General features: G+C 40.1%; 6 protein-coding genes and 12 non-coding genes across 29 annotated transcripts; 12 read left to right on the top strand and 6 right to left on the bottom strand.

Annotated features, from left to right (window-relative positions):
- The first annotated feature begins 29,460 nt into the window (after nucleotides 1-29,460).
- Nucleotides 29,461-31,345, top strand: CRH (corticotropin releasing hormone). The gene is made up of 2 exons (XM_058830832.1): nucleotides 29,461-29,768; nucleotides 30,298-31,345. The coding sequence occupies exon 2, from the start codon at nucleotides 30,313-30,315 to the stop codon at nucleotides 30,859-30,861; it is 549 nt and encodes a 182-aa protein (XP_058686815.1). The 5' UTR covers nucleotides 29,461-29,768; nucleotides 30,298-30,312; the 3' UTR covers nucleotides 30,862-31,345.
- A 1,135-nt stretch (nucleotides 31,346-32,480) lies between these two features.
- Nucleotides 32,481-68,142, bottom strand: TRIM55 (tripartite motif containing 55). 2 transcript variants are annotated; one of them, XM_058830831.1, is made up of 11 exons: nucleotides 67,823-68,142; nucleotides 67,247-67,419; nucleotides 58,811-58,976; nucleotides 57,029-57,124; nucleotides 52,965-53,198; nucleotides 51,878-51,900; nucleotides 51,656-51,780; nucleotides 50,635-50,846; nucleotides 48,498-48,785; nucleotides 46,194-46,284; nucleotides 32,481-33,566 (listed from the first exon to the last, which is right to left on the bottom strand). In XM_058830831.1, the coding sequence occupies exons 1-11, from the start codon at nucleotides 68,009-68,011 to the stop codon at nucleotides 33,556-33,558; spliced, it is 1,608 nt and encodes a 535-aa protein (XP_058686814.1). In that variant the 5' UTR covers nucleotides 68,012-68,142; the 3' UTR covers nucleotides 32,481-33,555. The 2 variants fall into 2 exon arrangements, with proteins under 2 accessions (XP_058686814.1, XP_058686813.1); XM_058830830.1 differs by lacking the exon at nucleotides 46,194-46,284 and having other exon boundaries at nucleotides 67,823-68,141.
- A 13,634-nt stretch (nucleotides 68,143-81,776) lies between these two features.
- On the top strand, nucleotides 81,777-81,849 carry TRNAR-ACG (transfer RNA arginine (anticodon ACG)). The gene has a single exon. It is a non-coding gene; the product is annotated as a tRNA-Arg (tRNA).
- Nucleotides 81,850-85,389: 3,540 nt separating this feature from the next.
- TRNAY-GUA (transfer RNA tyrosine (anticodon GUA)) lies at nucleotides 85,390-85,480 on the bottom strand. Its single transcript is given in 2 exon segments — nucleotides 85,390-85,425; nucleotides 85,444-85,480. It is a non-coding gene; the product is annotated as a tRNA-Tyr (tRNA).
- Nucleotides 85,481-87,319: 1,839 nt separating this feature from the next.
- TRNAR-ACG (transfer RNA arginine (anticodon ACG)) lies at nucleotides 87,320-87,392 on the bottom strand. The gene has a single exon. It is a non-coding gene; the product is annotated as a tRNA-Arg (tRNA).
- Nucleotides 87,393-87,626: 234 nt separating this feature from the next.
- Nucleotides 87,627-87,718, top strand: TRNAY-GUA (transfer RNA tyrosine (anticodon GUA)). Its single transcript is given in 2 exon segments — nucleotides 87,627-87,663; nucleotides 87,683-87,718. It is a non-coding gene; the product is annotated as a tRNA-Tyr (tRNA).
- A 4,845-nt stretch (nucleotides 87,719-92,563) lies between these two features.
- On the bottom strand, nucleotides 92,564-129,129 carry DNAJC5B (DnaJ heat shock protein family (Hsp40) member C5 beta). The gene is made up of 5 exons (XM_058832793.1): nucleotides 129,054-129,129; nucleotides 125,825-125,955; nucleotides 102,553-102,766; nucleotides 98,186-98,360; nucleotides 92,564-92,658 (listed from the first exon to the last, which is right to left on the bottom strand). The coding sequence occupies exons 2-5, from the start codon at nucleotides 125,929-125,931 to the stop codon at nucleotides 92,564-92,566; spliced, it is 591 nt and encodes a 196-aa protein (XP_058688776.1). The 5' UTR covers nucleotides 125,932-125,955; nucleotides 129,054-129,129.
- Nucleotides 106,024-106,112, top strand: TRNAY-GUA (transfer RNA tyrosine (anticodon GUA)). Its single transcript is given in 2 exon segments — nucleotides 106,024-106,060; nucleotides 106,077-106,112. It is a non-coding gene; the product is annotated as a tRNA-Tyr (tRNA).
- Nucleotides 107,496-107,584, top strand: TRNAY-GUA (transfer RNA tyrosine (anticodon GUA)). Its single transcript is given in 2 exon segments — nucleotides 107,496-107,532; nucleotides 107,549-107,584. It is a non-coding gene; the product is annotated as a tRNA-Tyr (tRNA).
- TRNAY-GUA (transfer RNA tyrosine (anticodon GUA)) lies at nucleotides 110,600-110,688 on the top strand. Its single transcript is given in 2 exon segments — nucleotides 110,600-110,636; nucleotides 110,653-110,688. It is a non-coding gene; the product is annotated as a tRNA-Tyr (tRNA).
- TRNAY-GUA (transfer RNA tyrosine (anticodon GUA)) lies at nucleotides 112,436-112,524 on the top strand. Its single transcript is given in 2 exon segments — nucleotides 112,436-112,472; nucleotides 112,489-112,524. It is a non-coding gene; the product is annotated as a tRNA-Tyr (tRNA).
- Nucleotides 113,608-113,696, top strand: TRNAY-GUA (transfer RNA tyrosine (anticodon GUA)). The gene is given in 2 exon segments: nucleotides 113,608-113,644; nucleotides 113,661-113,696. It is a non-coding gene; the product is annotated as a tRNA-Tyr (tRNA).
- Nucleotides 120,456-120,544, top strand: TRNAY-GUA (transfer RNA tyrosine (anticodon GUA)). The gene is given in 2 exon segments: nucleotides 120,456-120,492; nucleotides 120,509-120,544. It is a non-coding gene; the product is annotated as a tRNA-Tyr (tRNA).
- Nucleotides 122,577-122,665, top strand: TRNAY-GUA (transfer RNA tyrosine (anticodon GUA)). Its single transcript is given in 2 exon segments — nucleotides 122,577-122,613; nucleotides 122,630-122,665. It is a non-coding gene; the product is annotated as a tRNA-Tyr (tRNA).
- An 18,645-nt stretch (nucleotides 129,130-147,774) lies between the features above and the next one.
- PDE7A (phosphodiesterase 7A) lies at nucleotides 147,775-225,705 on the top strand. 6 transcript variants are annotated; one of them, XM_058831011.1, is made up of 12 exons: nucleotides 147,780-148,049; nucleotides 188,546-188,606; nucleotides 195,784-195,867; nucleotides 208,238-208,389; nucleotides 210,029-210,092; nucleotides 213,541-213,636; nucleotides 216,646-216,746; nucleotides 218,961-219,092; nucleotides 219,411-219,502; nucleotides 220,114-220,258; nucleotides 221,091-222,219; nucleotides 223,573-225,705. In XM_058831011.1, the coding sequence occupies exons 1-11, from the start codon at nucleotides 147,912-147,914 to the stop codon at nucleotides 221,193-221,195; spliced, it is 1,170 nt and encodes a 389-aa protein (XP_058686994.1). In that variant the 5' UTR covers nucleotides 147,780-147,911; the 3' UTR covers nucleotides 221,196-222,219; nucleotides 223,573-225,705. The 6 variants fall into 6 exon arrangements, with proteins under 6 accessions (XP_058686997.1, XP_058686994.1, XP_058686996.1 ...); XM_058831016.1 differs by lacking the exon at nucleotides 147,780-148,049 and adding an exon at nucleotides 177,946-178,022; XM_058831012.1 differs by lacking the exon at nucleotides 147,780-148,049 and adding an exon at nucleotides 181,649-181,773.
- A 1,561-nt stretch (nucleotides 225,706-227,266) lies between these two features.
- MTFR1 (mitochondrial fission regulator 1) lies at nucleotides 227,267-251,384 on the bottom strand. Of its 5 annotated transcripts, none has more exons than XM_058831022.1 (8): nucleotides 251,254-251,384; nucleotides 244,869-245,011; nucleotides 241,493-241,591; nucleotides 236,202-236,320; nucleotides 232,782-233,023; nucleotides 230,768-231,026; nucleotides 230,504-230,666; nucleotides 227,267-228,898 (listed from the first exon to the last, which is right to left on the bottom strand). In XM_058831022.1, exons 2-8 carry the CDS (start codon nucleotides 244,932-244,934, stop codon nucleotides 228,839-228,841), a joined length of 1,008 nt encoding a protein of 335 aa, XP_058687005.1. In that variant the 5' UTR covers nucleotides 244,935-245,011; nucleotides 251,254-251,384; the 3' UTR covers nucleotides 227,267-228,838. The 5 variants fall into 5 exon arrangements, with proteins under 5 accessions (XP_058687005.1, XP_058687004.1, XP_058687003.1 ...); XM_058831021.1 differs by having other exon boundaries at nucleotides 251,225-251,288; XM_058831020.1 differs by lacking the exon at nucleotides 251,254-251,384 and adding an exon at nucleotides 250,775-251,218.
- TRNAV-AAC (transfer RNA valine (anticodon AAC)) lies at nucleotides 238,951-239,023 on the bottom strand. Its single transcript has one exon. It is a non-coding gene; the product is annotated as a tRNA-Val (tRNA).
- A 1,215-nt stretch (nucleotides 251,385-252,599) lies between the features above and the next one.
- Nucleotides 252,600-287,233, top strand: ARMC1 (armadillo repeat containing 1). Of its 2 annotated transcripts, none has more exons than XM_058832623.1 (7): nucleotides 252,600-252,790; nucleotides 255,258-255,458; nucleotides 259,590-259,681; nucleotides 280,653-280,842; nucleotides 284,145-284,261; nucleotides 284,345-284,419; nucleotides 284,977-287,233. In XM_058832623.1, exons 2-7 carry the CDS (start codon nucleotides 255,267-255,269, stop codon nucleotides 285,166-285,168), a joined length of 858 nt encoding a protein of 285 aa, XP_058688606.1. In that variant the 5' UTR covers nucleotides 252,600-252,790; nucleotides 255,258-255,266; the 3' UTR covers nucleotides 285,169-287,233. The 2 variants fall into 2 exon arrangements, with proteins under 2 accessions (XP_058688606.1, XP_058688607.1); XM_058832624.1 differs by having other exon boundaries at nucleotides 255,255-255,458.
- The last annotated feature ends 1,125 nt before the right edge of the window (nucleotides 287,234-288,358 follow it).

Below are 288,358 nucleotides of genomic sequence, written 5' to 3'. Positions count from 1 at the left end.
TCAGTGGGCACAGGTTCTGAAGTAGCTTTGAGATACCCAGATCCTACGGAATTTCTTTGGAGGTTGGGCGTCTGCCTCCCACAGGCTCTTTTGAATATCACTTCCATAACTTCTCAGTCAGATATAAGGGTGGAGGGAGAGGAGCCCAGAATTGGCTAAGAATTGTGGTAATAACTTAAGTAATTTCAAGTGAGGTAAATACTAAATATAAATTTCCAGTTTGACACAGAATCCACTGACAGCACCATAATCTCAGATCCTTCCATCATGCATGATTATAAGCACTCATTGGCATGAGGCACCTATCTGTCACATTTATAGTTAGAAGCAGTGGAGGCAGCTGACATCTGACAGGGATGAGGCAGACCTGACAGGCACCCCCATCTTGGCTTACTGCTCCTCTCTCTTTCATTCCTGTCTTTCAGGCATCTCCTCCCCATGGCACAGGCTCTGCTTGCCCAGGTCTCACTGCCACTGGAGGGAATTGTGCCTTTATGGGGTTATTTCACAATCTTGCTGCTATTCTCATGGCAGCCATCAGGGCATGGGTCTTTGAAATGGGCAAGTTCTGCCCACATTCTGTTTACTCGTGGTCAGGGACTTCTCTGTTTTCCCTTTAAGAACTCAGCAATAGGGGACTTTTTTCAGAGCACAGGCTTGGGAATGGAGATTGCTTCAGCCTTGTGTATTTACCAGCTCAAGAATGCCATAATCCTTCCAGACCAAGCTTGGTGCTAGATCTCTGCTATGAGGAACATGCAATCTCTGAGCTGGTTAGCACTAAAAAAATCAGTCCTACACTATCATAGAAGAGTAGCTGAATAGTGACTAAAGAAGTGTTTTAGACTCTGTTTCTTGTTTCCTTCCTTGAAGAGGGTAATATCTGCCTGCCCTTTTCCTGGCAAAGCCCACCTCTTTCCTCACACTTGTTTACTGTTTGAAGTATCACCTTGGTGGAGGTCATTGTCCATCCACACCCACTCTCATGATTCACACAACTCTCATCAGCAAACCGAGAAAAGAATCAGTCCAGAAGCTGCTGGTATCCTGTTCCCTGAACACAATTAATAATATTATAAGAGTTTCTAACGTTGCTCAACATCCGTATAAAATTGTCTATAAAATAACTTCAACAAACCAACGGAGCACGGTGAATACAGTCAGTGGTGGGTGGATGAATGAATGTTCAGATCAACATTCATCTTATTTCTAGGATGTCCTCTAATTTTTTGCTAAAATTTGCTGTGAAAATGACTAGGAATTTCTAAGAGTTGATCTCACTCTATTAGACTGATGTCTAAAGCTGAGAAATGTCAATAAATTTTGTCTTTGATACCTAACAGGCAACTGTCTTATTTATTCTCTGAGCTATGCCATAACCATGACACTTTTATGGTCTTTCCATTGCTGAAACAAGGAAACAGATTCCTCTTATTTTCTTACACCAGGATAAATCTAAAATTACACTGCTGTTGAAACCAGTGGCAGAATTTGGCCTGTCAACATTTTATGAGTTTTAAAAACAGCAAGGAATAGAAAAGAAGTCTGTTGCCTCCAACTTTAGTAGAGGAACTTTATCTATCAGGCAGCTTCTGTAGTCTACCTGCAGTTGATTGATGTTAGCTTAATAATGATGATCGATTAGATCATCAGTGTCATCCTTAGAAAGAATGTACTTTAGCTAATGACATCAGTTGACTAATAGATTCCTGTTTAAATGTCAAGGGGCCAAAGAAAGACACTCTGCTAAGTACTTACATTACACCCATTGAAAAAAATCGCATCGAGTCTACCTAACAAAGGACTTTTGTGCCATAGTTATAAGCCTTGTATTTTCTCTACTACCCACAAGCAAGTGCTGCTCTAAGTTACAACAGTGTAAAGCTGAGGGTTACTCCATTTGTCCTCAAGGTTTGGATCAGTCTTTCTAGACACCACGAGGTATAAATCACTAAGCTGTCGCCTGAATGTTTCTCTCCCTGCTGTCATTACAGAGGGCACATATCCAGCCCTGAAAGCAGAGGTGTGGAAGCTGGCTCCTTTGCCCACTGTTGCCTCAGGGAAAAAAAAAAAAAAAAAAAATTCCCTTAAGTTTTTCTTTTCCAGTCTGCTTGCTTTTGGATAAATTCAAATTCCCTTCTTCAAGTTATATACACCTCCTGTGAGCATTTAGAGACTATCTTCCATCACTGTTGCTGTAAACAAACTGCTTTTCCTCTTTGCCTCAAGCAGAAGAGTCCAGATGGATTTTACATTAATCTTATGTACAAGTTAATGACTCCAGTCAGATATATTATGCAATGAAATTTCCAAACATAACATTCAATTGATTTTAAAATTAGCATTCAAGGAAATACTTGCTTAATGCGGATTTAGAATAGGTAAATATGAGCAGGAATGCCATTCAATTACTACATAATTTGTGGATTCCTTATGGAGAGGTACAATTTATGACAAGATACAACTAACCTTCAGTTAATACCAGGAGGTGGCTAAATGAAGAGCACACTATTCTACATGCAGATGTGTAATTGCACAGTAGAAGAAAAATCTGTCATTTGAACATAAAACCTACAGAACTACTTTATTTTGATGGTAAACCTAAAAGCTTTCTTATGCTGAAATTTAATTAGCAGACAAATTTATTTCTTTTCAGAAAATCACTGTTACTGTAAAAATGAGGTGCAAAGCTGATAGAGGCAGCATTACAGATACATATGTAGATTTCATTGTTCCCAAACAAGTATGCATTAAATTTAGTTGCCCACCCGGCAACTGTTGTATTTTTATAACTGGAATTTGAATGTGCTTCAGAGAATGTATTATTTTCACAGCTCTGGCTCACTTGAGTCAAAAAACTTCATCAGAAGTTAACTACAGATGCTTCCTGAGAAAAACAAACAAACCAAAATTACTGAGCAGAGATATTTGCTTAGAGATCATCACAAATTTAATTGCTGCTGACATTCAGTTTGCTTGACCATGTTCCTTCTGGAGCAGGCTGATCTGAGAGGAATGTTGCAGGCAGTGGCAAGGAAAAGGTGAATTAGCAGTGATGATTCCCCAGGGAATCAGAGGAGATTCTCTACCCGAAGCATAATCTTTGACTGCCACTGAGCTCTCAAGGAGGTGGAGCAGGGTGAGAGCTTTGTGGACAAGAGAGAGATACTCTTCCTTGTTTATCACTGACCAGGGCAGGAGAGGAAGGAATCCAGGGAAATAAATATGCAGGACAATATTCCATCGTGCCAGCAAAAATCAGGAGGATGAAACACAGAGGATGGTGTGAGTATTCATAGAATTTAATTTTACTTAAATAACTTCTTAATAACTTAACCTGATAAGATTATTCAGTCTTACCCCAAAAGACTTCTATTGGACTGGACCCTGACCAGCAATGCACCATCTGCTACCTCCTGAATTCACCCCAAAGTTTTTAAACTGGCATCTTTGGCCCTCACTCATCTTCCATCACAATGTATGAGCATTACAAATTGGTGCTAACTTTTCTTTTCTTGCATCAAACTATCTTGCACTGCTGACAAGGCAAAGACAAAGGCAATCTAGGGCCTAATGCAGCCATGACCTTCCTGGATGCTGAGGATTTTATTTCATTTTTGTGGAGGTGCTCTTCACAGTGCTTTGTAACCTGGAGAGACCTGAGAAAGTTTTGAATGAGCTGGAAAAGCTCATTTCCACTCCCAGAAAACCTTAGGTACAGCAGTATGACACCCAGCAAAAAAGGCTGTGGGAAATTTGTCCTGGATGTGACTCTGCCAGTACAAGATGTACTGCCCCAGGTTTCCAGTGCTACCCACTCTTGGGGACTACGGCTCTGATCTGCTTACCCAGCTACCTGTGGAAGTGCCCCCACCTCACTGAAAATGAGCAAAATAAATCCAAATCTGATGTTTGAATTTGTTTTTTTAATTGACTTGGGTAACACAAGCAGCTCTGTGGGCAGCAGTAGAGCAGCCATCTCTGTGACCTCCCAGTCTCTGTAAGCTGGGCAGTCATGGAAAATGGTGAGCTGTACCCACAGTAACTGGCTGCAAGGAGCTTTGTGTCTCTGGCTTCAGCATCCCCACATACACAAACATGCTGTGCTTTCTGTTAGAGAAGGGCTGCAGCTCTCTGATGATACTTCATGTCAGGCTGGAAGAGTTCAGAGTCTTTTTTGTAAGAGAATGACCCATGGTTCATATGAGTCTGAGCTCAGCGGACATTGAGCTGAACCAAAACCCAGCTAGTTTTGCTTCAAAGATGCTGAGATCCTCTACAACACCAAACTACTAGAAAAAAGAGCCATGTACTTGATGCTGCTCAGGCTCTGCTGTGACCCAGTTGAGTTCAGAGAGGAGATAAAATACTGCTATGAAGGTAACAACTCAATAAGTGACGTGAGGTTGAAATTCAACCAACTATCATTATGAAAGTGATTACAATATGGCTTAAAAGACCTGGCAAAGAGCTTCTCTCTTTGCAATTTCAGGGTAAGGAGATGCATTCATTGACTCACTGCATGTTTAAAAGTTTCCTGAATTTCACCCTTATCTTGCCCAGGAAATAAAAACATACTGAGAATGTCTTTTTGCATGAAGAAAAACAACCTGAAAAGATCATTTCTATAGCTTTGTATCTAACTATCTGTTAATTTAAGTCTTTAAAAGAAAATCATACATTGCAACCACCAATCTAAAGCTATATAACATATGAAGAAGAATTTGGCATTTTTTGAAGTTTTATTATTATTATTATTATTATTATTATTATTATTATTATTATTATTATTATTATTATTTAGCATTTTATTTCCCAAGATGAAAAATTAACTCTTAATAGTGGATTTTGCAGAAGCATTATGTTCAGATTTCCTCCTCAATGCCTCATGCTGTGACTCACAGTGTGCAGTCGTATAGGTCACATCAGACTCCTGTCTTTAAGGAAAACATGATGTCACATGTGTGGCCCAGTGGGATGTGTCAGAGCACATGAGGGGTTGTGCCTGAAATGTGACAGAAATAGTTCTCAAATTCACTTAAAATCTAGGGACAAACAGCAAAGTGCTAGACAAAGCTGTCACATGATGTTAATAGTACTAATTCTTATGCTTTTCTATAGAACATTTAATCCTGAAGTGGGACCAACTCTGAACAAAGTAATAATTTTCTGTTTTAGCCTTGGTATAACAGGAATTTTTTTCCCTGAAGAAATATTGAGTGAAATTGAATCTCTGTTTAGTGACCTATGTAGATTTAGTCTAAAACATAAAAACTTACTAGCTTATGAGACTCTTACGTTTATGGTTTTCATTTCACTTGATTCGGTACTGCCGTGCCATGTTTTGCTTCAGTAATAACACAAAAAGGAAGGTGCCACCTACAAATCTCTCTCCTTGAAGATGTTCAAAATATTCAAAATATTGCCTGGACACATTACTGGGCTACTGACTCTAAGTGGCCCTCCTGAGCAGGGGATTTGGACCAAATGCCCTCCAGAGGTCCCTTCCAGCCTCGACCATTCTCTGCTTCTGCAAAATCAGCAGCAGTACATTGATCCACAGCTACAAACATACCCTGAATCTACAGCTAAAGGCACTTTGAAATTTTTTTTACGTTTAGACTGTCTTTGATGACCACCAGCCCTGTGCAATTCTTGGGTCAGATATTAAATACCTATTACTGTGGCTTTCTAAGCACTTTGAGCAATGTGTCTGTCTGCTTGCATGTTGATTTTCTACAGAGTAACACCACTGACAAGAAAAATATTTGGGTTAAAATAACTGGCAATAACCATATTTAAATTATTCTCCCTCTGAAACTATGAGCACATGTATATACACGCATTTCATGAATTAATAAAAAATTTACTTTTATTTTCCTAAGCATAAACACATAGCTCTCCATAATATGCCTTATGCAAGTGGTTGCTGTCATCATCTCATTGAGAGCTTATGGTTAATATTTAATCCCAAAGTTTCTTACAAAAGAAAGGAATCCATTTTACAATATTGCATTCTGATAAATCTTTGACCAGTTCTGCTCAAAACTCTGGACAACATTTGTCTTTGCTTCAGTCCAGGCCTGCCCTATTGCATGCATGCTATAGATTAGTTTCTGCATGTGGTAATTAACTATTTCTAATTACTCTTCTAGATAAACCATTGCAGCTCTTTTTACTCTCAGTTGTGTTGCAAAATTTTTTTCCTCTTTACTTGAACTGTGACAACAAAATTATGTACTGTGCTTATGTCGTGAGTCTATCCAACAATACAACATTATTGTCTTTATATTTAAAAATTTCACTCAGGATTTCTAAATATTCCTTAACACAGCAACTCTTAATGGGAACGGTTGTCAGATGAAAATTATTATCTCTAAGTTCTGTGCTTATTAGCATTTAGCGGCCTCTTTGGATTAATTAATTGTCCTTTCCTATTGAAAATCTCCATTGTTTGGTCAAACTGCCAGGTTTTTTGAAGTGTGGGACCAAAAAATCTTTAATTTCCTGACTCTTCTGTGAGAACAAGTGTGGTTAAAAAGGGCTGATTGCTCTTTTCTAGTACTGCCATTGGAGCTATGTTCAGGGAGATGCAACTCATCATTTCTTCTTCTCCTAAGCTCTTCTAAAATGTCACTCTTGACATGTACTGTATACACACTGCAAAGTGTGCCCAGATCCCAGATCCAGGCTTTTATCCAAACCTCTGGTCTGGCCAAGTTTTTGGGGTTTATTGCACACAATCCACGCACGTTCTTTGCTTCTATTCTGGTGCATTAGTTCAGAGAGTTTGGTGCAAAGGAGTTATAGAAACATATCCCAGAGTCCTTAATACCCATTCAGTGGAGCCACTTGGAGGAGTAGCTCATGGGAGAACCTGTCTGCCTGTCAGCCACCTCAGCATGAGCCTGCCTCTGGTGTGTCCCAGGCTGAACTCGGGCAGGCACGTGTTTCCCATGGGAGGCGACTGCCTTTACTGGGCTCCCAGCCTGCTTGCTGAGACGAGGAGATGGTGTTCTCATTCTGTTTCACTCTTATGACATCCAGGTTTGCTGAAGCTCAATCAGAAAAGGTGCAAAATGGGAAAGCCAGGCTCTGCAGGGGCACAGGGGCCAGCAGGCTGTGGCACAGCTAGTGGCAAAGCTGAGAAGGAGAGCAGGACTGGTCTCCTCTGCTTGCTGGGCAGTGCACAGCAAGCATTGCGTGCTGCATTAAAATTATTTATGTGCTAGCAAATAGATGTGTTCATGCAGCACAGGCTCAGTGGGAAACCACCTGGGCCCATGCCCAAGGAGCAGCAGCCAGAGCTGCACCCCAGTTTATAGGTGAGGAAGGACCAGTGCAGGCACATCTGGCCAGGAGGCAGGGAGTTCTTGGGCTACAGACTGAGTCACCAACAGGTTCATGTCTGACCAGTCTGGCTACCACGGGCTTCGTAGTTTTATAAAGCCAGGTTACAGAGTCAAGAAAGGTTAAATCCCAAGCAGAATACATTCACTCCTTTTCAGAAGCACATCAGGCTTTGTGAATAACACTCCATCCCAAACCCTCATTTCTGTTTGTTCCTTACTCCTGTCTATATTCAGAAGAAAGGGGAAGCTAGCTCCTTAAAATATTTATAAAGCATTTTGTGCAACTAGTCTAAGTTCTAAATTTAACTTTCCCCCTAAAGCCACAAGACACTTTTGGTAATAAATTCACTCTTTTTTTCCTATTTGGGAAGGAAAAAAATTGTTTATTTTTAACAATTCAGTTTAGAGGAAAAATTATAGCATGGTGAATAGCAAGTAAATTAGCAATTATCTCTATTATCCAAACCAGCAGGTCTTCTATTAACAGGGGCAATTTGTGGCCCCTGGATTATAAAATCAATCAGGCAGTTAATTTTTCTTTAATTTCAGGGAATTAAGTAATTATAAATGAGTTAAAGCTGCATGTAGGACTTGTATTTACCTGTGCTGCCCTGATTTATCTGATTTAATACCACTTTCTTACTCTTTATGATTTATATTTTGAAGATGGGGTTGCTGATTTTGTTTAATTTACCCCAGATTAAGGACATTTATTAAATATTCTCTTCAGCAAATCTGGTGCAGACAACACCTTCATTCTTGCTTTAAGAAATGTGCTTCGACAGCCTGACACTCAGCCAAATTGGGAACACAGGCTGGGAACTACTGCATCTATTCTGTTTTGTCTGCAAATGTAATGGAAGACTTCAGGTTTTTTAACCAGGCGTGTATGTTGGCATATGGAAGAGCTGGTGGCTCAGCTGGACAAGGCAGCTCAAATGAAACCTAAATACAGGAGTTAACATCTCCTCTTTCTGAGTCTGGATTTTATTCAATTGTAGTAGAAAGGCTTCAGTAGTACACAGCAGAGGCTACCATTGTGCACCATGTGGGACCGAAGAGAAAACATCCATCTCCATATTTTGCCTTTCTAAAAAAAGAGACTTAATTGAATTTTTCTTTACCAGTAGGTTTTAACTATCTGATGGCCATACACAGGAAGCAGAAAACCTTGCATTTGATTTCTTCTAGGTCTCTTGACTGTCCATAAATATTTGCTGCATGTCAGCCTCCAACTTTGTGATGCCAAGACCAGAGTACATGCACCTCGAGCTCTTGTTCTGAGAGAATGCTATTAAATAGAATCAGATTCAAACCAGTCAATGTCTTCCCAGTCTTGTCTGGGAAGACAAGAGTCTGAGCCAGGGAAAAGAGGAGTGTGAAGAAACAGTACTACAGCCATTGGCTTTACCAGCTCCTGCAGCCCTAGAGGCATATGGAGCCCTGCAGAATTCAAAATTGGCTTGAATTGCACCCTGGCCTAAACCAGTTTCTTGGAGACAGAGTAAAACTGATTTAAGTGTGAAGGCATGTTGGTATCCTCTAGGGTAATTGAAGGCCCATTTTATGACATAGGTGCAGGACTAGAACTCTTCTTCATAAATTCAAACATCTTCAAAGTTGTTCTTCCTTTGAAGATTAAAATAATTGGGGGGGCTGAGATTAAAGTATACTTTTACTGTGTGAAGGCATACAATCCACCTACTCAAAGAATTAGATGAGTCATTCAAAAATTCAGTGCATCCATACATTACTTTTTAAACACAAACAAATTCTGAATTAACCATGGCAGTGAGTTCAGAAAGACTCTAAGTAGGCACACACTTATGAGCATTTGGTTGAAAACATTTGTGCTGGAGCTGACTTGGTACCATCAAGGGCAAAAAAATTATGAAGATGGGTGTGAAAATGGAGAATGAAGATGGGTTAATGAAGATGATAGGAAAATAGGTTTGAAGATTTAAAGCCAGAAAACATCTTTATATCATCTAGCCTGAAACCCTTTGTCATCACATGCAGGTGCAGGACATGCAGATCATCATCACCTCTAAGTTGAATTCAGCAGCATGTTTAATGAAAGACCTCCCAGAAATACACAGAGTCCTGTTTTTAAAGCACTTGAGAATTGGAGAGCCTTGATCTTGACTAGTCAGTCTTGGACAATGCATGCCTGTTTTCATGATACAAAGAGTGTGTATCTGCTCTGACTGGGAGGTGTGTGGCTCATGTTTCCTCCAGTACCAGCTCTCAGCAAGGTGAGCAGCTGTGGGTATGGTTTGTGCAGTGCTGCTGGTTCCCAAACGTGCTCACTAAACACCATCCCAGGGGCTACATACCTCAACAGAGCGTCTAAATCAGTATGTTCAAAACCCTGTCAAGCTTTTGGTCTTGTAAATGTCAGCAGTCTTGTCTCTGTGATGAGATACAGATGTGTTGATGTGGAGACTTTTACTACCCTGTTCTCTTAAAGACATTGCATACATGGACTGTACTGCCTGGGCCCCATCTGGAAAAGAAGAAATTCAGTTGCACACATTCCAGCTCTCCTTCAACTCTGCTGCCTCATCCTCAGGATGACACACAATGCAGGTGATATAATGTTTTCTTCCAAACCTCAGGAGCAGACTTGTTAGTCACTGGAGAACTCAGCACAACTCAATTAAATTTCTTCCACTACTTAATTGACATTTAGTCAGCTGGGAAGCAAACAACACCAACAGAAAACAGTCCTTCCCTTCAGTTAAGATCTTGTGAAACTTCATAACATTCCAACTGGCCAAATGTGAGGAAGAAATGAGGAAAATCTAATTAGACATTGCATGGCCTCTCCTTCAAGATTAAATGTAATGAATTTGTGGTTACAGCTTCCCTTGAGGATCCTCCTACTCCTGTCAGGCACGCAGAAGTGTTAAAACATCTGTGACAGAATGGTGCATAACATAATATGTAATCTGTGTCACAAGACTGGGGTTAACTCTTCCAGCCAAAGAAGGCGATGTTGAAGGCTTGGGGCTCTGATAATCTGTGATAACCTTAATCTCTGAAAGTGAGATGGGCATGGACAGCCACTGCCACAGTAGAGTGAGGCATGCCTCAGCTTTGGGTGTCATAGGAGATTGGTCTTGAGACCACTGCAGGACAGTGTGCCTGTCTTTGGGAACACCACTTTCTTACAGTTTCCAGCACTTAGCAAATAACACCATTCTTTGAGACATTGTGGTTTATTTCCTAACAATCCCTGAAATCATGCAATTAAAAAAAGCGTATAGTTGTCAGGATCCTACTGCCTCAGCCAAAGTACTGTGATGTTGGGACACAAAATGTATGAAATCTACCTTTTGTCCAGAGCACAGAGAGGGAGTTAATCAAGAAACAATAGATTAAACTTGAGTCCAACAGACTTTTAATACTCTCTCAGGGCTGTTTGTCTTAAACATTGTAGAGGAACATGGTCTAGTACAAGTTCCTTTCTGGTAGCCTGTGGACTGACCTCTAGCCTTTTGTAACCTGCTAGAGGTGAGCTGGAAAGTGGATGCTAACAACAGTTAAAGAGAAACTGTGTACACTCCTTGTTTGTTGGGAATGCAACATGAGGAAGGAGGACAAAAAAGCTTTCACCTAGTTTTCACCACACCTAAATCTCGTGTGGTATCATTGCACAAGATGGTCCATGGATTTTTATTTTTCAGAAGGGCTGACTGGTTCTTGTTAAATAAGTTTGAAGAAGATTGCTCTAAATGAAGATGCAACACAGACAGTGCAAATTTGGTTTTGAAAATCTTGTTCAGAGAGATGTTATGATTACCTTTCCAAATGAGGAGATGCATTCAAGGACTTATAACTTGGGCTTGATATTAAGCATTTCATTAGTGGTTTGGATGATGGAATAGAGAATATACCTGTTAAACCTGCATATGACTCTTATCTGGGAGGGGCAGCATGAACGACAGAGGATTGAAGTGTTCTTAACAAAATTTTAACTAAAGTCCCACACTGGGCTAAAAAGCTACAGCACAATAAGCAAAATTTTATTTTTAGGAAGAAAAAGACACAAACCTAAAATGAGAGTCTTTAGTAGATATATATCTACCAAAAGAAGCCTAGGAATTGCAACAGATCTGTATGGAACTTGTGTGACATTTTTTTGGACACAAAAATCAGATAATGGGATGTGTGACAGTGTGTTTTACTCACTCATGGTAAGGTGTCACTTTTGTGTCCAGTCTTGTGTCCAGTCTCGTGTCCACCATCCTGCGAGAGAGATGTAGAGTCTAGAGGAGAACGGTATGGGGGATGCAGTCCTAGGAAACAAAGTGTCTTGGGTAGATGAAAGCAGCCTAAAGGGGTTAATACAAAGAAGACTGAAGGAAACACAGTCACAGTCTGCAGGTAATGTTTTGATAGGATGAAAACTCATGGGCTGTGTTGATGTTGTGGTTAGGTCTTAGGAAACCTTGGTGATGGTAGGGAAAGATTAATGTGAGGGACTCTGATCCTTCCTTGAGGCAAGACAATGGTGTGGTGTTTCTCAGCCAGGACCATGAGACAGGTGAGGCTGTGTGGATGCACAGCTGCCAGCAGCATAGGTGTCCTACCCACCTTCTGCTCCATCACAGTCCACAAGGAATAATTTGTGGTGTATTTCATATATTCTACCTTCCATTTTCACTTGAGCTTCCAATATCCAAGGTACTGAGCTTTCCATCTCACACTTCCAGTGCTTGTCTCTATTTTAACTGTTAATAATCTGCTTGAGAACACTTTTCTGTAAAAGTTCTTTACTGTTTCATACCAAATAGGAGTTTTAAACTTTCTGAGGCTGAATTAGCAGCAGCAGCAGTCCCTTGAGATAAGTACATTTATGGTGGTATAAGCCAGGTCTGGCTGAGGGGAAAAACAGGCTCAAAGAAACTTGACTCGCATTATCACAACTTCAGCTTCAGCTCCAGTGGTCTTCAGCTTCTCACTCTGGTATTGATTAAACTCTTGCCACACAAAATATTGATTTCAACTGAATTATTTTTGCTCAGACAATACGAAGGAGGCGATCTGTCCCTGTGAGTGCAGAAGGTCTGCGTGTCCTTTGGAAAATATATAGAAGTAGCCTGCCCTTCCAGCATTGATTATTGTTTCAAAACATGCAGGAACAGGAAAGCATTATGCATGTGCATTTCCCAATGGCTAGTTTCAGCACTAAAGGGAGAAGTAACATTTGCATTCCTTAAAGAACTGATTGAGATTCTAAAAACAGATTGGAAACTTAATGGTAAGAAAGGCACAGCTTGAAAGTCTTTACTTTTTGGCATGAAAGTGTGGACCAGATTGACACAATCTGTGACGTAGTTTCTAATGAAGCATTTGTAATGAGACATTTAAAGCAACTCAAGAGGCCTCTCTATCCTGTTAGGGAAAGAACACAAGGAGCACATATTTGAAATTCATTCAGCAGTGAATACATAAGCTGATCTTGACATGAATTTAGAGTAGGATTCAATTGTAGATAGGTGCTTGGGGAAGAAGTTGCTTGTAGGAAAAAAAAAAGAGAAGAAAAGAGAGAGAGAGAGATAAATTAAGAGCTAAAACAGTTGGAGGAAACTCTTGGGAAAATTACCAAGAAGAGAGAGAGAGGGGTTTCTGCTCATTGAACTGTTGAATCATGGAACTGACTTCAGTTGGAAAACTTTGTGCTGAAATTTCATGCAGAGACAAATTTGGTTTTCTTAGTAGGTAGGTGGGAAGGGTGAGACCTTCTGATTTCTGTTTCTCATTCACATCTTGTTTACCCCAGGCAGGAAAGTGTCTTTCATGCTCACTAACACACTGTAACAAGCCCTTTTTAAACTTCTTGATGTAGCTGGGGTGAGTATGATCTACAGATTCTTTTCCTTGGTGTTTAAATGTTTATTAATTAGGCAACTCAAAACATCTCCCTAGGTCTGACCTTGACCCACTAACATCTGTTAAAATCGTAGCTTACCTTATTTCCCTGCTGAAAAACACCTGTTTCCCTACAGAGCACCAAAACAAATGAATGGCTGTGCTCTAGTGATCTGACCTTGATTCTGTAGCTCTGTTTTCTGATCCTAAAATATTGTTATTCCTTGCTTCCTTTGCTAATTAGTTAGGGATTAATTTTCCACCTAATCTGCTTCTGTAGCTTTTTGAATATAAAGTGTTTATAAGTGCCAAATATTGCTGTTACTGCTGATTAGGTTATTAGGTAATAATCAGTAGCTGAAATAGGACTTCCCAGAATGAAAAGCAACATGGCACTCTTCCATCTTCTTTCCCATCTGTGGAACGGCTGACGCGCTCTGAAGCACCCACACAACACTCCTGTGAACACCTTGCTGAGGTGTCTATGGCTAAGTGACACAGATTAATTCACAGATGCATTTTAATGCCCCATCACAAAATTAACTTTTGGATGCGGAAGCAGCTATGGCTTTCAGTGACATGACTTGCATGTGCCACACCACAGCTGTCCTTTAGGACCATAATCCAGACATGTGAGAACCTGAAAAGACTAATGCTTTGGTTCACATGGCCTGACTTTTGACCCAGATTCTGTGCCTAATATTTCCTCTTGGCTGGCTGCAGGCCTTCAGAGGTGCTAATTGAAAACACCAGGCAGGAGGAATTAGATGGAAGCTGGACTGAGTGAACCTGGTCATGGGCTGTCTCCTGCAGCATGTGAACGTCAGAGAAATGTCTAATTACAAAAGCTGTCATCTTCCTTAGTGGTGATGGGCTGACAACTAGCATGGGCACGAGGGAAATTCTTGTTCTGGATACACTTTTGGACTGATTTTGCTGTCAGGATCTGAGTCAGGAAGGCATTCCCCACTGTACCCATCAAGACTGGGTCTGCAGCCTCTTTTATGCCTGGACTGATGTTACTCTGCTGAGCTGTGTGAGAGAAGGAGCTGGCTTTATGTTGTCAAGTGTAATAAACCCAAATGTTAGTATGAATTTGCTAACAAATGAAGGTAATTGGGCTCTTTAGGAGGGAATGAGATGACAGCTTTTACTGTACTTCAAATATCAGTCCCAATTACTGTAAATACGATCATGATGCAAAACATTAATTAGGAAAATCTGAACTGTTTGAAAATTAGAGTCCCATATGAATGATTAACTACATGCAAAATATTGTGCCTGATTAGAGGCATTCTACTGAGACATCCATCTGTGAGCTCAGAAAAACCTGTTAGAAGGTGAGGAGAGATCACAGCACTGTTGGACTGGCATGGCTGAGATGACCTAGGAAGGGACAGTGACACATATATCTCACATAGGGCCATAGAGTTTCTGGGACAGGAACGTTGGTTTACCCTCTATTCTTCACTGTAAACATCTTCAGAAAGAATATTTCAGGTTTAAATAAGTCAGGCACTGAAACAGTACATGGCTTGCTCACAGTCACTGAGGACAACAGGACATGAGAGGAAATGAGTCCAGAGAGGAATGGGTCATCTAAGTCTTAGCCTTAATCTAGTTCTTCTTCCTTACACAAGAGTGGAAGTGGCTGTCCACAAAAAGGTGGGAAATAAAACTTCTCAAAAAACATGACAGTGAGCAGAAAGCCCAGGAACTACAAAATTTTCCCTAGATCACCCCAAGTGCTATTTTTGGAGCTGGTGATTCTTGTGATCCTGCATTAGCAAGCATGCATCAATTGCTAGTTAAGAACTCACCTGAAAATGCTAGCTCAGGTATTTCTGGTAGAATAAACACATCCACCAGTTCCCTCCACTCAGTAATGGGCAAACCCTAAATGGTGAAGGACATTGTACTGTAATAATACCTATTTTATATATATAAATATATATATATGGCCTTTTGGACATAGCTCAGTAACAGAATTAATTTAGGGGGAAAAAGGAAAGAAACAATCTCCTAATCTTGTGACTTAGTTTTATTCATGTATTCTTTGGCAGAGGGAGGGACCATGAGGGCTCAAAACACTTTATCTGTTGTTTTGTGTCTTATTTGAAATGCATTGGTCTTCTAAGTTAATTAAAAATACTAAATAACTATGCTATTGCTGTTTTATTATGAAACTTGGGTATATGTAGCCAAATGGGCTATTTTAAGCACAATATTCTGTTGTAGTCTAAATGTACTATTGTTCCCCATTTGGACAAGTGTCCATAGCAAATGAGAGATAAAAGCTGACAAAATGGTGTTTCTTTGTCAAAACCTTGGTGAAAGAATAAAGTGACAAAGGATAATTGTTCGTACTTTGGACTCCTTTTTCAGGCAGTTCTCAGTCTGAAAGCCCCCTCTCTTTTTTTGGTGGTGATGCCACATTCATTGCTGGTAGAACTGCTCACCACCAGATCACCCACTGATCCAGCTGGAGCATGAATATACGCTCCCATTTCTGTCAAATTACTCACATCACGTGCCTTGGTATTTATACTGCCTCCATCTTCTGTGCCAGCTTTTGGGGGAACAGATGATACCCAGAGCAGCACAAACCCCGCTGGTACAAAATTAACTTGCTTTTGAAGAATTTTGATCCAGAAGCACTTTGCACCAGGTGGCTGCAGCACTTTTGATCCAATACTGGCAGGCGCCAGGTCAGATTGGCAGTACTTGGAGCTGTGTACCCAGAACTTGCTCTGATCATGGCATGAGCTTTTCTGCTTTTCTTTCTGATGAGCTTTAGTCTTCTCAGCCTCTTTCAGAAGAGTAGCCTTCCAAAACCAATGTCCAATAAATTTCCCCTGCTTGTTCTACTTGCATATGGCATTATTGGTGAACATTTTGGGGACAGAAAATAGTATTTCTTATTGTCTGATTCCCTAAAGTACTAAAATTGATGCCTACATTTGTCCCAAAATGGAAGGTGGCCATTTGTCCCAAAGAAAATGGGTCTAGTGCATAACAATGCAATATTGTACAAATGATGTAGGACTATAACAATGACAAACTATGTAATGTCCTAGCACTCAAATTTTTTATCTCAGTATGCTCTTTTTATGACAAAATTAAGCCAGGTTTATTCATGAGCAGCTTATGAAAATTTCACTTCAAGTGTTCAGCTAATTGTTTAGGAGATCTTAAAGAAATTCTCTAACCATTGACAGTGATACTACATTTTATTAGCTACCTCTTGTTGATTCAGAATTAACAGTCTTTTGTGGTCTATTTTCATAGATTAAAACTGATTAAGGAGGCACAATTGCCCAGATTTTAACGGAGTTTAATACAGAAAACACACTGCAAGCTGCAAGAGGAGGGTCCTTTTGGAGGCCTTTTAAAATCAATTGCTAAAGGGTGGTACAGGTAACAAGTTATAAGCACTGTTAGTTGATCATGAAAATGGTTATTCATTGCTTTTGTGGTCTCTTCGTTTGATTTGGAGAGGTCTGTGCTGTTAACCTGCCACTGAAACCTCATTCTCGGTTTCTCTCAGCCAAGAGGTACCTGCTCTTCTTATCATTGTTCAAATTTCCAATGCAGCAAGGAAGTTTCCCTTTGAGGATGGTGCATAGAGGGAACAATTCCAAGAGGATTGATTTCTCAGTTCAGCCATTCGCCAGCAGGTCAAGAAAAGCCTCAGCTATGGCAGACGCTCATGTCAGTGATGCTGTAACTCACCCAGGCATTGTTCTTGCTGTCTTACTCAAGGTCCTTAATCTGAAATACAGTGCAATTCACTGTCACTGAAAGAGCTTCTGGTACCTCATCCCTGGAGTAGGACATTGTCACTGATGAAAGGCCTGGTGTTAGTTTTAAACATTATTTGACACATGTATATTTGGTAGTGTGTGGCTCTAGTGCTCAGCTTAGGGACCATGAGATGAGACTAACTCATGAATATTTGCATTTGAGGTAGCTCTTCTCATTATATTAATAATGAGTACTTCTGGATGTACAGTTTCAAGAACTTTAAGAAATTAGAAAGAAGAATTGAGGGTGATTGCTTTGCAGAATAGCTAGCCCCTAAAACTACAAAACAGGTTATAGTCTTCCTAAATGAACAGAGAGCTGTGAGAGAGTAAAGCACAAGGAGTCCAGCCATCTTTTACATGAAAACCAGATGGAATAGATATTTGCTGGGTACAAGACAGCTGAGTTCTAGCACCACCTCTTGGCTCCCACCTGTAGGTATGGGAAGATTCCAGCCAAATAAATGAATAATGGCGAATCACAAAGCCTAGCCTTTTTTTTTGTTTTGTTTTGTTTTGTTTTGTTTTGTTTTGTTTTTGATAAAAATAATTTCATTCTTCTCTTTTTGGAGAGATTTTAGTTCCTTAGCTAGAGGCACAAAGCAAGTAACCTACCAGCCTTACAAAGCATTGTTGAAATTTCTGGTATTTCCATTGGAAATCTGAGCTGTGGATGATTGTCTTTATTGTTTATGTTGTGGAAGAAGCAGGGCTTCTACAGTCAATTATAAAATCAATTCCTTCCTTTTTCAGTGTAAGGGTAGCAATGTCAGATGCAAAGATATCTTTCCTAGGAGAAACGGGATCTTGCCAGTTTTACAGATGGGTTGTATAGCTGCAGTTCTCTTTTTCCTATCACAGTCACGTACGTGTTAGGATCTGTTATGGGGCTTGTTTATTTTTAATGCAGATGTCATTTACAGACAGAGCACTTCTCAATCAATCTTTGTTCAGACAGGTTCACAAAATAAAATTCTATACTATCCTATTAGAATTCTATTGTATTAAACACAAAACTTCTCTCTGGATTGCCAAGTCCCTAAGCCACAGACTGCTCGCCATCAGAGCCCCTGAGCACAGAGCTGCATGATCAGGCCCTAGGACATGGATTGGGAGGTAGAGAGAGATGTCTGATGGAAGGCTCTGACAGACCTGTGCTGTGTTTTTGAGATATGGTAAGCACTGCAATAGCTGTTACTTCTTCAGCATTCAGAAGCATGGTACAATTGAAGACACTTCTAGTTTATGGCTAGTAGGTGAAGCATCTATTAGTTGCTGAGGGAAAATCCTTTTGGGAGATACAGTCTGAGATTGATCTCCTCAGTAGTGAGTGGCATGATACTGATGCTGTGCTTGGCAAATTGGAGAAGGCCAAGTTATTTAGAGTGTAAAATATGTATGTGCCCCATCTGAAACTGTGCTATCAAATTATTTCTTTATTTCTCCAAAACCACTGGGAGTTATACATGTCATGATAGCACAGCATTTACTGTCAGAAGGGAGAAGTCACTGGAAGATTTACTTCAGTTTAGATTCTTGAAAACATCTTAGTCTGTCTCAAGCTACACCCATACCTGGAGGCTGAGGGGTAGGTAGACAATTTGTTTTTGTTATTGAACAGAGAGAGGTTATCAGCAGGTGTCAATGGGCATGAAGAGATTCACCAGACTATTGTCTGCAACTCCTCTGCAGTTGGCATCATTGATTCCAAATCTTGGAGGACTGAAATCAAACTGGATAGGACCTCTAGGATGCTGTGGTGGTATATGCTGTATATGCAGATGGGAAACTTATTTCTTGTGGCTCCAGTCATAATGACAGGTAGTGTGTAAAGATATTTAAGCTATGGCATTTGTTCTTTGGAGCATGAGGCAGCTCTGCCTCAAGCTCCATGTGTTATCTCAAGCAGAGTCATGCAGAGAGACAAGGTTGCACTTCAGGATGGTGTTCAAGATTTAAAATCTGGCCTTGATCCCAAACTGGGACTCCATTTTCATTCTCTGCAAAAGAAGAGTCAGATAATGCCTTGTTTTCCATCAGTAGATTTGACTCAGCTTGGTGCTGACTTCAATGGATTTATTAAGGGATTATCATGTAGCTCATTTTTTTGAAATGAAGACCCGTTATGAAAACTGGGATACCTACCCCTTAGCTAGGTATGTAGGACATGTTTTTTATTAGAAGTTTGTCCTCATATGTCACTAAACAGCTGAAGGAGGGAGGATACGTGTCTGTAGCAAGAGACATAGTACCCAGTTACAGCACCAAAAAACCCCCATGTAGCACAATTCCTACTGTCTCAGAGTGGATAAATATCTTTTTTCCTTGCTCCCTGGAGGACCTCCTTGAGTTTTTCTTGGGTCTAAATAGAGCTCTTCTAGAAATGTTGGTTGTGAATCTCTCAATATTCTTCTTCTTCAATTCTTTATTTCAATAAATTTGAGATTTATTTGTTAATAGAAATAGCAAAAGGATCCAGAGAGAAATCCTGCTTTTTAGGCACAGTCACTGTAGGGGTGAAATTGGAGGGTATCTTGAGTCACAGATATGTGCCTACTGCATGTTCCTGCTGACATGATAAAGACATGATGATACAGTTCAATCACCTGTTGCCATTTAGAAGTCAGTTCATTTACTGATGCCCTTATTTTCCAGTTCACCGGTTTCTTCTTATTGGCATCTCCTTCCCATTGCTATTCTGCAACAGTCAGCCAGCCTCCATCACACAGCTCTGCCAAAAGCTCTGCCAAGACAAATAGGAGGAGAGCGTGTGCTTTTCACTTTGAAGCCAAAAAAAGTTTAATTACAGTCAGTGTCAAACCCCTAGATTTAAGGATGCAAAATTTCATCCCCTCTGAGTCAAAAGCAGTACCTTTTCCCATTCAGGATCATTAATACAGATAGGACAAACAAGGAACTGAGATGTACTCCCTTCACTCTACCCAGGGATCCTGTTCCTCCCCCTAGCAGCAGAGAGACCCTTCTCACTCTCAAGCCTAAGAGCATCCTGACTAAGCCCCAAGTGCTTTTGTGACAACACTTTTATTGGATGTGTTTCCAGGTGCCTCAGAATCCAAGTCTCATGGCAGAGACCTTGCTGAACCCTCGTCCTGGGGTGGCATCCCTTGGAGATTCAGATGAGCTGTCTGGTTGAGCCACAAATTTTTTAAATCTTCCTTGGGGACAAGATACTTGTAGAAAACTGGAGAGAGACAACCTTAAGGAGTTTATTATTATTATTCATGCTACTGTCTTACAGCAACACTCAAAGGTCAATGGCACTCACTGTTAACACCTTAAATGTGACTCCTCTAAAATTATTTTTCACACAGCTTTCACTGAAGGAACTGGAAAAGCCTTACAGGGACAATTCCCAACCTTTGTATGCCCATATATGTGGCTGACTCAAAAGATACACTATCAACTCAAGTATTGCCTAAAATTAGACTTTATTTATCAATTACACTTCTGATGTTATTTTTTAAGTTTAAAAAAAGATTTGGCTCCTCTGGTAGCACCTATCTTCTCCCATTTGAAAGCATCCTAGGAGGAGCTGTGGACTTGGGGGCAACTGTTGTAACGAGGCAACCGTGACTCTCCAGTAACTAACTCGAAGATTTCATCCTTTCTCTGTCCTTTACAATGAGCTAGGTTATGTCAGAGATGGGTGTTGAAGAGTTCTTGGCATTTACCCAGATTGTTCTAGCCAAGTTTCAGTTTTACTGGTGATCCCAGGGCATGTGCAGCAGCACACAGTGACAGAGTGCTGAGCCTCTGCTGCTCCAAACCCATGTACTTGCTCTTGCACAGAAATGTGAGGAGCCACCAGCCTTCAGCAAGACCCTTACATGAGATGTAACTGCATTGTCAGGGCAGTGTCAGAAACAAGCTTGGATAGTCCTAGCATCTCTGTGCCCATTACCTGGCTAGGCTTGCCTGTAACACCCTCATCCTGCAGCCTTGCTTGGATGCAGCATTTAAATGTGTCCTCATGCTAGTTTTAACCCAGTCTGTGGGCCTTGATTCTGGGTAGTGTTGGACTATTTCAGTACAGAAGGCAGTTCAGCACTAAACAAAATCAGTTGTATATGGCTATTCATTAACTTTAGTCATAGTGTTTGCAAAGCAGTTTGAGACCTGCTTCTTATCAAGTGGCCAGATATCAGGCCTGAGGTCAGGCTACTGGCACCACTGTGTTCTGGTGAAGAAGAAGTAAAAACCTTAGTGCTTAGGAATAGTAATCTATCTTAGTTGATTTTCATATCCATGAGGATAGAACAGAAATGTTCTTCAGGACATCCTCGGGACAAAGATGTACCTGCTTTTAGGCTTCTTGGAAAGTCCTAATTGTAAAGAGACAACTACAAGACCTCATTGCTACATGCCTTTGCTCTTCCAGTATCAGCAGTTAAGAATAAAGTCAGTATTTCCCTTCAGACTAAAATTTTCCTAAGATACTGACAAAATAATATATGGTGATGTGTGTGTGCTAGTGCCATCCATAGCCCCTGTCACAACACCTGTAATGATGAAAAAGCAGAAGAGAGGTGCAGGAAACTATCCAGTGAATAAATTCATTAAGTGCATGCTTTGCAATTACAGCAGCCCACGGTGATAGGGGAATGGCTGAGAAATATGGATATTTTGTCTGGTGGAGACTCATAATGTCTTCATTTATTGGCTGGCAAGATTCACATTCTGTACTTTGCTTCCTTCATCCAGTCTTTCATCTTGGCTGTATCAAAACCTACTCCAGACACTGCAGCCCTGAATTAGGAAGACCAGACAAAAAGTCCTGCCAAAATCCTACGAGTAAACTGTAGTTTTGTGTTAGCATTGTCCTCTCATAAAAAATGAAGTGTTTTCAAATAAAACACCATTGGCCTCTGGCTTAGAGAAATGTTTGTTGATCCTGTAAACCAGAGATGCTGATGAAAACCAACTTCATGTTCCCAGCTAATTTAATACTACGATTTACTATAATGTACTGCCTGAATTGCAGTAGCACTTAAGATTCCTAGTCACAGACTAGGCCACTGCTGTGCTAGACACCAGGCAGGCATGGTACAAAAAAGAAAGTCCCTTCCCTAAAGAATTTGCAGTCTCTGGCATGAGTATGGTCATTACAAAGACAGCAATCTTTTTTTCCAAGAAACGCCTCATCATGTTCATTATCCCTTGCAATTAGTCTCATGGGGCTCTGCTTCCAGCAACATGCACCTGTTAAGTGCAGCCTAGTTGGAGCTTTGATTCTTCTATTTTTTAATGAACAACAAATGGTGCATTAGAGATGTTTGCTACTTCAAATATTCAGACATCTGAATTTCTAATTGTTTAGTATTAGTCATAACTTAAGTAGGACAGAGCAGGTTCTATATATAGCTCATTTCCTAGCCATTCAAGATGGATAGTCTGTTTGTATTTCTTTCCATACTTCCTCACTTTAAAGGAGTGAGAAGGCAGTTGCAACATTTCAAGTACTCCAAATGGTTACCCCAGATATTGAGACTGTTTCCAAAATCATAAGATTTTTAAGGAAGATTAATTTTCAGTTCTTCTGGCTTATTTGGGGATTCTCAGCCCTGATGATATAGCTGGATGATGTCTTGAAAATTTTTTTTATTTTTTTTAGCAACTGTTGAAGTCATAACAAGATTCCAAGAGCAGGAGATGCCCTTGGTATTACAGAAGTCCTTTAATTTCACTGATCATTTTTCCCTTCTAGTCAGTTTTCATTTTTCAGTCTCATTCTTATGTTGTATATACTCTTACATGTGAATATATCATGTGTTTTACATTACTGCATCCAGCTCTGGGGTCCTCAGCACAGGAAAGACATGGACCTGTTGGAGTGAGTCCAGAGGAAGGTCATTAAGATGATCAAAGAGCTGGAGCACCCCTCCTATGAGGAGAGACTGAGAGAGTTGGGGCTGTTCAGCCTGGATAAGAGAAGTTTCTGGGGAAACCCTAAGGTTTCCCTACTTTCCAGTACCTAAAGGAGGCTGATGAGAAAGATGGGGAAAAACTTCTTAGCAGGGCAAGGGGTAATGGTTTTAAATTAACAAAGGGTTGATTTAATTTAGATACAAGGAAGAATTTTTTTACGAGGGTGGTAAAACTGGAACAGGTTGCCCTGAGAGGTGATAGATGCTCCCTCCCTGGAAACCTTCAAGACCAGTTTGGTTGGGGCTCTGATTGAGTGGAAGGTGTCCCTGCTTATTGCAAGGGGGTTGGAATAGTTGACCTTTAAAGGTCCCTTCCAACCCAAACTATTCTGTGATTCTATGATTATGAAGGAAATCCTGCCTCACAACAAGCACACATGGTGGATGTTTTGCAACTGAATGAGGGCTTCACTTCCTGAAAATTCAAACTCCAGCCTTTATTCCATTACCTTCTTCTCCAACAGGAGAACAATGGGTTGACCACTGAAAAGGATACAGTTCCAGAAGCTAACTCAAATCTCTTCTTCCTGGATGCTGGAAAATGCCACAACAGCTCAGTTGTGCTCAAATATTTCTCTTGAATTTTCTAGTAGTGCTCAGATCCGTTACCCTGGCTGCATGGTTCCCCCATGCTCATGACTTGGCTACAACATCACAGCAAAATACACTAAATCTTGCTGCTGACACTGATGGCTGATGACAGGTCTGGTGGTGCACATGAGAAGATCAAGGCAGGGTCCCTGGTGTCAGCGGTGTGTTTGAAGGCTGAAGCCATCGCTGGCCCAGTGGTTTTTCCCGTAGGAACATCCTAGCTGGGCAGATAGGCTCTCATCTGTTCCTGGCCTTTTCTGCACAGTTTTTCACTGACTTCCTGGAACAAGACTGCCAACAGCCATCCATAATATGGTTACAGCATTGTGGGCTCCCCTCTGTGCCCATCTCCCAGCCCCAGGTTAAGGGTCAGTTCTGGGCTCTAACCTCCCGGGACAGAGATGCCACTGGGAAGAGGCACTGTGGAATTCCCTCCCTGCCCTTCCCTGAAGGTCCACCCTGGTTTCTTCTACTTCCCCTTGGCCAGTGGCTGTGGCCAGTACCTGCCCTCTCCTGTTTCGCTCACTGCAGCCATACCCTGCTGTCCATATCCTCTGTGTGTCCATATCTCTGCCACTCTGAACTGAACCTGACAGTCTTGATGCCTTAAGTTTTAGCTTTCATATTTTTTCATATTCTGTGGTGCCTAGGTGTGTAGTTTTAAACTTCATATTAAGTGTTAGTGAGCTCTCTTCACAGAGTAGGTGGATAAAACAATTCCTTTTCTAGCTTGGTACCAAGGACAAGTGTTACAAGTTTCAGGCCCAAAAGCATAAACAACAGTGGACTGAAGAGAGAAAACGAGAAGGATGGGACTTCATAACCTGAAGCTGTGATTGGACAATTAACCCTGATGTGCAGATGGACCAAAACTTATAAAAATGTGAGATCTTGTGACCAGTCATCCATTTTGTGACCATTTTTAGGTTCATCTTGGGTGCAGCCCTGGCCAGGCTCTTGTACTGGCCAAGGTGGATACTTTAAGACCTTTCAATAAATACCTGCTTTATTCTTAACTCTGTCTAGCCTCTGTTCTAGGTCAGCCTTCTCAAGGCATCAGTTTTAGCAGCTTGTTCCAGATGCATGCGAGATGCAAACCCAAATCCGTGTCCTTGCCTCAGTCTGCACCAAGGACAGACAGACAAATTGGGTACCTGGCTACCCAGAAAAATTTATTTCAAATGTACCCAGACACCAAGACAACCAGGAATACCAGTTGCTCTGCACTCCTAGAACACGCCTGTTTGATGGATTTCCTTGTTGCTACCAATAACTGTGAGGTTAGTTCCTGCAGCGTTATCATTAGCAGCGTAGAGGGCTCACGCACGTGCCTGTGCAGCCTTCTCCGGCCCTTATTTGAGAGCAAGAATAGCAGCTGACAAGTCTTGTGAGGTAAATATAAAGGTCAGCTGTTGCCTCCCTGGATGAGGGCTGTCAGGAGGAGTGAGGCACAGCACTTTCCCGCCTGCATGCTTCTCACAGCTTCTACAAGTCCTTTCCTGTCTCAGAAGAAGAGAGCAGTGCTGTGAGGACTCCTGAAATGCTTTTTGGTGTTGTCCAAGAGGGTATGGGAGCAGCTCCTCCCCGTGCTACCCTCGCTGGTGAGAATATCCCCCTCAACAGGCAGGGCTTTGGGAAGGGAAGGCTCTGGCTGGGGCAGTAGGTCCATGCTTGGGATTCCTGAGCAACGCACACTGCCCCTGCTCGACTGGAGGCCAGGCCATCCCAGCAAATCCACACGTGTGTGAGCTGCTGGGAATGGCTGTGTTCCTCCCAGACATGCTGGAACCAAGAGGATATTCCTGAGGAATTTTTCCTTCTGCTGGGACCCACCAAACCCATAAAATAATATCTTGTGAGCAGACATCTAGGATCAAGAGTATGAATATGAAGTTGTGAATCAAAATGGTCCTCTGCTTGAGCTAATGAACTTGGTCTCAGATAATGCAAGATTCACTCCTGCTTCTTACACAACTCCTGGACAGACATCTGATACATTTCTTCACCTTCTAATGCTGTTTTCCCCACTGGAAAGTTTGGAAAATTAAGGTGCTTTCCACTCTCTCTCCCAGGACTGTAGGAAAATCTGGTACAAGTTATAGCTGGAGCTCTGCTATAAGACTGAGGTGCACCACAGAAAATCTCTGTGACAGGAGCATTTGACTTCCTTCCTGGAGCAAGGTGATTGAAAAATGAAAGAGAAATTAAAAGTGAAGGACAGAATTTTGAAGACTTCTTGGGTCAGAAGCAAGGGCAGATAGCTGAAATCCTTATCAGTTTCATTCTTCATCCTGATCTACAACATACGTTTTTGTATTTAATTGATTTATTTTGATTGATTTTTATAACTCATTTTAATTGAGGTTCTCTATCATTATTCTAGCAAATTCAGTCTGCTGAGGAGTAACAAATGTAGGCAAATGTATTTTGTTCTTGAAGTGACTTATCACCTTCAGGCATAGTAAGATACCCTGAATTTTTCTTTTCTTCTTCTTTTAGTTGTCCTAGAATCTATATTTATAACTATCAGATATAGATTTCTTTGTATCAAGACTACCAAAAGGTGAAATGGAAGTGTGATGTACACATGTGTCAGTGCATGATTGCTGGCATCTCAGAGTGGGTGAGATGAGCTGAGTTCACCTGAAATAGTCAGACAGAAAGATCGCATGTCTGATCACAGGGATCAAGAATGATCACACGAAGGGGTACTGTGAGATGTGGAAATGTTTGCTGAACTTAACAATGCAAAAAATCCTTACTGCCTTCTGACAAAGTGGTAATGAAATATTGCACTGTGGTAGAAAGCTGATCTACATCTAGTGTGTGTACTTCCATGTTTGTAGTTGGACTTCTTCAAAAATACCTGGGGTAAGAGCTGTACCCTCAGTTTAACATCATCCCCTCTGTATTACCTACCATATTTAGATCTGTGTGGTCTCTCTGCTATGGTCAGTCAGTGAGGAGGGGATTCTTCTTGCCTCACATTGCTGTCTAAGAGTTCAGTGGCCAGGCAAAGGTGGTTGTCTGCACTCCCTTTATAGACAAGGGAACAAGGTGAATGTCTCCAGAAACCTGAAGGTGCTCTGCTGCGGTGGGGTGCATCATGCTTTGGGCATGCTTTTGCTTTCCCTTAGCTACCTCAAAGTAGCTGTAATTGCTTTTCAGTAGGTGCCTGAGTTTGAGATCACCAAGGCTAAAGGGCAAGAGCACTCAAACCAAGTCAGAGGAGAGGAAATGGGCCTCAATAGTGCTTTTTATTTCTAGACAGTGTTATTTTGTGATTCACTAAAATTTCTGTTTGCTCCTGATGTTTGCAGAGTGAGTCAAATATGAACACTTACGAAGGGTATGCTAATCTCAAACTAAAACACTAAACAAAAATCTCTAATCCAGATGTACCTGGTATCGTCCTTGTCTTCCTTTTTCACCCCTCTGAGGAGAAGCCAAGATTTCTTCTGTTGCAATCTCCTTCAGGAGTGACAGCTGACATTTCACTCAGAAACTAGTGACTCTGGACAAAGGACTTTTATATTCCTAGGCAATCAGTTCTGCATTTGAAGTGCTGAGGGAAGTACTTTTTGGTTTATATATCTGTGATATTTTATATTCCTCATTATCAAGATATCCAACTGTCTCACAGTGTCCCCTGCATTGCTGCAAGCCCTCTCACACATCACTCAGGATCTATGAGGAAAGTGGGGTAATAAGACCATGTTAGCTCAGAAACAGGCTTTTGTGAGACACTGCAGACCATACTCAGGGACAGGGGAGAGGAAAAAATGGAGGAGAAGAAACTGGCAGGTTGTACAGCTCTTGTGGAAACCTGAGGACGCCAGGTTGCTTCTGTGTTGCATTTGCTATACCTGGATTTTTTCAAGGGACAAAACTGTCTGCCTAAAGAGACCTAAATAATATTGTATATTATTGAAAACATAATATAACCTGTGCCATTTCTCACTGGCATCAATCTTTTGGAAAAATGCAACTCTGTCTTACCCAGATCTCACCCATAACGCCAAAAAAGTATATTATTTGGATCAAAATTCTTCTTTCTTTACAATTATGGTCACATTACTTTAAGAGGTTTTTGTATTTTTAAAGAGTTTGTTAAACCTAAAAATGGAGACACTGTGATAAAACCCACCCCAGAGCACATCTGAAGGGTTTGAGTTTAATAAGTACCTCTTCCATTTTCCATCAATTGATTGAACTTAGCTCCTGTTTCTTTGAACCTCTTGTTCTCACTGAAAGCCATGCTGATGTGCTTTAAAAGCATACAAATAACTGCTACTGTGACTAGCTACACAATATATTCTGCTCTGTAATACACATTTCAGTTCATGAATGCCTGAGGAAAAAGTGGTAATGAAGAGCTAAATCTCTGGTACTACTACTTGTTTTTCCATTTGTTTCTTCATGATGCACAGATCTGATTCTTTGGCACTTCACCAAAAGCATCTGAGGCTGGAGTTAGGTATAACTAAAATTGAAGTTTAGAGCATCTCTAAGGAGATGCTCAGAATTGGGCTGTGGCCAGCCTCATACATTAAGTGGTTTTAACTTTGTTATTTTATTAAGGAAATGGAGTTCAGATTTATCACTTACTTCACATCAATAGCATGAGACCAGCTGCTCTGTCCCACTCCTCATTACAATGGGAGACACTCAAGTGTGTCACCGCAGGAGTTTATTGTCTAGGCAAGATAAAACCAGCAGGTTTTCTGAAAAGTTCTCCAGTTTAAAGGGAAGGTTATGATTGATGTTTTAACTGAGGCAGCAGAGAAGGAGGACTGAGAAGCACTGGCAAAGATGCTGGGATGCAAAAATGGAAGAACACACATTACACATGGAATGGATGTTGGGCAGAAGTTATTTCTATCGGCAGTACTTCCTCTTGAAGAGATCAGAGAGCAAGAAACCCAGGCGGAGGCATTGATGTAATATGGGCTGGAGCCTGAAGACATACTGGTCATGAAAGAACACTTCGTAAAAAACTCCACGCGGGATTAGGACAGGTTGGAGGGGAGGGCCTTAGCTGAGGAGGGCAAACAGGGAAAGCACATGGAAAGGCCATGGCGTTCAAGAGGTGGGGAAGATTAGCTAGTGGAGTCGAGAAGGGGAGAAAAGAGCAGTTGTTGCCTCCACGCAAACAGTGGGAAAGCAATGGGGAGGAGCACGGGCTGGAGCGCTGGAGCGGGTGCCGGCAGCGCGGAGCCGGGGCCGGGGCGAGCAGGTGGCGCTGCCGGCGGTGGCCGGGCAGAAGGAGCGGAGCGCCCCCCGGGCGACGATCTCTGCCTCGGCAGATTCTCCCAGGCGGCCCTGACGGCTGTCTCGGCCTTCCCCGCCACCTCCTCTCTTTCCGCCCCCTCTCCCGCCGGCGGGGTCTTGGACAGCTCCGGTGCCAGCGCTGCCGCGGGTCCCTCCCGGCACCGGCACCGGCACCTGCTCTGCCTCTTCCCCGCGGGCTCGGCTGAGCCCCTGCCCGCTTTGCAGGGCGGGCGCTGCCCCGGCCCGGGCAGACCCCGGGAGCGGAGCAAAGTCGGGACCCACGCGAAACACGCGCCCCGCGGAGCCTCCTGCGCCGACCCTCCACAGCCGCCCCGTGCGGCGGAGGAGGCCGGGGGGCCGGAAAACACCGGGGACGGAGAAGGAGATTGCCCGGGATAGCAGCCCCGGCCCCGCTCGGGTCGGATCCCTCCCCGCGGGCCGGCCCGTGAGTGGAAAGTTTCCCCGGAGTGACCTCTCATAGTACGCGCCCGCTAGGAAATCTCATTCAAGTATTTTTGTCAATGGGGTGGGGGGTGGGGGGGGGGGCATCCTGCTCCCCGGCCCCCAGCCCGGCTGACGTCACTGCAGAGGCGATAAATATCTGTTGATATAATTGGACGTGAGATTTGGGGTTGCGATAGCGAAACTCGGCCCATCGCCGCTCCGACGGGCCCCCATGATTTATTCAGCAGTAGATCGGGGCACGCAATCGGGCTGTCAGGAGAGCGTCAGCTTATTAGGCAAGTTCTGCGTGATTCCAGGAGAGGGTCTAAGCTATAAAAATCCCGCGCCCCGGCTCTGATTAGTACCAAATCTGATCCCAAGTTCGCCAGGAGCCGGCTCCGAGGGAGAGCGAGAGGAAGGGACTCCGGGCACCGCCAAGTCCCGCCGCCGCCCGCCCTGCCCTACCGCCGCCACTGCCACCCCAGGTAGGTGCGGGGCCGCGCCCGGGCGCGCAGCGGATGCGCTGCCCTGCCCTGAGCGGGGCTGAGCGCCGCGTCCCGCGGGATACGGGGAACTCTGCTGGCCGGGCAGGGAGCGGGGAGGTGGGGAACGGGCGCTCGAACCCCACAGCTCGTGGGGAGAGCCGCCCCTCCACAGGCACCCCACGTTCCCCTTCTCCCCGGGTGGGTGAAGAGGCGCGGGTCGCGAACACGCGTGGATTCTCCGCGGGGGCTCAGCCCAGCCTGGTCCTTGGGAGGCGCTGCCGGCGCAGTCCGGAGCCGCCCCGCGGGGTTGTTCCGCGGGGAGCGGCCGCCTCGACGGGGCGGCCGGGCCGGGCGAGTGCGGCCGGGGCCGGTGTGTGGGGCGCAGAGGGGCGCGGAGCAGCGCGGAGGGGCGAGTTTCAGCACCGGGACAGCGGCGGCGGAGTCGCCCCCTCCCCGGCCGCCCGCTGCCCTCCCCGCCGCCGCGGCTCGGCTTTCTAACCCAACCCCCGTCCCCCGTCTGCCCCCGCAGGTTTGGGCCCCGATCATGAAGATCCCGCTGCTGGTCTCCACGGGAATCCTGCTGGTCGCCCTCCTGCCCTGCCAGGAGTGCAGAGCTCTCAGCAAGAGCCCGGCACCCGCCCCCGGGGCTCTGCACCAGCCAGATTTCTTTCAGCAGCAGCAGCAACAGCAGCAGCAGCATCAGCAGCAGCAGCAGCAGCAAACTCTGCCCGTCCTGCTCCGCATGGGAGAAGAGTATTTCCTGCGCCTGGGCAACCTTCACAAGAGACCCGTCGGCTCTTTCTCCGCCTCCTCCAGCAGCACCAGCCACCTACAGCCCGAAGCCTCCGCCAGCAACTTTTTCCGAGCGGCGGTTCAACAGCTGCAGCAGCTGCCCGAGCGCTCGCCGGGGAACCGAGAGGACGGCGAAGCCGAGGGTGAGGCCGTGGAGAGGGAGAAGCGATCCGAGGAGCCCCCTATTTCTCTGGATCTGACTTTCCACCTCCTGCGAGAAGTCTTGGAGATGGCCCGAGCCGAGCAGTTAGCGCAGCAAGCTCACAGCAACAGGAAACTGATGGAGATAATCGGGAAGTGAAACGGCCCCTCCCCGCCTTGCCAAAGAGATTCCGCAGTTAGCACAAGAATAATTACACCGTCCGATGTACCATAGTGCTGCTCTGATGTCATCTCTTTATTTTTATATAGCTTTAAACCTAGAAGGGTGTACTCCGAACAGCCTCCGTCCCTTGACTAGCATGCACAACCGTGTACCAAGTGCAGAAACACGAGTGTCGTTCGTAACCTCCCCTACCTTTATTTATTTCTCCATTTCCCAGGTATTCTAGTGCCATCGCTACGTAGGGATGTGTGGGCATTGGAAGAAATGGTGCCAAGAAGACAGAAAACTTTTCTGCTGGGGGCAGGGAGGTGGGAGGGGGAATCTCTGTAAGCTACTTTCAATCCACTTTTTTTTTTCCTGTAAACATTTTCACAATAAAACATCTTTTCAGCGCTCGGTCGATTTGGTTGTGTAAGAGAATGTTTAATATTTATATTTTTAATAAAAGCTGCAAAGTAAAGATGACTTGATAGACTTTCTTGCCTAGAGGCCTGAGGGCTGCTCCACCTCCCTCAGCGCTTACCGGGGCGGGGGTGCACCCGCTGCCGTGGACACCCGGAGCCGGGTGGAGCCCTGCATCTCTCCCGGGGATGTTTCCCCCTCGCCCCGGGAGCCCCGTCTCCGCGGGCTCTCCCACAGGCGCGCCCCGACGCCTCCGGCCCCGGACGGGGGCTGCCCCGCCGCCGCCCTCGGAGCAGGCTGCTCTCGGGAACGGGGTGTCGAGGGCAAATCGGTGCCCCTCAGAGCTGCCGAATCCCGCCTCTGCAGCCCCCCGAGGGGGCTCCCTGGCTCCTGCCGCTGTGGCCGGGATCGGGCAGCCTCTTTCCGCCGGGGAGCAGAGAAGGGAAAGCGGTGAGGCGCTCCCGCATCTCTTTTGCTTTTTTGCATCCTCCCCGCACCCCAAAAGGGCAGGTTTTTCCCTGCTTCGGCTTTCCCCTCCCCGACGGCGGTGCCCAAGCGGGGTCCCTCCCAGTGGCTTCTAGGGAGGCGGCAGTGGGTGTGGAGAAACTTCCCACGAGGAGCTGGGGGAAATTTCCAGGACGACTAGGAGAAAATAGTAAATCCCTCACCCCGAACCAAATCCCAGGGAAAAGCTGCTCCAGCAGCCGGAGGCGATGCGGTGGCGGTGCTGGGCGGCGCTCGTTCTGGGCTGTGCGAGCTCCAAAGCTTTGCGCGGAGCTCGCCTGCGCAGCCCTCCAAAACTCGCAGGAGAGTTTTCCAGGGAACGTTCTCCACGGAAAACAGATACCAGCGAGGGTTGATGTCACTCGGGCCGGTAGCGACAGGTGTCCAGGACAGGGGCTCACCCCCCACAGCCTGCTAACCAGTCTGCACTGCCAGCTCACCAGTCCTGCTGGGGCACAGCGCAGCCTTATGGCCCCACAAGGCCCCTGCCAAAAGAGTGCACTGCGGGCCTGGCTCGGGGATTTGGGAAAGATCCACCCATAACCCTATTGCAGAGCTTGACACCTGGTCCCCTATGGCACCAAGTGCTCCCGGCAGCCTGACAATCTCTCAAACGCTACTGAGTGTTGACACCCTACTCCCAGTGACAAAAATCAGAGTGTTGCCTTCAGAACAACTTGTAGAGCCTCTTTTAAGACACAAATTTGATTTCATTTGGTGGCTCAACATCTGCAAGGCACACAGAACAGGACAGTCAGCATCTGCCTTTTCTACAGCACAGCACAGGGGCTTCAAATTAAACCTTGAGTGAGTACCTGTGACTACCTAATTTCACTCTGGTTTCGTGTAAGAACATGTCCCCTTTTGTACACACACCGATGGCTGAGAAGACACGGACACAGGTTATGGCTGGACAGACTGGGCAGCACTTCAGCAACTGCCCCACACACTCATAGCTGTGTGGGGGTCTTGGCCAGTGCTTTTGATATGTGCATCTTCTTCACTCCTGCCACTGGGAATCTTCCTCACAAATAATGTGTTTCTGTGAGCGTCATCTGTTGTGGTTTAGTAGGAAGAGCAAGTGCAAAGGAAGAAATGGCAGCTTCTTTCTTCCCTGCCGTGTTCAGCCTCCGCAGCCTGGGAGGCACCAGTACTGTTAGACACAACCCTGACTTGGGGCTGCCAAGGACATGATAGTGTCACTGAAGTCACCAGCACTGACAAGTGGGGACGCAGGAGGATACTGAGAAGAAACACTGTTTTGGCAAAGGATGCTACTAGAGAATATCATACCAGCATTTTAGCTAAGAACATTGGTGAAGTGTTTACACCTACATGGGGATGTGCCATCAAGTGAGTTACAAAATACTAGCAGTGCTCAGCCTAAAGCTGTAGTGATGCTTCTTCCCCCTTGGAAGCAAGAAATTACTGGAAAACACTCTGACTACAATACATATCGTAACCTGTCCCCATGCTCCCCTCCCTCTCAGGTCTGTCAATTCAAGGGTATGACGTGGAGGTCAGCTGAGTTTGTAGGAATGAATCCTGCTCAGATGTCCCTTCCCAGGCCAGTTTCTTTGCTGACTGCAGCCAGGCTGCCTGTGCTCATGGTCCTTCTGAGGAGAAGCACACCAGAAGCCAGCCAGAGTGAGTCATCATTCATTCAGTGAGTTCAACCAGGAGAAGGAGAAGACATGACGAGCCGGCTCGTCACCCCTCTCACTGCTCACGGGAGCTTCCTCCACTCGTCCTTGAGGGTATGGTTCAGAACCAGTCTGCAAAGGAAGGAAAGGTTGATAAATGGAAGAGGAAAACATGAATTGCATTAAAATCAGTAAGATTTCACAACATGCAGGGAAACAGAATGAAGTGGGAAAGAAGGGAAAAGGCAGGGAGCATGGAAACTTGGGAAGTTAAGACAAGACTTCTAACACCAAATAAGTCAGAGAGACTTTTGCCATGACCAGCGTCTGAGGAAGGATTATGCTGGGTGAGCGCGTCTCATCTGTTCTAAGGGCTTAGTCCTGATTTGGACCTCTGGAATATTATTGCACTGAAGGTGATAAATGCCTGTTCAGAAGTGATCCTGAGCCAGCTTGGCTTGTGTAGCTGGGCCTCCAGATTGATGTGAACCAGAGCCAAATGTTATTGCCAGTGCATTGCCACTCAAAATGATACTCGTTCTGCTGTTATGAAATCTGCTTTGGAAGTGTTTTATTTATTTATTTTTCTTCAAAGTCTTCTAATATTTATTTCACTTCAATTTAACTCAGATGAGGAACAGGAAAAAATAATACAGAAATATAAACTTCAGTTTATATCCCTCTTTTTTTTTGCAAAGGTATCCTACACTTTCAGTAGAAAAAGTAATATGGACATGTATACTGTAACTGCTAATAAAAGGAATTTCTAAAATTAGTTGAATATTTAACAGAGCAGTGTAATAGGCAGAAATATTTTACTAGTTCCAGATCTCTTTGGCAAAGAATGAAGACTACTTTGTGATAGAATCAGATATCCTAGTAAAGATAAAAGATATAAGAATGGGTGGTTTGCTAGCTAAGGAAAGCCTTGTGTCTTCACCATTAAAACCACAATTTAACTTGCAATATACAGGATTTTTTTGCCTTTTGTATTTCCAGATGCACAAATTTGTTATTGTACATTCCTCAAGTTAAACCAGTCATGCTGCCAGTCTTCTTTGTGCAGGGTTTTAGCTCACTTTGCAAACCTCAGCATGATCTCAGGTGAACTATTTGATGTCAACATACTACTCAATAGAGGGCAAATGACAAAGTAAAATCCTCTGAATTCCAACATCTTGATCATTTATAGAATTGTCCTAAAACAGAAAGCTACTAAAGCAGTGTTGCTAATAGACACATCCAGCAACAAACACTGAAGCGGATGCTTGTGAGGAGCTGAAGCATGGGATGGATGATTTTCCTGGGCATTTTTGTGTGTACTTACTGTTATAGTGTACCACAAGAATAAGTAAGAACTAGTGGTGTGTTAAGTATAAATTGGCTAATGGGCTTCATTCCAGTTACCAGCTATTTAAGTGTCACCAACAAACAAGACAGCATGAAGGTATGAGAAGAAATAGACCCGTGTTTCTTTATTTATATCTAATTAGAGTTCACAGTGACATTTTTATCAACAAGATCCTTGATTGCTTTAAATTGAATTTAAATGAAATTTAAATGAAACAGTCCTATTAATTTCAATTAAACATTATCTGAAAAACTGCTTTACTATTTGAAATGTGGACCAATCTTTGACTTAGATTTGTATTTTCAAAGCAAGGCACTCATTGCTACTTACTGCAAAACACAAACAGGGATCTTGCAGATGAAAATAGCTTTTGCTTGCTAACTTTATAATGTGTTTTATTGAGGCCATGAGCATGGTGAAAACATGAGAAAAACAGCTGCCTACTTGAATGGAAAAGCCCATTTCCAGCAATGCTGATGAGAAGGGCTGTCTCCCAGGCTCACAGAAAAATATGGTACAGAATTGGGCCCAGGGGCCAGATCTTCAGCTGTAAGGCAGATAGCTAATTGTGGCCTGATAATAGAAGATCTGCCTCTCAGCCCTGGAAAGTGCTGATTGCAAATCTTTCAACCTGATAACAGTAAATACACGGCTAGACTTTCTGAGTTATAAGGCATTTGGCGCTCTCTTGATCTTGGTAGATGCAGGAGCGTAGGTGGTTTATTAGTCTTTTGTGAAAATTTTTGCCTTTATTTTTGGAAGGGCAAGTCAGAGTGCCTGGACTAGCTAAGAGCAATTTTGAAACTGGTTGAACAATTTTGTGTGCCAAGCCCTCAGCAGTATGTGTAAGCAGACATGGGACAACCTTCCTCACTTCTTACTCTGTAAAGGAATGGGACTGGCAAATGGTTTAAAACACAATTCCTGCTTTTTTTTTTTTTCCCCACTTTAACCCACCATCCCAAAATTTACATTACATCAAGATTAACTTTGAAGCAAAGAACTATCTATAAGTTTAAAGTTACACTGAGTGTTTCATAGGATTTGGTCCTATTATAGAAGAAGAAAGAAAGCACAATCTAATCACTTAGACTGGCAAGGGTAACTGCATTACCCTGTTAACCACTGCTGCTGGTACTGCATTTCAAGCAAAACAACCTTTGTCTGCATCACTGCCAAAACTGTATTTCATAATGTGTTAACTCCTTCATATTTTGCTGTGATGACATCTTCCTGTGTCAGCAAAACAATGTTGGAACTCCAACACATTCCCACTGGGTTTGGCTGGATGAAGCATTTGCTCCCTGCACCTTGCCGGACTCAGCAGGCTGCTAGTCTGCAATACCTTGATGTGCCTTTCCAAGACCAATCATTTTCCATCACACCCAGCCAGGAGTGAAGCAAGCACAAAACTGACAGTAGGGCCATTACCTGGCTTTTAGGCTTGTGTTTTCACACCTGTGACACTTAAGTGTTTGTCTCTGAATCATACAGCGACTGAGGTATGCTCTCTTCGTGTAAGACAAGAAACCATCAAAAGGTGCCAGCAGCAACTTTGTCCATGTTACTAAGCCATTCTTCCCTTCCAACAGCAGCCCACACAACTCAGAGGTATACAGTGTGCTGAAATTGTCCAAGACAAGGATTTCAGCTGTAGATTTTACAGAAAAAGGCCTGTTTTGAACCAGGCTGTGATTGTGAAAGATGGAATGCAGAAGCAGGTCACTGAGATTAAGGCATTTGACCGCTCTGTAGGTCCTTGTAATCTCATGCTGGATTATTTTGCTCTCCCTGTTACTGCAACCCTACTCTGCTTGCAGAGGAAAGCTCAGTGCTGAGCATGGCACAGCCCTTGCCACATGTCTTTAAGACAGTCCAGATTCAACACTTCATTGTGTCTGTCCATTGCTACTAGATAACTTGTCAAGCTTCTACCTGAGATTTATCTTTGCCTTGGAGATCTCATGAGTATGACTTGTTTTTCACATTACCTAGAATAACAAGTCCCAACCCTTTGGGTCCCTAAAAGTAATAAGGAATAACTAAAGAGTTTACCTCAGATTACATTAATCACATTAGGGCAATGCTGAGAGAGTGCTGAATACTTACACTTTGATTTATGTTTTCCCCTGTGGTGTTGAGTGACATCAGATGGTGCTTTCAACAAGCACCAGGAATTTTCACCAGGCCAGCTCATGAAGTGGGGAGAGAACCACGCATGACTGATGGTTGGTTTTGTTTTTCCCATAAGCAAAGTCCAGGCTGGAGTTTACATGCCAATTCTATGGAGGTGCTGAGCAACCACAACTCCCACTGAGCAACCATTCAGCACTCCTCAGCATCTGGCACGCTAGAATTTGCATGAATAAACAGTATAAGGATCTCAGAGTTGAGCCTGATGAGTCGTTTCAAAGTTGCAAATATTCAGCATCTTTTACTATTTGCTTCCTTAAGCAAGGCTCTACTTAAATCTGGATAAGGTTCTTGTAAAAGGATGTGGAGAAGAGGAAAGATGTCAGTGGGATGGTTTGTCATAACATTTTCATCTATTAGGTCTAGCAGTTATCCTATTTATGCTGGGGAAAAAGATGTAGACTAGGCTTTTTAGACATTTAAAATACAAGGAAGTCTACACATTGTTTTCTGCTTTACCAGCACTACCTCTATAGCCTTTAGGTACAAAGGCTGGGATCTGTACTGACAAACTTTAGTCATCCAGAAACAAGGTAGCTACTCAAGCAAACTCTATTCATTCCCTCTAATAGGAGTGATTAGAGAAAGACACAACCAGAAGGTGATTTGTCCCATCCTCAAAGAAGTGGATTGCCCTTTGGAGGTACCTGTTCCTTTCAACTGACTCTACAGACACTCTGGGTGACTGGGTTAGACTAGATCTGGCTTTTAAGCAATTATACAAGCAAGATTCCAGCCAAGTATTTCAGGATATCAAAAAACTCCCTGATAGGAATTCAGAACTTTGACTGCAGTATTATTTTACAAGATCACATACTCTTAAATTAAGGAAGTGGGGAGGAAATGTGAAGGGCTGAATGGCTTCATAATCTACTTTAATGCAGAAGGATGAGGTGGTTGGCTACAACCTATATGAAGGTCTTCTGGAGCAACAATGCTAACCAAAGCAGGTTTTGTCCCTTGGGTTCCCATTCACCTCTTCCTGCTTTTTTTCCATGGTTCACTGCCCATTTGCATTGCTGCAGCTCTTTGAAGGGCTGTGCTAAGAATGGGAATGTCACTGGAACGACATCAATTTTTGGTTGGTTTTTTTGAGGTGAAGGAAGCTATTTTTAAACTGGATCATTTGAATGATTTGGTTTCAGCACAGCTCAACAAACAGCTGCCTCAGCACCCTGTAAGTGGTGGCATCTGGGCAGCAATAAGAGGCAGGGCCATTTGGCAAAAAAACTCCTGAATCACCTTTGCTGCCAGAGGAAAAAATGGATCCACACCCTTAGAGGCACATGAACTACCCAGTGCTTTTGCTGCCTACTCTTGATCCAGCAGGAGAGCAAGGGTGTGAATTTGTTAGAAAGTGTAGGTCTTGGAGAGAGAAACAGTGAAAATACAGGTTTCTTGCTTCCAGGGTTTCTGTAGCCTCAGAAAATGAGCTAGAAATTAAATTTAATTCCCATTTTTAGATGGCTTGTTTAGAAACAACCCCCAGTGTTGACAAGAACAGGCATGATTAAAAAATGCTAGCTGGTTGCAAAGCAATCACAGAATCTGTAGGCTATGTTTGTCTGCCTCAAATGTCAAGTGTTACACTTCTGGCACTCAACACTTCCAGGCAGCGGAAACAAAGGGAGTACAACAGGTTATTTTTAAATAGTTTAAACTTTAGTTCAAGCATTTTGTTTTCAGATTTTTATGCAGTCTAGCTCCTTCAGCAAAACACCTGGCAGCTGTCACAACAATATTGTTTCAAAGCTAAGGGGCTGCTTATTTTGCATGGATTTTTTTTTTTTTATCAGTGGGAATCAACAGAGCATTCTCCAAAATATTTGCTACAATTACCTGCCACAGAAATACATAAGGTAGCAGACAAAATTATAGGCACAGACAAGCTCCATCAGACACAGAATTAGACATATCACTCCTTAATTGTGGTCAGTAATGAATTTTAAAAGTCCATTGGGAGGAGATGCTTCAATAGATCATCACTGCATTACAATTAATATTATGTGGATAATGTCTAATGCAGATCCTCCTACATAATGATCTCAAAGTGATAAAATATATTTCAGAGGAAAACAGCACAACTGGCTTATTTTGGTATAGGTTCCACACATCTCCCATGGGACATGGAGGTCCACACACTTGAACCTGTGGTGGAAACTGCATTAAAGCATGGTGTGGGAGAGCAGCCTTTTTCTCAGCATTACTTGGGACAAATTAAATACAGTTACCTTATATAAGTCACCTATTTTTTTCATGACTCAAAGAAGAAAAGGCAGAAATAACATACTTGTGTAATGTTTGACCCATTGCAGCACCTCACTGATCCAACTTCTTATTGAGAGTAATCCACTACATATTTGCAGGAAACTTAGTCCTGCTACTGTCCAGGAAAATAAACCCAAGAAGAGAGTCTTAAAAATACGCAAATATTAAGGCTGCATGATCAGAACAGTCTGTCCTGCATTTATCCACATCATTCTTCGTTCCTCTTGGAGTGAAGGGTTTTTGGGACCTCCTGATCAATCAGCCTTTTACCATTTCTGCTCACTTCCAGCCCTGCTGGAGAGCTGTCTAGCAAAGGAAGGATCCTACTGAGAGGCTGCAGGAGTAAGTGCTGGTCACGTAGTACACACTGGTCACCAGTGCCAGGAAGCTACTCATGAATACCAGTTCTCCCCTCTTCCTCTTACTGTTGCTTTGTCACACAAATAGATATGATTTCAGATTAACAAGTTAAATGTGAAGTAAAGACCTTCTAAGAACTTCTCCACAGCAGTAATCAATCTAATCCATGTTGTAGAAACTTTGCTGTTAGCTTTCAGGGAGAAGTAGCAAAAATAGTAATGGTTTAATGTCTTGTCTGTTTCTGTCAGGCAGTCTTTGACTAATATGGACTTTTGTATATCAAAGCTTTTTCTTACTCTGTAAATGGTGCCTTTGCAAATCCAATGAGTGACACAGAGTGATAGTTCAGACTGTGATTCACCCTGGAGCTCCATTCATGGGATCAGATAACAGAGCCAGCATAGCTTTGAGGTGTGTAGACAGACACATCCCATGCTTGGAGGCTCATCCTGTGCTGCTCACGTTGTGAGTGACTGACTGACCTGGGCTCTGTAAGCATGCAGGCGGCGAGAGTGGCCTATGTGTGATGTGGACGCAGCTTCTCTGAGGGACAAAACCAGTGGAGGTGCAGGACAAAAAGCCAGATTGTCAGCTAAAGCAAACTGTTGTCATTCCACAAAGCCACCACATAACAGAAAAGAGTCTTGGCCACAGTTACCATATTTTTTCCCTCATCAGCTGTTGCTGCTACCACATTTTCTTTGTGTGCTCATTTTTCCATGTCTCCAGTTGCCTGAATCTGCTCCTTACTGCAACCACAGCAACTGAAGCTGTTATCCAAGCTATGACTCCGCTCCAAAACTCCAAAATTGCTCAGTGAGTAGCACTGTGATTGCCCAGATGGATGTCTGTCACGTCAAATCTCACATTGCAATCTCTGCTTGCCCGTTAGCAATGCTGGCCTGCTTGCACAGCACTCAGCCAAGTGATGAGCAAGATATTAAATCAAGCTTCTTTCTGTCTATCTCACACAGTCCCCAGGTGAAGTCCAAGGAAGCAGTGATAAATTCTGATCTTAGAGCTTTGGATTCAGTCACAATTATTGATCAGGTATTGATAGGGTATAGAGTACAGATTGCAGTCACTGTCACTAGAGGCAAGCTTGGAACTGACCTGCATGTTGGTCAGGCACAGACTCATTTTTTTTTAAAAAAATAAATTTATTTCTTTTATAAAATTAAATTTTGAAATTGTGAATAAATATCAAAATGAACGTATTTTAAAAACAAATCTTTTGCCAGATGTTGAAGAGGCTCATCAGCACTAATGGGGGAAATGACAGCTATATTTTCTCAGTAAGGCATTTTGTAATAGAATAAGTCATACAGCAAGTGTTTCATCATGAACAAAAACCACTTCTGTGTACAGAAGTGCTGAACCAGGAGTGCTCTGAGTGACTGATCTGTATTTCGATCACCACCTTCAGTGGCTGAAATAGACTCGGGCAGATTTTATAGGGTGCTCTCTAAATTGAAAAGAGCAATGAGAAATTCAGATCACTTATCCTCCGGGACCGTGAGATCCTCATTTTCTGCTCAGTCAAAGGCATGATGTCTGTGTTTGACATCTGTAGCATGGTTTGAACATCGTACCACCTCTTGGCTGACAGCAAGGGATAACAGGGTTTTTTAATTAGTCACTGGGCCCTTACTTAATGACCTGAAGATTATTGCAAAGATGCCAGGAATATATATCACCTGAAAAGAGATAAATCACCTGAAAAGAGATTCAAGGCTGAATCATCACTGTTTGATATGTCTGTCTCCCTATTTTCCATTTAATTTTGGCTGCACATGCAGCCCCCTGGTCTTTATCTCCATTTTAAATGCATGGTAGGTGGGCACTGCAGGGTGCTGCAGTCCAGCCCCTTGCCTGCTCACAAGCTTGGAAACCCTGCAAGTGGAGTGACCCCAACACTGGGGCTCAGGCCCAGTTAACTAATTACCACCACTGAGATTTTCAATCAAATAGGCTGGCATTTAAATATTGATCCATCTCCAGTGGGTACAGGACTACCAGTGCTGCTTTCCAGAGGTGAGTGAATGGCTGTACTGAAAGCCTGGGCTGTCCCAAGGCAGTAAGATAACTAACCAAATATTCCACAAGCAGATGGTTTGTGTGGTTGTGACATACAGCTACCATAATGTGATGTAAACCAGAAACAGTTCATCTGTGATTAAGAAATATTTTTGTTCACATTCTATTTTCCTTTCCAAACTCCTTAACAATGAATAGAACAAGTGGTGCTTGGAAGAGGAGGCTGAATGGAGGTAGAATTCAGTATTTAAATGAGCAAGTCACAGAAAGACAATGTCTAGGTGAGCCTGGCTTTGTATTAATTTCAACAGAAAAAATAATTTTGTCCAAACTCTCATTGTGGAGATCCTTTTCTTAGTAATAGACTGAGAAAAATGAAATATCCATAAATCAGATGGTATCTATGACTCACCAGTCAAACAGCAGTGCAGACTATTTGAAGGAAAACTTCAGATGAAGTATTTGCCACTCATATTAATTATGAGAAACTGTTGTCTGAAATCTGGCCTTAATGCATTGCCCTCACGACTCATCACTGCTGCCTCTGAATCACCCAGGTAATTCTCAAAATTAAAGGAGAGGGAGGTGTTAAAAGAGGAACAATCAACACTTTCCAGATTTCCTCTGCATGTATTGCCAAACTAAGGGGGAAAAAATTCACCTGAAGCACAAAGTCAAGATACAAAATGGAAATTTACAGGAAAAATTTGCCAGCAACTGAACATCAGTCAGAGTGACCACAGACATTGCTGCTATCACTGAGCCCCAACTCACTGAGTCAAACTACTGAGAAGCAAAGGCAGAATTTCTTGACTGCTAACTGAGTTTCTTGCATCTAGTGTTTGTCCTATAGTTCAGGTACAGGCTGAACACTTTCCCCCCACCCCCACCCCCTGCCCAGGATGAAATTTAAGAGATGTTTAGGAAGAAGATTGAAACAGAATTTGATTTGGGCTTCTATACCAGCTGATTCAAGGGTCTCCTACAAAAAGCTCAGCTTCATGGAGAGTAGATGACTCATTTTCATTCAGTCAAACCTTGCAGATTTTTTAATGGTACATGAATAAACTCATCAATTTTCTACCTAAGAAAAGGTAAAATACAGGTATATCAAGACCTAGATTGCAAATCTCAAGTTCATTTTTGCTGTCTGCATTCCTGGATCTTTCGTTAGCACTAAACACACTTGTTGCAGGGAGCAGAGAGCCTTTGGAGCAGCAGCTGGTGTCTTGGAAGAGAGCTACCTGGGCCATGCCTGCGGGTGTTCTGCTCTGGGGGAAAACTGTGGGAAGGCTGTGTTGGGCTGGCCAGAGGGAATGGAGACCCTTTCTTAGCACAACTTCTGCAAGATCCAGCCTTGCAAGGCTGCCTTCTCCTGAGCAAGAAATCCTGCTTGGAACAGCTGGATTAAAGTAGGTACCTGTCTTTACTTGAGCAGATTGGCAAGACTGAGTTTCCAGTTTGGTTAAGAGAACGTTTATTATTTGTGTGTTCTGCTGCCATGCTTGTGCAAACATTCCAGAGAAGCACTGTGCTAAAGTGTGGGACCATGCCTTTTATACCCTGATGGGAAAGTGAATGTATGTGGGAAAAGATCACAGTGTAATCTCTTAGCCTTATTTTGGTTTTCAATGATCTTATTTTGTCCATGTTGTCTGCATATTGACATGACAACCACTCAGCTAAAACTTAGCTAAATACTGACCTCTCTGATGTGATTTAAAGCTGTCTCATGGAAAAAAATTGAAGGATCACCAGCTGAAATTGAAATACTCAGCAGCAGGGCAAAGAGAACTACAGTACATGAATACAGAGAGGACTGTCCTTATGGTAATTCTGGCAGATGGCATAAGGTGGCAAGCAAGTAATAGAAAATTTTAAAACTAATGAAACAAGATTAGCATAGGCCATTCCATTAGTATTTCTCCTCCAAAACAGTTCAGTCCCAATTATATTTTATATCCTCATGGAATTAAAGCACTGTACTTGTTGGCTGCAAAGGGAAGTTAGATCAGGCCACTGTTTGTGGATGATTAACTTGCATTTCCTTTCAGGCTAAATGTATATGCTGGAATCCTTTGGAGCCACAGACAGACTCTTTTCTTATGGGAAATTTGAGCAACAGAATGCACAGTTCAGTACCTCATCTTAGGTGAAATAAACTGTAACCACAGACACAGACAAACCAAGACATTCATGAACACTCACAAATCTATATGGTTTCACTGCATGAGAGATGTTGCTGACAAAACATGATGAGGGAAAGTTGTGGGACTCTTGAGATCTGTTTCTCCCATGCACTGGAAAGGGTTGCTTGCTAATGTCTGTGTTACCAGCCACTAATACATCCCTCTCATGGTTGCAAGGCAGTTCATTAGGGCTATTCCTGCTCTCCATGTTGTAATCATTTGCTGCTGGTTGTCATCTCCAGAGGCTCAGATCCCCCCAGCTTTAATCACTGAACAAAGGCAGCTGGGTTGGGAGCAATGTCACCTCACACTCAGCAGGCAGGTGGAAGAGGTGCCAAGTGAGAAGCAGCAGCTGCTGCTGAACTCTCTCTTACAGGAGATGCCTCTCATTCTCTGTCAGAGGCAGAAACAGCCCATGGTGACCACACTGCTGACTTAGCCACTCCCTGAAGAAGGATGAAGCTGTCTAATGCAGAGTTATCTATTTTGTTCATGCTGAATAATCTTCTTTTGGCTCTTACACCAAGCAATCAGTACACCTGTGGGCTGCAGCTCCTGTTCCTTATCCCTGCTGCTACACCTTCCCACACTCTGGAGGAAATTTATAGATGCATCATTACAATTTTTTAGAGTGAAACGACCCTTAAATAAAGTAAATGTTGGGAATTTATAGCGGAACTGCTCTCTTTTTGCTGCTGAAATATGATGAAAACCCTATTGGTGCATTTTATTAAAAGAGCCTGAAGATAAATTATATGCTGCTCTAATGATGACAGTCATGCAGATTTATATTATTATTATAAATAATTATACAGTTATTCAAAGTAGTTTTGTTATTTGACTTTCAGGGGTTTATCACACAAAGGAACAAGGGCAGTGGCCTGATCTTTCATATGAAAGATAAAGACACTTAAACTATCTAACCAGCCACTTCACTATGCATGGAGAATAAAACCATTTTTATGCTAATAGAATCTGAGACCAAAATGTCTTTTTCCTTCACCTTCTTTCTATTTCATTATTAAATAAATCATAAAGATGTCACTGGAGACCACATAGAAAGAGGTCTCAAATGGTAGAAATAAGAGCTTTCTGCATTTGTCTATTTTTAATTTCAAAAGGCATTCTGAATTAAAAAAGAAGAGAGGGGAAAGAAAGCACAGTGCTCTTCACATGCCTGATTTCCCAGGAGTAAAAACAACCTCTGTGTCCTTTATTAATGATACAACAAATCTTCAAAAACAAACACAACTAAATGAAGATTAAATGATGACCCATGAACCTAATTGAGATTTGCATTGTCCAATGCTCTTCAAATTCAAATTACTACCAGACAGTGAATCCTTTTGGCTAATTTATGCAACTAAAGTCTTTTGAGTCAGAGGTTTTGGTCTTCAGTAAGTAACATTAAATATCCCTGTCATAATACAGAATTCTCTGTAGATCAGTCATATCACACTGAAAATCGAACACACATATATGTCTTGCCTAAGAGGGCCACGAATTTAGAGCTGGAAGAACTAAGTCATGGATATTGTCTACCAAAAAGGGGTTACTCCAGAAGAGATGTTACAGAATAGTTAAGGTGTAGATTACTGAGTTTGTGTTTGGGACAAGTTCACTTGGTAGTGAAGTTCTTAGTCCTTGATCCTGTGGATATTTCAGCTCTTAATGTGACTTAAGGAAAAAAAGCCTTTGTTTAAATTGTGTGGGATTCCTGCAAATGCCGCATTTCAGGGCCATGATTGGTACTCCATGTTCACTGGGAATGTGGGAGACGTAGCTCTGACCATCTGTGGTGGGACTTGAAGGGAATGTGGGGTGTGCTGTGTGAGCTGGGGTGTGAAGGGACCCTTTCCATGGGGACCTCTGAAGAGTAGGGCTTGAGCCATCCACCCAAGGGAGTACAGGTGATTTGCTTGCCATGCTAATCCTGGCAGCAGGATTACTCAGTGGATTTGTTTTCCTGACCTTAAACCCTCTGATGGCAATCATTACTCTCCAACTCTTCCTCCCCTACTAGTTGGACTGAACAAGCTTGGTGTTTTTTCACATCTGTCAACCAACAGGTTCTCCATGCTGCTGGTCATCTGAACAGCAACTGAAATACAAGCCCATATATCTGCAACAGTAAATATCTATTTTCATTTTGAACCAGGGAGATGCAATGTTTAACCATGCAGGAGTAAGCTGAAGAGTGGCACTTGTGAGAAGGAAGAAATTATTTAGGCAGCTTGTATTGTGAACTAGCATGATGTTTTTGGATAGGAAGAAAGGGAAAAGTCCTTTAAAGCTATGTAGGAACATCACCAGATGCACTATTTGAACTGTTAGTTAATGGTAAAATGAAATATTTCCTACCCATGAAAGTACAAATCATGTATTGAATCAGATTCCAAAGATGATGTAGTATGATAAGAAATGCCAAAAGTGTTGTGCAGAATGCTAACTCCTGTGAGAAAATAAGAAGAGTGCTTCACCAGTGTTGTCATCACATGAACTAGTAATTTTCACTATGTTCTGTGAAAAAGCTCTGTTTCCACAGCACTTTTCCATGATATACTTTAATTAGAGGAAGGGAGTAAATACAGTGGTGTGAAGAACATCAGCTGGGTTAAAAAAAATTAAAAAAATAAGGGAATATAGCATTTCAGAGTGGGTTGTGTAAAACCACATGCAGGAAAAATACAGAGCTGAAGTTCACATACTTGAAAATGATTACTGCCACATGACAGCAGTCATTTCCTTTGTCACATAGACAGAGCTCAGCTTAGATCCTTAAATTGACCACAGCATCATCTCACGGCATCACCTCACTTGGTCACTCTGCTTTTTCTATTCTTCTGCACTTTTCTGCTTCTTGTGCTTTCCTATCTTTTGCTCTGTCTCCAGCCCAATGGGAATCCCAGCTAATTGAATCCTCAGCTGTTTCCCCTGCTCCTTTCTCCCACATCACCAGAATCATAAGCTACTCTTCTCAACATCTTCCTCCTTCTTTCAAAATGCCAGTGTCACCTGTGACCTGGGAAAATATTGAGATGCAGCAAAACTCACCTGCCAACAGGAACTGATATCTTTCCTATGTGCCTGTTTTTGCTCCTGGTACTCAATGAAGAAAGCTGTTTTTCAGATAGCTGCCCACATCAATCAGGAAATTAACCTAGTACTGAATTTACCTACCTATGGTGAGCTACCTATGGTTAAGCTGCCTGGTCATCAGTGTAACTGATAAGAAGAAACAGCACCAATAAATTTCACTGTGAATTTATTTTTTGCCAGCTCATTTTGAATATACTTAAGAAGACAATGTCATAGTAGATTTGATAATTTTAAAGTACTTTTGTTTTTAATTCCACTCAAATATTCTCAAATCAAACCCTGACTTGAAAAATAGCCACTGAAATTTAGTGGCAAAATGTTGCTTTTGTTAAGAAAGTCAGTGAAGTCAGCCACCAAATTCAAGTGTCACAGACTGAAACCTCTAGCAGAAGATAAGTGCCCCTTTTATCATATCTCTGTGAACTCCTCCTAACTTTTTGCCTGGCACATGATTGCTTATCTATGGTCTTACAGTCTGTAATTGTTGAATATATAGCTGCTTATATATGCTATATAGTCATATCCAGACTTAAAGGAAACAGCACAAGATACTTAATATCCACTTTTGCTTTCTCTCTCTCTCACACACACATAATCTCCCCTCATTGCACACATACAGGTAATTGCTTTGTTAAAACATGCGGCTAGAACCTGTAAATTATGATGGTTTGATTTACAGAGTGCTGCTCATGGGCTGGTCAACAGACACCGGAGCTGTAGTGTGCAAATCCTTGCACAGCTCCCTCAGCTCTGTTCCTTGTATCTTTGGCCCATGTGGAGTTTATAAACATGTGCTGAAGGAGGATTGTTCAAATTCAGGTTATACCAACTCTAATATTGTCATTTTAAGGAAAACATCCTCTGTACTCAACACATCAGTATCTGTTATCCCATCATGCTGCTGAGTGTCTAACACTGAGCTGAAATGTATTATCTTCATGCTCTCTTTTAATCAAGTCTCAAGAATCCTTGGAACAATCCCTCTGCCACAGATCTGAACCCAGGAAATCAGACTCCTTACTGAGCAGCAGTCAGACGCACAAGAAGGCTCTGGGTGTTTGCATAGCTTCATGCTCACATGGGGAAGCACTCCAGGTGCAGCCATAGAGCTACAGAAGGCGAAGCCAAGCCATAACTGCTCAGCCAGTCATGGTAGGACAGCACATACACAGACTGTCAGCAGGTGATGAGAGTAATCTCACGCACAGGATTTCTCTGTCACTAACACATGCAAGAATCTGATGTGCAGAGACATCACCAGGCTCTCCAATAGCTCCTGTGCATGAGTAACTTGGATAACAGCTGGCACAAGCAAGGTGCACTGGCAGGTAAGCACAAGCAACCACCAGCATGCTGCTTTGAATCTACAGTCAGCCTGTCACATATTGAAACCATCTATAAATCCAGTGGATTTGCTGAAACAACAATTTGTGCTGTTTTCATATTTTTGAAATTGTTCTTATTCTTTAGCATGCAGAGGAAAATGAAGTCACATTTTCCTTAACAACTGCTGTTCCCGCCTTGCTGCACGTCACAGCCCTCTGGGGTGACTTCGGAAGCACTGACCTTGGACATCGCTGCAGTGGCATTACTTTCCTTACCACTCCCTGGTGCACTCTCCTCGATGGTTGCTGCTGTCGGGGCTTCTGCCTTCTTTGCACTTGTTTCCAGAGAAACAGGAGTCCCTACTTTCCCCAGCCCACTCACCGGGGTTGAGCTTGGACTGCTTGCTCGCCGTGATTGGGACTTATACCAGCTAGGGTAAAACAAGGGATCGATGGTTTCAGCTGTGGCCGGCACTTGAGTGTCAGACTCGGGAGTCTGTTGAGAACCACTTGGTGTCACAACAACATCCTTAATCAGGACAGATAAAGAGAAGAACAAGCAGAGTGCACCACGTTACCTTCCTGCTGTAGCCACATTGTTCTGCATGTTGTGTTTGTTAGATATAACTGCAAGGCATAGGTTTGTCCTACTAATAAGATCTGAAAGAATTGCAATCAAAATGCTAAGCAAAAGCAGCTATCATTTGAATAACACAAACAAGAGAAAGAAGATAAATGAGCCCAACAATAGAACAGGAGGGTAGAACTAGCTGGGAAGGGGGTGCTAACTGAGAAAGAAATGAGCAAGGGGTTCCTTAATTCAGATAAACCCTCAATTCAATTCTAAAATCTTAAGGAATTCTGCGTAAGAGCTTCATGAACCCATACCAGCCATGAATAAGAGGTGTAGGTACCTTCAAATGGCTTGTTGGGTTTTAGGTTAAGAGTAACACCTTTGCCAGTGAGTCTGTTGATACGAGCAGTCAGAATAAAGGGAATACTGGAGAGAAGCATTTGCCCACCGTGAGCCTTGCCATCAATGATGTAAGCCAAGCACTGTTGCTGTGCCAGGAAGAGGAGCAGCCAGATGAACTGCACCTCTCTACCTGCATCAAGCTCTTGGGGTTTTTGCACACAGTCTGCTATCACCACTGCATTTCTGCTTTGCCTTTTTACACCAGAAGGCAAAAACTCAAATACAGGTGTCCCCTACACCACAACACCCACACACCATGTCTGTCTTCATGCCTGACTATCTCCTAATGGCATTTTACAATTTCTAGAGCAGCATGCTGTACCTTTCTCAATTTAGCCTTAAGAAATTAGAGAATTCATGTTGGTGGGCAGAATTGCTTATGTCTAGTTCTTGTTTGAATAATACCTTGCATCAGTTAGGGAACACAAATTTAGTTAAGTCACTGCAAATCTTCAAATTTTGATTAAATCAGTAAAGCCTAATTTAAGAGCATCTTCACATGACTGGTGAAAACTCACAAATGTTTTTAGATCAAAAGAAAGAATGAATCTATAGTATTTATTTTCAATTGTTTTATGTGGGGAGCTTGCTACAATCAAAGATCCTTTGTGTGCTTTCTTGCTTTCACATAGGCCTCCTCAAATATATTCACAGCAGCCTTTACCCCCTCAGCAACTTCACTGAGTAAATTGCGTAAGAGGAGAATTTACTAAGTTAATGGTATACAAGGTAAACTAAAGTAGCACATGAAGTATATTTTTAAATGCACATCTTTTAGAATATGCAGTAATTATCTAGTCAAATTCCCTAAGAAAAGTGTTGGCCTAAAATATTCACACCCTGAACCTGTTTGCTGTTAGGTTGTAAGAAGCAGTTTCCTCTCCTGTTTGGTATGATATTCTTGCATCTACCTAGACATATCCCAAGGATGATCAGAGCAGAAGGCAGCAAGCACCATTCACAGAAAACAGATTAGAAGTATAATCTAAAAACTGGTGGTGGAAAGCTTCCTAAATCCAGAGCGAATGCCAAATTCTTAGTATAAATATTTTAAAAATAATCTGATTTATAACAGTCTGAGTTAAATCACAGCAAGCAGAACATTCGTTATAATGCACTTAACTCCCAAACTGAGTCTTTTTTACTTATAACTTATGTATCCCATATATTTATCTTAATTTATTTAGCAGCTAATTTTTTGCTTATCAAGTCATACATGCACAGGTTGAAGTAAAGTTTCATATATGGGTACAAGGGCAGTAAATAATTTTGCCCTCCAGTGAATTGACTCCCGTAGCCCTGCTCCTGACTTGGTGCCCATAGGGCACAGGGGAGCATTTTCTTGCTCTGCCAGGTGCACTCAGCATAGCTGGCAGGTCAGTGGGACAGCAGAGACATTTACCTGACCAGCTGGGGCAGCTGGAGTGGGCTCAGCCAGCGGCTCTCCCCCTGCACTCTGTGCTTCGGAGTCCTGCTGAGGTGGCTGTGGTGCTCTCTCCATGCCTTCCTCTTCCACCTCTTCCTCCTCTTCCTCCTCTCCTGATGACTCTGTGTGGACTTCACCCAGGCCTTCAACATCCTCTGTCTCCTCCTCTTCTTCTTCTCCCTCCTCCTCTGATAGGACGTGTAAAAGGACAGGTTGAGCACCATGTGGCTTCAGTCTTTAGGTAATTAAAAAGCCATTTGCAATTGCATGGCAAAGTCACTGACAATCTGCCTGGCAGAGAGGGTGCTGGAGAGGAGCCTGCTCCCACCAGCCTGGACTGGGCACTGCCCTGGAGCTGCCAGCAGGAGCTTTGGGGCTTGAACACACATGCTGGTTAAAATCTTAAGCTGGCCCTTTCCATGGGAAGGAGGACAGAAATTCCTGTCAATGCAGTTATCCTCATGAGGAATGTGCAGCACAGCCCTGCCTGTTTTGGGGACAGGCTACCTGGGATCTGGCACAATCTGTCATGAAAAACATCCTTCTTCCAATTCTAGGTATATGTTTAATGCCATTGAAGCTGTTCTCACAATTTTTTACCAGGTCAGTGGTTGGCAATTCATGACTGGAGGTTTGAGATACCAACATGCCTAAACCAGACGCTCAAACTGGATCAGACTGTTGCTTTTGTGCCATCTGACATATCCTGTGGTCTGCAGTTGTGGCTCAGCTTGTTTCCAGAGGAAGGTCTCTAGCAGTGGATTTTCTTTAGTATAATCACACTAGTTATCCTAAAAAATGTGCAGGGGCATCCTAGCACTTCAAAGAAATAAACCTAGATTTGATTATAATTGATACATAATGCTCTGGTTACATTTTGGCATAGAGAGAAATATCTGATTTGAGGCTTCCTACTCAGTATCATCATGTGAATTAAACACAGCTGCTATTTAAGAAAAAAAATTTGGTGAATAATAATAAATAATAAATTACATACCTCTGTCAAAATCAATTTCTCGTATTATTTTTTCTTCTCTACTGAGATTCACTGTGAATTGGTTCATATTTTCATACCCATCCTCTATTTTTTCCATTTGAAATCCTTTAGAAGCTTCAGTAATTCTAAAATTGAAATTGGTTATTTGGCATTGGATTCGAAGAGAAATTTATAAATTGTAAGTGATTATAAAAAACAAGAGTCTCAAGTTTAAATACTTACTTTTGTAGCAATGTTTTGGCATTCTGTGGAAACAAAAAAGAAATAACAGATTCTCAAATGATTCAATTTTTTCAGATATTTTATGCATTGAGAAATAGTTCTTACACTGGCAGCTTTTAAAAGCTAATAAGGATTTCATAACTGACAGCCATGACATCTAGGAATGAGATGGAATTTGGAAGGTAATTAGTATACAGTTCAGTAAACCTTTTAGTTCTTCAAAGGTATTTTAATTAAAATGTGAATATGATGGGAAATATGAAAGTTGGTTAAAAAAAAAAAAGAGAGAAATATTTTTCCTTTGTGGTTGTGTTTGTGGTGAAAAGAATTTGGTCTGTTACCATTACCCTCTTTAGTCACAGTAATTACATCTTTGATTATCCATGAGGGCATCCTTTTGGACACACAAAATTCTGTTTATTTGCCTCGGAATACTATTGTACTATTCAAAGGCAATTCTTTGATGAAAGTAAGTGTTGGTTGTTTTATTTTGGTTTTGTTTCATTTGGTAGAAAATGTTCTTCCAGCCTTTACTACAGAGGAATTGTAAACTTGCAAGACAGAAATTCTACACCAGTGAATTCATTGGACAGGCTGCTAATGATTTCCTACTCATCTTGCTTAAGTTTATAGTAAGAAAACAGAAGAAAAAAACCCAAAAAACTAAAGGCGTAAAAATGTAACTTAGCACATAGATTATTGAAAAGTTAATTTTGTCAATTTACAAGCAAAACCTATAATTCTCAGAAGTTCATATACACATAAGCATACTGTTCCCTGATGATATTGATGGGAAAATAAACATTAGCTGGAAAATGTTTCAATTCCTATTTCTTCTAAGGGGACCAGAAATTCATACACAGGATGGTATATTTTGGTGCAAATAGCAAATACTCATGTTCTTGATTTGGATACTGCCCAGAAGAAGAGTAGTTATTTGTCTGAGCTGATTCAGGTGTTTAAAAAATGAGTTTGTATAAATGTTCACTTGAAGATTAACAAACTCTGAATGGGCCTACAATTGAGAAATACTTATATATCAATAAACACATCATTATTTTTCTATCTCTATTTATAGACATTATACCTGCAAAAACACGGCCATTTCTGGTTCTTCCATGAACTGGATTCCCGATTCAACTAGTTTTGACACTGCTTCCAAGTGATCCGCATACTTCTTCATCAGGGAGCGGACATGTTCCAGTTTCTCCTCTTGGGTTCTAGTGATTATTTGTGTCATCTCATTTTTTCTTTCTTCCAGTACAGAATAGAGATAATCAAATTTTTCACACAACTGTTCTTTCTGTCGTCTGCAGCATTCCTGTGAATCATTTGGTTTATGTTAAACATGTTATGTTCTTAAAAGCGTTTCTATTTTTACAGTTACTTGGAAGCATTTTCATCAAAGAAATTCCTCTTTCTGAACAGTGCAAAGGATTCTGAATGACCCCAGAGACTTTTGTAATTTTCAAAGTCCAAGCTGTTGGAACAAAAGTTTAAAAACTCTTCTCAAACTCTGAGTTTCAAGCCACTGAAAGCCCCCAAACAGGTTATTGTATAACTTGTGAGTCTGCTAAAAAAAGCAAAAAGGTATTTATGATGTCTGTAGTGATACATCAAAGTCTGCAGAAAAAGTAAAAGCTCCCACCGTATTAGCAGCTGGGTCCATTTGCGTGAACAGAATGGTTTTAAAAAGAGTGAGCATCTCAAACAGCTCTGGAGAATTTTCTTTTTCCACCAGAGTACCTGGAACAATCCCGGCTCGATTTTCACATACGCCCTCTTAGACTCTATTTGGACAAGAGGTGTCCATTATATTTCATTTACTGTGCACTGAATGAGGTAGAGGTTCTGCAAAGAAAATGGTATGTGACAGAAGCACAAAGACAAGAAGGAGGAATCAGATTCCAACCGTATGTTCAGGCACTGATTTTCACATTGTTTCTTGAGACACTTCTATTGTCCCTCCAACCAGAGAACAGCATCTTTCACTGAGTTAGGAGGATGGGTTTGATGACTGCTGCATTGAGTGGCTCTCTAAAAAGAACAAACTGCACTTGTAAAGGAGAATTTATGGGGAGGAAATGAGGGACAGATTATATATAATGTCTGAGGTCTACCAAATGGAAGTACTTGAGTCACCTGTGTGCCCCAGGGCATGACCTTATTGTGGTTAGACCTGGTTGTGGATGGTGGTGATTGTTTAAATCTCTTCCCTAGGAACTGAGGTTGAATTGATTCCTCGTCTTCATCCCTTGAGGCATAATGCTGAGATTCTGGCAGCACAGGATTATTTACAGTCCCACAGAATTTTTGGTAGTGATAAGACTTATTATTCACAGCACTTGGCTAGAGAGAATCCCATTTTTTTCTTGACTTCCAGCCAGACCTCATTCCTATGAGTGGTGATAGTCTGCTCTGTATCATTCAAAGGAGAAAGCCTTTCAGAGATCTACATTTGGCTAAAAATCATTGTCTACATGAGGGTGGAGAGGGGATTGAAAGCACATCTTGATGCATCGACCCAAGTGTCCACTTCTGCTTCTCAGTGAGGAGGGCTATGCTAAACAAGCACTCCTTGCTGGGGGTGCAGGCTTGTCCTGCCTTTCTGGGAGTCCTTGTCACTTCCCAGAAATTCTTGATCAGTGCAATTACGAGATGGGGTTAAGGAAGTTTTCAAACCAAGTGAGTCCTGGTTTCTGTATGTCCTTCTACGTTCAGACCTCAAATAATCTTCTTCCACTCCTCTCCTAGCTTTTCCCCCTTGAAATGTCATTCAGATCACTTGTAAAACAACCTTAATTTCAAGACAGCTGTGTGCTATTTTTGTCATTTGACACAGGACAAGTATTAGGGGGGGAAGAACAAGCAAATGATAGCAGGGTGCCCTGAGAGACCCTTCCCTGTCTTTAAGCACTAATAGATAATATTTCCTGCCAGCAGATATTACAGAGTTGTGAATCTCAAGAGTGAGAGTGCAAAACTGCACTCTCACTTTCTAACTGCAAATGCTGAAATATTTCTGAAATATTCTCTTTCTGTATAAAAAGTTCCCATATGAAGTCTCTGCCTGATGGAATTACTCTAATCAGATTCTGTGTAATGAAAAAGGTTAACAAATACATGACTTGGCATTCTAAAAAGTTCTCAGCCTTTTTGTTTTTTAAATCACAGCTACATCAAAAAGAAAGGAGTCCTTGCTACTGAGCATGAATCCCACTGCTCATTCCAAAGGACCTGTATTGACCGGCCTGTGCTCTTAGCATTTGAAAAAACATTGTAATTTTTCCTTTGTTATTAGACTCCCATACAGAGCAAAACAGAACCTAATTATTGATTATAGTTTTCCAGGATTTAGCATTTTATATTCCTTTCTCAATTTTCAGTATAATATATGAATTAGGTCTACTTTTCAATAGTTAAAAGCTGTACAAGTATTTTTTTGCTTTTCTGGTTTTTAAGGTTGGATAGGTGCCGTGGCTAAATGTAGATCTGTAGGCTATTACTTACTCCAGCTAAAAGTAAAATGATCATGTATTTTCTACTAAAGCAGATATTTCTTATTCTCTGCAAAGTGCTAAGCAGAAAGAAGAGACAATCCTGGATTGTGTTATTTCCACGTGTAAACATTTCTGAGTTCCAGCTGTAGTTTTTCGTCTTCAAGGACAAACTGATGTCAATTCAAAGCTCCTGCATAGTAGGAAATGTGATTTGCTTGAAAAGTAACACAGAAGTGCCAAGGTAAACTCTGTTTTCTGCAATCTTTGACTTTAAAGGTGAAAAGCCTGATAAAATATCTGAAGGTAAAATGGCTGCATTTTCTTTGGGCTTTGACTTTAAAGGTTAGATTTTCAATTGAGTGGCTGACCCTGAGGAAGCTGGTTTCAGAAACTGTTGTATTTTTAAAATTATTTTTAGTACAGTGTTTTCTCCATACTTCAGACTAGGTGTTTGAAGATTTGCTTCTGGTTCAGTTAGTTCAACTTAAATGAGTGTAAGCTTCTGCTTTTGTATCATTCAAATTTCTGCACTTAACCTACTTGAAAGGCTTGTTTCTGTCTGCAATGTCCTGATAGCAGCCCATTTCATCCTTGCGGCATGGAAGCTTCCCAGCTACAAAGTCCTGACTGCCATTAATGTGCTCTCTCTTTTACTTGGGGCAGTGGTTTTGTGTTCTTTGAAGCAAACTCAGACATTTTCAGTTCCTTCTTGCCCAGAATTGCATACAAAGATTGTGTAATTGTTTTTTCTTACTAATTACAATCTGTACATCTTGGATTATCTTCTTTTTCCCTACCATTTCTCCTTTCTGCTCCAGCTCTGAAGGGTCAATATAATTCTAATTCGGCTGAGAAGGATGTGACTCCTTCACTAGGTGCTTCATCAAAGTCTGACCACAAAATCAATTCATATGAACTCCTTTCAGCCTATTGTTCTGTGATGCTCAGGCTGGTCAAAACTGATGTTTATATTTGCTTTGCTGATGTAAAGCTCTCAGAGGAGGTGAAAGCCACTTCTGCTATTGAATAACACAAAACTCATTTCAACTCTTCCAGCATAAGGCCTTCACCAGAAAGTCCAGTAAGAACTCAAATTCTAACCTCCCATGAGCAACAAAACAAGACTCCTTAAAGGACAACATATTAAAACACTACTTTTGTGCAGAAGGCAAAGCAACTAAATACAGAACATACACTGACATACCTGGGAACCATGCTGTGCCTACCCTGTGGCTGAGACTAAGGCTCTGTTCACCAGACCTGCCAGACTTCAGACTAACTGGTCTTTTACAGCTCTAGAACCTGATTTTAGATGTTAAATGGGTTGGGAATTGATGACATTTTGGCAGATCTGCTTTTAAATTCAGTGAGATCCTATTCCACTAAGAATATTGAGCAAGACTTGCTGATATGGATTATCCTTACTCTTTATCCTCCACCATATAGCAAATGTCAGAGGTGCTGAGCAGGATGTACCCTTTGATTTAGGCAGTACATCTTGATAATGTATAAAGCCATGAGGAATGGTTTAGTGAAACGATGTGGGAATGCATTTGGGTAAAGTGAGATCTGTTAAAGAATGACCATTACCAGAAGTTTAAAAGATGCAAGGTCACACTGAAATAACTTAATTTAAAGACGTGGTACCTACCTCAACTGTCTTGCAGGTCTCCTCCAGCTGTGTGATAATCCCTTGCATTCTGTCATTGCTCCCCACCAGGACTGCAATGCCATCACTCAGCTCAGACTAGGCAGTAAGGGGACAGCAAGCAGAAGAGTGTTAGGTGCTGTCACACTTCAGGGTGACACATCTAAGAGTGGGGAGCAGGGGAAAAATAAGCCATACCCAGGATATTACTTCATCTTTCCACCAGAACTGATAAAAATTGGAGCTTTATGTGCCCACAAGATACCTGTTTGTATTTTGACGTTTGTTTCCTCCTTCAACACACTATGAAGACATTTAGGAGTTTTTAATGGAGAAGAAACTGTGGTTTGGAAAGAGGAAAGCACTTTGTTCTAGAAAGTTCTTCTAGATGCTTTTGTCTGAAGTGTTATTTCAACAGGCCCCAAATATTTCCATTGGGTTTGTTGAGAGAAAAGACTCTTGAGGGGTTGTTTTTTCAGTGTCTAGCCACACCACTGTTATATTTCCTTGAGGACTATAGTTCTTGGTCTTGGAATAGAGAAGAGGTGGCCCATGGACCTGGAGGGACCAAGGTGTTACAGAGTCCCTGGCATGCAGGGAGTGGGGTTGGGGTTGTGGTGAGAGAGGGCAGGAGAAAAGGAAGAGAAGGTAGAGGCTGAGCCACTGGCATGAGGGAAATGAGTGGAAGAAGAAAATAACCTGAGTGGGGGGGTGGAGATGATTGTGAGATAACCCTAAGAGAGACAAAGAAGCCAGTCCTAGGGAACTTGGGAAGGGTGCTGGGGCTGCAAGGGGCCCTTGGCACACCCTTGTAGTAACAGAGACAACTGTGTTCATGGTCTCCACAGCTCTGAACAGGATCCTTTGAGGCCTTCACAGCTCTGTAAAGGCTCCTTTGAAGCATGCATCCTGCAGCTTCCAGGTTATGCCTCTCATCTTGGGCATGACAACCCCTTTCCATGGGCACTCTGGAAAGGAAGACACAGCTTGCAAATCTCCACAGAAAATGAGTGATGGGGGCATGGATTTAGTTCAATAAACTTCTCCTTCTTCTCCCACCTTTTCTGATTGAAAATGATGTTTTTAACTCCCTTCCTAAAGCAACTCCTCATTTGTAGTTTACACACACACGAGCATCTGTGTGACAAAGTTGGAGGCTAGGATTGAAAACTTGGCCTGTCTGATTGCTTGCCCCACTGGGGCCCTCCAGAAAAATGAGCTGTTTATCTCAGGAGGATAACCCAGTGAGTCAGGTTTTAAATTAACACTGTATTAAAAATAAACAAGTCTTTTACTGGTGACAGCAAGGGCAGAAGATGTTAGGTACATCCTGTGCTGCCAACTATTGAATATTTCTTCATTCACTTGCAGGAGGAGATTTTTCACTTAACTTTTCTTAAAAAATGGCATGCTTAAATGTAAAAGTGTCTGATAGATAACTACTTGATTTGAAATGCTCTGTTCTCTTTCCAGTTCTTAGTGTTGAAAATACCACTTGTTTGTCTGATCTAAAAGCACTGCAAAAAAGGGATTAGGAACTCAAAAGAGAGATACTCAGCTCCACATCAAAATTGGGACAAATTGTAATATCATTTTGTGTGATCATTTATAAATTTATTTTCCTGTGTTTCTAAACAGATTTGTAAGAGCCATTCACTCACACTCAATGGTGGCAAAGGCAACCCCAGACCCCTTTGGAAACTCACAGGAAGCTCATGGGAACACATTCCCATTGATGGTCCTGTCAGTTTCTTCAAGGACTTTGAGATACAGAAAGATATTTACCTTCTGTTGCTGGTAAACATTTGTGAGAGGAGCAACCTGACAGTCTTTGTGGGCACCAAAGATTTTGCACAAGGAGCAGGTGGGCATTTCACAGTTCAAACAATAAATATTAATTCTCTCATCTTCGTGCTCTTCACACATTGGCTGGTCACACTTCCTGTCAGGTCTGCGAAAGAAAACATTTATTTAAAACAAAGATGGTGCTCATGAGTTTCTTCTAACAACATTTAAGAGTGTTAGCATGAAATATGGTACATTTGTATAGCAGCATCCAAGGCTGACTGAATGCGCAGTGTAGACTTAAACCTGCCACATGGGATGACAAGAGACAATGGTAGAGCTTAATGTCCTGACACAATATGATGTGGTAACAAACCAGCAACATGACTTCATATGGGGATTTCCATATGAATGAGGAATGTGACTGGGAGTGTGACACAATGCTTGCTCATATTTGAAAATTTAAATAACCTCACTAAGCCTGGACTCAGACTACACATGTATTTTAATTAGCATGTTATCTGTCTGAAATATGAAACACGTAATTTCTTTCCGGTTCATCATGCAAATTGCTGTGCACTTGGCTTAATGCAGCAAAGCTGTTATGGGGGAGACTGATTTTAAGCAAGAGCTAGAGAAACTGATGAACCTTTTGGTTCTTAACTCTAAATCTCTACTGATGAGCTCTGTGAGGCCCTGGTCAGTCAATATCAAACAGCACTGGGTCCTTACAGTCTTTACATTAGGCTAGCAACCAAAACAAGGTGTCACACAAATTAATTTCAGCGGGGTGGCACATGTCTAACTTTACAGTGTCAAATGTTTTAGCAGTAGTTTATTCATCTGTACCCAGCAGAAAGGGCATGGGCTACACAAGTGTTCTTCTCTTGTGCTAAGCCAGGAACTGTTGCCACGTTATAGCTCAATCTGATCGTCTCTTCACCAAAATAATTTATCTTTATACACCCAAATTTGCACAACCTGCTGTCTTAGGATAATTTAGTTTTAGCTTCCTTCAAATGAGCCAATTAACCAACATTCCCAGTGCAAGTAACAGCTCCAGTCTGGTGTGTGTGGGCAGGGCGGCACTTTCCTGAACCCACACTTCAGGCTTAGCACCCTGAGCACATCTGCGGCATCACATGAGTGTGTAAGGATGTTGTACAAAAGATAAGGGCTAGTAGACTGATGGAAAGAGTGTGTCTAGGGTTCAAGCCTTCAAAAGCCACCACTGTTACTATGGCAATGTTAAATATTTTCAGCATAAACCATAATCCCCTTCTGCTACTGTTTGGAAAGGGAACTATGACTTACCTGTAGCAAGTGGAACAATGGCATAATATAAATATATTTTTCATCATTAGGAACTATGGAATTTAATGGAATTACATGGGAACATTTTTTAAAGCCCTTCTACAGATCTCTGTAGCAAGGAGGCAACCAGCCATTCTATTAAAATTTAAAATGTATGGAAAAAGAAAATCATTATTTTATATTACAGCAGAGTCTTTTCATACCATTTGGTAGAGTGGATACAGCATTTATTTTTTGATGACAAAGTATAAATTTTCTCTTCTGAGGGGAATGGAATATGATCAGTTAGACGCATTAAAAAAAAAATCTAGCAAGAAACAAAATGTCTCACACATGCGTGATTTTTTTTTTTTTTAATTCAAGAGTGTGCTGGGATTTAAAGGATTCATAAGGAAAATCTGTAATCAGCAATATAACATGATATACCAGAATAAAACAAGACAAACACTTCTGGAGAAAGCCTGAGTTATTTGGGCCAGATTTCCAGCATTCGTTAACATAAGGCACTTTGTCAAATACAGCATTGTTTCAATGCCAGTCAAAAAGAGATGTGTCTCCTCCATAAAAAATGCTTTACATTGTTTGCAGATTACCGCAAACAGCCCCTAATATATTCATGTCATAGTGCACCAGTGGGAGGGGCCATGTGTGAGTGCAATACAGTGAATTTCAAAGTGATTAATTAAGCCTGAGATAGCAGCTCTTCCTACAAATGTTTACAAGATCAGAGCCAGAAACTACTAGAATTTTATTGGACACTGGAACAGTGCCACGTGCATGAAAGACACATTGCATAGAGCAAAAAGGTGACGGAGTCAAGCAAGTTCAGCCAGAAGGAGCCAACCTTCAAAGGTGCCGCGAAGAGCTGGAAGCAACCTGGCAGAACTCCCTGAACTAGTGGGGCCCTGAAGACAGTGTCAGAAGACTAGAAATAAACAGATTTACAGTCTCCTCCCCAGGCAGTGCAAAAGGAGAAATTTTTAGCACACCACTCCCTGACTTCAGACGGGATCCTCTTAATCTATGTTGGGGTAGCAAAGGCCAAAACACAACCTCTAAATTTAAAATGGAGATTGCTTCTGAAACAGGAGATTAAAGAGTAGCTGATAGGAAAATGACTGCATGGCTTTAGTAACAGAAAAGATTCACCACAGCTGCGCTGGTGACCAGAGAAATGTCGGGTTGCTGAAATGTCCTGATAACTTAGTTGTCTCATTCTCTCTGAAATCCTAAGCCTGTGTTTGACTGCTAGAGGCTTACTCCTTCCCATTGAAATTGTGTTTGGACAACACCTGAAGAACTGACTGGGTCCTGTTCTGGACGGCCCAGTGCATGAAGACACTGACATACTGAAAGGAGTCCAGAAAAGGGCCCTGAAGATGATTCAGGGTCTACAGCAGCTCTCCTGTGAGGAAATGTTGAGAGAGCTGGAACTTTCAGCCTGGATCAAAGAAGGTTAAGGAGAATTTTAACAATGACCTTGACTTTATCAATACCTCTGATTATCTAAATACTTGAATGGAAGGTGTAATGTGGATGGAGTCAGGCACTTTTCAATGCCAGGACCAGAAGCAATGGGCACACACAGAAACACAGGAGGTATCCTCTGAAGATCAGGAAACACTTTTTTACTGTGAGTGACTAAGCACTGGCACAGGTTACCCAGGATGGTAGTGGAGTTTCCATCCTTGAAAATATTCATAAGTCATCTGGACATTGTCCTGGGCAACTGGCTCCAGGTCCTGCTTGAGCAGCTGGTAGTTGGACCAGATGATTTCCAGAGGTTCCTTCCAATCTCAACCATTCTGTGACTGATTTGGTGGGGCAGTGCAAAGTTGCTGGGCACATGAAGAAGCACACTTTAATAAAGAATATAGTAAGACCTTAGGAAAACTGCTGTTAGAAAGCATGTTTTCTGCAGGATTTTTTTCAAATCCAAAAAGGCTTCTACTGAAATCCTGAATCTAATTTTGATAGTGTTTTTACTGAGGATCCTAAGACAGCTGTAGCCCTTCCTGTGACATCACATCACCTGATGTCTGCATCTGGTCAGGGGATGGAGAGGATCTGCATGACTTTGTGAGGCACAGTCAGGTCATAGTGAAGCCATGAAACTGCATTTGCCACAGTATCAATCTTGAGCATGCAGTGCTAATGACTGCCCCCCACCTGACTTCATGCTGCTCACGACAACCCTTTGAGTCTGGTACTACAGCAAGATTTTGGTCCAGTTCACTTTCTGCTGTCCACTCTAAGCCTTATTTACAAAGGTTTTTTTTAATAAAGATGTCACAGGAGACAGTGTCTAAAGTCTAGATAAACAGTATTTATTGCTCTCCTCTCATGTCCTGAGTCAACTCACTATAAAAAGGCTATCAGAGTAGTCATGATGATTTCCTCTTCATAAATCCATGCTGACTATTTCTAATCACCTTCATGTTATTTATATATTTGGAAATGATTTCTAGGAGCATGAAATACTTTCTAGGGACCAGTGTGCATAACTAGCCTGTAGTTCCCTTGATTCTCCTGTTTGCATTCCTTGAAAATTGGAGGAACATTTGCTTTCTTCTAGTCCAGTCCACAGGAAACCATTCCAATTGCCTTTCAAAGATTATTGAGTGACCTTGCAATAATATAAGTCAGCTCCATCAGCACTTATATCTGCCTCCCACCAGGATGTCCATTTTTTTTTTTTTATTCTCTAACCTGATCCCCCTCCACCAAAGGTGAGTCTTCCTTGCTCTAGACTTTCCCACTGGTCTCAGTGGGATTCCATAAAACTCAACTTAATAGTAAAGTCTGAGGTGAAGGTGGCATTGAGTACATTGGCCTTTTCTATGTCCTGTGTTACCTGAGGCCCTTCTCTGTTTAGTAGAGAACTCACAGTTTCCCTAATCTTCCTGCTGATGAAACTGTAGAAGCTCTTATTAGCTTCCATGTCCCTCATCAAAATCAGTTCCAGGTGGACTTTGGCTTTTCTAACTTCACCAGCGTGTGCTTGGGGAGTGTCTCAAAATCTTGCTGAATCACCTGACCATCTTCTTTTTGCTTCTTTTCTAATGCTTTATTTTTATCAGGAACTCTCTATTAATCAACACAGGTATTTTGTCAATATTGCTTGAGTTCCTGTATATGGGGACAGACCATTTTTGACCTTGCAGGAAGGTGGTCCTTGAAAATCAGGCACAATGATGGACTCTCAAAAGCAATGAAAAGCCCACCAATATCCAGGGTAAAAACGGGGCTTGAAAAATGAGAAGGCTATAGAAGTTCATGTGTACATAAGGATTCCTGTAGCTCTGTTACACTAGTATCATGAATGCCCAGCCCAAGAAAACTATTGGTGCAGGTGAGCTTGGGGTTTTGTCTCATGGGGAGTTGGAGAAGATCCAGACTATCTCACTCCTCATCTCTTTCACTGCACAGCTTGTGGGGCTCCTCCTCCTTGGTGGCCTGTGGTCAGGGAACACATTTCCCTGGCCCAGCCTGTCTGAGCTCCTCAGATGCCCCTGCAGCCTGGCAAGAAGATATATCCTGCCTTGGGAATTTGGGCTAAGACCTCGGAGGTGTCAGGGACAGAGACTTCTGGCAGTGCTGGCTATGGGGCCCTGCAGGACATCAGCACCATCACAGAGCCCATGTAGGCTGCTCTCAGCACAGCTTGGTCCCTGCTGCACACTCTGCTCCATCTGTGCTTGGGGCTGCAGGGACAGCCTGTTCCTCAGGCTCTCTCTGGTAAGTGCAAGGCAGAAAGAGTGCTTGACCCTCCCTGATCGGGATTCAGCTGGTAACAAAGCCCAAAGCACTTTTTGATCTGGAATAGCCAGCTGAGATCATTAGAACCTGCCAGATTTCACAAAAAGTCACAGCCTCCCGTTGCTACCCTTTCCTGCTGACAGCAGGGGTCCTGATGTTCCTCAGGTAGTTTAGGTGATCAGTGGCCTACAGACTTTCAAAGACTGGTTTAATTTTTAGCCAACTCAATTTCCACTGTTTTCAGTCCTTTACTGTCTTTTAAAGCTTTTTACAAGCCACCTCCTGCTTGAAGAATTCTTCCCCTGTGTTGCTAACACATTCTAAATTGGGCAACAGGCTATGCTGCCATCAGCTGGAATTTGATGAGCAATGGGATAAAAGACCATATGATGTGATACTTAGTAATAGGAGGGGCTGCATATGAGGGCTCAGGTGGACTCTCCCAACCTCAGTGCAGCTCCTGCCCCAGTTTTTTTTAAAAAAACACCAATTCCTTACTTCAAATAGAAAATCCAATTACAAAAAAATAAAAAACAAGCAAAAAACCCAACCAAACAAAAACCAAACAAAAACCAAACAAACCTTTTGAAACAAGCTATTTTTTGCTAAGCAATAGTCAAAGTTTTCTCCCCTTACTCTCCCTTTAAGTTCATGTGGAACGCAGATGGGAGCTGGCCTCATTCTGGCACATGCAGTTATACTGAATTATACCCACAGGAGAACTCGATGGGAAGAGGCTCCTGTCTGGAAATCACACGTGCTGCTAGTTTGAATGGTTGTTTTGGGAGGAACAAGGGGACAAAGATCACATCTCACCCTTCCTCCTACATATCTCTGCCAGACCCCAGTTGCCAGGATGGAAGAGACTGGTACAAAAGGAAGAAGTGGGGAAGACTTGATTTCCCTTGACTTTTTGCTTTCAGTGGGACAGCACAGGGAAAAGCCATGAAAGATCTGCTCACACTCTCAGGGGAGCCCAAGGAATGTTAGGCAGAGGGAGATAAGCAGCTGAGGCCCACAAAGGACCAAATAGTTTAGATAGTGCTGCTATGTGCTGCTGCTACTATGTAACCCTGACAATAACTTTCATTCTAAGGACATACATGAAGGTTAAATAAGCACTTTAACAGATTAAATAAACAAATCTTTTGGACAAATATATAAGCAAATTATGTTCTTTCTTTATTATTTTCTTTTTTTCTTTTTTTTTTTTTTATTTTCCCATTTTATTCATCATTTTTTACTTTCATGGAATTTTTAAAAGATCTACTAACTCTACTAAACCTATTCTTATATTTCTCATTTCTACTTAATTGTATTTTGTACCAATTCCCCATGAACTACATAGGAAAGAGGACCAGCTTTTTTTTTTTTCTTTTTTTTTTCTTTTTTTTTTTTTTTTAGTTAAATACAACTCTGAGCTGAAAAAAAAAAAAAAAAACCAAGGAAGACATGAGGCCACACATGTCCAGCTTGTTTGGTCAAAAGCAAAGTCCACAATTGCAGCTTTGTTGATTCATTTCCTCTGAGATTTTCCTGACTAAAATAATATTTGAGTATCAGTGACACACAGAGGGGTAGCTGACCTTTACTTGGCATGGAGTGCAAAGGGCAGCAGAAAGGACAATTTTAAGCCAACTTCGTGCTCTCCAGGGCTTTGGAGCTCCAACCTATGCCCAGCTGCAACAGTCCTCAGAGAGATTCAAACAGCTAAGAATAGCCAAAGCTACGGCCAGGCTCCAAAGTGTTGCCTCTGCTGGTGACTGTCCTCCTCTGCTGGAGGAAGCATCCTCAGCCATCCCTGGGTTCTGTTGGTTGTGTCCATCTGCACCAGTGATGCCATTGTCTCTCTGTCCTGGGAAACCCAGCTCTTTGCTGTGGTGGGATCAAAAGATCCAGGGAGCATGGCCAAGATTACAACTTCAAGGTGAACAAAACACCTTGTCGTACAGAACCAACACTAAGTATCTATGCTGGTGACAAAAAACAGCTTCCCTGGGCAAGAGCTCCTTGCTTGGTGGCCTGGGGCCAGGTTAACTTCATCATAGGATCACAGACTTATAGAATGGTTTGGGTTGGAAAGAACCTGAGAGATCATGTTGTTTCAAAAGCCTCTACCTTGGGCAAAGACACGTTTCACTAGCCCAGGTTGTGTGAAGCCCCATCCCTCCTGGTCCTGAGCTGCTAGGGATGAAGCATCCACAACCTCTCTGGGCAACCTGTGCCAGTGCCTCACCACCCTCATAGTGAAGAATTTCTTTACATACCTAATGTAAACCTAATCTCTTTCAGTTTAAAGCCTTGTCCTACCACTCCATGCCCTTGTCAAAGTCCCTCTCCAGCTCTCTTTTAGCCCCCTTTAGGTACTGTAAGGTGCTATAAGGTCTCCCCAGGGCCTTCACTTCTCCAGGTTGAACAACTTCATCTCTTTCAGAGGAGAGATGCTCCAGCTCTCTGAGCATCTTTGTGCCCCTCCTCTGGATTCACTCCAGCAGGTCCATATCTTTCTTGTGCTAAGGACGCCAGAGCCGGATGCAGTACTCCAGGTGGGGTCTCATAAGAGCAAAGTAGAAGGAGAGGATTATCTCCTTCACCTTCCTCGCTGCTAAGTTCTCCACAGTGGCAGCATGAATCCAACCCAAGGAAATAAAGATGAAAAAACATTTTTCTATTTCTGGATTCATTACACATCAAATGCAAGAAATTACCATTCAGGAGTAATCTTACTTTTAAGAATTAACCCATTCCCCTGCCCTGAGGTCTTGATTCTTGTGCACAGCCACAGATACATATTGTTTACCACTCTTTTATGGATTCCTAAATAAGACTTAATTTCATAAGTTCACATCCCAAACTGACAGGAATGGAGATATTTTTAACAGAATTTTCATTTGGCATTTTCATTATAATGCAGGGTACCTTCTGTGTGAAATTCAGTTTTCTTCTTGTTTGCACTGTCTGTACCTCAGGATTTTCTAATAAGATTTGAAATCCTTTCCCTTCTTTAGCATGAGAATGTTCAGGTTAAGGAGAAAAGAAATATATGAACTGTTTTTGCAATAAATGATGTTAACCATGATACTTTTCCCTTAATCATGTGAGTAGCTGTGCTGACCTCAAAGGCGTTGCTTGCACAGGTAAGTGTTGCTCATGTGAATAAATATGGCCCAATCCTCTGCTGTAAGTGGAAACAGGGAAGCTCAGCATCTATTTGGATAGTTTTTTTGTCCTCAGTGACAGCTGACTTCATGGTGCAGCAGATAGTCAGGCATGGCAGCACAACCCCTTTCTGCTTTTCCAAGAGACAAAACAACAAAATCAACCTCACGTGTGTCCTCCGAAGGACATGCATTCCCTTGTTACCTTGTGGACTCCTGCTTGTAGATGTCGATGATGTTCTCCACCAGCAGGTTCCTCTGCAGCCCGTAGACACCGTGTCGGTCCAGGACCACCTCGTGCCTGCAGGAGGGACAGCGGAAGCGGCCTCCCGATGCCACAGTTGTACCTCCCCTGGTCGGCAGGTAGGGGTTGGAGGCCTGCTCTTGCCAAGCAGCACAAGGAGAGGGAGTTATGGCCATGCAAAACCATGAAAGCCTCTTCTAAAAGCACCAAATGTTAGGAAACCATTTGTCACTATGCCCAATGAGAGGGTAATTCCAACATGCCACCCTTGGGAAAACACCTGGTGGCTGCTGGGCAAGGGGCCAGTCCCTCAGCTCACGCTTGGCCATGTCACCACAGCCAACAGGTGTCACTTTCACCTGCTGCGAGCTCAGCCCTGGCCCCCGGATACATCAACTTTGGCCTTAAATCACTCCCCCCTACCTTGTCTCACCAACTGTTAAAATTGATCTACCAAAACATGTAAAAACTCTTCTTTCCCATTCATTCCAGCCAGTCCTGCTTGGGAAGCAGAGCTCTCTATGGGAAGAAACCTACCTGGAAGATGTCACTGGCGCACTTCCGACAGAGGTTGTGCTGGCAGGGCAGGATGACCACTGGCTTGGTGAACATCTCCAAACAGATGGGGCAGATCAGCTGTTTCTCCAGGTTATCCATAGTTTGCTGCTCTTTGGAGAACGACTTGTAGCTCAGGGAGGTGCTCATCCCTAGCTTTTCCTGGGGCATATGCTCAGGGCCACGGCCTTGTGGAGAGGTTTTGGGGTTAATTTCCCTTGAAATAAGTCCAAGGCTGTGCTGCGATCAGAGGCTCTCTGGGTTGCTCGGGCCAGAGGACATTGTTTGAACAAGGGGCCGAGCAGAGCTGGGGCTGTTTTTAGCAGCGCTGCGTCACGAGCTGCCGTCCTGCCGTGCCCATATATGCGTGTGAGAGCAGGACAGGCTGGGACAGGTGACGGCTGCCGGGGGAGGGGGGGAGGCTGGAGAGGCCCTGGCTCTCCTCACTCACACATGGCAGCCTTCACCCCTTGAGGAGTTGGGGGAGTGATAAGCAAAGGCCATCCGCTCCCTTTCCTTATCTTTGCAGGTCAATGGAGACTGAAGGGCTTGTCCCAGCCTGTGCAGCCACGTCCTGTAGCCTAATAGACATTCTGTTGTGAGCAAGCAGCTGCGGCCATGAGAGGCAGAATATAATTTTGGTCATGTGCTTTGGCAGGCTCCAGGATCCTACCTTCCCAAGGTGTGAAGTACATGTGGTTACTGGAGAAGACAATAGGAGTGATAGCTGCTCTGGAGCTTGAACACTTCAGGGTGTAAACATCTCACTGCCTTGAAATCCAGACAAATTAAATTGCCTGCTTATAACTGTGCTTAAGTTTGTTCTGGTAAAATTTTGGTCTTCGGAGCTGTAACATAAAAATCCAACATGACTATTTGTGCCACTAACTCCATGGTAAGGTTAAATATGCATGAAAAACATTATTTGGATTTCCTGATGAGAAAAAAACCAGAAGAAATACAATGTGAAAGGCTTTCATTTGTGCTGCTAGAGAATAGGTACTAATTGTATATGCTCTCTCTGCGATAGTTTAATTCAAATATATTTCAGTTTTGGGCACTGCTGTGTTTATATCTGTTTATTAGACACTGATATCCCTTTCAGCTTGGCACTTGTTCCAGAGTTATTTTTAAAATGACAATTTCCCAGATAATTTGTGACATGTGATGCCTGATCTTAAGGGAAAGCCATCTGTGCTTCTACTTGCCAATAATTTATCACACAACTGTACAAGCAATAAATATCTCATCCCCAAATTTAAGCCAAAGTCCCTGCATTACTGTATAATATCACTTTGCCACCATACTGTACATGTAATCAGAATATTTTCTTTTTCAGTCAATAACTACAATAGTTTCTCAGTGTCTTGTAGAAACCTTTAATGTTTATTCTGCTTTATGACTGTATAGTGCTTGCATCTGAAAAATGCAGTAGAGCAGCTGAGTGAATACCCTACACATCCAGATTCTAAAGCAGGGCCCTCAGTCTGCATGCAACACCGGTCTGGAAACTGTGCACTTCAGGAAAATATAAAAGTGAAGGTTTTAATGGATTTCTGCATGAAAATGAATACTATCCTCTGCATGCAATTGTAATAAATAACATTAAATGAAATGTATTATTGACTATTTTATTTTCAGCGCCTCACATGCTTCTTAAGTGTTTGAGTGAACTCCTGTACTCATTCACAACCCACTGAGCTGGAAATTCCCCTGTGTAAACTTACACACATTTGTCAGCAGTCCCATAGAAACTAATCGATTTTTCTAAGTCTTGCATTCATGGGAAATTAGTCATAGTTCAGTTAAACCCACTTGAAATCACACCTTTACTTCAACTGCCTGGTGTGGACTAGAGCCTGGAGTCCAGTGGGAGAAGCTGCTCTGGCAGCTGAGCTGCAGACAGCTGGGGCTTTTGGCAGGGCTGGCAGGGAGCCTTCCCTGGCTGCAGCAGCAAGAAGATATTTCTCTTCTTTCCCTCCCCTCCATAGCTGGGTCAGAGGTGACTTTTGCATCTGGAGGAATCTGAACCCCTCATTCTTGCCCTCCTAACTTTGAGTCAGCTGCCCCTTGCACAGCAGAACCTGCTTCAATAAGGGGCTCTGAATTAGATGAGGAAAGCCATCCTCATCTGGCAGGGCAGGAACTTCCACCTTACTGCACAGGCAGAAACAGGGAAATTCTGGAGGGAAAAGCTGAAGGCTAGAAATGTCAGCACACAACACATCTGCAAATGCTGATGTAGGGAAGGAGGTGTTCATGGCAGGCAAAAAAGGCCATGCTGGCCCTTTGGAGAATGAACTGAGGGATCTCTCATGGTGTAACATGCCTCTGGGATGAAATTCTGGTGAGTTTAGGTTTACTTACCCACAGTAACCCCCAGAAACCTTCTGTTAACTGGCTGAGTGGGACATCTGATGCATCTGCAGATGACATCTGGTAGTGAAAAGGTGAGGGACAGTGTGCTGGTGGTTTTCTCCTTTCTGTGTGCTGAAGCATGCTAACATGGACAGGTAACAAACAGTACAACCAAAAAGAGGAGTCAACAAAACAAAGATAAACCCATCTTTTGTAACCAGGCCTGAGCTGAAATATTTTTTCTGCAGACATGTGAAAAATTAGTACAGGTTTTTCTGACAGGGTATTATGAACCACAACAATAAATTATAGGTAAAGAAATGCAGAAGCTTAACCAAACTTGGAAAGGCAGGATGGGAAATTCCAGGAAGGCCACACATTGTATGACCAATTTGCAACAAGGAGGAAAAGAGCCAAATCCAAGTCACTGAGAAAAAACAGGAAGATCCTGCAGCTGGCCTTCAGCAGGGACTACTCAGTATAAGTCTCAAACAACTCGCACTGAGAAAGAGCCTGGCACCCTCCGATCTCTCCTGGCAGCCCTGTCCCCCTCCTCTTCCTCCCCTTCCACTCCTGCAGGGGAAGACCACCACCACACACAGCTGTCCACCTCTGAGGAGTCACCAAGTCAAGCCATCTCTCAAGGGATAAAGAAAGGGCAAGAGGATTTGCTTTAACATTCCTTCTGGACAGAAAATATGGATGACTTCCAGCCATCACCAAGAAGAAATTTTTTTTTTTCCAGTATTGCTTGTCTGGGAGTGTTACACAGCTTTGTTGACATAACCAGAACACTAATTCCTAAATATAGTTTTGCTTTTACAGACATTACTTCTAACTCCTCTATTTTGCAGCCGAGTTACAGCTTATGGCCTGTGCACTGATGGCCTGGAACCTGGAAAGCTGGCTGCAAAGCAGTGGGTTTAGGAGAGGGATTTGGAAAAGGAAGGAGAGGTTGAATGCTGTCAGGTTCAGGTTTCAATGCCATAATGGCATCTCTGGGTTTTGCATTCACAGAATTCCCCTCTGCAACCTCTTATCTTGTACCAGAGTTGTGAAGCTTTTGTGTGTCACTCAGAAAATCAGCCCTGTGGCTCTCTAGCATGACTGGAAAACAAAGAGAAAAATCATATTTTGGCCAGAGGATGCTGTCAAAAATAAGCTCCCACATGACTTGCTTCCCCAACGAGCCTGCAGAGACAAAGTGCATTCTGCAAGGAGCAGGCTCCTTGTCCAGGCATCCTGTCCTGGACATGGTGGGTGGTGAGAAGCATCCTGGTCCATGGGATGACAGTGCCTTGGCCTGCTGCCACCCCACCTTCTGTCTGTCCTGGGGGTGAGCAAGCGCCCCGCCACCCAGCCCAGGAGTGGGAAGACCTCTACAATGGCATCTGCCTAAAGCAGATGGGAGCTGCCCATCATTCCCTGGGAAGGGATCAACACCCACCCCCACCCCACTGCCTCCAGGAGCTCCCCACAATCCTGAAGTTGGTCAGACACACCTGCAGGCTTCCCACAGCAGCCCAGCTGCTGGAAGAGGACAGAGCTGGTGGGTGCTTGAGCAATACAACATCCTAACAAAAATGAGGTTGCCATTTCCAAAGCTGCTCACCCAAATGTGAGACTTAGGGCATAATGATAGTGCATTCTTCCCCTCTTCCCATACCGCTAACTCTGCTTGTTGTTTTGACTGAAAAGGTTTGTATTTTTAGCTAAGCATCCCTGGGGAGGCTAGGGGAGGTTCTCCATCAATCTCACCTTTTGTCTGTGCCCATTCACCGTGCTGTGAACAGTTCCTCAGAGGCAGGTGGCAAGCACTGGCATTCCCACCTACAAGCCAGCATGTTGGAGATTCAGATTTCACTTACATTGGCAACAACTTACTGAGCCGACAAGCCAGCTACAAGATGAAGCCCTCCTACCTATACAAGTGCAAACTACAAATTATATTTTGCATTTCATGATTTTATTGTGATCCATATACACTCCATGATAAATACTGAGACTACTCTTGTGTGTGATTCAATTTATGCAGCCAAAGAGAGCTTTTGCAACAGAGACAAGTGCTTTGAAAAACAGTTGCTTTTTGAGGCTGACTTTTTTTCACTCAACACACACACACACACACACACACACACATATATATATATATATATATATATATTTGTCTTTGTGTACCTCATATGTGATGACAGGCCATATGTGGTCAGTATTTGGAGACCTTCTAAAAACAGTCTGAGGGTTGGTTTCAGATCTCCAGGAAAACAAAGACCAGCACAGGAGATAATGACATCTTTAGAAAGTTTCTTTTGCACATGAAATCACAGCAGAAAAGGAAAGCTCAAAGCATTTCCAAGGGTGAGTCACTGGGAGCACATCAAATGTACAGGACATGAGATTTCAGGCACAAGCTGCAGAGACCACACAGAGGGAGGATGTCTGTCCTTTTCTTTTTAATAGAGGGTGGACACTGCCCTGAGCTGAACTGTGCTCAAAAGCAGCCTGCTTTGGGCTTATCCACACTCAAGGACCTGGTTTGCAGCAAAGCAGTGGAAACATGGGATAAAAGGGCATATGTATTAGATAATAACTTCTGTACCAAATTAATCAGTGGTACCAACATGAATTATAGCAGACAAACCTCAGAGATTTGGATTAAAAAACCCTGAAAACAGTCAGAGTCTGTGGACAAACTGCATCAAGGATTCATTCCTGCATGCTGTGGTTCTTCCATCATTGTGATACTAAAACATGAGGTCACTGCCCCATGTGTCTGCCTGGGAAAAAGAAGATCCTTTGGCTTCCTTCTGCCCTCCAGCAGTGCCAGCAAGCCAGCATGAACTTGTGACCCAGCTTTAGGGGACACAGGGAAACAAAGCCCTCCTGAAAGAAGGTCCTGGTTTCCTCAGAGTCCTCAAGATCAGGATGAGAATTGGTGGTCACGCCATACCTTTCAGGCAGGCAGGGTGACCCTGCAAGGTGATTAACATGACGTATTTATCATGTTCCTTGCAATTATCTGTATTGTCTAAAGTATCAAAATCAGTGAGCCTGAGAAGACCGGATGTAGGAAAACAAACATGAAATGAACAGTTCAGCATGTCCCCAAACCATATGCAACTTTACAAACCTGGAGATTTCCAAACCCTTATTCCCTCCACACATCACAGCTAGAAAGAGATCCATATTTCACAGCCAAGGCATAAAAGTATGTCCAAAGGACTGAAGGAAGTATTGAATGTGGGAAAGGAACAGTGCTGTACTACTGTCTACCTAAAAATAGGTCCTTTCCCAGGCTAGGGACAAGTTTCACAGATAACAGGAACAGGCTTGCTTTTCCACACCCCCAAACATAACCTGCAGTGAAAATAAGACATGAAGGAAGAAAGGATATAAGTAAAACAAAAGCAGTTAGAAAAAGGGGAGAGCACACCAGTTAGAAAAGTGGGAAAATCTCACTTCCTTTAAAAGAGCAAGCAACCAAGTACTTTACTATTTTAACACAGCCCTCTGCTTTTCAAATGCACCCCTGACCCTTTCCCCTCTACTTTGCTATTACAGCATCCCATGAGAGCCTGTTTGTAATTCACAGCTCCATGTCTCCCCTACTAGCAGAAAGGTAGGAATGGTGAATCCTCCTCAGGTACCTGCATTTTGTGGAATAACAGGGATGTTTGTTTCTGGAGTGCGGGAGTTGGTGCTGTGGCAGTGGGGAGGAACAGAGGTAGCATAGCACGGGCAGTGCTAGGGGGCCTCCTAAGCATACCAGAATTTAAGGAAAAGGGTTGCAGAGCTTTAGCAACATGATTCTTGACTGGGTGACAAATTTTTTTTTTGCTCTGGACTTAACAGCCCATAGCACTCCAAACCCCACTGCTGCAGCCCCAGCTCTGTCAGTAGGAAAGGAGAGTGATGTTCAGTAGGGAGGGACTTGTGTTTCACAGCACAGATCCAGCTCAGGCGTCCCAGCTGGCATCAGCTCATCACTTCACAGGGGTACAGCCCTGTCCCAGTGTCAGGTTTCTCCCTAGCCTTGGTCTGCTTGACATAAGCCACTCTTGATGCTATTTCAGAATGCTCTCCATTGCTCAGCTGGCAGAGCAGAGGACTGCAGATATTTTTTTTTTTTCCAGGACAATACTCAGGTCCATAGTTCAAAAGAGAGACTGATTTTAAGTTTGTACTCAGCACAAACTTTATACCAAACCAGAGATCTGCTGACACTCCATCCAGCTCCCCAGGATGGTCTAGGTAATGTTCTCATCCATCTTGAGGGTCATTCTCTCAGGACAGAATAGAGATTCAGTGCTTGAAGATAAAGGGTCAAATATTTCCATATTACAGCTAAAGAAAAATACTGTGTTTGGGAGCAGGAAGTATTTCACACAGTAAGTTGCTACCAGAACTGAAGTGTCTATTTATCAAGTGGCTGGTGGCAGAGGTAACAAATGTTCTTAGGGGTTGTTGTTTTTTTTTCCAGATTCCTCTGTTTTCCTTTTATTTCCTTTTGCTATATACCCATATGCCCTGTAAATGCTTTCAAGGCATATAGCAAAACCAGCATGACTCTTCATTCCTGAGTACCAATACCTTTTCTTTCCTTTTGAAAGTCAGATAAGAGAAAGTTTCCCTTTCGGCCATTTTCCAGTCAGGTTCTTTCACCCAGTCCTTCACATGAGACTTTTGTGAGCATAGGGGAGCATAGCACTTGAGAGAGAGATGCAGGCATATGCAAGGAAAACAAGGAAAAGCCTTCGAGCCAGGCACTTCTAGCTACAATCAGGAATGCCATCCACTGTGACATTGTGTTCATTGTACCAAGCAGCAGTTTATTGCATTAATGTCCTTTTGAATTATCACTTCAGGAAGCATCTCAAGCATGTCGGCCCATGTTCACACATGTGGTGTTGCATCACCCTCTCCCCACACCAGGCTGTTCCCTAGGAGTCAGACCTTCTGATTCTGGCAGAGTTTAGGGAATGCAAGGGAAGAAAGGGTGCACAGCAAGTCCTTTCACCATAGGATAATTCAGATTTTGTATGTCTCCTAAAAAGCCTTGACCTTGCCACAGAGGGGAGCGCTTTGCAGTAAGATCTGTGTTTTGCTTGTGCTGACTGAGGATGCACATCTCTCACTACACAGTTCTACCCTCTGCAGTCAGGATTGGGCAATATGAACCTATAGCTCATGGCAATAGACAGCATCATAACAGTCTAATACGATGATCTGGGTGTAAGACAAAGCGTTGGGGCTGGCTGTCTTCCCCTCCTTCCAAAATTCTCCCCCTGATGCAGCCTACAGAGATTGTCATCAGCCTGGAGGGTGACCCCCTGCGACCCCAGCCATCATCACTGAGGGAGGCTGCTCCAGCACTGGATGTAAGGGAAGATGTGTTGCTGTGAGCTGAATGTGCTCCTTTGTCCCCCCCACTGTGGTCAAGAAGCTGGGAAAATAGGGCACCACTGACTCCACATCTCCTGTCACTGCCACCCTTTGGATCAGGAGAAGACAAGTAGGGGAGAAAACAGGCATATGCAGGGCACAGGGAGGGCAAAGCAGAGCATAGGATCAGTGCCAGAGCTGCTGTGCATTTCCATTGTCACAGCATTTAGAGCTGCTCTGCTACTGAAGCCTGCAAACAAGGAGAGGTGGTGTAAAGACCGAGTCTCTGATGGATCTGCTTATTGCAAGTTTTGCTTCCTCATGTCACTAGTGTTGCTCTTTTTGTAATGCTGTGGGGTCAGCTTCCTTCATCTCTATTCTGCTGTAGGTGTGCAGACAATCTTACTTCAGATAATCCTTAGGTAAGAGGTGACAAGCTGGAGCAGTACACAGCCTTGTTCTGACGCTTCTGACAATTCCAAAGCCTGTAATGCAAACATGAGGCAGTGCTAATAGATTTATGTAACAGTAGGCTACAAATCACATCTCTTCCAGTTACCCACGTAGTATGGCCTTGGTGCTATTTCCATCCCTAATCATTGCTATGAAGCACTTCACAACAAGCTGACAGCTTTGCAGCACCATTGTTTTATGCAGAAATTTGTATTCAAGGCGCCTTTTAGGCCTTGGTTCCCCATATCCCACAGAGATGGATCTGCTACTTGCCATCATGCTGCTGGGGCTCCTGTGAGATCCTGCTGGGAGTTTCTCTCAGGACTGCATCTCTCATCTTTTGATAGCTCAGTTCCCAGGGCAGAGGGCCGCAGTGCTTTCAGAGTAATCCTTAGTCACTGGTTTTAATTACAGCTCAAAGGAGAGGGGATTTTGGTAGGGGGGGGGAGGTGGGGAGGTTTCTACTCATCAGTAAACTTCTTATTGTACCCCTGAGAGACACACTGAGGAATCTCAGGAGTCATGCCCAGAGCCTTTGTCCCATTCCACAGCTGTTTTTGCCAGCAGAGGATGCCTCTGCCATCCCTGACCTTCATTAGAGGTACTCATCAGGGACCTCACTCCTGCAGCCAAAATGGGGCAGACATGACAATCATAACCTTTAGCACTCCAGAGAACATGGCAAGGAGCCTGACATGAGCTAGATGGCCACAGGGTAACAGTTCACAGTCATCTTCAGCTAGCAATGTTAGCAGGCAATCAGTAACACTGAAATCCCACTTGATCCAGAAGAGATGAAGTAAGAATAGGAATAAAATAATTTATCCATGACAAACCCATTCATATCCATCCAAAATAGATTATATTTATGTAATACTTAAAAAAACAACTATACAGGCTCCTATTCTTGCTGATCCAAATTGGCAAGACCTCTCACCCATCATCAGGTATTCAGGTGATATTCCTGAGAAGGGGTGATGCTTCCTTAGAACCTCCTCTGCATGAAATGTTTCAGGTTGCATTCATTGATATGTCAGATCTCACAGCTAGTTCCTTGGGCTCCTGGAATGTGTCCAGACAGGATGTTCATTCCCAGAACTGAAGTCATCCATCATTCCCTTTCAGGGAAGTATGTCTCTTTAACAAGTCAGGTGTCATCCAGTCAGGCAGGAAGAAGGTGCCAACTCTCTCATTCTTTCTCTGGTGACTTGTTAACATATTCCCATGTTATTTGAAAAGTTCTTTACACCTGACCTCACAATGTACATGAAGATGGAAGCTGAAAAACAGAGCTTCTCAAGGAGTCAATGGGGAAAGCAGGAAGCTCCACCTTTCTACATCTTGGTGCTCTCATTTTCAGCCTTTCCTTCACAGATTTCTTGGAGAAGCACGTCCAGCATGTGGGAGGCAAGAGAGCCTCTTGTCTCTGACCCAAGCCTGGTGTTGTCCCCACTCCTCCCTCCACCCCAAATGCTGTAGGAGCCATGCAGGAGGGCAGAAAGGTGCTGAACCATTTCCTTCCAGTTTAGGGAGGAAACAATGCTGCCAGCTAGCTAATGAGTATCTCTGTGTGATCCCTGTGTGAGGCCACTTTATAAGACTGGCAGGAAAACATTTTCTGAGTGAAGTGGAAGATGCAAAGGGAAAAAGACACAAGAGGATAAGGAAGGAGACTGTATGTGCATGCACAGCAGTAAGCCCCAGAATGTTGTCTACATTGAACAAGTCCTTTAGAAGTGATTTCTCAAGCCCCATGCAATGCCTCCACCTCCTCTGCTACTTTGCAGCACCACAGCAACCTGCTTCTCATCCTTCCCACATTAACTTTCATCTCATTTATCCTCTTCCATGAAGGGGTGAACTGTCTGGGCCTCTCCCTGAAATGACAAGTCCCATCAACCAGGGAGCAGCCTCTGCTTGAGCAGGCAGGGACTGCTCCCCTCACTTCTATTCCCAGTACTAGCTTGAAGCAACACATCCCCTTCCAAACCAAGGCTGAATAGGTTCACACATTCTGTTGTGATGTGATGATGTTCTGGTGGGCTGTATGCCCACCAGAACAACAATAGCAGGCAGGTCAAAGAAGAGATATTTACATTATTACAGAAGAAAAAAAAAAAAAGAGAAAAAGAAAATCATGGCATTAAGACATCAAGCCAGTGCCTTTCCCATGACAGCACTCAGGTTTAGCACTGGAGCCAAGGTATTGTTACCTGGCCAGGTAATGCTAAAGGAATGAAATCATTCTTATTTTTGCCAAGAGGAAAGGCCATCCTGTCTCTTGAATAGGGAAGAAATAGGAAGAGCTCTATACCAAATTAGTGAAATTTGAAGGATTGGAAGAATTTGAGGTTTTAGCCAAAAATTTTTTAGAACATGAGAAGTGCTTTGTTCCCCCAGAACCAAGAAAAAGCTTCTTGGACAACACAGCCTGGGGCGTAAGGTGTGGAGGAAGGTAGGCTGTCTGCTCCTTACTATGTCAGGAGAGCCTGCAGCAAAATGCCTGGATATGAGGGAATAGCCACGTTGATTTAATCTTCAAAGCCAGTAACTGAAGCCTTGTTTTCTCTCATTTCCCCACCTACCTCTTTTATAAGTTTATCTGTCTTGGCAACAGTGACTATATGTTTTTATTTTCTTTTTGTCTTAACCTGTCTTGCATTAAGTATGATTTCAGTGTAATTGGATACTAATGACTTCTTCCTTGCCAAAGGATGTGGTAAAACCCCACGTAGAGCTCGAGGCACTTTACCAGCACTCTGGGTTGTCAGCTTGATCTCCATGAAATCCAGAGCATTGTGTGCAAATATCCAAAGCAATGTCCCTCCCTTTAGACGCAGCCCCCATGCTCTCCCCTGGATAACAGGCAAGGAGAAATGTCTTCTAGAGATGAATTACCCCTTCTCATTTCTAGTTCTTACATGTATTCACTCTCTTATTGGTCCACTAGCCTGAATTCCCAGCTCTGGCTCCAGCTTTCTCCAGACATTTGGATTGTTTGCTACTTCATCAAGGCTTTGTCTCAAACCATTAGTCTTGGCTGCAGCCTTTTCTATGGTCCAAGCAGGGCCCATCTCACTGGGTCCTGCTTTCTGAATTGCCAGACACCATAATACAGCTGTTTTGGAATGCAGTACATGCTGCATTAGGCAAAACGGAGCAGCCTTGTTTGCTCAGAGAAATTCTGTTGTTATTACACAGAAATCCGAGAGATTATCCTTCTCTAATATCACTCTTCATCCCATCACTGCAGGAGGGGTAGCATCCCTGGGATCTCTGAGCTCCTACGTGGAAGCCCTCTATCCTGGTGGCCTGGGCATGCAGTGGATCTTCTCTCTGGCTGCCAGCTGGAGGAATAGGTGCAAGTCCAAGATGTCCAAGTAGAAAAAGGCACCACCTCCACCCCTGCAAACTTTTGTTTTCAATTACATCCTTCCTGTTATTATACAACCACCACCCATTTGGACATGCTCAGCCCTTTTCATTCGCTTTGTGGTTTTTCTGGTTAATTCAGGGGAAAAAAACCCAACAAACAGTTGCAAGAGAGAAGTTATTTGCACATCCTTGCTTATAGATCTGCTCCTCCCAGTTTATCCCTCTGCACCAGCCTGAGGCAGGAATTTGGCCTCATCTTCACTACCCACCTTATTTGCACCTACACAAAGTAAATTGAGCAAGGACAAAAATGAAGAGAGATTGGAAATAACAGGTTTAAAGTGAGCTGTCTGTGGACACAGACAGCGGCTCTACCTCTCACCTATTGAACACATTCTCCACTTCTCACTCCTTGCTCCCACTCCATGCCTTCTTGTTCATTACCTCAGCACAACACTCCTCCTCCAGGCTGCAGTTTGGCAAGCACTTGCAAGAGCTGAGCTGCTCTGGCCAGCAGGAGAGGGCAGCCTGGGCCTCTCACCTACCTTGTGCTGGCCCTGACTGCAAGGTCTGGTCCCCTCATTAGCGCCATCTGAGATGATTCACTTCACTGACCATTGGAAAATTACTCACCCTGTTGGATTATCAAGCTGACTCAGGTGCCTTGAGTGCCCACACACAACTGTAGCTAGGACAAGGCAAGCTGTGTACTTGAGAGCAGTGGAGAAAAGGGGAGGGGAAGGGGGAATCTCTTTACTTTGGACTAAAGAGCTGCTTATCCTCCTTTCAAACTTCATTCTCAACTTCCTTATTATTATCCAGAACATAACACCTTCAGTACCCCACAAGATAGACCATGACTAGAAGGAGCACTCACAAGTAAGTCAAGCCAAAAGCCATCATTTATCATAGTAGTCAGGCAAAATCACTGCTGCTGGAAGGTACAGTAGCAATGCATGTTCAAATAGGGTTGTGTCAATAAATGTCTGATTCCAACAGCTCCCAGCATTTTCCATGGCAGCAGGTAGCATGAATCCCATCCTGCTTCTAAGAAATGGAGAAAAGTGCCATCCATGTTCTTTCCCAAGTTCCCTAATGTACAACACTGTTTTGATTTGGTTTTCATTGGCCTAAAGAAACTAGAGCTGAATATGTGGAGTTTTTTCCCAGTATCCTGTCTCTCTCTGGTACAGACCTGTTCATAAAAGCCTGAAAAAATTGTCAGGCCAGAACTCAAACATCAAACAAAGGCTACCATGGGAAAGAAGCTTGCAGCTCACTGACATCAAGTTATTTTCAGTGATGGATCAACACATTTGACTGCCACAAGGTAAGCAAAGGGCTCAGAAAAGCAGGCAGCAAGTGTCAGCAAGAAGTCCTGAAGCTGAATCTAAAATGTCATAAGTCCCCATCTCTTCTTGGAGAAGCAAAATCTATTTTGCATGTGATCAGTAAAAACTGGAAAACCAGTTCTGTGACCTCGTGGCCTTTGTGGAGTATATCAAGTGACCAAGACCACAGTCACTGAGACAATAGTCACCTTTGTTGAAGCACCAACATGATGCTCTGCATGAATTCAGAGGCAAAGCCTGTTTGGACAGTTCAAAGAGCATCATCTCTGGCAGCTGAGCTGCAGGAGAAAATTATGGGGTAGAGACCAAGAGTAATTCAGAGGTCGGGGCAGGAACCAACCTGCTGATGTGAGTCAGGCGTGTTGTAACGGGAGAGGTATTGATGTGACAGTGGCATGATGGCTGCCTGGAAGATGAGGTGCTGATGCTGTCTGACTGCCTTCAGAGATGCCCTTATCCCTCGGAGCAGATCAGCTCTCTGTTGGTCCCAGCCCTGCAGGCCCTGTCTGTCTGATCTGGGCTCCTTCCCAGAGGGAGGACCAGATGTGGAGTGAAGGCTACAAGGCTGGTCTGCTACAGAGCCATAGAAGCAGCAGATTCCACCTCCTTCTCCCACAAGCTGGGATTCCTCCTCCAGACACCAGGGGAGCAGAAAGGCTAACCTGGCACAAATGTCTGCTAGGGGCAGGGAGACGACAGGGTTTATGGATGAAGGGGCACTCTGACAGATGTGGACATGCCAGAATTAGTGAATTGGATGATATTATGAAGTTTTCCCTGTTTTCCTTTCAGCATAGATATTGCAGCAGGTGACACAATGGGGCTTATTTTCAGCTTACACTTGCAAAGATCTTCATCACAGTGAAGCAATATCAGATATGGAACTTGGACACAGATGTTGGGATTTCCACTGTCTAACTTCTGCATTTTGGTGATGCCAGGCATCAGAAAAGGCATCCCCTGAGTCCCTGTGGGGCAATACAGCACCACCCACACATAGAATGTTGAACAGCTGGGGGCCAGTGGCGCAATGGATAACGCGTCTGACTACGGATCAGAAGATTGTAGGTTCGACTCCTACCTGGCTCGATCTTTTCAATTTTATACTCCTTGCCTTCGTAGCTCTAGTCTTCCTCACGGTTCCCACCCATTCCTCTGTGCGTAGGTGGAGGGAAAACTGGGAAGCTTGGGTAATTAAAAAAAAACCAAACAAACAAAAACAACCAACAACCAAGCGGTTCAAAAGCCGGAGATGTGAATTTGTGTTCCTTTATGATACCCACACATCCTGCTCGGCATCCTTGGGAATTTTCAATTGGGTCAATTTCACCTCCAAACAAACTTATTTTTGAAAAGAATTTATTACATGGATCTTTCCCAACCCCACTGGGAACCTCCAATATTCAAATAGTTTCCCAGTATCTTCCAGATTTCCACTGTCACGCTCCAGCTTGGCTTACCATGCAGGATACTCATTTAGCAAACTTCTCCTGCTGAAACAGGGCAGGGGAATGTCCCAGGGAGATAAAAATCATGTCTTAAGTGCCCAGGATGTGAGCTGATAGAGCTGCTGATAGCTGAGAGATAGTTGGGTGACCCTGAAATCCCACTTAGGTCAGGCGAAGTACAAAAAGAAGCATGTGATTACAATATTCAAAATAGATACACTGACAAAGAATACCTCATTAAAGAAGTAAAAAAGATTGAGGTACTAAAAATATCAGGAAAGTGCTCTTTTGTTTCCAGTGGTTTCCCACCTTTGCAATCAGCAGAACATCTTGTCTATGCACATGCCACATATCTCAAACTGCATCCATCAGGAAGCACCTTGTTGTGCAGGAATATTTTCGCCATCTCTCCTTTGAAATCCTTCAGGCAGACTGAAACTTTCTACCCTCATACTCCCATGGGATTTATTCTGTTTTCCCTTTCTCCAGCAAAAGGGACAGCTTTTGTTTGAAATACAAACAAGCCTTTTCTTACAAGACAAGACCTGAAAATTTCCTTTCTGTTGCAGCAGGTGTCCCCCCTGTACCCATCAGGCTATTTAAAAACCCCTCATCCCTTTATTATCCCATGGAATGCTCTACTCTGGTAACCAACCAAGTGTATCAGAGCGAAATGTTGTATGATTGGGGTTTTTATAATCTGGCATCTTTCATTAAGTGATACAAATGATTTGACTGTACACACAGAGCTCGTTATTGGATTTCGCTGGAGACCAGATACAAAAATAATTATGCACTTGCAGATGACTGTCACTAATAACTTGCACCTAAATTAAGTATTTCACAAGTTACACTATCAAGCAACCACTGACTAGTTTGCTACTGTAGTGAAAAACAGTACCTTTAGATCCATGAGCATGTCCTACAAGAATGGGAAGCTGAGCCAAACAGTCACATTAATATCACAGGCTGTAGCTCAAGAGGCAGAATAGTTGCTTAGCATAAAGTAAGTTCTGAGACCAGGACATTTTGTGAGGGTTTTTGGTTTTGTTTTGTTTTAATTTTCCTGGCTTTCATTCTCCCTCAGGTGTATTACACTCTTACACAGAAATTCATGCATGTCAATTCCTTCTGAGTGAGTGGGAGAGAAAAAATGTCATAGAGATGATCTCATATCTCTCATAGAGAGGGAGAAAGGGAATGATCCCTTCTCTTGAAGAAGGTCTGTGTGTGCTTTTATTTTGTGAGCTATCCTTTAGAAGTGAAAAGAGTTGCCACTGAACCAGTGAAAAGGAACAAAGGAGTTTAGAGACGTTCATATAGGAAGGACTGAATCTTGGGAATAAAATAAATCTTTAGTCCTAGATAGAGTCTGTGCCCTGTCCCACACCAGGGAATGGCACAGGAATGTGCTTCTGGACTGTGGATTCAGTTTTGACTGCTAGTAAGTATTAAGTTGTGTGGATAACAGCTAAGGAAATGAATGTTTTCTTCAATTTATGCCCACTGAGATGCCTCAGTTCCCTAAAAGACAGGTTTTCATGCCTGGGTTATTCATGGGACAGCTCCTGAGAGGGATACACTGCACCATGACGGAAGAGAAGTGAGAAAAGGTTGTTGTTGGTGTCTGTGTCCATACACATGCACAAAAACATACTAATTAATAAAGAGGTATCTGGGGCCATGGGGATAACGCACAAAGAGAAGCAAAGTGTGCAGGTCTGACTCCTGCTGAACTTTATAAATCTATTTCCATGCTGATAATCTTACTTGTACTGTATTCCCACAGAGAGTGGTTCTTCCTTGCTCTCATATCTGAAGTCTGCCCCAGAGAAACACTCCCACACAAAGAGAAGACTCACTCGGGGTTCTGTTGAAGGAGAAAACTTCACTTCTATTCTCCCCCTGTTATGCAGACAGATTTGGACGCTTTCAGACACGTTTACTCTCTCCAAGCCAGGAGCTGTTGCCAAACATGTTTTTCTGCACCCCACGTAGCACCTGTAATGGAAAAGAAGACTTGAAGGAAAAAGGAAACAATAGAACACAGGAGAGAAAAAACAGAGTATGAGTCCTGGCTCTTTTATTAACTATGTCCTAAGGAAGTCCACATTTGTCTGCATTAAACCCCTTCTGTGTAAGGACCTCTATGACCCCTCTTCCTCTGCTCCACATTCTGCTAGAACGTCCCATGTCACCCTTTTTGGCACATCCAAAGGACCAAATATCACATCTGCCACCTTAAGTCAAGAGATGGTGGAGGACTTTTTTCCACTCCTGTCAGCCAGGGCGCTCACAGCCCTCATTTATAAGGATTATCTGGCATCACAGAAAGCCCAATTAATACAGATTATTTGGCATCACATAAAGCAACATGCAAAATGAGAAGAGACTGTCCAGAATGGAATACAAAAGATCATCATGGGAAAGAAGACCTAATAAAACTAGCTAAGACTGAACTAAAAATGCTTAATTACTTTTGGCTTCACATAGGAGAATGCCAAATATATATTATTAAATTGAGAAGGGATCTCATTAGGTCATATAAGTATCCATCTCAGAGACGGGTGCCACGAGGATGGTGCCAGACTCTTTTCAGCAGTGCCAAGGGACAGGAAAAGGAGCAACAGCCATCAACTAAAGCACCAGAAATTCCATCTCAACATGAGGAAGAACTTCCTTACATTGAGGATGGAAGAGCACTGGAACAGGATGCCCAGGGAGGCAATGGAATCTCCCTCTCTGGAGACAATCAAAACGCATCCGGATGCATTCCTGTGTAAACTGCTCTAGGTGACTCTACCTGAGCAGGGAGGTCTCCAGAGGTCCTGTCCAATCCTAACAATTCTGTGACTACAACAGTATATTATTTTTTAAATGTCATTAAAAAATAACTAATTATCGTTTTATTAAATATAATAATAACTAATATTATTACGGAAAACAACAAAGCACTTCCAAAAGCATTGCTGCTACTCGTATTGCAGTATTTTCTGCAGGGCTATCATCTCTTTGCGGTATTTTCTTATTTTTTTGTTTCCTCTCAGGAATAAAAAAAAGAAAAAAAGAAAAAAAAAAGTGAATCGCTTGTGTATCACACGTGTTTATAAACTGCTCTAGGAACGTCTTCTTGAGCGGGAACAAAGCCCCGCTCCGGTCCCAGAAAAAAATACTGAGCGTCTCCTTCGAGCCGGAATCGAACCAGCGACCTAAGGATTCCCGCGGGGCGCGGCCTCTACAGTCCTCCGCTCTACCAGCTGAGCTATCGAAGGGACACAGCCGCCGCCCCCCAGCGGCCGCAGAAGCCGCCGCCCCGCCCCGCCCCGCGCGCGGCTCTGCGCGTGCTCCTGGCGGCGCCGGCCCTCACGGGGCGCAGAGGCGGGAACGGGGTTCGGTCACTGCACAGCGTCCGGGGCTGTAGCTGGTTGAGAAGCTAATGGCGTAATGGCCAACCCCTCCAACTCTGAATTCGGGGATCAGAGGTTCGGTTTCTGCCTCTATACTGGGCTGTATACTTTTTAGCGCAGCCGTGCCTTTTAAAGGAAAAGCAGGGCCCTTCACAGCAACACGCACACGTCACTTCCAAGTATTAGCAGCACTTACGAGCTACCGCAGTTAGCAGGATTCATTCCGCTGTGAACCACTTCTTTTGGGAAGTCTGAGTGCACGCACTGCTGTGTCCCGCGGGTCTCAGCACAGGAAGGACATGGAGCTTACGGAGCAAGTCCAGAGGAGGGACACAAAAGTGATCAGAGGGTAGAAGCAACTCTCCTGTGAAGTCAGGCTGAGAGAATTTCGGTTGTTCAGCCTAGAGACAGCTCCCGGGAGACCTCAGAGCACTTTCCAGTACCTAAACGAGTTCCGAGGAGAGAGACTTTTTCCACGGGCATGTAATAACAGGACAAGGGGTAATGGCTTTGAACTGAAAAAGAGTGGGCTCAGACTGGATATAAGGAAGGGATTCTTTATAGTGAGGTTCATGAAGCAGTGGAAGAGATTGCCCAGACAGGTGGTGAATGCCCCCTCTCTGAGAACATGAACAAGGTCTGGGCCTCTGAGCAACCTGATTGAGTTGAAGATAGCCAGTGTCCCTGCTCATTGCAGGAAAGCTGGAAGTAGGCAACCTTTAAAGGTCCCTTTCAACCCAAACCGTTCTATGATTCCATAACTGGCTACTCTGAAGCTAAGGCATGCTCTTAAAACTTATCATTGGGAATGCCTTCCTCACTTCACCCGCTTGCAAACTCTTCTTTATACACTGCATAGCCTTTACATAAATGAAAAATGTTTGGGTTTTGTTGCAAAATCACACACCTTTCATGCAACTGCACAAGAATGTTCTTGCACTTCTGAAGACTAAGGGATAATTAGAATGTAAACAACATTCCTAATCACAGCAGCATTGCTTGCTGCCTTCAGAGATCTCCTGGTTGTTTTATTTGATGCCGTCTGTGCGAGTAACCAGAGTGTCAGGCCAATGTGGCGTACCCTGCTCCTCTCCCAGGGCCAGAAGGTTTCTCCCCTGTGTAATGTAATGGTGTGTTAATTGAGTTCATTTGGGGGGAAAAAAAAAAAATTAAGCCTACAGTAGTGTTTTGCTTTGGGAAACACAGCAGTACCAGCCAGACAAATGGATTAAATCGTAGAATCATAGAATTTTAAGGGGTTGGAAGGGACTTGACAGGTCATTTGGTCCTAACCCAGCTCTCAGGGACAGGTACCCCTCCCACTAGGCCATGCTTGCCTTTTTCAGGCTTTATCATGCCCTGCTCAAGGCCTAGTCCTGAACACTGCCACAGGTGGGAACCACACAACCTCCCTGGGAAACCTGTTGCAGTGTCTCACCAGCCTGACAGCAAAAAATTTCTTCCTAATCTCTAATCTAAATTTCCCCTCTCATTTTGTACCTGTTACTCCTTGTCCTGTCACTCCAGTTCCTGATGAAGTCAGGATGATGAGATCAGATGGGGAAAAAGAAGAGGAAGAAAGGAAGAAAAGAAGAGGAAGAAAGGAAGAAAAGAAGAGGAATGTAAGAAGCCAGGATGGTGAGATCAGCTGGAAAACCATGACCCCTTCAACACGCAACCAGGGCCGAGAACATAAAAAACATGCGAGCCAGGCAGGAGTCGAACCTACAATCTTCTGATCCGTAGTCAGACGCGTTATCCATTGCGCCACTGGCCCCGCACATTATGCGGAGTTACGGCTATCCTCTATAGCGAGAGCAAGGGCGCGGCGCAGCCCCGGCGCCCCTCACGGCCCGGGCCCCGTCCCGCCCTGCCTGCAGGGGGCGCTCCCGGCGTTCCCGTCCCACCCCGCGCCCGGCCGTTAGGCCCGCCCGAAAACAGCGCGTGCTGCGCATGCGCGAGGCGAGCCGGCGGCGGTCTTGGTGCGCGGCGGCGCCCTGAGTGGCAGGTCCCTTCGATAGCTCAGCTGGTAGAGCGGAGGACTGTAGCGGTTTGTACCCCACGGGAATCCTTAGGTCGCTGGTTCGATTCCGGCTCGAAGGAGACGCTAGTTTTTTGGTTTTTTTTTTTTCTTTTCTCTCTCCTACGCAAAGCTGTTTTCAACAGTTTCTCTTTAACCTTTTGCAGATATGGTTGCTTTGCTCAAAGAGTTCGCAAACCAAGCCTATGCGCTATGTCTCGCTCTCGGGAGCGGCTGTTCCTGCGGGAGCAGGAAATGCTGCACCTAATACAGGACTGCCAACACCTGAATTTCTAAAGGAAAACAAGACGTGTGTTCATATTTCATCGTGCCACAGAGCAAGTCAGTGCAGGAGGGTACCGGCTGAGATCCCTTTGTCTCATTGCATCTAATTAGGATGTTGAAATTCTGAGGGTCATTTTTCCAAGTCTCCTCTCTTCCAAATGTCTAGACACTGTTTTTACAGCATAAGGCTGTATCTGTACATACTGCCACAAAAGGAATACATCTAGCCAGCTGAAGTGTTCAAGTCCAGACTGGACAGGGCACATCCCTGCCCATGGCCGGGGATTGGAAATGAATTTTATTAAAGGTCCCTTCCTACCCAACTCATTCTAAGATTAGTCAACTCCCTTACTTGAAAATTGCATGTCTTTACCAGTGTCTATCTATTACAGGTGTCAGCTACCACACAGTTGTCCCATCTTACTGTTTCCCAACCCTGAGATGGATGAAACTGTCATGAAGGACTGAGTCCTCTTGTACAAAACTCTGTACCCATTCATGTCTCAAAGTGAAAGGAGAAGCCAGATGTGATGACTGAGGTGACTTCAGTTTGTGGAGGGAAGGAAGGTTATGGTCATCTGGTCATTTCTCTCTGGTTTGTAACAGCACACTCTTTTCTACAGGAAATGATAGCATAGAAAAATAAATCAATAATTTTAACTGTGCTCAGTTTAGCATGTTTCTTCACCTCTTTTTAATGATTTTATTCTACAAAGAGGCAGGGATGTAATACTTTTTGACTTAAATAATATTGGTATTCATTCTTATACAAGGTAGACAATCAAATTAAGTGACATACAGTTATGTTTGAAGTTTTTTGTATTAAGCATTGTGGCTTATCCCACAAACTTGTTGTGGGGAGTAAAAGTGCACAAACTACCTAAATAACTAGTTACATGGTGGTACACCTTAAATTGTCTATGCTGCCTCTTCTGTTTGGTGTTTTGAGTTAACCTGGATATGTGTTAATATCTAAGCATACAAAGGAACAGATCTTTGAGAATACATCTATCCAAAACAGTTGCCCCTTGTCCATTTTTCAAATGCTTGGGCTTTTGTGGTCACAGAGGCTGGATACCAGCCTAGTGAGAAATATTCCTATCTTGTAGCACACCTAGATTATCTGGCACTCTGCGCTGGCCCTTGAGCAGATGCAAAATGCCAGAGTGAGGTGCTGGATGTCTCAGGATGTCTGCTGTTGCCCTCAGCAGTGCCATGGTTCTATTCTCTGCACACACCTTTTGCAGGGGGAAATTGTTCCATGTAGGCACTGATTCCAGTGAAACTACTAGTGTTACATCACTTTGTCACACTCATGATTTTTTTTACTAGCATTCTGCATTAAGTGAAGGACTTACAATGTGTGGCCATAGCTCTGGCTGCTTTGCATGGGCAAGCACATCTGCTGCAATCCAAGAGCTAGTTCCTCTTTGGGGAAACCCTGAGTTGCCATTTGACACTTGCCAGGGTGCAAAGCCATAACTTTGGACAGCTGTCTCAACAGCTTCTCTAGCTGTTACCGGAATGAAATTGTTGATAGTGTGGCAAGGTAAAGGGAATGCTACAATTCATACGTACAACCTTTATTTAGTCACAGTGATTGACAGCCAAGGTAGATTTGAATAGAATACATGGAAGTTTACATATAAATAAATGTAGCAAAACAGAGAAAAAAACTGAGACTGTACATTTTGAGAAGATTTCTGGGTGTGCAACCGGACTGTACACAAAACCAGATAATGTTAGCATGTGTTCATGTTAGGAACTTTTCTGAAAAGCAAAAAAAGGAGTAAAATCACATTGAAGAGCTAAGTCCTGAAATCCTTTTTCATCCTTTCTCCACGTGTCCTCAGAATAGCTGATCTTCACACCAATAAGAGAGAAATGCCCTGATACTTTTAAAACTAAGTTTCCCATTTGAAATTAAACCATGAGTTTAGACACTTAGATCTTTAAGCTGCAATTCCTGGACAACCCCCTCAGAGGGTTGGTCACTGGTTTGTTCTGAGGTTTTTTTGCTGAGATAATGTGTTGTGGCTCTTCTGTACAGACACCTGTGTCTGTAAATGAGACTTGCAAACATGCAACAGCTTGTCCATCTTTGCTTCACACTGTGAGAACGAAAATTTTTCTTTTCCCAAGAATAAGCTCTCATTTAGAAAGTGTAAATAAGAGCCACATGACTTGCTGTACATCTCAAGCTGATAGACAAAATTTCCTTGATTATGGTGAACTTTGGCTCTGGCCCTCTAGACACATCAGAGGTATTGCATGTGAAAATATTCCCTAATTGCTTTTGCTATTATGGGATTTACTTCTTCCTCCCTGGCTTTAGGCCTGCTCTGTAGCTGTTGTCAAAATCAAGGGTGCAATTCCCAGTGACTTCCATGGGAAAAGGAGGATGGATTTCACATGGGAAAGGATTCCACATATAAAACGTAGCTTTACACCAGACTTTTCTCCCAGTGCCTCTTTCAGCTCTCTGCTGGAAGTAGTCACTAGGTAACATTTGGACATTTTCACACTAAATTTCTCTACTAGACAGTGAAATTTAGGAAATTACTTCACCTGCATATTTATTATGTACTATGCGCTCCTCGTACTCCTTCACTGGGGATAACATCCTGTGCCAGAACAAACACCCTGAAAAGGGGAATAATGAAGAAAGCCAAAGGAGGAGTGTGTGTGCTGGTGTCCACATTACATACCCAGTCTCTGGGCTCTGTCCATCTCTCAGCACCCCAGTGCTGTCTGATCCATCCCCCTGATGGGAAGATGTGCAGCACTCTGCTACCACTGGGGTCGTGTCTCCTCAGTGGCAGGATGGTGTCACCAGCTCCCCTCTCCTGGCACCACTGGGTTGGATGGGCACATCCCCAGTGGGCAGGTAGGATGGCGGTCTGGAGTTACATACATACAAGTGGTTCCCAAAATCATTGTAACTGAGGACAAAGGAGAGCCTGTGACTAGGAGGGAAGTGAGTGCCTGTGCACAACTCTGGTCATGCCAGGATCTTCCCTCTTTTCTGAAGCAGAAAACCAGGGCCATTTCTGAGGGCAAAGTGCATGTTGGCTGTCCCCAGTGCCTGCAGAGAACAGATATATAACCTGAACAGGAAGTAATGGTCTTGAAAATATTCTTGTGTAATGGGACTTTTAAAGAAACATTGAAAGTAATATGTCTTGACTTTGGAGTTACAGCTGGTTCTATAAAACACATTCTTTTTCCATGTATTTAGCTGAATGACATTTGACTTCAAAGGTGATAGAAGGATGATAATAATGTTTCACAACTGCGGGATCCAACTTTAAGCAAGGAAACAACACTTTTAGCTAGGTATATATTCACCAGTCTGTATAACTTACTGGAACACTGTGAGCCCCTTTAGACCACAGCATGCAAAAATAGCAAATACACAGAACTCACAATGATTGATGTAAAATGATCAATAAGGAGAAAATCAGCTGCCTCAGGCTTAAACTACTATGTCAAATCAGTGAGGTGCTAAGCTTAAGATCTTAGAGGTATTCCTTTAGCTCTTACAAATTAGTGGCCTAAGTTCTTCATGCTTCCTTTAGCCATACCCACATGTAGCTCCACTGATTTGTGCAGTGGTACACCTGAACATACACCTCATTCCTGCCTCTTTATTTAAAATCATGCCACGTGCTCTTAAGGGCCCTGTGCCTGGCACAGAAGGGAGGTTTCAGTCCTACCCCAATGAGCTGGTGAGGAGGACGGTCATTCTTTTGCTGCATGCTTTCCCTGCCAAGTCCTTGCTGCTCCCACAGCCCAAGTGCCTGTGCTGCTGTGATGGCACCCAGCCCACTGCCAGCAGGGCAGTACTGCCATACGCCGAGGGCATGGTGGAATAAACCAGCTGGCAGAAAGCTGTTGGCTGGGAACCAAAAGGAGGAGCTGTGGGAGGAGGAGAGAGGCTCTGGGACAGCCCAGGACCAGCCTTCCACTTCCCCTGCTCTTTGCCCACTGTCTCATGGGTTTGCAGATTTTTTTATGGATGAGGCTCCTGGATTTGGAGTGACCTGCAGTATAACAACCATCAGAAAAATCTCCTAGCACTTTGTCTTGGCTCAGGATTTATAATTTATAATTGCCTGAGCTGGGTCCCAGCAAGCCACTAGGTGCCCTCCAAAGAGCACTTCTTCTCTGGCTAGGACAGCCCCACCTGTCTTGCCACCAGCTTTCTCCCTGAGGCCTCCTAAAGAGCACTTCTGGGACTCCCTCACAGGAATGTTTCACATCCAGCAAAACTGCTGCTTGCAAGTTCCTGGAGCAGGGAGAGACAGCCAGTGTGCCCATAAAGGGACTCAGGACTGTGTCTGGGAGGTGAAACTACAGATGAGAGCAGGGAGGAGACCTGTTATACCAAAGGGAATATTATTGGAGAGAAAGATAATTTGAAGCTGTGAGAGACCAGCATGCTCTGTACAAGCCATATGTATCTCCATACACAGTGCAGGTATTGGAAGTAGCATAGAGGGAGATTCTGCCTTGGCAGGAAGTTGCTCTCAGATTACTCTTGATTAGCTTAAAGACGACTGTGAATACAGGCTGCAGAACTTATCACATGTTTTTCTCACTGTGAGACTCAGTGAGAAGCACCAACAGGTCGTTCGCCTGCTCTAGGACTCTGTGCGATAGCTCCGATGGCTGTCCCCAATCAGTTGTGTCTTCTCAGTTACATTAGTCGGCTGAAGTGTAATAGGAGTTTCTCCGTCTAAATTGGAGAGGACAACAAAGATTACTTTAAGAACCCTTCATTTGCTACCAAAGTCAGATTTCTTGTTAGCACCACGACATTTCATTCGCTGTTCTGGTTACAGCTCAATTTGGTTTCATAGACAGCTGTGTGAGTACTAGTAAGGTGGCACTGCCCACACCAAGCCTACAAATGCTCTTACTCCTACTTCTCATACAGTGGCAGATTTCTGGGTGTTGCTGCTGCTGCTGTTAGACTGGACATTTGCTGTGCCTTGTGCTTTGCAGAGCTTGCAGGCTAAAGGTTCCTGCCTGTTCTAATAGCAAGTGCCTGTTCCTACAAATGGCTGAATACAATCAGTGCTGTTCTGAGTCAGCAAGCACTAACCTTGACAGTGTTTGTGAGAATGGGACAGAAATGAGTCTTGAAGAAGGCAGAGTTAGCAGTAAAGAAAGAGGGGAGTTAAAAGGAAAAAATGCGTGAGCAGTAATAGTAATACACTTGAGAGGAGAGAAATCGTATATATCCTGAAAGCCAGCTAGTTAAATAAAAATGTTAAATTGAATTTGAAGTCTTATATAATGTATGTGCAATAGGGCTCTGGGATTACTATTTTAATGAATTTGGAACTACCAAAACTTTATATTGTCACTATATAAATCCTTACTGCTGTGTACATTTTCACTCTGTGCGATTTTATGTTTGCTTTTCCAATGTATCTATAAAAAATGCATTTGTTGTAGAGTGGGGGAAAGTAGAAGTAAGTCTTTACAGAGTTCCTTGATGGCTACTGTGTTCCATCTGATAAAAAACAAGGTTTGGTTGCCCTTCTCCTGGGCCTCTTTCCAACCCGCATGTTTTTTGGAGGGAGGGAAATACTCAAGTCTCATAGACTGAGTTTTACAAGTTCAGCCATCTTAGTGAAGTGTTTCATATGAAAAACTTTGGACTATCTATATCTTGATACTAACATAGCCTTCACAGTAATTGAATACAAATTATGACTTTTTCTGCCAAATGACCAAATGTTCAGGAAAAAAATCTCATCTGACATTTCCTTCTGTTTACATGACAGTTGATGGGATGAATCATGGGCAAAAGATGTAATGTACAGGAGTAACTTAACCCAGAGCAGGAATCTAATTGCGTGCCATACGGCTTCCACTCAGTGGGAGCAGAACAACTTTGACTCTGTCAAGGTGAAAGGCAAGAATGATTAAATGCCAAGCAGCTTCTCTGTATGGGCAATTCCATATTTAGACACAAGGTCAAAGACAGACATGTTTCATAACTTCTAAAAGTATGTGAGTAATTAATGCTTTGAGCTCAGCTCAGGCTCATATTAGTTTGGCAGTTCCGATCCATTTTTAAGTTGCTGTGTGTTTTCTAGATTTCTGAGCAGCATTCCTTCCCACCCACTTCTGCCTCCAAGTTGTTCATTTTCTGGAAGATTGTTGATGGAGGGCAGAGATTAGCAGTTCATTTTGCTGTGATACCCAGGTGTGCAACAGAACAGGACCCACTGCAAATCTGCCACGTTGCCTCCAGCTGATCTGCAGATGGCTCTTAGCTGACACCCTCACCAAGCATTTTGCTGCTTGCACCCTTCTCAGATTCATGATAGGGTTTTTTAGAAGAACAGGGACCCATGGCATAATAAACTGTACAAATATAGTCTGCTAATGGCAAGCTGCAGAATGGAGGTGAGGCAGAATTCACAGTTTAAACTGCTTTCTATAGATAGCTCCTGCTCACTGTTCGCCTACATTTGTATCATATGGAGTGTGGAGGAGACAATGAAGTGATAAAAACTTATTGCATCTGAGTTGGGAAAGTATTTTTCTACTCAGGTTCTTTTATTCTTTTTCTTTTTTTTTTCTCTCTCAGAATTCATTTTCTGTAAAATAAAAGTTGGTCTAGAAATGCCTTGCTTTGTTCTTACAATGATAACTGAACAGGAGAGAACAGACCTGCCAAACTGCTTTGAGTGCATCATTACAGCCTGAAGTACAAAGGCAATCCAAATTCCAATGCCACCTCCTCCAGGAACACAAAAGTTAACAAAAATTTTGCCCTCAACTTCAGTGAAGCAAAATCTGTCAACCTGCTCCATGTGTGTGGGAAAGTGATGAAGTGTTGCACGTGTCTGTGCTGCAGACAAGCGAGTGGTACTTTCCTCTGCCAGTGCATTTTGACAGGTTACCTGTAACATCATGGCATGATACCAAGATTACCTTATCTTGCATCTTTCTAATGTCATGTTTGATCTGAGACACTAAAAAATGTCATGTTTAAAATACAACCCAAATATAACATTTAATTTTTGGTCTTCTGCTCCATATTATGTCAGAGTATTCTGGTACAAATCAATAGTTGTGAGGAGAAATCCTTGTAAGCTAAGTGTGTGCCAGGGCTTGCAAACCCCTAATTTCCTTTAGTTCTGAAGGTCATGTTACCCCTGGAGGTACATGCTGTAAAACAAGGCTCTCAAGGAAGGCATTGAACTAGCTGAGCACTAGAGCTAGTCAAATTTATTTGACTAAAACCTTCTTCTAGAGGAATATAATTTCCCCTAGAAATTCTCTTTTTCTAGAGAAATAGCATTTCAACAGAATTTAAACCTTTGGCATGATTGTGTTGATTATAGAGGCAACTCACTTTTCTCTTACATTTTAGGAAATGGATCATTGAATCTTTGGCCTCAGCTCTTTCTTTTTCACTAATAATTATGTTTTATGTTACGTTAATTTGAGGAATGAAATAAACTGTGTAAAGCCTTAATTTTGTGACTAAGACATGTGAAGAACTGAAAAATTGTTACAGTTGTGTCAGTTTGATAGTTGAAGTCTAAAACTCAACTCTTGAGCAGTACAGACAGCACCAGGCAGCTCCCACTGAGCACAAATGCTAAGGGCTCAGTCTCAGAGGTTTTTAGCATCAGGAATTGTGATGCTTTATTGATGATGCATTCCTCAGAAAAGCAATGACTGATTGGCTTGAAAATCTACATTTTGACCTCAGCAAGAAGTTCTGGTTAGCAATACTGTAGATGCTGGAGACAGCAGGAAGCAAAGAAATTAATTGCTGGCTAGAATGCTCAGTCTGTGCTCAGAGGGTGTGCAAAGAACTTGGATCCTAATAGAATCTCCTCTTCCAAAATTAAATCTGTCGCACAAGTGATTACAGTTTGTTTCTGAATTACATACAGGAACATTTCTATTATTTACCTAAAGGAAGGCATGAGTATTAATTTATATGGCTCAACATTCAAAAATGAACAGTCTTTGCTATTCTAAAAGTCAGCTGTGTCTTTCTGGTCAGCATGCCTGAAGCTGGGGTGACAAGGAAAGAAGGAAGGGAGGAAGCACACTTTGGTCTGGTTGTAATTTATTTTTCTTTTTCTAAATGCATTGTGTGTTTTCCTTTCAACTGCAGAAAAGGTGCTAGTGTTAGCCTGTGTCATAAAGCTTTTATTTTTGTTCCTTATACATTGCTCTCTTTTAAAATAAAGAGAATTCTAGTTTACTGAGACTTGCTGGTTTTGACTAGGAGGAAACTGTAGCAAGACTGAAGAGGAGGGTAGGAAAAGTATAAAGATCTAGTTTTCTTCAGACCCTACCTATATGTTTAGTGTTGTCTTCCAAATACTTAAAACATGAAATTCCACATTGTGTTAATTTTTCAGACTGGTACTTTGCTAAACATTTAAAATTAATTTTTAAAATTGGTCTCAGTGGGACTTGGTGGGAGTAAAGGGATGTCAAGGGGACTAAAATTAAAGAATGCCAATATCTTCTGGTACCTGTGCCAGAAGGACGGAGCCATTATTTTTCTGCCACTGGGTAATTTTGTGCTGGATTTTGAGGGAGAATTAAAATTTTAAATGAAAGAAAAAAATAACAAAATGGGCAGAAATGAATCATGCTGATTCTTCAAAGTCCATCCTTCTACTTCAGACTTGGCTTTGGTATCATAGACTCATGAAGAGCAAGACCCATTTTAGATTTGCACTTTTCAGGTGCCTAGTGTCATAGAGTTTATTAGATTTGTCTCAAATAAGGTATTGTGGTTATAAAGTTTTTACTTTTAGTTTTTACTGACTTTGCAGAGACTGATCAAGTATGATCAGTTTTTAAGCTGACTGTGTTTACCTTGATATGCCTCTAGGCAAAATCAATTTAAAAGCACCACCACACGTTGGCGTAACAGTTATAAAAATAGCATTTGTTTCAACTACTACAAGTGTTTTGTTACATATTTATGGAAGGGTAAATTTGTGTGAAAAGCTGGGGGGGAAGAATTTCTTGCTGCTAAAGGAACATGACATTTGCAATCTGGCAGTGCTATTTTAAGCATAATAAACGTAAGAATATAACAGCATAAGATCTTCCATAACAATGGAAGGGAAAAAGAGTGAGCTGACTTTTTAGGTCCTTCCTCATAAAAAACCCATAACCTTAATCATAGTTAATATAGAAAGTATTTCTAGTTTATAGAAAAGCGTTCTCAGTCTTTCCCTGGTGCCTTGGGTTCTTATTGCTGGAGCAGGGCTCACTGTATCTCTCACCCTGTTCAGATCTATCCAGTTTGAGATGTTTCTACTTCCCCTGAATATGAAGGCAAAACTGCCCTTCTTTGGCACACTAGGACAGACCTCTTTGTTCAGAGCATGTATCCCATGCTAGTGCCAAATTAGGAAAGCACCTCCATCATCCCTTGGCACAGCCAAAACCTGAATGTACAGCTGGGGGAATCAGCAAAGCCAAAAAAGAGGTTGACCTGCTGCCACAGGCCCATGTTCCTGGCTCTTAAGTTCCCTGTTCCTCTTGCCCCTGAGTTAGCACTTGCCTACTCCACATGAAGCACATCAGAGAATTAAATGGGCCAGGAACTACACACATTTTTGAGAGGCTTAGTTTACACCTGGATTTTATCCAAGGCCTGGGTAAGGTACAATTGCTACTGCCAGTGCAGAAGAGAGTGAGCAGCTTGGGGCCTGGATGGCAGAGGGACAGGACCATGGTTACTCCCATGCAGACTCTCCTGGGTTACTGCACAACCTTACTGTTGGAAACCTTGCATCTTTTCTTGAAGCCTTCTCTTAAATAGGTACAATATCCACCACAAGCAGGGATAAATTTTGCAGAACTGAAGTCTGAATGACCATTTATTCAGGCCAATCAGATGTGACAGCACCAGTCCAGCAGAGTCTAATATATGAGTATAGGATCTAGGATAAGAAGCAACATGGGCATGGGGGCGGCATGGTGAACATTGTCTCTTAAAATAAGCTGTAAGATTTTTATTGTGTACATATCTCATAAGAGATACAGGAGATATTTAGTTTTAAGTCCTATAAGTTTCGTTTTGCATTAATACATAATTTGTGAAGTTTGCTGGGTTGTGGTCTTAGCTAGAGTGAATTGGCATGTCTCCACTGAAGTCTGGAAGCAGCCTCAGCATTGTGGAGAGCAGAACATCTGGTTCTGGCTTTAAAGATTGTTTTGAACAGCTTTGCCACATGGTAAGCTCCTACAATACACACCTCTTTCCATGTCGTTCTTAATTTGCTCTTCCAAATCTTCTGGAGACACACAAAACTCCTGCTGCTCCCCGTCAGGTGCCTTCGGTTTACACTTTCCACAGCAGCAGTTGAAGCAGCAGCAGAGGCAGCAGCAGAGGTAGCAGCCTGTCAGCAAACCACAGACTGCAAACAGGCCCTGGGTTAAACAGAGAGGGATGAAAATCCTGTCAGCAGTGACCTTCCTCAGACTTGTGTCTGTCTCTTACAGCTGAAGGCAGAATGTCAGAGGAACTCTGGTTCCTAAGTGCTTGGCACTCAGAGGAGTCTACCTGATTTCCCAGTGCCTGATCAAGGGCCAGATCTTCCAAAGCCCTTCTCACCCACAAGTTCCTACTTGTCACTAAGGACCACATCCACAAAGAAGACACCAACCAACAGGCCCCCACATACTCAACATTGCAAAGTCTGTTGTTCTGCTGATGGCCCTCAGAAAAATCCTCCAGGGAGTATGCAAAACCCCACCCACCTTAAAATGACTCATTTCCATCTTTAAAATGACTCATTTGCCCAAGATCATTTTTGAAAACACTTATTTACTGGCAAGCTCTTGTCAATAACAAAGCTGAGAGAAAAAGAAGCAAAGAGCCAGATTCATCCAGCATAATTTTGGGCACTGAACTAAGGCATCCAGTTTAGAACTGTAGCTGCTACGGATTCCCCACACAGTCAAAGAGAAATTAAAAGCCCTTCCAGGGGGAGATTCAGCCATAAGAGTATTTGAATTGCCCATTGTGAGTGTCTCTCTCTCTCTCTCTTCCCATTAGCCTGTGCAGGACCACACAGATGACATCTCCTTAATTATAGTCCTCAGACTATGGTTTCTTGATCTGGGCACTCAGGTAACAAGAAGTTCCCACCTTTGCTCACTCTTGTCCCCATGGCACAAAGCACAGAGGCTTCAGGAGAGACAACACAACTACCTGGGGCTAAGACCAGAGATAATAAGAGTCAAGAGCCAGAAAATTTAAATTTACAGAGCTTTCTTCCTTCACATGAAGCCAATGCCTGGGTTCACAGCACAGCTGTTGAACCCAGATGTTGAAGTGCATGCTGCATCACAGCAATGGGACCTGTAGGCTCAGGATGGCATTGCCACTCTGTGCTCCATGGGGACATGACAGCAGCCTGGCTCCTGACCCAAGGCAGATCCAGGACTACCTGGAGATGTTTGTGACACACAAGAAATCTCCATGGACATCTCTTCATGGACATAGTAGTATAAGAACAAAGAAAAACCAGTGACATTCCTGGAAAGCAAATCAAAGCTGATGTGTAGAAATAAATGAAAAGAGGGTAGATTTAGATTAGAAATTAGGAAGAAATTCCTCATTGTAAGGGTGATGAGGCACTGGAACAGGTTGTCCTGAGAAGTTATGAGTGCCCCATCCCTGGGGATGTTCAAGACCAGGATGAATTGATCTCTGAGCAATCTGGTCTAGTAGGATGTCTCTCTGCACATGGTAGGATGGTTTGAAGTGGATGATCTTTAAGGTCCCTTCCAAACCAAACCATTCTATGATTCTCTGAATATGTAGGTAAAAGCAGCACAGCTTTGTTGCCACCAGGTGTATATGGATTGGAGGTACAGCTAGGCTTTCACATTATAGTTATCCAGTCTGCCCTTTGCTAACTATTTGTTATGTTCCTAAGGCTACATACTGCTGAGGAAGAAAGTAAGCACAAATGTCAGGATATTGTCAAACTTTGACAGTGGAGCTATGCAAATAATATTACATATACATGTCTGAGCTAATGTTAGTGGGGGCTGACTGGATCATCTTTGAAGGTAATAAGACTATTTCTATGCCTATTATTAATGTAAGCATGTATCTAGAGTGAGCAAGGTGGTTTTAAATGAAAAGAAGGACTCTAATTTTTGTCTTAAAATGCTTTCCTTCTAATAGTCACCTGAAATGGTGCTATAATCCCTAAAATAAGTTATCTGTTTATCATTTATGCCGTTATGGAAAATATATCACCACAATGTATAGAATGAAAAAAAAAGACAGAATGAAAGTGTATAGAGGGGAAAACACATTGAGTTTATTCATGACACCTTTAATGTTTCAACATTTCTTGTACTTACATTATCATAATTGTTAAATCAAAATTCAGTTAATTGAAGTCATCAATAAACAGTCTTCATGGTAGAGGGTAAATTAGTTTTTGCTAAAACAGTTAAACAAACAACCCCTATACCTGCCAGTGGAAAAGCAATTTGAGTTCCCATTACCCATGTCTATATGTTCCCCGTTTAATATGCCTGCTAAAAACTCCAGCACTCTGAAAAAGAACAGTAATTTTCATTTTTCATTTCCCTTTTCATTTGAGTTTTCCCACTGCTAATGATAAAACTCCTCACAACTTGGATTTTCCTAGTATGGGTGTGCTGGGAAGAGGAATGTTTGCAGTCAATGAAGAAGGTAACAAGCCAAGGCTGTGGTCCCTACTGTCCTCCACCAGAATGGAGGAAATCAGGAGTTCAGAGGTCATCTGCAGATGATGCCAGAGACTCAAATAGTATTATGATGACCAATATAAAAATTTCTAATTGATCCATTTGTGCACAAGTTAAAAACAAATGAGAAATAGTGAGCTCATCTTGCAAAAATAAAATCACAAAATCACTTGGTGGTCTCTTTATACTTTGGGGATGGCAGGATTTTGGATTGGGGGAGACATAGAGAGACCACCTGTGATAATCTTCTACATACATATTTTGGATTTTTGTACAAAATTCTTGAAAACCAGGAAGCAGTGATTTCTTTGCTCTTCAGCATGTCTTGTCTCACCTCTGGGATACAGCTTGCTTGAAGCAATCCTCACATTTCTCCTTTAGTTGTTAGGGACTTATTAGCTTCTCTCCATACTCCCCACTGCTCTCTTTATGAGTCAAAGCCACAGTGGTTATTTCTGTACCTGATTTTATGACCCCAGGGGATTTTGTACTCCATAAAATCTCCATTAAAGATCACCAAATAAAAGAAAAATAGAAGCTAAAAAAAAAAAAAAGAAACAGTAAAGAAAACCTTTTTTGCCAAAAACTGTTAAAGGAGTCGACTCTGTTGCCCTCTCAGCTAAGGCCACCTAGCTGTGACAAAGAGGCAGAAGAAGGGGGAATGATCCATCAGGACATGACAGCAGCTATGGTGGGGTGTCCAGCCTGCAGCAGGAGACAGCTACAGCAGCTGCAAGCAGGCAGCCTCCAACCAGCCTCTGAGGGGCAGCACCTTTGCAAGTTTAATTTAAATCCCAGTACTTTACTCATTGGTTTCACTGTTCTGCATTTGAGCAACTTCTGCCTCATCCTGATTCAGAAGTCAGATTATGGCTTCTCAGACCCCCAAACTGCCCATATGACTTCCCAGTTTAAAAGGGAAATGTGGGGCAATGCAGCACTGGCCTGTTCCTTGCTGAACAGAGAAATCTGTGTTCCACAGTTCTCAGTTAAAAACTGTCATCGCATGCTTGCTTCAAACAGTACAGATCATCTTCCTATGTATTCCAGCACAGTCCAGCAGAGTGCTGTCCTGTGCTTCTGTGGCTGGAAACAGGTGGGGACTGCATGGATGTGGCACGTTTCCAACTCTCTTTGTTGCATATCTGTAACATTTCAGTATTTGGAGAAACACCTGAATTTGATATATACAAACATCAGAAGACAACAGTGTGGTAAGGGAAGAAATGAACCCAACTCCTTCATGACTGGAAAAGCCCATTACGTTTTTTTTCTTGAGCAATATGCAGGGTTTTGATGTATCATTCTCTTCCATTCTACTCTCTTCCTCCATTCCACTCTTCTAACCTTTTCTTTGAGTTCCTTTCTCTCACTCTGTCACTATGGCATGTGTATAATGCTGTAATCACAGTGTTATGTATTATTATTGCTTACTTATGTTGTATGCTATAAATAGCAAAAAAGACAGCTAAATTTGTACTGCAATAACTTATTAATTGGTTGTCACATAAATGGGGCTTCTTGTGTTTGAATAATGAGTCATTTTTATTTAGTCATTACAGAAAAGAAAGTCAAAATTAACCTGGAGCACTAGATTCAAATCTAATTAATGTCTGAAAGTGTTACAAAACATGTACTATAATTACATACCAGGTTAAAAAAAGAGAAAACTTTCTATATTAGTGCTATTCGGAGCCTTTGTTACATTCTGCCACTGTCGATTTTCCAGATAATATTGTTTTATTAAGTTTTTACTTTAGAGTACTATTTCTTAAGCCTATAGAGATCATGTTTTTAAGGGAGTTCCTTGTATACGTAATTTTCAGTGTGCATTGTAACATTTTATTTCCAAAAGAAAATAACAGCTTACCTTTGCCCACCAGCTCGAGAGCATGAAGTAGGTGTTAACATTTTCCTCACCAAACTGTTCCGCCACATAGAGCCCCAATGATCCATACTTGTCATATATGTTTCGCTTGGACAGATCAGTCAGGGTTGCATGAGCATTGTTGATCTCTTTAAATTTTTCTGCAGCCTCTGGATTGTCTGGATTTTTGTCAGGATGATATTTCAGAGCCAGTTTTCTTAAATGTGAGACACACAAAACCAAACAAAGAAACAAACAACAAAAAACAACAAAACAGAGGGAAAATAAGTCATCTGTATGTGTGCATGTATACAGACAAAAAACATTACAAAAAATATTTTCATCGAGCTATAATGATTCTGAACTGTGTTCAGCCTTCTTTTTTCCAGCTCTAATGTACTCAGTGGAAGAAAAGTGACACAAAGGTAACAAATATGAAAGTTTTGATGAAAGAGGTGTGCCTATTACACTGAGAATGAACTTTGTGTATTGACACCTAGTCAGCTACTGTGTTAAGCAGACAGTGATATATGATGAAAGCACAGATTGCAACATGATAATAAATCACAGGCATTTGTTGCATTATGATTGCCAACTCATTTGCATCATTTAGCAGGTTTTAGCAAAGATAAAGATTTTTTAAAGGTTGTTTAAAAACATGATGATCACACTGCTTATCCAGGCAACGTTATTTTCTTCATAGCAAAGGAAATTCTGTGTTCAATTGCCTATCAATAGTAGTTACATTAAAATGTTGTAAACAGTGTCTGTGTTTGCAGAAGCCCAGACAGTGATGATGGAGAACACAGTTAGGAGTTGCAATAGAAGAGAAGCATCTTTCTGAAGCACAAGGTGGGAAAGCATAATGAGTTAATCCCGGTTTCAAGTGCCTGTCTTTTGGCCTAATTCCCCACTGCTGCACTTCTGAGACAATATTAAAGCAGTTAAGGCGATTGTCATGGGATCATCATAGGAACCATCATAGAATAGTTATTTTCATAGGGTCATGGTGTGGTTAAGGTTGGAAGGAGCCTTAAAGATCATCTAGGTCTGGCCCCTCCACCATGGGGATGGACAACTTCCACTAGACCAGTTTGTTCAAAGCCCCATCCAGCTTGGCCTTAAAGACTTCTAGGGATGGGGCATCCACAATTCTCCTGAGCAAGCTGTTTCAGTGTCTCATGACCCTCACAGTAAAGAATTTCTTCCTAATATCTAATCTAAACGTACTCGTTTTTAGTTTAAAGCCATTGCCCTTGTCCTATCACTTCATGCCCTGGTAAAAAGTTCCTTTACAGCTCTCTTGCAGGACCACTTTAGGTACTGGAAGGTGCTCTAAGGTCTCCCTGGAGCCTTCTCTTGTCCAGGCCAAACAACACCACTCTCTCAGCCTGTCTCCATCTCTCTGATCATCCTTGTGTCTCTTCTCTGGACTAGCTCCAGCAGGGCCATGTCCTTCTTATTTTGGGCTGGCCAGAGCTAAATGCAGTAATCACTGTGTGGCATGAGAGTAGAGCAGTGTCAACTACTTTGGGCTGCTTCTGCCATTGGAAGCCTTTACTAGGGCAGGGTTTGACACTGCTTTTTCCCCCTGACTGTACTCAGCACTATGGCATTTGAGGACAGGTAGAGTTGAAAACTAGAGTGTGTGACTCTTGGCTCACAGCACAGGGGAAGCACAGCATCGAGAAGAAGGGGTTTGCTTCCAACCATCTTGAAGCACTGGTAGTGTGAGCTCACACACACTTGCAAAACAAGCATAGACAGAAGTATATCTTGTCAAAAATCACCACTCCCTCTAAAGAGCTGCAGGCTCGAGGACATTTATTTAATGACTAGTGCTGACCTCTAGTGGCATCAAAAGTGAATTAGTAGTGTTTTAAGCTGATTCAATCACAGCGAAGCTATGTTTCATTTTGTAAATACTGTCTCCAAATATTTCGAGAGCTAGCCATAATTGCTCTGACAAAAATTAGTATTTTTGGTGTGAAGGCAGTGTGCCTACACTTCCTCTAACAAATTTAACCTGAGAGTGGAGTCCTAATCGATTTCCTTCTGAAGTCCTAGTACAGGTTAGTCCTCCAGTAAAAAGTAACTGCTTTGTTCCTGATAATAGTTCCTGCCTGGAAGACATTCTGCTGATATCAAGACTGATATGAGCCTGGGAACAGCTTCCTGGGAACAATCTCGTCAATTCTGTTAAGTCACAAAATCATAGGTCATAAATAACTCTCTAAACATGTGTCTAATAGAATGAATAGGTTTGTGTTCAGTCATATTTAATATACTGTACATATTGCACCTTAAACACAAAGGTTTGGTCATGTTTAACATGTCTCCTAAACACAATAAAAAATTAAATATGAGAACTGAAAAAACAAGCTAAGTCTTGCATGACTAATGACATTATGTGTCATCCAAGTATTTAAGTAAATTGTGCAATCTATCCCTTTTCTTACCTGAAAACAAGCCCCAACAATTAGGGAAAAGAAAAAAAAAGAAAAAAAAGAAAGAAAAAAGAAAAAAAAAAGGAGAAGTATTACTTCTGAAAGCCCATGTATGTTTGCAGGCATGGGACAATGAATTTCCAGCCTTTCTTTATGTTCCCAAAGATCCAAAGACACCTTCTGTCTGACCTACATTCCAAAAAATCTTATAAAAAATAAGAATTTGAACAGAATGTAGTTTTAAAAATATGAAACACATTAGTTGCACTCTCACTTTTCCTAGTATTGTTTTAGACTGCTAACAGGATTACTTTCAGCAATTAACAAAATATAATCTATGTTCTTATTTTGATTTTGGGACAAATGTTCTCACTAAAAAGAGTACATTATCAAAACAACTCTGCACACTGAGATGACCTATACTAACTGGAGATAATTTAACAATGGGAGAAAGATCTAGATATTAGCAGTGCAATTCATATGAGTGTTAGCTATATGGTACTGTGGGTACCTGTGGGTCTCTGGAAAAGTGACATTCCCAGTTATATAATAAACAGGGTTCATTATGACAAAAAAAAAGACAAAAAAAAGTAGGGAGTGAAAATAAAAAAGTAGTTTGTAGGCTACTTCCTGTGATAAAACTACGAGTTTATATACATTCGTATTTTTTTCATGGTGAATGGCCTTCTCCTACACCACCTTAGGATCACTGCCCACTGCAGCCCTCCACAACAGCAAGCAAGTTTGAGAGAGAAAAGTGACAACAAACAGAGAAACAGCTATCCCACAAGATGGATAAATGTGCCTTGGATAAGGCATTATGGAAATGGAGTCAGTGAAATCAACTCAAGGTTCTCTCATTGGGAGGCTTAGACTGAAAAGTGAGATCAGGCACAGTGATAGGTCTGATGAGGGTGCTTTTGAACAAGGATAGCAATATTTTGAAGACAGGGAAGTATGTCCTATAGGGTCAAATATGAAAAGACTATGAAGTATCAGAGGATGTGAGCAATAAATCCCCATGCTTCCTTCGATAGCTCAGCTGGTAGAGCGGAGGACTGTAGGCTCCCTTGCACGGCCATCCTTAGGTCGCTGGTTCAACTCCGGCTCGAAGGAGTGATCTTTTGCCTCTGGCACACATCCTGCACTGGCACTGCTGCCTTTTTCTGGACCTGCCCAGGGGGATTCCTTTCAAAGGTCTGTCCAGCCATGAGCTCTTGCCTGAGGTTGGGAAGATGTCCAGACAAGGAATTTTTGGGTGAACCCTTGAGCAGGGGATGGTGGTTCTGGGCTCTGGAGTTGTCAGAGGTCACCTCCAACCGGACTGTGAGTGAGTGTCTGGAAGTGTGAGAGTGAAGATCATTACAGGGGGCTCAGGCTTTGGTTTTAGGGTATCCTGGGTGAGGGCTGGGTGCCTGGGAGGGGAGAGGACCTCAGTCAGAGGCTGCAGGGTGGGGAATTAGCTCAAATGGTAGAGCGCTCGCTTAGCATGTGAGAGGTAGCGGGATCGATGCCCGCATTCTCCAATGCTTTTCGTTCCTCTTGTGTGGACACAGGGTTGTTTGTCAGGGATCCATCTATTCTCTGGGGCCTGTGGGAACATATATGGTGTGTCCTGGATTTACAGAGGAGGATGACATTTAGGGTTGTGTCACCCTGAAAACTAAACCTTCTGATCTTGTTTTCACAGTTTTAGTTACTTTCCCAGGAAATTAACTATAAATAAAAGGTGTTTACACATTCCTTCTAAGAAACATCTTTTGATGGATGTTTCACATGACCAGTGTGATTGGGAAGGTGGTAACTTAATTATTCAATCCCTGGTCATTGTCAAGAACCTATAGATACTGGAGTCAGAAAATAAAGTTACTTCTTTTTCTGTCATACCACTGAGACGTGGTCGTGTGAATCATTCCATGTCTTTTAGCAACAGGGCTGTATTAAAACAACTATGGGCAGTTTGGCAGAAGAATTGATCTTCTCCCTCTTTGCTGGACAGTTCTCCAGTATCAAGCCCAGTACAGGAAAATGACATCTATGGTATAGAGCAAACTCTGGAGGACCACAAAGAATCTCACTGAATTCTCTTTAAAGACAGGCTGAGGAGAGTAGGTGTTTTCAGTTTGCAGAAAGAGATGTTCAGAGGACTTACACATGATGTTCCAACGCTGTTACAGAACAGAGAAATGGCTATCATTTTGTTTCTTCTTATGCTTGAGCAGAGAGCAAAAGACAGCACAGTGAAAGGGAATCAAGGAAAAATGCAGCGGTATAAAGGTAAGCTCTGTGTGGCTGTGAGGAAGTCCATCATAGAAACTAACATCCAAGGATCTTATGGAGCATAATGGAGCATTATGGAGCATGGTTTGCATGACTAATGGGTTCTGTGATGTCTCAGCTGAGGCTGTTTGAAGAAGGATGTGGTAATAGAGGCATGATGGTGCTCTCTGGCTTGGGAAAAGTGCTGGGTGAGGTCCGCCTGGGCATGTCCCCATGCTTCCTTCGATAGCTCAGCTGGTAGAGCGGAGGACTGTAGGCTCCCTTGCACGGCCATCCTTAGGTCGCTGGTTCAACTCCGGCTCGAAGGAGTGATCTTTTGCCTCTGGCACACATCCTGCACTGGCACTGCTGCCTTCTTCTGGTCCTGCCCAGGGGACTCCCCAGAAAGAGCTGCTCAGCCATGAGATCTTGCCTGAGGTGGGGAAGATAAATGGCCAAGGCATTTTTAGGCAAACTTTGGCCATGGGAAGTTGATTCTGACCACTGGGCCTGTCTGTAGTCACGTCCAACCGGACTGTGAGTGGGTGAGTTGGTGGTATGAGAGTGAGGTTATTGGGAAGCTCAGGTTTTGGTTTTAGGGTATCCTGGGTGAGGGCTGGGTGCCTGGGAGGGGAGAGGACCTCAGTCAGAGGCTGCAGGGTGGGGAATTAGCTCAAGTGGTAGAGCGCTCGCTTAGCATGTGAGAGGTAGCTGGATCGATGCCCGCATTCTCCAATGCTTTTCATTCCCTTGCCTGGACACAGGGTCCTTTGCCAGGGAGCCCTTGGCCAGCTGGTGTTAATAGGAGGTATTTGTAGCTGGCTGCACAGATAACTACAGGAACTGGAGCTGTACCAGGAATAGCAAGGGATTTAAACTGGGGTATCTGAGTCTTCCTATTTATTTGGGATAAGATCAATACCCTTGCCCACCTTTATGCCTCCTCAAGTGAAGTCCTCTGTTATTGAGAAAAGCAATACATCAAACTAATTTTTAAGTATGGTAAAAAGAATGACTCTAGGAAACACCAAGCAGTGAGAGTCACCCTGCTAAGATCACAGAACAGATCATCCTGTTAGATATGTCTGGACATGTGAAGACAGGGAGGTGTTTAGAGACAGCCAACATGGCTTCACCAAGCACAAATCATGACTGACTAATCTAGTGGCCTCCTGCGATAAACTGATTGCCTCAGTGGACAAGGAATGAGCTATGGACATCATCAACCTAGACTTTGCTGAAGCCTTAGACATCATCCCACACAACATCCTTGCCACTAAATTGGAGACACGGAGTTTTGATGGATGGACTGTTCAATGAATAAGGAATGGGTTGGATAGCCACATCCAAAGAACTGTAGTCAACAGCTAAATATCCAAGTGGAAACCAGTATCAAGTGGTGTCCCTCAAGGGTCTGTATTGGGATCTTCATCAGTCATGCCATTGTGAGTGGGATTGAGTGCACCCTCAGCAACTTCACAGATGATAAGGGGAGCTGTGTAGTTTATATGCTTAAGGGAAGATCTTCCATCCAGAGGGACCTCAAAAACCTCAAGGAGTGGGTCCATGTGAACTTCATTAGCTTAAACAAGACTGGTGCAAGGTCCTGCACCTGGATCAGGGCAATTACCAGCATCAGCACATTCTGAGGGAGGAATGGATTGAGAGCAACTGTGTGGAGAAGAACCTGTGGGTGCTGGTAGATGAAAAACTTGACATGAGCTGGCATTGTACCTTTGTAGTCCAGAAAATCAATCATATGCTGGGCTACATCAAAAGTAGCATGGCCAGCAGGTGGAGGGAGGTTATTCTGCCCCTCTATCACCTTCTTGTGAGACCACACCTGGAGGGCTCAGTCTGGCCACAGGTTCCCAGCATAAGAAAGACATGGTTAAAGCTGGTCCAGAATAAGGACACAGGACTGATCAGGGGGATGAAATACCTTTCCTGTTAAGACAGACTGAGAGAGTTGGGACTATTCATCCTGGAGAAGGCTCCAGGGAGACCTAATATCAACCTTCCAATTGATAAAGAAGGCTTATAAGAAAGACAATGACACTTTTTAGCGGACCTTATGGTGGGAGAACAAGTAGAAATGGTTTTAAACAAAACAGGGTAGATTTAGATTATGTAAAAAGAAATTATTTATTATGACAGTGGTGAGGCATTGGAAAAGGTTGCCCAGCGAACTTGAAAATACTCCATCCCTGCAAAAGTTCATGTCTGGTTGGATAGGCCTTTATCAGCTATCTCACCTAGTGGAAGAAGCTCTTGCCCACAGCAGGAAAGTTGGACAACATGACCTTTAAAGGTCCTTTTCAACCCAAAATATTCTATTATAATACATGAAAGACAGATGGTCACAAACTGCGCACTTTAGGTGAGCTAAGCAGAAGGTTTCAAATGCCTGTCAGGTTATTGATTCAACTGTTAGACCTTTTACTGTGGTGATGGGAAGAGGAATGAGAGAGTGGGTCACAACTGAGGCAGGATTCCATTTTTTCCCTCCTTGGGTCAGACAGGCAAGAAAAGAAGGGTGTCCTGGCTGTTCAGTCTCCATGCTTGGAGGTTGATGTAATATAAATGGCTGAACCCTTGAGTCAGCTGCAATGATCCTTGGCCTCAGGCTGCTGTTGGAGATTTGAAAAGAGTTGACCTGAGGCCTCATCCAAAGCTGATTGCTTCGGCTGCTCTGTCATAGAGGAAGAGCTTGTTTGTGTCCCTCCATAGCTCTGCTGGTGGAGTGAGGGCTGTAGGCTCTCTTCTGTGGATACACATCACATCTGGATGGATGCTGCCTGCCCTAATACATCTGAAAGGCTCTGAACTGACCTCATGTGGGACCTCCATCTCCACCCATGGGTCCAGGAGTTCTGTTTACATTCATTAGTCTTTCCATGCTACACCATGGGAGTCTTGGTCACTAGCTAAGTTTGAGACTTTGAACTTTGAACTTTGGATATGTCCAGCCACAAAGACGCTTGAAACATACACAGATGTGCAGATGGACGTTCTGGTTTGACCTCAACCCTCTCTTGTCAGTCGGGTCCTGCCTGGCACTCACTGGACATGATCATCATTCTGACCTCTGCACCAACTTCCCTGCTTGCAGTGCCTGATGGCGCCTTCTGCTCCGGCCTTTTATCTGGAATGAGCCACCATGGCAGGGTCTGCCCTGGTTTGGTGGTGTACACATGAGATTTTCTGGGTAATGTGGGTCTAAGGCAAGTGTTTCTTTTTTTCTCCTGGACAGTGTCATGCAGGTATATGTGAGGTGGTATGAAAGCCAAATGGTTTTCTGAGTGTGTCCTGGGCGAGGTCCACCTGGGCATGTCCCCATGCTTCTTTCGATAGCTCAGCTGGTAGAGCGGAGGACTGTAGGCTCCCTTGCATGGCCATCCTTAGGTCGCTGGTTCAACTCTGGCTCGAAGGAGTGATCTTTTGCCTCTGGCACACATCCTGCACTGGCACTGCTGCCTTTTTCTGGTCCTGCCCAGGGGGCTCCCCAGAATGAGCTGCTCAGCCATGAGCCATTGTCTGACTTTGGGAAGATGATGAGCCAAGAAGTTTTTATGTGAATGCTTGGTGACAGATGATGGTTCTGAGCCCTGGAGTTGTCTGCAGTCACCTCCAACAGGAAAATGAGTGGGTGGGTAGTTGTGTGAAAGTGAAGTTGATTAGGAAGGCTCAGGCTTTTGGGTGTCCTGAGTCAAGACTGGGTGGGTGCCTGGGAAGAGAGGGGACTTCCGTCAGAGGCTGCAGGTTGGGGAATTAGCTCAAATGGTAGAGCGCTCGCTTAGCATGTGAGAGGTAGCGGGATCGATGCCCGCATTCTCCAATGCTTTTCATTCCCTTGCCTGGACCTGTGCTGCAAAGAGGAGAACAGCATCTAGGACTATGTCCATGGCAACATGGGCTGTGAATTGAAGGAACGGATTCTCTTTGTTCTGATTATAATGGAAAGGATCTAGAATATTGTGCCCAGCCTTGGGTCTCCATGTATAGGACAGACATTGACCAAGTGCAAAGAACTCTAGTAAGGCCTCCAGGACACTTGGAAGCAGGTGCACTTGCCCTTTGAGGAGACACTATTGAATGTGGCCTTGTGCAGATCCTGAAGAAGAAAGGGCGGTGTGGGAAATAAGCAAGCACTTATCAAAATGGCTATCAGGAGGTTATTGATTCAACAGTTAGGCCTTTTACTGTGGTGATCAATGGAGGAAAGAAAAACAACAGGCCAGAGTTAAAGCAGCAGAGGTTCTATTTTTTTTCTCTTCTATGAGAGAGTGAAAACTTAAAAAGAGTTAATGTCTCAAATACTTGGTAGCAAAGGACTGTTTCCATGCCGACGAGATAAGGTGCAGTTAGAAAACAGCATCTTTCAATGTATGATAATGCTTTCCTTGGATCAGCTTTCTTGTCTTGTGTAACTATCTCCAAAACCAGGTATGAGGAGAAGGTAGACATAGAGATGCCCTGAGTACTCATTCAAACTGATTGCTTTGACAACACAATCACGGAGGCAGAGCAGAGAGAGGACCCTGATAGTCTATTGGTATCTGCTGGTATAATGGAAGGCTTCTGGTTCTCTCACATGGTGACCATTACATCTTACGTGGGCATTAAGTGCCTGAATAGGCCTGAATGGCCCTCATTGGCCTCATTCAGGGTTTCCACCTCTAAACATCAGCACAGGAGTTCTCTTTATGTTCATATCTGGGCCTTCACTTTCTTTCTGTGTTAAAAAGCAGGAGTCCTGGTCTCTAGCTCAGTAATGGCCATAGCCATAGCACTATCAAGGTACAGAGACCTTGGATCCAAACCTGATGTGCAGATGAATGTCCTGCATTGACCTAAACCTTGGCTTGTCAATGTATGAACCTGCCCATCAGTCATGGGACATGGTTGTCATTCTGACCTCTGCAGTGACTTCTTTGCTTGCAGTTGTCCCTGCCTTGTCATGGTGATAGTGGCTTCTGTTCTGGATGACTGATTTGAGTGAGCCACCATGGTTGTGTCTGTCCTGACCAGGGGCTGTAGGCTTGAGAAGCAATGTGAAATAAGCCAAGTCTTTCTTATTTCCTGCAGAGGAGAGTCATGTAAATACAAGGGAGTGGTGTGAGGCTTGAAGAATTGGATGAATGTGTGATGAATGTCTGAGGTGTCGAAATTGTATGCTTCCTTCGATAGCTCAGCTGGTAGAGCGGAGGACTGTAGGCTCCCTTGCACGGCCATCCTTAGGTCGCTGGTTCAACTCCGGCTCGAAGGAGTGATCTTTTGCCTCTGGCACACATCCTGCACTGGCACTGCTGCCTTCTTCTGGTCCTGCCCAGGGGACTCCCCAGAATGAGCTGCTCAGCCATGAGATCTTGCCTGAGGTGGGGAAGATAAATGGCCAAGGCATTTTTAGGCAAACTTTGGCCATGAGAAGTTGATTCTGACCACTGGGCCTGTCTGTAGTCATGTCCAACCAGACTGTGAGTGGGTGAGTTGGTGGTATGAGAGTGAGGCTATTGGGAAGCTCAGGTTTTGGTTTCAGGGCATCCTGGGTCACGACTGGGTGCCTGGGAAGGGAGAGGACCTCAGTCAGAGGCTGCAGGGTGGGGAATTAGCTCAAGTGGTAGAGAGCTTGCTTAGTATGTGAGAGGTAGTGGGATCGATGCCCGCATTCTCCAATGCTTTTCATTCCCCCTTTCTTGGACACAGGCCCCTTTGCCAGGGCCTTTAGGTGCTCCTAGTATGCCCAGAATGTGAAAAGTATGATAACATCCTGGTCTGCATTGGCAATTTAACTCCCTCCTTGCTTGATAAACATCAAATATCATCTAAAGTATTGTGTCCCGTTTTGAGATATTCAATGCAGAAAAACTGTCAAAGAGACCAAACTCTGGAGGGCCACCAAGAATCTCAAGGGAATGGGAAGGTTTCTCTGTGGGGATGGGTTGAGGAGATTAGATATGTTCAGCCTAGAGAAGATGTTCAGAGGGCTTACACATGACCTTTTGAGTTAGAGGAGGTTTCAGAGGAAAATGGCTATGTATGTGTCATCTGTTTGGGCAGAGGGCAACAGACGGCACAGTGAAAGGGAGGTAGGGAAGATGCAGCAGGACATGGGTGAGCCCTGTGTGAGCATGAGAAGAGTCCATCTTCTCATGAATAAAATAATGTCCAAGGAGCTTATGGAGCATTTCTGTTTGTGGTTTGCATGACTAATGGGCTTAAGGGTTGAGCAAGGAGCTGTGATGTCTCAGCTGAGGCTGTTTGAAGAAGGATGTGGCAATAGAGGCATGATGGTGCTCTCTGGCTTGGGAAAAGTGCTGGGTGAGGTCCGCCTGGGCATGTCCCCATGCTTCCTTCGATAGCTCAGCTGGTAGAGCGGAGGACTGTAGGCTCCCTTGCACGGCCATCCTTAGGTCGCTGGTTCAACTCCGGCTCGAAGGAGTGATCTTTTGCCTCTGGCACACATCCTGCACTGGCACTGCTGCCTTCTTCTGGTCCTGCCCAGGGGACTCCCCAGAATGAGCTGCTCAGCCATGAGCTCTTGCCTAAACTGTGGAAGACAACCAGCCAAGGCATTTTTGGTGAACCCTTGGGCAGAGGATGGTGATTCAGACCATGGGGATTGTCTGCAGTCACGTCCAGCAGGAATGTGAGTGGATGAGTTGGTGGTGTGAGAGTGATATGAATGAGAGGCCCAAGCTTTGGTTTTAGGGTATCCTGGGTCAGGGCTGGGTGCCTGGGAGGGGAGAGGACCCCAGTCAGAGGCTGCAGGGTGGGGAATTAGCTCAAATGGTAGAGCGCTCGCTTAGCATGTGAGAGGTAGCGGGATCGATGCCCGCATTCTCCAATGCTTTTCATTCCCCTTGCTTGGACACAGCACCCTTTGGTGAGGGTTCCCTTGTCCTCTGAAAGGTAAGTAAACCTGGGAAGCAAACCTGGGAAGCACAGTAGAGTACAGCATCCAGGACTTCTCCAAGAGTAGCAAGGCCTCTGGATTGAAGGAAGGTATTATCTGACTTCCCTCTTCAGTGGATAGATGCCATTTAGAATAGTGTACCTGTTATATATAGCTTTATTTAGGTTTTGGCTACAATAGATTGAATTTTATTTCTAATATCTGGTTTGGATTCAGAGTGAGAATAATGTTGGTTGCACACTGCTCTTGTAGTTCTTGGTAAGCAGAGTTTATGCAAAGCCAAGGACTTTTCAGCTTCTTGCACCATCCCAACACCAAGGAGACTTGGGGGCACAAGAAACTGGGAGGAGACGCATCTGGGACAGGTGACCCCAGCTGGCCAAAGGAATATTCCATACCACGTGACATCAAGCTCAGTATATACTAGGGAGAAAGATGGCTGGAGGCCACTGCGTATAAACTGGCTGTCTGGGCATTGTTCTGCAAGTGCTGAGTAATTGTGTTGTATGTCACTTATTTTGTATAATCTAATTCTGTCACAATTATTGATATTTCCCCCATCCTTTTGCACTTTCTTTTTCTCCATCCACAAATTTTTCTTTGTTCTCCCAATTCTCTCCAAAAACCCTTTTGAGGGTGGAGGGAGCAAGCAGCTGTTTTAGAGTTTTGCTGCCTACTGGGTGCCCAACATGGGGCTTGAAGTGTTGAGATAATGGCAAATCTGACTAGAGTATATTAAAACAAATTTCTTGTAACATTCATTTTAGTATTTAATAGTAGCTAATCCTAATGTTGATTTATTTACTCTCAGAATAGTTTTCTGTTCTCAGGGTTGTGTTTTATAATATCTTACTTGCTCTGTATGTTTCCTGTTGCGCTGTTTATCACCTCTGGGGGCTGGGCTAAGGTTATCATGTTGTCATACTTTGTAACATTGGCTTATGATATGATAAAACTAATGGTCACGAGACTAATCTATTTGAAATCAAGAATTGTTATCTTCTCCATACTTCTAGAGCCATCTATTGGAAACTATTCCTAATTGCATCCTTTATCTTTCCTCCTAGAGCAAATCTGTGGGGCATACACTTCCCATATCTTTCCCTTCTCCTCCAGGGTAATTTCAATAGCTCTTGAGAATTCTGAATATAGTCAGGATGGTCAAACCAGTATGTTCTTACTGCTATGTCTCCTGATTTATTTAGACTTAAACAACTCTTTAGGGATACCACCCAGACAACTGCCCTGAGCCTGAGCATATATAGTGGCAGGATGTGTGGGATAGTACAGGCAATGGGCATCTCAAATATTTTGGAATTTCACCCCTGAACAAGTTCAGAATCCTGAAAACCTAGTAAAATATTTGGAAGAAATATGCTGTCAACCTGGTAATTCCAGAGAGAAACAAATCACTTCAACATGATGGGGCCTGGACCATGCCTAGCAAGGCCTGTTCAACACTATTTAGTACCCTCAAGGGGACAAGAAGGTCTTTGGATCTGATGACAACATGTCAGGCACTTTGGCTACCCCAGTCCCAGTGACAGACACTGCATCTGAACCAAAGAACCCACCTGTACAAATATCATCTTCACAAGAAGAAATACTGGAAGTAGAAGTCAGCTGCTTTAGTAAGGGACGAAGGAGCATCTTCTAAGAGTCAGCAGCAGGAAGAAGTGGACAAGGCAGACTGCTCCAAAGCAGACCCTCTATGAGAACAAGAGGAGGAAGAGAGGCAGCTGCAGACTGAGGAGAAAGAAGGGGAAGAACTTGTAAATGAAGTGGAAACCACCTGATCCTATAATCCACCAATCAAGACCCCCTGGTTCCCATGCATAAGCTAATTTGTCAGCTGGAAAGCCCTAGGGGGATTAGCAGGACTCACTCACCCTGTAACAGTTTCATATGACCACTGAAAATCCAATCCAGAGTGGAGACCAACAGTAGATTATAGTGCCTTGAACAAAGCCATGCTGCTGCTAAGTGCTGCCATGCCAGACAGGCTAGAACTTCAATTTGGACTGGAGGCAGTTTGTATCAAAGGCAGCCAAGTGGCCTGCCACAATCAATATCACTATCAGGTTTTTCTCAATCCCTTTGGCAGCAGAGTGCAGGTCACAATTTGCTTTCACTTGGAGGGATGTCCAGTACACCTGCCCTAGAGGTGGAAATCCAGCCCTACCATTTTCCATGGGTTTAACCATACTGCACTACAATAGGAACACCTGCAATACATTGAGGACATCATCATATGGGGAAACACAGCAGCTGAAGTTTTTGAGAAGGGGAAGAAAATTGTCCAACTCTTCTGAAAGTCGGTTTTGCCCTAAATCAAAGTAAGGTCAAGTGATTTACACGGGAGATCCAGTTGCTAGGAATAAAGTGGCATGATGGATGCAATTGTATCCCAATGGATGTGATCAACAAAGTAACAGCTATATCTCCACCGATTAGCAAAAGGGAAACAAAAGCTTTATTAGACATTTGAGGTTTGGAGAATATTTATTCCAAATTATAGTCTGATACAAAGCCTATTCTATCAACTAACCTGGAAGAGGAATTATTTCATTTGGGCCCTGAATAATGACAAATCTTTGAACAAATTGAAAAGGAAATATTACATACAGCAGCCCTTGGGCTGCTCTGGGCAGGACAAGATACTGGAAAGGTGCTGCAGCTGGAGAGAATGGTCCTACTTGAAGCTATTGGCAAAAAGCATCCAGGGAGGGCTCAAAGTTGATTCTTAGGGTTTTGGCATCAGAGACACTGAAGATTCAAGGCTGGCTATACTCCAACTGAAAAAGAAATATTGGCATCATATGAAGGATTTTGAGCTGCTTCAGACATAGTATTGAAGCACAGCTCCTCTTGGTACCCTGACTGCCAGTGCTTGGCAGGATGTTCAAAGGGAGAGTCCATTCTATACATGATGCAACTGATGCTATGTGGAGTAAGTGGGGCGCACCTATTAAACAATGCGCTTGAATAGGAAACCCCAGTGGCCCAGGAATTTTGGAAGTGATCATTGACTGGCCAGAAGGCAAAGATTTTGGAATGTTGCCTAAAAATGTAGGTGATGTGGGCTGAAGAAGCCCCATTGTAAATGAAATAACAGAAAATGAAAACAATATGCCCTGATGAGTCCTGTCATATTTTGGGAAAATATCAAAGGTGGAAAGCTGCTGTGTGAAGTCCTGTACACATCACAGAAAATGCTGAATGAAAAGGTGAATCTAGTCATTTTTCAGAGGTGAAAACTGATTGTGAAAGCTATCCAGCTGACTTTAGACATTGCTGAAAGGGAAAATGGCCAGTACATTATCTCTACAGACTCATAGATGGTGGCAGATGCTTTGTTGCGAGGGGGAGCATTGAAATTGAAGTAGGTCAAGTGGCAGAGCAGACTTAAACCCATCTGGACTGCTGGATTAAGGCAGCATATTTCTGCTTGGGTAGAGGACTTTGTGGTAAAAGTGCATTATGTAGTCATGTACCCAAGACTCAGGCCACTGAGTAACATTGAGAATCCCAGCTGATGAGTCAGGATACAAAGACTGAAGTGGATTAGGTGGATCTGGACTGGTGTCCATAATGTAACATAAGTGTGAACTATTTATAACTTAATGGGTCCATGATATCTCAGGCCATAAAGGAAGAAATACAACGTATTCATCACCTCCTGACTGAGGGGTGGACTTAATAAAGGACACCATCCATGATTATCCATGAATGTGACACATGGCCTGAAATAAAGCAAGCCAGACAAGGTAAAAGCCTCTCTCTAATGGAGAACAGTGGCTGAAATACAAACATGGGGACGTGTGGCAGATTGATGATATCACATTCCCACAAATGTGCCAATGCAAACGTCAGGTGCTTACACTCACAGAACTGTAGAATTATTTAGGTTGAAAAAGACCTTGAAGATAATCAGATCCAAGCATTAACCTAGCACTGTCAAGTCCACCACCAAACTATGTCCCTAAATGCACATCTACACATTTTTTAAATACCTCCAGAGATGGTGACTCAACCACTTTCCCGAGAAGCTTGTTCCAGTGCTTGACTACTCTTTGCTTTAAGAAAGTTTTACTAATATCTGTGGTGGAACCTACAACCAGATGGCTGGAAACATATTCTGTGCCTCATGCCACTGGCTGGAATACTATCCTGTGCCTTGAGAAATGAGGTAAAAATTAATTCCAGAAAGAACTGAGTCAGACAATGGTACTTATTTCAGAAGCAGCCTCTTAGACATTTGGCTCAAACAGCATGGCATTGAATGGGTATATCACACCTCCTACCATGCACCAGCTTCCAGAAAATTGGACAAATGAACTGTTAAAGACTACACTGAGAGCAATGGGTGCTGAGACATTTTAACATTAGAATACACATTTAGCAAGTCACACGGTTAGCCAATACTAGAGGATCTTTTAATCAAACTGGCCCTGCCCAATTAAAACTTTGATTTACTTTTACAAAAGGGAGAAGTCCCTGTAATGCACATAGAAATTATGCTGTGAAAGACAGGCTGGGTTATTCCTACTTCAGGCAAAGGCAAACCCATCCATGATACTGCTTTTGATCAAGAGCCTGGGTGCACTTGGTGAGTAATGCAGAAGGATGGGGAAGTATAATGTGTACCTCAAGGGGATTTGATTCTGTGTGACAACTGGCAAATATTTGAATTGTATTATGCTAATTGCTATATAATAATGTATAACATCTTTGCTATGTTTGCTATATGCAATATCAAAATTATAAATATTTCGCTTTATTAATCTATGAAAAACGAATTTTGATTAGACCAGGCTAAGTGGAGCAATGATAAAACCAGAACTGTCTTCAGAATACTACAGTCCAACATTGCACATTATCTCTCCTGCCCCAAAAGACTTAGAGGAGTCCAAAGTCATGGGCTAAATAAACTCAATTGACATTTTAGAGAAATGGTCTAGAGAAATGGCTAAGGGAATGATATCTGCATATGTATATAAAAAGACCAGAAAAGATGCATTGGAATGCACACATTAGCATGACATAAATGACATTAGCATGACCTTAGCATGACATAAATGGTATAAAGTAAGGCATAAATATTGACCTGTTTTCAGATGGGATTGAGTTAATTTTCTTACTAGTAACTGGTATGGTGCTGTGTTTTAGATCAATGAGGAGAATAATATTGATAACACTCTGATGGTTTAGTTCTTGTTGAGCAGTGCTCATCATAAGTGAAGGACTTTTCAGCTTCTCACACAACCCCACCATCCTCCTTGATGGTGGGCAAAAGGAGCTGGGAGGAGAAAGCCATGACAGTTGACCCCAACTGGCTAAAGGAATATTCCACACTATATGGTGTCATGCTCAGTATATAAATTATGGGAAAAGACAATGGAGCTACTGCTTAGGAACTCACTGGGCATCATTCATTAAGTGTAAAGCAACTGTTGTGCATCACATGATTTGAATATTTTTGTTCTATTAATATTGGAATTATTATTATTATTGTTACTGTTATTGCTGTTGTTATTTCACTTTCCATTTCTTTTCTTCCCTATTAAACCATCGTTTTCTCACCCTGTGAATTTTATTCCTACTGTGGGGAAGGGCATGAGTGAACAGCTGTGTGATGTTTCACTGTCTGCAAAATAAAGCCATAACAGTGCCCAGCTTTGTGCCTCTGTGTAGAAGACACACGTGGACCATGTGCACTGACCTCAGACAAAGGCCATCAGGATGCTTGGGAAGAGGTGATCCCACACACAGGAAATGACATCAATGAAATGGAAGAATCTCAGTGGAGGGCCACCAAGAACCTCACGGAGTGGAGGGACTTCTCTACCAGGATGAGCAAGAGCAGTGAGAAAGTTCAGACTGCTGAAGGAGAGAATCAAAGGGGGTAGGCATGACCTTCACGCTTGTAGGAGATTACAGAGGAGAGAAAATGCTGTCCTTTATCTGATACTTGAGCAAAGTATCAGAAGGCCTGAAGACTGCAAAGTGAAAGGAAATCAAGGGAAAATGCAGCCGTATATAGGTAAGCTCTGTGTGGTCCTAAGGAAGATGACATGTGGCCATCTGCAGCAGATGACGTCCAAGGAGCCTATGGAGTATTTCTGTTTGTGGTTTGCATGACTGATGGGCTTAAGTGTTGAGCAAGGAGCTGTGATGTCTCAGCTGAGGCTGTTTGAAGAAGGATGTGGTAATAGAGGCATGATGGTGCTCTCTGGCTTGGGAAAAGTGCTGGGTGAGGTCCGCCTGGGCATGTCCCCATGCTTCCTTCGATAGCTCAGCTGGTAGAGCGGAGGACTGTAGGCTCCCTTGCACGGCCATCCTTAGGTCGCTGGTTCAACTCCGGCTCGAAGGAGTGATCTTTTGCCTCTGGCACACATCCTGCACTGGCACTGCTGCCTTCTTCTGGACCTGCCCAGGGGACTCCCCAGAATGAGCTGCTCAGCCATGAGCTCTTGCCTAAACTGTGGAAGACAACCAGCCAAGGCATTTTTTGATAAAACCCTTGGGCAGGGGATGGTGATTCTGACCATGGGGATTGTCTGGAGTCACATCCAGCAGGAATGTGAGTGGATGAGTTGGTGGTAGGAGAGTGAGGCCAGTGGGAGGCCCAAGCTTTGGTTTTAGGGCATCCTGGGTGAGGGCTGGGTGCCTGGGAGGGGAGAGGACCTCAGTCAAAGGCTACAGGGTGGGGAATTAGCTCAAATGGTAGAGCGCTCGCTTAGCATGTGAGAGGTAGCGGGATCGATGCCCGCATTCTCCAATGCTTTTCTTTCCCCTTGCTTGGACACAGGGTCCTTTGCCAGGGATCCATCTGATCTCTGGGGAGGCTGTGGGGAGATTTATGGTGTACCCTGGGTTAGCAGAGGAGGGATTAATTGATTTCCTTCTTCTTTGCTTATGTTCTGGGTAACCCAAAATGTTATCATATTTTATATCCATCTGTGCCCAGAATTGCTACTGTCTCTTGAAAACCTTGTGGTTGGAAATGGAACTGCAAGGCTGGGCCATTGCCAAGTCTTTTAAAAGCCAGGATCTCTCAGGCATAGACAGCTCTCTCTTACCTCTTGGCTTTTGTTCTTTCCATTTTGTTCTCACAGGGAGAGAGCCGAGGCAGCATGGGTGGAGACTGCCTTGGTTTTCTTTTGTTTTCTTTCCTGAGATGGTTGCTTCAGGTTTCCAAGGATTTTGTGGTTCTGGATTGCTTCAAAGCAGATTTCACCTGTCTACAGCCACATCACATCAAGAAAAGGGTAACAGCCCCACTATACGTGGTTGCCCCAACCTGCCAGCAGTGCTCAGTTGAAGTGGGAAGGCACAGAGTCCAAGTTGCTCCTGCTGCTGCCTGCTGTTTCTCCTCATGAAAAGGTGAAGTCCCTCTATGAGCTCCAGCTGGATCGAGTTCCAGCTGCTGGAGTACCTTTTTTGACAGAGCTGCTGCCACCAGAGAAATAGGAAGGGGATTTGTCTGGCTTTGGACTCAAGGATTTCTTTTTGTTTTGCTTGAATTCCCTGTTACTTGTTGTTTAGGGAGAGTTTTTGTAATCATGGAGGTTTGGATCTGTGTTGTTTCGGGGTTTTTTTTTCTCTCTTTTTCTTCTCTCTGTCCACATGCAGTCAAAAGAGGGGGAGGGCTGCCACCATCTTTGTCTCTCTACATGCAATCCTTCATGGAAGGCCCATCTTGGGCAGAGGGCTTTCTCTGCCACTTTTAATTTCTCCTTTTGCCCAGGGAGTCTGTGAGATTTAGAAACTTTGTAATAAGTGATTATTCTTATTTTTCTTGCCTGTTGCTATTTCACATTTTTAGTAAACTGCTACTTTTTATTGATATCTCCTCATGTTCATATCTATTTATTGGTGGAAGGGAATTGGCTAAAAATAAATGGGATGTAACTAATTTTAAAGTGTCTACCCCCTTAGCTTGACTTAAACCAAGACAGCTTGGCAGTTCTCAAATATCAAGCCCAGTATAGAAAAGGATGTCAAAGAAATGGAACAACCTCAGTGGTGGACCACCAAAATCTCACAGAATCACTGGATTTCTCTTTAAGGATGGGCTGAAGAGAGTGGGAATGTTCAGTTTACAGAGAGGTTCTGAGGACTTGTGGATGACCTTGAGGTACTTAAATGTAGGTTGCAGAACAGGGAAATAGCTATAATTTTGAAGCCCTAAGGAGAGTCCATCTGTAGAAGATGACATCCAAGGAGCTTATGGAGCATTTCTGTTTGTAATTTGCATGACTAATGGGCTTAAGGGTTGAGCAAGAAGCTGTGATGTCTCAGCTGAGGCTGTTTGAAGAAGGATGTGGTAATAGAGGCATGATGGTGCTCTCTGGCTTGGGAAAAGTGCTGGGTGAGGTCCGCCTGGGCATGTCCCCATGCTTCCTTCGATAGCTCAGCTGGTAGAGCGGAGGACTGTAGGCTCCCTTGCACGGCCATCCTTAGGTCGCTGGTTCAACTCCGGCTCGAAGGAGTGATCTTTTGCCTCTGGCACACATCCTGCACTGGCACTGCTGCCTTTTTCTGGACCTGCCCAGGGGGATTCCTTTCAAAGGTCTGTCCAGCCATGAGCTCTTGCCTGAGGTTGGGAAGATGTCCAGCCAAAGCATTTTTGGTGAATCCTTGAGCAGGGGATGGTGGTTCTGGGCTCTGGAGTTGTCAGAGGTCATCTCCAACTGGACTGTGAGTGAGTGTTTGGTAGTGTGAGAGTGAAGATCATTACAGGGGGCTCAGGCTTTCGTTTTAGGGTATCCTGGGTCAGGGCTGGGTGCCTGGGAGGGGAGAGGACCCCAGTCAGAGGCTGCAGGGTGGGGAATTAGCTCAAATGGTAGAGCGCTCGCTTAGCATGTGAGAGGTAGCGGGATCGATGCCCGCATTCTCCAATGCTTTTCATTCCCTTGCCTGGATGATAGGTGCTGTGTCCTCTCATGGCTGTGGGGAGCCTTGGGTGGACCCAGAGGCTGTATCAGAAGTAGAACAGGCCATTGGCATAACCATGAGTAAGCCATTGTCCCTCTTTGCTTGCTAGTAATTAAATGGCATTAAGAGCACTGTACACATTTTCTAATAAAATTCTTAATCACGAATGTACTGTCACAGAGGTGTTGACCTTTTGGAGCAAGTCCAGAGGAGGCACACCACAATGATTAGCAGTATGGAGCTCTTTCCTAGAAGGAAAGGCCAGAAGAATTTGGATTATTCAGATTGGAAAAGAGAAATCTTTAGTATTACATAATTGAAGCCTTACAGTACTTAGGGAGGTTCTACAATAAAGCTGGAGCAGGGCTTTTGACTTGGTCGTGTAGTGATAGGACAAGCAGCAATGGCTAGAAATTGAAAGAGGCAAAATTTAGATTAGATATTATAAAGAAGTTCTTCACTGTGGGGTTGGTGATGCACTGGAATTGGTTGCTCAGAGAAGCTGTGGGTGTTCCCTGGAAGTGTTCAAGGCCAGATTGGATGAGGCTTGAGCAACTTGGTCTAGTCTGAGCAATCCAGGGCAGAGGGTTGGAACTAGATGATCTTTAAGGTCCCTTCTAACACAAACCACTCTATGATTCTATGATTTTCTTGTAAGTAGTCTATCAAACAGGATCTTTTGAAACTTCTGAAGAAAAGAAATCCATTGTCTATGTCTCTGCTTATTACTTCATATATTCAGACAAGAAAGCATAAGTCAAAGTACCGTTTAATTTTTTATGCCAAAAAAAAGTTCTAAAATTATTTTTGTATTATATTGAAGATAAACAGATCTCCTTTGAAATTGTGCTGATTAAAAGCCCATTAGCTTTACTCCCTGATAAATTAGATTGTGCCAAACTCCAAATAAAATCACAGAGTCATGTCTGTCATGTTTATGAAAAAGCAAATTTTGCCCTGGGCTGTGGCAGTATAATTAACAGTGACTTAATTAATAATGGCAGGAAACTCAGAATCAGGTATGGCTGGTTTTATACCTTGTACTAAAGAATACCATTTCAGCAGCAGATTTTTGGATTAGCATGAATTAAATTATAATTAAAGCAAATCTATGAGACTGACTCATCATTTTGTCTTGCAAATATTTACAGCTACTCCATTAAAAGTGAATCCCTTTGACATTTCCACTTTAGTCAGAAGCAGCCTTTTTTTTTCCTTTAATTACTAATAAAGATGGAGGAAGCATCACTGTCAGTTTTGCCATAGATCACTGTGTAAATCATCCATATTCATGCTCAGCATGAAATAAAGTTAATTGCATTCTACATTCTTCCATGACAACTTTCTCCTTTGGGGATTTCCAGAAAATTAAATGTAAAAGCAACCGGAAAACATGAAGTTTGAAACAGAAGATGATTTCTATAGCCAGGCTGTACTACAGGAACACAGAAGGTGCAAGTCATAAGTGAATTTGATACCATAGTGTGCTTTTTTCCCAGTGGTATTATTACACAAGACAACAGAACCATGGGATGTCAACAGTTCTCCTTCCATTGTATGAAGAGTTTGGACATTTACTCCTTTTGCTTCCATTGAATATGTGCCTTTAGGAACAGAAAGCAGGAGAAATGCAATTTGTTCAAAAACATGGAGGACAGAGTCTTGCCAAAATTCAAGCTAAACAATGATGCAAGTAGATCTATTTAATAAACCTTTTTGAGATCATATATATTCTTACATTTGATAGGAAAAGCAAGCTGTGTTAAGTTTGCCTGGTAATATAGTGCAACCAGCAATACCCAGAATGATGCTGTAATAAGAGTTTTACAATATTTATTAAACCTACAAATATATTTATTTCAGTGTCAAGAACATCTGCTTCACACATGACATTGAAATTTCTTTCTCTTTTAACAGCAGCTGAGCAAATTTAAGGGCAAAATTACCCGTAAAATCTTCTGGTCTTACTTCTAGGTTTTGTTACATTTCAGCAATAAAATATTTGCCACCATTTTGATAACTTGTGTTTGACTCAAACTATTCTTAATGTCCTCTCTTCTTCTTCAATAGAGAAAGTACCATTCCTGCACCAGTATTTTTCAGTAGTTGGTTACACTCACAGTTAAAACCATGTACCTCTTTTTCAGCTCAAATAATTTTCAGATCCCGAGCACTGATTTAGGTTATGCCTGCCTTTATAAAGTGAACAACTATCTCACACCTAGCAATTTTCCCCGTCAAGGATATTCCACACTATAATCAAATAATCTATCTTTTCTTGTCTTCTAAATCTATCTTTTATTCTAAGTAATCTTCTTTTTCTTTTCTGACAAGATAAACTGATTGAACTCCTTATGTCTCTTACTCTAGTTCTCAAATTGTCATCACAGCACTTGTATTGGCTTTGCATTTCAAAGTACTTCAGGGAAGGTACTAACACAAGAGCTGGGTGCAGTATTCAAATACCCCAGGTTAGTTTATCCCAACAGTCTGACCTCTCATTCACTCAGATTAAAACATTTTAGGTAAATCACAGACTGCTTGTGGTAGATTCACATTGCATTATGATTACTTTCAGGCTCACAAATTTTAAAAAAAGAAACAATTGTGACAATGAATATCTAATGTACGTGTAACTCAAAAAGTTTTACCATCATAATCATACCAGACAAATAAGCATTTTTACATCTGTTGCAAAGCACATTTTACATACCTGTAGGACTTCTTAATCTCATCATGTGTTGCTCCCTTCTCTAGTGCCAGGATGTCATATAGCGCTTCACCTGATGTTGACAAAGCACGTTGCCTTTGTTCAGCCATGATAGCAGTGCATTACCAAAGCTGCTAATGTAGAACATAATTTAAAATACCAGGGACTACAAGTATATATAGATAGTATTTCTTACTGTTCATTTTAATAGATTTTTATCAGGCAGGAAAAGGTTAAAAATACATGAAAGTAAACCTAGAATAAAAACTCCTCTATATTATCCTCTGTCCTTTAATATATTTTGCAATTAGGAAAAAATTATAAAATGGAAAAGTAAAAATGAAAGAACAGAAGCTTTTGTGTTGTAGCATTGTTCATATTAATGACTTGATGTTGCTGTAACTGAAATGAATAGATGAATTTGCTAACATTAATACCCAAACATTATAGTTCCACCTAGTTTTATTTGTGTTTGTTTACATTTGTCTTTTCTAAGTTTTAGGAGAATTATTCTACTATTTGTTGAGGCTACTGATTTTTTTACAGCAGGGTAAGAGCTTTGTACCTCTGAGTATTAGCTAATATAACAAAGTGAAGAATTTTTGCTTTCTCAACACAAGGATTCAGGTTCAGCCTAACCAATTTTAGGTGCTTAAATTGTAATTAAATTTGATTCTGAATTAAACTAGATTCCTTATATTGTCAACAGACACAGATTCTGAGAACAACTGGCAAAACACTTTCTCCCTATTATCTCTACAGTGTGCTCAGGATGGCTCAAGTACTGTGTCCAGTTCCAGGCCCCTCAATTCAGGAAGAACATTGATGTGCTGAAGCAAATTCAGAAAAGAGCAATGGAGCTGGTGAAGGGTCTGGAGCACAAGCCTCATGAGGAGCAGCTGAGGAGCTGGGGGTGTTTAGCCTGGAGAAAAGGAGGCTCAACGGTGACCTTACCACTCCTTACAATTCCCTGAAAGGAGATTGTAGCCAGGTGGGGGTTGGTTTCTTCTCCCAGGTAACCAGTGACAGGACAAGAGGACACAATCTCTAAGGTGCACTAGGGGAGGTCTAAGTCAGACATAAGAATTTATTCACAGAAAGAGTGATTAGACATTGGAAGGGGCTGCCAGGGAGCAGGACTGGTGGAGTCACCATCCCTGGAGGTGTTTAAGGAAAGACTGGATGTGGCACTTTGTGCCATGGTTTAGTTGACATGGTGGTGTTCAGTCCTAGATTGGAATTGATGATCTCAGGGATCTTTTCTAACCTGATTGATTCCATGACTCCCAACCCATGACCCCGAGAACCAGTGGAGTGAATTCCATTCATTGAGTGGCTTGACTACCTCCTTACAGTGCACAGTTCATCCTTTTGGATTTGAAGAATGAAACATTTTTAAACCAGACCTAGCTAATGCTAGGCAATGACACAAAGCAACTCAGACAGCAGAAACTCCCTCTAGCAGCTTTCCAGTACTTAGAGAGGGCCTATAAGAGACCTGGAGAGGGACATTTTACAAGTACTTGTAGTAATAGGACAAGTGGGAATGGCTTTAAGCTGAAAGAGGCTGAATTTAGATTAGATATTAGGAAGAAATTCTTCTCTGTGATGGTGGTGAGGCACTAGAACAGGTTGCCCAGAGAAGCTGTGGCTGCCTCATCCCTGGAGGTTTTCAAGACCAGGCTGGATGAGGCTCAGAGTGGCCTGATCTAGTGGAAGGTGTGTGGAAGTGCCCAGGGTAAGGGGTTGGAATTAGACGACCTTTAAAGTCCCTTCCAACTCAAACCATTCTAGGATTCTACATAAACCATAATTTAAACCACAAGATATAGATATCTATGATTCATAAGCTCATTGGTGGCAGACTTGCCACAACAAAACGCTCACCACAACTTGCTTTCTTTGAATGTTGGATTCCCTTCCAAATGTCGAAAAGTGGTCACAGAAAAAGCCTGAAAGTGAGCTGTAACCCCAGTCATAAGAAAAACTTCTGTAAACCTGCTTTGTTAGGTAAGACTATCCTCTCTTTTATTACACCCTTCTCATTGCTGAGCTAGAAACACTATCATGACATTATTCATATATTATTTACTAAGACCCATTTTGTTCAGAAACAAGTGTGTAACACTTTTAAGTTCTTTGGTGTATTCAGTATGAAAAAGATCAAATACCATGTAAGTACACAGAGAAACATAATCCATGTAGTAATTTTGGCGCATAGTATTTACTTTGATGTTTTCTTTTTCTGATCAACCTTTGACCTGCTGAAAGAAAAAAAATACCTTTCTATTTTTAAATGTTGTAAACAATCCCTCAGTTAAATGTACTGAACTTTTGGGTTTAAGTTAACATTACAGAAAATGAAATTTCATGTGAGTATCTAAATACTACTTTACCACCTGCAGTAGCTACCATGCTTTTTGGTCATGGTGGCATACCTAGAGCATATTTAGCATAATCCTGGGATCTATCCTGGCACTGGAATCATCCAAGGCATAGGAAGCCTATTAAAGCACAAGACAGTGGTAGTAGCCATGTGAAGTCACAAATATACAGCATTAGTTAAAACATCTGTGATATAATGCTGGTCAGCTACATGGCAGCCCTGAAGCATAAACTAAAGTTAAAATGGATTTAATTTTGAAGAACTACCAAGTCACATAATTTGTGCTTTCTCATAAAATAATTTTAATAACCTAGTCAGCTATGGAAATTTAGACTCAATAGCCTATTCAGTCTTACTAGTGATCAATCAACTTGAAGCTTTAACTTTAGCTATTCAAAATTATTTCTTACTTATTTAAAGCAACCCTATAAAATACTAAAAATGCAATGAGACAATACTTTTCTAGAAAAAGTTAAACTCTCCCTATTAAGGAAGAGGTAACAGTCACAATTTTAGTACTAGATACAATCCTGATGGCTGAAATTACATTAGAATCCTAATTGTGAGCTGTGTATTTTTGTTCCAGTAGACCAAAGCCAAGATGTTGTTTTCTTCCTTGAAAGACAATAAAATTATTAAAACACAATCCAAATTCTGGTAACAATTCCACATCACCTAAGAAGATGGAGCCCCAGTTAACTTCAGCTCTTTCTGTACCAATTTTATATTACCCAGCATTAAGTATCTTATACAGAGGTTGCAATGATATGCCTTTTTTTCTTACAATACCCATAGTTCATTTGGATTAGTGCTGAAAAATAAGGCAAAGATATTTAAAGAACATACCTGCTTCAAAAAGTGATGGAACACAGTCTGGCATGTATAAACTCACAACATTATGAGTTCAATACCTTGATGTCTTTATGCCAATATCATCCCAAAGGAAAGACGCAAGTGCCACCAGAAGCCCTGTACCACAGAAAGCAGCTGCTGCTTTTCATCCTTCACAATCAGGGTTAAACAGGTCAGTGGAGTCTGATTACTTCTTTTGTTGTCCAGTATCCAATTGTTTATCTCTCAGGAAGATCTATGAAAGAGCAAATAAAATATTCATGAGTTTAAAAGCTGATATATCCAAGAGTTAATGACACCAAAAAATTTGGGACAACTGTGTATTTAGTTAGTTGTTTTTCTGTGCTTTATTCTTGATAGGGCACTAAGTTTGTCTTTTTTTTCCCCACGCAAATATATTAAATTATTTTAAATAGAAAACATCTCTTGCTCTAAGTTTCATTTCTTTAAGATCAGCCATAGCTTAGGTTTACTACATAATCTCTTCCAAACCAGGATTAAGTGAAGAAGTCCCTTTAGGACTTAGTCATGAATTCTTGTAAATTTTTATATCAAAACAGAAGATGTAGGATGTTGTCTTTTATTCTGGTAGAGTTTCTACTCTTACACTGTGAAAACCTGGACAGCCATTCCTTTACATTTGAAACAAAGACTATAAATGCTAGAGACTTAAAAACCCCTATTTTTCTTGGTATATCATCCTCAGAACCAAATAGTTCATCTTTAGTACTCAAAAATGTCCTAGATCACCCAATTCCAAACCATAGCCTTTGTCCTATGCTGACTTTGGCTGGCTGCCAGACCTCTACCCACCTCACACCATCCATCATCCCCCCTTCAACAGAATGGGAGGAGAGGATAAACTGAAAAGCTCATTGATCAAGATAATGATAGGGTGATCCCTTACCCATTACTGTCATGGGCAAAACAGATGTAACTTGGGGAAAATTAATTTAATTTATAACTAATTAAAAGAGATTTGGATGGTAAGAAACCAAGACAAAAAAAAACCACCTTTCCCTTGCCACCCTGTTTCCAGGTCAAATTTGCTCCTTCATTCACATTTATCCTCCACCATGCATGAGCAGAGCAAGGAAGATGGGAATTGTGAGTTGCATAATTATGATGATATATACATATTCATATGATATATCATATATTCATATATATGAATATATATATGAATATATATATTATATGTGATATATCATATTCATATGATGAAGTATATATCTATAAAGTATATTTATGATCATATATATATATTGTATTATGATCACATATATGATACAGTTATGTTCAAATACCTAATAAAATATGTTATGATCACATATATATAAAGTATATTTATGATTATATAATTATGACCTTCCAAAAACAAAACACCAACATGAAAGCTGATAAAAAAAAGTTAAGTGGGTGCTTTTTAATGTGAAGCATTTGACTTTAACATTTATTTTGTTATTAGGTATATTCTTAATTTCAGACATTCCCTCAAATTTCAGCTTTATATGGGGACAAGGCAAGGCATATTTCAATCTAAAATGTGAGCGTTTTCCATAGCTATGAGAAGTCAAAATAGCATAGTCAAAGTACCTTTCCCAGGACAATAAAAACAGAGTAGATATAGCTAATTCTATTACATTGCATGAACACAATAAACCATATTATTCAATCAGCATGCTTGATTTCTATCTTTGAAATTACTTTATCATTCTTGCAATACAAACCAAAACAAAATGTACTCTTTCTAATGGCAAGAAAAAATTTAGGGGAAAAAAAAAAGAAACAGGCAGAAAATAAAATCACTTTCAGGTAATACAAATCCCTTGTATTTTTTTTCATCCTATTACAAGAACAAGATCCCTGCTCTGCATTCCTGGCACACACCGGGACTTGCAGTTCTGTGTGGCTACAGCTCCCTCTGGTGCGCAGAGCTGGGACCGCTCTGCAACCTGCCTTGCTTTTCCTACAGCCACTCCCTATTTCTTTGGAGGAAACGAACACAATCCCAATAAATCTTGGCAGTTTTTTCCCTTTTGGGGTTCTGTATCCTTAACACATTCTAAAGAGTCTTTAAAAGACTCAAAATTTTCTGACTTGTCATAACTCTTTTGTCAGATCAGCTATGCAATTTAGAATAGCCAGATAATTTAATACCTGTTCACTCTAATAATAATACTACTACTAATACTACTAATACTACTAGTACTACCAATACTAATACTAATAATATTTTTGTATTGTAACACCTGATAGTGCACCACAAGACCACTGTGGCAGGCAATACAAAAGTAAAACACAGTTCTAGTCCCAAAGGCTTTTCTATCAAAAAGGTCTGGCTTATACTTTACATTCCACGTATACATTGCATGTATTTCAAAACAGGCAAATCAGAACATGCCTGGAAATTCAAAGTTGAATATCAGACATAAAAAATTTGAAACATGGCCCAGACAGAACAGGAGGTCTGGGGTTGCTTCAGAAGCCTCCAGTTACACATAACCAGCGCTAAGGACTGAAGAATTTTGAGTCACTCCAGTCCTTCCTCCTACCACTCCCTCCTTTTCCAGGCTCATAGCAAGTTCAAGAACTTAAAGCCTGGAGCTGAGACATATACATGCATAAATGTACTGGTGTCATTGCTTAACAGCACTGTGAATTTTAATTTCCAAGGCAAGGAAAGACAATTTTTAAAAGCGGAATTATGTTTTTAGTTTGTTGAATCTGGTAGGATTAATACTGACAACATCCAAGTATCTAGGGGATACAAGTGATCAGATAAAGAATTCTTGACCTCTATGGAGAACCTACAGCTTTTGACTCTCTTCCAGTTCTGTCAGGAAAAGAAAATCTCAGATTTTACTTTGGGGAACTTGGCAATTTAAATAAATTGCTGACATGCTTCTGTAAAGCCAGCAGGTTAAGGGAGTTAATCCTTACTGTCTACTCAGCACTGGTAAGGTCACATCTGGAGTGCTGGGTCCAGATAAGGGCCTCCAAGTACAAAAGAGACATGGACATACTGAAAAGAGTCCAAAAAAGGGCCCAGGGATGATGAAGAGACTGAAGCATCTGTCCTGTGAGAAAAGACTGACAGCTGGGACTGTCCAGAATGGAGAAGGTTCCATGGGGGGGAACTCATCAGTGTATACAAATGTCTGAAGGGAGAGTGTAATGGCGACAGATCCAGGCTCTTTTCAGTGGTGCCAGTGCCATGACCAGAGGCAATGGGCCCAGACTCCAAACTCCCAAACATCGGAGGTTCCCTCTGAACATCAGGACACACTTCCCCACTCTGAGGATGACCAAGCACTGCCACAACTTCCCCAAAGAGTTTTGGAGTCTCCATCCTTGGAGTTACTCAAAAGCCATCTGGACATGGTTCTGGGCAACTGTGTCTAAGTGTCCCTGATTGCTCTCCCTGAAACTTCCCTGCTATGAGAACTGTTGTTGCTAATTTCTGTGGCTTTTTCTACAAAAAGGTTGTCCACAAGGATGTTGGAATTTATATTGGTGACTATCAAGAGAAAGACATGTCAAGAGAAAGAAGGCAGGTGAGGATACTGGAATAAGAGCTCTTGGTAGCTGATGTCCTTTTACTGGCGTGTAAGTGGCAGTCTGGGAAAAGAAGACCCAACACAAGTAGAGCATGAGGACATAAGTGAAGTATGGTAGGCTGATGAGATAATATGTGAATTCAGAAAGGGTGCATACAGGGGTAGTGTGTTCTAGTTTTTCACTCTCTGGGCAGTTTTTCAGTCTCTGGATTTTTCTTTTGTTTTATATTTTAATAATATGCTGTGGTGATATCAATATTTGTAACATTGAGCTAAGCAGGACAGTCAAAGGGCAAAAGATTGAGACAGAGAAAAAAAAGAATGCTTCTGCCAAGATGTGCTGGGTCTCTGGCTAAGGCATGGGAATTTATTTTTGTTAAGAAGGAAGAGTACTTCTCAATTGCTATGTCCCCAAATGCTCTTCTTGTAATTTCTTTTTATCCAGTCCTGTTTCACACACTCCTGGACATCTAGTGCCCTGTCTGAACTTTACTGCATGCTGTTAGATATTCAAACAATCTCTCAAAGAAAAGAGCATTTGATTAAGGTCCCATTTTCTGAGACTTTTTAGATGTCAGTCAAGCCCAAAAATTCTACAGCAAGTTACATTCCTCTTGCCACTCTCTGTTACAGAATAGTTACTGTCATTGTGGCTTCAAAAGCAGTAACAGAATTGATTTAAATAATATGATTGCATTGCATCTGCTTTTAAATACATGGAACTATATTTGAAGGAAGGTATTCCATCTGGTAACCCATCTGCAACTCCATCTATACAAGAAGTAAGTATTCATAAGAGAACATTCATATATTTGAATTCTCTGAACATATTGTGACCTTCTGTTACTATTCACATAGAATATCTCAATTTAAATATATCTTGGGCTTTTAATATCTTTAACTGAAGTACTGAAAAAAATCAGCAAACTCAAGAAGCAGGAGCCTTAAATGAACAGTCAGTTACATATTTAAATTTCTCATGCCTTTACCTGGTCAGTTTGACACAAAGAAGCAATCCAGACCTGGAATTTACATTCCAGTAAGTTCAATTCAAAGCCTTGGCAGACTACTTAAGTGACATGATATAAACATTTTTTCCTGGCAATTTAAACTAGAGACCCCTAACATGATGTTTTAAGTAATAGTAATAGATTTAACTTTTTCAGCAAGCTACTCAGGAAATACCAGTAATTTTATTTTCATCTGTGGTTTATGAGGAAGTTCTGTCTATCCTCCCTAATTTAAAGTGGGTTATGGAGGCAGCCTTAACTAAGATGTAAATCACAATAATCTGTCTATTTTTAAATTAAATTACTTTTTAAAAAGCAAAAGCTAGTAAGTTTATTTAGCTTTGACAACTCAGAGATGAGTTTTCTAGGTCTTTGAGTAAAAGGAAATAAGAGAATTCCTTAATTATTTAGGCAGTGTCTTGGTAATTTACTGCAGCTGTAGTGATTTAAGGCAGTGTTCTTCTACTTCTTACAGTAAATTTACAAATCCACATTTCTGGTAGCAAGGTTATTCATTTTAGCCTGGCCTAATCATCTGCACCTAAGAATCAGGAAGATCAGCTTTAACAGTATAAATAAGTGCTTTGACCTATTTCTCAGGCTATTTTACCAGAAACAGATTAGGAAACAGCAGTACCACATCTTCTCAGTACCTGCTCTTTGGGAATCAAGACTCGTTTTTTGTCCTCCCCACTAAATACAGGATTTCTTCAGCACCAAACAGTTCTCTCCACTTGTTCCTCCTTCATGTAGTTTTCATAATTCACCCTCTGCCATCTCCTGCAGTCTTTGTCTATGCAAGCACTTTCTTGAAATCCCCACATAGTCCTCAGTTCTACCCTGCACCTACCACTCAACTATTCTCTCCAAAATTCCTGCAAGCTAGCTGCTTACCTACACAGTTCCCAGGAGGGAGGGGATACAGCAGGGGAGATAGCAGGCAGTAGCCATTTCTCTCTAAAGCTTCATTAATCCCCACATTGGATTTATTGCCCTGTCTTAGAAATGCTCGCTTAATTGATGGCTGAGGAAGGTAAATTCTTTCTGAAGTGCTGATGAGTAACTATCTTATCTAGAACCAGAAAGGAATGCCTGTTCAGTGGTTAAGTTACAAGTCAAAGAATTAAAGCAAAATGCAATCCCAGTAGAGGAAGAACAGGTTAATGGATGAAAAGACAGAAGTCTAAGATATTTTTCTTTCCTGAATGTTACTTACTGTCAGAAAATAAAAATTTAAAAAAACTTATTTCATTAGCATAAATATTTAACTAATAAAGTAAATAAGCAAAACCATAAGCATGAATGCTATTATGCACATAGCCACTGGAAATATTTTGCAATCATCAGAAGACTAACATTTCAGTAAATTAGTAGCTTTATTGTTAACCATTTATCACAGCTGTTCTTAAGGTTTTTTTCCTTACCTTGTTATGACAAGACCTTTCAGCTGGAAAGTAGTCAGAACTGAAACTTGAAGTCTGAACCCATGGGCTCACAGTTGGCTCAAGTTAATCTTAGGGCTGCCAGCAATGGAACAGTCCAAACTTTCACTGATTTTCTTTCATATTATTATTTTTGCCTTAGTTTTCAGCAAAATCAGCTTTCTAGTCTGACTCACTACACAACTGGCATCATTACTAGAGCTGATGCAACGGAAGTGGTGACATCACACCTTTTCAGCAGCAGTTAAAGCCTTACATTGTTTTCAGCTCACCACAGAACTGCACCTTAAGAAGGATGTAGGGGCCAGAACACCATACAAGCATGAAGCACAAGTAAGTTCTGTGGAAAATAGTATGAATAAGGAGAATTAAGACTCTTCTGGAGCAGTCTGTGACTAAAGGACAGGCCAATGTTTAACTATATATTAAACACATTGGGGGCCTCTGCTGCCAGCTTAACACTGCCATGGGTACGTGACACAAGGTGCTGTTCCAGTTGAAATCCTCTCTGCCAATTCAGTTTGTTCCAACAAAACTTTAGCAGGTTACCTTTGCCCCAGCAGGATTAGTGCTGCAGCAGGTATCGGTTGCCCACATGGCCCTACCCCTCTGTGGTTCCTGCACAGTACATTTCCTCTGCAACCAGGATAAAAGCAGACAGGCGGCAGAAAATCCTCACCAAGCGCTCTGCTAATTTGACAGAAATGTAATCATGTGCCCACACCTGATCCAGATCAAATTTGTACTGCTGGGTGATGTGGCATGGCCCAGAGCCAGCGGTAATGATTGTGGAACCACAGCACTCGGCGAAGGCTTCTTCTGCAGAAGAATTACCCGTCCAGGAGACTGCAAACACAGAGTGTGGCCCATTACTGTGGAAACAGCTTGTGCAGGCTCCCCTGAACATGCCCCGATCCGCACAAAAGAGACATAGTATAACCCCTTGCCAAACCACCTTTCTTTCTACCCTCAGAGGCAGGGTGTTGGGTTAGGTTCTGACTGAGAGCATTAAGCACAGGAGGGGAGAAAAAAAAAAGGAAATTACACGTCTGAGGTTTTTCTTTCAGGCAAGTCTCTCATAAAAATAAAGGAGTGTACAAATGCCTTTGTTTCCCTGCCAACTTTTATAAGAACTAATTAAAACCAAGAAGAGCTTCATTTTCCTGTTTATTTCATAGAGAGAACAGCTAATGAATTTAACCTATTGATGATTTTGCAGCTGCCTGCTTTAATTTGCTTATGATTGGGAAACAAAAAGTTAGTGTAACAGCAAAGAGCTGCCAAAGCCGCGGAGCGGTCACTGGTGTGTGACCAGTGATCCAGCTGTGTGATCAAATTTCAATTAGGCAGCTGTGACAACAGAGCACGGGCTGTCCTTCTGAGCAAGAAAACAGTATTAAAATTATGGCCACTGCTTAGTACTTGCTTATTTTCAAGGCGGCTGATTTGCCCATAATAAGGTCACTATAACCATAAAGGTACAGACTGCTGGCATTTATTCTCTGCTAAAGAACATCTTGAACTTTTCAACTTTATGATTTAGCTATTGATTGCAATAGAAAACTCAGGCCACAAAACACAGAAGTAATTGCTATCAATAGATGAGGAATTATGCTTTACCTGAAAACAATTTTCAGAGGGAAATATTCACAGGCCTTAATATAACTTGTATTTCTTAGTTCAGACAAGTGGATTAAAAGGCATTTATTATATCAGGGAGTCCTATGGACTTTATGGAAATTATCCAGAATTCAATAAAGATTTTTATGATTGCTATAAACTCTACAAAATAATTTTTAACGTCCTTTTGATTCTGAAGGAGATATCCCAACCCTCTATAAATCAGTGACAGAGCTCACAATTGAGATTGACAGAAAATGAGCACCCAATAATTTGCAACTCTAATTTATAAAATTTTCCATAAATTACTGTACATGACTGGGGAACCTTATGGGTTTTACTCACAATAAACTTTACAGTGTGTCGTTTTTATTTTTTTTTTCCAAAAGTGGTGGGGGAAGGATGATTCAATTCAGAGGAAGTGAGTTACTTAATTTTCTTGCTTTCCTTAAAATAACATCTCTTCAAACTTTCACATGTTATTTCAAAATATTATTTCAAAAGAATTTGCAAATATTAGCCAGGGATTCCCAAACTCGGGTATCCTAGCAGCAGACTACCTAAGCTACTTAAGAAGGCATGGGAACTACTGCTACCTTACTGCACCATCAGTCCCCAGCCAAGATAACCCTGCACCAGCTTCTGCATGAAGCTTTGTACAGTTCCAACAACTGGAAATAGACTATCAAATAATAGGTAACTCTCCAGATTTCCACTGTTAATTTTATTCCAAAATCACCAATCTGAAGATACAAAGTTTTTCCAGGGAAGCAGGGCAAAAGCCCTTCTTAGAGCAAGTAGAAATTGGCCACCAGAATCCTCTACTTGGAATATTAGCAATATTATAAAGACTTAGACTTACAGGGTGTGCATGGAGTTTGTGCCATAGAAAGGGGAAACTGGCTGCTGCAGAATGCATGTCAAATCTGAGCAGAACAGGATGCATATTATGCATTACTTGGTAACAGTCAGTATATGCTGCTACTGTTGGTTCACATCACGATCTCCTTTGCTGTGCCAGACAAAAGGAGATTTCACCGATTTTCCTTTTCCTATTTTATTTGAAAGTCACATGAGATTTAAATTAATGTATTGTTACAAATTGCATACAAAACAATGGGTTTTTCCTACATTTGATAAATGGCAATTATGAATAAATTTGCATGATGAACATTTGTTTAATTTTTTTCCAAGTAGTGTTTAGAAAGATCTGTTTCATCAACTGTTTCCACAAATGGACATTCATGCATACAGACACAATAAAGTGACAAGAAAACAAAAATATAACTGAAAATTGAATTAAAAAGAAATTTAAGCTTTGAATTTATTTGCTGTTTGGTACCATAGCTTCACATTGTACATTTTTTCTGCATCTTGCAATAAGCCAGGCACTTGTAATGCAAATGGTATTGACTTGCAGTGTATTAGTATTAATTCTGACTTCTAACAAATTAAATTCTCCCATTATCTGGGAATTTATTATTTTGGCCACAGATGCAATGACATGTCATTTTCCCACAGATCATCTATTTCAAGATCACAGCAAGATAAGCAACCTTTTGCCAAATTAAGCTTTTTGGGCCTGTTCTCAATTCTTTGTAGTCTGCAGAAACATCAGCATTTCTATTGGAGTTTTACACTCATTCTGTCTTTTCAGACAGGGCTTTCTACTTATTTTGTGCAGTCAGAAGTTGGGTGTGTAAGTAAAACCTCCTGCATAGAATTAAGCAGACGTCATGGTTTTTTTCCTGGTTTTAGGTATTCTATGAAACACACTGCCTTGCAGGTTTTGAACAATTTGCAGACTAGTACATTTGTTCAGTTTTTATACATTTTAGTACAAAATTTCTTACTAAAGAATTATACTAATAAACATTTTGAGTCCAAGATAAGATGAAACATTATAAAAGCTGCTTATTTTCTTAGGTCTATACTTGTATAAAAGTAGTCTACAAATTCCTAGTCATGTAATTTAATCTAGAAAACTGCTGACATGGTATTGATTTATGTAGATTTAACTGATGTTCTGACACGACTAGAGGGTGCTCTCCATAATCCCAGCTCAGCAAAGCATGTAAGAACACGCATAAAATTAAGCATGTGCTTTGTACCACTAACACTTTATGCCAATTAACCCATATTTTCACCACAATTTCTGCTATGTCTATCTTGTATCATAAATATATTACACAAATATTAGACATATGTAATATATTCCATCCATACGTGACATATTACTCTTATCTGTTATATATTTCAATATGTTACTCACACATTCCAATTAATATATTTCTGTGAAATTTTAAAATTAGATTTTCTAAAATGAACGACCTTTTGAATTATATAGTATCTGAATAATTCCTTACATAATGCTAATTTACACCATGTAGGTGAGTTTTTATGATACAGATGATGTGGTCTAATGTGGGTTGACTCCAAAGGGGCACTCCCACTGCTGCTTACATACCTGCACCTTGAACCAACCTGTGCTATTGGCTGGTCCCACGTTTTCTAGGGGGAGAGGGAGTGGGGTGGGGCTAAGAGAAATTTTTTGCCAGTTTAACTCTCTAAAACTCTCTTGGCCTACCCTAGAGGTGAACATCGGTAGTGGTAGGAGCAAACAGACGGGAGGAGTGAGATGGAGGGGCATGGCCTCTCTGCACAACAAGATCTAGTTTAGCACAACGTGTATTAGCAAAATGTGTATTTTAAAACCACATTTCCAGTGCACTCCACACCATTACGCAGCTCAGCCTCTGTGTTTTACTGCACTACCCCGCTTCCCCACTCCCTCCCCCATTCAGCTTTTAAAACACAAGACTTGTCTCTAATTAACTGCAAAGCTGCTTTTAAGAAATTGATCAAAAAATGTTCTCCTAATACTCAGACTGCCTTTTATCTGAACATAAAAGTTTATCAGAGCTAATCCTTTTAGTATGCCCTTGTTTTACAAGAACAATTTTCTTTCATTTGGTCAAGACAAAGGAGTTCAGGAATTCCTGTAAACTAACCCTCCCATCACTTTGTTGCATTTTTGTTGACATATTGGCAATATTCCTTCCAGTTTTAATTGCATTAAGTACATAGAAATTTAGTGAGTTGTAAATGTGACAGGATGCCAGCTACCTTTTCACAATTGTTAAAAACAAAAGGTTTAGCAAGAAATAAACCAGAAGAAAAGCAGAGCTAGTCTCTTGAAAGTAATGAAATATTGCTGCATTTGCTCAGGTAGTTAATGGGAAGACTGGCAGAATGACAGATGTTTTTCCAGACTTGCAGAAGTCATGCTAATGCTAACTCTGACACATTCTTTCCTTCAAAAAGAAATGTCAGGATGCTACATGGTGGAAAAACAACAGTAGCTTCAAATATTTAATCCTCACATTTCTATCCCTGAATGGGATTACCTTCTACTGCTGTAGGTTTTGATAGAAGTTCTACCACTGAGCTGAAAACGAACAAAAAGATGAAAATCCTGATTAATTTCTGAAGCAAGCTCAAATTTATTGGAGAAACTGAGGTAGTATGCTTAAGCATTTTTTGAAAAGGCAGAAAAATAACTGCTTGGAATATAATGAAGTAATTTTATTTGAATACTAATTAGTATGCAGTTTTACTAGTAATGTGATCCTCTGAATGAGATTGTTAATTCTAATAGTAGTTAATATTTATTTCAACTTAACTCTTTTGTGAGGAAATAATTGCACACAATAACCCTTCAATAAAAATAAAATTGAATAGCAAAAAAGCCAAAATGTAAGAGGAATGTAGGTATAAGAGAGACTGTAGGTTCTTGTATATAGTCATCCAAATTATCAGAAGTGCAAATGCTGCAAGTTACTCCAATTCCCATTTCTGATTTGCTTCATACACCAAAGGGAGACTGCTGCTAAAGTGTCCTTTTGTTGCTAGAAATTTTTCATTAGTTTTAGCATATATAAAAAAGCAACTAGTCTACATTGTCATACAAATAAGCTTCTGCAACAAAGGAGTGTGCTCATCTTTAATACAACCAGACATAAATAAAAACACTCTTCGTCTGAAGAACTTCTAGTGTTATTCCCAGAACTGGTTCTATAAAAACCAGGACTAGTTAAAGCTCATGCTCTATTTATTTATTTTTTAAACAGGAATTGCATTAGCTGCTTCTCCTATGGGCTCATTTCACTACAGAACCTTCTGCAAAATTAATTCAGTGGAAAACTCCTTCTGGCCTAGAAGAAGACAGGACCCCAGGAAAGGTCTAATTTTTGGCTATAAAGAAGCAAAGTGCTTTCCTGTGATTTTTAACAAAACAACACAATGAGATTAATAAAACACTGTTGCTTCAGCCTAGTTGGTAAGCAGCAACTTTAGCTCATTATTTCACTTTTGTCAGTATATGATAGTCTCAGTTTTAATATTACATGACATCTTTAGTATATATCAATAGGCCAGTAAAGGATCAGCTGTAACACTGGGAATCTTTTGAACTTAAACATGAGTTCCAAATCCAAACTTAAGTCTAATCCCTAATTATGGAGACATTTTTAAAAAATTAAAGTCAAAATTTCTTTACAAAATCCTTGCAAAGGCTGTGCTAAAAATTATACCTTCATGTAAAGAAATTTAGAAAGGATGTGCAATTTTGATGAGGTACTGGGGCAGCATATAAAACATTTAAAAAAAGCTACCAAACCAAATCAAAATAAATCACTAGATTTTCTGAAGATAGAATGGGAGATTGATGCTCTACAGTTTATCATGGAAGCTACCAGGTACTGTACACTGAGTGGTATGCTAAGAAATAATTCAGCTGGTAAATGTGCAATGAATTTGTTACATCTGTTCAGAGGGGTCCAAACCCACCTCCATTACCGACATAAAAGGCTGTGAATTTTCAGATTCTAATAACACCATTAAACTTGTAAGCTGCACCTCGGAAACTGCACCTGGGGTTCTCCTATCCTCCCACTCCGATATTAAAAATATTCTGCACATCAGCTGTTATTATTCATATAAAAATGACACAAAGAGAAGCTTTCTCCACAGGCTTATGCTGACACCAACGCCCTTAGTCATTTAAACTGTAGATTGAGGATTTTTGTCCAGGTAACTATAATCATTGAAAAACCAGAACTCTGGTGGCTGAGACCAGTTAAGCTGTGTGCACGCTAGCTAAAGCTTTTTAGAAGTGCATTTAGAAATAATTATTCCCAATAATATCTTCAATGGAGTTAGAGAAAGCTGGCTTTGAACCCATATTAAACTTGTGACAGTCTGTAGCTGCGTTTAGAACTGACTTTTGTTAGCCTGTTTCCACAGTCAGTCCTGTTCCTGGAGGCTATAACTTGTCAGTAAAGCTCCACTCTTAAATTAAGCATAGAGGATGATTCTTAGGGCTGAAAGCAAATCAAAACTTGAAATGCTCTGGGATCACTCTTCAACTTTCTGCTCCAGCTTGCTGGTTTTGGTGTAGTATTGGTATATATCTATTAGCCACTGTCAGTTTAGTGAAATTGAAGTTATTACAAATATTGAAAATATTCTGAACAGGTTTCTATATAATTTAAAACACCAGAAACTGAAGCAAAAGCAAATAAGCAGTCTGCCCAGACAAGTCAAACTGACTTTATCTGCCTCTCCAGCAGTGACAAAACCTGTAGCTAATGGGAACACAGCAAACGTGACTTAGCTTGTCTTCGCTGACACCGTCCATCTCCATGGCCCACCCTGACACCATCAGAAACCATCACATATGCCACTTCATCTGATTGACTTCACAGACACTAACTGAAGTACACTTAAATTAGGACAAAGGTTACACCATATTCCTTCCTTTCAGTGAAGAGAAAGGCAACTTCAAAGAACAACTTGAAGGACCTGCTGTCTTTCCCTTAATTATTGACTATGAAACTAGCCTTAGGCAAGTACTCTTCAGGTTAAGCCTCTAAAGTCAGGAATGATGAACCAGGGCCATAGAAAAGATAAAGCTATTTTGCTATTGTTGCTATTGCACATTTGCAATATGGGTGCAAAAAAATGACTGTAAAACATTCCCAGAGGAGTTAGCATGAGTTGACAGGATATACTAAATACCATTCTTCAGATCTCTTCCACCTCTTAGATTAACTCATTCATGTAATTTTTACTGCTGAGCTGTTTTGAGAGCATGCTTATTAAAATTGCAGATGACAGAAAGCCAGGAAAGTATATTGAAGGACAGGACTAGTATTCAATCTTGACCAACCAAAAAAAAATGGGTTGAAGAATTTACAATACACTCATGTGAAGGCAAGTGCAAGTTATCACACTCAGGAAGAATGAACACACTGAGGGGATGATGAAAAGTTCTGTGGAAAATATCCAGGGTGCAGGGGATGTCAAACCAAAGAGAAGACAAGAACATTGTACTGCCCAACAATTCAAAGAAGCTCAATGCAGACCCAGGGCAAGGCAGAGGGAAGGGACACACCAAATAGAGAGAGAAGTATATTTCAACTCAGCTGCCAGATGTCTGAAATTCCTATGGAAATATATAGTATTCACTCAGACAACAACTGTGTAGAAAAGAAAGGACTATGGTCATGTGCCAAAGAAATACCAAAAACAATGTCTAAAAATGCAGCTACTGGGGATGTAACAAACAAAGAGACTTGTCTACAGAATAACCCTGATTTTTAGACCACATAACTTCTTCAGGTAAGAAGAAAAGCTAAAGTGTCTTGTGCTTGTTTTGATCATGTACCTGTACAAATATATATTTCCTCTGTTCTCAGTATGTTTTCAAAGTACAAGCACATTATGCCTTTGAGGATCCTTATTTTCCATTTTGTAAAGACAACATTGGGAAAGCATCCTCTTCTGTTCAGACTGTTCAGTTCTGCTTGTGTTAGCTGGGTGTGCCCCAGAGAGCCACTCCGTGTCATGCAGTTAACCCTGCAGAATGTCTGGCTGGAGTACCTGTGTGATTTAATCTTCTTTTTACAGTAACCAGGAAACTAAACTAACTATGATTTTGTAATCTTCCATCTCTCCAGTTTCATAAGTGCTGTTCTTTGTGACAAATGCTTCTTCCTTGCTAGACAGCATCCTGAAAATAATAATGATGTGTAAAAGACATTAACTACAAATGTGAAAAGAAACACTGAAACATTATTAATGCTCTCTAAATTTGAATGTTCTAATTAATAGCTGTATCTGCCATGATAAAGAACTCACAAGACAAAGGGCTTACATGGCTGAACTATGGCACCTCATGATATCCTATGATGCATTTAAGACATGCACCACCATGGTACTCAAAGAACTCCATGGTTGAAATTTAATTCAAACAAAATGCTCTGAATAAAATCTTTGGTGTTCTTACATCTATATGAAAAAGAGGTATACCACATATATATCAATAAAACCCTCTTTCCTTTTCTACAAGCTCTTAGTGTGTGGCAAGTGAAGACAACAGAATTGGCAGGATGTAAGTCACAGAATATGCATTCTTCTTGCAACAAACATATTTAGGCTGAAAATATGTGACTTACTTTATAATTTTAAGGCTTTGTCATCCTGAGGTAAGATTTGGGGTTGGAACTAAATGATATTTAGGGTCCCTTCCAACCCAAACCATTCTATGATTCTCTGTGAGTCTTCATTGTAAATTCACTCAAGAAATCAACATCAGGCTAATATCAATAAAGTCTGTATTTATTAAAAAGTAGCAATATTTGTTCTGAGAACATCACACTTATGGAAACAGTCGCTGCCTGGAAAATCTATGCTTACTTCATAATAATGTATTTCAGTTTCCTTGAAAGTGTTTATGTAACATGAATTAAAGATCAAAGGTGATCCAAGGGACAACACTGGTTATTTAAGGCTATACTGTCTCAGACTGAAAATTAAAGTGTCCCTAAAGAATGAATTTCAAATAATCAGATAGAAAGTATGCAGAGCTGATAGGAACTATAAACCACACTATTAATAATCTTCACTTAAAGTTTGACTATATATGATTGAAATACACACTGCTTATATTGTGAAAGTAAGAATAAACGTTTTTGTCCCCTAAAAACATGACATATTTTTGATGAATTGAATTTCAGATTGACTAGAATAAAAATTCATCCTACTCAAATACAGAAAACAAATTCATTATTAGTAGAAAGGAACAAAAAGTAATTTTGAAAAATTACTGGGAGAGGGAAAACGTGACACCAGTGAAACTGGTGGAGTTCTATCAGTAACTCAAAAGCGCTGCTGATTTAATGTAAGCAGGCCAAATATGAATAAACTGTCAAAGAATGCAGAGCAAACCTGACATGTCTTAATTACTGGAGGAAAAAAAAGCTGAGTGTGTTATTTTACTTTGAACTACCATGTGCTTATTGTATCTTGAATTACTGCATGCATGCATTATAAAATCATACTGAGAATGCTTGTGAGATTCTTATCTTTAAAAAAAGGGGGAAAACAGCTGAAAAAAGCTCTTGAGAAACAGCAGTTGATCCAGGGTCCTCCTCATGTGTCCATATGTTCTTTTGGCTATCAATGAGACAAGGTGGGACTACAGTTCTGCAAAAGAAGGAGGTGCATTTGTTAACTTCACAGCTCAAGGTGAAATGGCCATCAGTCCACATCTATAAAACTACTTGCTTCTAGAACTAGTTCAAACAGATGAAAATCCTCCATACAAACCACCTATTTTTCCCAAATGGGTTCCTCCAAAGCTGTGTCACTGCCTATAAATAACCACTATCATGTGAAATCTAAACCTTTCTGCCAGTAAGCAAACACTGAGAAGAACAATGTATTATGCAAAATTAAATCATATGAATCATTTTGCAAAATCTGATTTTTAAGTGGGTACAGGCATTTCATATATTATTCAAAGAACAGAAACGTTCCCTTACCTATCATGCTATATTTAGGGTCTTTTTTTTATGATGGAGAAATAAAAGAGATGGAAGAATGAAAAAAAAAACCCAATAAACCCAACAGTTGCAGACAGACAAAGGGAGGCTTAGTCCTAAGGAAAACAAAACCCCAAAAAACAAAGTTTCTTTCTAACTGTCCCAGCTAATGTGATGTACATAGCTATTGACCAGTAGATCACGTCACAAATCATTCCTTTTCTCCCTTAAAGTGCAATTCCTGGAATTGTGTGGTTTGCAGGAACTTAATTTTTTTATGTTAACAAAAATTACATGGTTTTACCTCTTTGTCTTGCAAAAAATCCCACCTCTCCCCACTCTAGAAATGAACCACAAGGGTTCAAATGCAAATACAAACTCCCCAGAGTATTGCATTTGATGGATGATGCATTTTGGAACAAAACTATCTTTCCATATTTTATTTTAAGGAAGCTGCCCAGGTTAGGTGTTCAAGGCCAGGCTGTACTGACCGCCCAGCCTCCCGCAGGAGCAGCCAGAGAAACCAGATCTGGCCCTGGTGATACCACAGCCCCTTAGTGCTGCTCCCCCAGCGTCAGGGCACAGCCTGTGAGGACGGGGAACGAGGAACCGAGGGCAGATGGACACACAATATCCTGAGCTGGAAGCATCATAGTCCAACTCCTGTTCCTTCACAGCAGGACCATCCCCAAGAGTCACCACACGGCTGAGAGCATTGCCAAAACACTTCTTGAACTGTCAGGCTGCTGCTGTGATCACTTGCCTGGGAGCCTGTTCCAGTGCCCAAGAATTACTTGGGTCAAGAATCTTTTCCCAATATCTGACCTAAGCCTCTCCTGACACAACCTCATCCCTTAGAAATGACATGACACGGGGGTACTGAGTCAAACCTCCACTTACCACCTTTCTGGCCCAGGGATTCCAGGACCCCTTGGGTCTCACCCAAGCACTACCACATCTTGGATTCTGCATTCAGTTTTGGGCCCCTCAATTCAGGAAGGATAATGGGGTACTGGAGCAAGTCCAGAGAGGGGGAATAGAATGGCTGAAGAGTCTGGAGCAGAAATCTTAGAAGGAGCAGCTGACAGACCTGGGGATGTTTAGTCCCCTGGGAGAGAAGGAGGCTCAGGGGTGACATTATAGCTCTCAACAGCTCCCTCCAATGAAGTTGTAGCCGGGTGAGCGTCGGTCTCTCCTCCCAGACAACCAGCGACAGGATGAGAGGACATAGTGCTAAGCTGCATCATAGGTGGTTCAGGTTGGACATTAGGAACAAATTCTTCACAGAAAGGGCGACTCGATACTGGAATGGGCTGACCAGGGAAGCGGTGAAGTCACCGTCCTTGGAAGTGTTTAAGGAAAGACTGGACGTGGCACTTCGTGCCGTGGTCTAGCTGACATGGTGGTGTTCGCTCACAGGCTGGACTCGATGACCTGCCGGCTGAGGACTCGATGACCTCCCGGCCCTCTCTCAGCCCAGTCTGTTCCGTGATTCTGTGACTGAAAGCAGCGCAGGGAGAGAAGGAGGGCGGTGCCGCCCCCCGCCCCTGCGAAGGCGCGAGGGGGAGGGGGCAGGGCGCATGCGCGCGGCGCGCGGGGCCCGCCGAGCCGCCCCTGCCTGGTGCGCGCGGACGGGGCGAGTGTGGGCAGTGGTGACGTTATGACGCCGCTCTGCGCGTGTCGCCAGTCGCGCGACCCACGCACGGTCCGCCGGGCTCGTGCCTGCTCCTCCAGCCGGGCCGCCGCGCGCGGGCGGGGCGGAGGCGCCATCCCTCCTCCTCCTCCTTTTCTCCGTTCTCCTCCTCCTCCTCCTCCTCCCCCTCCTCCCCGGGTCCCCTCTCTGACGGCCCGGCCCCTTCCCCTCGGCAGAGCGGCGCCTCCTCCTCCTCCCGCTCCCGGCTGTGCCGGACAATAGGGGCGAGCGCGGCGCGTGTCTCCCCCAGCGCGGCCCCCGGCCCTCCATGCGCGGCGCCGGGCAGCGGGGCTGACAGCGGCTCCCGCCGGCGGCAGCGCGCCTGAGGGAGGGAGCGGCGGCGGCCGCGGGCTGCGGGCCGGGACTCGCCGCCCCGGGCGCTGACAGAGCCGTCCCGCTCCGCCGCCTCCCCCTCGCTCCCGCCGGCGGCTCCCGCCGGGCTTTGGCGGCGGCGAAGCACAAAGGCGCGGGGCCCGGCGCGGCCCGGCCCGGCCCCCCGGGGGGCGCGGGGGCGGCGAGGAGGCGCCGGGCCCCCGCGGGGCTTTGCCGCCGGTCCTTCCCCGCTGTGGTGAGCCCTGCGCGGGCAGGTGCGGCGGGCGAGGCCGCTGCCCCGCGGCGGGCCGGCGCACGGAGGCTTCGTCAATGGAAGTATGTTACCAGCTGCCCGTGCTGCCGCTGGACAGGCCGGTGCCGCAGCACGTCCTCAGCCGCAGAGGGGCCATCAGCTTCAGCTCCAGCTCCGCGCTCTTCGGCTGCCCCAACCCCCGGCAGCTCTCGCAGGTAGGCACTGCCGCTGGGCCCGCCGCCCTTGTCCGCCTGCCCCCGAGTACCGGCGGCCGTGGCGAAAAAATGCAGCATTTAATATTTTTATGACTAGTTATTGCCGAGGTTAACTATTTTGCATCGCTTGCGAATTGAGCGGTGAACTCCGTGGGGTTTATTTCCCCAGACAGTGGATTATTTGTTTCTCTTGTGTTTTAAGCTAGGACTGTTTTTTAGCTCTTTTATTAGCTTGGGATTTCTTTGAAGGGTCCAAATTTCCTATGGGGTTGCCAAAAGCTGCAGCGACTTTACTGGAATGGTGAACATGCACTGCAGTGTTTTATTTGGGATGCTCTGATTTTTCTCCCTCCAACTATTGAGGCTTGGCAATTTGTCTAGAAGGAGACAAAGATCCTTGGCTTTTTCGTTTCCACGGTATTGTTCCCAGCCCATATTACATCAGTCACAATGTGAACTGTACTGTATTTTGTTTCATCTGATCGTGTTGGAAATACTGTGAAAAAGGTCATTATAACTATCAGGACAAAAGGCAGGTTTTTCTTGTGAACACTGCCCTAAATTTCTGGATGTGCGTTAGTATGGTTTCCCAGCACCCAGTGATAAAATTATATTCTGGCGGAAGTCTCTGGAGAAAATCTGGAGTTATGGTGGAAAGCATATGTTTTCGTAGGGAGCAGCCCGTTTTGGCTTCGAGGGATTTCCTATGTCAAGACTGAAAGGTCTGTTTGGGGTCTGTGAAGTATGTTGTCCTTACAAAAGATGTTGTCTTTGCATGTGTAATGGTAATTTTTTGTTCTGTACATTTTTAGTGTGTCTTATTAAGTTATTCTACTTTTTTTTTTTTTTTCCCATGACTTGCTGTGCTACACATACATCTTTGTAGAAAGTACAGACCTGCCAGTTGCTTTTGGCTTTGTCCCCTTTTGGTAGCAGTGGAGCTCTATGTGTGTGTGAGCATTAGGCACATATATGTTTGGACAGGAAAAATCAACACAATGTGGTGTTAATGACCAGGAGCTTGAATGCATGTGGAAATAATTATTAGCAAACAAATGAAGATGAACATATGTTGATCATTCTTCCTGCCCTGAGTATAAATGTAATAATTGACAAAAACTTTGGTTTTATGTCAAATTAATTTTCCATGTAGCAACGAGTTAGAGTCTTTTCCATTTGTACAGCTTGTTCTGAGCTGTACTTGGTGGTGGTGACTTTTCCATATGTATAAGTTGTCTTGAAAGTTCAATCTAATGTGGCATGCTTTGTTCTGCGTGGATAAGAGGAGGCTCCCTTGTTTGAAGCATTTGTGGTTTTCTGAAAAGGAATAGGCAAAATGATCAAGGTGATGAACTGTATTCCTTTCTGTATGATCTCCAGAACAGGTGATGCATGAAGTGTATATAAGCTTACCAAATTAGATCTGGTATTGACATTTAAAGTGTTTTTTTCTCTTAACTTTCAAGCTTCTCAATGGGTTCCTTATTTTCTGACCAATATGCTGCAGATGTATTGGTGAGGTCCAAGAGGAGGTGCTTGAATAACTTGTAAAAAGGGAAAATATGTGTGCTTGACCCAGTAGTATTTTGTCTGCATAAGGCAACAAGTAACTAATTTTATGCATTAATTAAAAGGAATTAGGATATTTAAGTGGGGAAGCCTTTGCTGTTACCAGACATCTGATTAGAGTACAGCTTTACCATTTTTTCCCCTTTCCCTGAAGTCTTCTGCAAACAATAGGATATGAATAGGTCTACCAGACCTGCAGTCACAGGTTGGTATAAATGATGAACTAAGAAGCATCACCAGTGAGATTAGTGATTCTGTGTAACTCCTGAACTTAACTTCACCTTACAAGGCTCTTGTAAGATGTTCCAGTTTCATTCAGTCCAAAGACAGCTGAACCCTTAGCAGTTTGTCATTTTCAGTCTTCTGCTCCAGCTAGCTTTGAGCAATAGGAGTAACACTGGAGATGTGTACCCAAGGAGCTGGTATGTACAGCCAGCATTTTACAACTAATATGCATTTAGCAGATTTTCTTGAAAATTGCATTCCCACTTAGAGATTAAAAGTGACATGATTGAATCATAAGATGTTTTAGCCTTATCCTTCCAGCATGAAGGTATTTTGCATAGGAAACATACATGAGATAAATGCACACTATGTTGTACATACGATTTAATTGGACAATCCTAAGCAGGCAAATATTTATCTCTTCATTTATTCAGTGGAATTTCATTTTCGTTGAAGTTTTTCTACATTTGTTCAAAATGGGCTGTATGTTGCTTTTTTAAAGCATAGATAAAGTGGTGCTGGAAATGACCTCAAGGATTCTGATCTACTCCTCTCAGCCCCAGGAAGGATAAATTGTATTTACAGCATTATTGGCAGATGTTTGTCTAATCTGTTTGCTTAAGCTATATTTTAAGATATAGTCTTATGAGATGAAGTGAGTTGACATAACTCATTGTTGCTGAAGGTTAAAAGCCCTGTCATTGGGCACGTGTTATTACTGCTTCCTCTATGCCATCTCTGATGCTTGTCAGGTGTTTGTTCATTCAGATCACTAAAACAGCAGAAAACTAACACAAGCAGGAAACTTGGTAGCTTCCTGCCATCACTTTGAATATAACGGGCTTATTGAAGTTTGTCAGAACTAATTTAAAGGAAAAGATGGTGCCATTAGGCTTTTGAAAGTCATAAAAGCTTTAAATAATAGAAATTGTGCAATCTCACTAGTCAACTGTTTTTAATAGTGCTTAACTGTTCTTGTCATAAAAGAATTTGTAATACTGAAATTAAGTCTTCCTTGTGGTGATTTGCACCTTTTACCATACCCAGTAAATGTAGAGAAAGGCTTATTCCTTTTTCCTTGTAGTTTTCTTTTATGTATGAGTTATTTCCCTATAGTCTTAATTTTCATTAATTTTGAAATTTTTACAACAAAAATAATAAAGGCAACATCTAAAGGTTATTTGTGATGCTTATTGTTCAAGTCCAATCAGATGAAAAGCTGCTGTTGTAAGGGTATATACAAATGTTTCAGTTAATAATCATCTTTAAATAGGAAATAATTTAAAGTGCTACTGTTAAGGTTATTTGAATGTGTAAGTGTTGAAATTATCAGGACATTTCATGTTGATGAGATTTGAATTTAGGTTCACCGTGAGATCAAGTGAATGTTAACTAGTACCTTGGATCATACATTCAGGGTTTTCATTCCATGTATTACGAACTTCTGTTTTTCAAATTAGAGGTGAGCTTTTTAACTTGGGTTGTTAATGTCAGTAAAAAAGTTTCTAGAACTGTGCTTACTTAGTATGAAAATTCTTAGTCCGTGTTTTTATGAATAAGGTTTTATAATGAAAACCACAAGCATAGCTGCGAGCTACTTTTAGATTGTCCTGCATTGCACTCCTCCTCACCCCATGTTGAATTGACATAAACATATCACAAATTAGTAAGAAAACTTTGGCCTAACCTGCTATTTTTGACTGATTTCCATCTCTCTGCTTTGTAACTGGTTCTGCAGTCTCTTCAGTTCCTCCAAAAATGACATCAGTGGTATCTAGTAGCAGTGTCTGAATAAAAGGAAAGATCTAGCTTTAGCTTTCTGTCTTTGAATTATTGAAATTCATTATGATAAAGAAAGATGTCTCCTAATGATGAAATTGTTTGTAGAGGGAATGGAGCAAATATGAAGACTCCATTTGAATTTCAGAAATGTAGGCATTGTCTCCACCTGAAGTACCAAGTACTGCTGTGTGTCAGGCAGTACTGTGTCCTGCTACCTGGTATTTGATAGGCGGTTCATGATCCTTCTTCATTGCATCTCCATTTCATGCATTAAGCAATGTAGTGTCAGACTTGGCAACTCTCATACTCTCATATGGAATCTTAGATTTGACTTGGGGGATGAAGTGGGGGGAAAAGTCACTATGAGCAACTGGAAATATACTGCATCAGTTGATTCTTCAGTGAAAGGTGTATACTTCCTCTTCCCCAACATTAGCAAAGTGCTTAGGCCACCTTTTGCTGTGTGTTTCTTCTTGTCACTGTCACCTGATGTGATCCAAACATGTTTAGGTCTGCATGTAGTGTGTAAGTTAAAAGATGCAGTTGAGAGGTGTATTTATATGGTCTGGACGTAGACATTGTTCTTTAATCCCATGGTTGCACCTTTTGCTGAGAGAAGTGTTGGCGTGACCTATTTTTCCCTTGCAGCTGCTCATTTCTACTCCTGCGTCTTCCTCTTAGTTGTGTCAACTTCTTCTTTTTTTTTTTTTCTTTTTTTTTTTTTTTTTTTTTTTTGATCAGGTTATTTTTCAGCCTTGGCTGACTCATAGTACAGTTTCATAAATGACTGTGACTGTTAGTGAGGAGGAAGCAGCACACCGAAATGTTAGACCAGGAGTAACAAGCACTGGAGAAGCAGAAGGAATGCCTTACAGTGGCCCTACTGCTGAATGCAAAACCTTGCCCTAAACCACTTTCTTTTCTTATCCACCATTTTTCATAACTTTTCTTCTGTACCTTTCTAATCCTCTTCATCAGCGCTTCTCAATTGCTGGCTCTTTCATTAGATTCCTCGTGCCATTTCCTGTATCTCTACTGCATAAATAATTAATGAGTTAAAATAATGAAATAATTTTCATGTTGTGATTCCTAGCCTCTGGAATTAATTCTGTGTTGCTGCTATGCTTGCCATTCCCTTCATCTTGTATTTATTGTGTCTGGTTGCTGAGATTGCATCTATTCATATGAGAGGGAGAGACTGACGCTGACTATGTACAGCACAGACTAGTTCTGATTGAGGCTTTCATACACTACGGTAATTTTATGTGGCAGTTCATTTTTAAAATGTCCTGAGTTTTATGACCACGTAACTTTTTCATATGTTCTTGTGTAAAGCAAACATCGGTACTTCATTCACCAAAAAGGTCATAGCAGCTTATTTCATGGCCTGTAATTGTCTGTGTAAGATCCAAACAGAATAACAGTTTAAAGTCCCCATTAATTAGATTGTCTGAAATCATCAAAAGTCAGTTCTTCTTTGTGCAGACTGTTTTGTGCTTTGTATGAACCTCAATTTTTAGATGCTATTTTTAAAGAAAAATTGATTTGAAAAGAAAGGTTATAGCTATGAGCCCAAGTTGGGAAATACTGAATTTTAACCCTAAAACAATTTTACAAGAAGTCAGCATTAGTATATGAATACTCAGTATTCTATATGAACTAATTATATAGTAATAGCATGCAAATACAGGTTGTTGGAATTCAGAGTGTTTTCTGTGGGATGTCTGTTTCAGCAGGTTTCCTGAAAAACAGTCTTTGCTGGGTAAGTCTGTTTTTATAGGTTGCTTGAGAAAAGCAATAGTGTCCAAACTTGGTTAATTCCGAGTCAATAAGCTCAGTTTTGAGTTAATTACATATCATAAAAATAATGTAAGCTTTCTGACATGTATGTTCTACAGTTTTGGCATATAGAAAACAATGCTGAGAACATCTGCATTGTGAACCTTTATTTCTTCAGTTCTTCTACTTTCTGAAAAGTCTACAGTGGAAAAAAATTCTGGTAATAGAATGGTGATTTGTTAGAACAGTTCTCTATCATATCAATAACCATTGGCTTCTTGTTTTCTTATGTTTCCCTCATCACTCGATATCTGCAGCTTCACTGGTTTTCTGCTAAAATTATAGATTTCTACATCTACTCAGTAATGTTCTTGCACTGAAGATCTCAGGTTAATTGACTGCATTTTCAAGTCATTCCAGGTTATGGCTCACATATATGAAACACCTTTTGGTTTGGACTAAACCTGTTGTATTCACTTTCGTTCACTGCACCTGCATGAGCATAATGAGTAATTTGACAGCTCGAATTAGTTTGGTGGTTTGCCTTTTGTTTTGTTTTTTTGTTTCTCCCAGAAATGTGAAACCAGAGTAGCTTGGTTGTCCTTTACTGTGTAAATTTTTGTTAACATGTGTCAGTATTTTCCACATGTAATTTTATACAATTGTGTGTCTAAGATACAAATTCATGTATCTTACGATTGAAGGAATGTAGTGTGTTCTGTTAGAATGTCTTTTCTTTGTAAATGAAGACGTGAAGATGGACATGCAAAAAATTTGTATCTTAATCTAGGTTATCATACTACATAAAGCATTTAATACAAATAATCTTTTGTGTGCATTCACCACTGAATGAAATGTTCAGTTCTGCTTGAGAAAAGTCTTATATAAGCAAACACAAATAGATGGTGTGGGCATATGGACAAGGGTATACGGTCTCACAAGAAGCATGTGTCTGGGACCAGGAACTGAACAGACCTCTCAAGTTCTCCTTCAGAGTTATGCACAGAATCCTCACAGGAAACCTTGAAAGAGTTTGAGTTTCATCACATTCGAAGTTTTCTTCAGTTTGTTCTGATTATGTCATTAACAAGTAACTTCAGTGTAAATAAGCACCCTGTGTAATCCAACAAGGCAGCCTGCCAAAGACAAAATATCTTATTATAAAAATGCAGTTCTGGGAAACTAGATTTAGGGGTTAGTTGGAGAGTTGTTTATTTGTATGTTTGCATTCTGGCTGTATTGTAGTGAATTTCTAGCCAAATATTTTGTTTTCTTTCTGGTTGAAAATAAATTTGTGGCTGTTATCTTGCCTTCCCTGCCCTCTTCCCTTCCATATCCTGAGAATTTTTTACTTCTGTTACAGCAGCCTGACTCCTGTTTTCCTCCCACTTCCCCCCTCTTTGTACACCTTTGATATGGCAATCTGATTTATTATCTTCCTGACCACACTCCCACAATAATTATAATTAGAGATTCCTGGAGTCTGCTTTTTATCACAAGGTAGAGGGTGAATTCTTTTCTCAGCTCATAGCTGAAGTTGTGAAAGAGCCAAGATTTACAGCAGGCCTTCCTCCTCTGCCTGTGTGAGCATCAGAAAGAGTATGCAGCAATGAGAATAATAAAGAAAGGTCTATTTTAGTAGACTATTTTACTATTTCTTCCTCTCCTTTCTGCCAGATGAGACATGTGGAAAGAAAGACACTATTTCCTTTACCAGTCATAGGGATTTTTTTCCTGTTTCTCCCTGCCATGACAGACATAGCTGGAGGCTACTCTGGCTAATAAAACTGGATATTTAACACATGTGAAATGCAGTCTGTTGCCCCATTTAGGGCAAGGGGTCAATTCTATCCTACAGGATGAAGAAAACTAAAGGAAAATATACAGAAACCTATTCCAAAGCTGTGAGGGAAAAAGTTACAGTGGGAACTCCAAGACATCAGTAGGTGGATCAGCCTTGGAACAGAAAGGATTTAGAAACTTTGTGTGAAGTTTCATTGTGTGATGGTTCTTAGTTGTCTTAAGAATGGAGGTACATATGGTGATGGGTTGGTGGCAAGCAAGTAATTTCCTGAGGGACTCAGTTATATCGAGGTCAGAAAAAGTTAACACTCTCACAAAAAATACTTTGAATAACATAGTCTGGTGGTGGAGGAACCATAGCTGTCATGGCAGGAATGGCACTGACCTGTGTTATTTCTTGCTTTGTGTTTTTAGCTAATACACCCCATATACTGATGCTGCAGTTGATGGCATGCTGAGGAGGAGGTTTCATGTTTAGTCAGGCATGAACTTGCACTTCCATTTTCTTAAACTTTCCAGTAAAGTTTGGGTGCCACAGTAATCTCCTGAAATGTGTATGTGTGGCAGGGGTGTGTGTTGTATCAGTAGTGCCTTGTCTTCTCTTCTGCAATGGTAAATTCCTGTAACTAGTTTTCAAAAAGCCTGGAACATTTCAATTTCCTTGATTGTTACCTGTGGAATTTTAGACCTCAGCTGCAATAATTGAACTTCTGGTATTGGGCAAAGAAAAATCTGTAGTTTTTTATAGCTGCAAACACAGTGTGAAACTGCTAAATAATAAATGTATGTATAGATATATAAATAGTAAATATATGGATAGTAAAGGTCAGGTTTTTTTGATGCTCTTGTTTATGATGAGATCTAGACTGTACATTTGTTATGGAGTTCTGCCATTGTTCTGTTTCTTCTGTTGTGAAGTCTGAGCTACATTTTTTTTTAGCATGGTGATAATAGGAATTTCTACACTTTCCACTGAATTTGTTTAATAAGATTTTCTTAGCTGGTTTTCTTTTGGACAAAATAAACTGATTACATTTTTGTTCAGATAAAACACTTAGTATTTAGCCCACAAACAGAAAAAATGGTTAAGCTTTATTGCCTGAATTAAAAACAAAAAATAATCTTCAGTTTTTAGCCTTGAGAAGCTCATAATGTCCCAAATATTTAAAAAAATTGTCCCCTCATTGTTTTTTCCCTTCTCTTTTCAAAAAGATTGTGCTCTGCATCTAGTCCTTCTGTTTATATCTTTGTCACTTCAGATTATTGCAGGAGTTTTGCAGCCTACCATAAATGAAGACTAGAAGCCAAACCTAGCAAATCGCAGGTATTACATGCCTGAAGTTTTGTGTTGGGCTTGTACATCATGATCTGTATTGACTTTCAGGCTCTTTAAGGAGGAGAAAGGCTTCATATCCATAAGGGTGTTGAATAGTTTAAGCTGTGGTTACCTTGTGTTTTTTCTTTTCCTTGTGATACTATGATGTTATTTTTGCCTTGCCCTTCCATCTTCAGTTGAGGCCTGAAGGGATATTTTTTGTTTTAATGAAAGGCCTTTGGTTAAAATTCTCCACCTATCACCTTTTGATACAATAGACTGTAAGGAAAATAATCAGCTATGCGCTACAAGGCTAATCCATTTTCACAAGCTCTTTAGTGAAGATGATTTGAGAGGATTAGACAAGGAGCTATTATTTATGATTGACTGAATAAATAGGAAAGACCATTAAGAGTGATGAAGTTTAAGACATTTTTTCTAATTCTTAATATTGTTGTATTTATATGAGAACATGGGAAAGAAACTACATGCTGAAAAATATGATTGTGTTGGAAGCAATTTGTGAGTCAGAAGATCAGATTTTTCTCTTATGCTGAGTGTGGGTGACAGAGTCTGGTTAAGGTGAGAGAAAAGTTGATAAGGCTAAAAGATACATCTTAAGCTCATTTCTTTGTGAAATAATGTGTTACAGAAGTTTTTTGTTTCTGACACTCCTGAAATTAAGATTCTTAAAGTTAAGTACAGTGATTTTTGTGTTTGTGTCATGAAAAACATGAGGGCAGTTTTTTTAATTCTGCCTTGACACGTTGTAATGCTGTGCTTGGTGTTTGGAGAGGCTTTGTGGTTGATGATTATTGTTGACAGGAGCCATAGTTTTTATTACTAATATTATTTTAAATGGAAATTCTTTTTCAGGTAAGAGTTTTATTTAATGTCTGAATTAATAGTTCCAAGATGCTTTTGGTGTTAAATGTAAGCAGTATTGCTTTCACAGTAATTGCTTTTAGCTGCCTATCTTTGCTCCCGCTCTAGTGCTGACCGTTGCACTCTTCTGACCCTGTGGAAAGCTGGTTTGCTGAGCTGCAGCAGCAGAAAGCCCTCTTATTTTTGTAGCAGTAATTTTCTGCTCCTATGTCTCCTTGGTTTTCTTGCAGGATCTGAGGAGTGTTGGTGCGAGGGAAGGAACTGGGATGCAAGCAGAGGCCACCCAGTGTGTGGCAACACTGACTCAAGTTGTTTCTGTTGCAGTTGGAGGAATGTCCAGAACAGCTGAACTCTGTGGAATTGTTTCGCTTTCTCAGCAAACAGGAGTGGGCTAATTAATTCCGTGGTGTTATTCAAATTAAGTACTGCACTGTATTAATATATTTAGTATTTCTGAAAAAGCACCCAGTGTCTTTTATATGTTATTGTTCACACAGCTTCAAAATCTGTAATTTCATCTTTATTTAGGTGAGTCTATGGTTCTGTGTGTTTCAGATATTAGATAGACTTGACTTGATAGAACATTTTAAAAGGACTATTGATAACCTTTGAACAAATGATTAAGTACATTAAGTCAGAAGAATCTGTATTATTTTTTTACCTATAAACCATTTAATTTCATAATTTGGATTATTTTACTTCAAAATATGAAAATTTTTGGTTTTCTGTACGAGTAGTGATTTAGAAACAATGTATGAATGAAAGGTTATGTTCATGTGAAACTGAAAATATCTTCCCTCTCTGCTTATTTTTAATGAAAAGTAGCCATGGTTGCTACCGTTTATAAATGAAGTGTGTGAGACTATGGGGCTCAGTCCTGTAATTTGTCTTTGGAGAATTATTTGGCATACTTGAAAGGCTTTCCAGTGTGTGTTTGTATGTGGGAGTGACTGTGTGTATATATAAATGTATACACATGAAAATAAATATATAGATATATATATAAAAATGTGATAACTGAATAAGGCTATGGTGGGTGCTGAACAGATTCAGAAAAATGAAAAAATATATTCATTGTACCATTTGCTGCCATTGTTGTCCTGTGTCCATCCAGTCACAAGCTGAAATAATATCCTAAAGATAACGATTTTGGGAATATTTGTTGCTTTCACTTGATCTTTCTAAGTAAGAGATTTCTGCTTATTAGTTTGCTAGCCTTTATCATGGTGAGGTTTTAGAAGCTTTTCGTCAGAATGACACATTAGTTTTACAGTTGGGAGTGCTTCAGGATGATGTCAAGTAACTGTCGGGATTTTTCTTTTTGGTAGTCTTTTTGGTAGTCTTTTTGGTAGTCTTTTTGGTAGTCTTTTTGGTAGTCTTTTTGGTAGTCTTTTTGGTAGTCTTTTTGGTAGTCTTTTTGGTAGTCTTTTTGGTAGTCTTTTTGGTAGTCTTTTTGGTAGTCTTTTTGGTAGTCTTTTTGGTAGTCTTTTTGGTAGTCTTTTTGGTAGTCTTTTTGGTAGTCTTTTTGGTAGTCTTTTTGGTAGTCTTTTTGGTAGTCTTTTTGGTAGTCTTTTTGGTAGTCTTTTTGGTAGTCTTTTTGGTAGTCTTTTTGGTAGTCTTTTTGGTAGTCTTTTTGGTAGTCTTTTTGGTAGTCTTTTTGGTAGTCTTTTTGGTAGTCTTTTTGGTAGTCTTTTTGGTAGTCTTTTTGGTAGTCTTTTTGGTAGTCTTTTTGGTAGTCTTTTTGGTAGTCTTTTTGGTTTTCCTGTTTCCAGGTTACATGTTGTTAGATATCGCCTTCAAACTCTGTAGAGCTTGCCCTGAAGCATGGCTTAGGCCAAGGACAGTCATACCATAATAGCTATTCTTTGTGTTACTGAGTTGCCAAGTAAAACAAATCTGGATTGACTATGTACATATGTGCACAGTTGTTCAGCCATCCATTTCTGCTGAATTTACTGGAGCACACAGTATGCTGATTATGTTGATTGGCAGAATTATTTTGAATTGTGTCCTGAAGTGCTTTCAGTCCTGTGGAGGTATTTGTGTGTGGGTTCATTAGGGGCCTGTGGAGAACTCAACCCCTGGTCTAGGAGTAGTGCCTTGAGTGAGTGAGTTGGGATGCTATATGCTGTCTGCCCAGAGTGGCACCAGGAGAGCATTCCTGGGAACGGTCAGCATACCGGAGATAAAGTAGGCTGTACTGGCTGATACATTTTCTGGATCATGACAGAAGAACCTGCAGTGGTAAACATATTGGCTTCCATTTCATGCATGCTGGCTTTTGAGAAGAGAATGGATCAGTAGCAGATGATGGTTCTGCAGTTGAAGTGAAACTTGAGAATGAGAAAGGTGATGTGCGTGGCTGTCCTCTCTTAGTAGCTCTTCATCTTTGCTGTAGAAGATACCTCATGAAGGTCATGCTTGAAATCTCCTTTGTAGCACTTGTGAGAGCAAATGCTGAGGACTGACAAAAGGCAGTATGAGAGACTGTGCCGCCAGTGCCTTTCGGGGTTTATTCCCCTTGGCAGAAGGTGAAGATCAGATAATTGCATGAGATGCGTGATAGCAGAATATTACCCCTGCATGAGATTGCATGTTGTGAAAACAACATGGTTTTGTTGAATGCACACATTGATCCGTATTGGTTTCATCCATTTTATCTTCTCCCCTCTGCTGCCTGCTTTGTAGCGTTGCCTTCTTTGTGTCCGTACATGGTGGCTTAAGCCCAGATACTGCCTCTCGAAAACCTTCTGTGAAAGTTTTAGGTGTCTTTATGAGGCCCGGTGCTTCACTTCACTCTAAAAGTGTCAGTGGAAATGTTTGGTAAATAAAGAAGATGGATCTATTATGAAAGCACAGATTATTTGTTAGAGTAATATGTAAAAAGTTTTAAGCAGGTCTCTGCTCTTTAGGGCTTCCACTGTTCAATGCTTTGGGAAGCAGGAGGAAGTGGCTCTTGTCAGGAAGAGAAAGCTATGAGCTTTTAAGTCTTCCATGGACACCTAGGTGTGTGTGTGTTGTCATGTAATGGTGGTATATGCCTTCATCCCTGCTTCTTGTGACCCAATGTTTTGTGCAGGGGGGTATGGGCTGTGCCACTAATTCTCTGCAGGGAATGAAAAAAAGTTGTGTGCAGAGTGTGGCAGCACCTACACAATAGAGGCCTCCAGTGAGGCGGTAGTTGCTGAGTTACAGTTTCCAACATTACTTCTCAATTGCTTCTTCAGTGCCTCTGTATTCATTTTGTCATCTATGTTGAAACCATAGAGTAGCCTCCAGCAGTTTTGGAGCAATGGGACAGATTTTACTCTGCTGTTCCACTGGTCTTTTAAGCCTCTCCTGGGTCCTTACAAGGATGTGAACTGCTTCACATGTCTGGTCCATGGTGTTTTCTCATAGGTGCTGTTACTATGCCTCCAGTTTCGGCCCCCTATGCCACTGCCTTGTCTCGAATTTCCGTGGATCCAGGACAGCTGCCTGCATGCAGCTGGGATAAAGGGGCTGTATTTGAGGTGTGCCTATCACATAATTCACTAGCAACTTCAGCAGTCCTGTTTCTGGATGGCTGGCTGACTTTGGTGCAGGTGTGAGAACTGTTCTCTAACTATAGTGTGACAAGATCTTTCAGAGTGTGGTTGTTAAAGTGCTTAGAAATTTGGGAGGAGGGGTAGTTTTTACTTGGGGTTGAAGTGACTTGAAAAAGCAAGGGCACAGGAAAAGAGAGAGAGTCCTGGTTTTGGAAATGGGCCTCATTCTACTGCAGCTTCAGATGGAGACTTTGTTTACAGGTTCCATTTTCTGTGTTTTTTTCTGAAACCATACTCTTCCTTTGACTGCTTCTCAACATTGAAGTCAGCCAATAGAGTACAGTCCTGAAGTAGCTTAAAAAGGGAGACTGTTAAAATGTGATTTTGTCCTTAGTCCACACATTAGTGGTTGGAAAGATTCTGGTAAAAGCACCAGGGCAATGATATCCAGAGGAAGTTTCTGTTATGGATTAATTAGACCTATAACAAACTGAAATAATTCTAAGTCAAGTTTCATCCTTGACCTGGCAAAACTTGGTTATATGCAAAAAGGGAATTAATATCACATCATATCACATCATTGCAGTACTTTATCAATACCTTCTTTTTTATATTCAATCACAGGTATCCTGCAGGTTTTCACTGTTTATCAGTCCGTGGTCCTGTATTTTCTGTCTTAGGAAAATGAAACATATTAGTGAAAATTCCTTGGTGCATTCAAGAATGTGATGTTTGGGTTAAACAAAGATGGGAGATTTGCAGTTTGCAAGGCAGATAAAATGGTTTTGTAGTTAAAAAGATAATTAGTGAAGTGATTATGTTCTTTAGTTTTCTAGTGTGCAGATCTTAACCTTATGTATTTAAATACTTTTTTTTCAGTTTGCATTTCTGAACTAGCTAGTTACACTTGGCTGAAATGTGCGTAAGTTGTCTGCATTTTAAATCTTTCTCAGTACTGTTCTGAAAAATAATACTGTAATAAAATTAGAAATCAAAATACTGTTAAACCTCTGCTCTATGGCTGAGAAATTGTACAAGGATTGTAGGTGAGGTAAGCAACTTAGTTTTCTCTGCACTAAAAGCAGTGACCTTTCATGTCCTGTATAATCCGGTTGAAAGGCACTACTGAAGTGTCTGCCTCCTTCAGCATCTCTTTTCTAGCCTCAGCTATGCAGACACACAGAAGTGCATCCTTTCACTTAGATGTTTTTGGAATCTCTCCTCTTTCCTAAATTCCCTTCCTTGTCTTAATGGCTCTCCTATAAGCTCTTTTGTGTACCATAGAAAATGGCAGTTCTGCTCCTAAACTTTAGAGGGGAAAAGGGAGTCATGCTCAGGGAAGAAGGGTCTGGTTAATCTGTAATCCTTGATGCTGCTGTTTGAGGTGGAAAAGGGTTGAGAATGAAGACAAATACTTTGGAGTCTGAGCATGTAAACGGGGGTCCAGAACCAGTAATCCAGAATTACTGGTGCAGATACTGCAATAGGCATTAGTACTGGCCTCTTCGGTGTTGCTTTCACTTTTAACTGCAGTGTATTAATTTTTCATTGAATGAGATTGTGTTTAGGCCTATTTGTGAAAAACTGCTCTGTTAGATAAGGATGTGTCTTTGATGACAGCTTTTTTATGCTGGCTCTCCAATATTTATTTTAGCCTCCAACAGCATTCATGGGTTATTCTGATTACTAGGAATGTTTATTGCTATGGAGGGCAACATGATGTCTTCTGCTTTAGACTAGAAAGCATCTCTGGATTTAAAAAAAAATGTTTTCTTAGTATTCCATAGACATTAAAATACTGTTGGCATGATGAGCAACTGCATTTATCTTCCATGAATGTTCACCTACCTTCCGAGTATGTTTCAAGTATTTAAGAATTAAGTTATTATTTAACTTAGTAGTAATCATTTTGAGGGAAGGACTGCTAAACTGCTTGTTTTTAAGGTCCTCAAGCAGTGTTGGAGACTAGCTAGTGGACAGGTGTGTAAGGTCTGTTCTTGGTAATGCTGAGTCTTTGTCATGTGTGTGAAAACTCCAATAATTTGTCCTTCTTACAAGATGAAGCAGATAAATTTAGTATCTCCTACTTTCTTGTCTAAGAATGCTGGTTTGTCTTTTTTTTAACTTCACAACTTCAACTAGAATTCATCAAGCAAACGTGGTATTTAGAAGTGTGAGCTGTACTTTTTCATATTAAAAACACAGAGGTAAAATATTTCAACAGCAGTGCGAAGGAGAAAAAAATCTGAATGTGTAAAACTAGTAGGAAGGACAGGCAAAAGGCATAGCTGAGTGTATAATTCAAAAGGAAAAAAAATATAGGCAGGGAAGAGGGTTTTCATGGTAGATGCTTCACATATTTGAGATAGGAGTTCCTGTGTAGTGGTGTTGAAGAGCTATGCATTCTTTGCTTTTGTCCTTCGATTCATTGTAAGGGTACAAAGCTGGCCCAAGTGTAGCCCTCTGGCTTCTGTTGGCAGTGGTAAAGAGACAGACAAGGTTATTTATTCGTTTTCTCTGTCAGAGAGACACTTCAGCCAGAAATAAAGGCATTAAAACATGGTATATGTGAATAAGTTTTGGAATTTGAGAAGTTTTGGAATTTAGAATTTTCAGGTTTGCTGGTTTAAATTGTCCTAGAATCATGGATCAAATTATGGTGAAAAGGTGCTTTCTTGAGGGTCATTAAAGAGTCTTAGGTATTCCAAGAGCAGCTCTTGAGGCTATGGGGCACAAATTAATTCTAATTAGCCCATGGTGGAATGTGTCATTGAGGTTTTTAAAACCTGTTCTATACGGTAGATATCCCAGCATGTTTTTCAAGATGTTTCGCCATGTTAAAATCCACACAACACCACCTGGAGGGTTCTTCTTTAAATTGCCAGTCTGCTTTGTGATGTGTATCTCCAAATCCAGCTGACAGCTCAAAGCATCTGAACATCTGCAGTGACCACATTACATAAATGTGCTGGCACCACTGTCAGTTCCTCCCACGCATTCAAATGAAGCTGGTATGGGTGTACTGTATCTTTTTAATCAGCTTTGTCCGGCCATCTAGGTGATTTGTCTTTGGAAATGATGCCAGTTACTTAAGAATTTGTGGCACCTTAGGTATAGGCAAGCAGAGTGCAGTTGTAAGAAATTGAGCAGGAAGAATGAAAGCTGAATAAGCTGGTGATTTAAGGTCTTTTCTGGAGATGAGACCTACATGATGTTTTCAGTATTATTCCTCTTTCTGAAAACTGTTTTCAGGGCATGCAGGTAAGTGAAAACAAACCTTTTTTTCTGAAGTGAACTTCTAGGCTGGTATTTTTTGGTGGTGTCTGTTATTTGTTGTTTGAAGAAGTAACTGATTTTATGGGTAGTACTATCTCTGTTAGTGTTGTCTGGAATATAAGTATGGCTGTGCAGTGAAAGTTTACAGGGCAGCTTTCCAGAAATTGTATCTGGACTGACAAATGTAACAGTTCTAGTTGTAACTTGAATATTTTTCTTACTAAGAGTTTCTAAGGTCACAAAAAGTAGTTAAATGCTTTCCTTAGAATTTAACCTTTGTACCTGTTATATAACATGATGAATTCATGATATTTGCAGATGATAATGATTTAAATAATTTAATTTTAAAAATACTTTGTGCATCATGGCAAAAATTATTTTTGTATCCTGTTGCTTTCATTCAAATACGATAGGTGAAACATCATAATTGCAGCTATTGGAATTCACTTATTTTTGTTCCTAGGCTTTTATTCATAGTAGTAGAGGTCACAGTTTTTATCCAGGCCCTCATTTTTTAGCTTTCATTTCAAGCTTGGATGTTTTCAGTAACTTAATACTTCAAATAAAATTCTAAGTATTTCTGTAACATTTTTAACTTTTGTTACTGTTTTTCTGTTTGGGTAAAAGTGTAGGTCTAATGCCTTTAAATTACAAGTATTGATAGGTATCATAAAATTAATGTGTGATTATTATGTTTTCAAAGGTTTTGTGCTTTTTAAAATAGCTTTTTATCTTAGCCATTCTATTATGACCACCATTATATTATTCTGATAGTTTTTGGCATGGGTTGGTGTTTTTCCTGAAAGCAGTCCCTTGATAGATTTCTGAGAGACTTTGAGGATCTGTGCTTTTTGGGGTGGCCAGGGGATGGAAAGAGCCTCACTAGTTAATTCCTGACGACATTTTTTTCAGTATTGTAATGAAGAACTTTTTGTGGGTATTAATGATGTCAGTTTCATCAGCACACAGTCTTCTTTTGCCAGCAGAATGAAGAACCTAATGTAAAGTCATCACACACCTTCAGAATCTGGCAGCCTTGATGTCTTGGAGGCCTTCATTGTGTCATATGAGTTCAGCTGTGGGCTGGAGAAATCTAGACAGGAGTGTGAGGGGAAAAAAATTGATGTTCTGCTTGAGTAGATCAAATGGCAACTATATCGAGATACTCAAGATAGTTTAATCTTTAACAAAACTGATAAAGCTGGCTTTATATGTACTGAATTACCCTTTAATACCAACACATGTAATGGTCATATTACTTCACTGGTAATAATTACAGAATTTATTTGCCTTTTTAGAGGTATTACGGTTCTTGGCTATTTGCAAAGCTCCAGATACAAATCTATGTAATGTATAATGTTATGCATTTCTTAGCTTTTTTTTCCTCTTGATTTGGTGATTAATAATTTAGTGTTGAATACTTTTTGGTATCTTCTGTCAATTATGACCATAGATACAAAAAGGTGTCCTAGAAAGCAGGATTATCTCCCTTCCAGCTGTTTTTGTGTGTATACCCTCCCCATAATTTTTTCAGAAATGTGTATTGACATCAAATATGCCAAGGTATTATTAGCAGGATATATTGTATAGCAGGATTTCACTTTAAGGGACATCACTGGTATGAATGATGTTGATTTGGTCTGATGGAGTTTGACACCACCTGCATTTTGGAAAGAAAAGGTTTTTTACCTACATTGAAATCATGCATGTGCATATCAAGGAAATGAGTCACCTGGTATTCTCTGTGGGAGAGAGGGGTTTGGAATCAGAGCAGCCTCCTGCTCACGTGTAGCAGGCTTTGACATGCACGGATTTAGCACATACATGGAGGCAGTTTCCATACTCATAAGCTCAGAGTCTTTTCTAGACTTTGTAGTATCAAATTATCTCAGTGCCCAGAACTTGCTAATGTGTTCAGTGTGAAACCAAGTTGCTCTCTGAATATATCTGGCACTTAAGTTTGATAAATATAGGAAATTTGGATAGTTGCTTATAAAAAACTTTGCCCAAACTGGTGTGCTGTTACATGTGCATGCCTAAATGGAAACTCAGAGGTGAAAAAAAGAGTCTGCTTGTTGAGGGAGGCAAGAGTATACCTGACTTCACTTGTGGTTCCCATTTGTGTGAACTGTGGAGCCCAGGTTTCTTCTGGATTAAGCAGGTGGTGATGATGCTTAGCTCTGACCTGTTGGTAGTTGTCACCAGCTAAAGAAAAGTCTCTGAATGTTGTCTTCCCCTTAAAATACACATGCTGTTGACATTTGTAGATTTAGGAATACAGTCACTTCTCCCAGCTACTGTGAAGAGGTGAATTCCTCTTCTGGCTTTGCAAAATGCGTGCTCCTCATATTTCAGAAGTTCTTGTGCCTCACTACAAGCCAGAGTTGGGCTTCCCCAGCTTTGACAATGATGCAAATCTGAATGTGGTTCGTTGAAAATTATGTTTCTGTCTCAAAGATTTGTTCAGACTTTCATCACCTCCCATTTTTTTCTGTCTTAAGAGCAAACAAAAATAAGTAATGCTGATGTTCAGCTTTCTCTCCTACTTTGAGTGTTATCCACAGTGTAGCAAGGAGGCTTTCTGTTCAGTTGGTCATTTGGTTTCTTATGTTTCACTGTGTGTGTTTTAAATAATAAAAATACTGGCAGTTATGGCAATCACCACCCTTTCAGTTTTAAAGTGAGATTATCAAACTGTGGCACATGATATACACATAGTTGTTAGAAGAAAAAAAATAACAAAGTAATACATCAGGGGAGTTTGTCAGAATATATTTTATGTACAAAATGTCTAGGAAAAATTAAAGCAAAATAAATAAGTGCTGTGATATTTTTTTAGAGAACAAAAGCTAAATTCCTCTTTTGAGGAGTTTTGTGATGTATTTTAATTAATAGAGAGGAAGGGTTTGGGTGTTGCTAAGCTACTTGATGAATTTCACCTATAGAATTCCATTTTATATGGAGTGATTACCATGAAAATATTGTGAGAATTGCCAGTAATCTCATCTGCCAGTGGGAGGTAGTTTATTGTCCCTTCATGTGGTTTTGTGGGGGATACTGTTGTGACTTTATAACTTTACATTCAAAGTTTTTATAACTTTGCTTTCAAAGACATTTTTTAGATTCTAGTTGTCTTTTTTTTCCTACAAAAAAAGGGGAAAGTATTAACACAAAAAAGTACTGCTTGATGCAAACCAAAATTTATTCTGTGCATTTCACAGATGTATGCTGCTTTTTAAACGGTATTTTTCTGTAATAAAATAATAGACCTGTCTCTGTAAACCTTGTAGAAGTTACAATTCTGATTTCAAAGCTGTGTTTTTTGTCTTACAACATTACTTGCAAAAAATATTTTTTTTCCCTCCAGTTCCTCATTTCAGGAGCCTTGCATTTGTATGAGCTTGTCCCACTCCTCCACAAGATGTCTGGATTCAGGAAGAGGTGGAATAATATATATTGCCTTAGGACAAGCCATACTTCAGTGAAAAGCTGAAAGGTATAGAGCTGAAGGGCAACGAGCCTCCTATACCATGTGCCCATGGTATGGGGGAGGCTGGATCCAGGAAAGGAGTGCACCTTATTAGTCATACATCTGCCTCTCCAGTGTTGAGTGTTACACTGAAACCTGTTTTGCAAAATTCAGGAATGAAAAGAAGATACAACAATGTCCATGCACTGAGGTGCCAGTCAGTGCCAGCCCTGGCTGTTGTGCCCCCTGCAGCATTGCAATCTCTCATTTTAAGGTGGGCTGGAAGTACTTAGTCAAAGTAGTCTTGTACCACTGAAAACAAGCCATAATCTGAGGATGAGAGGCATCAGTTTTTCAGATAAACTGCCCTATACCTGGGGATTTTTAAGACATCAAGCAATTATTTTTATTAAAAAAGGAAACTTAAGCAGTGTTTAGTCTAATTTAAGTTATTATAAAGGAGGAGGCTCTCGAGCACTCTGCAGTATTCTTGTGGCTAACCTGTTCAAACCTTTGTACAGTGTTGAATTTTCAGGATCAAAGGCATATTGGCATAAACTGTGCACTTGAAAACTTATTCTCATCATCAAGGACAGATTACTTTATGGCTAATGCCCTGTCCACACCTGATTACTACACTACTTACAACCCCAGTAGGCATTGTGTGCCAAGAGGAAACAGCTTCAGACTACTTCTAAACTCACAGTGTGAAAGATTTTTGTTGAATTTTTGGGTTTGTAGACAATAGAAACAGCAAGCTCAGTTGTTCCTGCAAAAAGTCTGTCACAGGTCTAAAAGGATAAAAATGTATCAGTTTACAGAACTCCCCTTTTTTTTTTTTTTTTTTTTTTTTTGCATTGTACTATTTTCTGTGCAAAGTTTGTACTCACTGGTTAAGAATGATTGCTTTAAATTTGTGTGTTTGTTTCCAGCTTACATGCTTGGTGTATTTTTATATCTCTATATGAAGATTTATTTCTTTATTGCTCAAGATACATTTTAAATTTGTTAGTTTTTGAAACAGATTTTTGCTTTCTGTAATTAGAAATTATGAGTTATGTATGTTGTTTATATTTTAAAACAGCAGAAGTCTCTGAGATGAACGTACTTTTTAATTTTTCTCAAATTATGTGGGTAAAGTATGTTCTGGCCAATAGTTTCATAGTTTGGTTGTTGATTTATTTTTTTCTGGTTTGTGATTTCTTTGTTTTGGGTTTTTTTCCCCAACTGAAGTGAAACAGAAGAGCTGTGAAATAACAGTATTCTTCCATTATGGATGTAACTCTAAAGACAATCACAGCATTTAGAAAATATGCATTTCAATTGACTATGCAATCTGTGTTAACATCCTTACAATAATGCATTGTGAGATTTTAATTTTATTAATGTTTTACAGGAAATCTGTCTCCTTTGTTGCTAAAAATGTATTTGCTTTTGTTGTGAAACACATTTTTACCATACCTTATGTTTTTTGTCTGAGAAGAATCAAGGATTGGATGTATTTAAAAGGTAGTTAAATGCCACTCTGGAGAAAAAGATACCTCTCATGCTTCCATCTTGTACTTGCTTATTAGTGTGGACATCATGACTGATTGTATGCTTCTCATTTGTTGAATACTTGATGTGAGATCTTGCAGCCAGATTTGCCTTTCCTGCTCTCTTCCTCTCCTCCCCCCCTCTCAAAGAGGGAGATGCTTAGGCTGGGGAGTCATGCTTATGTGTAGGCTGTATGTGATTAAAAAAAATTAAAGAATACAGTGCTAGCAGTCTTAAATTGTATGCCCAGAAGAACTGATGTTTGGGCTCTGATCTTGATGCTGGGCTGGAGTTTGAGGATGAATACTTATCATAGAATCATAGCATGGTTTGGGAAGGAAGGGACCTTACAGATCCTCTAGTTCCATCCCCTCTGCCAGGGGCAGGGACACTTTTTGTGAGACCGGGTTGCTCAAAGCCCCATTCAACCTGGCCTTGAACATTTCCAGGAATGGGACATCCACAGCTTCTCTGGGCAGCAACTTGTGAAGTGTTCTGGTGGTTTTGATTAATGCTTTAGAGAAGCCACTGAAAAAATTAGTTCCTCCTTTGGAGTTTGAGCCCTTTGCAGAATGTGAAGCCAATTACCATTTCAGACCTTGCACTTTTTAAGTAAAGAATTATGACTTAGCTGTAGGAGCGACAACCGATGTGCATAAATTGACTTGGGAACTCTGTGAAAAACCAGAATGGAATCTTACTCTTGGTCTATTAAACAACAGTTAATATATGCTGTAGGAGAATTGCTAGTAATCTTTTTTATATTTTTTGAGACGAGTTTAATATTAAGGGCATCATAAGTATGGATTATAATAAACCGACTGTTTTGGCTAATGATTTATTGCCCAGTATACCTTCAATGCAGCATATTTTCCAAAATGTTTGTATTGGCTTTTTAGAAGGACATGTCTGAAGCTTCCTTGAAAGACATAAAAACTACTTAATAGAAATACTTGTGTGTCTCAAAGCAGAATAAAAAGTTCAGTGATGAAGACGAGTTTATTGTGTTTATGATTTGAGAAATTTTTGCTCTTCACAGTTTGGAAAGTAAATGAAAGACTGGGAGTTGGGCTTTTCACTGGTAATTTCAAGGAGTTCTGTAGTGTGCTGATAGGACTTCGCCCATGCTAATGGGTTAGGCTACAGTATGTGCTACCTTTCTCTTACTGTTCTCCTACACTGTTTGAAGGAATATGATGCAAAAGAGGGGACAGTAGAATGAGACCGAGTTGTTTGGGAAATTTTGATTAGAGGCATGAGGACAAGTGTAGGAAGCAATAAGGAAGACATTGGGGAAATTTTGATAGAGGTAGACTGATTTATAGCATTGGAATCAAGGTTCTGTTGTGTTTGTCACTGGTTGGCTCCCCGTGGCACCTCCAAAAACCCAGGGATCTTGAACTACAGGCTGCATTTCTTTCTATATTTTTTAGCTATGTGTTTGGGAGTAGTCTTTGCAGTTCCAGTAATATTCCCTTTAGGAGCAATAATGTCCATGTTCAGTTATTTTAAAGCAAAAAATGCTTTTAATGTTTTCTACTGTTCTTTTGTTCTGCACGATCATCTATATTTCCATGAGTCTTAAATTCTGTCAAAATGAGAAAGGCTTTAATTATATTGAGGTCTTGTGTCTGTCTTCCATCATATTTGGATAACTGACAGCAGATCCTCCTTTCCCTTGGAGAACAGGGTGTATGGTACTGTGGGCCTTTTGATCTGTGAGCTCCCATCACTGACGTAATTATGAGAAGCTTGGAATTTTGCTGCAGTCATATAAGCTACTCTTCTCTTTCTCTTACCTTGTTTTCCAAATGTATTTCAGGGGTTACGTATCTAGCTTAATTGTTTTGTCCTTCTGTTCCTTTCCAAAAGTTTCTTTGTAAAATTAGTTCACTACATTAGTAAGATAATTATGATCCAATATACCAGATTTCCCCTTTACTGCCTAAAACACGTAACATTAATGAAATTAATTGTTTTGGTATTTTTAGTTTGTTGTGCAGACAGCACAAGTTTAGTCCTGGAGATAATCCTGTAGCAAGCTGAAATGGATTCTTGCAGAGTAATGGGATGATTTGTGAAGCTAAATTTGAAGACAAAACTGGTGATCTGGTATCAAAAATACATACTGAACTACTGGTCATGATACTTGGCTAAAATGTAAAGTTTTATCATTAGCTTGTGTGCAAACAGACAAGACAGCAAGGGGACTAAACCCCAGACTTCAAATGACAAGTTCACCCAGAGTAGCTAACTGTTGCCTTAATTAGATACAGCTTCAAAGTATATGCTAAGATTTTTCCACTACAGCTTTTTATCACTTCCACAAGTTCAGCATGCCCTATACAGATGCTTAATTTGTATGCTGGGCCCTGTGATAAAGCTATTTCTGTCGATGAGATTCCAAAATTGTAGGCACTGATGTCAATGCAGATGAGGTTAGCCTAATTTGGTCAAGAGAGGGCTATGCCATGCAAAATCTTCTTTACATGGGCACATAAAGGCCAGTGCCAAGACTGACAGGTGTCCAGTGGGTGGCAAGGAGCTTCAGAGATAAACATTCTTGTTGGTACTGCTACAGTTCTTCGTTCTTTAAGAAACAATGTAATAATTCTATGGCTGTTTTCAGCATCCCTGTGGGAGAGCTAAGTAAAATGTAAATGGAATGTAATTCTACAAATTTAAATTTTTAAATCCTATTGAAATAACTTCTTTTCTATGCTTATTTCAATTTCCGTTTAGTGTTAAAATCTTGACAATGAAAATAACATCTTGTTACCTTCAAAAAGGGCATATTAAATTCAGAAGTGTACTGCTGTGAAATCCCAGTAAGAAAAAATATTTGAAAGTGGTTTTTAATTGTAGGAGGTCTTGGAATGTTGTAAATGTGATAGAGTGCACACTCAGGTTGAATAATGAGGAGTGTGTACAAGGATATAGTACTTGATAGAAGGCTGTAGAAGGATATTAATTGTAGTTGGAGAAGTCCCTAGATTTTCTCTTCTGACTTTACATCTTTTTTTTCTATGTCAATGTGTCAGCGGTGAAATGTATCAAAAATGTATTAATCTATTAATAGAACACCTTCTTTGTACGCCTGTTTCCATACCTCCTTCCATGCCTCCCCTAACAGGACTGCAATCATACATTGTTTTTTGCCTTGGAATTTTTTTATATTAGTTTTGAGCTTAAAGTCCTATTCCTTTGTCAGCTACTTCTTTCTTAGTAGTGATCTATTAGAAAAAAAAACCAAAAAAACCACAATCCATGAAAAACAAATCCTCTTTCTTTATATCCAGGAAAATAATTCTTACATTGACATTTCTATAATGGAAAGCTGGGCCTTTTCAGTGTATTTCAGTCTCAAACATAGTAGTCTTTTTCAGTTCAACACCTGCAGACATGAGGCACAACACTACTGAAAAGCTCTCTCTGTTTCAGGGTCACTTTTATCTGTAGTGGGTGAGAAGCTGAAATAAGTAGATTTGGGTTTTGATGAAAAAGTGTTTGAATGCATGGATTGCTGGCACCCACATGCTGACAGAATATTAATGCAATGTAATAACTACATGTTTAAAGCCATGTAAATGTCTATAAAATGTAAGGTTTGCATGAAAATACCTTTATTAAACTTCATTAGCAAGTTTTTAAAGCATTTACTGTAAGAAATTTTCATCTGCTACAGGTCAGAGAATGAGAATTTAGAGGTATGTAAAAAATTGGTAGCTAATAAAATGGAAGTTGGGAAGCTGGCAGTAATATATTATGGCCTGCAAAGTGAGGGAAGGTGTTGAACTGACAGGTGTCTGGCATGGGGAAGACTAGGGTTTTCAGCTTACTGTCTGAGAGCTTTTTCTAAGGGGTTCAGCTGAAATTGATCTGCCTATCCAACTCAGTTGAAATTGGTCAGTTTATCCTTAATTGGAAGATTAAAAGCATTTTTTGGTACGGTGAACAAGCAAATTCTGAAATAAGTGTTTAGCACAAATGCATCTCTAGATGAATTTCCTCTAGAAAGAATATTGTAGCAGAAACTGCACCTGCAATGGTTTGGGTTTGTATATTGTATGTGTGTGATTTTTTTGTTGTTTGGTTTTTGTTTGTTTTGGGTTTTGCTAGTTTCATTTGTTTGAGTTTTCTTTAAGCTTGAAATGTTAGTGGTTTTGGTTTTTTAAGGTGGAAGAAGTTGAATGTAGTTGGTCAGTCTTTTCTGTATTTCATATACTGTGATACCATATGTGGCTTCTTAGTTTTGTGCTTTGCCTTTTTGTGGTCTTTCTTTGCCATCCTTTATTCTTCATAAACTCTGTCATGACTTTAAGTTAATTACTATTTTCATTCGCTATCATAAGTTAAGTACAATATTGATTTGTGAATTTGACAGCAAATGGTGTAACCAGTTTCAGTGTTTGTCCTCTGTTACTTTAAGAGAGTAACTGTCTTCAGTTACTTTAATGGAAATAATCACAAAATACGAGAATGAAAGCCAGACTTTATTTATTTCAGATGTTTTGTTGCTGTCTCTGCTTAATTTGTGAATGTGAATCGTCCAGCTTTCCCCTTGAAATTTAATCTTTTTTGACAATGTAATATTTTTGTGATGGTTAGCAAGGAAACAGAAACAAAGATGATTTTATTACTGCCTTTCTAATATTTAACATACTGTTGGAGCTTTAGCATATGCCAGTGTGCCTGGGAAACTGCTGAAATGTGTTAGGTTTTGTTTTGTTTCTTTTTTCTCTTGTGGGAATCATTAATTTTTTAATTAAAAATGAGATTTGGAAATTGAAAATCCTTGCTTAAAGTAAATGGATGCTGTGTTGCCTGGAGAGTCTCCATAAGTGTGCATATTTTAATTTTGTGTAAATTATTCTTTAAATTATTCCTACAAAGTGAATTGAAGTATGTGTGAAAGGGTTAAAGGTAGCTTTTAGCAGTGCTGGATTAGGAAAAACTTGCTAGACAAGAACCAGGCAGGAGGATATTACTCTAGGCTTAGAGAGAGGTGAGCCCGCATAGTTACGGGAGTACCCATCACTTAGTCAAATAGAGGCTCTTAGTTGTTACCATTAATTTTATTTATTTCCTTTTCCTTTTCACATGTGAATGACAGAGCCCAGGGAGCAAGGGAAAAGGAGTATCTCACATTGTACCCTTCCCCTGTGCCTTTTAGCCTTCATTTATTGCACTCAATTGTTCTCTTCTCTGTGTTCATGAGCTGGACAGACACATCTGTAGAGATTCATACATGAGCTGCTGTATGGGGAGGCCCTGAGTGCTTCCTGTGCTCCCCATTTCCACACACATGCTGTCTTGGTTCTAGAAGACAGGTGTCTGCTAGGGAGAGCAGGAGCCTCCCTTGAGATGAAAGAATGTAGACCCCCTCCCTCTGAATTATTATAATTTTGAAATCAAGGGGGCTTTCAGGCAGAGATCTGGGGATAGGAATAACAGTTCTTTACTAGTACAACCAGGTAAACAAACAAACAATAACTACAGCAATGAGAAGAAAACAGAACCAGGGACCCCGGGACAGCTTTCTCAGCTGAGACGGGATGGAGGAGAGGCTTTGTTTTCACAAACCTCTCGGGCAGTCAGTCCCGGTGCTCCTGCAGGGCTCCGAGGAAAACAGTCGGCTGGAACAGCAGGGATGAGCTGAGATCCTGGGCTGGTGGATGAGGTGTATCAGCAGCTCCACGGCGATGCCTGGCAGGACAGGGGGTGCGAGGCCACCAACCAACAGGGGAGAAGGAGAAGAAGCAGCTCCGCGACCCAGCGCACGAACGTCCTTCTTCCCCGAAGCCGAGGAAAAAGCCAGCCAAAAACTGTCCCCACCCTCCTTTTTCTGCCCCCTTCCCCCGCCACCCTGGGCCCGGCCACTCTTTGTCCTTTGTGAGCACCCCTAAGTACCGGTAGTTAGGTTTCTCAGCACATAATGGGTAAAAATTCCCACCTAACCCTCAACACATGCTTCTGGAGGCTCTGAAGAGTCATGGGTGAGCTATGCTTTTTATAAGCATAAAAGTTATTGGGAAAGCTTCTCTCCAAGGCAAAAAGCTTAAACCTTGAATTTAGAAGACAGACTTATGTCCTTTGTGTCTTCTGTTGATAGTTTGTAAAGAATTGTAAGATACAACTTCTGTGCTTTAAGTTCTGTAATTTTCTTTTCTGGTTGTTGTGATATGTTGACAGTTTTGCTGCGTCTTTCTGTGAGATTGTAAACACAATATTTTTTATTTAGATTCCCATTTAAATATAGCACAGTAAGATGATCTTTTACTGTTCAAAGGATATGCTTTAGAAATAGAACATATTTTTTTTATTCCAAAGTCTAAACCATTGGTAGCTTTTCTTGTCACACGTTGCTGTTCAACTGTTCTCACTTACATGGCTGGGTTACTTGCAATATGTGAAGTATGTGAGAATTGAAATTACTGTTTGCTTCCAGTATACCATTCAGTTTTGGCTGAAGGTGTATTTAATAGTGCAGCACAGTAATTCAGAGCAGATAAAACTCCTTGTGTCTCACCTTCAGAACAGTCTACCTTCTCTGACTGGATTGCAGTCTTGAGACCTTGGTGGAACTTTGTCTTATGACAATGGTACAGTTCTGTGACTGTTTGAAATCACAGATGAAGATATTGGTATTGAACTCTAAATTGGCCCAGTTTCTTGCTATGAATGAGCAGGTGGCAGTACTTGCTAACAGGTGTGGGCAGATACAGACTGCTGTAGACCAGTCCGGGTTTGAGCATCTGTACAGTGGTTCTCTGTCCAAGGTGATAAGGCTCACTACATCCAAGGGTTAAAAAAATTATTATTTCCTAAAAAGTAAATGACAAATACATGTGCATCAATTTTGTCCTAACTCTTCCATACTTTTTTTGTTTGTTTCTTTAAAGAAGCTTTGAAAAAAGTGGTGTATAACTTTTTTCCGAAATCTCTTTTCTGGAGAGAAGCAGAAATCTTAGTTCTGTGAATTTAAACAAAGGCCTAAAATGCTGTAGTAAGTAAATGTGCTTTGAAAACGTTTGTCTGAATAAATCAGAGAAAGAATACTGTATTGTAGAACTTCATTTAATCTTTTGATGATTTGTTTTACCTAAAACAGTAAATTTCAGAGTTTCTACATTTAAATTATCTAAATTGGATTGCTTGTCACTGAGCCAGTTTATACCATATACCACTTATTTTTATGAAAATGCATCTAGCTAAACTGAAGATCATGATACGACAGAGGCACTGAGAGTGCTTTAATTTGTATTGCAAAAGAATAATTTTAAAAAGAAGTAAACTGTTAAAAGGTATTTATGCAAGGAAATTTAAAAAGTACACCCCTTATACACTCCTCAACTCTGATGTGTATGCTTTTCCCTTTTTCAGTGTTATATGTCCATTTCTGTCAACCTGCAAAATTGTGATGCTGAGCAAATAAAAGGAAAGGTTTAAAACAGCCATCAGAAAAATGCAATGTTTAATAATGTGCTTTTTTGGACAGAGATTTATATGATTTGTTTATAAAATACAGACTACCTCTTACCCCTTTTAGAAAGGACACATAGCATGATCCTGATAGTTTTCTATTGCTATGTTGCAGTAGCAGTAGAAAATCCACAGAATGGGTGATGGTACAGAAATGCAAGTTGTTGACTTCTTTCTTTCATTGCGATTGTATCTTTTCTATGGGGGGTTTCTTTCCTTTTCTGTCTTACGGAGGGCTGAAATGGAAGATTTCTAAAACTGAAAAGTGTTTTCTAAGGGTATAATTTCTGCCCTCTGGATCTGTAGCTGACCTTGACTTTCAAAGTTCATGTTTTGGAGTTCTCAGCCCTGGGTTTAAGATCAACCAGCCTTTTGAGTTTAATTGCAATGTGTTAGGCAGTTGCAGTGGTGATTTATATGTGTTGTGGTTGTGGAGGTGAATTTTGCTAACTTTCTTAGATTTTCATATTTGCGTATGGCTTGCTAGCTGATGTGTAGCTTTGTTGATGAGTCACTGTCCCTGGAATTATTCAAAAGATGTGTAGATGTGGCATTTAGGGACGTGATTTAGTGGTGGACTTGACAGTGCTGGGTTAACAGTTGGACTTGATGATCTTAAAGGTCTTTTCCAACCTAAATGATTCCATGATTTTGTTAATAAACAGCTAGAGTATTTGGAATCTTGTACCTAGTTGCAACGTAGGCTAACATGACAAATCTTTTAAATAAGAAGCTGAATTGGAAGTAAAATGCTTAGATAACATTTTAAATTAAGATGTAAATAAAAGTAGCATTTATAAAAGATGGTCATTGTGTATATATTGTGAAATTCTAGAGGTTTTGCCCTCAGTATCTATAAAAATAATTGCTTATTTTCTTCTTTTTTCCCTTGAAGTGCAGTGGTTAGTGGTTGGGTTGGGCTGCAGCAGTTGCTACCCACACTTGTTACAAGAATACTCATAGATTACCATTTAATTATTTTTTAGTGAAGTCTGCTGGAGAGAGAGATCACACGTGATGTATAATGAGACAGGGAGAAAAGCAAAGAAAAGATGGAAATGTGTTGTGTTTTTTTTACCACTGTGTGCTGATGAATTTCTAAATGATAGGCTTGTTCCTCTACTGTCATTGTATGCTGTTAATATAGTAAAGTTTTCAGACTAGTTCACAGCATGTAATAGGTCAGTTAGGAGAGTATCCTAGAAATCAGTGTGTCACAAGCCTCTGTTCTGGAAGGGGGTGTTTGAAGGGCAGAGGAGACTCCATGGAGATTTCTTTTCTGGGCCAGGTGTACAAGTGCAAGCACATGAAATCAGGTCATTCTGGTAAGCCTCCAACTTCAGCATAAAAACTCAGGTAGTGATGGAGATCTATGAAGCCCTGCTGTACTTGAAATGGGGCATCATTTGAGATCAAGTAGTGTCTCTGAAATCTGGTGCTCTTCCTTTAACTCTGGATTTCTTGTAGGTGTTACTGAAATGTTTTTTTGGGGGGCGGGGTTGGAGCATTTAAAGACACTTCTGCACAAACAGTAGTTACTAAGCTTTGTAAGGCAACTCTGAGTCATTCCTCAGGGCTGATGAACTTCAGGAAAATAAATAAAAATAGAAAAGTATTGGAACAGATGGGTATTTAGAAATATACAAGTAAAATTGGGATCCTGTACTTGGTACTTCAAATAACAGAGTATGTAATAGGAAATAATGGATTTTTGCATGGAGCCTTGCAGATCTCTAGGAGTGTATATGGAAATTATTGGAGCCTTACAAATCATCATGGTGTGTTAATGGGGGAGCTGCTTTGAATGGGTAGGAGCTGGTCCCATGTGATGCCTGTTTCCCAATGAGAGCGAACTGATATCTTTAGCAAATTCCTTAGTGGAATCTTTGTAACAACTGTTGCAAGATCCCAACTGCTTTCTGCTGTATTGATAATGCACGTTTATCTTACCAGGAATAGCACAGAGGAGTTCGTTCAGTAAATGCAAAAATTGTAGCGAAACATGCCTTCGTTTAAATGCATCTACAATGCTGCACATCCCCAAGTCTACACTGAAGTCATTGGGATATTTCTGTTTCTTTAGAAATGGTAAGAGACATCAATTGCACTTGTATATGTGAGCTGATGGTAAGGAGACAGGAATAGGTAATGACTTGTATGTTAGGTACTGTAAATCTTGCCTTACTGAACATGGTGTCTCTGCAGACACCATGAAAACCCAAGAAAATGGGTTTTAGAAAAACTGAAAACGAATCTGTTAGAAAAGCAGTAAAGAGAAGAAAGTGAAATGGCATTAGCAACTTAGCAGCCCAATTTTTAAAAAATACAATGCGATGTATGGTAGGTATTCTTTTTGGTGTGCTTCTTAGTTTCAAGATTAAGCTGAGACTGATGGCGATGTCCACAGCTCAAGGGTCTCTGCAGCCGTGGAGCTGAGGGAGTGTAACAGGGAGTATGTTAACACAGAGGGAATTACCTCATTTTTACGTAGCTTCCTATCTGTGGGTTTACTGTACTTATTAATAGCCTTGAATAATTTCTTCCACATATTTGTAATTTCTTTCACTTTAACCTTGGAATTGTTAGTGGGATTATTCAAAGCAGAACTTTAGCTTCTGTGTTGATTTCTTAAACTTCTCACACAAAGCAGTGCACTTTGTGATCTGTCTCCAAATTCAGAATCATATTGCCAAAACAATCTTTCCATTTCCAAGCTGTAATTAGGACAAATAATGGTGAAGTGGTGCTTAACAGGTGGTCAAAATATTTTTATTTCTGTGTTCTCATATTAAACTTACACATGAGACAATTTTAAGAAAACTTTCAGTGAGAGGAGGCTTCTTAATTGAGCCACTTAATGGTGGAAGATGAAGAGATGGTGATCACTTTGTATAGCTCTGTTTTCTAAGATAATGTTGTGTTTCTGAAATTAGTGGAAGAAAGTCATGCTCCATGCACCTGGGGCAAGACCGTGCACACACTGCAAGAACATCTTCATGTGTTTTGAGATAGGAAAACCGAAGACTTGTCAGAGATTGATACTAGTGGTGACAGAGAGGAATGCTTGACATTTCAAAGAATATGAGGCTATTTATGCAGGAGTTTTATTCAGAGGAGAGTTCAGTCTTGAAGCAAATCACCTCATTGTTCCTGTTTGCTGTGCCCATTTGGTTGTTTTCCAGAGTGGTTACCAAAGGGTAACCTTCTTCCAAAAGAAACAAAATAATTTCACTCATAGTGTGCACCAAATGTGCCCTAACCCTCAATAGGATTTGATCAGTTACTGGGTCACTTTTTGGCAGCTTTGAACCTCCTGTGGTAGGGTCTGGTTCAGAAAGTTGAAGTAAATATGGCCTACAAAAAGAATTTAAACTTTCTGGGCTTCATATGGTATAGGTGCAAAGATATGAGCAGCAGCTGTGTTTTGATCTGCTCCAGTTGTGCCAAATTGTAATGCAAATATAGCCTGATGCCATTTATTGTGGGTTTGTTTTTTTAAAGAAACATCAAGACTGATGGTAATTAATTGTCAGGGTGTTTTAACCTTGTCAACTGTTTGGAGGTGGTAATGTTTTTAAATCTATCTCTGTGACAGTTTGTATTTTATATAGAACTTGACAGATCTTTAGATAAGTGCTGCATTCATTAAATGAAATACCAAAAGGCCCATTCTGAATGTTCTTGCCTTTGGTTTTGATCTGACTGGTTTTCCGGGGCATGGGAGCAGGGTAGATGATGAGTGTTTGGAATGTAGTGGTTCTGTAGGGATTCACAGGTTGTGCTTAGACCGTGATTATAGCTTAAAAGACATGATAAATACTTGGAATCATGACATAAAATAACAAAAAGCCCTATTCCACTTCAAAGATCTTCTCCTTACCAGTAAACATCTACTGTGGTATGTGTCCCCTTTTCCTGTGGAAGGGAGAAAATTAGTTTCTTAATGTTAAAACTACTCCTTTGGTGATCTGTGCGAACTTTCATGTTTTATGCACATACTGGAATTTTGTGTCAATTTTTTTGTTAAAAAAAAATATATAGGAAAAGCAAACTCTTCATGTGATTTTGCTTTCAGTTATTCAGCTTCATCCTTTTAATCGCCTCATTATCCTACGCTGTTCCTTTTTCTTCCCCCACTGTAGCTCCCTTTTTTCCCAAGTATTTGAAATTTGTTTGTAATTCTGAAATGAAGCACTTTTGTCAGCTTAAAATGACAGAAATTAGCATGAATCTCAAGGCTGCACCAAGCCTGTAGGACCACTTTGCTACATAATCAGTGCTCTTGGAGGAAGTTAGACTGCTTTCCAACCCTGGGAAGGGCTAGGGAGGCTGGAGCCAGGTTCAACCCTTGGAGCAGTAAATGAAAGCCCCATGCCAGTTCAGGCATGAGTGTGAATGGCTAGAAAGACAGTATGAAGGATGGCCTGGTATTTAATGGACAAAAGAAGTTTTTCAATGACAATTGGTTTGAACAATTGCTCATATTCGGTGTGTTAACTTTCATTAACATTATTTATAGTCTGTTGCTATGAAAGCTATTTTGAAATACGTTTTGAAGTTCAGTTCTTAGCAGTTCTTCAGGTGGCAGAGATAAAAGGAACTTGTGAATATCACAAGTGGTGGAATCTGCTGGAAACAGGCTCCTCATAGTATTTGAAGGCAAGGCAGTATCCTGACTTAGCTCGGGTGTTTTGACTACTGGAGTTTGATCCTATTGTCTGGCACACTTTGCTGTATTTAAAGATGATGAAAGGATGTAATCATGGTTTTACATTTCCTTTAGCATTTCTGTGATATTTAGTAAGGTTTTACTAATTGCCATGTCCTTTGGTTGTAAAACTTTCTTGTTGAGTCCAGTGTTGGCAGCGAGATGAGTGGGGCAGAGCACATTGCAGGGGCTGTCAGGTGACAGCTGCTGCCTGCCTTGTGCCTCACTGCTGTGCCCTGCTGCTTTCAGCACTGGCAGCCATCGGAGGGGTGGGGGGAGATTATGCTTCAGGTATTTGGGGTGATCCAATGGGAATTGCATTGATCTGGTGTTTAGCTCTGATCTTTATCAAATGGATTACTTCTAAGGTAGGCCATTTTAAAAATCTGTTTTGACTAATTTGATTTATAAGTAGTCTGAGAGAAAACAAGTCATTAAGAACTTCATGAGAGCTTATTTTTCCTTTTAAAATCCAATCTGTTTTAGAAACAGCATTTTCCATTTAAGATTGTCCTTCTGAAATGTTCATACATGATTTTGTAGCTCTTGTCTTTTGCTTGCCTTGAAGTGGGAAGGAGTGTGTTTGCAGCAATGCCAGTTAGGAAACGGGATTAAAAAAGGGATCTGAAATGGCTTCTGAATGGCAGGAATTGTCTCTGTTACTAACAGATTTTCAATTTTACAGTACTTTAAAGCCTTCGTGAAAATAAGGAAAAACAATTTTAAACATAGTGAGAATAATACAAATTAGTGTATTTTGCTTCCTGGACAGGATATCCTTTCAGTATTGTTGATTTCAGAGTTGCAGGAGTGGAAATACCAGTTTTGTTTGCTTATGTGAAATACCTACTTACTTTGTAGCTGTTCCATTTCAGATCCCTGTGATTTGAAAAATGCATTCTAATGTTAGGATTAAGTTTTTACTCTCTCATTCCAAAGAATGTAAGTATCCCCATAATGGATATTTGTGCTAGTAAATATAGGTGAGATTGGTGTCTGGAGATGAAACCAGGCTCTTCTCAGCATAGCTTGCTGCATAATCTGGAATTAAGTTCAGAAGGAGGAATAAATTTAAGTGTAGTATTATGAAGGAGAGCTAGAATCATTGGAGAGAATGAAGGAAAATTAAAAAAAAATTAGAGTTCCTGCATTTATAGATAGATTTTATTTTTTTCGTTATTGTTACTGATACACGCTTCTAAAATTTTTGTACAATTAATTGGAGAATCTGAACAAGCATGAATTTGAGTTTGTGAAAACAAGCTTTGCCAGGCATCCATGCCTATACTCTTCAGTCATTGCAAATAACACGTTTCTAAATTTATGAAAAGCAAAAATGGTCAGGCTTAGTTGCTAGCACTTGTGACAACTTCTGTCACATTAAGAAAAAGACCAAGGATACCCAATGGATGTTCACTCCTGACTCAAGGCAGATTCTACAGATTTACAGCCTGTGTGCTAGACTAGTGCATCGTCCGCATTTTACTTGTATACTGTTGAACTTTTGGAACTTCTGTGTTGTTCTTCTATTTTGGAACAACTATATTGTTGAGCTTTTTGGAACTTCACATTAAAAACCTGTTCAAGGATTATGTCTAATCCAGTTTGGTCAGAGATTGTTTTAAGGTGGGGGAAAATAGGAATTTCAGGTAGCTGACATAATACAGTTAGGCATAAAATTCCCTGATATTTATGATTGTGTTTTTACATGTGCTAGTGGTGGTTTATTTAAAAGAATTAGTATTTTTGTATTCATCCAATTACCTGTTTTGCCATTGCCATTGAGTCTTTCTGCTAGTCTGATTTAGTTTCTTAGGCAATACCCCTGTGCATTACTGTCCTCACTTAAAGCAATTGCTTGTGGGTTTTTACTGTACATTCTTTCTTGATCAATTGTCAAGCTTTTGTTTTGTGTATTTTTAAGTGTTGATTTTTTATGTTGATAAAGCTTTGGATAAATCTTATTCCACACAATATACATCTGAGGTCTATAAGAAAAAATAGCTTACAGATATCGGTGAGATACATGTATCACTAACATTGATAACTATCTATCAAAGGATAGCTAAGTTTAAAAATGGATGTCATCTGTCTTTGGAGGTGATCATGTGAAATAGCTCTATATGGAAGAAAACATTAAAACTGTCACACTTGAATGTTTGAAGGAAAGGTATGGTTCTTATTGCTGATGAAATTTCAGGAAGGCAATACTAATGACATTTTCTTACTGCCGGTTTGATAATCTTTCAGAGTAACACTTTGAGCTGCAGTGAAATTTTTAAATAGTAGGACCGTTTTGCAGTGGTCCTGCACTGAATTCAGTGTCAATTTAAATGCTTGTAAAGTGCATTTTTTTGTGCTTTACTTAAAAAGTTGATGGTGCCTTTTGGGAAACTGAATCTTAGCATGGAACTATTTTAAATACTTGAAATAAGTCTGAGATACCTTACAGTCTTGCTTTTGAAATCAAATAAGAGTTGGAGAAATAAGGTCTTAACTAGTTTGCCATTTCCAAGACTTCGAGTTCATAAAGTGTCTTATGATCTCAAATGCTTTCCAAGTGTGTATATTTGAGGCAGCTCAACCCGTACATTGCAGTTGCCACGGTAGAACAACTCCACACTTGTCTTCAGAGCAGTTGAGAGTAACGCTCTGGTAGTTCAGCAAAGAGCTTGGACTGGAAAGTCAGGTGGGTGAAAACACCTTCCTGGCTGTGTTGCTCTCCGTCCTTTCTTTCCCAGCTTCTGAATAAACAACTGAGTAGCAAAATAAAGGTCGTGTAGTCCATCAAAAAGCATGGATGGTTGTTTCTGATAGTTGCTACTGAGTTTTAAAGGCCAACAGCTCTAGCAGGTTTTGTTAGAGAGTGAGACCTGGAGTTCTTTTGCTAGACAGTCCACAAGCTGGCCCTTGCCAAAATGAAGGGCCCAGCAGGAATGCTGGTGCTCTGCTCTCAACACGATTGGGAAGTCCATGTGATAAAACTGATACATCAATGGAAACATTTCTGTTTGACACAAACAGCAGCAGGTGCTCTGTTTCCAACTGGTACATGCAAATGCTTGTACTCCGAGCATCGCTGAAGCGGTTTCCTTTTGAAGATGTATCTGTGTGCTATTTTGGCATGTTGTTCCCATTGCTTGGCCTTTAAAAACTTCCTGTAGTCTGTGAAAAGATGTTCAGAGAGATCTGACTTAAATCTAAGTTCTGGTAGATACTCCCTTTGCATGTTTTTGCAGAGTCCTTATATCAGTGTTATTCTTAGAAGATTAATGGATCTTCCAATTCAGTTTGAACTTCTGCCATTCACGTTCCACAAATATGTCTCAAAAGAGAGGAAAAAAGGAAGTTTTTTTACTCTATTGCCCTTTGGAAGAATAAACGGTACTCTAGTGTGAAACTGAAGTTTAAGGTGAGGCTTTGAAAGTGGAAGTCCAGTATAAACAATCCTTCCCAGTCATCTTTCTGACATCCATCTTTGCCGCTGAAGCAAAACAGCCCACCCAGTTCAGGTCCCTGTACTTGTGCCTGGAAAGGAGGAGAGCAGTTGAGAACCTCACCTAATCATTTGAAGGAGTTTGTGGAATCACTTTAGGGTCCATCACATTCCCACCAACCAAGCTCTCACTGGGCTTGAGAACAGAACCTGCCTAAACACAAACACATTAGGGTTATCTTGTCTTTGAGCACTAAGTAATTCTGTCTGCTTGCTGGAACGGTGCTCATTTGTTTGATATTTGTACAGAGGGTCAGTATTGTTATTAGTACAAATCTTCGGTACACAGAAGAGGTGACACAGAGATGTAGAAATAAAATTTTATGCTAAATGAGTTAAAAATATTGTCAATAACATGACAACAATTAATATTTTGAGGGGCCAGAAGCCAGTCTTAATTCACAAAGATTTCTCATCCAAGGTGTTTGTAGCGTGATTCAGTGTACGCTATGGTTGTCTCAACTGTGTAAGTAAGGTATATTTTTGGGGTAAGTATAGTCTTGGTGTAGGCTACAGTGAGTGGGCCTTTGATTAGCAATGAGGAGGGTGGCATTTTTGGTCATCAGAAGGGGTAAAATCATGCTGATTAAATTGTTTGAATGGTCAAGTGCTTCACAGTAACTAGTTCTTCAAGACATGTCTGCTTTCCTTCTTATGAATTTGCTGTCAGATCATATCGCAGTAAAAGCTGAAGCATTAAATCTGTTTTTTCTGTTTAAGTAGTGGAATCTGGGCAGTATATCTTAAAGAAGCATACACAGTGTATGTTAAATTATTTCTCTCTTTCTGCCTTTTTCCTTACATTTTTCTAGAGTACTATAGAGGGTAGAATAATAAATGCACTGACAGTATTATTTGAAGTGGGAAAATAAGTGATGCCTGCAGTAGATGGTCTGTTATGTATTTGCAGGGTAAGCTGACATAAAGTTATCTGTATCTGGATGAGTGCAATATTATTTGTTTACTTAGCACAAATTGCTAAAAAACCTCTGTACCATTAGCTTTGCCCTTTTTCTCTGACTGCCTACCACAGTGCTCAAGTCTCTGTACCTCACTTACTTGCCTGGTCTAGAGATAAAAGGTCTGACCACTCATCATCTACCCAGCATCTGTTGGTGGAATTTGCTAATACATGTTTTCTTCTTACCTACTTTATTTAACAAATTTCAATGAATAAGTGTCTTTGAGACCTCAGCCCTTTTAGCAGAACTAGCTGAAACAGTCCTACTGTTTGTGTACTATTGCTAGTGAAATTTATACAGTAGATTGTCTCTACTTTTCCTTATAGAACCAAACTTTCTAAGGTAATTTTACTAGATTTGATTGTTTCAAATATATCCTTGCAGAGCAAAGTCACTTATCCATATAAGCAGCTACTGTGTTTTTTAAGATATGCTTTGATATTATACACGGATGCACTACTTTGTATATACTGCTTTATCTAACAATATTTTACTTTAGGGGAGCAAGTAATATTTTAGAATCAATGTATCAAAAGGATTTATTTTTCAGTAAATTTTTGTATATTGTTTGCTTTCTTGGAGACTAATGCTCCAGTTGTATGTGGGTCTTGTAGCTACATGTGTGATTGGGTTTCTCCTGTATTAGATTACAGAACTGTACTGGGCATGTCCAGAGGTCTGTGATAGACAGGTGCAAATTGCAAGTTAGCACTAAATTACATCACTGATTGTGCCTAGTCAGTGATATGAAATGTTCCAGGCTACAGAAAATATATTCAGCTGAGATTTTCTGAAACTCAAAGGCAAGTTTAATGGTAAACATTGAAAATGTTAGTGAGAAATCAACATCATTTTCTGGCTGATGAGTTGTATTTCTGCCTTCCCCCTTGGGACAGGCTTACTGCCTTGAGAAATGCTGTAAAACATATATTGTGGAATTATTTGCATGGCTTATGATCTTCCAAAGAAATAAAGAACAAAATATAAGACAACATAAAGGTTCTGTACAGGTTCTGTACTACTTCCTTGTGTAGTCTTTGCAACAGCTGTTATTACTGGACCCCATTTGGAGCTAGGTCTTTTGGTCACTTCTGTAATTGCGTATTAAGCGTACTTTTGGAAAAAAACTTCTACAGCTTCAAGTGTAATGTTTTATTTTTTTGTTTTGGCATGGAAAAATATTAAAAAAAAAAGAAGTGTAACTTTCAAGTTTGGAGTCTTAGTGCATCACTTGTACCAGTCACAGTGATTGAGGTTATTAATCTCTAGTCTGTCTTTGAGTTCATTCAGTTTGTTCTGTAGGTAGATGCATATCAGCAGTTCTGCCATTTTACCTTTCCATGTAATTTTTCTTTCCTTCGTTTTCTTTCCTTCATAATTCTTCCCAGTAGCCAACATAATTTTTTCTATCCTGTTTCCTAACATGGTTTGATTTCTTATCTTTTGAACTTGCATATTTTCAGGCTGTTGTGTGTCCATGAGGTAGTGTTGTTCCTGATGCACAAATGAAAAAGAGGGTGATTGCGTTTGCCAGCCTGGTGGCAAATGGCCTCAAAGGCATGTGGTGACTCTTGGTGGCATCAAGGACTTCACTGTCCTGAGTGTAAGAATTAAGTGTGGTGTACAGAGAAAGGTCATAGGTGTTTCTAATGTACGTCTCCCACAAAAACAAAAAAAATCTTATTTCTGTGAAGAACAAATGGTCTGAACTGTCAAAAAGGAGGTCTGACTGTGAAGGTGATTCTCTAATCCTAGGGTTAACAAGTAACATTAATGAAGGTCTGAGGAAGAGGCAGAAGATTGTCCAAGTACAATAAAGGCAAGATGTGAGGCTGGGTGCTAAGTGGAGTCATGCTTTGCAGACTATGTGATGCCAGTGAGAACATTCCTCCAGTTTTTAGCTGTTACAGGACCAGTGCAATACTTTGTGAGAGACTTCCTGGATTGTAACTACTGCAGTAGCTGAGTATGTATGAAACGTATGTGTCCTATGTAGGTAATAAATCCAGCTTATGTGGGAGTATCTCAGTGTTGTATGTGGATAATTTGATGACTCTTCTGAACTTTAATCATCAAATTTGAAATACTACTTGCTGGCTTTCTCTGAAATGCCTTTACATCTTACCTCAGTGGTACCTTGCTTTGCCTACAGAAAGTACAGGGTAGAATGAAAGTAGCATGTGGCATCCCAGGGCTGCAGTAATAGTGTTATTTCAGTTCTTCTACATCATTCCTTCTTTCATTCTTCCTTTGGAAGATGGAACACCCCATAGGTGAAAGTATATATATAAATTAGGATCTGCAAGTATTTGTTTCAAGTGTGGTGTTCTAGAAGGCCATGAGAAACATTTTCTTGTGTCTGTGTAATCTCATTCTACGTCTTTTCTGTTGTGCAGAATGATTGAGGAACACTGGAAAGAAATCTATTGGGGTATTTTTTACCACACTCTGATCTTGCTTTTCATAATCTTTTCATTACCAATTCCTATCCTTCCTTTGTCCCCTCTTAAAGAAAAATCAGTAGATACGTATACTTGAAAGATGCATTTTGCATGAAAGACACACAATTTCTAAAATTAGTGTTAAGAGTTAAAATGGAAATTGTCAATTAATACTTCATTTTTATTTAAATTTAAAAATTATTTGCTTCTAACTTGCCTAATAGACACTTTTTTTTTCCAGAGACGTGGAGCAATTTCCTATGACAGCTCTGATCAGACTGCATTGTACATTCGTATGCTAGGTAAGCGTACAATTTTTTATATTGCAAGTTCCAACATTTATGATTGATTTAAATAACTTTTTTGTATCTCTGTTGAATTAATAAATTTACCATTCTCTTTCTCCTGGGTAATATTTTGGTTAGAATATCTACAGGAGTTTGGATATTTTTGTGTTGACTTGGTTTTTTTGGGTGTTTGCCTTTTGTCTTTTCTTTTTTCCTGAGTTAAACATTGTGTAGGATGCTTTACTCCTATATTAAAGAAAAAGGGAAGTTCTTATAATTAATGCAATGTGTTTGGTAGAAGTAAAATTTTCTAAGAGACTCCTGGTTGATCTTTCTGCAATGGAATTTGCCACCTCTGCATGATACCTTTCTAGTTAAAGCTGTGGCTTAGAGAACTCTTGTTGGAGAGTTACCACATACTCTCAAAAACTTCAGTACTGAGGCTATGAAATATGTGAGGTGTTCTTGAAATAATGACATGATTTTAAACAATATTTTTCTCATTAATCCTAGAAGGTGACTTGAGAGGGGAAAGGGTGCTTGACAGGGCCAAGTAGCTCACTCTACTTACTGAGGAGTATTTCCAGGGTAGTAAAGACATAGAGGGTAAAGCTGAATTCAAACAAAAGAATGGTATTGGGAGGGGAAAGCATCTAGGGGACACCCTCTGTGATAGTGAATGCACAGAAGGAGTTGAGGTCACTTGTTGAGAGGAGAAAGATGCAAAGCTCTTGCAGATCTGGCTGCCAGATTCACTGTTTCCCGCACCTCTTCTGGAGGCTGCTGGTGGTGCAGATGGCATGGGGACTGTGTATGTGGTCTAAGTCTGTTTCACTGCTAAGTGATGCCACTTAATTTTAGCCACCTTGAGCTATGAATTTGTGTTGAAATGGACTGTGAATACTTGCATGATGTCTCACACAGCTCAATGAGCACCAACAGCTATTCATTAGAAATTCTTAACCATCTCAAATTAAATCAGCCAGAACATGTCTTTTTATGCCCTGAGTCTTTTCAGTTTAGTGGTATATTTTACATGTTAAATTCCACAGAAATTCATATCTGTATTGTTGATTTAACTTGTAAGCTATATGTATGTGTATATATGAATTTATAGTACTAACCTACATATGTAGGAATATATGGTCATACATACATATTAATCAAATTTTGACTTAGCAGCTTCACTTTTTTTTCCCAGTTATTTTGAGTTTTTACATTTGTGAAGCTGTTAATACTGTAGCACTGACTGTCTATGGAAGGGGTTTTGATCAGAGAATTTATTACTTTGGGGATTTGTTAAGATGAGAACAGAAGATGCTGAGTTCTAAATGTTTATTAAAAAAGCTGCTGGTTTTTTCTGTTGTTGTTGTAAATAGGTTTATTTTGTTTTCAGAAGTTAAAATGAAGTAGTTAGGCCCATAACTTCTGCAAAAGGATTTATGATAATGCTAAAGTAATTCTAGAGAGAAACAAAGCATGGCTTCCTCTAGTTTTTGGCATATACATCTGAATGGAGGGAAAAGTCTAATTTGGTTTGGAAATCTTCCACTGTTCTCATAGGTGGAACTGGAAAATATTCATAACATGATGTTAAGTAAATTAATTTTTCACTTGTACTCTCATTGGAATTAACTACATAATGAGATTGGTGCTTGTTATGAATAGTGTAACTCTTGTTGGCATAATTCATTCATGCTGTTCTGCTATTCAGAAGCAGTAAATCTTTTAAAGGATTGACTTCCAGCTTAGGTGGGGGAGGAGGGTACCAACAAGCAAACAAAAAATTGCTGACAGCATGTTTAAGTCATTATGTGATAAATTTGTATTATTTTCTTACTTAATAAAGATCACTTGATTTTCCCAAATGTTATGTGCAAGGTAACAACTATTTACGTATTTATTATTTTTGTACTTGTAAATGGACCATAAAAAAGACCAGCCTGAAAGCTGAACAGTTGGACTCATCGGTATGTGATCGGTATATGATATGAAACATTCATATCAGAGAAGATTCAAGGGTTAATATATTCCATTACAATTGTTTGCAAGAAATGTGAAGCATTGCATTTCCTACATTATTATGAGGGTTTTGGTTTTTTTCTATATATCTTAATACACTTGAGCAGAATAAGCTATAATGAATCCTCAGCTGTAACTTAGTGGGAAGTTAGGCACAGTCAAGAGAAGATTTGCCTTTTACTTGGCTGGTTTTATTCCATGCAGACTATATCTACTAATAAAATGTACCTTGATAGGGTGTTTGTCTTAGCAGACAAAAAATACAAGGCTAAGAGCACCTACAATAACTCCCTCTGCATTTGTTTAATTGTACTGGCCATGAAGTTGCTTCATTCAGTGTTTTTTTCAGGCTGTTCCAATGGTAATCCAATGAAAATACATTTACACCAATTAAATAGGAATTCCTGTGGTATAGCAGTGTGTCCAGGTTCAATTTAAAAGATCCTGTTTTAGGGGTATGCAAAATGAAAAACTAACTCCTAACTGCCTTCATCACTGTGTGGATATAAACAAGAAGCATTGACTGTAATGACTCATCTGTCATACCCCATTCCCAAAATATACACTAAGCCACTCCCGAGCGGCTTATTTACTATTTTAAAATATAGATACAGATGCAGCATTGTAGAATTTTTCTTTTAAGCTCTTGGAAAGGCTAATACATCTTCATCACCTCAACCACTAGTCTCAGCATCTATGAGGAATTGTCAAAATATCTTGTAAGTGCTTCTGTGTAATCTTGATACTTTCTTGATTTTTTTATTGCTTTTCTGGTTTCTTTTTCTTGTTGCTTTATATCGACCAAAAGTTTTTCTACTGTGCATGGGGTAGAAAGTGTGGTGCTTGTATTGGTGAGCATGCACCTCTCAGCTACAACTGGAGCATTTATCTCCCTTTACAGGTCTTGGTCACTTCAAATAGGAAACATTGGAGAAAAGCTGCTGTGTACTGTGCACACTCTTCTCTGGTAGTGGTTTTTATGTTGTGTTCTGTTTGCTTTAATTCTGGCACATTCAGTTGACCTGTCATCTGTTTGTTCAACAAATTTAATAAGAATTTTAATCTGTGAAGTTAGTAATTCTGTCTGAAAATCCCACTCTTCACAACCTCATGGCTTTGACCTGAGTCCTTTACCTTGAGGTGGCTGTCGTAATTTCTGCTCCCAGCTGTCCTCCATGGTCTCTGAGGTTTCTGTCCCTGCTTCGGATGGCCTCAGCTCCCCAAGCAGCTGCTGTATTGTTACTGTGCTACACTGCAGTGTTAGGGTTGCACCAAGTATGTGCTGGGTAACCCTAACACCCAGGGATGTCAGCTGTGGCATTTCAGCTGCCTCGTAAGTATCAGAGCTGTCCTTGTGTGAGCAGGAATCTGAGAGAGGGGCAGGAGCTAAACAATCTGTTTCAAGGTAAGTTTTGTTACAGCCCTAATTCTATTTCAGTTTTGAGTTATAGCTGCAAACCTCCCTCTTACATTCCTTCTTCCATGATTTATTTAGTTTTCAATTAAATTTTTGCCAGTGCCATCTTTGTCTTAAAATGTCCTGATCATGCAGGACTATTCTGGAAAAAAGTGTAGCTAAATAATCTGCCATCAGATATTTATTGTATCATTTTTGTGCTCAAAATGAAGTTTGGAAAGGAAGACTTCACATATTTTAAATCTTTCACTTGATTTTTTGGAATCAGCAAAACTCTCAAAGAGGGAAAAAATTCTTCTTAGAAGTCCAGTATCATTAAGATGCTGGACTTGAATGTATTCCATAAAGGTAACACAGGAATCTTTCCAGTGTGACTGAAGGTGGCTCAAGAAGAGACACTTCAGATGAAAGCTGTCAGTCGGTTTGCTGCCACTTCTGTGCCCTCCCCCATGGAAATTCACTTAAAAGCAGCCTGTGGGATCTGATGGCATAAAAAGATTGTGTAAGCATTTTGATATGTTTGTAAAGGTCTAAATAAACAAAAAATATTCATAAATTCTTTTGTTTTAGGTGTTGAATTTTAATAGTCTTTCAGCTACCATAATAATGGTTGGCTCTGAGGTTGGACTTCTGTTGCTGTTTGAAGGAATTATGTAACAGTGTCCTTTTATTTGATAAAAGTAATCTCAAATCTGAGATATCTTGTGCTTTTTTGTCAGGTTCCCTGTGAATATAAACATGTCTCTTCCTTAAAATTAAATTCTGCATAACTTCAGAGTCACAGGGTTGCAAAACACTTGTCTAGGATTTCCCAAGTAAATTGATGTGAACATGTTACGTTGTGTGAAGGTACAATGAAGCCGGGTGATTTGGGATCCATTAATCTTCTGCGGATTACATTAACCAAAGAGTGAAGGCATAACAATGTTCTAGTATTTCTGGTTGTTTTGGAACTAACTATACATATGCACTAGAGATTAGTTTCTCTGTGCTAATACCACATTGTTTCATAATGTGCAGCCAGTGATTCCTTTTTCTCCTTCTGTATATTTAGAAACTTCAGACGGATGTATGGTATCATCAAATTCCACTTGTACCAATATTTTTCAAGTACATTTATTGTCTCAAATCCTGAAAAATGCAGCAATTCTGTACCATGATAATGGAGACGTCTCTTTTGCCTTTGTTCTGGCACAAGAGAATTTTCTGCTTTGTTTGCAGTAATCAATTCTAGTCCTGTAGAAGGGGTATATTTTTCCAGAATAAATCCAGTTGTATTCTAAAAAAACTAATCCATTGTTGAGATATTGTTTTTTTTAAAAAAATAGCTTCTTCTACCATGATTAGGGAGAGAGACTTTTGTTCAATAACTATGTAATGAAAATATTTAGCTTTCCTTGCTGGGAATTTCTCATTTTATATGTATGCAAGCAATTACAATAATTTTAGCTCTATCTTATTACAGTTCCCTTTTTCCTTAGTTTGCCATGTGCATTTTTAGTATACAATTCCTTCTTTGGCTAAATATCCCTGTAAATAGATATTCTAATAATTCCTGTTTAAAGTAATGCTGTCAGTAGAACTTCTTCATTTTACTTACAGACAGTTTTTCTTATTTTCATCCCTAACATTCTCAACATTGCAGGCATTTCAAGGGTGCCAGGGATATTATTATTCTGTCTGTGCTGTTAGTCAAGGGTGCTAGTAAATGAAAAAAAACAAAGCAGAGAGAAATTTTCTGGACATCATTTATCAGATGAACCTGTTCATTTTGTTATTTGCAAAATTCCATGTTGTTCTTCAGGTATTTTTTTGTAAACTTTTCCTATTCTTGACACTTGAATTGTTTGCCAACACCTAGTTGTACACTGGCTGAAACTATTTACTAATTTGTACTGTGGTTTGTAAATTCTAAAAGTAAAAGCCTGCATTTAAACGAAAAATAAATCACAAAAGCTATATCACCTTTTCTGTAAAAAATTAGCTCCACTTAAAAACCTCTTATTTTCTTTTAATATAGCTGGTGAAGTCATTCACACAGCTGTAGCTATGCCTGATTACCCAGATAAATATGAGTGAAAGGTAATGAAATTAGAATTTTCCTCCGTGTACACTGTTATTTTCATATACAGCTACTAATGCATTTACCCTCTCTCTTCCAAAGTTCCCTCTCTTTTTCATTTTTATTAATTTATTTTGCAAATAAAATTCACCAGTTGCTTGGGCCTAACAGAAGAGTTCTACAATTTGCTGCCTCTGTATTGCCTGGAAGGAGACAAGTCTTTTGCACTCCACTCAAATGAATGCTTGAAGCCTTTTTAAGTAATATATTATAAGTGGTCTGAAAAATAATACTTGCAGATAGTAATTGGGTTGCTTTCCCTTGCAGCTCGGTAAAGGTTTTCAGTTAAAAAAAATAAAAGGATTAATAACTGAAAGGTTAATTAATAGTATTTACTATTAATTTTACTAAAATTATTAATAGTATTTACTATGTTTTTGCTGATGTGCAAACTTCAGGGGAGCCCTGGGCCTACTTGACCTTTTGTGGTCCTTCAAACTCACCTCACAAGATAACGTTCATGTAAAGTTGTCACTGTAGATGTGTCAGTGTTTATAGATATGTATCTCTAGAAAGATGCCTGTTAAGTATTAAAGTGTATTACTGAAGTGTGAGTCAGTACCTTTAGATATTTTCTGATAAGTTGCCGACTTCAGCATTACACTTTAGCGGGTTAGAAAAGAAAAAAGGAAAGAAAATGCTTTTAAGATGTTTACTACTTGATGAAAAATAAATAGCTATAGTTTTATTTAGTTCTTATAAACTCATAGTGCTTTTTGTTAATTATTTATTTGGGTTTCATATGGAAAATGCTGTGTTTGAAGTGAGGAGAATACGACACTTGAACGATTTTCATAGTTAGAAACCACAACATTTGCACATCTTAAATTTATCTTTGTTACGGTTTGTGGAGGGAAACACTCTTGCATTTGATCCTCGAAGATTTCTCGAAATTTGTAATTGCAAAAGGATTTTAAGTGAAAGCTTTTAATCCAGGTGAACTACTTATATTAATACATACAAATATCTAACAAAAAAATACTGATCAGCTTTCAGTTGGTGAAATGCATAAGTAGAAGTATAACTAGCATGCTAAAAGATTCAGGTTGAAGCTAATTACAGTGCAAAATAGTTTGATCAAATTTTAATACTGAGTTTTGGTATTTTAATAGGCTCTTGTGTAATATTCAAACAGCTGAGTACAAGTAAGTAAATGCTAGTGGGAAAATATATAATATAAAACCATATTGTAACTAGCTTATTTGCTAAAAGCTACCATTTCTAGAAATTGAATCTTTTTTGTATTCTACGAAATGTTATCGTTGTATGTGTGTTACTGAGGAACAAATCAACTTTAAATGTTCTTGTTTTCTGTCATATTAAGGTGCATTTTTACCATACTGGTGTAGCAAGCTCTTCCTGATTTCATCTGAATGCTTATCACATGCTTCTGGCAACGTATGCATAGGCAGGAGAGATTTTGGCAAGAAAGCATGTGATTGCATGTTTAACAAGTCTTCAAACTTTGTTTTGAATTTCACCTTTAAAACAAAAACATTGAAGTAGGCCTATTGTTTGAATTACTCTCCTCCATTAAGTACATGAATCTTTACCCCTCCAGGCTATGTTCATTTGCATTTTATCTCTGCCACTCTTCCACACTTTTATTTCACTCTTGACCCTGTTTCTAGGAGATGTGCGAGTAAGAAGTCGGGCAGGATTTGAAACAGAGAGAAGAGGTTCTCATCCATACATTGATTTCCGTATTTTTCACTGTAAGTATTTAAAAGCAGATAAATGACAAATAAACAAAGGCTTCCATCAATTTTAACTACTGAGCCTCTAAAATAAAGTTAGCATCTCTTATAGCAAGACTATTTTTTTTTTACACTTCTTAGGAAAATCTTTCATTCTAGCTCATTACCAAAAATAGAAGAGGAAAATCTTCACTGCTAAATATTTTTTTTAAAAAAATGTAATTTTAAACTCATTGAATTTAGACCTGATTCCATATGGAAATGAAGACTTATCTTCTGAACAGCTACTGATGTGTGTGCTGTGTGCTTACTTGGCAGACACTATCAGTTGAGGAGAATACTTTCCTGTTTTTGTAAAGCAGTAGAAAGGCCCTGTCCAGGATGATGCTTGAACAGAATTACAGTAATATAAATATTCTTCAACTCATCATAACATTTACATCTACTGAAATGGGTTAGCTAGGACTTAAATTTTTGGACAGAGACAAACCTTAAATAAAAATTGAAGTGTTAGGAGAAAGCGGCAGCCTAAATCTCTTTGATCATGTGTTTGAGGAACCCTTTATTTTTCAGAAGTGTTACAAGAAGAGTCTTTTTGTAGATAAAAAAGTAAAATTATCCATCTGTATTGTTACAACTAAATTTGTCAGTAGTTGTGATAATACAAAGTTTCACCACTACCAAACCTATATGCAGCAAAAATGCAGGGGATCTGATCCTAATTAAATTATGCCAATAATGAATGTATTAACTGTCATAAAGGATCTACACCAGTATTGTATCAGCACAATTCCAAGTATTCTGAATACAATGGAGAGATTGAGTAAAACTGATTTCATGGTAGTAAGTGTGGTTGTTGTAATTACCTTATGAATAAAAATGAGTGGCAGAAACTGATCTTATGCTCTGATCTTAACTGAAGTTATTATTTTTAAAAGTAGATAATTTCTAAAACTCTTAAATGCTTAGTTTTGTTCAAAAGTTTCATAAAAATAGGTGAGAAAACAAAGTTTGAAGAGTGTGCTATGTAGAATTTTTCAATAAAGAGAAGACAAGTTTCATCTCAAGTCCTGATTGAGTATAATAAATTCTCAGTAGAAATAGCATGCAATTTATGAAATACATAACTGTCTTTTTTTGTGTGTATATATATATATATATGTGGCATTTCATGCTGATATAGGAAAATACTAACAGAAGTATTAAAAGAACTACGTATTTAAAGGCAGTCAGCATATTATTGCTGTTGTCAAATTAACTTTTTTCTATGGTCCTCATCACACAGTTTCTTTCCATCCTGATGATTGTGCATCAGGCAGATCATGACTAGTCAGAAGGACTTTCACACCCTTTCTTCTTGCTCCTACTTGTTCAGACACAGCCACTAGCTTTTAGCAACATCACCTGGGGTGTCTGATGACAGCAAAAAATATTGCTAGGAGGCCCAAAAAATTCTTTGGCTTTAACTTCCTTCTCAAGTCAGTTGCTGTGTTAGTTTTCAGAGTTGTGATATTATAGTCAGATTTTTTTCACTTTAGGATTGTAGCTTGTTGAAAAATTGCTCTTTGACTTCTGGGCTCCTGCCACGTTGTGGAGTTTTTCACAGTCAGGAATCCGGCACCATCTCTCACCATATCAGTAGATTATCTAGTAATTTACATAAATGTGGGATTCTTTTTTATCCATAAGATGTTTTCTTCCTCTCTGCAGTGCTAATTCAGTCTTGACCAGTGTTTCCTTAATTGTTTTAAGCCAGAGAGATTTAGTAAAGCACTATGAGACTGCCAGCAGAGAGAAGTTGCAGGAATGAGACTTGACCTAATTTTTAGCATATTCTCCCTGCCCTCTCCCAGTTACTTAGAAGCAGTTGATTTTGCCACATAGAGGAAAATGACTGAAAAATATTCACCCATTTAAGCAATAACATGTGAAAGGAGTCAGTCAGCTCTTCTTTCCTTGGGGCAAATACTGAACTGGAAGGGGTCTCTTCTGCAGCTGAGGCAGTCTAAACCATCTGAATGTTGCCTTTTTTTTTCTCCCCACCACAGCTGTATCCTGAACATTAGTTGTGCGTGGACATACTTCCTCCATTGTGTTTGTATAGTTTCACTGTAACTTTCTTGTACTATCCACTAGCTTTATTCTGTGGTTCTAAATATTTTGCAATGATCATTGCTTATGTGTTTTCCAGAGGACTTACATAGTGGCTGTCAGTCTCAGTGCTGAAGCATTAGTGCTGTTTTGTGTTTTGCTTAGCTAGCTTTGGTTGTTCAGCATTGTTTTCTTTTCCTGTCGATGTTTTGAGAAGAAGTTGAATGTCTTTCAGGAGGTTTAGCTAATAATATGCTGACCAGTCTCTTTTCTAATATTTTATTGATAGGCTCTTAACCTGTTTTCTTATTTTACTGATAGGTTGGAAGAGTATTGAATTTTAAATGCATTACTTTGCTTCATAACACTATTTATTATAACCAGTGTTGCTGAAGTAAAGTTTGTCAGCACTTACTTCTAAAGATCACTTCTGTATCTTCTTAGGCATTATAAACTCAGCATCTATATCTTCATCCCAGAATTCTGTAATTGATACATGAATATTCAAGTTTCTAACCTGTCTATTCTCAACAGTAACTTAAACAAAATTTGATTTTAGGAAGAGGGTTGGAAAAATGTTGTTAGAGACAGTGGAATGGGAGTCGTATCTGAGGATTATTAAATGTGGGATTTGACTGATAATGAAGCCAGCTTTGTTGGATGGTAGTTTTCCTTCTACATTATCCATTATTCCAGAAGTCACTTTTTTATACGTAATTGTAGGAACTACCATGAGGAATAGCTCAATAAACAAATTTTTGTTTTAACAAGACTGTTTCCTGGTGAATGGGGAAAGTCAGGATTATATTCTTCTTGTTGGTTGGCAGTTGGTTAATGTTAAGTCATCACTTAGTAGGTTTTCTGTTACTGTGTTCTGTTGGTTATGCCTGTGTGAGATCATGGGCATAACATCCAGACAGCATCTTAAATCCACCATTTCTGGAAAGGAGAGAGCAGCCACACAACTTTCTTCCTCTGAATTCACTGTTGCACAGTAAAATGCCTACACTGTAATGTTTTATTGAATTGGCTGTAAAACACTGGATCTACTTTTCACTCCATGAAACAAGAAGGGAGTTTTGCAGTTCGCTGTGAGAAGGCAGCATGTACTGTTTGGTTTTCAGGGAAGTTATCGAAAAAGTGATTGCAGTGGTTTTAATCACTTACTGTCTTCTGGTGTACAAATAGGCTACAATTTGCATGAATACCTCAAAATTTTCTTTACATTACTCAAGACATCACAGATAGTAATTTAGTCTTCATTGTTGTCAGACTATGTTGCTAAAAGCTAATGTGAAACAAAACCTTTGGTAGAAGAATTGGTGACAAGATAAAAATATTCCCTTTTTCCAGAAATAGTAAAAGAGTAAGCTACTACACTTAAAGAAATTTTGATTGTTGGAGGTGTTTCTAGTCTGCACAAAGGCATATATAATGTGCCCTAATCACTCCCTGTTTCTCCTTAAAAAAACCCCTAACAGTGAGCATGCACAGTGATATGTACAGAATGTTATAATGAGGAGGTGAAGCCAAAATGAATAAAGGTCAAGTGAATAGTTAAGATAACAGAAGAAAATATTGAGAAGTGTCATATGCAGATACAGCTGAAATTAAAGCTTTTAAGCTTCCTTTTAGGGAAGGGTTGTTAGATATAGTTTGGAGGAACCAGATAGAAAAATGGATGCTTTGGTTTTGCAGAGAAGAAACATGTTTTTCTTGCTTCTCCTGTTGTGTCTGGCCCAGAGTAAGTAATATCTTGTCGAAAGGTTTTTAGAATTCTCTTGTGCCAGTCTCATCTGAGCATGCTTCTATGGGGAGACGATGATGCTGCCAACACACGGGGCTCTGTTTTGTGTTTTATAGATAACTGAATCACATCTGTGAGTTAAATACCTTAGAAAGAAAAAGGGAATTTGAATTAATCAGTATGTGTTTGATAACATTCAGGAATGCTCAATTTTGAAGAAAATAGTTGCTTGCATACAGTATAATGGTACAGTAAAAGACTTTATTGAGATTTAGATGGTTCTTCTCCTTAGCTGTTTATGGAGCCATTTTAGGGGGAATGGAAAGAAAGGAAGAGATGTTTTTGTAGGTGATAAATAAATTGAATGCTCTTTCTTGAGAGTGCAAGTATGTGATGAAATGTCAGAGTTTACCTTTATTATACAACCTTCGGACTCTTTACTTGGAAATTACAGTTTGTGGAATATATTATAAACTATTCCAACATCTGGCAAAAATGTCAACATGTGCTGTTTCAATGTTTTTAACGTTCTGGTTCTTAGCTCATGAACCACTGAAACATGTTTGCCTTGAACAGTTAATTTAGACTTCCTTTGGCTGAGAGGGAATTCAAAGAAGAGAAAGGAGTGCAAATCCAAATTGATTGCCTGAAACAATTTGAAAAATCCTTGTGTAGCAGCAGCTAATGATGCTTTTGATGATACCATCTAGAGATTGAGATAAACTTAGCAGAGTCCAGATGAATTTCAATGCCCTTTTTTGTTTCAAGAAAATAGAGGAATTTCTTATTTGGTTTTGTTTAACAGTAATTGTCTGTTTTGTTCAGCAGTCTACTGTAAAGAAGGGTGAGTTACATCATGAATAAAGTAATGCAAGAAGATTTGTGTGATCATAGCTTAAGTATTTGTTTCCTTTTGAAAACAGCATCACTGAGGAGTAAAAAGCTTGTACGAGAGAGATTTCTTCAAGAGCTCCCTTTCTGTGAAAGATGCAATTCTGAAATGGTCTTCTAATTATTCACAGTCCAGATTATTCAAATAAATTGTGTTCCACAATGATGAGAAACATTTTGACTTTGATTTAGTTTCGAGAATGCAGTCACACAAGGGGAAATCACAGAAAATGCTCCAAAACAACTGTATTAGCTAAATGAAAAGAATGAGCTTGAAGTGAGCTTGATTAAGAAAGATTTGAGGATAAAAAGTGCCAATTGAGAATACAGAGCAGGTTTGTTTTATAATTTTGTTATTCCAGATGTTTGTTTTACCTGCAATTTCTTTTTTCCAAGCTACTGTAAAACAGCATGTGTGCTCTGGAGTCTTGCACAGGTACAGGCCACTCTGTGTTTCAGTGCTGGCTTAAGTTTGACCATAGAAGAAGACAGAAAGTTTGACCATAGAAGAAGACAGAGATACATTCTGGGTTTTTTTCCCATTTCTTCTGAACTTCTCCAATGTGTTCTTTCTCCAAGTACCTTATTTGGAAAGGATTTTTTTTTTGTATGCTGGACAATTTGGTAGAAAACACGTGAGAATTCTTTTGTTTTCATCTCTGCTTCCAGTTTGACTTTCTGTATTGACTGTCATATAGACTGGTAAAGGAAATTATTTTTCTGTTAACTGTGACAGGTTACATTTCAATTATTCTTTTCTTTCTGGTGATGAAAAATGGACAAAAAAGATGAGTTGAGGGTTCTGTCATTCCTTTACTGTAGAACTGAAGATTTCTAGGACACCAAAGAGAGGTGGGTTTTTCTGGGAAGACAGCAAGAAAATGATTTGGTGACGATCTAGAATATATTATCCTTTTGGGAAAAGAGTTGAACCATTATATCTCATGTTCTTCAGGAGGATCACTGTTTTGATTAACATGGCATAACCTGTTTTGTAAAGGCTATGTTTCTATATATATTGTATATTTGTGTTCTGATGATATTCCTCTATTTAGCTTCAGTGAGGTTCCTTAGTTCACTGTATGCTGTTGTGAATTACGGATTTGTTGTGCCCAGTGAGTGGATTCAGGTTAAAAAAAAAATGGAAAACATAACTGCAGGATTGCTGGGTTTATGATTCAGTAAACTGGCATGGAAAGACTGCTTTGTATGTAGATTCCTAGTCCTGAGATTATTGCAAAATGTTACTCATTCCAGCACAAGAATGGCATTGTTTAATTCACTTAATTTTGTATCTTTGCTGAGGCATTTACAGAAATACTAAGATGAGCCAAAATTCAAAAGAGATAATTTAGGAAAATCCTGTAGATACCTTTTCATGATTTTTTTTTTTTTTCACTTCTACTGCTGTGCAATGACTTAGAGGGCCATTGTAGAATTGGCGCTTATTTCATACTGAAGTAGTCCAATCCCTACACTTTGAGTAACTTCTCTCAAATTAGCTCTGCTTTGAGTAGAGGTTTGGACTAAAGGACTTTCAGAAGTCTCTTCTGTCCCTTCTTACCTAAATTATTCGATGGTTCTGTGGCGCTCTGCTTTGCTAAGGCAGTGAGATCCTTTGGTTCTGTAAGATGCTTCAGGAGAAGTTATCTTTGGTGGTGGTGATGCCTAGCACTTCCCCTCCATTAGGAATCATCTGATGGAATCCACTGGAGTTTTTAATAGAGTTGTGGTACTGCTAGAATTTCTTGAAACTTAATTTTTTTTTTCTGATTCCACTCACAAGACACTTGCAAAGCCATGTTTATTTCATTAATCCTTAACCCACAGCATATTTTCCAGCAGTCATTATTATTTGGAAAAAAAATGGAAAACATTTGGAAAATAAAAAATATTTATGAATGTGTATATAGTTATATACTGTACATTGAAACCAAAACAGTGTGGCTTAATATTTTTTTTAAGCAGAAGAAGGAATGTAGTGCCTTACAAGGATGATAAATGAGGCTTCTAAGTGGTTTTAAGGAAGACAGGGAGTATAATGAGGTAATTTAGACCCCAATAGTCTAAATTAGTCTTTTGATGTAACTTTAAAATCCTTACTAAAATTATATCTTCCAAATGAATTCATGGTTTTATGTCATAAAAATATTTTAAAATTAAAACCATGAGTGGTAAACATACAGGAGAGTTAAATAGAAGGACTTAATTAAAAAAAAAAATGTTCATGGTTCTAATATAGTGCATTTCTTAATGGTTTGATGGGAATAGATGTGAAATTAGAATGCTTATGGGTCCCTCTAGTGGTGTGAAATGCTAGATAATACTTTCAAATTATTCATAAATTGAAAATTATTTGTATCCTGGAAAGATGTATCTTTAGGAAAGTGCATCCTTAGAAAGATGACATATGAAATGTAATATTTATTTCCAACAAATATTTACAGGTAGTGGAAAATTTCAGATGATATGTCAGGTTTAATGATAGTATCTGCTGTGTAAAAATGATAAATGGGCAATTGGTTTACTACAGAAAAATCGTGAGAGATCACTTCCATTAAAAGAAGATAATTCCTTCATCTTTTTTTGGGAAAAGCTTCCTATGATGGGTCTGTGCACCTCAAAGTTCAGGTTTTACATTCAAACATAAGAAGAAACATTGTCTCAAATACTTTTTTGTTTTTACATATTTTTTTGGTGGCAGTGATACCCAAGATCCTCAGTTATGCACTTTCTATTGGTATATAGCAAAACTCAGTGCTTTTTATCATGGATAGTTTTCTTTGTGCCTTTTGGGCTGTAGCAAGGAAGAAATGGAGGTAAAGTTCTTATCACTGGATAGCCTTGTTTTGACCAGATTCACATCAGAGGGTGTAAGTCTGTCTTTTCATTATCAGAAAATTGAAGTATATTGCTAGGATTTAAGATTCCATTAATAATTAACCAAATCATAATTGTCATTCTTCCTTTTGTGGACTGTCCTTACTATACAAAAGATTGAAAAATTTTGAGAGTAAATCCATCAGTGTATTCCAGTCTTTTAAGATTATCACTTGTCTTTGCTAACTTTGTATTTTTACATTGGCATGAGAAAAATATTTAATATCCCTGTGAAATGTGCTAAAACTTTTTTTTTTAGGTTTTCCTGAAGTTAAAAGATTGGGAGTGGGAAGAGATTAAAATTAGCATCTTGGAATACAGATGAAATCTGTTGCATGAAGGCGACTTGTGTTATTTTACTGCTATATATGCATCACATTAGCAAAATAACTGGTATTAATAACCAGAATTACTTCTTTTCCTTTATTTTAGAGAAAAGATTTTTTTATTAAACCAATCTCACTTAAGATGTTTAGAAACAAGAGTATAACCATTTTAATCAAACAGAAAGCCCCAAAACCTTGGATTGATACTTTGGATGATAACTCTTAATTTACAAAGGAACAGCAAGAAGAGTGTTTTAGGACAGCTGCTGTTGAGTAGGCACTAAGGCCTACAGTTGGCCTTCTGGTTCCTTGCATCAAAAGCACTTCCCAATGCTGTAGTGTCGTTCTTAACATGCCCATCATCCCAACTTTGCTTTCATTCTCTTTCAGTTCACAAGGCTGTAAATGTCATATTTATTTTATTGTTCTAATTTGTCCATGAGCTGTCCTTGAGCGCAAATGGTTGATATTGGATATTAGAAAGGCATTTAGCACACTGAAGGCTCCAGATGAAAGATTTTTGAGCTGGGAGAAGAGATGTTTTTGCAGCATGCTTATTCATGAGCACATGCAGTGCACTCTTCATTCTTCACTATCTTCTTTCCATGATCTATACATTACTGAGCCTTGGTTTGGTAGGATCTCTGAAATCAGCATCTCTTCTCATGACTCTTGATAGAAGAGGGGAAGTTGTAATTCTCATGTTAATCATGCATCTAAAGGGAATGAATGTGCCAACAGGGAAATGCCAAGTTTCCATTGCACAACTGTATCATTCATTTTACCAGTCTTTTCCATTAACTGACCTTAGCTGGTCTGCCAAAACCACAAAGCACTTGGTTTTTGTATCCTTAATAATAATTTAAGGATAAGGAAGGAAAAAGGAGGAAAAGGAAGGAGGCAGGCACAGTACCTATCAGTGCAGCTGAAGAATGTATCTTCCCCTCAATCCCTTCCTTGAAAGCCAGCTATTTTCTGTTCCAGCCTCCCTTTTAAATTAATAATCTGTCAGACTTCTGCATCTGACTTGCTTATTCTGAATTGTCCTGGGGTAAATGTTTAACTGTTAAGGAGAGAAATTTAGTTTTTGGGTTTGTGTAGTCCCACAACTCAGGTGCTCTGGAGCTGCAGAGGGATGGCAAGGCTCAAGATCTCTTTCCTCATTTGGAAGTTACTCTGATCATTTCAGATCTAAATGATGAAGATATTTATTTAGTCGAGCTGTTATTACCTAATTTGGGCTATCCATGTGCAATAAGTAATAGCTCAAAGGGAAACACGAAGCCCAGCCCATGGGGAGGAACTGCTTGTTCCAGATCAGATCATCTGATCTGAGCCAGCCATATCACCTTTCTGCAAAGAAAGAAAATGGTATCCTGGGCTGCATTAGGAGGAATGTTTGCAGCAGGTTGAGGGGAGTGATTCCTCTCTTATATGCAGCACTGGAGAGGCCTCACCTGGAGTCCCAGTCTGGGCTCCCCAGTAAAAGAGAGACATGGACATACCAGAGAGTCCAGCAAAGGGTGGGAAGATTAAAGGGCTGATGAGAAAAGGCTGAGAGTACTGTTCAGCTTACAGAAGGCTCAAGGAAAAACTTCTCAGTGTATACAAAGGGGACAGAGCCAGGCTGAATGGTGCCCAGTGTGAGGACCAGGTGCAATAGGCACAAACTGATCCACATCAGGAAACGCTTTTTCACTGTGAGGCTGGGTGACCAAGTGTTAGCACAGGGTGCTCAGAGAGGTTGCATTCTTGGAGATGCACAAAAGCCTCTGGGAGGTGGTTCTGGGCAGTGTGGTCTACATGATTCTGCTTGAGCAGAGGGGTTTGAGCAGATGAACCTCATCTGGTATCTTCCTAACTCACCTGTTCTGTGATTCTGTAATAAGCAGCATCGCTGCTAGAAAAGCTGGAATAATGTAAGCTTTGCTTTTTTTCTTTTAACTAGGGATGGAAAAAGTAGGATTAATGTGTAACAGTGGTGGTTTACAAGCTATGCAAATTGGTGATAATATAGAGAGTTTAAACATGTTTGTAAAATGAATAAGTGTCAGTAGTGTATTGTGAAGAGAATGATGGTTTGGCTTCACAGAAAACCAAGTAACTAATTTGCCTCTGTACCTCTATCATTATCAGAAAGGATCCTGAAGCAAGATGTGCAACCCCTCCTAAATGACTTCTGAATACAAGTATAGGTGTGGAACACAGGCCTGTACTGCCAAATTATTGCATTTCTGTGTTCTGTTGTGTACTTTGCTGCCAGAAGCTGCTGTTTTACTTGTAGCGCCTGCGTCATACTGTTCTGTTCAAGATTAATGGGTGGTACCTGTGACATGAAACTTAATTTGTAGCATGACAACATAAACAAGTTTTTATTAACTGTAGATTCATAGAAGAGCACTTGAGAGCAAGAAAATTACCTATGCTTCCGAAAAAGTGCTCATTTTTCCTACTATAAATACTTTGTTTTATTGAGATTTAGTGAAGTTTCTGGCTTTTATGTGTGACTTTGTGGATATTTTAGATCATTTTATGAACTAAATATAACCATTTTATATTATTTTCAACCCAATAATTTCAGTTTTGAAGTTTGGCTCTTAAGGAATTGGATTGAGATTGAGGGGGAGAAACTTCTTACCCATAGCATACACTGCATTAGCAGCAGCAGCTGTATTGCTCCCTGCTTCTCTGTTCTGCTAACTGGCAGTGCTCAGACTGTAACCTCATGGTCACAGATGTGCTTAGAAGTATTGGTAATATAGCATGACAGAATCTATTTATTTTCCTGCTGTATACATGAATGTTGCTTTATAAGCAACCTTTATCATATGTAGTATGTCTGTTTACTTCATATATATATATATATAAACTGGGATATATTATAGGTACCAATGTCTTCAGAGGAAGAGCCCTTGGCCTTGAGAATGATGTCTTGAGGAGGGATACTTAATGTGGAGATGTCTGTGTTAGCCCTGAACTTCAGTGTCTTGATGAAGCATTTCAGGCATGTGTGAAAGAACACTCAGTTGTGTCAGTTTAATCTCTGTTAACACAGACGGTTGATAGGGAATGGTGCTGTGTTTGATTAGATACTCCATGGTCATCCCACTGTCAGCTCTATTTAGAGGTGTTTGGGGATTAATGTATTAATTTAATATATTAATGAGCTAGCATAGAACAGAAAGTAAATTGGAACTTCTGCAGGAAGAATTTAAATGGATAAAGGTTTATCTTATGTAGAATTAAGCTGCTGTCACTAGGAATCACTGAGGCTTTTAGTTCAGATTGTCACTGAGGCCACACCTTCCCGTGTATAACATTTTAGACTGAATTTAAGAACAAAAGTTGTAACTCCTTACTTTACCAGCTTCTAATATGCCTTGCTTTTGGAAGGACAAGAGATCTGTGCTGCAGAATTATGATCATGTTGTTTTTGATGATCTGCATTTTTGAAAAAGAGCATGTTGGCACTGATTTCCTTACTTAATACCTCTTTTTGAAATTTTATTATTTAACATGAGTCATTTCAGGCAGGTTGAGTGAATACCAAGATAAGATTATTGACTTCCTGTTGGTTATATAAAACTGCTGTTGGGTGGCACTGTTGAAAAGAAAGTAAAGGCCAAGTTTGGCCTAATGAGAATATCTGGCTTTCTACAAAGGAACTGTAGCTCTGGGTAGTTTGATTTGGGGGTTTCTAAAACACTCCAGGCATATCAAATGGAATTGGACATAAACTAGTATCAGTCATTTGTATAAATCAGTTAACATAATAAAAGTAAAGCAAAATATTTGGATTAATCTTTGAGAAGAGGCTGAAATAATTTTCTGTTGTGTTTTCACCATACTGGGAAATAGAATTAGATATGCTGTGAATGTAAATGTCATAATTGTTTGGCAGAAGAGTGTAGTTATTTGCAAAAATATCAAAATTACTTGAGTTTAAAATTTTGACAAAGTAGAGTTAAGAGATTTTCTGAGCTCCAAACTGTGTAAAAGTAATTTGTACTTGCTCAAAGCCTATTTGTACCTCCTGTATCAACACTCAGTTTCTGATACTCTCTTGCTGGTGTACATATTGTCTTAGGTGATTTGTTAGGGATGTGGATTGGATGTATATAGATGACAGCAATTTTCCAAAAATAATTTGTTTGCAGTACTGTGTGTTTTTAAACAGTGTCCATAATATTTTTGTCCTTTCAATAACAGAGTTCCTTAAAAAGATAAGTTGCAGCTATGATTTCAGTATTTGTTTTTCTTCACAGGATGCTTACACAGAACATATTTTTTCTAATCCATGGCTTGTATTTAGTATTAATAAAAATATCTCTATTTGTGCTGAAATGTTTGATACTCAAAAAAATTGCATTCTCTTTATACCAAACTTCCCTGAGCACTTGTCTTTTTGTTATAGGTTTTTTAGAGAGAGTCTTTATTTTCTTGTTTTTTGTAGCAAATTCTGAAATCGAGGTCTCTGTGTCTGCAAGAAATGTGAGAAGGTTGCTTAGTTTCCAGCGATACCTGAGATCTTCCCGTTTTTTCCGTGGTATCACTGTTCCAAATTCTTCAAACATTTTAGATGATGATTATAATGGACAAGCAAAGGTTGGTTGCTTGATTTTTATTTATTTAAAGTATGTTTTTCTAAATGCTTACTAGTATATATATCACATACTAAAAGTGCAACTAAATACCAATTTTAAGCATATTTTTTTAAGCATGCGTGTGTGTATTTTTTTTTATATACATATATTTGTGTGTGTGTGTGTATGTATGTATGTATATATTGTAATGAAATCCAGATAAAATTTCATGGTTTGTAGCAAGCTCCTCTACTGTCCACAAGTTTACTCAGATGATGGCTAGTGTTTTTTTGTTATTGTTGCTTCTTTGTTTTTTTTAATAGCTGGTGAATTAAGGATGCCCTTGAATAATTTAGGAAAAAAAATGAAGAGAGGAAAATGTATCTGTATTTAAGAAATGCAGTGGAGCAATTTAGACACCTGTTCCCTATGATTTTTTTAACCTCACTAGTGAACAACTGGGAAAGTGACTGCCAAAATTGAATAAAGTGCAGTGATTGGTTTTCTCAGGACATACTTATGTCAAACTGACTCTTTCTTTGGTAGGCACTTCAAGAAAAGAAAAGTGATAGCTGTAATACATTTGTGCAGCACTAAAGCACGTACTGGGAAGAGAGATGTTGCTAAGGGAGCAGCCACCTGGATGAGGGCTGCTGTATTTGTGAGAGAGGATGGACAGTGCTGAAGGGGACTGAGCAGGCAAAGATTATTCAGGTTATTCAAGATCCCAAAGGCTTTGTCACTACATGTAGTGCTTTTTTGTCATCTGACACAGAAAAAGAATATACTTATAATACAATGGATGTATTCATGCTGAATATCATCAGGCTGTGGTGTAGGAAGAAATCTGATAACCCAGAGAGTGGATCTTAAAAATGTACATATAATTTAATCATAAAAAGTTAGTGTTAATGCTTTTGTTTCTTCTGATAGCAGAGTTCTAGTAGCTGGTAGAGAAAAGCTAGAACCTATAACTGGATCACAAAACAACACTATCAATCTAATGAGAATAGGAGAAGGCAGGAATCTGTTGTAAAATGTGCTGGACAGGTATTTCTCATACAGATGGGGAGGCAAAGATTGGGACTGCTCAACTCTGGTGAGGCCTCTTGTACTGTTTGCTGTTCTTGCTCATCCCTGTAGCAGATAGAACAGTTCATGTGGAGCAGCTGGGATAAAGACGTGCTAGTTCAGTGGGGTGAAAAGTCAAAAGCCAGGTTCTTAAATTAAAATGCTCATATAATGGCTCAAATGCCTAGTGAATCATCTAGATACTGTTCTGTACGCAGGGGAAAGAAAGAAAAGAGTCTACACAGAGATTAATGTGCTAGTCTAAATCAGTCATTCTGCCATACTATTTCTGATTTGAACCTAATTGTTTTAAATTGTCTTTTGAGAAACTGACTGAAGGTTGAAAGGGGGATCTCCAAACACTTCTGTCAAGGCACTTCTTGTTCGTTTTTTTCCCCTTCGGTGTTTTTCTTTGAAAATGTGTGATGTTTTTCAGTTATCAGACAAATTTAATTATTCTTTTACTACTATTTTTTTAATATGTAGAAATTGTAAAGATTTGATCTGTCCCTGAAATCCTAAATACTCCAAGCTGCAAGAAGATAGGCATATACTGATTGAAAAATGACAGCTCTTGTATTTCTTTTCAGTGTATGCTGGAGAAGGTTGGAAATTGGAATTTTGATATTTTTCTTTTTGATAGACTGACAAATGGTGAGTTGACTTTTGGTATTTCGTTTGTGCTTTATCTTTTAGCATAACTTAACTGTTGCACTTATGTTGCAGTGTCACATGTGATTGTTCACTAAAAACCGTAAATTCCAGGTAGTACTTTTTGATTTAATAGTATTTAATATGAGTCCTAGTTTGCCTGGTCACTCCATTAAAATAATGATACTGTCAGTACTGATACTAATCACTGATTTGTAGAAGAGGCCCTTGATGTACTTTATAGGTTGCTGTTCTCTTAGTAATTTATAGTAGTAATTTGATACAAATTAACAAATAATTTTATGATCTTGGACTTTTATTTTCCGTTATGGGGTGCTGGTAATTTTTATGGTTGTGTCCAAAAGATGAATGTATTTGTTTTGGTATAGGGCAAATTTGGGAGAAAACTTTTAATGGGGCCCTCCCCGGGAAGCAAACTCACGTGGCCCCTTTCTCTCACCTCTCAACCGGTTAGGGAAGAGATTTTTCTGAGAGAAGTGGAAAATACTTGTTTATTTCACAGGCACAGCACTACTTAGTACAAGAATGAACGATATTAAATTATAAAACTTCTCGCCATTTTGAAGAGATGACAAACTTCAGAGGGTCTCTTTTTTGTGGGTGTTCACTCTGTTATCAGTCTCTTTGGCGCTGGAAAATGCCGTTGCCCAGGCTGGGCTCCCGGTAGTCCATGGGTGTAAGCTCCCGGTGCTCATTCAAGTTTCTAGTTCAGAGCAGGTTTGATTTGTTTTAAAAAAAGGGAAAGAAAACAGTCTAGGAAGACCTGTCTGCTCTGGCTAGCTGGAAAGCCAAAGCAATGTGTTTCTTGTTGTTTGTCTGTGCTGTAGTCAAAACAAAGAAATTGCTACTTCAGTACAATCAGTACAGGGTTTTTCTACTCTCTTGTGCCACGCGCTGGGCACCAATCAATGTATTTGTTTTGGTTTAGGGCAGATTTGGGAGAAAACTTCTAATGGGGCCCCCCCCAGGAAGCAAACTCACGTGGCCCCTTTCTCCCACCCCCCAACCGGTTTGGGAAGAGATTTCTCTGAGAGAAGTGGAAAAAACTTGTTTATTTCACAGGCACAGCACTACCCAGCACAAAAATGAACAATATCAAATTACAAAACTTCTCGCTGTTCAGAAGAGATGACAAACTTCAGAGGGTCTCTTTCCTGTGGGTGTTTGCTCTGTTATCAGTCCCTCTGGCGCTGGAAAATGCCGCTGCCCAGGCTGGGCTCCCGGTAGTCCACGGGTGCAAGCTCCCAGTGCTCCCCCGAGTCCCCAGTCCAGAGCAGGTTCGATTTGTTTCAGAAAAAGGGAAAGAAAACAGTCCAGGAAGACCTCTCTGCTCTGGCTAGCTGGAAAGCCAAGGCGATCTGTGTCTTGTTGTCTGTCTGTGCTGTAGTCAAAACTCCCGATGTGGGGGGAGCAAGTACAGTTTCTGATAACAAACTCGGTGCATCTTTTCCACTCACTTTTACTCTTAGATGAAATTTTAAGAATACAAAATCTGTGTCTGGGTTAGGTAGACGAATGGGGATAGAATTTAACATCATAATCAACTCAGGACAGTCATTTATATTGAATAAGTATTTTTCCGATAAATGTAGTGTTAGATGGAATAGTTCCATTGCTCTTTAGTGCCATAAGAGGCATGTTGGTGTTAATCCATTATAATTATGACATAGAATACCTAGAGGCTTGGGAATTGAGCAGAGGGAAGCTGCTGTACACATAGCTTGCACAACATAGGAAAAGGAGTAGAACATTTTGGTGACTTTGTGTGCCCATTACAAATAGCAGTAGGAGCTACAGGAGTAGTTGGTTAAAAAAAAAACTAAGTATTGTTCATTTGTAGGCAAAAAAGAGATCTGTGAATGTGCTGTGAAGGAGGAGAGAGGGCTATTGCAGTGGATAGGATGGTTTTGCATTATAATCTCAGCAATGGCAGCTGGGTTTTGAACAGAATGGAAGGAGGAGATGAGCAAGTCCAACATCACAGTGACATTTGTGCCAGTGTGGGAAGAGAATGGAGGGCAGCTCTTGCAGATTTTGCAGCAGTCATGTGGAAAAGGTAGCAAAGTTGCAATTAAAGTTGCCAGAACAAGAAATTAAGTTCAAAAAGCAGAATGTGGCACCGAAAGATCTTTTTCTCTTCTGTTTTATTGAAGGGGTGCTGAACTTAACCAAGTGTAAAAGTAGTAAACTCACAGTTACATTTAATACAGAAAATTGGTAGAAAAAAGTGAAAATAGCAAGGACTTGTACAAATAGAATGCTTATATAGGTAATGATAAACTTTACATAACTGAATAAGGAAAAGCTATGCGTACAAGTTAACATGTAAGCATAGCTACTTTTGGATTAGCTTGCCAATTGGGAGAAATCTGAAGTTGTCCTTCTTAGAAGAGCCCTTTCTACCTTTTATACATGCTTTTTTCAAAAGTACCTACCAGAAGAGCTTCTATTGTGGATGCCTTATGATACCACCATCCATTTTGCATCCTAATTAAATCATTTTTGGAGGACATTTGGATCAGGCAGCCTTGTTCTCGAAAGTTTGGAAGGGCAGAATGCTGTATATAAAACTCTGCTGGATGAACTGCCCTGGATGAGCCTCTATGAAAGAACTTCCCCAGTCAATGTTGTTCCAAGAATTGCGTATTTCCCTGTGATGAGGTGGCATGTACATGAGAATACATTTATTCTAGCCTAGTAATAAACTTGATTTACAAGAAATTTCTGTCTTTTTGTATCTCAGTTTCTGTCTGTGCTAGGTTCTATAATGCTAAACGAAGATTGGCAGCCATGATATTGTTTGCAGAGCAAATAATGGACAAGCTATTTCAAATAAACATTGTGGACAGTTTATCTTTTTATTTCACCACTGCAAAAGATTATAATAAAGCTAAGAGTAGGTGAAATACATTATAAGCTTGTAATAGTTTTAACAATACTTAGGGCCTCTTTTGTAGAGTTCTGCGTGAAATAAGGAGAAGTCCTGCAAAATATATTATGAAAATTAGAGATAGCATATTTGCAAAGTGCTCTAATCAACAGTATTGTCTAACTTTTCTCTTTGCCTGATTATATTTGTATTTTGTGTATGTGTTTGTGATATGTTGCATAAATATAATTATAAAATTGAATATCTTTATAATGGATTTGCATGTTGAAACATGTTGGTTTTTTAATGTTCAGTAACATTTTCTTCCTGTCAGTTGCCATTGGACAGTTGGTGAATGCATTAGAATTAAGCAAAACCACTGCTTACTAGAGACAGCTAATGGAAACTTGTCATGCATTAAGATTTAAATATTTATAAATGGTGTAGAATATCATGACTTGATGTAGAGAAGTTTGCTTGTATAATTTTGTGACCAATTTGTTTGAAATAATACTTTTCTTATTATATTCCAATGAATTAGTATTTTCATCTTATTTTTAGGAAACAGTCTAGTCAGCTTAACCTTTCATCTGTTTAATCTACATGGACTAATTGAACACTTCCAATTAGATACGATGAAACTTCGTAGATTTTTGGGTAAATACAGCTTTTTATTTTGATGAATATTGTTGTTTATCTGCATTTTTATACCTTAGATGAAGTCCTGGTTGTAGTTTAGCTATAAGGTTTGAAGGGTACTGATGCAGTCTACATTGTGCAGTGATTTAAATTATATTGAGATGATCTCTCAAAGTTCTTAGGAGTATAGAATATTCTGTGTTAAATCCAAAGAAGTATTAACAAGTTTAATAGTTTCATGGGCAATGCTGTATTTTATTTATTAAATTTATTTATTATCTATTAAACAATCAGGAATATATGTGACATTGTGTGACATTTGTATTGGGAAAGGTTAGACAGCTCCTTTCTGTGTTCTGATTTCTAGTTCTGTATTATCTTTACTTGTTTGCAATTACATAGTTCCCTAACTGTATTGAATCTATCAAAAATACTTTCTGGTGCCAATTTGGTGTTGCCTCTGGCTTGCTCAAATTCTTCTAAAAGTAAGCGTTGTATACTGTGGACACGGTTTCTCCCTAGATGGAGTACAGGACAATTTTAATTGAATGTCTGGGCCTGTGTCACTGGAATGCTTTTTTGGAAAGAACTGGAAATACAATGTAGAATATTCAAACCAAGTTGTACATTCACTTGACAGATTTGTCTGCATCCCAATACATAGACAGGTGCTGATGTGAGACCACCTTCCTTTGGTTCTTCTGTGACAGTATCTTTAATTTTGTGAAGTGGGTTGATTTTTTTAACCAAGCAGGAGAAACAAATTTTTGGTCCCCTTCAGCAGTTTTTCCACAGTTTCAGAGAAAACAATTCTGTGGTTACAAAGCTTGTCACTTAACCGGGGAGAAACTACATTTGGGAGTCTTTTCTCCCCTTTCAAATATTAGAATGTTTTTGTTTTCATAATTTAGTTCTCTTTCAATTAAAAAAATATCAGTTCTGTCTTGCATTTCATGTTTTAAAGTGAACTAATTTTTCTCCAGTTTCAGGAATGTTAATCAGCTGACCTTAATGACTGATATGTTGGAATGGAGGAAAATGATTATAGAAATCTGATTTTTAGGCTACTTAAGTTCTAACTGAATGTGGTTTGTTTTTCTCATCTGGTTAGTTGACATTATGCAAATTATAATACTTGAAAAACCAATTAGAAATTACTGGCTTGGTTAACTGTTTATCAAAAGATGATGACAATTTTAACTACATATGACTATTCAAAGTTATAATCTACTAAAAATGAGATTAGACTTTGAAGAAGGCAAAATTTATTCTAAATTTGAAATTCAGTGCCTTTCCTTTTTTGTTAATTCCTTCTACTTAGTATCAGTAAAAAGCTCTTAGTCCATTGTAAAATCAATGAACCTTTCTTCCAAATACAGCTTCTTAGCATGAACACAATTCATTATTTTCTTTTGCTACCTCTTATTCTCTAAACCATAGCAATCTGAAGATCAAATTCCAGAAGGCTAGGAAAGCTCAGATGGTCCAGGACCACACAAAATTTACATTATATGAGACTGTACTGGACTCTTATAAGTAGAAAAAGCTGATTTTAGTCCCCTATAGGATCTTGGTTGTTTTTTTTTTTAATGTGTATATACACACACACACACACACACACAGTCTTTCAGTGATTTCCATCCTCTACTTGGAGATCCGCATTTTCTTACTGTGTCTTCACAGGTTCTTATTCCAGACTTGAACCAGGGAAGAGAAAATGCAATGTTGTGCTATTCCAGTTCTGGAAGACTGTGATCAAAATGTTGACCTAGGTCTGCTTTAATAAAATAAGTAAGTTAGGAAAATTGTAGAGTTCAGGTAGCTGGATCAGCCTATGATACCACAAAATAATTAAGAAGAAAGCCAGGGATATATGCCATTAATGCCCTTGATGTGAGGAATAGGTGAGACAGGGTTCTGCAGGTTAATAAAGCTCAAAAACATTTATATTGATTTTTATTTTTCATATGAGCTGTAAGCTATCCATTGAGTTCTATTGAGATTACATGGTCGTGACAGTATTTTCATTTTTCATGGACCACAGCTCTTCACAAATACCACGTCAGTAATGCTCTAACATTACACTCACAATTTCATGGATCCTTTGGGCTTGTAAACTAAGTAGAAAAGCTTGTGGGCATGTTTGTTTGGTAGGACTGACAGACTGTAGTCAGACAGGAAAATGTTTTTTGAGGTTTGCTTGGAAGAATTAATGTGTCGTGTCAGGCAAAACTTTAGAATATAGTTTGATTTGTGTTTTAGATCTTCTTCCCCTCCATCCTTTATAGCATTATAGTTTTTTCATTCCCTGTACTTGGGCTAATGTTGATGCCCTTTAAGGAATTCTACCAATAATGTTCAAAGACATCCAGGAAGATGGAGGAAAGAGGAGGAAAGCAAAGAAGTTAAATAGGGAATACTGAATCTAGGTATAATTAGTCAGACCATCATCTCAATGAGATTCTTTTCTAAATTGCATAGGGGCTTTAAGTTTGCCTGAGTACAAGTATGAGAAAATGCCAAAAAATAGAGTTGGCTTTCCATGACCACTTTTCTGAATGGGAAAACAAAGCACTTCTTAGGAAAGCAGTGCTTAATTCCTCTAAAATTCTATCTGTTTTTAGGTCATGATATGAAGTCATCCTAATGGTTTGGTAAACAGCAAAATTTTCATGCTGTATTCAGTGTTGCTTCACCATTCAGACAGATTGTCAAAGACAGCCTTCTCTGGGAAGTTGTCAAAGTCAGATTATATATCAGTCAAATCTCAGATTATATATTGATTCAGGTTGTTGAATTTTTGCTCTGAGGTGACTTAACATGTAGTTGATTTCCTTTAGCAAACACTGTTTCTTTGCATAAAAATCTTACAGCTGCATCGTGGTTCAGCTGACAGTTTATTGACTGATGCTTTTATGTATATGTAACTTGTGATACTGCATATTTCTGTATCTAATAGGGGCATATAAAAAGGTCCTTGAAAAAATTGCAATTTTATTTAAATTTGGATGTGTTATTTTCCTGCAGTTATGGTTCAAGAAGATTATCACAGTCAAAATCCTTATCATAATGCAGTTCATGCTGCTGATGTGACTCAGGCCATGCACTGTTACTTAAAAGAGCCCAAGGTAAGGCAGCTTTCTCACTTTTACATCACTCATACACACAGAAATGTGTGTTTGTGTGTATATGCATATGAATGGATTGTGTGCACGTATCACAGAATCATTTAGGTTGGAAAAGACCTCTGAGATCTGGTCCAACTTGTAACCAAACACCACCTTGTCTACTAGACCATGGCACCGAGTGCCACATCCATTTACACACCTTTCCTTTAACACCTCCAGGGATGATGACTCCATTACCACCCTGGACAGCCCATACTGATGTCTAATCACCCTTTCTGTGAAGAAATTTTTCCTAATGTCCAGCCTAAACCTCCCCTGGCACAGCTGTAAACTATGTCCTCTTTGATGTTGCTGGTTACCTGGGAGAAGAAGCCAAACCCCACCTAGCTACAACCTCACTTCAGGCAGTTGTAGAGGGCAGTAAGGTCATAGATCTATATATAAACTTACATGCATACATGTAGGTGTATATGCACACACAGGTTTTATCAAAAGTAAGGAAACCTAAGAACCCAACAAGAAACACTTCTGAACTCTCCCTTGCCTTCCCTGTTGCTGAGGCTGTGGATTCACACTTAGTATGCTTTTCATTTTTCCCCCCTTTCTGAGCTGACATTGTCTTTTGTGTGACTTCCTGTTGAACTAGAGCAGGGAATTAAAGTTGCAGCTGTTTAACATAGTGCTGTGCCTGAAGACATTTATATAGAATTGCAGCCTGAGTCAGAACTGGCAATAATAAACCTGTGTACTTGTCATCTGGGGTGGTTTTTTTCTTCCATAAATTACCATTATCCTTGCTTTGCTCATCTTTGCTGTTACTGAACAGTTTGATTGTACGAGAGGCAGTTCACAGCAATACCTCAGGAGTTCTCTTTGACTTTTTTTAAGAAGGGGTAGAATGACAGACCTTAAGGAGCTAAACTAATTGAGGGTTTGTCCTCACTACTTGGACTGCTGTCAGGCTGCTGTAAGTGATGTCTTGGACAATTTCAGGGCAAACTGCTGTCCTTCTGTATTAAATTGAAAGCTGTAGTTCGCTGTAGCTAGACAAGAAGTTATCTGCCTTGACGCAGATTATCACCAATCTGGTATTCCCTTGAATAGCACAGCTCCTTATTCTGCTTCTGAGGTAAAAACAAGTAAGTTTTGGCTCCATAAAGCCTTTTTCAGAGGCTCTTTGCCCACTCCTCCCACTCAGTTTCTCAGTGCTGCTCTCAGACCAATTGGTGCAGTGAGCCTGATCAGAGCTGATACATGATGAGCTTTTCTATGGCATTCAGTTTGGAAGTTCTGAGCATTTTTTATTTAATACTTGTGATGGAAGTTTTGCAAAGCTTCAGATACAAGTACAGACTTTGTATTTTTAGTAACATATACAGCTGTAGTTCAGTGTACTGAACTACAGCTCTGTTGTGCTAAAGTATGTTATAAACATGAGAGGTGTGATAGATGGCAAATGCAACAGGGAACATAAACTTCTGTCCTTGCAGGCTGTTTGCTGCAGTTCAGCTTTATATGGACAGAACTGTCCTCTCTGTTTTAGTGCAAACTAGGCTTTATTACTGAGTTCAAACTTTCAAACCTCTCAACCACAAGCAGGAACAGCTATGAACAGTGAAAGTAAGTCCATGTAGATGCATGCTGAGTTAATTGACATGCACATTGAAAATACTTATTTGTGGTAGATTTTCTGTTCATGTAGACCTTGGTTCTGTTCATGGTAGACCTTGAAATACAATTTTGCATAAGAGTAGAAATACATCCAAAACAGTTCTAAGTCTTCCAGAACATTAGTTTCTTACTCTTCGGAGGAAAGGGTTTTCATGCTTTTTAAAATACAGTATGAATTTGAAGAAGAATAGACACATACAAATGGACTTGGTAAATGAGAAGGAGAGCTTATTTTAAGAATTTGCTGCTTTGTGGGGTCTGGTGAGAAAAAGCGCTCCATTACTAGACACAATTATGTTTTGTGCTGTCAGTTTTTAAGAATGAACCTTGCCATTCAGAAAGAGTAATTCTTAAACCATTGTCGAAATTTTGTAGCTTTGGGGGGAAATACTGTGAAAAGTCAGTGGAATGTTAGTTTTACATATTCAAGATTTTCTCCAGATTTCTATTGGCTGTTAATTACTGAAAACCAAAAATGCAACACTCATGCACTTTTTCTAAGGCCATATTGCATTGCTAACATTTGTTGGGTTTGCCTTGCAGCTTTCCAAATCTTTAACTCCATGGGATGTCCTGCTCAGTTTAATAGCAGCTGCCACACATGATTTGGATCACCCAGGCGTTAACCAACCTTTCCTAATTAAAACAAATCATTATTTAGCGACTTTATATAAGGTAAGGATAAAATCAATTGTTTTGTTAAAACCAGGTTTGGAGAGAAGTACGGAAAAGAAATGTAAATTGTGATATGTCTAGCTAGCGGTAGGATTGAATGCAGATGCTGTTTCCATGTCACTGGGATAAAAAACTGTGCAAATTAACTAAGTATTCAGGACTTGTGAGTTTTAACCTCCTTGGGAAAAACAAAAAAGAAGAAAATAAAACACCAACCCCAAAATATAGCCAAATTGTCTGGTGCTGCTCTTGGTATGTAGCTCTTCAGTTTAAGAAAAAGGCATTGACTGATATGTGTTACTCCCTTTTAATTCACAGAATACCTCAGTATTAGAGAACCATCACTGGAGATCGGCAGTGGGGTTGCTGAGAGAATCTGGTTTATTTGCACATATGTCATTAGAAAACAGGTATGTTTATACCACATAGTATAGATTAGTTTGAGATACAAGCAATCTGTCAGCTAAGACAGCCCTGCAAAATAAGATATTGCATGGCAATTTTGAGTACAAAATGTAGAGATCTATTCTAAGAATTCCTGGATACAGTGCTGGTAGAGTAGAGCAGTTCATGATGCAACGTGATATTTGGAAATTAACATTTATTGCAAGCACATTGAAGGGGTGTATTCATGTAGTCAAGCACCTGTTCAGACTAAACTTGGCAGTCTTTTCTCATTCTGCCACCACAACTGTAGTTTAAAATAGACCATCTTCACCTACTCTTGACAAGAAATAATCTTGAGACAATCAGTTCGTGCATTTTTAAGGAGAAAAAAAAAAGGTAGGGGGAGGAAAAAAGCTAAAAACTGTTTTAGTCTTCCTGAAAGCTGCCAATGAAATATTCTGATATTTCTGTGAATGTTACAAGAATTTTTCAGGAAAAGAAAACAAACAGTTCAGTGAAAATGCTTGTTATAAAGCTTGTATAATAATAAATATGATAAAAAGCCATGTAGATCTAGTGATGACTGTTGTTCTTAATTGATATATTTCTGAATGTTTGGTGTCATTTATTTCAGGCAGCTGATGGAGAGCCAGATAGGTGATCTCATTCTTGCTACAGACATCAGTCAACAAAATGAGTACCTGTCCATGTTCCGATCCCATTTGGATAGAGGAGATCTATGTTTAGAGAATGCAAACCATCGTCACTTCATCTTACAGGTGATCTTGCTGGTCATATTTTTGGAAACAGCATTTTAGTGTAAAAACTAACCTACTGTAAAATACTAAATACTACTTCTGCCAGATTTTCAAAATGGAGCAGGACTATCTTTTAGTCTTTCTGTTCCATTACAAAAAGGTTGTTCCCTCCAATTCCCACAGCCAGCACTTCTCTCAAGTAATGGTGTGTATTGCTAAGTCTGATAACTTAGGGCTGCTGAAGCAAGATGTTTCCAAGACAAGGTTTAGCTCTTCCAGCAACTCCATTGCAGCCTCAGAACTGTGAAATGCTTTGTCAGAACATATTATGGGGAAGGAAAGCACTGCTGTTGTGAATCAGTTTGCAATTGTGCTAGTAAGCTTTAGCAAACTTGAGAAACAATAGCCTTGAGAATCTTTTTAGGTTTATAGGCATTTTCTTACTAGGTTCATATTGTGGGCTATAAGAGGCAGTGGACAAACAGATGAGAAGTTCTGTCTTGTGCAAACCATTGCTAAAAATAGAAGCTTGAGAGCCAGAAATGGAAAACACTGCTTGCTTGCTTTGATGCTTCTTTTTCTGAAGTTATTTTTGTCTCCTGTACCAGTGAGTATACTAAATATAGTGGCCCTGAAATACTTTGTGTTGACTGAATTTCCATATTACTCAGGGATGATCATGAGATCTCACAGTTCCCAGAGTGTTTTTTAAGTATTACAGAACATAACTTTGGAGCACAAATGGTAGGTAGGTTTGTTATTGACAAAACCTAAAATAATCTGCTATCAGGAATTAATTACAGGCACTTCTGTTGGAGGAAAGGCGATCTAATACTGTGTGTTAACTTGTTAGATGGCTTTGAAGTGTGCAGATATTTGTAACCCCTGTCGGACATGGGAGCTGAGCAAGCAGTGGAGTGAAAAAGTAACAGAGGAGTTCTTCCATCAAGGCAAGTAAGAGTAGAAGTATCTGTTAGTATAAAATGTATTTAGTGTGGTGAAAGCATCCATGACCCCTAGACCGTTTATATTTAGCACTAGCAGGGATGTCCAGTATGGGATTTTTTTACTTTCATGGGTTGTGTTTCCTGCAAAAGGTCAGTTACTAAAGCTCTGCAGCAAATCTGAACCTGAAATGGCTGATGCAATACATCCTTTTGTATAAAGGGGCTCCAGATTAATAATTATGGCCACTTTGAAATTGCCCTAGCAGTTTCAGCAAATTATGGAATATGTTCATCATGTGTCTTCAATATTTAAACTTAAGCTCTAAGGCTGGTTGGTAAGCAGGTAAGAGCCAGGGAGGTTTTAGTTACTGTGAGCAATTAATAAACCCTTTAACTGACTAATGGAGTGAATTTGCTCCATTTTTATTAAATTGTTTTACAATACAATTAAGGCTAGTTTGGTGGACTTGAGACCTCCTAATTTGCATGTGAATATGGTAAATGGGGAACATTTATTTATTTATTTATTTGATGCTAATTATGTGAGACTTAATCTTAGATAAAGGTGATGGGGAAGCAGAAACAAAATTGCCTTTAGCGAGAAATTTCTGAAGGCTAAGCTATCCTCTTCCATATTGCTGAGGGGGGATTAATTTGTAATTTCTTTGACAATGTAGGAGGTTTTGCAAGAAAGAGGATGGTAATCCTTCAGGAAACCTGTGTGGTTCTATGGGGTTTCTGTAATTACTGTTTGATGAAAAACACCAAGTGTTTAAATGCAGTTGTAAGTATTGTCATCTGACAGATCAACTTGGTTTTTTGTGAGATGGGAAGAGAATTAAATGCATACCACCAGCTGCAGGGTAGTGTCCTTGTTAACCAGCACTTCTGTTAGTGTTTGATTTGTTTGGGACTTGATGATTTAATGGTTGCCTTTTACTTTTGTTTCTTTAGGTGATATTGAAAAAAAATATCACTTGGGTGTGAGTCCACTTTGTGACCGACAGACAGAAACTATTGCCAACATCCAGATTGGTAACTGCAATTCAGTTCATTTTAGTAATTTCTTTCAGCATGCAATTTGAAAAAAAACCACTCTTTGGATACATTTCCTAGAGGCTGAACATACTCTCTCTCTGTGTGTGTGTGTGTGTGTGTGTGTGTGAGCACTTTATTATAAAGAGCAATTTTATTTTTATTTGCTATATAACATCTCTTGAATTGTTTATGAACGGTGCTGCCCTGATAGTCCTGGAGCTTCTGTTTCCTCACAGAGCAGGTACGGTGTGGGAGGCAGCTGTCTGACTTCTCCCATGCTGCTGCCCAGAACTTTCCTCATCTGAAGTGGTATTTGCTGTATAAGTGGAAGAGGAGGGTCCCTTCCCCTTGCCATGTGGTCTCAGATGCCTTTTGCGGAGAGCTTGCCACAACTGGGCATGCTGGGTTTAGCTTTTTGGAATGTCGGCATTCCCTTTAAATGCAACCTTTAAGGAGGGTGGTGGGCAGAGATGTGATGGAGAATGGTGGATAGCCATTATATTAAGTTGTTGCTAACCCGACTTGGATTTAAATAGTAAAATGTCTTTTTATAGCTAATAAAAGTTGATTGTGGAGGTGAATTGGGACTCAAAAAAACTTAAAAACATAGTAAAAGAAAAGAATAAATTTAATGGCAAGCACAGTATGAATTAATGCCTTAGATTGACACAAAGCTGATGTGTTCAATCCAGCTGCACTGTTAGAATTTAGAATGCTAGGAAAACATATTGTTTAATTAAAATACTCAGTTTTGGTTATCTTAGCATTGAATTTTTGTTTCATGGAAATAGACATTACAAATAAATGAAAACATGTGCATACACACCAAGTACATCAATGTGTTGTTTTGTGGCCTTGTTTAAAAAATTTCTAAAATTTGTATTTTAAAGTATTTTTAGTCACCCTAATATTGTGAAAATAATATATTCTTTTTTCCCCCATGTAGTATAATTCAGACACTCTGTGGGTAATTAATTATAAAATGTTTTAGAAATTTAGGTTTTCTAAATTGTGTGACTTAGTTGCTGATATTTAGATTTCTCTCTCCCTCCATATTGTCCAGTGTTTGTCTTGGTTTGGTCACTGCTGTGAGAGAAAGAAGGTTAATTTGTAATGCAGTGTACTGCTGTCCTTCTGAGTGATTTGTAAAATCTTTCACATTTTGAGAGATTTTTTTGGTGAAGATGCCTGAAATATCTAAATGAATATTTAAATGCACATTGAAGAACAGCAGTTTGACACGTTTATTATTTGCTACTAAATGCTATTTAAAATGTTTGGTTTGAGTATTTTAATTTATCTCCATATTGGTTTTTTATTTAATCTGCCTCTGTTTGCTTGCTTTTGAAGGTTTTATGACTTACTTAGTGGAACCACTGTTTGGGGAATGGGCCCGGTTTTCCAACACGAGGCTGTCACAGACAATGCTTGGCCACCTGGGACTGAACAAGGCGAGCTGGAAGGGAGTGCAGAGGGAACAGTTGGGCAGCGGTGACGATGTTGACCCCACCTTTGAGGAAATGGACTCAGACATTTTACCTCAGGAACCTCGATTGTCCTGACCTCAATCTCCATGACAAAACTGCCTCTTCCCTCGGTATCTGCACGGTTGGATTAAAGGAGACACATGCCAGCCCAAGGTTTTGGTAAAACGGTAAAATGATGCCAGCATTATTTATTTCCAAGTTTTCCTTTGACACAGACCATTTGACCCAGAATTTTTTTAAGCCGCCAGATCTGAACATAGAGCAATATGCACCCGCCTCAGTTGGTTGTCGTTCGGAACCTCGAATATGCAAAGCACAGCAGTGACTGAGCCTTGGCACAATGGGACGAAAGCTTCATTGTGCCCCGTGGCTTGGGTTTTCTCACGATATTTGGAATACGGTCTTCAAATCTAAGACTTGACACGGATTATTTCACTCCCTTGGAATTTAGCAAGACTTGCATAAATGTGTTCAAAGCATACCTTCCACTCAGTCCCTGTTTTAATACGGAAATGTGAAGTGCCCATCCTCTGCTGCCTCTGGCAAGACTTGATGTTTACAAATGTACTCTGAAACTATCGGTTCTAGACTTAACCTTTGCGCATGGCTGTGAAGGAACCACTAACTTGGGTTTTTTGCTTTTTTAAAAGAAAAAGATCAAATCTGAGACTGCAGCTCTTGTTTCTTTGGATGCCAGAAAAGCCTCCCATTTGCCATAATTTTGTTTGTGCACTGGGAACTGAGCATTCATCATAGAGCACAGCCAAGCTTTACTCCAGTGCTATATGGGAATGCAATTTTTTAACGGCAAAAAAACCACTTCTGAATCTGGGAAGGGAAGGGTGGGGGGGGGAAGCGTCCGAACTGCATTGCGATTCTGCAGTGGGAACATCGCATGTTGTTCTCACTATTGTACACTTGAACTGCACATGCAAGAAAAAGGTGGAATGTCTAAACACCATAATCAGCTCAGGGTATTTGCCAATCTGAAATAAAGTGGGATGGGAAGCGTGTCCTTCAGAACAAGGGTACAAATGCCCCTTTCGCTGCAGCGTGTGTGTATGTGTGGGTGTGTGAGTACGTTTGGGACGGGGGAGGGCGGGAGGGCTCGGGGAAGGGTTTGAACGGCAACATTTTTTCTTTTTTGTTTTTTGTTTTTTTTTTAATTTATTCTTTTAGAATGTGACAATTTCATGAACAGCCACACTGGGGAGGAAACTGTAACAAATTGCTACAGATGCCTTAAACTATGCACAAAGCTAAGTGACCAAATTTGTTTTTGATTTGAAAAAAAAATAATAAAAAAAAGTGCATTGTTTACGTATTCCTCCCTCTACTAAAACATTACCCACTGATGGGTTTTTGATGGGAAAAGGAGAAAATGTTTTTTAGGGCAAAATTAAAGGACTAATTTTAAACTTAAAACATTCCATTTTTGTAATTTGTTTTACATCGTTTTAAGTACAGTAAGCACAACTGTAATCTAGTTTCAGAAACTGGTGCTTTCTTTTAGTTCATTTGTATTTCCCTGTTGTTATTATTGTAAAAGACTGTTTATTAATTCTGTTTACAGTTTGTTGCAACAGCCATTTTTGGAAGAGAGCTTCAGCGTAAAGCCATTTGTAAAGGCTTTGCCATATTCATTTTAATATGTGCCTGTTGCTGTTAACTTTTAATTAATAAAACAAAATCTTTTTCACATTATGCTCCTGTACATTTAAGTTATGATTGAGTCCAGCGTTGTGGAAAGGTAGCTAAGGTTGCAGTCAGCTTCCACTGTAAAACTAAGCCAACTTTTGGATTTGAAAATACTAGTCCTCGTATGCCAAAATTTATTGCCTCTTGGAGCTTGGCCTTTTACTGTTTGAAAAGCAAATCCTGACTTACCTGATTGTTTCCCTTCTAAAACTGTTTATTATTCTTTCATGTTCCCTGAAGTAGTATCATTAATCTCAAAGTGGCCATGTTTAAAGAAATAAATTTCTAATGAAACCTGTCTTTTGAGCCTGCGTGAACTTCCTTTGCTGTCAGTGCAAGTTCTTGATGTTGACTCCAACAGAGAAGGATCAGATGGGACATTGAGCTCTGGTTGTAATTTTCAGGAGAGAAGAGCCACTTCTAACAGGTTGACTCTGAAAGGGTGTTTAAAGCTGTGAGAACACAGAAGTAACAATTGTGTGTAACTTACGACAGAGAAACTGAGAGAAACTTACTACAGAGCAACACTGCCTTAAATGTGGAAAAATACTGATTCTTCTTGGGCCTTTTGAATGAAACATATGTCAAGCCTGCAGCTATTTTCAAAATGACCACTAAAATCAGGATCTGATGATGCCTTCTGTGACACATTTATAAAAAATGAACTTGGTTTAAAGAGCATCAACTGCATTTTAAGTTTTGCTACTTGTTACAGGCATATGCTAATATGTAATTTTAATGAAAATTAAGATTAATAATTTTACAAATAGGTATATAGAGTATTTCAATAGAGTATCTATAAAGAGCCTGTGATTTTTAACATTGTGTGAACTTGCTGTCCTTTGCTCTGACAGGACCAAGAAGAGTTTCTCAAAGTGTAAAATAGGAGTAGTTTTGTTCAAATCCACCCTTCCTAGAAAGGGGTCTTGTCTTTTCCTACCAAACTGCATTTAGAAAGACTAGTTCTAATCCCACCTCCTCATGCATGTGGGAAGCATCTGGCATTGGACTTGAATTAAAAAAAGAAAAAATGCCCTTTCTGTGCTGTCTGCAAGTGCCTTCTACAAATCTACACCAAACTTCACCATTCCTGCAGCTTCAGCATTTCACGAGAGCCACGAGCCCACACATGCTCGGCACAGGACCTAGAGTCCCACGGCCACTCCAGCAGCCACTGGAGGCCAGAAACCTGCTGGGGGAGGGGGCCAGGCCCCCCCACCTGTTCCAATTCACAGATCTGCTCCCAGCACTGTTCTGGACACAGACACAGACAGGCCTCACCTTATGTCCAAGGGCCCTGCCCAGCCTCCACGGTGGGCCTTAGTTTGAGCACCTGAGGTGTTTTTCTGTGAGCAGTGGAATTCCGTGTTATTTCAAGTAAAAAGATACAAATTAAGGTACTTCATAAGACATTTTATGGCAACTTTGTGATTTTTATTTTCTTGCAGAGATGACACTTTTGCAGTACTTTTACATCACTGCTAAAGCTCACCTCATTTCTGGTGCTGGATACCCCAGTTCAGATGGACAGTGTATGGGCAATTCTCATGCTTGAGCCTGGTTTAATAGGTCAAGTGACATCCTGAATTTTACAAGTTAATGATTTAATTGGACTGCCAGAGGACCTGAGTGTACCAGGGGATAGAGAGGCTGTTGAACAAGTTTCTTCCTGCTATCCTTGTGGTGAGGCATAAACTCCTCACTGGTTCCTGAGAACCTTCCAGACAACCAGACTGTTACTGCACAGCAAGGTAAGCAAACCAGCCCTGGAGGAGATGCAAGGAGCCTGTCACTAGATGATTTATAGTCACTGTAACAGAAACATTATTGTGGCTGCTATCATTTGTAGAGTACCACAAATCAAATATGCCATTTTTATTTTATCTGCTTTTAATTTTACATAGTGGCAATAGAGCATAAAATACAAAACTTAAAACCGAAGTCAACTTTCACAAAGGTGTTTTAAAGGCACTTAAAAGACCTGAAGGATTGAATGACCAATCAGTAGCACTGATGGCAGAGCACTTTGGAAGGAAGTTACATTGTGTACATATTAACACCATTTCAAGTACCACACCAGAAAACAAAGATCCTCCTCTGTGTACAACCTACATTCCAGTTATAAGCAGCAAAGCTTCCTCATCTTCAGTAGCCTTGTCAGAGCCATTCAGCTGTCTTTATTAAAGAATTGCTGCTTTTGCGTTTTCCTAGGAAACAGAAGCTCCCAGAGAGGCAGTTGTACTTGTCCCAGTAGCCAGGATCAGCTTAGAGCACCAAAAATACCCAGGCTCAGCTTTTTCAATGCTCATCCATGGTCAGAGCAAACCATGGCTTTGTTTCAGTGTGCACCTCAACGGCAGCTCTTGGTTCCTGAACAGCTATTTTCACCCTGACTTGTACTTTCAGCTTGGGCCTTTCTACACCTGTGACTGGAGACATGAGCTCAGGTGGTTGGTACAGGTGTGGCAGGAAATGGCTGCTGCATCAAGGCCCCAGAAGGGCTTCCCATTATCCCATCTCTTCCCAGCAAACAGGGCCATGAGGGCTCGTGCAAGCCCCATCTGCCAGAAAGCCAGGGAGCCAAGTTGGGGAGGCGTCCGTGAGCACCTCCTAGAGCAGCAGAGATGAGCTGCTTTTGGCAACTTGCACCCCACAGTACTTTATACCTTTGTTTTCTTATCTACACCACTTTTTGCTAATTAACACATTAATCTGCTGCTATCCGACTATTTCAAATTCCCTTGACTACCTACTGACAGAGGCTCCCACAGCATGATTTTACTCTTTATAATGGCCACAGGACAATGCAAGCAGGTTTTACTCTCTTACCCTTGCAAGCTCAGGAGAAACAAACAAAAAACCCTGCACAAAAATATATTACTATGTAAAATTTAGGTGACCTCTGCAGCAGGTTCAAGTTTTCACTTTGTTTCAGTAAGAAGCAGAGTGCCTCCAGATTTTCTTTGGGCTAAAAATTTGCTACAGTTAAGTTTAAAAGAAAGACTTCAACATGAAGATTTCAGTATCAAATTACACATTGTAGTGCAAATTATAGGTAGAGCTCACATAAAACTGGTATTAACTTAAGGGTGTATCACCGTCATTAATAACATGTACACAAATTTTTAAGTTGGTCAGTTATGCACAAAAAATGTTGTATATATAACTTAGTGTTAAGAAACTAAACCCATCACATAAATCTGAGTGGAAAGCCAGGCTGGGATATAAAATTAATACCTGAGTATAATGGTCCAATTCATTCCCTCTGATAAATCACATACATACAAACATGTTTTAGTGCCTCATTTCTACATTTCACATTAGGTCTTTCTGTGCTGTAAGAAAGAGACCGCTCAGTACTAGTGCTATTTGCAACATAAAATATTTTATACAAAGCAGCTTAACAGTCTTTTGCAGAATAATCTTTAACACTAAGATTTTTCAATTAAAGTCTTCATTTTTCCTGTAGACTTCAGCATGTGTGGTCCAAACTGGAAAGAAAACCAGAAACATGTTCAGATTGCTTTCAACAGAACCCTCGTTGAACTACTATCTATCCAAGTAGTAAAAGCAGAACTTGGGCAGAAATAATTTCCTTTATCACCCTGCTTCTCTGCATGTGGATGTCACAAAGTGAAGGAAAACTTGGTGTTAGCAACAACTGAAATTGCTCAGAGGAGGGAGCCAACGACCTGCTGGAGCAGGGCTGGAGGCACTTTGGTCTACCACAGTAAAATAAGGAGACAGACACAGTTAATGTTACACCGTGACAACCAACTTCTCTAGAACCGGTGAACAGTGCTTCTGCTCTTACTCCACCCTGCATTTCTGTACAAGTCCTTTTCAAAACTGTCACAGAAAGACACATACAAGTCTGATCTAACAAAGTTAGATACTGGTAAGAAACTGATGGACAGGTTTTATTAGCTTATTATGGATCAACATTCTATCATTTAATGAAAACCTTAAACTTTCTTAGCTCCTGAAGATTTGATGATCCTTTACCTCAAAAGGTAGACTGAATTTCAAAACTAGAAAATAAGGAAAAAACCCTGTGTGAGTAAACACTGCCAACTCATGTTCTTCTTAATGCATGAGAGATGCTGAGGAGATGTGATTAATTCTTGGGAAATATCTAGCCTTTTAGTTGAGAAGAACAGCTTGAACATTACAGAAATAAAACAGTAGAGGTCAAAATGCAAGTAAGTCAACATTAATTAGCTGATGTACTCAAAAGTCCTGAGATTTGTGGCGTGTGGAAATGTTATTTTCCTTAAAACTTAATTCAGAGCAGAGCCAGCTTTTGGACTTTTATGTGCATTTTCTTTTGACTGCACAAATGAAGAAAAATCCCTGTTTACTCTTCCTCTCTGTTTCCATAGCACAAGGCTTCAAGGATTACTGACAAGCAAAACTGAACTATACCAGGCTGGTTTTTAAGTGTACATTGATAGATATTTGTATTTTAAATGTTCACTGCTTAAAAACCAACCATCTGAAATAAACTAGAGACCGTTAATAACTTGTGCCAGGAGGTGGACTTTAAATACAATTTCATTTTAACATTCTCACACTAAAGAAACTACTTTCATATACTCAGCATTTCCCATTATTAGAATAAACTCCCTATACCAAGGAACCACAATCCAGCAGGAATTCTGAACAATTTGTTTTCCAGATTCCTAGGAATGTCTGACATGTTTCAGGATCTTGCTTCAAAGTTTCACCTGCACCAGCTGAATGGTTAAGGTTGGTAGTACCAGGCAAACTCAGTTCAGACTGGAATCAATGGGAGCCCTTAGCAATGGTTTTCTGAATATCAGATGCTTGTGGCAACAGAAAACATTTTTGTTTTAAAAAAATAACAAAACTGTAACAGGACTTTTTAAAGGTTGGGCCAAGACAGTGCACAAAGATAAGATTGCCACTAAAAATATATGATTGCCAAAAGTCCTGGCACATCAGTAGTGCTTCACAGGGTTTTGGGGACAGACATGCTGACTTGTGTAACATCTACATATGTTAGCAGAAAGACATAAGTAGGTTTGCGCAACTAGAATTTAGTCCAAGGATGTGTTCAGAATTACAGTACTCACCAGCACCTCACTCTGTGTCTTTGTTTCAGCCTTTGGAATCACTTTTTCTGTTTCTTGGCTATCGTTTCGGTATCGATAAGCAAATTTCTTTTTGAGAGCTTCTGCTATTAATGATGCAGGATCTGCAGGCTGAGACACTTTAGATTTTGTACCTTCTAAGGGTCTAGAAAAGAAAATGGCATCAGCATCTGTCTCACCCTGGAATAGTTTTGAGTCATAGAAACAAATCACTAACGCCAATCTTGGTACATTGACATTTATTACCTTTTTACCGAGCGCAGTTTCACGCTGTTCATGTCTTTGAGGATTTCTAGCATGTTTGGTACTTCAGGCTTCTTTGGGCCGTTTTCCACCACATTCTGGCCAGCGTTCATTTTTTTGTTTTTCCTCTCTTTAATGAGATCAATTGCAGACTTACTCCGATCCAGACCTGAGGGAGGGGGTGGAGGCAGAGGAGGAGGAGGTGGTGGCGGCGGTGGTGGTGGAACAGGGACAGCAGCTGAAGCAAGTGGACTTGACCCAACTACAAATAAAACATGCATTACAAGTCAGTTTACTTTCCCCTTCACATGTCACAAATACTCAGGTGAGAAAATCACTGCAGTAACGTCAACTGCGTCCCCTCTGCCACCTTTAGATTGTCACGTAACTTCTTCATTCCTAAACCACCTAAGCAGACTCAGCTAAAAAACCACATGAAAATCCTTCTTGAAAAGCATCCTTTGCAATTCCAGTCCTAATCCCAGGTGCATTTGTGTCTTTACTACAGTGGGACCGACACCACACATCTTTTAGTTGTTCTCTGCCATAATGTTACCGGTATTTCCCTTTCTTCTCAGAGGCTGCTACTGAACTAGAAGTCACAATCTGCCACAGGAGCAGCGATTCTTCCAACTTATCATCACAAATAAGGAATTACTGTACAAGATTTTTAAATGTAAATTTCAGAGCTCAAACAGTGCTTAAATTAAAGCTTATTCTAGCTGTCTGAGATTGAGGATTTTTAGGCCAGTTACTTATCTGTCTCTACTCATAGAGAATCTCACAATAACCTTGATTTTGAGTTCCATGTATACTTTAGGTAAAAATAGTTGTTATAAATATATTCTCAGTAATAACCTGACAAATAAATGAAGAAACCTCTGTTTAATTGCACCTTTAAAAAACAAAGGGAAAAATCAGATCAAACCAGAGTTTTGAGCCTTGGAGTATAAAGTCTGTAAAGATATTTACAGGGATAAAAGAGTAGAGTCTACTCCGTGTACCTGAAGGCAAACACACAGCGTCATTACCATGTTCTACCAGAAGAGGGAGGTAAAGATGGTAAAATAAAATTTAATTTCCCTAATAAATACAGGTAAAAGGAAAAAAATCAAAGTAAGTTTATAGTTATTTCACATGTCCCCACCTTCCCACCCACTAATTAAAATTCCAGTGATACCAGGTGATCCTTGAAACTATTTCACAGTTTTGAATATGAGCAGTTCAGGAAAAACTAAGTAACTGCTATCAGTTAACAGCTAAAGGAGCATCTGAAAAATCAGAATATGATTTTATACACAAACATAGGCAAAGCTGTACTTGTTAAGTGACCTTAGGAAAGAGTGACAACCAAATACTTGTCATCTGCAGCCAACAAGGGCCATCTCCTGCTAATCTTTGAAGACTTAAAACTGAAAGGAGTCAGAGGTGGTGGAAAGAGGAGAAAGAAATTCAGGAAAAGAATTATTCTGTTTGCTACCAGAAACAGTGCACCACTTTTGGTTCCATATGGACAATGTGTCTGGTCCCAGAGATGATTGCAGTAAACAATTAATTGCCTTTTCTGTTACTTGAGATGTATATTACATATTCCAAAAGCATAATTAGCATCTTGTATGAATACTTAATGATATCAGAGAGCCTATTTCTTTACTGAAGGGAAAGACTTCAGTGTCAGTAATTAAGTTACATTCTTTTAGTTTGGTTTAAGCCATCATGTTTATCATGAGCTTTGCTCTGAAAGCTGTTTAATACTTCTTTACTCATTCACAGATTCAGAACTCTGGCAGATTTACAGACAAACATGAAGACTTTAGGAATACTAAAAAATACAGAAAATCTGGCAAGTCACTCGTCTTCAAGACCTATTCTGTACCCCCTGGTTATTGTGCCAAACTAACCAAAACAATATGGAGAAGTGCTTGGTGCTGCAGTAACTCACAAAAAAGAATTAGCACAATAATAATTACAAAAGGAACATATTCAGTAAGTAATTTTTGCTAAGCAAATTTAATACCTGTTGTCAAGTTCTGCTGTTCTTGCAAGGTTACAATTTTGGCTATTTGTGCTCTTAAAGAGGCCAGTTCATTTTCTAGGGCGCTGATCTTCTGTAGTGCTTCTTCGTTTGCCATCACCGCACTCCTGGGCACGGGTTCCTCTCCTGACGGGCTTTGCAAGGACGTTTGTCTGTGTGGGGACTTCCTGGAAGGATGTGCTTCGCCTGGAAGAGGCTGGGTTGTTTTTGACCAAACTTCTGATCTGTAACAAAAATATCATAATGTATTTTAAAGGCTTTGAAATAGACAAAAACTAAACCAATGCTACCTACAAATCAGGGGTACAAGTTGAAAACCTGACTTCAGAACTGTTTCTATAAAAATCACTTCCATGAAGACCTTAAATAGTTTAAGGTAAATAAGAGCTTCACATCCTTTCTAATTTACATCACGAGCTGTGCTCCTTCTCTTCCCCCAGACAGCGTTTTGTAGAATCCTTGGTTTCCACAAAAAAAAGGAATACATTTCCCCTTATCCTAATCTATTTCTCTGCCTCAAACCTATTGTCTATTTTATTTGAATTAAGATTTTTCTTCCCTTAAATGTTATTTTTCCCCATCTTTCCCCATGGGCAGCAAATAGCCATTTGCAGTTGATTCCTTTGAAGAAAGAAGAGTCTCTTAGTTACCACAAGGTATTTTTTTGTAGTATTTGGATTTCTGAATTTTTAATTTTTTTTTAATTTTTCAATTTCAGCAGCACTGGGAAATATGGAATACATGAAACAGCTTAGTGATGCAGAGACTGCTTGTCAGTTGATGAGAAAGGGTCTCATATCTAGTTTTCTAACACAATATTTAGAACTAGAGAGAAGAAAATTTCATAAAGTTTTCAAGAGTCTGTGACCTTCCCTCTGCTTCTCACAAGAAAATGCAGCTATGTCACCTTCCCATAATACCCACCAAAGCTCAAGCCATGTTAAACTGAGGCATTACTGAGCATCTGCTCAAACAAGTCCAATAAGCCCTTATAAGGACACCAGCATTTTAAAACCATTTATCTCAAGAATCTGAGGAACCCGATTGAGTTAAAGATGTCCCTGCTCATCGCAGGGGGCTTGGACTAGGTGCTTTTAAAAGCTCCTTCCAATGCAAGCTGTTCTATGATTCTGCAAGTAGAATTGATAAGGTTTGATGGATTGATAAGGATTGATGAACAAATTATCATAAACTTTAAAATACAAAATGTGGCCACGTACTTAATACCTCAATTCTCCAAAATGTCAATCCCCAAACTTCTCAGGCATGCCAGAATTCCATGGTTTACTTAAAGAGGAGAGTGAGAACAGGGGCTCAGAAAAGCACTTTTTGAAATGGGTAGAATGGTTCCAGGCTAACTCAGCCCAAGTGCCCCATCACTCTGGATTTGTGGATGAAGCTACTGTGGGTGCTCACCATGTTAGATCTGCAGTTGTGCTAGACCCAAAGCAAGAGCCAAGATTTAAGAACAAGCCCTGTGCTCTGACCACATCAAACCAGGATAAGATACACATTTAAGTCTTCTATGACAATGACAAAAACCATCAGCACAGCTTGCAGAACTTGCAGAAATTTGATCAAGGAGAACTGAATATTATCAAGCATGATGAAATTTAGGTGTTGTTATCTAGACAGGAATAGAGAGCAACTAAAGCAGAGAACAGGATACCTCCTATAGCAGCCACCTCCCTGCTCTCCCCACGTAAGGTCTAAGGACACAGTGGTCTCTTCACTCCTTAAAACCTGACTTCCAGAAATTCTTTGAAGGAGCAGAATAGCTAAATAACAAAAGGTATTTTCTGCTCAGAGCAGTAGAAGAGTTTTAAGGAGATGTCTTGATTGGAATCTAACACTATGGGAAAATATTATGCCGTAGTTGTCACTACTGCTCTGACTAGGGGTAGAGGAAAAATGATTTGTCATTTAGTTGCTTCCTCTATAAAACTGTATTCACAGGAAAAAAAACTATGTCTGCAAGGCTGTTTACTAAATTTTACAGTGGATAAATATTTAACAGTAACACCTATGTGATCCTGTCGAAACAGAGAATTTCAAATGCCTGGAAAACACCTAATGCATACCAGCTCCACTACTAATACTGTGCACAGACGTAATAAACAGTGCACACTGAAATACTCGTATTTGCTAAGTAATTCACTTCCCGTGCTCCATCATAAGCTGTTTGCCTTAAGGTCACTATGTATCTGCAGGATTATTTTAGTCCCATCCCACATCCATCTGTCCCTGCTCCCCCCCTCCCATGCAGACATTTCAGCAAATATGCAGTCCTACATCTTCTGTAATAGGTTCTTTGAAGCACCAAGGAGCCATTCTCCCTGTTGTCTCCATTAAATGTAATAGCTTTACAAGTTCAATTCTTAAACAAAATACTTCTGTGCAAACAAAAGTAGTATCGGACAGTTAATTTCCTTTGTACTAAAAAGACTTCAGGAATAGTGTTTCCCAAGCAAGTGCTGATTTCTGTGACTCCCCTCTGAGTTTGTGAAATTAATGTGGCAGTGCCAGAATGTTTGTTACGCAAAGCTTCACTGTAGCAAGTCATGTTGGAGGGCATCTAGGTCATTACTAACCTATTTTATGCTTTCAAATTAAGAACAGTATCCTCCTGTAATCTCTGAAGCCAACAATCTGTGCCCTTCTCTGACAGATTAGTTTGTTTAGAAGAAAAACCTCTTCTGCACAACAAAACTGTACTTTTATTTCTGGACAGTCTGAGCAGCAACCTGAATAGAATGGAATAGAGAACTTCATCCCTTCAGCCAGACTGTTTCATGTAATGACAGTGCTGTGTAGAACCCTTGGTCCAACACAGCAGTACCTATCCCATCATTCTGGACACAGGTGCTCACATGCTTCCCTGCCAGGTTTTGTTATGAAGATTAAAGGTGTGAAACACAAACCACAAATTTTTCATGTACTTAGCAGACTGCGAAGCCTTAACCAGAAAGGTGAAAAACAATGTGCCAATTACTGGATTGCCAGAATGACCATTGCTGCTAATGAGGAAGCTGTACAGTTCACTGCCCCATGGTAATGACAATCTCAGGAGAACTGGAGAATCACTGCTAGCAATTGTGCCATAGCACAGCAGGCATTTTCATTGCTTGAAGCTATTGTGTGCACTTCTTTGTAATACATAAATAAATAAAATCCAGAGTCTTTCTTGTATAATGCCAACCTCCTGTATGTTTTCCAATAAGTCTTAGTTTCACAATCTTATTAGTCTAACCTCAACTACTTCTTTTCCAGACCCCTATCTCTGTCTCTTCTCCCAGCATTCAAGTGCTCTCTGTAATTGTAATGCACAGTAGATTGTCACTGGAGAGAATTGTTTTCTTCTTCTCAGTTTGGAAGTTCAGAGAGAAGATTTCAGAAATATACCTGAGCCTTGTAGAGACTTCACCTTCTTCTTCAGCAATCCATCCCACATCAGCAAAGGAGGCCACAGCATCTTCTCTGAGTTGAGCAGGACTGCTTCCTTCCGTGACATGAGACACAAGCTAAATTTTAAAGGCAAGATTAAAGGTTTTAGAGTCAATACTCACAGCTCAAGTCACATTTATGTTACCCAGTACTTCTACTGAGGATACATGTAACTATTAACACACACATGCACAAAACACATCTGTAGACTTGAAACACTTATTTCTGTCCTGTGCTCAGTCCAGAACCATTTCACTGACTTCAAACTATTCAATCCATTCTGCTGGACACGCTGCAGAAGTTCATGGCTAACTACATATACCATCACATCATGCTAATGAACACCAAAAATCCAATGCAAATTGTTACCTTTAAGACAAACCAGCAATATTCTCACACAGTTTTCTATACTAACTCAAATACTATGTTTTAAAATTACATTAATGACCAGTAGTTAAAAAAAGACATTAAGATTGCCAATTCTTCTTAAGTATTTTGCTCTGATTTAGTATTATTTTTAAAGTGAAATTCTGCCAAAGTTTCCCCTTCCCTTCAACCTCCAAATTTCTGTACAGGAAGTATGTACATTGCACAGGGGGAAAAGCAAACAAGCAAAGCAACCCCAAAACCAGGCAAAAAGCCAATTCTACCAGCTTAGTAATCACAAAGACTTTGAGTGAGAGGTAGGATGCAATCATAACATAATATATTACGTGCCATTACAACATGCCAAACAAAGGGACCATTTTCCAGCATGGCCATTAACTTTACAGCTGTTTGAAGCCAAAGGTGAGCAAAGCTTCAGAGACTGGAACCTTTCTTCAATTTCCAGTTAAGTGACCTGAATGGTGATTTGAAAAATTGTTTGGACCATCAATGCTTGGTCCATAGTCACAACTCAACAAAATGGTTTCAAACCTATTTTGAAATACTGGCTGCTTCCTCAGGTCAGATGAGGGCATGTGTTCAGTCACTGGACTCCTGAGCAGCCTGGGCCCTGTATCTCAGCAGATAAAAGTGACTGAAACAACTTTCAGTAATTTGTTCTGCTCAGTCTTTCACCTTGAGTTCTGTATCTCCAATGCCCCAGCTTTTGCTTGTATTCCATAGAAACACAGAATGGTTAAGGTGGGAAAAGCCCTCTAAGATCACTGAGTCCAGCTGTTAACCCAACACTACCAACAAACCCACAGCCAAATCTGCATGAGTTGTTGCAGCTGCTCAAGTGCTGCCTGTGGCCAGCAATACTGACAAAGATGGTGGCAGTAGGTGCCAGTCTGTGAGGACAGTCTGCATCCAGCCCATTAGCAATTAGGTCTGTTTTCAAGGCAACCCCACTCTGTAAAAGCAAACTACTATGAAATGTTAGTATTAATCTATTAGCATTAATAAATTTGTAGCAGATCTATCACAGTAGGACTGCAGCCTGGATGAGGTGAAACAGTTTCAGAAGAACATCCACATGTATTTTAGTAGTAGCCTCTGATACAGAAGTGTCAGGAAGAGAAAAGTTGTGGGCTTAGGACTGTTTTTTTCCCCAGGAGCTGTTGCAAACAGCCGTAGAAATTGAGATTAGTTGCCTCCACCTCACACTCTCACTTGTATGAGAGTCTTTATCAGGAGTGTGTATTGGCACCATCAGATCATTTGGAAACAACAGGGTTTTTTCCAGGTAGCATCAGCACAGATGGTAATATGTTTATCACATTAACAGTTGTGCCTAATACCATTACAGTCTGCCTCTCTTTAAAGCAGTCTAGAGAATACTATATTGCACGCTAGGATTTCTCCTGTTTGAGGCTTCCTTGGCATTTTTCTTTTAAAAAATGAATAGAAATTTTCAAGACCACAGCATTTGTTTTAATGTTAATGGTAATTAAAAAAAATCTGTAATACATTAGCCACTTCTTACAGGTGATACAGATTTTTCCGGCATCAATATTACCATCAAAAGGTTGAAACCTTTTAAATAAAGGCACTACACATACTTGAATCAAAAATAATTTTCCAAATCAACAGTAAGGAATATAGTTACCACTGCCAAAATTCCTGCATTATGAGATAAATAACTTCTAATCCAAGATTTAGTAGTAAGCCTTCTGTTATATTGTGATAAAATTTTCTTCTTAATTTTAATTCATATTTATATGTAAACAGAATCTGCTTGTTACCCCATATACAGATGTTCCTTTTCTCCATCCTTAAAAACAACAAAGCCTTCCTCAGCAGTGGAATTTGAATTTCAAGTTAATGCAAGATTTTTACTTTAATTTAAAGATGAAAAGCCAATACCCATCTCTCAAAACCTTAACCTGCCTGTAAATACCTCTGTCACTACCCTATTCCTCCAGTCAATCCCAGCTGAAGAAAACCTGAACAACTGCTCTGCCAGCACCTAAAATAGAGAACAAGGTACTGAAAACAGAGGCCCAGTTCTACTGAATGGCAGGAACCAAATGAATCGGTGCCGTAGCCTGCTTTTCTTTCTCTGGAAACTGTGAAGTTGCTTCCCCCACTTCTTCCTTCACAGGCTTTATACCTTGGCGTGCATGTATGCTGCACACACAGACACGCCTGAGGGCTGCAGACCCATCATGGATTTCTGAAGACTACACACACTGTACTGCTCTGGCACCTCGAGTTGGAAGGGACACATAAAGAATCACCGAGTGCAACTCCCCAAGAAAGAAAGAGTCAGCCTCACCAGTGTTTCCGCCCGGTTTCGAACCGGGGACCTTTCGCGTGTTAGGCGAACGTGATAACCACTACACTACGGAAACGCTGCTCGGCAGTGAGCAGGGAAGGTTCCCTGCTCTTTTGTTTGCTCCAGGAAGTGCAAAGCAGCAGAGATATTTTTATACACTTGAGGACAGAATGAAAACCTCTTGTTTCAAAATACTAATACAGTTATGTGTTAAAATTTGGAAACACTTCAAGTAAGACAAATTTGCTGTGATTTTTTAAATTAGCCCAGTAAATTCAGATGTTTGTTACATGCACACCAATTTATTAGCAGACTTCCACCGAGTGATCACATATCCATCAGACAGGAGAAACATGGGACTAAAACAGAGATGCTCTAGCTGAAGGATGCTATCTTGAGAGACACTACTCTAGGTTTGGTTGAATCTACCTAGGCTATACTGGTAAGTTTAATTTTATTTTCTCCTAAAGACTACATATAAATCTAAAAAATATGACACACGAAAGATCTATATGAACTATTTTCATTTGTTCATGCTATATAGAGTACATAAGGTACATAAGCTTTGCCACCTCTTACTGAATATGTAAGCAGCATTTTAGTATTTAGCAGTTAATTTAAATGTTGACTATGACAAGATCCACAGTCAGTAGACCTCAAAAATCAAAATGTTTGGCTACTATTATTTTTTCAGACTAGCTGAGCAAAAACATGCTAGAAGGTAAGTATGAACGTTACAGAGAGATTCTTTCAATGAGTCTCATCCATTTATCATAAGGAAAACACGGACCTGTGGAAAGTCTGCTGCTCTGGGGTTAGAAACACTGATTACATACATGCACCCTCAGATGATGCAAGTAAGATTTGATCTGTTTTTTTAAATAGAATGACTTACAGCAAGGTTCAGTTCATGGTCCTTTCATAACAGAGCTAAAGCTGGCAAGAAAGAAAGAGGAAGAGACAGCTATAGGAAAGCATCAGTTGCAACAGCACGAAAACGATTGAGATCAGTATTGAACTTCACTACAGAATCTTAATGCTGAGATAAAGACACAAAAAACAGATGTTAGCATCACACTTAACATGTTCAGCAATTTATATATTAAAATAGCTTATAGTCTGCACAAACCATATAAATTTTAATGTGTTTCAAGGCTCAAATTTAGAAATTCCTATTTCTAATTAAATCAACTCTCACAACTGTTCTTCTGTTTTCAGGATCCTTTCCTTTCATCTCATGGAAGGTGAATGCTTATTTAGTGTACACACAAAGCTGAAAGAATGTCTCTTTAAGGGTACCAAGAGGCAAACATTATATTTATTTTAACAGAATCACTACCAAAACATATTTATGTATTTATTTGCTTAAACACTAAAAATAATCAGGAACAGACTCCTCAGATATATCTTACCATTCCTTGCAAGAACATAAACCAAAAATGTATTCTTTTATGTACCACATTAAGAAAAGTCAGTATTATACTATCTGCAAACAAGCATCATCCTCCCTTGTACGGCCTTTACAGTACAGAAAATCAGACACACAGAACTTCACTACCTTTTAAATCTGAGGCACAGGGAGCTTTCTTGCTGGCAAAACACCTACTAATTATATATTCAAAAGTTTAATCCAGCATGTCATTTGTTGTCCTTACCTGCACAAAACCCCACATCCCTTTATTTTTTTTCAGCAAGCCACTAAAAATGCGAGATGGCTGCCCCCAGCTCTCTCAATGTAATTTTTTAAGAGAGGCAAAATGTTAGCATGGCTTTTACTATCACACCAATAAGGCTTCTATGGTAATCTGAACTATCTCGTTTCGCTACTGTAATTCAAGTCTAAATATTGTTCATACATTTAATTTATGATAAAGAAATTAATTTAAACATTGAAAAATTTAGCAGTGTGGAAATTACTTTATCTTAGTGTGGCAGCTGATTCCTTCCATTCATCTTTACACTCCCCGCCCTTGCTCAGCCCACGAAACATTCCTCTCTCTGCTTGAATTTCAAACACTAAATTTCTCCAATTCTATATCCACCCCTACCCCTAACACCAGAGTTGAAGAGATTATGTGTAACAGCTTCCACTTTCCCATCTGTTCCTGAAAGACTCATTATAGAAATCATGGGTTTTCTCTTTCTTAAGCTTTTGCACTTGCTCTTTACCCTACCCTTTCACCTACACAGTGCTAGCCTTGTATTTTATACAAAAGCAAACAGGGTACTCATGTTATCTTGTTACCAATTTTTTGATTTCTGATAAAGTTGTTTATTTTCCCATGTATTTTTAATACTGTTCATTTTTACATGCCTCTTAAGCCTAGCTTATAAGTACTGTTTATATAAATAAGTTTCATTTTTCTCTTTTACAATTTTTCCAACTTATTTGGAAAAAATCTGGAATGGAAGCAGAGAGAACTTAAGTAGGCTAATTCTCCTATGTCTAGTTTATCATACTCTACTTTTACAAACCTTCTAGCCATGAGAAAATCCCTTTATCAGTACAGCGAAACACAAATTCTAAGCTGTTGAGAACACCTACCTGAAAGCGAACTCTTGGACACTGTATAAGAGAGAGGTTAGTACCAATTTTTCTTACAATACTCCGAGATGAACCGTAAGGCTTTCTTGACCAAAGCATCTGCATGGGAAAAAATAAAGAAGCCAGCTGTTAAGAGAACTGATTTTTGTATCATATTGTTATAGTTTTCCCTTATTCTTCCATACCATGCTTTTGCTAAATGTATTTAGTAATTCCTTTCATGCTAGAGTAGGATATAACGTCTATACACTGAATTCTGTCCCAGTGAACTCCTAACATTCTATCCCCAAATGGGCACAAATACATTGTACATCATCAGTACAGTACAGCTAGGGCTGCTTAAGGTCAAGACAGCCTTTGTATTAAGTCTAAAGACAAAACAAGACATCAGGTAATGCAGAAGACTTCAGGAGCTAAAGTATCTTCATAAACATAATATTCAAAGTTTCAAAACAATAAAGAGCGTAGATTCAGTCAGACACCTCTTTTTATAGAGTTTCAAGAAAAGCCACTCAATCATTAAAAATCCATAAAATCACTTAATTCTTCATTTCTTAAAAAAAGTTTTTTTTTAAATTAAGAGCTCTTCTAAAACAGGAATAGTATCTACTATTCTTAATGGAAGTAAGTGTCAGCTACAATAAATATGAAAATGTAACCGTGAGATTAAAGAGCAAAGGGAAGTAAAAAGGAGAAAATATATTAAACTTTTTGTAGGAAAGGAACTTTGTCCCCTGCCCAAAAAAAATAGATTCAACTAGAGAAAACTGCCCATAGCCGCTCAACATACCAGGCTTCATTGTAACTGTTTCTACTACAATTTACATTTCCACTATGGTGTTTCAACAGGGATTAAATTTTCTTCTTTTTGTTATATTTAGAATTTACAACAGCCTTATGAAAGGAAGTAAAATGGGAGTTTAATCCTAGGAGAATACTACAAAACAAGCCAGAACAGAAGCAAACACCCCAGAGAGAAGTAGGAAAGACTTCAGCACAGGCAAAGTCAACAAAATGGCAATGCAAACAAGAAAAAGAGTAATGAGAAGACTCTAATACAGGGTACATTGTTAGTAAACAATTAGAACATTGTATGGTAATTTTAAAAACTTGGCTAGTGTTTAATCATGGCTGTAAATAAAAATTTACTAGCCAGAGCTTAGTTCTTAAGAGATCACAGCTTCATGCAAACTTGACATCCTGGTAGAAGGTTGCCCAACAAAGAAAACAGGAAAAACCTAGGCTATTCTGGATTGGCAATGGCAATATTGCCTGTATGATAACTGTAGTGGTGCTGTGGGAGTGCATAACATATGGGTGGTTATTTTGATATATGAAGCAAAGATCACTACTCATAGATGTTGAAGTTTCCACTAAAAAGGAAAATTTATGTTCCATGGTATTAATCCCCAGATCATTTCACAAACTTCACACAAACACTTTGCCTATTTATAATTTCTATTCTTCCTTCCTCTGGCTTTACTAAAATTTAAAAATTTTGACAAAATAAATGTGCACTGCACATATGTTATGCTACATCCTCACAACAGAGCTGCAACTTTGCCATGAATCCACACAGATCTATTTTTTTCCATTCTATAAAAAATACACTCTCTTGCTTAGTACACTGCTAAGCTGAACACAAATTTTTCAATGCAGAGTAGTCTATTGATGCTGCATTTTGGTTGCCTCAACAAAGACCTCACATTTGTGCCTATCACTTTACTGTTTGTTTACATGTCTGAGCAAACAGCAGGTAGATCAGTGGCCTTCAAAAACAAGTCACCAACAAATAGCACCACAGTAATAGTCTCATTATTCACAACTGATTCTGATTAAAGCAGAACTGTTGGCAAGAGACTCAAAGTGATGGGGCATTGGAACAAATAATGCCAGTCAAAGGAAGGTTTAATTAGTTGCAGAAGTACTTCCACAACAGCAAGAGAGTCTAGACTACATGCTCTATTGCCAACACAAATGTAATGCATTTTAAACGAGCAGCAAAACTTGTTTAGACATTGCTCTGACCACAGACAAGTTTCTGACTAGCACTCAAAAATATCTGTTTTCCAAATGTCCTTGGGGCTCTTCAACAACAGTGGCTTGGTGCACCAAAACGCTGAATGACTCAGTTTTGGTAATACACGATATGCCAGGACATTATTTTCAGAAAACTGCATGCAAACTGTGCCACAAGGGATGCAAGTAAAGTCAGTTCCCTGCTCAGCTGAGCTGAGGTCTCAGCACTGCTCTAACCAAGTTCACACAACTTCTTGTTGACTTGAAACACTAGCTGAGCAAGTCTACAAAATGCTACTTAGTCATACACCCCTATTGCATCAGTGTTTTGCTGTTGTCCAGAACAGCTGACATTTTTAACTGTAACTGTGTTATCACAAGCTTGATGTAAGTAGAGGATGGGAAGGAACAGATTAAAAAACTGTTCCTCTCCCTATTTAGACTGAAAATGCTGAATTACCAGTGTCATAATGCAACATATTCTTAAAATTTGAGTTTTCAGTTACACAGAATCTCAGATCAAAATTCAAATAAAATCCTAAAATACAGATTCTTGTAAAATTTAATTTACACTGTATAAACAATTTGCTCTCCATAAAGTCCCAAGACTGATAAAAGGTTCTACCACAATAATACTGACTAAATACTGCACATAGCTGTTAAGGATTTCCCCATTCTTAAAACATTAAAAAATTTCAAAAACTTACAGGGATTACTGCACTGAAGTCAACATTTGTACTCAAAATAGCTTCCTAAAGGAAGCTCCCAGTGACAGAGTAGTTGATCTGTGGCAGCTCTCTGTCTCTCTCTGCTAAGCACTCAAAGAAAACCTTCTATATAGTATTCTCCAAGAGGAGAACTACGCAGGCCGATTCCTCTGCTTACCCAGAAAAGAACACAGCTGTACTGCTCTTATGTACTGTTACACCTCCAGAAGAGGTAACTATAACACAGAAGAGGCAAATGTAGCACAGTTATTATAATCATCTCAGTTTCATGGGGCTTTTTGTATCTCCAAGGTAAGAACAAGAAATAAGATTATTTTTTTATCACTGTTAAAAAATAAGATTAAATTCTCCTTCAGTTTCAAAACACACACGGAAGTCCAGCACGAAAAACAGTGTCTATAAAGTAAACAGTTTATTAAAACCAGAAGCAACTGCATAGTACTTTAAACACATTTATTACTCAATATTTCAGTGTCCAAGTCATAAACTTGATGACTTTTCAGCAATGCAGAATCATCCCAGTATTGAGTATACCTCAAGTGTTCTTCCAGATAAGCACAAACTAAAAAACATGAAGTGCTTTCTAGACCTTATTTTCTGAAAACATAAAGGAAGTTTGAAACACTTACTGAATCCATGTTCAATCCAATTTGTTCAAAAGCCATCCTAATTAAGCGCTTCAGCCAGCAAATCATCTGGACTGGAAAAGGCCTTTCCGAACTTGGATTTAAGCCTTCCAAACCTACAAGGCTGCCAAGGTTCCATAGTAGTTCTGAAATGAGACACATAAGAGGTTTAGATGCATGTTGTGGAATATGTACAGAATTGCTACATTCCTGAAAAAGCAAGTTTTAGATACAAGACAGATGACACCAAATCCTCATCCTGCAAAACAAAGTTATTCAAAAGGCATCTACTTAAAAGTCTTAGGTAACAAAGACTTTTTAGTAGTGTCATTTTTATAGAATCATAGAATTGTTTGAGTTGGAAGGGAGCTTAAAAGTCATCCAGTTCCAACCCTCTTGCCACATGCAGGAACACATTGCACTAGATCAGGTGGCACAGGGCCCCATCCAGCCTGGACATGAAAATTACAGGAATGGGGTACCCACAATTTTTTTGGGAACCTGTTTCAGCACATCAGCACCCTCATGGTGGTACATATCTAATCCAAACCTATCCTCTCTCAGCTTAAAGCAATTGCCCTTTGTTCTATCACAACATGCCCTTGTAAAAAGCTCCTCTCCAGCTCTCTTGTAGACCCCTCCAGGTACCTGAAAGAAATCCAAGCCATTGTAAAGTTAACAGTTAAGAAGTTGGGGAAATGATTGCTCACTTGAGCTTGGACAGATGATGGCATTGAACAACTCTAAGTGAGCATCAAGCCCTATGGAATGCCTGCAGATGGGGATTAGCACTGAGACTGAAGTGCCATACTCATATCTAAAACTCATTTCTATGCAGGAACAGACTGCAGAAAGCTGATCACCTCTCTTGATTCACATTCTCTGACAGCTTTGTTCCTTCCTTTTTCCTACAGCTAAGAAGGAAACATGAAAATATGACTAATGCAGGAAAATGACAGGAAATGCTGTAGATGTAAGACATGAAAATATTCAAGCAGTTTATAAAAATTAGGCAGATTTCAAATTTTGTCAATTTATATAGACTTCCATTCACTTGATTTAAGATGGCATTATTTATCCTCTAGTGAAAATAGTGTACTTTTTCTTTAACTGTGTTCTACACCAGTCATAACCTGGATGCCACTGAGAAATGTATGCCACCAAAACCAGGAAAGGAAGCCACAGATTTAGGTTTACCTTTGTTTTGTGTATCAGGCTGGACACAACACTCTGTGATCCACCCTGAGCAATGTATTTGTAGTATGAACAACAGTTTTGCTGAAGCCACTCTATATACAGACAGGGATGACTAAAGCAGTGTAGCAGCAAGGAACTGGTACTTGGGAAGTTTGAAAGTCAGGAGATGGAAAAGCTCTGCTGTCTTGAAGTGCCCACAAGCCCTATAGTTAAATCATCATTGTTTCCATTACAATTTTTTTTCAACGGTTTACAGTTCCTTAGTAATAACGTACTTCTTGTGGAAACTTAGCAGAAACAGTACAATCTTACAGTTATCTTTTTTTAGACAGGCTTAGAAAACAGCTAATATTAGTTTCTCATCATCACAGGATTTTCTTTTGTTTGTGACTAAGGCCGGAAGAAACTATTAATCTACACCAGGAGATTAAAATGAAAAGTGCAACTGTTATAAGAAAAACAATAAGGAAGAATAATGACCTAGAAAGAGCCACGAATACACGCTACAGTCATCTACTTGATCTATTATTCCTTTAGGCATCTGTTATTCTTCCCTTACACATCCTACTAGATGGATCTTGGATCTCATTGCACTTGCTGTGTTCTTAAAACAGGAAGAACACAATGCCCCACATTGGATTTGACATAGTATCTGGCACTTTAGCATGCAGTGACATAAAACAGAGAGGAATGCTCCTTTAAAAGAGGAAACTTGTTCCAAAGGTGCGATTACATGTGATATACTCCCCCTCATTCCAAAGTCCAGACTTGTTCAACAGCGGCATGGAAATCAAAGGAAGAAAAACGAAAGCTGTGTCAAGACAAATTCAAACAAAAAAGGAAAAGGTAGAGAGAGTATTGCTGAGCAACTGCAAAGACAGGGCTGACTGAGGAAGGCAGGTGATAGGACTAGAAGAAATTACTGTACCCTGATAAATTGGTCTTTCAGCCAGCTCATACATTTAAAAGAAGTCAGAGTCACGTTTTCTTTCAGACAAAGAAGAAAATGTATGATTTTGTTTCTGATCAAATGAGACGCCCAAGTCTAATAACAGAGATAATTTAGACAGAAGTGAAAAGGGAGTGTTAGAACTTCCTCCAAAGAAATCAGAGCAGGTCTAAAAAGTTTTCATGGGTTTAAGAAACTTAAAGACAAACAGGTAAAAGAACAACACAAAACCTGACAAGATAACCAATTAAAAGCACAAAACCAGATGTAGAAAAAAAGTAGCACAACATGAGGATGACAGCACATTATAACTGTGAAGTAGTAAACTAAAAAGGCAAGCTACAAAACGGGTTCCATCTTACAGGCATAAAGAAATCCTACACGAACTAGCAGTAAGAGACAAGAGAGACAACCATGATGTAACAGGAAAGAAAGCAGTGAGTGATACAGATAGTCAGTATGTATTCAGTGTTTTCACCTGACAATGGCAGATAAGACAGACAGGTGTTAGCATGGATAACATACAATGCTGACAAGTTCTAAGCATCCAGGACAACAGTATCTAGTGAATTTCACCTTGCAAAGTTCAAAGACTTGTCAAAGCAATTTTTGAAATATTGATAATTAATTTCATAAACTTGTTCAATGGGATTCCAAAAACCCAGGAATAAAAGAAGGAGCCTGATGACACAAAGCATTGGAAATAGTCCAAAGCACTTATCCTGCCCTAAAATGTTAAGGTGACCCTTTATAATTCCAGGTTCTAAGACTTTGATGACTGAACACAAAAGAGCATTCATTCAACAAAACAACTACTTCAGTAAAATGAATATTTATAGTTCACTTTGTAAGTCATTGTTTCTCCTGTAGCCTAAATACTTAAAGCACCTGAGACTGGGGTCATCAATGCCTTGCTCTTGTCAATGATCTGTCTGTCTGTTTTTGCAGAAGAAAGTGACTGAAATCAGTCTGTAAAAGTGCAGAGTGCCACCCAGTTCCTGGATTAGCTTCCTTAGTTTGTGGCATTAAGAAAAAACACCATGTTTGAACAACCTCCAGCTAATCTATTATCTAAAAGAAAAAATGCTTCTAAATATATCAGATTGATATTTTTATATGATTATGAGTTTATGGAATTATCTCCAGGCAACTTTCATACTTATCTTTTTTCAGACTATGTTGCACTATACCTTTTTTCACAAAACTCAGCTATTTCACAATTAGTTTGTGTGCCAAGAACAGACAGGGTTCATTCCAAAAGAAACTGCTGGACAGTGAGAATGAAAGCATTAGCAAATTCTTCTCTCATGTTCTGCATACATGCCATTTTCAGAAGCAGGAGTTAAATGTTTATTGCTTTTAGTAAACAGAATAATACCGTTTTTAAAATATTGACCTTTGTGATATTTATCCTCTGTCTTCTTGATGCTACCTACAGTAAAAATAGTTTCATTTTAAAAAATTTCTATAACTCAATTACTACAATGAAGAGCCCTGAGTGATAGTAATGTTGCCATAAAAAAATGGTCCTTCTGCTCTGCCTCAGCAAAACTATTACATGGTCATACACAAGATTACCAAGATGTTAAAAGAGCAGTAACACAAAGAATTACATTTCACTGCATAAAGCATGAAGGGGTTGGAATTTCATGGGTTCATTTCAACGAAACCCAGAAATTAGCAATGCTGAAGAACTTTCTTACAGGTATGGAAATATGGAGGAATTCATATTTCCTTTCCAGTTCCTTGGTTTAGAAATGAGGAGATCTAAATTTCCAAGCCCCCCGGAGCTTGTTTGCCTCTACTTTTCCTAAGCACTTTTGCAGGCTCTGTTCAATACTCTCATATCAAATATCAAGTCTACAAAGCTGAGATAATACCATTTATAAATTATAAAAAGTTCATTAAATAAATATAAAAGCTCTGGAGTATGTATACATAAGGTATAATATGCAGTAAATACAAGCCCTTTGCCATGCTTTCTAGTGAGTCCTACACACAAAAGATTAAAGGAAAGAGAAATCAGATGCAACTGCTTTCAAATTGAAATTCTTCTATGAGTTTTTGCAATGTTGTATTTGTCAAAGTCCCTTTCAGAAAATGAGTTCTTGCTCTTTAAAAGAAATATGCTATTCATATTTTTTTACTGAAGGTTTCTCTCGTTCACTTAAGATCCATACAGACATAAAAGAGAATGACTTAATGGAATTGATGGAGCAGATTAGCCTTAACAAAGAATAAACAAAGGTATGAAATCTGAAAAATTAAAGGTGTAGCCTCTAAATTGAAAAGGCGTAACACTAAGAAGTATAAAATTTTCAAAGAAGCATGGGTTCAAAGGAATACCAGCCACCTAAAAAATCAAATGCAAAAAGACCAAGCTCCTCCTTATTTTAGCAAGAACTAGGGCAAGCATATCTCCTCAGTCTTTCAGACTGCCATATGACCCAAGTTCATATAATAAAATTACATCCATAAGGAAACATTATTAAAAAAGTAATAAAGGAAGATATAGCAAAAAAGAAAACATTATCACCACAGCCAAATGGGCAGAATGAATCTTCGGATAAAGGACCAGACTGTCCCAAACTGACACAAGCCAGCTATAAGCAAAATAAATATGCATTTGGCAAAGGTCATATAGCAGAAACAGAAGTCTGTTTCTTGGTGTGGAAGCTACAAATAATGAAGCACCCTAGTACTAACAGAAACACCTGTTTGGAAAGATATGAAGAGAGAAATAAAAGTCATACATAATACTACAGGGACAATCTAAGCTAGTATTGGTATGAAATTTAAAGGAGGAGTTGAAAATCACACATATTTGCAACAGAAGTTGCTAAAGCTTTCTTAAAAATATAGCCCAATCATATTTACCTGAATGTGCAAAACCCTATTAATCAGATTTTATTCATGCTGTCCTATCTCGACAACTAAGGTCAGATTAAAAAAAAAATCCATGTTTCAGCACAATCAAAAGCCTTTGCTCAGCAATGATCATACCTGCACCATGCACTAGACACCACTGAGAGGAAAGTGAAACCCTTCAACACCTATAGACCATAAGGTATTACATGATAGAGACAACCAAACAACTACACTTCCCTGCCAGACAGAGAGACCTCCTCACCTCATTGATCGTGAATGTCAATCTTTCTGCTACAGCTTTGAGAGACAACAGCAGGTACGTCTTATAAACAAAAGGGTCTGTTTGTCTGAAAAAGCATTTAAAATGTCCAATTTCCACCTCCAGTTATCTGTCTAACAATGCCGAGTTCCTACATACAGCAATCATATTTTAGCTAGTGAGCCCTACAAAGCACATTATTTGCATTCAGCAACAAGTAACCAAAACTTTTAGACCTAATATAGTCTATTATAACTGCAGATAACTCAGCTGCCTCGTTTTTATCACCTAGGTAAAAGCCCGTGGGCATCAGAAGACATAATTCCTATTCACTTGATTTTTATAAGTCTTGCCTTCACAAGAGCTGCAGAGCACTCTGAGGACAGCATGTTAATATTAATGAAGCACTGCTGACGATGTCAGGCAGAGATCAATGCACTACGATTGATTTCAGCATTCTACTCACCCTCAGTATTTGGAATTTCAACAGCTCGTTACACAAAATGAAAACACGCACCCAACAAGTTATTTATTTACGATCAATACAGAAGACCCTGAGCACGGCAGCAGTATCACTAAAGGTGCACAAAGCAAGCAAGCTTAAGCTTACAGAAAAGAGAAATAAAACCACCATACCCCTTAGGGCTCGTTTTTTCTCTTATACGCCAACTCTCTATTTTAAAGCGTTCTTAAAAGACTTCCCTCAAACTCCTCCGTATTATCGCCACATCATCTTTTATTTACATTATTTCCCGTGACCTGTCACCTTCTCATCACTGCAGGTCCCCTGCACGAACAAAAGCTTCGGTCCAGCACTCCGAGGCGCTTCCACGGTCCTGCTCGGCACCTGCCCTGCCCGGGACAGGCCCGAAAAAGGGGACGGCCCTGCCCGGAGAGAGCAGGGCCGCCCCGAGCGGCCTGTACGTGGTTTCAGGCAAGTTTCCCCTCCCGCACCGTCCCTCGGTCGGGATCGGCCGCGCCAAGAGGGGCTGCCCAGGGGGAAGGGGCTGCCCAGGAGAAAAGGGAGAACCACGGGCCGCCACCACTGCCACTGCCGCCGCCGCCCCCACCCCCGCCTCGCCTCACCCGCCGCCGCGGCCACCGCGCTGCCTCACCCGCTGCTCGCGCGGCCGCTCGCGACCCTTCCCCGGCAGCCAATCCGCGGCCGGCTCGGCGCCGCCCCGGCCAATCGTAGGCCCGGCGGCGGGCGCGGGAGGCGGGACGTGGCGCGCGTTGTGGGCGTGAGGCACTACCCGGCAGGCGCCGAGCCGGCAGCGGGCGGGGGAGCCGCCCCGCCCCTGAGGTCACGTGAGCGGGGCCCGCCAATAGGCGCGGGCCGCCGGGAGCGCAGCCGGGCCGGCGAGTTTCGGTCCCCCTGCGACAGCCACGTGAGGGTCCGTATCATCTACCTGGCAACAAGTGAACGGGGTACAGGACACAGCTTAAAAGCTGGGGAGGTTCAGGTTGCACATCAGGAAGAATTTGTTCACAAAACGGGGACGTTGCAATGGGCTCCCCTGGGAGGTGGTGGAGTCACCATCTCCAGAGGTGTATGAGAAAGGCTGGATGTGGCACTCAGTGCCGTGGTCTAGATCACAAGGTGGTGTTTGGTGACAGGTTGGACTCGATGCCCTCAGAGGTCTTTTCCAGCCTCGCTGATTCCGTGATTCTGATTGGGTGGGGAATGGCAGGGGCCTGCGGCTCCCGGGGGTGCGGCTGTCGGCTGTGGCAGCGCCGGTGGCTCCTGGGTTGGCGTCGGCTGTGTCCCATTAAAACCTTGTGGAAAGAAAGGCCAGGACCGCTGTGGGAAGCAGGCGGGAAGTCGGGATCGCTGTGGGGCAGAGGGGGCTGCGGGATACAGGGGAAGTCTGAGAGAGTTTCTGCGTGCTGAATTGGTTTAAGAATTACTTACCGGGTGTTTTCAGCTTTAGAAACTACTGAAAACTTTACTCAAGCGTTTTAAAATAAGGTGCGAAGGTGACGTGGAGGAACGAGGAAACAGAAAACCTTTGTGACTTTAAAGAGTTTGGGAGCCAAACCATCGTAAAGGATCAAGATGTTGAACCCGGTGCTGGTAGAGGCTTTTTTTTTCAGCCTTAACGATGCTTTGATTCTACATTAAACCAAATTTAATTTCGGTGTATCATGGGGCTCATATTCCCACGTCGGGTTTCGGACCAGATGGGCGCTCTCTGCCCATAGAGCATCAAGTGTGGTTCACACCGGATTGTTTTACAGTACACGCTACACTGTATTTCAGCAGTAAATTCAACTTCTGTCGGTAACCGTCTTTGAAGAAAATAAAAAGTAAATTCAAAACAAGTGGAGCAGAGTGAGAGGCATGTTCCTGCACTACAGCCCTCGGACTACACCTCCCGGCCTGCAGCGCGCTCTCCCAGGAACAAAGAACTCCAGGATTGGCAGAGAGTGGCGCTCTGCACGCACCAATCGCGCTGCGCGGTATTGCGCGGTGCCGGGTCAGAGCGGGCTCCGGTGGGTGGTGCGGCCGTTCTCGTCCCGGTGTTCGTCCCGCGGTTCTTCCCCAGCCTCTTCCCGTGCTCCTCCCGTCGCTCTCCGCAGGCTGCGCCGCCCCGCGGGACATGGGGGCGCGGGGCTGAGCTGCTAGTCCGCCCAGGGACGGCTTCTGCGACGGTACGGCCCTGCCGGGGCGGGGAATAGGCCGCGACGGGAAGGGCCGTGAGGGGGCGGCGTGTGCGGCCGAGATCCCCCCCTGCTTTCCGAATACATCCCGGAGCTCCTGTTGTCCTGTGGCTGCGGGGCTGAGTCTCCGCCGGCCGCGGGGCCTGAGAGCTGAGTCCCGGGGCCTGGTCCCCGCCGGGCTGAGGCCTCGGCCGCCTAGGGAGGGCTGGCAGCGGGGCTGTGGAGGTTCCTCTCCAGGGCCGCTTGGGCGAGAGCACAGAGCGGAGGGGGAAAACGGCAGAGAGATAGGGCTGCCGTGCCTGGGTCAGGCTTTGATCTCAAAGCTAGGAAGAGGAAACGGGAGCAGGCACCTGGCTCGCTGCTCTGCCAGACTCCTGAATTCTAGATATCTTATTATAACTTTTAAGACCACCTGATGTTTTTAATTAAAAAACTCAGTGAAGCGGGGGGGAGGGGCGGGAGTTTTGATGGAATTGATTGTTGCAAGTTATGGAGAAGGGTGAGAATTTCAGAGTTGTCTCCGGAGTTGAGGCTTAGGAGAGATGGAGAAGGGTCTGGGTTTGGGTTGGAAGAGACCTTGAAGAGCATCTAATTCTAACCACCCCTACCCTAAACAGGGACACCTTCCACTAGACCAAGTTGCTCAGTTTCATCCAGGCTGGCCTTGAACACTTCTAGGGATGGGGCACCCACAGCTTGTCTGGGCAAGCTGTTCCAATGCATTGCCATCTTTATAGCAATTTCTCTTAATATCTAATACAAGCCTACCCTCTTTTCAGATTAAAGACGTTGTCCTAAAGTCCCCTTTTCCTGTCATTATGCCTTTGTACAATGTCCCTCTCCATCTTTCTTGAAGCTCCCTTCAGATGAGTGTAGCCTAGTGGAATAGGAGGGAGTGGGTTGGTTTTTTTTTCAGAGGGTTAGAAGGAAAAAGGCAAAAGCTGATCAGGATGGAAAGAGTTATAGGAATGTTATATGAAAGAGTTATAGGAATGATCTGGTGATTGGGACCTGGAAGTCAGAGACTTTGATTAGCATCAGCTCCACACTTGACTTTTAAGTCTTGAATGAAATGTGCTGTGGAAAATGGTTAACAATGCTCAACAGAGTTGCTTTGGCTTTGTTTGTGTGATGGTTTTGTTTTGTTTGTTTGTTTGTTTTTAATTTAGAATTTTTCCCTTTGGAAACACAAACTTGTATTGGTTGAGGTGCTGTGTCTCCCAGTGGATATATTTTTGATTCCTGATAATCAAGAGAAGTAGTCTGGAGACTAATCATTTGCCTGTACTTTTCACTCTAACTGTCACTTTCCTGAAGTAAAAAGCATTAACTTAGAGGTTAATAGCATTTTTTTTCTATGTGAAAATGTCATAATTATCAGAAATTATCATAATCCAAATGCATATTTATGATTCATTGGTTTTGATGAGTGTGGTAAATTTATGTTCCTCAGAGGCCAGCCTTCAGTGAGGAAAAACTACGTAAATAATGCTAAAAGAATGTGATTACCTGAAAATTGTGTTTATTCTTTATTTGAGTTATTTAACAAATTAACAGTATGTACTCACTCCCACTTTTGTGCCTTAAGTTACTTGGCTGAGATGGTACTGGCAACAACCAGGACTACAGTTAGCATTTAGTAGTTTCAGAGGCACAAAGAAGCTGTGTTTTTTACACAACAGTTTAGCATTTTCTCTGAGAAAACCTATGCTTTTGTTGCCTGTTAAGTAGTTATTATTAAACAGCTCTGCAATCTGATACTCTCAAGCTAACATGTGTCTCCTTTGAAATTGATCTGGTGGCTTGGACTTCAACTGGAGCAAGACGCGACCTGCTTGCTCTCTTTTTATCAAGGGATACTCATGAAAAGGAGAAAAAACAACTCAAACCCAGCCTATAAAGCCCTTTCTGCCTTTGAATGTATGGCATTATACTAATTATTTGATGTATAGATGAAGAATTAGACTTAATGTTTGCTGGTTTTGATACACGATTAATATTTTGTATACTTTTGTGGTTTGTTTTTCTGTAAAATTTTTTGATTGCCAAAGTTACTCTGAAAATACTTTTTCTGCCTTTACACAGAAGGATGTTTATAGACTTCTAGGGTGCCTTTTGAGAAACCCAGATTTATTGAAAGGATATGTCACTAGTGTAAGGAAAAAAAAACAACAGGTAATACTCCCATAAAGACTGACTGGTCTGAAATGACATATAGGAAACAAATAAAAACCTTATTAACCAAATATATCTGTTCTCTGCATAGGAAATTAATATTTCCAGTTTATAAGTTTCAGGACCCACATCCTTATCAATTTCATCCCTCTTCCATGGATTCTAGTCCTTGGGTTTTTATACCTTTTTGTTTAGAACAAGTCATTGCCTTTGTGCTTTTGTTTGTCCATGTTTTAATTGATGATAAATGCTATGATAGTAGTAATAATTTTTTTTTCAGCAGGTATTTTGTATGAATGGTGCAGAAAAGATGAATTCTGCTATGAGTGAGGAGCCTGATGCACTATCTGTAGTTAACCAACTCCGAGATCTAGCAGCTGATCCATTGAATAGACGGGCCATTGTTCAGGATCAAGGATGTCTGCCAGGTCTTATTCTGTTTTTGGACCATCCCAATCCTCAGGTTGTTCATTCAGCTTTACTAGTAAGTATTCTGGAGATAAATTTCTGTGTTGGTAGTTCATTTTTAAACTTTGTTAAACAAGTTATTTAAACAAGCAGTTTACAAACAAAGCTGTTTAAACAATTTAAACAAGTGAAAATGTGGAAAATAATGCCTGGTTATGTTGATATGCATTACATGTGTTTTTTTAAAAAACATGCATTTCAAAAATGACACATTCTTCCAGCGGATTTTTTAAAAGCTATTAATTTACTTTGCATTTTTTTCCCTAATATAGCTATTTGACTTTTTGTGTGGAGGGAGGTAAGGACCCTTAAATCTCTTTCTTAAGATAAAGTCAGAGCTTGGTAAATATGGACAGTGATTTGATACTCACATTATAAAAATCAAAATCCAGTCATAGGGTATCTTAGGTTAGAAACAGCTTCCCGAGGTGACGTAGTCCAATCCTGTGCCCAAATTAGGTGCGCTCAGATCACATCTCATGGTTATATCTGTTTGATCTTGAGCACTTTGAAGGCTTTCCATGACCTCTCTGGCACACTGTTCCAGCGTTTGACTAGCCTTATGGTATTAAAAATAAACAAAACCCTCTCAAAACCGAAAGAACCAACCAACCCCAAATCTATTAACATCTAATCAATAATATCAATCTAATCAATATCTAATACAACTTAAAAGGAAAAGTTTTTTCAGCTTTTGTCTGTTTCTTCTCGTTCTGAATCATAAGTGCTGAAGTCCTGATTTCTTATCCTGAATTGTAATATTAGTTTAAAAAGTGTGTTTCTTAGAAATGGGAGAAATGAAAGTCAGAAATTTAAATGAAATTTAGTAATTTCAAGAGCTGAGTTAGACTTCTTAGATTTTAAGCTAATATTTATGATATTTGTGGTGCTCTTTTTTATGTTATTAATGAATTGTAGATAATGTAAAAGAACAAAGAGCTCTGGCTTTTACATGCAAGTGTACATTATTCTTTATATCACTGAGACTTATCTGTACCATAATTCTTTATTTTCCATTTGTGTTGCTTTCATAGTGGATATTAGTGGACTTCATGAAATTACCTTGGTGACTCTTGATTTCTTTTGAGTTTGGGGAGGGAGGTCCCGTAAGCCAGAAACCTGCATCCTGCTAATTGTTTATTAGGTTAGCCTTGTCCTAGCATTTGGTGTTGAGTTTACTGTTCTTGGGAGTGTGTTGCATTGGTTTTCTTCCCAGTGTAGTTTCCTTAGGCTGTGATCCTAGAAGATCTTGTTTGGATGTCCCACTGTCTTTTTGTTTCCTTTGTTATGTTGGGCTGTGTATTCTCACTGCCTTCATGAGATTCTCAAATCAGTCTCTGATCAAGTTACAAAAATTACTTCTGCATAAAAGGACTGGCTTTGTCAAGAGTGATGAGGACTAAGCCAGTTTGCAGTATGGCTCCACAGCCCCTGATAGTACTCGTGTTGAAAGGAAATCTCTTTGGGTGAGGATGGGAGACACATGGGTTGTGATGTATGTGAATTCCATGTATTGATAACCTACAGTTAGAGTGAATTAAGAATTGGATTTAGAGGAGACCAGGAAGTGGCTGCAATGAGAAATGGATTGGTTTATTGTGAAAACATGTTCTGGTCTGCTACTCAGACTCCTTGTGTTTATGAGTTCTTGAACTGCTTAGGTTCTGAAGGCTTAAATATCTTTGCTGGCAACTTTTTAGACTTCATGTTTTATATTTTTCCATCCTAAAAAGTCTTTTTGTTTTTGTACTCTTCCTGTTGGTCAAAAAGTGCTTCAATTTGAATGGGATCATTAAATGTAATTATCTTCCCTAAATGTGTAGCTAATAAAGGGATGTGCAGCACTGACTTTAATTTCTTCTTGTACTACTCAACCATTCCTATACCTGAAATTGTAACAATCTGTATGAATCTAATAGTTTAACTTCTAATATTTAACTTCTTGGATGTGTTGTAGAACTTTTCAGGGAGGGTGTTTTTCTCCCCAGGTGCAGTTTCAGCTCAGTCGTTTCTTTGTATCTGATGAAGAACTGATATATATTTTCTATATATTTCTATTTCTGGTTTTCTCTAGTCTTGATTTCAGAAATTCTTTATGATATACTTCAAATGTTAGAAGTTTTGAATGATTTAAATTTAAAAAATCAGAAGTAACACAGGCAATACTACTATTTTTCCCCTCTTAAATTTGGACTAAAATTTTAAAAAATAGGTCCCTGAAGTTAAGGAACTACTTTAAAGTTTCACATAAAAACCATCAAAGATGTCTTTCTGTTAAGACTGGCAGCAGTGTAATTATATTAAAGTATGCAGGTAGTCTGATTCATTATGATGAACTTACATATATGAGCCTTAAAACTAACACAGGTATGTGTTCAGCTGAACAGAAGCTGAGACAAAGTTCATAACAATATTTTTCCCTATGATTTCAGTATTCTGAATTTAGTAAGTGTAAATGATCTCACTTCTTTGGAGGTTCAGTTCTTTGTATTTCCCATGGGAGGCAGGAGGAATGGGAACTCCCTAGTGTTTGAAAAGTTGGGTCAATTAAGTTGGTCTTATGACTTTGGTCTTATTCAAGCTGTGACTCAAATAATCAGCTGTGAAGAGAATAGGTTTTCCTTTGTCCAGCTGAGTTGCACCCTTACTAAATTGCCAAAATATGAATGAGAAACCTATTACACCAGCAAGGATACGTTTCATAGCATGCAAGTTACTTGAGAGCTATCATTTAGGTATTTCCCCATAGTTGAAAAGTAAGATAATAAATGGATATACAGCATTTATAAGCTGCAACCATTGATACTGGTCCACATCAGGAGATAACAAAACAAAAATCACATCTAAAGTTCTTACTGTGCCAGAAAGCAGCCAGAGTTTCTTAAAAGGCAATAAAAAGGTCTTGTGAATTTTACCTGATATGTGCTGAAGATGACTTGGAAAAAACAAACCCTGGTGGTTAGTCCTCTCTTTCTGAAGGGATTAAGGGGCATGTTATTTTTAAAGCAGTTACTGTGCAGTGTAGGTACTACATGGCTATATATAAAGAGCTGGTGCACTTCTAAACCTTGTGTCACAAACCCCATTTTATAAATCATTGTATTTGTGTATTGCAGGATTTTTCAATTACAGTTCTTGTACCTACATCAATAAACCTTTGAAGGTTCCTTCTAAGAAAACTTTCTCAGCACAAACTATAGAGAGATGTCTCATGAAGGGGACTGACATTTTAATTGGAAGAGTGTTATGTTAGAAGTATCCTATGAATATACAGTTACCAACTGGGGTCAGCAGTGTAAAATTGTGCAAAGAATCTACTTTGAAAGTCAAGTGAACAAAACCTTGGGCAACAAATAAGTGTGATTTCCCAGTTTAGATCACAGTAAGCTAAGAAGCTTGCTGCTGCTTGTGTTCTTATTCCTGCATGGAACGATGAAATTGCAATTAGTCTTCAAAAGCTTATACATGTGTTGGATCTCTTTTTGTGGACAGTAGGAACTTGGTAATGATGAGGTTTCTAGTACTGGGGGAGCCTACAGAATTGATGGAAATTGTACTGGAAGCATCATGTATAAAAATTACTTTAGATCTCAGGTCACATAAATGTTTATTGCAAGGGACTTCTGGAAGTCGTTCACTTCAGTTTCCTGTTTGAATTGGGACTGTCACCAGCACTCAATCAGGTCAGTTGTAGCTTTGTCTCGTTCATTCTGCAGTTCCACTAGGTCATCTGTTCCAGTGTTGTACTATCTTCAGAGGAAAAAAGCTTTTTATAATACCTGATTTGAACTTCCCAAACTACAATTTGTGGCTGTTCTCCCTCGTCTGCTGCTGTAGAGGAAAGTTTGGCTCGACCATCTTTGTAAAGTCTTCTTGCATAGCTATAGACAGCTGTTAAATGGTCCCTTAGGCTCTTAGCTGGTGTATAAGCAAACCCAGTCTCTCAGCCTTTTCTTGTAGATTAGATACCCTGTGCTTTCTGTGTATTTATAAAAATAAAAGAATTTTTTGATGTTCATTGTAGGTGATAGTTCTTCCTCTTCTTGCTAGAACTGCCTCTGTGACTGTTTGGCAGATGTGCACTAACAGAAATGACAGATAACGTACTGGATGTATTGCTGATTTGCTGTGGTCCTCTTTCTTTCAGGCTCTCCGCTATTTGGCTGAGTGCCGTGTCAACAGAGAAAAGATGAAAAGTGAATTGGGTATGATGCTCAGCTTACAGAATGTAATACAAAAGTAAGTTTACAAGGGGATGTTGGATCCAAACAATGTAAACATATAATTGTGTTACAAAGTCAGACTTTGAATTTGTATACCGAGTTTCTAATGTATCCTTCTGATATTTCCTTGTTGAGATCATACGGCTGCAAGCAATTAATGGTTTTCATTTTACGGTATTTTGAAGTAGTCAAACCATAGTCTACCAGAAATATTAATTTGCAGATCATTTGCCAAACAACAAGTTTTCTTTGCCTTGTTACAAGATAACTAATTGTGTTCCTTCAGGTTCTTTTATAATCCTTCTCATCATTTTATAAGGTTGCCTTGCCGTAGCATGCTTAAAGAAATTGCTTGGCATCTGCCACATTTATTCTTTGAACCCCACCTTTGGGTAGAGAATTTGTTTCAATGTATTTTTGGAAGTAAATATCTTCAGTTCTGTGTTGAGAAAGCATCTTGCAGATGGTGTAGAAGTTAATGAGGTTTGTAGTGGTCTCTTGATATCTTTGTACAAGGTGTCAGATGGGTTATGTCTCTTAAAATTTGCAGTTGTTTGTGATTTGGATTTTCTCAAGATTTGTAACTGCTGAATGAATATTGGAAGATCTTTGTGTACCTGTGTGATGCACGTGTGCACTTAATCAACAGAAATGTATGTGATGAGCTAAGGCAAATCACTGTTCAAAAGAAACCCCAACAGCCTCCTTCAAAGATTAGTCTGTTCCAGCAAAAATTAACTTGCTATCAAACTAGTTGAAGGTGATTATTTTACACACAGTTTGGAAGTGCTCAGTTGGAGCCCAGGACTTTGGAGATGTGAAGAACTGTTCCATGGGGGAGGAGAAAAGTCATGTTGCTGCATTAAGATGTCTCAGATGAATGTTTGAAACAATTATTTAGAATAGGATAAAACACAAGTGATGTTGTACATTAAATATTCCTGTAGAAAGTTTTTGAATATTTTAATATGTTAATTGAACCTCTGTCACTTGTGCTGTAGGTGTACAAGTTTCTTCTAGAAAAAACACAAGGCTGGACTTTGCTAGTTCCTCCATGCCACAGCCCTGCCAGTTCTTGGTCTTCTATTAACATAAAATATTAAGGGCTGGGAGTGGACCTTAAGGATCATCTAGTCCCTACTCACTAGACCAGGTTGCTCAAGGCCTAATCCAACCTGGATTTGAACACTGCCAGGTTTAGGACACCCACAACCTCCCTGGGCAACCTGTTCCAGTGCCTAACCACCTTCACAATAAAGAAGTTCTCCCTAATATCTAACCTCTTTCAATTTGTACCCATTGCACCTTGTCCTGTTGTTACAGTTCCTGATGAAGAGTCTCTCTCTGGCTTCCCAGTAGGCCCCTTCAAAAACTGAAAGGTTGCAAGGTTTCCACCCAACCTCTTCTCCAAGCTGAACAGCCCCAACTTCCTCAGCCTGTCTTTGTAAGGGAGGTGCTGCAGTCCTCATACCAGCTTTGTGGCTCTCCTCTGGACTTGCACCAGCAGTTCCATGTCCTAATGCTGGGGGCACTGGAACTGTGCTCAGCAGTTCAGGTGGGGTCTCACAAGAGCAGAGTACAGCGGGACAATCACATCCTTCAACCTGCTGGCCACACTGCTTTTGATACAGCGTTGGATTTGGGTTTATTGTTGGATATTACAGGACTATTGTTGTATTTCCCTCTGTCTGACACTCCTTATCTATATGTGAGAACCTGAAGGAGGGGAAATTATGGTCTGTACTCAAGTTCTGTGTGATCTAGAAAATATTACTGCTGTTTAAGTATTTCATTAAGTGTGCTAAAGCTAAAGATGATTATGTATTGGCATGGAATTCAGCATTATGCCTGAATATCATCTTGTGATTCACCAGTTATGCAAAACACAAGGATTTAAAACATGTGCCTTTAAAAAGAAAATGAACGAAGTTTATAAAATTTAGAAGAGATGTGTCAATTTTTTTTAAAATAATGGTATAACTTTTCAAATGATAGGTGTTCTAATACGATGTATATAGAGAAAAATGGAATTAAATCTTAGGATATTCACCTTTGCTAAGGACAAGCGTAATTAAGTGAAATATAGAGAAGTTTTGCTACTTTTATAATAACAATAAGACCAGAAACATTTAGGCAATAACAGAAGCATGTGTTTCTAAAGAACTTACTTTTAGTTTAAATTGCATATGTATTTAGAGTGCAGGGATGTTCTGAAAAAGTTGAGAGGGGAATGGTAGTTCATTGTCAGTCTCTGTAGCTTGCAACTATTACTTGAGAAACTTTAAAGAATTTTATGGAAATCTCTTCAACAACGTTTTTTTCTAGGTTTCAATTTCAAGGGCCAAAAGAGTGAAGTTCAGATATGTGCAGAAAATGAGAGATAAGTGGAAATCTTGTAGGTGTTTCTTTTTTTTTTTTTCCTTTCTAGAAAGCTCTTTGGCAACAGTAAGAACATACGTTTGATTTGTATGCTTGTAACATTTGGAAAGTGTGATATCATGAAAATTTAAATACATAGCATCTTCAACCACAAGACTTTGTCATGTGCTTGTCAGGATTTTAGGTTTTAATGTTGACAGGAAATGCTGAAGTTAAGTTTTGTACTGCCTGCATAAATATGGGGAAAGATGGTAGAAAAGTTCCAAGAAGATAAATATAGACTTATTTTTATCACAATTAGGTTTTGGATTGTGGGGTTTTTTGTTAAAAGGTCTGTAGGGCAGAAAACAAGGTCTCTACTGTCTTTGATTTGATTTACAAAATGCAGGTTCTGGTTTTTAATTGATTTCAGTTTACCAGAAGATATAGTTTGTTGAACTGAAACTAGACATTAATAGATGCTTTGGTCTAAATGACTTCATGCTGTCTGTTACCTTGTACTTTTCAGAATCTGCATATTTAACTCATTGCTCTATCTAAAATATTTTATTATTTTCAGAATGTAATTTGGGATTCAATTTTTTTTTTTTTTGATAATGTGATACAAAAATGCAAACAAATTATACAAAAAAGATAGGAACTTCCGTCAGAATTCTGGTTTTCCAGTTTTTGTTTCTTTCTTTCAAGTGAGACAGAACCCAGCATCTTCTGGACCAGAAGCTGTAGTCACTGGCTTTTTGCTCCTGACAGATGAAGCACATCCTGTGATCTGAGTAGTTCCTTTTCACCAAGGATTTTTCTACTCTCACTGTCCATTTTCTCACTTAGCTAAATAATAGTCAGTGGCTTTCCCTATTCAGTACTTATTTATGATAAACTGTGTTCTGCCACTGATAAAGCTATGGTGTGTCTTAAGCAATGAAATGGAGTGCAGGTGAATCACAAACTGAATATTTGTCATATTTCAAACTTAAGTTTATGTTCAGCAGTGCTGAACTGACACTGTGCTGGGAAGTTGAGGTTTTTTAGCATTCCAGTTCACTTTGCTTTCAGTTTAATGCAAATCCTGAAATTTGAGGGCTTTTCTCAACATGTGTCTTTTTACAAGATTTGAAGGTTTCTGTGTTAGAGACCTCAAGTTCAAAAATGAAATTTCTTCTCATAACCTAAGTGCAGCTAAACAAGTCTAAAAATCTTTAAATGGTCAATGCCATCAACTGGAAAGTAGTTGGAATTGGTTTTCTACTGCTGTACTTGTAGTAGTACTTGGGAGACTCAGGCACAAGCCCCAACCCTTTCAATGCAATTAATACACAACCAATTGAAAAAGACTATTCCACTTACTTAAACCAAATAACATGATGGCAAAGTACTATTTCTTTCATGAAGACTACTGAGGATGAGAGTTGACATTGAGTGCCACCTGGTTATCCAGTCATAGAATCATAGAATGGCCTGGGTTGGAAGGGACCTGAAAGATCATCTAGTTCCAGCCCCGTGTTGAGCAGGGACACCTTGCACTTGACCAGGTTGCTTAGAGCTTCATCCAAGCTGCCCTTGAACACTTCTAGGGATGGGGCATCCACAGCTTGTCTGGGAAGCCTGTGCCAGTGCCTCACCACCTTCACAATAAAGAATTTATCCTGTGCTAGGGACCTCAGTGGTAAGCAGTAAATTGCACTGCATCCTGAGGAATGGGTAGGAAATATTTGAGACATCTGAGTTTGGCAGTTGTTTGAGGTACCTTTGTGTCTCCTTCCATGGCTTATCAGTCCTCTGGTATTATCTGTTCAACTTCTTGGTGTTTTGGTTATTGTGTTAAAGCTCAGTTGTTAAAATCATGTTGGTGCTCAAAACTGATGTCTGGCTGACTCTTTAGTTGATACTACACTTAAAGAACAAAAGATAGGTTTCAGGTTCACTGTGACTGATTTTCAAGGTGCATGAACACTAGATTTTGTTAACAAAAGAGTAACAAATTTTAATTGTAGATCCTGGAAGTTACAGTTTCTAAAGAAGAAGTATGGAATGTCAGCTCTGAGTACAGAATGAAAATTTGATGGCAGCTAGATATTTTTATGTTTAGGATTTGTTTTCTGACTGAACTTGATTTGGAACACATGACTTTCTAAGCTTCTTCATGTGAAAGACTTTATATACTTCCACATTTTCTAGGACAGATGAAGAACTGTTTCAGCTTTCATGGAATACTTCAAAACATTTTTCAAGCATAAAAATTTCTGATTCCCTGTTCTTTGCTTGCTGCTTTTTTCCTTAGCAAGGGAGATTTTTTTCTTTTGTTCACCTGCATCTGCTTATTTTTAAGTGAAACTTGATGTGTTTTTCCGTGTTATAAGCTCAGAGTACACAACTGTGTTGGAGGGATATCAGACCTTTAAAATCTCTGCCTGGAGGTTTCCAAACTTCTCTATCTTCTTTTTTTTTAAGGCTGATATTGCAAAAATGATATTGCAACTCCCTTGTCATGTGTATGTGCAGAAGTGTTTGCATAAATAGGAAAAAAAGAGAGAAGAGATTGAAGCTCTTTGAATACTGGTGTTTCATTGTATTCCAGCAGTCATCAGCAGTTATTTAATATTGAAAACTGGTTTAGTTGCTGGCTTCATGAATTGTGTAGAGGACTTAATGTGTCCATATGGACTTTCTAAAATGTTATTAACAGCTTCTAGAATTAAAGTTAATTAGGATTTATTGCCTAAAAGGAAATACACTAGTTTGTGTTCAGAGTGAAAGTGTCTTTTGATGGACAGTAAAGGTCAAAGTTCATAATTTTTCATAATCTTTATGGTCAGAATAATGCTACTGTTTTAGTATAAATAGTATTAAAAAAAAAACAAAAAACACTGATGAAGAGTCAATATACTAAATAGATCTTATTATGGAATGGCAAATTACTGAGAGTAAAATTCCAATTACTTAGCTAAAAGAGCTTTTCAAGATAGTCTTCCTTTGCCAGGTTGTCAGATTTAACAAGCTGAACTAAATCCAGTGCATTAATCAGCTCTTCCAATTTATTACTTGCCTAAGAAGATTAGGGCAATTAATATGTGTTTAATTAGAGTCCCTTGCAGATCTGGTAAAATACATGCAGTCTATAATTGCTGACTTCTTACTCAATTTTAATTTTTGGTAGTCTTAATTACCTGCACTTTTTGAAAATTTAATTATTCATTGAAGCCAGTAAAATTTAAAGTTATGATGTCTGACCAAAAAAAAAAAGGGCAAAAAGCCAATTATTTCAGATAGTATTTGTTGAAATTAAAATTAAAATAATAGGGATGTAGCATCACAATAGTTTTATAATTTTTTTATTCGTGGCATACTATTTTTTCTTCTTTGTGAGAGGATGAATGGTTGGGGAAAGACAGGGAAAAGGGCATATATTAATTAGGAAGTAGGCAAACAATGTATTTAAAGGGATATCTAATGATTGAAGGGAAGTTGTCATATAGCTAGCTTCAAGATACTACTTTGTGAGAAATTACAGTTAAAAACTATAAGCTTCTAACATTTAATGTATTTATGTTTTTAACTGGAATACTTAAATTCTGATCTACGAAGGACGAAGAATCAGTTTTTTGTAGACTATAGAAATTTTATTTTTCTCTACCTGAATCACTTAGTAATGCTATTTTGTAATCCTTGGCATGTGGGGTTTCTTTAACATGTCAGAATTGAGAAACAGTTGAGATTGGGTAATAAGAAGCATGATTCTGTTGCATGATTATTTTTGACCTTTACAGTACTTGTGGTTCTGCACTGAGAAGTTGTGTTACTGGAGAAAAATATGATTATCCTAGGCCTTCGATTTTCATGTGAGCAGTAGGTTCCAAAAACTTTGGTTTTAGTCACTGTTTCCAAATTGTAGTGTATCACCTGGAGGAAGAATAATACACACATCTCTGTCTGTTTCATGTTAACTTTCCTGGCCTTTCCTTTCCTGTTATTTTTCCCAATAAAATGACACCCTTGGTTGCTGGTGCATCTCTGGGCTGTGGGGCTCCCAGTGTATTTATTGCTGGAGCAACAATGTGTTTGTTAATAATAGAAGGTCACAGCAGGAAGACACCTGCAGGCTGTTCTGTTCAGCCTTGTTAAGCAAAGTAGCCTAATAGCCCCTTCTCCTAGATACCCTGAGTTTCTTTAAAGAATGTTTTTATTGTATATTTTCTAAACATTACAAGTTTTGGAAATGGATTGTTTCTTGAAGTTATTTTTGAGAAAGGATCCTCTGCCCCCTTCCCCCTGGAACAAAATGAAATATTATGAAAGGTAGGAGGCATCAGTATATCCTCTTTAAAAATACCAAGTTACTTGTTCTAAATAACTGAAAGCTCCTTTTGTCTGTCAAAGGCTTTCTTTTGAAAGAAGTCATATCGAGGGGAGAGGGTTTGATGTAGTGAGCTACCTCATGCATGTTCTCAGTACAAGTTCCTGCTCTTCTTTTTTGTGAATCATGGCAAACTGACAAAAGTTCAGACTTTGGTTCAGCAGACTTTGGTTCCTCTACTGTGTTTCAGTAACCATATAGGAAGTTATGATCTTGACACTGAGGTGCAGGCACAGGGACAAATGATGACAAATAAAACAAAAAAAGCATTAGTTAAAATCCTACTGTTATAATATTGGTGTTAACCTAGACTTTAGTCATAATGTAATAGGCTTTCTGGGAGAATCTTACGGCTGCTGTGAGATAAGGAAATAAGGTTTAAAGTCTTGGAAAGGTGGATGTAATTTGTAAGTCTAGTCAAAGACTGGATCATCAGCAATTCAAATGTAACTAGCAATTTACATGTTGAAATACTACTGTGAGTTTATATTTTGCATGGGTTAATAGAAATTAGCAGTCATGTAAGTAAGTGTTCTATAGGTTTGTTTTGAGAGGTACAGTTTAGGATAAGCTTCCTGTTTGTGCGTGTAGAGCTGATACAAAAGCATGACCCAATGGAAGGGTCTTCTCTGTGCCTTTACAAGATTTAATTTTGATGTTAGTGGGTTTTTTTTTTTTTTTTTATTTTTTTGTTTATTTCAGGACCTCTCTGCAGTCAGAGACATTACAGTCGTCATTTTTACTTACACGTAACTTGCTTGGTGAGCTCTACATGGTCAGTACTATTTCTGTACTCAATAGTTTCATTCTGTCATGTGTGTATAATTCCTATTACAGTATTTTTGACTGTAAGCAGAACTACAGTTTAGTTTTGCTCTTTCTTCTTTTCCAAGCTACTGCTTTTACCTCACAATACTCCACTTGGCATTTCTGTCAGGACTGTTGGTTTTGCAGCTTTACAGTGCCTGATGTCTGTCTCAGTGTAATCCAGGTACTGTGCTTCCATGGACTTTTCATAGAAGCAGTTCAGTACATACTGGTTCAATAGAGCAGCTTTTACTGTGCTACATCAAAGTATTTGCACACCCTATGACACAGCAGAACTTTTGTTACTGGTTTCTGTGCAGCACTTGGAGTTAATGCAAAACTTTCTCTGACATGACAGTTTTCATTTCAGTTTCTTCTGCCTCTTTTCTTTGATAGAAATTTTCCATTTCTTATGGATAGTGGATATGGAATAGTTCCATTTTCTTAGCATTTTGAGACTTTCATGTTAGCTAATTGACAAACAGTGAGGTAACAAAGTAAGTAGTTGTTAATGCAGTGTTTTTAAGGAGTACCTGCAAGTTTTTCAGAATTATGGCCTTTGGCTGGTTTATAGTCACTGGCTTAAGAATATGATAATAAGCAATGAAAGTAGTTACCTGTCTATTGAGGTGCCTGAGTTCTACAGCGGTGATTTCTGTACAATTATCAAATTGTATGTTCCTAAACCTGGAAAAGAATTTTCAGTACCTATTACTGAGTAAATAGGCATTATTCTTCTTTTCTGGCAGAGGGAGGGCCACAATCATAATTGCTTTGAGTGCTTTCTGTTTAAATGGGGAAAAAATCAGTTGGGAAGTTAAAAATGAGCTAGTTGCTTTTCACTGTAGGGAAGAAATATTGTGATGAGTATTGCAGAATTTAAAAAACAGATAACTTTGAAACACTGAGAAAGTTATTAGGTATAAAATAACTTAAATAAAAACACATCTGTTTAAAGCCTTTAAAAGCCTTTTGTGCTCAATGTCTTAGCCAGTTTCTGCTTTATTTAGATATTGGCTGAAACAGGGAGTTAAACATTTTAGGAAGTAATTTAAGCTTACGATGTTTTTACTTCCTGTTTTTTACAGACTTTATATTAAAACAAATAGGGAACTCAGAAATGTTGATTTAAAAAAGAATAAAGTGGTTTACAGAGTGAGACACAATATTATGATATGTTAAAAAATAATAGAATCTGAGTTGGTATTTAAGTAACTGCTGACTGTAGGATAGAAAACAAAATACTGAATTTAGTGCCTCAAGATCTGCCTGACACAGTGTGCCAGAAGACAGCTTCTTGTCTTTTTGTGGTGCAGTTCTGTACCTATGTACAGAACTGTACATGGAAGAGTAGAGATTTAAGTGGATTGGCAGAGGAGTCAGGATTAGTAATGGCAACACAGGATGCCTTTAATGCTCGATAAACCTTGTCATCAGCTGGTGGTGAAAGTATTTCAGGAATACAGTGACCTTCTCTGGTTACTATTGAGTCTACAAGAAAAAGTGCTGAGGTAGGTTCTTCAATATGCTGACTATTACTGATGCTTACTAAAATGAAGAGCTAAGAAGGCTTAAGATGCTTTGAAATCAAAGTAACAAATTGTAGGGTGAAGTATTTAATACTAGTGAAGGTGAGGATTGACAGTATTGTAGGCTGGAGTAATTTACTTATGAAAAGGGCATTGATACGTGCTTAATACTGTAAGGTTTCTCATCTTCCCCTGCCAGTGTCAAATGTCTACATTTGGTTTACAGTGACCTTGTCCACAGGTGGTATTTGTCCCTGGTCTTTGACCTTCATGGAAAGCATCCCCAAAAAATTGCAGATTTGTTTCCTAAGAAACCATAAGTGCATTACCCTTGTATTATTCTTTTTTTCTGACTGCTGCTTGATCAATAAACATAGTAAGGTGCTAGTGTGTGATTAGAACTTATGTAGTTTCAGATGGGTATTACAGGCAAAAAAGAATAAATTTTATTCTGGAACAATTAATCTTAAAGTATGTGATTCTCAATTGGATGTATTTCTATCCAGGAATATGTTTTGATATTTTGTTGTTTTGCAGTACCTGCTACAATATCTTTAAGCAGGATTTCCATTGAATTTTGCAGTAGAAAGTGCAGTCTAATAACTTGAAACAAATTAAAATTGTTAGCACATGCTGTATTTATACAGTACATCAACAAGTTCCCCACAACACTTTTTTTTAAACCTTGTTGTATGCTTCAACCTATTTTGCATGGGGACTGCAGTCCCTTTGACTAGAAATGAAGCTGCTAATTCTGGCTTGCTTAAAAATAAAGAAGTTAGTTCCTTGCTAATAAATAAGTGGTTTAAGAGTTTCAATAGTTACCTACTTTGAGTCTCTACTGAATTGATATTAATTTATATTAGCAAATTAATCAAATATGAAGCTTGGACTTTATGCTTGCATAGATTAAACTTGCTTTTTTTTTTTTTTCCTTTGGGACCGGTTGCTGCTGTGGTTCAATTCCTATTATTCATACAAGTTTTGTTTAGGGAAGCCTGTATCTTAGAGCTTTCAAACCCTTTTTTTCTTTTTTTTTTTTTTTTAAACTTTCTCCAGTAAATTTCAGGGAAATAATCAGATTAACCTTACTTTTAAAAACTAAAATAAATGGTGGGGATTTTAAGATACAAATGAATTTTCCAGATAATTATTATAATCAACTGTTACTATATTGTATACTTAGTGCTGTTAGCATGCTGATAACACAAGAAAGTGGTATTTGGCTTCCTTCAAGATGTTTCTAAAATGCTTCTGTGCTGAGTCTGATTTCAGCACAGCATCATTCCCAGGAAGAACTGGATTTTTAATGCCAATATTTTATATCTTTTATTGTAAAGGACCAGAGACAGTTGTTGCCCTTAAGATATTTTTGGTTTTGTTTTTTTTTAGCCCTGTTGCAATTTGTTGGAACCATATAATAAACATGATTTTTGCCATCCATGAAATTATTACTGTTCATTAGCAGGCTGTTGGAAGATGTTGGAATTAGCTACTGTGAAATTCAACATGGAGTTTGTCTGTTACATGGACTCTTGTCTAGCAAATGCTGCTATGGAGCCTTTTGAGTTTAGTTGAGTTAACAGCCCTTGTGGGTTGTTTTTTTTATGTAGAGTGTGTCCATATGGTAGATACCAAGCTGTGGGAGATCAAAAGTTGATTTTCCATTTAATGTATAAATAGCAAGAGTTAAACAAAATTGGATGAATAGCTGGGTTAAGCATATGGCATATGTTCAAATCTGTTATCCCATTCTTGAAAGTTCATTCTCTTCTTGTGATCAGAGGACAATAGAATGAATCAGGAAAATGTTCTAAGTATGGGTAATTAATCAATTTGCTAAATGTTTAAATTATATCACAGTTGCTGATTTTACAGCAGTTAATGGGATTGTACTGTGATTTTATTCTTATTTACAACTCATTTAATATTTAGGCTTGTTTGTTTGTTTGTTTTCAGCAGTCTTCAGAGCATCCCAACATTTACATATGGGTTTCTGTATATCTTCAAGGTCAGTAGGTATATAGTGTAAACTGAGCTGGAAGTGGGATTGGGAAATCCAATCCTCACTTCTAGTTTCAGTGGGGTATGTCTTGTTAGATACAAAGTCAACCTTAAGACATCAGATTTCCTTGTTCATTATAAGCTTTTTAGTTTAGTGTTTCCTGGTCAGATTCTCACAGTTACCAGCGTGAGTAGCATCTGGAAGGCTTGCCAAGTGACAGGCATATTGCAGTTCTAGGGAGCATTCTAGGAAAATCTGTGTGACCTGGCCTTGTTTCCATGGTGGAACCGCCTAGGAGCACGTGATTGATACCAGTGGAGTGTCGGCACATAACACTACTGTACTCAGGCTGTGCATGGGTTTATTGAGCAGTCCACCTGCTTGGTTTTGGGGTTTGAAGATCCATAGTGCTGCTGCTTATTCTGTCACTTAAGGCTTGCCAGGCCTACAGGTTCTCTTGTTTTTCCAGTTCTACACCTACAAATTATTTTTCCTGTTGTTAACCCATTACTATGGTTACTATATTGTTATCAACCAACATAAGGATCCTGCTTGTCTGTATTCTTCAGGATTTTGACTTTTGCTTTTCAGAAAGCAGGTGGTAATAATTTTGTTAGCTGCTCTCTAATATTATCTGGTCTTTGCTGTGTTTTGGGGCTGGAGGAATTGAGGGTGTAGTTTGGTAGTAGCACCATAGTGGGACTCTGAGAAGGTGTGTGCTGGAGTAATGCTTCAAGCTGTTTTTAAATAATGTGCCTGCTGCCTGAAACGAGTCAGGAGAGCAGTCATGTGCTTATGAGAGAGCCCACTGCGTCACAGGGTGCACTAAAATCTTACGAGAAAGAGCAGCATTCTTGTAGATAAGAAAGGATCTTGCCCTGGCACTGGAGCAGAACAGGCAGAAAAGCAGCTAGATCAGATAACTGTCTTGAAACAGATTGCTTTTTCTCTAATACCATGCTCTTTCTTTAGGCTTGTCATTCATGCTCAAAGTTTTCATCAAAACCATGTCAATCACCGTGTCTCACTTCTAAAATCAAGGATTAGTGATTTCCTACTTTCCCTCTTACAGAATGTAGCAACTCTTTGCACCTACTGCTCCTTTTAGTTGCTGGAAACAATTTATCTCTTTAAGTATAGGAAAGAATGTATTCTGAAAGAAATTGTTCACCTGAAAACAAATACATCGGTGGTCTTAATGCGTAGTGACCTCAGTATATGTTGATTAGCCATTTGTTACCTGTGTCTAAATGAGAAATCTCTACCATGTATATACTTTAAACTCTCTTATATGTGTGCACTTGCCCAACAGTGATAGAATGATAGAATTCATGTCAATCCATGAAGTTCTTACTTGTGCTTTTTGTGTCATATGGGCTACTATATACATTGCAATGAATGAAGTTTATTACATAAATAAAACAGTGGTTGAAAATATCACTACTTAGGCTCCTAGGGAAAATATTAGGGCCAGTATGTGTGTGTATGAAGAGGATTGGGATCAAATGAAAATATTTGCTTCTATGTGATGATAGGTTTTCTCTTAACTTTTTGGAAAGGTGCTTGTGTCACTCTGTAAATGAGGTCTCTCTAACTAGTGTTTTGAAGGAAAAATTACGCATTCAGTCTTTTGTTATGTTCAGTGATTTAGGATTCTTCTGTGACTGTTTTTACTTTTAATTTGAGTAGATTATTTATGATGGCATTTGCTGAAGTCTTGCCAAATATTGGAGCCTTAACTTGGGTAATGAAGATATTTTTCTTCTTCAAACTTTTCATATTTGTTAGACTTGAATTGTGTAGTGGATTCTTTTTGCAGATCTGCGCTTTAAGGTACTACTTTCCATTACTATGTAAAATCCTTGAGCTGTCAAGCAGGAAATTTTACCTGAGCTAACTTTAAAACATCAAGAACTGTTTCCTTAGTTTTGTGTTTACAGTTTCTTTCCTTCACCACTGATAGCTACTTTTCATTTTGCTTTTACAGAGCTGCTCTTTTCTTTCTGTTGGTTTCCCAAGTGTTAGTGAGCCAAGAGCACAGTGATGAACCATACAATGCATATCCACCTTTTCCGTTTGGCTGTACCACAACCTTTGTCCATGATTTATAAGGCTATATGTGGTGCTCCCTTACTTATGGGGCCATGCCAGCTGAAAATATATATAGTGCAGACACTCTTTATGTGAAATATTATGTAAGTGGTGTATTGCAAATTTACCATTCTCCTGTATCATTTCCCTTGCTTTGATCTTAACAGAGTCCTGGGGTGTGAGTTCTGTCATAGTCTACCTCTGGTTGTCCTCTTATCGCAGAGGTTTTTCAGTTTAGACAAATTAGCTGTAGCTCTTCTCCATGAGGAGGGGAATGAGTTGTAGCTCTTCTCCATGTATCCTGAAAATCATAAAACATCCTGAGTTGGAGGGGATCCACAAGGAGACCTTTGAGTTGAGCTCTTGGCACAGGATAGCCCCACAGGTCAGCCTTGAGATACAAGGTGATTCTAAACGTAGCAGCTGAGAATGGTCTCTTTGTCTTTGGTTCTCTTGTTCATGAGCATGGGGAAAAAAGGCCCATCAGTACAAGGCTGAGATTGGTCCCCAAATTGAATACTCTTGAACTACATCAGATTTAGATAAGAGAGTAACAGTGTAAACTACTGAGTGAGTTTATATGCACTGACTTTTTGATCTATGTTGTGAAGTTATTTGAAATTAAAATATTTCTTTAGTTTGCCTGTGTGATCTCATCTTTGGCTTTATACTCTTTATGTTCCATTTACTGAATACAGTTATTACACTAAGTAGAATTACAAAGAAATTATGTATTTTGAGTGAGAAACCTGGGAGCAGTGTTCTCCTAAAATCAGTGTCATGTTTGAACCAGTGAACTATTGGATTTTTAAGTTTTGTATTAAAAGTTTCTAAATTGTTATTATAACGTGTACTAATCTCAATAGTTTTTCCATGATGACTGTGTGTAATAAGACCTTGCTATAGGCTAAGGTGGAACAGTTGCCTGGGGAAGTTGTGGATGTACCATCCCTGAAGGTGCTCAAGGCCAGGTTAGATGCAGCTCTGAGCAACCTGGTCTGGTTGAAGGTGTTGCTGCCCACAGCAGGAGGGTTGGAACTAGGTTATTTTCAAGGTCCTCTTCTAACCTTAACCATTCAAGGATGATTCCATGAAGGTGAAAACATCAGCAATCCCAACTGACAAGTTTTAATGCCTTAGAGAATGATGCCTTCCTTTTTGCATCTAGTCTTGCCTTTAGTTCATGATGCCTTAAGATAAAACAATTTAGGACTGAGCAGTGAACTGTAAATCTAAATATGAGAGCAGGAAGTTTCTGAAATCAGTCTTTCTAATTATCAGATGCATTAGAATTATGTAAGCTGTCATGCAGAACTCTTTGGAAGACTGTGTAAGGAAAATAGTTGGCAGGAAAATGAAATAAATTTTTGCTTTACTTACATAAAAGCCTATCTTCTAAAATTCTCTTAACCTGAAAGATTAGAGATCCACAAGTAGGTAAAAATGGATGTGCTCCATGTATATTGCTGTTTGAATTTACTTAATGACTTCTCAGTATATGTTCACAGACTTACAGGGTGATTGAGGTTGGAAAGGACCTCTGCAGGTCATGGGTCCAGCTCCTGTCTGCTCAGGCATAGGCACCTAAACCACATTGCCCAGAACCATGTCCAGGCAGCTGTCCAAGGAGTATGTCCAAGGATGGAGTCTACAACCTGTCTGGATAGCTTCTGCCAGTGCTCAGTGCTGAGTCACCTTTGTGGGGGAAGTATTTTCTGATTTTTCAGTTTGTTCCCATTGCCTCTGGTCCTGCCACTGGGCACCACTGAAAAGAGCCTGGCTTTGTCGCCTTTGCAGTTCTTTCAGGTATTTATGTACACTGATAAGCTCCCCCCGAGCGTTCTCTAGAAACCTGCTGTTCCAGATCTCCATCCCTTCTCTCATCAGCCCTGTAATCATCTTCCTGACCCTTTTCTGGACTCTGCAGCATGTTCATACATCTTGTGTACTGGGGAGCCCAGACCTGGACACAGCACTCCAGGTGAGGCCTCACCACTGCTGATGCAAGGGGCAGAATCATCTCCCTCTACCTGCTGGCAGCACTCCTGCCTGTGCAGCCCAGGATAACCAGTAACCTCTGCAGCAGGGGCACATTGCTGGCTGATGCTGATCCTCATGTCCAACAGGTTCTTTGCAAAGCTGCTTTCCAGCTGCTCGTTCTGGGATTGTGCCTCATCTGAGTGGTGCCTGGGGCTGTTCTTCCCTAGATGCAGGTCTTTGCACTTGCCCTTGTTGAACTTGATGAGGTGCCTGTTGGCCCATTTCTGCAGCCTGTTGAGTTCTCTCTGGCACAGCTGTCTGATGTATCTGTAGCTCCTTCCTGGTCTGTGTCATCTGCGGACTTGTTAAGGGTCCATGGTGCCCCAGATCATTGGTGAAGATACGGAACAGAATGGGACCTGGTGTTGATCCCTGATGTACACTGATAGATACTGACCTCCAGGTGGGTTTCATGGCCTCCATCACCACATTCTGAGCCTGGCCATCTAGCCAGTTTTCAGTCCACATCACAATCTGGTCAGCCAGGCCATCCTTCATCAGCTTCTCTGTGGGGATTGTGTAAGGGCCAGTGCCAACAGACAGTACCCATTTGTTCTCCCATCCCAGTGAAGCCAGTCATTTCATTATAGGAGGCTCCTGGGGTGCTCAGGTGTGTGACTTTCTCTGTGAATTTGGGCTCACGCTCCCTGGGCACCTTCAGATTTGTTCCATCACCTTCCCAGGGGTTCAGAGATTATCAGAGCCTTGGCAATTCATGAATGGACAATTAACTTTGTCATCTTCTTGGGGTGCTGGACAAACTGAGCAAGTACATCCAAAAGCAGAATTATTACGGAAATTAAACTTTCGGAATTAAATGACATAAATCTCTTTCTGCTAGAGTCTGGGATGTAATTGAGTCTTGGGTAAAGAAAAATCCCCTCTTTTGTTTGGAAACTTCTGTGTTAAGGTTATAAACTCAGTAGAAACATAGTAATGAAATGCAGTTGTAGTGTTTGTTAAATGTTTGGCTAATGTGTCTTTAGAGCACAATGGGCACCACTAAGGAAAGGGACACCTACTGTGCCCAGGGTGTGCTCTACTTTGAGCAGGGTTACAGTTGCATGTTTCCTCTGATGCAGTAGTTTGTATGTCATTTACAAGTATGTATACACTTCTATTTTTAAAAGGATGCATAAAATATTATTGCTTAAAAAATGATAAGATTATCTTTTACACACTCCCCCATGTATATATTTATAAACTTATTTATGTCTTGCCCTTCTCTAAAAGGGGAAAAAGACTATATTAGTCTTTCTCAGTCTTTGTGCTTCTTCTAGAGGAAGAAACTATGTCTCTGTTACCTTTGCATCAGATGAAGCTATGCTAGGAAGGTTGTCATGCCCTTCTGTTACCATTTATGATGCTGTGTGTGTGCTTCGGTACAACTGCGATGCTGTACACTGCTTACATGTTCTTTACAAGCATCTGTACTCTGCCCACATCACATGCACCTTTGGAGTTGTAGCCATTAGTTTTCATGTCCTTTAAGGTTAGCTAAGACTTAAAAAAAAAGTCTTGCTATACTAATAAAAACTCTGCAGCTCTTGGACCATGTTTAAAAAGTTATTTTTAATAGTGTAGAAAATGAGAACTATTTCTTGTATCCTCTTCTGACAGATACAGCATGTGTCACTTGGATTCTGTGTTTATATTTCTTATACAGCCAGCCTTGGGTGAACATGATGGAAGGACAGGCAGCAATCTAGGATGACAGGAATTCAGGAAGACAGTGAAAACTAAAGGGTTGGGTTTCTGACAGGCATCTTCTGAATCTTGCTGAAGTAATGTAAGATGTTACCGCCTCTGAAAGGGATGGTAACCAACTCTTGCCAACTGTTACTCTGCTCTAAGTAGATGCTACCATTTTCCTAGCACAGTAGAACAACATAGTCATAGAATCACAGAAGAGCCCAACTTGGAAGGGACCGCAAAAGACAATCTGGTCCAACCTTTCCTGGGAAAAGGAACCTAGATGAGACCATCTCATGCCCTGTCCAACTGTATCTTGGAAACCTCCAGCAGTGGGGGCTGTACTGTGTCCCTTACTGAGATTGCTCCAATGATTGTTCTCATCTAGCTGCACAGTGACGTTATGGTATGCACCTGCACCTTCAGTGCTGACTAAAGTGCTATACTGGAGTGGGAGAGGGAGAAAGGGCAAGGTTTCCCTTGGGCTGCTCTGATGGTGGCAGGAGACTGGGTCAGACACCTGTGGGCAGTATTATCTGAAACTACTGACACACAGGTGCTGGGAGGGCTGGTGTCAGTGCTCTCGAACTCTTCTCCTAAAGTTTTCTTATTTTAGGCAACAAAACCACAGCCCATGAGTTAAAGCAGGTTTTTTTAATAAAAAACTTCCACTCTTCTGTAGTTTAATTTTATGTGCAGTTTCATTGTATTTGTTTTCATTAGTAATATAGTATGTAAGGAAACAGACTCACCATTGAATATCACCTTGTTTTTGCAATCAAGAGGGTTTATGCTTGCTTCCAGATAGGTATTTGCTTTCCTTAAAGATCACAGGGTGTCCTGGGGTGACTTTATGATACTGGTATCCCCAATCGTCTGGTTTATGTTATATATTAAGTTCTGCACCTTTAAGACTGGCTCTGAGAGCAAGAGAGGGGGGTAGAAGAAGCCACAGTTTGTGTTAAAGAAAAACATCACTCCCACACATCTCGCTCCTGGACTGTGGTGTCTGCAGCACGGACAGACAGCGGGACAGAGCTTCTCTCTGGCTTTTAGTTAGTTTTAGCTAGCTGAGGCAGAGGAGTTCCCTGGATCTTTGTTTTTTTTCCTTTTTCTTGGATCTGTGCAAGCCTGCTCTGGACTGAACACCCAGCCAAACCCCGGGAGCCCACGCCTGTGGCCCACCGGGGCCTGGGCCTCGGCACTTTCCAGCGCCGGAGGGACTGATAAGAACCTGAGCAAGCCGAGCTACACCACATGAAAAGGACTTTTCTTCCTAGACTTCCCATCCCATCGAACAGCAAGAGGTTTTATTATTTAATATTATTCAAATTTCTGTTAAATAAACAGCTTTTTCCACTTCTCTCCAAGGAAATGTTTTTCCTTTCCCAGACCAGTTGGTGGGGAGGGGCATTTCCCTGGGGAAATCCCCATTTGGAGTTTTCCTCCCTAATTTGCCCTAAACTAGGACACAGGATCATAGAATAGTTTGGGTTGGAAGGGACCTTTAAAGGTTGTCGAGTCCAGACCTCCTGCAATGAATAGGGATATCTGCAACTGAATCACCCAGTTTGACATTGAATTGGTTCCACGGTTATGGGATCTACTGTTTCTGTGGGCAATCTGTGCCAGTGTTTCACCACACTCATCAGAAAACATTTCCTTTTATCTAATCTGATATTAAGATATAAAGATTTCTCTTATTTTTACAACTGTTGCAGAAATTGCTTTGATGAAAGAGTAACAGATTGCTCAAAACTTGCATTCACTCATTTTACCAGTATATTTAAAATTTTAGAAGGTTTTGTCAGGATTTTTGGGCATCTTTGTTTAACTGAGTTGCTGAAAATGTAGTATTTTGTTTCTGCAAAGGAAAACAGGTGGATACCTTCACTTGGGATTGTTTTGCAATCTGATATTTCTAAGTAGCAGTCATTGTCCTTGCCCCTGTAGTGTAGTGTCTGAGTTTCTTGATGCTTTTTATTACACAGTGAGTTGCTTATTACTGATTCTCTTTAAATAAGATTAAAGTCTTCCATTTGAGTTTGTTTTTTGTTTTTTTTTTTTTTAAAGGTGATAGGGGTAACTTAGTGGTAGATGGTGCTAATCCTCCATTTGGAAAAATACTGGAAATTATCTGAGTATCTTGTTTGAGAGTGTGTGTGTGCATATACAAATAAAATTTATCAGTATAGACTTGTTTTTGGAAGATCTTGGAGTAACTGTGTGAAATAAGAACCAATTTACTTTTGTGTTTTAAAGTCAGCAGGTTGTTTCAGTTGTGCAGTTAATAGCAGGTCATTAGTTTTCAAGAACCTTGCAAACTCTAATGTTGGGAGAATAAAACATATATGAAAACCACTATGATTTTTTGCTTTTAGGCACTTGAATATTTTATATTTGCTGACATAATTTTAAAATTTAAATTTAACATGACAAATTTAATTTTTCTTTTGTGTGGGTATGTATATATATATACACATATTACGGCAAATATTAAGGATACTTTATTTCTCATTTGTCTTTTTTTTTAACTTTGTGGTGCAATAGTCCAGTTGTTTTGAAGCAAAGCCCCTTACCAACTGCATACTGGGTGCTGTGAGTGGAATAGTGACATTTTCAATAGTTTGCTTAGTGAGCTGTATTTAAACTTAGGAAAAAAAAAACCTCCTCTGTTATAAATCACTCAGTATGGACAGGATTGTTGTTGAAAGAAATTGGCAAAACTAGTAAGTGGGGCAATTCCTTAATCTCTTGATAAGCTATCACTTCAGCAAAAGCTGATTTATTACTACCTCAAGGCATCCAGTTGCATGGCTTTATCACCAGTTCTATTACTTTATCTAATAAATTATGGAAGGATAAAGTTGAGATCTTTGTGAGTCCTCAGCACTTGTTTCTTTGAATTGACGTGATTTTTCAGTATAGGAAAGCAGAACATAAGCATGTATTTATAACTGAACATATGTTGGAATGCTTTCCCTTTCTAGGTCTTAATTTTTTGCTTATTACTACTTTTTTCTTTTTCTCTTTGAATGTTGTTAATCTACTGAATTATCACAAGAACTGACATTTTCCTTTCCAAATGGGTGCTGTTCAAAACAAGGTGCAGAGAAGTAAAAAAAAAAAAGGCTAGCTGAGACCCCCACAACCCAAGAACTCCTAACATGCTTGCTTTGGTGTTCTTTCTTGTCCATATGGTAGGATGGAAAATGTGTTTAGTGTCTGGTAATTAAGGAAGTCAAATGGAAAAAAAAAATAAATCTAAAGGTACTTGTTACTTACTTAGTGTTTGCTAAACAAAGCAGCAAAGCTGTCATTCATTATTTTAAGATTCATTACAAGTTGATGCAGTAATAATTTTGTTTCTACACAAAGCTTTAAATCACTGGCATAATTAAAACAGGGCTGAATTTGGACAACAGATTTATATTAGCACCTTATTAAAATTAATTTTAATTAATCATAAGAATTCAATATATGTTGAATCTATTATCTACTTTTTTTTTCTATCTAAAAAAATGATATCATATAATTCATATCATAAATTGTAGTCTAATCAGGAATAACCTTTGGATTCTTCAAGAAAATTGTATTTCTGCTCTGCTGCTGATGCTCGATAACTTTGGAGAAGAAAACATTAGGGAAAATGCCAGTTCTACAGAGAAATTACTTTTATTATATAGCAAGGAAAGTGGGAAACAAAACACGTCACAAGGCAATTGAAGAAGTTTTGTTATAAAATAAATAATGCTCAACACAGAGTAACCCGGGTGCACTGACCATGTTACTGCCATGTTTGGCTTGTAGTTGTCAAACTGATGTAAATTGTGTTTGTGTTGTTTGAGAACAACCTTTTCATAATGAGCATGGAATCAACAAATCAACATAAAAAATTGGAATTGGGAAAATAAAATAATTTTACCCAATTTATGCTCTCCCCACTTAACATTTTTGTCATGTACTGCATGGAATACAACATTTTGACTGTACTGCATGGAATATTCCAGTTGCAAGGGTGTAATCGATAGCTTTGTGAAGTACTAATGAGTAAACAAATATTTGGAAATCTTTGTCCCTTTTTTACTTTAAGGACCACTACACCAGGAGAGACTAAACTTCTGGCTTCTGAAGTCTATGATATCCTTCAGTCTTCCAACATGTCAGACATGGACAATGTGAATGAGATGAATTATCGTCGGCGGAAAGCACAGTTTTTCCTCGGCAGCACAAATAAGCGTGCCAAGACAGTGGTTTTGCATATAGATGGCCTTGATGATTCGGTAAGGAAACCTTCAGAGTTTGTGTAAATAAGGTATACTGTACTGAGATTTATTTTAACCCCAGAAACCAAGTCAGGCTCCTTGTGTGACATCATCAATTGTCAGCAATTTCTGTGAATGGTATTTTGAAGCATAAGATATGTATAAAATGTTGTATAAATTGAGCTTGTGCAGAGCACCTAAAGAAGATGTTTTAAGGCAGTTTTCTTGATGGTTTTTCAAGGAAGAATAGAATAAACAAAGTGCCTTCAGCATTTTTCACTTAAGGATCTCTTGTGGTTGTATAAGTGTGTTTACCTAAAAAAAAGTTTCCTTTTAGTTATGAGAGATTTCAGACACCAGGGTTTTTTTTTATTATTCTTAATTTAGAAATGCTGTATTTTCTTGGAGTTGGTTTTGCTGCATCTTTTCATTGTCTGTGAGATCTTTTCTACTGTGGTGACCAGAATGGCATTTGAATTAATGAGGTCTCACTGAGTCTTTATGCAATGTCAGAATAACTTCTACAGATTTATCTACCATACCCCTGTAGATAACACCCCAGGGCCATGTTTGCCTTTTTACGGCTGCCAAACAGCATGTAGGCTGTTTAAGCACGTTATCCACAAGTGCCCTCCGGACTCTGTATCTTTCAGTTTTGTACCCATTTTAAATGATCAAACCTGATCCTTTGCTTTGTTGCTTTACGTTCTGCCAAGTAAGCATGTCCACAGGCCCAGTTTACCAGCAGCATACCCACTGTTCTGTTTTCATAAGACCATAGTTAATTCCTTTAGAAATAACATGCTGCTCTAGCTCACTTTACACAAATATTTTTTACAGTTTTGGCCTTCCAGCACTTGCTCTATCTAGAAAGGCGGTGCTTTGTCAACACCATTGGCTTTTCTACTCTGTGAAATTTTTTAAATTCAGTCCCATAGGTTGTTGTTTTTAAGCTTGTAGTTGATTTGTTTGTTCACAGGTATCTCCAAGCAAGAAATTTCATCCACTTCTACTTTGTGAGTTTAGATATTTTGCCTGTAGTCCATTTCTATCTTATAAGCATGTCTTTGTTTTCTTCAACAAATGGAACATAGCAATATTTGTGGAGTTTTCTCTCTGCAATGGTGAGGTAAAGGTATTGTGAAAAAGCATAGAGTATTTAGATATTCATCTCTAGAGAGCAAAACTGCAGGTAGATCACACCAGCATGTTTTCCTAGCTTGTTGTTGAAAGAAAATCTGGCTGTGCAGAGTCTGAGATAGCTGGTGTATGTAGTTCTGTATTTCATCAGATTAAAGAAATGTTAAGAGGTGCTCATCAGAAGTTAAACATCTCTGTAATGCTGTTTTAAATATTATGATAAGTTGAGACTGGGAGGGTCATCAAACTTGTGAGCAACAAAAGCCATTTGGTTTCGTTCTATAGTTTATTCCTCACTTAAGTAGCAGACAGTATTAGGTTGCATGTATGAGTTTGAAAAGGCATAGTGAGTAAACACAGAGCTTTAGACATGGTGTTCTCAGTCATCTACATTTGTAAATGGAAGCTCCTGTTAGGAGTGGTTGCAGGTCCTACAAATGCTTGTGGATTTCGAAACCTCAAATAGTAGATATTGATTGTTTTAGGAAGAAAGGGGAAAGGTCGTTTGTTGTTTAATGTGGTGTCAGGTGTTTTAATTTTAAGATATAATAACCAAATTTGGAGATAAAGGTAAAAAAGTCAGTAACTCAGGAGTTTGTGGCATGCCCTTCAGTCAGTTTTCTAGTCTGTACATTTTAGTAGTATTTATGAGGGACATGGTAATCAAGGCTTGGTGTGTAAGAAAATAACTTAAATTTTGCCTGTGCCCATGCTTCAGCAGTACCATGCAGAAAGATGTTTAGTTGTGTATTTCTAGGGTTTGTGGCTACCTGCTAGTCAAATGTCTTTTGCAAAGTATGTCTGTGCAGCAAAGCTGGTGGCTGCCAAGCTGCTAGTTTTTTAAGGAGTTTGTGTGGACCTTAAGTTTTGTCTTTTAAGAAATGATTCACCAGTTATCTGATCACTGAAAGCCTCATTTTGAATTAAACTGAGGTGCCTGTGATTTACCTGGGATCTTAAGAGTAAAAAGCTGAATTCTGTCACAATTCCTACACACCCATGTATGAATTTAATTTTTTAGGCTAAGAAGCTATGAAAGGGCTGCTTCCTGTGTCCGGAAGTAGGTTTAAACTTTTACTTGTGTAAGGCAGCCTGTCATCTTTGCATCAAATATTTCCTTTGTATAGTAAAGGTAGCCTATCTGACAAAGTTATGTTTTGGAAAACACAAAAATGTTAGCTATTTTGATAAATAAACTTACACAAATGAATTGTTTTAATAAATATATATGCTAAACTGCTAAAAAAAACCCCAATCTGCTTCAGTTCATTCTTCCAGAGATTAAAATAATTTAATTTGCTTGTTGTGCATACAGTGAATATTGACTAGTGATTATTTGGTAACTAATACAAATATACTTTGGAATAAATAATTATTTAAAGCCTTGAAGGAAAAAAAAGTTAAGTATATAATTATTTTAAACCTGTGTAAAGGCTGTCAGTTTGTCTGATACAATCAATCTTTTTTTATCCCCTTCTGTGGTAGCAGTCTCTCCAAGTAGACTTTAATTCTTTTCGTTGCAACCATCTTGTGCAAATATTAAAAGGGAAAAAAAAATAGAACATTCTAAGGTAGTGTATCAGATGCAACTAGTAGGGGTCAATGTAATGTTACAGCACAGTAGGTGATGTCACTTACTTTAAACATAACACTCTGTGGGTTATCAACCAAGTACTTTCCCTTTAAAATAAGAAGTAAGTGTCTGCTGTGCTGTGATGTCTGTGAGCTGCCACAGATGAAACAGCTGAAAGATACAACAGCTGCTTTGATGCATTCAGTCAGTATGGAGCCAAGGTGTCTGATAAATAGCAACTTAAACACTAACTACTCATCAATGAGCACTTCAGTCAGTCAGAACTTAACCAGAGGGGACTGTTTAGCTGATCACACAGAGAAAAACATTCTTTGCTTTTCAGCACTTTTCTCTAATTATTTACAGTTGATTCCATCCTTCTTTGACTTCTAAAGTGTAAGCAAATTTTTCTTTTGTGACAAGAGAGTCTTAATATTTGTGCACTAAAATGTAAGTCTTAGTTTTTCTGTTACTCAACCACACTTTTGTAACCATGTGCTTTGAGACATACAGGAGCACCTTAACAATTAATTATGAGCATTTTCACATGGTATGTTTTTTATGTTTTTTAGTTTTTCACATGTGTATGTTTTTTATGTTTTTTCAGTCTCGAAGGAATCTTTGTGAAGAAGCCTTGTTGAAAATTAAAGGTGTTATTAGTTTTACCTTTCAAATGGCTGTTCAAAGGTGCGTGGTCCGAATTCGCTCAGATTTAAAAGCAGAGGTAAGTGCTTTATAACCCTCCAGATCCTCACATTATTGCATTCGGTTGCACTGAGCTCTTGCTTTTTTTCTGTGTATTTGTAGGCGCTGGCAACGGCAATAGCATCAACCAAAGTTATGAAGGCACAGCAAGTTGTGAAAAGTGAAAGTGGTGAGGAGGTAGGAGCCCTATCTTTATAAATACCAGTTGTTACAGCTCAGCTGTATCTTAAATATCAACACCTCTGTGCTCATAATATCTGAGAGTAGCAGAATTTTTTAAGTGCGAGTGCTACACATCCAATACAAGGGGAATCAAGCATATCCTATGTCAAGAAATGAATCCATATCCTGACAGTTATCTATCAGTTATACAGAAATTATTGTTCAGAAGAAGGACAAAAGTACTGTAATAGATTATCTCTATAATGATATGAAAAGGGTCACAATGAACATGCTAGCTTTTCTTGGTTGGAGTTGCTAATGTGCATTTTTTTCACAACCACTAAAAGGTAGTCTGTATTTACTTGATACTTTCTCTTCCCTGTTAAGCCAAAGCTTTTCTTGTATATCTTCTAAGCATAGTATGTTCTATTTATGTTGTTGCTCTACAGGGCAGTGGGGAGGAGTCTCACAAAATGCATGCCTGTCACCCTGAAAATGTATATATTATAACTTTGATTCATTCTTTTAAGTTACAACATTTGACATAATTTTAATCTGTTGTGTTCTACCAGATGCTAGTTCCGTTCCAAGATACTCCAGTGGAAGTAGAGCAGAACACAGATCTACCTGAGTATTTGCCAGAAGATGAGAGCCCCACTAAGGAGCAGGACAAAGCAGTGTCTCGTGTTGGGTCACACCCTGAAGGTGCAGCAAGCTGGCTCAGCACAGCAGCAAACTTTCTATCAAGATCTTTCTACTGGTGACTTGTATTTGGTGTTGAAAGACTGTGAATGAACCAACAAGGGGGCCAGTTTTCCATTGGTGTGGTGAACTGCCAAGTGCAATTTGCAATAAATCATCACAAAAATTTTAGATTAAGCAAATGTATGCTGCATTTTACATTTTATTGGACGTTTAGCCTGATAGGGCAGGGGTCAAAGGACAGAGGCCTCCAATCAAATTATTCCTGCATTAGTTTTTCATGTAGATTTTATTGCTTCACTTTTTAAAAATGGGTCCACTGTTATATACCAAATGTTTATGCTATACCTATAGAGCTTTAAGTTTGACTTCACGTGAAACACATGGTAGAGAGAATCCATTCAACTCGTCTCAGGGCCTCTGTGAAAGAAAATTCTTAATAGCTCCAGTTGTACATTCAATGAAATGCCCTTTTCATTTCTACATCCCTTTGGACTAACATTGTTTTGTTCAATTTTCTAGATTTTGACTCCAGAGAAAAATACAGTCTGCCTCTTTTTTTTGCCTTTGTTTTTGCCAGCTGTGTTCACAGCATGAGCACGAGGATCCCCTTTTGCTGTTAAACTAGAATCACTACAGACTTGAAATGTGTAACCCTTTTATGTGTATTGATTCTTTTCCCAGCCTGCCCTTAACCATTGGAGTGCTTAAGATAAGAAAAAAGGGACTGAAAAACACAAATATGTATACATACGTTGTACAGTAAATAAACTAGAACATATTTGTAATGATGGGTGTGACTGACTGATATATATATATATACATATATATAACTAATAAATACCACTGACTGCTGTTTAGGCTAGCTGGGAAGACTAGCAGAAAAAGCTGTGGTCTAATGTAGTGATGACCCATTGCAGCTCTGCCTGCAGAGAATAGAGGAATGTAGACTATATTTGATTAAGAAATGGTGTTTACTGTTAGGAAATATTTAATGGTAACTAAAACCTTAAACTTGAAGTATGAAGCAGGACAGAATGCCTCTTTTGCCACAGTGCCACACTTGTAAATTTTGACTCTCTTGTTTGTTTTTCCCTAACAATCCCGATATGCCATTACTGTTTCCTCCTAAAGACATTTCATGAGACTCCCATGAAAATACATCAGCTTGGCTTAAAAAACATATATAAACAATTGGCTTTGCCCTGTAACTTACAGACAGTATAAGTTTAAAGATGTCTTAGTAATTCCTGTGAGCAGAAGTGATAATAAAAGCAAAACTTCTGTAGGTAGAGAATAATATATCTGAGTTGTTAGTAAACACTGTGCGTGAGCAGATTCAATACACAGTGCTTGAAAGCTACAGTTGCCCCTGCTTTGTTGCACCAGAGAAATACAGCTGAGAATTTTGAAACATGTTATAAACGTCCTTATACAGTGCTTTTTTGTGGTAATGTATTTGCTATAATATGAATCATATATACCACCTGGAGACTCAGAAAAGAAATTTAATGCATCAAAGTTATTCTCCTGTGCCTATGCACAAGGAATAAATAAAAAAACCCACAGGCTGTCAGTACTACAGAAATGCTGAGGATATGATAATGTAAAATAATAATAATAATAATAATAATGCAGGTCAGAGTTCACCCACCCGGTTGTCATTCTAAGAAAAAGAAATAAAACAAAATCTTGTTGGCAGACTAGATGTCTCATGTTTTTTAATATATCTAGTTTATTTTTGATTCAGGTTTACACGCACAGATTGAAAATACAGGCTTTTCAGGGCATGTATTGCTTTAAATATGTAATGCTATTCATATTGCTGTCTAGAATGTTACAGTACCAAATGTGTTTGAAAAGTCCTCTGTTCTATAGCCATGAATGCAGAGTTTTGTTTTTCTGCATTAACATCTGTTTGCATTTGCATTACTGCACATCTATTTGCTAAAAGACTACACCCTTTGGATATTAATGGTTCAATACCAGTAGGTATTACAGTTCATTTGTGCATTCGGTCTGTAGGTGTGCTTTTATGACAGTATTGCAGCTCTTGTAGAACAGTTTAAGGCATCTGTAAAAGTTTTTGAAATACATTGTAAAATAATAAAGGATAATATAACTAAACAAAACATGACTGGTGCCTTTTTAAATGTCTAAAGAAAATCTGGTGCCTTCTTAAATGTTCTGGCATTTTTTTAAGCTACTTGTGGTTTTAGAAGTGTATTCATCTTTAATTTGACAGAAAGGAATGCAGATGTCCAGTCATACTGAGTCCTTTGCTGTATGTCACAGCCGGGCATTTGTATATGGGTAAAACATGCTTACATTTAAAACAAAAGTTTTTTGCAAAAGTGTATAAGCAGATGATTCTTGAGGATATTATCTCAAATTCATTCTTACAGGGGTTTTTTAGACATTAGCTTTTATTTTTTAATAACTGATGCTATGCAGGTCATATTTCATTAGGGAAATTAAGAAAAGTCAACACTTCTGGAGAAATTTCTTTGATAAAAGTGTTGGGGGGGGGAATAATAGTTCAGACTCATTAAAATGCTTATACTTTTTCAGAGGTCAGATGATGAATAAGAAAACCCTTTTGCTCTGACCTAAGGATGTGACAAAAAAGAATTAGTACAAAATTAGAGGCTTCTAAAAAGAAGCTGAACTGGGAAACATGGCACTGGTATTGCATTGCAAAGTAGCGAAGTACTCAGTTGCCAAGGCAGGCACTGCTTGCATCGTGGTGGAAGCTCCTGACTTGTCCTAGGGTTATCACTGTGTACAGCATAATGGAATAATCACTACCATGTTTCCTCATTATAAGAGTAAATGCTGAGGGGATAGGTAGAGGCAAAATTTAGGCTCCTAGCTGTGCCTCTGAGCAGCTGTCAAAGCACTGTAAGCAGTACAGTGAAATACATTATACTCTGGCTTTCCCACTCCTATGGCTTATTCTGTACAAAAATAGCTGATGTGGCTGAGTTTTGCCACAGGGGGGTTACTGTGTGGGGCTAATTTGGAAGAAAACATTGACTACCTAGGCAGATGCAAACTGGCAGGTGTGAAGTACTCCTGTAACTGCCTGCAACATAAAATAAAATGTGGGTGCACCTTTTTGCCTCTGACAACGTTCTAGCTGTCAACTAGCAGAGTTTAAAAACACACCTAATAAAAATTAGCAGCACCACTCATTCCTGTATTCCTTTGGCAGAAGGCTGGATCATAGCCTTTCCTGTTTCTTTTTCTGTA

Source organism: Poecile atricapillus, chromosome 2 (assembly GCF_030490865.1).
Source record: "Poecile atricapillus isolate bPoeAtr1 chromosome 2, bPoeAtr1.hap1, whole genome shotgun sequence".
NCBI lineage: Eukaryota > Metazoa > Chordata > Aves > Passeriformes > Paridae > Poecile > Poecile atricapillus.
Note: the sequence above shows the minus strand (reverse complement) of the source record. Positions and strands in the feature narration are given on the sequence as shown.

Excerpts from the sequence above, each read along its gene's own strand:
- CRH (XM_058830832.1), top strand. The coding sequence starts at position 30,313 with ATGAAGATCCCGCTGCTGGTCTCCACGGGAATCCTGCTGGTCGCCCTC.
- TRIM55 (XM_058830830.1), bottom strand. The coding sequence starts at position 68,011 with ATGCCCCAGGAAAAGCTAGGGATGAGCACCTCCCTGAGCTACAAGTCG. Across the intron at positions 57,125-58,810 it reads ATGTTTACCAGCAACAGAAG|TCTGAGCTGAGTGATGGCAT; the intron begins GTAAATATCTTT and ends CTTACTGCCTAG. Across the intron at positions 53,199-57,028 it reads AGACCTGCAAGACAGTTGAG|GAATGCTGCAGACGACAGAA; the intron begins GTAGGTACCACG and ends AATGATTCACAG.
- DNAJC5B (XM_058832793.1), bottom strand. The coding sequence starts at position 125,931 with ATGGCTGAACAAAGGCAACGTGCTTTGTCAACATCAGGTGAAGCGCTA. Across the intron at positions 102,767-125,824 it reads GAGATTAAGAAGTCCTACAG|AAAACTGGCTCTGAAATATC; the intron begins GTATGTAAAATG and ends CTCACATTTAAG. Across the intron at positions 92,659-98,185 it reads TAAGAACGACATGGAAAGAG|ACGGAGAAACTCCTATTACA; the intron begins GTGTGTATTGTA and ends TCTCCAATTTAG.
- PDE7A (XM_058831011.1), top strand. The coding sequence starts at position 147,912 with ATGGAAGTATGTTACCAGCTGCCCGTGCTGCCGCTGGACAGGCCGGTG. Across the intron at positions 208,390-210,028 it reads ATTATAATGGACAAGCAAAG|TGTATGCTGGAGAAGGTTGG; the intron begins GTTGGTTGCTTG and ends ATTTCTTTTCAG. Across the intron at positions 220,259-221,090 it reads ATCGTCACTTCATCTTACAG|ATGGCTTTGAAGTGTGCAGA; the intron begins GTGATCTTGCTG and ends TTAACTTGTTAG.
- MTFR1 (XM_058831022.1), bottom strand. The coding sequence starts at position 244,934 with ATGATTTGCTGGCTGAAGCGCTTAATTAGGATGGCTTTTGAACAAATT. Across the intron at positions 233,024-236,201 it reads GAAGTCTCTACAAGGCTCAG|ATCAGAAGTTTGGTCAAAAA; the intron begins GTATATTTCTGA and ends TTTTTGTTACAG. Across the intron at positions 231,027-232,781 it reads ACAGCAGAACTTGACAACAG|TTGGGTCAAGTCCACTTGCT; the intron begins GTATTAAATTTG and ends TTTTATTTGTAG.
- ARMC1 (XM_058832623.1), top strand. The coding sequence starts at position 255,267 with ATGAATGGTGCAGAAAAGATGAATTCTGCTATGAGTGAGGAGCCTGAT. Across the intron at positions 255,459-259,589 it reads TTGTTCATTCAGCTTTACTA|GCTCTCCGCTATTTGGCTGA; the intron begins GTAAGTATTCTG and ends TCTTTCTTTCAG. Across the intron at positions 284,420-284,976 it reads AAAGTGAAAGTGGTGAGGAG|ATGCTAGTTCCGTTCCAAGA; the intron begins GTAGGAGCCCTA and ends GTGTTCTACCAG.